Source organism: Tympanuchus pallidicinctus, unplaced genomic scaffold (assembly GCF_026119805.1).
Source record: "Tympanuchus pallidicinctus isolate F22 unplaced genomic scaffold, pur_lepc_1.0 scaffold26, whole genome shotgun sequence".
NCBI lineage: Eukaryota > Metazoa > Chordata > Aves > Galliformes > Phasianidae > Tympanuchus > Tympanuchus pallidicinctus.
The window spans coordinates 12,957,602-13,245,959 of record NW_026294743.1 but is presented as its reverse complement, the minus strand read 5'-3'; the positions used below and the strand labels follow the sequence as shown (position 1 = coordinate 13,245,959).

The 288,358-nt window shown below is 41.3% G+C and overlaps 7 protein-coding genes and 1 long non-coding RNA gene across 11 annotated transcripts in view; 4 read left to right on the top strand and 4 right to left on the bottom strand.

Annotated features, from left to right (window-relative positions):
- Positions 1 to 594, top strand: part of LOC128084396 (uncharacterized) — a 2,052-nt gene extending 1,458 nt beyond the window's left edge. Inside the window, exon 3 of the long non-coding RNA XR_008208511.1 lies at positions 385 to 594. This is a non-coding gene — a long non-coding RNA (uncharacterized LOC128084396). The remainder of the gene's footprint in view (positions 1 to 384) is intronic.
- An 86,706-nt stretch (positions 595 to 87,300) lies between these two features.
- DCHS2 (dachsous cadherin-related 2) lies at positions 87,301 to 174,015 on the bottom strand. The gene is given in 22 exon segments (XM_052690103.1): positions 87,301 to 89,100; positions 89,102 to 89,232; positions 89,235 to 91,418; positions 92,785 to 92,923; positions 95,899 to 96,185; positions 97,455 to 97,585; positions 101,104 to 101,255; positions 103,019 to 103,230; positions 104,084 to 104,194; positions 106,644 to 107,501; positions 108,552 to 108,761; positions 108,976 to 109,110; positions 112,628 to 112,867; positions 113,730 to 114,570; positions 115,230 to 115,387; positions 119,248 to 119,347; positions 120,130 to 120,317; positions 121,669 to 122,688; positions 124,020 to 124,256; positions 139,506 to 139,737; positions 147,077 to 147,268; positions 172,204 to 174,015. Coding segments are annotated over 22 exon segments (9,759 nt in total). The 3' UTR covers positions 87,301 to 88,911.
- Positions 174,016 to 189,643: 15,628 nt separating this feature from the next.
- Positions 189,644 to 201,898, bottom strand: PLRG1 (pleiotropic regulator 1). Its single transcript, XM_052690370.1, has 15 exons — positions 201,783 to 201,898; positions 200,651 to 200,757; positions 200,292 to 200,434; positions 199,380 to 199,433; positions 198,510 to 198,603; positions 197,925 to 198,015; positions 197,628 to 197,729; positions 196,929 to 197,021; positions 196,425 to 196,574; positions 196,207 to 196,308; positions 195,673 to 195,775; positions 194,888 to 194,996; positions 193,913 to 194,052; positions 191,186 to 191,379; positions 189,644 to 190,219 (listed from the first exon to the last, which is right to left on the bottom strand). The coding sequence occupies exons 1-15, from the start codon at positions 201,789 to 201,791 to the stop codon at positions 190,160 to 190,162; spliced, it is 1,551 nt and encodes a 516-aa protein (XP_052546330.1). The 5' UTR covers positions 201,792 to 201,898; the 3' UTR covers positions 189,644 to 190,159.
- A 3,322-nt stretch (positions 201,899 to 205,220) lies between these two features.
- Positions 205,221 to 211,321, top strand: FGB (fibrinogen beta chain). The gene is made up of 8 exons (XM_052690386.1): positions 205,221 to 205,360; positions 206,456 to 206,659; positions 207,278 to 207,461; positions 208,062 to 208,289; positions 208,818 to 208,931; positions 209,490 to 209,612; positions 209,787 to 210,072; positions 210,723 to 211,321. The coding sequence occupies exons 1-8, from the start codon at positions 205,286 to 205,288 to the stop codon at positions 210,949 to 210,951; spliced, it is 1,443 nt and encodes a 480-aa protein (XP_052546346.1). The 5' UTR covers positions 205,221 to 205,285; the 3' UTR covers positions 210,952 to 211,321.
- Positions 211,322 to 214,313: 2,992 nt separating this feature from the next.
- On the bottom strand, positions 214,314 to 220,983 carry FGA (fibrinogen alpha chain). Its single transcript, XM_052690349.1, has 6 exons — positions 220,822 to 220,983; positions 218,892 to 219,020; positions 217,677 to 217,860; positions 217,238 to 217,383; positions 215,559 to 216,597; positions 214,314 to 215,185 (listed from the first exon to the last, which is right to left on the bottom strand). The coding sequence occupies exons 1-6, from the start codon at positions 220,966 to 220,968 to the stop codon at positions 214,476 to 214,478; spliced, it is 2,355 nt and encodes a 784-aa protein (XP_052546309.1). The 5' UTR covers positions 220,969 to 220,983; the 3' UTR covers positions 214,314 to 214,475.
- A 4,285-nt stretch (positions 220,984 to 225,268) lies between these two features.
- On the bottom strand, positions 225,269 to 230,549 carry FGG (fibrinogen gamma chain). The gene is made up of 10 exons (XM_052690387.1): positions 230,380 to 230,549; positions 230,248 to 230,292; positions 229,640 to 229,823; positions 229,445 to 229,538; positions 228,414 to 228,544; positions 227,665 to 227,798; positions 227,330 to 227,514; positions 226,417 to 226,694; positions 225,890 to 226,056; positions 225,269 to 225,496 (listed from the first exon to the last, which is right to left on the bottom strand). The coding sequence occupies exons 1-10, from the start codon at positions 230,464 to 230,466 to the stop codon at positions 225,482 to 225,484; spliced, it is 1,320 nt and encodes a 439-aa protein (XP_052546347.1). The 5' UTR covers positions 230,467 to 230,549; the 3' UTR covers positions 225,269 to 225,481.
- Positions 230,550 to 235,172: 4,623 nt separating this feature from the next.
- LOC128084368 (uncharacterized) lies at positions 235,173 to 282,872 on the top strand. Of its 4 annotated transcripts, none has more exons than XM_052690359.1 (20): positions 235,173 to 235,389; positions 235,484 to 235,584; positions 235,673 to 235,742; positions 236,748 to 236,878; positions 237,660 to 237,748; positions 240,341 to 240,440; positions 243,374 to 243,417; positions 244,558 to 244,635; positions 251,208 to 251,404; positions 253,647 to 253,711; positions 254,267 to 254,373; positions 256,309 to 256,420; positions 260,728 to 260,827; positions 266,957 to 266,996; positions 267,210 to 267,261; positions 270,272 to 270,383; positions 274,514 to 274,597; positions 276,179 to 276,302; positions 280,338 to 280,428; positions 280,926 to 282,872. In XM_052690359.1, exons 1-20 carry the CDS (start codon positions 235,182 to 235,184, stop codon positions 280,998 to 281,000), a joined length of 1,980 nt encoding a protein of 659 aa, XP_052546319.1. In that variant the 5' UTR covers positions 235,173 to 235,181; the 3' UTR covers positions 281,001 to 282,872. The 4 variants fall into 4 exon arrangements, with proteins under 4 accessions (XP_052546319.1, XP_052546318.1, XP_052546320.1 ...); XM_052690358.1 differs by having other exon boundaries at positions 260,725 to 260,827; XM_052690360.1 differs by lacking the exons at positions 280,338 to 280,428; positions 280,926 to 282,872 and adding an exon at positions 279,103 to 279,420 and having other exon boundaries at positions 260,725 to 260,827.
- Positions 282,873 to 286,340: 3,468 nt separating this feature from the next.
- LRAT (lecithin retinol acyltransferase) lies at positions 286,341 to 287,780 on the top strand. The gene is made up of 2 exons (XM_052690411.1): positions 286,341 to 286,921; positions 287,271 to 287,780. Exons 1-2 carry the CDS (start codon positions 286,376 to 286,378, stop codon positions 287,421 to 287,423), a joined length of 699 nt encoding a protein of 232 aa, XP_052546371.1. The 5' UTR covers positions 286,341 to 286,375; the 3' UTR covers positions 287,424 to 287,780.
- Positions 287,781 to 288,358: the final 578 nt, after the last annotated feature.

The following is a 288,358-nucleotide window of genomic DNA, read 5'->3' as shown; positions in this document are numbered from 1 at the left end:
GATCACCTAGCTTCAACCCCCTGCTGTGTGCAGGTCACCAACCAGCAGCCCAGGCTGCCCAGAGCCACATCCAGCCTGGCTTTGAATGCCTGCAGGGATGGGGCATCCACAGCCTCCATGGATCACCTCCCTCTCCTGCTGGCCGCCCCTTTTTCATGCAGCCCACAACACAGCTGGCCTTCCGGGCTGCAGGCACACACTGCTGCCTCATGGCCAGCTTCTCGTCCACCAGGACCCCAAGTCCTTCTGCGCAGGGCTGCTTTCAAGGAGATCTGCCCCCAGTCTGTATCAATACCTGGGATTGCCCCGACCCAATGCAGCACCCTGCACTTGGCCTCGTTGAACCTCATTAGGTTCACATGGCCACTTCTCCATCCTGCCCAGGTCCCTCTGGATGCTTCCCTTCCCTCCGATGCATCGACTGCACCGCTCAGCTTGGTGCCATCTGCAAACTTGCTGAGGCTGCACTCGATGCCATCATCTGTCATTGATGAAGATGTTGAAGAGCACCGGTCCCAGGACCAACCCCTGAAGGATGTGCCTTAATAAATAAAAAGCTTCTAGGAGGATCTACTCCTTGATCTTCCCAGGCACAAGATGAGGCTCACTGACCTGTAGTTCCCCAGGTGATTCTTAATCCCTTTCTTAAAAATGGGGCAATGCTTCCCTTTTTCCCATCACTGGGGACTTCAGCGGACAGCCATTATTTTTCAAATATGATGGAGAGTGCAGTAGCCAATAAGCATAATCTTTTATCTTGTTTCAAGTAAGAACAAATAGGCATGATCATATCCAGCTGCCTTCTATCAATTAAGATACTTCATGTTATTGGTGAATATTGTGAAGGAGCTCCATGATCATGCTTCTTACAACTGATATCACTCTTCTTACAGTTCTCATGAGCTTTTCTAGGAGAACCTGTATGATGTGGTTAAAGGATGGTCAGAGATAAAGGAAATTTTTTTTTATTCTAAAGGGAACAACATACAGAATCACTTTAAAGTCTAAAGTGCAAGTTTATTTTATCTTAAATACCAAGTAATTCTGATAATTTGTTGATAAACAGCATCAATTCCAATTTCTGTGGACATCATTCATTAGCGAGTTTTTGAATGTTACTGCGTGAGGCAAAGTACGATTTCTTGTGTCATTTTCATTGGCTTTCAATCACAAGTTGTGAGGGCATTACTTTCTAGTCATTATTTTTGCTACATATAAAATTATCAGATATTTTGGCACTTGATATATGATCTTCTGAAAGCAGTTGAGCTTTTAGACAGCTGGGTTGTTTGGGGCCGAAGGAGGTAGTATAGCAGAGAATATGATTTGGGGAAAAGTCTATGAGAGAAATGGTCTACACACGATGATGGCAAGATACTGGCACAAAAATTATATATTATGGGTAGCTATATGAAATACCAGATGTGGAGAAGTGGAATGCCAAAAAAAACCAACAAGATGTCCGGAGGATGCCTTTGGCATGTCAACATTAATGATTAGGCAAGACACTATGAGAAAGGAGACTTTTTTTTTTTTTTTTCCAGGAGTAGAAAAAACAGGGGTGTAGTTGTTAAAAGCAAGAATTCCAGGAGAGGAAAGGGGAAAGGGAGGGGGAGGGGATGGGAGGTGAAGAAGATGTACTAGGTGATTCTGGAAAAGCTAAATATTTGAGTTAGGATTTTCCAGTTCAGATGTCATTGTGTTACAGATTCTATCCCAACCAAGAGAATTCTGAATAAATTGAAAGTCTGCCAGTGCTATTAAGGTAACGGAGGACCTGATGTGCCCAATAGAAGGGTGAGGCAGGTATCTCAGACATCAGCAGGAAGTTGTAGTAGCTCTTGTATTTTACAGGCAGCTACATATAGACATAGAATAAGCAGGATGGTCTTCTTCCAGCAGCAAATCTCTAGAAGGACATCTTGGTTTATTCATAATTCTCCCTAATGAAGTTCCACAGAGATATTTTTGTGGAGATAACATTGGCCTTGCTGCATTCTGGAATGCTGCTTCTATTTGGAATTAGAGTCCAGTTATTATTGAGTATGTTTCTAATGTTTTTAAGCCAGTCACTCTTCCCACACTCTAATATTGCAGCCCAACATTTTTGGTTTTAGCCAGTCAGATGTGTTATAATTATGAATCTGACATTTAAGACTTGCAGACCTCTCTCATGAAACATTAATTTTCCCAAGCATTTGCCAATGTTCATGCAGCTTCCATGTTTGTGAGGTATCTAAACAGGGTGCTATTAACTACCAGGGCTGCGCCAGTCACAATACTGTTTGATGCCTGCAAATTGTACCTAATTAAGACCTAAGTAGTCACAAGTCCCTGGCATATGATCCAAGTCTTCCCTATTTATCAGGGATACAAGTAGTTTGTGGTCAGTCAGAAGTCTGAATGACTCTCTGGAAGAGTTTTTAATACATTTTTTTACATTATTCATTTACAAAGGGACACTTCACAGTCTGCAGAATGATTTATACCACCAGCAAATGACTGGGAGCAGTACGTTGCAGTGATTCAGCGATAGACAGCATGGTTATGGGCAGCGAGCATGGGTGTGCTTCAGATGGGGCTTCTGTTCTGTTGAGAATATATTCTTGTATTATTTTCAAACATCAGGTACTTTTATTTTCCAAGAGCTCATTCCAAGGATATATTACTGCCATCCATAACCCAGCGTCAATTTCACTTTGACAGAGATTCAAGATTTTGCATTAATTTATTACTTTCTTATGCCAATTTACCTTTCCTCACTGTGCCCCTATGCCTGGATTTTTATGCACGTTGTTTCAATACTTCATCTCCTTTTGATGTATCCTGATGTTTATTGCCTTTTAGATCTGAGTACCAAGTGTCTCTAGAAATCTAGACAGGCTTTTATCGTGCTTCTTTTCTTACTGGCAATTTCCCAGGACTTTGTCTATACAAGCAACTATTCCTTTTCAGGTGCTGCAGAACTCTTGTCATTTCCTTTGGAATATATTGGGTGCAGAAGTGATGCCAAAAGGAAGTCTGAGGAAAGATCACCATCCAAAAGCATAATAAAAGTAGTTAACTTGGCGCCATCTGGGTGTGGAACAATCTGCTAAAAACCATTTGTGGCATCTAAAAGGGGGGAAAACTCGGGCATTCATCTTGGAAAGATGTTGTCCCCTGTGGATGGGACAGTGCTTCTCTCAAGCACTTTGATTAGTTGTTTTAGGTCAAAGTATATGCTGACTCATCCATTTTTGCTAAGGCCTTATTACTGCTGGTAAACACTGTTCAGCGGGTTTGGCTGTTTCTTCTGTAATGCTGACAACACTTGGACTGTATGCTCCTGCTCTTTCCCTAGGAAGCAGAGAGCTGAACTTACTGTGACTCTCTAGGCATTGTCAGTAAATGCACTGCAATGTGCATTCAGGAGATGAGCTTAATGGCCCTGTTTCTTCCACTGCCCATTTATTGCTGTCTTTTGGTTGATACAGGAATGCCATTGCTGTATTTTACTGGCAGTTAATTTCTCAACTCCTGGGATAAAACTCAGTGCCCCAAGTGCCCTCTGACATTGCAGGTTACTACAGCTCTTACTGGCCCTTATGCTCCTATAAGTAGGAACGGCTCAGTCCCTCATTACTTGCTTTTAATCTGTTATTTCCTATGTCTCATTTCCAAATGCTATCACTGTGCCTTCTCTCTTGTTTCTCATTAGTGTTCAGGCACAGAAGACTGCTTTCTACCTACTTGTCTTGCTCTGATCTCTGGAAGTCTGAGAGCTTTTACAGCACAAACTACTTTCCTTCATTCTTGCTGTAACAGGTATCATCAGCGCTGGTCTCAAGCCTCTTCTGACTGTAGCTCTCATGTGTCCTTGTGTATGTACTTCCAGTAGATGCCTATCCCACCATAGCTTAAAACAAGGGTGTGTGGGCTCACAGGGAATTTATGTGGTGGAGGATGCTGTGCTAGTTGCACAAGTTTGGGCATGAGTGCAGCTGGGACTGTGGCTCAAGAGCACTACAGTCTGATAAAGGGACATGATGAGAGTGATGCTGGCTGTGACTTTTTAGTACTGTCAGATGATAGCTAACCAGGAGACAAGGTTCTCAAAAACACACACATCTTCCTACCATCTTCCCTTGCAAGGAACTCATGTTGGAAACAAAGAAACAAACAAACAAAAGAAACCCCAACACTGTGAAATGTCTCCCACTTCCCCCTTTCTATTCCTGCCCATTAGCTCCCTATCGGCTTTTTTTTGTTGCTGGCATGGGGCAACATCTGTAGCCAAATCACTTGCTCTGTGTACATGCAAAGGCTGCCCATCTTTGTTGCAGATGATCAGGTGAGAACATCTGAACAACTGCAATAAGAGAAGAGCTATGATTGGGAAATTTATCCTGCACAGGTGGGTGATTAGTTGTCAGTGTGCACGCTTCCAGCTGAAGACATCTCAGCCAAAAGCTAAGGGCTTTCACAGCCAAACTGTGGGACTTTCAAAAGTGAGAGCTGATAGTGCTTTCCCTGAGCAAGGGACGTGGTTTTCAGAAATCATCACTTCAAAATGATGATTTTAAAAGCATCTAAAATTGAAAACTGTTTTTGAAAGTTTTAGCTTAAACTTCTGCTGCTATACAAAAGGCTTAACAAACTCATTTGAACCTTGGAACTGAAATTTTCTTGTATCTCCAAGTCACAGATTCACATCCTGCATACTTTCTTCATATACCTCTGTTAAGTACTTTCAGCTGGACTTAAGGAGAGCAGGACTTGATCACAGTTATGCATGTATATGTTCCTATCCACAATCAAGAATTACGTGGGCCAGTGTATGCTAATACTCTACTTCTGCCTGGGGAGCATGCAAACTGAGATGCTCTGTTTTTAGAATACAGAGGGAGAAATGTAAATTCACTGTAGTCAAGTAGAAAATGTAAGCACAAGAAGCAAAGGAATTTCCGCTTTGGAGTAATACACATAGGAATATGAAACAAAGGGAACCTAGAAAATTTTAGCTAACGAACAATGAGATGTTTTTGTTTTCCCTCCTTCCTTCCCTCTTTTCTTCCCCCCTTCCTTCCCTCCTTCCTTCTTCATGAGAAACAGGAAAAAGGAAAAGATCTTAGTGACCCCATTCCATTCCTGGAACTCATGCCTCCCATACATCACAGGGCTCTGTACGCCACAGTAAGAAATTCTGAGGGCAGTGTGCTGTAAGTAATTTAATAATTTAGTAATTTATAGAGACACCAATTATTCCTTTCTATAGGAATTAACAAACAATTAAAATTGCAATTGAATTGAAAAGAAAGGAATGAACTTCTCTATCCTCCTTCTCGTTTTTCCTTTCTTCCTTTCTTCCCTCCTTCATTTTTTTTTTCCTCTCTGCCTTTTTCCTGTCTTCCTTCTGTCTTTCTATTTTCCAGTCTTCTGTCTTACCTTCATTCCCATTTATGAAGGAAAGTCACATCACTTATACCATCGGCTGAATCCATGCACATGGAGTGAGAGCTCAGTGTTCAGATGGTGTATGGAAACTTGATAAATGATGAAATTTAATCAACTGCCTGAATCCTCCACAACACATGGATGTTAGGCATGCAGACATATAGGATATCTTGGGTTGTCCTTCAAGATTATTGCCCAGGTTCATCTGCATGGCTTGGTCCTTTTCATGGCAAGGAACTGGGGAAAGGGCTTCCTTTTGCTGGAAATCCTCTTGGTCCTGTCTCCTCCAGAACAAGGGGCTCTTGGTACTTCAGAGAAAAGGGAGTAACTAAAAAGTCATTGCACAATGTACAATGAGCTCTTATTTTACTGAATTCCTGAGGGTTAAAAATCTCTAAATATGTGGAAAAGACATTCTTGGTAGGGTTGTACCATGAGCTTTCATATCTCTGAGATTGCTGCTAGAATCCTTCCGGGGATTAGTTTGCTCTCTGGTCCCTTTCAATTTGTATTTATAAAAGGGGGCCTCTTAGGTCTCATTTTTGTCACAGTGAGAGTTAATCTTATGACTGAAAGTTGTCTAGGCACTTGTTGCCGTATGTTTTTTTCTTCAGCACCAGTGTTAAAGTTTTGAGGGATCTCTGAGTTCAGCACACACACCCTTTCTCACTTGGTTATGTCTGACTGTTACAGGTTAATAAACATTTCTAAATCCCAAAATAATTTAAGGAGGTACACGTAGGTTCAGATATTTATCTGACTTTATTTGGAACAAAAAGAGGATATATATATATAATAGCTAGTAATAACGAATAAGTCAACTTGCTTTCCCAACTAACAGCTGGCTTTGCAGGAAGCACCGGCTAGTAGTCCCATGCAGTTCGACGTCTTCGCCAATAGGTGGTGCTAACAATTACATTTCGAATAGGATTCTTGTGAAATCTCTGTAATCTATTTGCAACCTAAATTAAAGGTTTTATGTGGGCATGTGCGCTTATGTAGTGGTATGATGTCCCTGTATTTATGAGCTGTGTAATTGTACATTTAGTTCTTTTTAAGCGTAGGAAAGCCACACTGTAATGTGTAATTATAACCTTGGTAAGTATAACACCATTAAAGTTAGGATAAGTGGAGTGCACAGCAGAGCAGTGATAGGGTGATGACAGAGTGACATGTTATAACCAGTATGGTATAATAAGAATCATGTTGTTCCTGCCATTAAATACGCTGCTCTCCTTACTAGCTAACCTCTATTTCCCCAGGAGGAATGGGGTAGAACTCAGTCTCAGCAAAACTCTTGCTGTGTCTGTACAGGTCACATTTGATGGTTACTCACCTGGCAGTGGATCCCAGGATCATTGCTGTCCTGGGGACCTTCCACTGGCACCAGTGGGAAACTGTTTGCTGACTGGGAAGTGAGTACCAGCCAGCACTACTGAGGAAAGTAAAAGTCTTGGTGCGGCTGTGTGTCATAAATGACTCTGCAAGTTGAAGGAAAACCTCTAAAAATCCTGCCAGAGATCTCTAGACAGCCTTTTACTAATTAAATCGTAGCACTTTGAGCACTTTTATATAGGATTGTGGAAGACAGCACTTCCAATGGAGGCAAGTCCCAGGGCCTGTTTGGGTAGCTGGTCTGGTGGTTCTGTTGTTACTTCAGCAGGAGTACATTGCTAGTCTGAAAGCTGTTGACAGTCTTCTCAATGATGCTTTTTTTCCATGTTTGTGTTTTGTATTTTCTGGCTGGGTTAGCCTGTATCCTGTAAACTTTCTTATTGTGCTTCATATTTGATGCAAGGGCATTTACTGTGGAAGGGAGAAAGCTTATTAACCGCAGGCCTGCCTCCTGCTGCCTGCAGTCAGAGATGGCCTGTGACAACACTTGAGCAGATGTTTCTGTTTTGCAGATCAATGGAAACTTTATAGAGATATTTCCCTCTTCAGTCCAAAAGAAAATGCCAGCAAGTCTGAGATCCAGTAACTTTACACTGGACACCAAGAATTTTACTTGCTTTACATATTTGCTTTTTTTATATACACACAAACTAGCTACCAGAAAGTTGTCTTTAACATTGTTTTTAATGGCACCTCTGATAGGAATAAAGCTGCTGTCCACGTGTGTGGAGCAGCCTGGTTGCCTCTGCCTGCACATGAGCATGGACTAGAGCTTGGCACAGGCAAGATGCAAACCAGCCTGTTTGCCTTCTACTTCTTGTATTTTCTGGATCTGAGTCTCCCTAAACTCTTTGGCACAAATCTCTATCTCAAAGCATAAAAATGTGTTATTCTATCTAAACAAAGGGGTTGAAAATGCACCTTTCTTGGTGTAAATTCTCTTTATCTGTGGGGATTGACTGGAGAAAAGCTATGGAGATGAAGGGAGAAGAGAGGCATTTTGCAGCAAGAAATAACAAAACAGGCTTGAAATGACTGCCTCCCATAAAGCATCCTCATAAGGCATCCCATAAAGTATTCCTCTGGCTAGGTAAGGCCAGATCTGGAGATAGAAGTGCTTAAAAGCTTAGTTATTTGCACATCTTGATGGACATCTGCATGAAGACACAGCTGTGCTCTCTTTGGGCATCACCTCTTCTCAAAAGGCATCTCTCACTTAAATGTATTGCTGCCTTCCCCCTTTGGGTGAATGGAGAGAACCAAGCAGACCCCAGAAGTACATAATCTGACTGGGCAATAAACAAAGTTTTCTATTAATCAGCTGGCATTCCTGTGTTGGACAGAAAGCCCAAGAGGCCATGAAGTTTGAGAGAGGCTTTCTTTCAGTGCCTGGCTTTTAAATGCCTGCTATTGTGTAAAAACAGTAGGCAGTCCAACTAGGTCATACCAGGGACTTGTAAAAGAACAGTTCCTTACCTTGTCTTTCCCAGCTAAACTTTGTAACACTAATGGCATTTAGAAAACAGCACTGAGATTAGAAAGGATATGAAGTGTTTTTAAATTGCTTGTTAATCAAAGAAACCACAGATATCCAATTTACTTCTGAGGTGCTTATCCTTAGCTGTCTACTGCTGTCTTCAGAGAGCAGCCCCATGGCCCTGGGCAGTAGCAAGACCATTGTGCTTTATACTTTTGGTACTTTATACCACTGTGCTCGATACTTGGCTTCTACCTAAATATCTCTTCAGGCATCAGCAACCCCCCATGCCTCTGATATCACTCTCTAGCAGCACAAGCATTCTCAGTTTCTCATTTCCTTTCATTAAGATGTCTGCAGCTGCCAGTCCATATGCTTCTCTTCGTATTCTGTAATTTAGAAATACTAAATGCAGATCTGCTTGTCCCCCTGCCTCCTTTTACAGTGGGTGCTCTATTACGTTGGTAGCATCACTCTACCTATTGCTTTGGTGTGAAGGGGACCTGCAGTTTTATATCTGGTGCTTCACAGCAAACTGTTTAGTGCAGATTACCTGCCTGTGCTGCAGTCAGCACACCTGGATCTTAGATGAGTCCTTTGCTTAGCAGGGCTGTCTCCTGCTAAAGCTAATAAAAGCTCTTACCTGTCCTCATGTCAGACTCTTTGTCAAGCAGTGGCAGTAGGTGGCATAATGTCCTTTCCAGCCCTCGCAAGCCTAGTGGTTGCACAGAGAGGAACCAGAAGTGGTTTAACAAGAGCAAGTGTAGAGTCTTGTACCTAGGGACGGACAACTGCATGCATCACTACAGGCTGGGGAATAACCTGATGGAGAGGAGCTCTGCAAAGAGCTCCTCTGAGGGTCCTGGTGGATGACAGGTTGGCCATGAGCCAGCAGTGTGCCCTGGGGGCCAAGAAGGCTGATGGGATCCTGGGGTGCATTAAAAAGAGTTTGGCCAGGACGTCGAGGGAGGTGATCCCTCCCCCTCTACTCTGCCCTGGTCAGGCCTCACCTGGAGTATTGTGTCTAGTTCTAGTTATGGGTTCCCTGGTACAAAAAAGGCAGGGATCTCCTAGAAAGAGTCCAGCAGAGGGCCACAAAGATGATAAAGGGCCTGGAGCACCTCTCTTGTGAGGTAAGGCTGAGTGACCTGCATCTGTTCAGACTTGAGAAAAGAAGACTCAGAGGGGATCTGATTAGCGTTTATAAGTATCTAAGGTACAGGATGCAAAGAGACAAAGCCAGACTTTTTTCAGTGGTTTGTGGCAATAGGACAAGGGGAAATGGCTGCAATCTGAAGCATAGGAAGTTCTGCACAAATGTGTGTAAGAACTTCTTCACAGTCAAAGGTGACGGAGTGCTGGAACAGGCTGCCCAGGAGAGTTGTGGAGCCTCTTTCTCTGGAGATGTTGGAGACCTGCCTTGTCACCTACCTGTTCAATCTGGTCTAGGTTGCCTGGCTACCTAGGTTGCTTTGGTAGGGAAGTTGATTTTGGTGATCTCTAGAAGCCCCTTCCAGCCCCTACAATTCTGTGATTCAGTAGTTGAAGATTTGAAACTTTTGACACCCAAATGCCATAGTCAAAACCCATTTCAGTGTTGCAGCACGCTCATGTTTTTGTCAGCATCTGCAAGACATAAACTAGCTCTTGAGAGGATCTCAGCAATACCTGTCAAGTAAATTTCAAGGGCTTCTCCAGTTTCACCTGTAACCAAAGCACTTCAGGTGCTTTAATTACCTACCTCACAGCTCTTAGTGAGACCAGCACAGTCCCACCTGCATGTCTTCAGGTGGGTTAAGCACAAATTTACTTCCCTTGTTGTATATTTTGAGGGATAACTGTCCTTTTCATATCTATTCATACTAGAGTAAGTGGAGAGGTGGTAGGTTTTGTCTTGGTATCTCTCTGCCCACTTTGCAGTGTTCATTTTGATCCTAGACATTTCTGTTAAACAGAATGTGTATTATTATTTGTCCAGTTTAAGGCTAGTGTTCTGGTGGGTTTTTTTTCAGTCTTGTGCTGAGCAACGGTATTTCCCTTCTGATCAACACTTCATTTACGCCATCAGAAATATACTGTATTCAAGTAAATCATCAAAGCCATTGCACTTCCAGTCCACACGAATAGGAGGCATCTTCTCCTTTGCTAAATAAGCATGTGTGTGTTCCAATTTGCAGAGGTTCCTGCCAAAACCTTCTATCAAGTACAGGAAAGCATTTGGCATCCACCACCTCCCCAGAGACTTCTCCCCTCGGAGGGGAGAATTCTGTTTTTCTGTGTTACATTCTTTCAATTATGTACGTAAATGACACTTTTTAACACTTGGCTGCTTATTTTTTCTCCTCCTTAAAGTCTAGGAACTCTCAGTTTCTTTGTCTCTCCATGCTTCTCTGCTTCTCCTTCCTTGATTTGCTAAGTGCCACATTTTAGCCATTAGCCCCCCTATTTGCTGTGGTTTTCCTTGTAATGTTAGTGTTACTCTTTCTGGCACTTGTGTAGTGCTTGAGCACTCCAAGACAAGATGGCTCTGGTTTCTTTTTGCAGATGCCTGCTGTCTGCTTGGTTTCAGCTATATGCCACAGCAGGGATATCTGCATATGCAGCTTCTCCTGGATTCCAGCTCTGAACTGTACTGCTTTAAATGGGGAATGGGGCACCTTGAGGCAGCTCAAGCATCATTGGGTTCACTCCTGTTATCTGCTGGGATCCTCCTCCATGATGCCAGGCCCAGCCCCACACATAGCAACAGCTTAGCCACCAGAAAATTAATCAGTAGTCTTGATTAAGTTTTTGGCTAAATAACATTAATAGCTGTTACCTTCCCATGCTTGCCCTTTTAGCCAGCTAAGAAACAAGTAGTTCTGAATTATTAAATGGTGTAATGGCATCTCTCTAGTCGGTTTTTTTTTTTTTTTTTTTTTTTAATGTAGCATGCACAAAACAGAAATGATGAAAGCTGCCCTTAACAGCCTTTCTCAGCCATAGTCCATCACGTCTTCCCACGCTATTCTTTGTGGCATTGACTTTATGACCCCACTGAGCATCAGAGAAGAGAAAGGAGAGGAGACCTACTTGGTCAGTCTACTTGGTGGCCTATAAATAAATGAGCTTCTGCCTCTTGATGGCCAGCCATAGATCAGAGACATCTGCCAGTGTGAGTGAGACAGGTCACCATGGACCTGAGAAACCAGAGGGGTGAGGCAAATACTAGGGAATGGATGGAGAGGCAAGGCTGACTCCAAAGTGGATGCTGGAGCACTCTGCTGTTAAGTTGATTGTACCTAGAGTGGAATGAGGAACAGGAAAATTCACATCTTAATAAAATAGTGGATTTCAGTATAGGACTGCATGCTTTTGATCAGGATTGTGGTCTTGGCTCTATCTCAGAAGCTTGTTCACCTCTGGGTAGGACACCACATTCACCATGCCTCTGCTGCCTCATTAGTAGGATGAAGGTGACCATCCTAATATTCTTTGTAAAGCACTCTGAAACTCATTGGCAAAGGAGCTGTGGAACTGCAGAGCTAAGTCAACTGAAATGGCTGTTATTTTTGCTGAAGCTTGAAGCTTCTCAGAAGGCTGAGTTAACCAAAGTGGTTGTTAGACAACAGGAGAAATAACTGGGTCAGGAGCTATATTTATGAACAATGGCAGGGTCACATTGCTCACTGTGAATAATTTATCTGACTAAGACATATAGTTTGCATGATTTTCTTAAAACAATGGCCTGTAAGTATTGCAGTCTGCTGAATAACTTGAGAGATGAGTCAATGGGATTTGGTTAAGATCCAACGGCTTTTTGAATTATTGAATCCCTCATTCCCAGATACTTGAACAGCACCAGCTGCAATGCGAGTAGGTTCCCATTCACTGCAGCTGGAGGTTCCATTCATGCAGTGGGTGTAAGACCATGCTCAACACTGTGGGCAGAAACTGGTCTTTCAGGTCATGGGATCAAGTCTTGGCTGTTGCAGCAAAGCCTGTTGTGAGGAATGGAGGCTTGTGGTAAGTCACTGCCTTTTGCTCTAGATAGCTGAGTTGCTTATGGTCTGGATTTTTTTTTTTTTTTTTTTTACATCAAAGCTCAAGCATTGCAAAGTAGCATTTGCTTATTTGAGCATTTCTGCTCACAATAAACCCACATGAACAGTACAATTAGCCTTTATAGGGCATTATTGTGAGTGTAACGTAGCACCCTTGAAAACTTTCAAACTGTATTTGTTGGCTCCTGGACCCTCACTGCCTTCTACCTGAATAAACCTTTGTGGCATGAGTAGTGCGTGGTAGTGTCTGTTTGAGTGAAAAGCCTTACTAGTTTCTGAATGTGGTTCTTTCAGAGTTAGAAAGAAGTTCCTATATCTCAACAGCCATTGCTCTTTCTCAGCTCCTTCCTTTCACCATCTAAATGAACAAGATGAAGTGGGCAGTGCATTGAATGGCCATCTGGTTTCTGTAGGACATGCTGGAAATGGCTTCTTAATTGGAGGTAGAGAAGCTAAAGTCTGATTTATTCCCAACATGTCCCACTGGCTAAGTGTATGCCTTGGAAAGAATTCCTTCGTGGTTCTGGGCTTCAGTTTTGCTGCTGTGAATTTATATTTTTCTACCAGCTATTCCACCTCCACGGTAAATAACAGCACATAGTGTATTATCGAGCATTTCAAAGTGGACAGGACAGGATCCATGGAACTGAAGGTTGCTTACACGTGTAATGTTCTGTGCCCTCCAGTCACTCACAGACTCACAGTGAAAATGTCGGTGCTCAGCTGTATCCTGGGCATGAAATACAGGCTGTTAATTTAGCGCTGAATTTACTGCCTTTAAGTGAATGTTATCTATGCACCTAGACTAACGGAACGTATTTGCTTGGTCGGCAAACATCTTTTTATGGGCATTTTAAATAACTTGGTTTTCATTTTCTCTTCCCTGGGCACAGTTTATTTCTTTAAGATGAGGCCATCACAGGTGGCCCCATTTCATTTGTTGCCATTCCCAGTGCTCTGTGGTATTGAGCTGGAGCCCTGGTGCTTCAGGACAGACCAGAATGCTGGGCATGAGACTCAGCTGTGCATGGCTGCTGTTTGCTGGCACTGGAGCACCCTCAGCAACCTATTCAGAAAGTTTAGAGCTGACTTTGCATTTTTTGGCCTTGATCTCTGGCTCTGAAGTTAATTGAGATAATTTAGAGTTCACACCCGTCTCCCTCAGGGGTTGGTTTAAAAATACATGTAATGTGGGTTTGAAAATTATTTCTTTTGATTGGAAGTATTTGGAAATGTTCCTCTCTGCTGGTTTTAAAAGGTGTCATTTTTTTATGAATGCTGAGACGTTGATTAATAAAATTCTGAAAGCATTAACTCAATTGAGCCAACTCCAATTTTTTTTTTCTTATTACAATTCATGAAAATAAATGCAATAAAAAAAAAAATCCCAGCAGATCTGTTAAACCATATCCTCAACAGTCTCCCTCCTGATGGCCTTACCAGATGTTTTACAATGCTGGAGGCAGTGCTGCTGGCTCTTTTCTTAAAGGACAGACAAGTAAAGCCTTGGCTCAGCACGGCGAACCATCAGCTAGCGACCCTGCATCTCAGGCACATAGTAGGCCAGCTTTCAGTGCAGTCAGGACTCAGTGCAGGAGAGATGATGCTTAAGTCCATCCCAACAATGCATGCCCCTGAGGGTGTCTTGGGGCTGCTGGCTGTGGGCTCTGGCTCTCCCCACACAGGAAGGCTAGGACAGAGAAGGACTGTGCCCACCAGGCATCAGGAGACCCACCTGCCCAGGGCATTTCTCCTGCTCGTACTTAGCTGGTTACTCTTTTTCCAGTGCTGCAATATGTACCCTGGAATAGAGCAGGAGACAGTGCAGCTCTTTGTGCTGGTGAGGTGGGACTTCTGGGCTCCCAGTGTGCTGGCCAGGGAGGATTTATGTCTCTGGCTGTGTTTGGGACACAGGCCACTCAGGATAGCCATCCATCCTCTGTGTCTGAGTAAGCTGGCACAGGAGATTTATTTGGAAGCTGGCCTACCTTCTTCCTAAGGTTTCTTTCTCCTTTATGCTGTGAAAGCTAATATATTGTTCAAATTAAAGCAAGCCTGGGGACTGAAGACAGAGCTGGCTATTGAGAGGAATGGACTGATGAGGAGTGGGTAATATACTTAAAGACTGTGTAAGAGCCACTGGGGACAATATAGTCTGATTTATTTGATTTAGCATAATTTATAGCACACTAGACTATGTTGTGATTCTTCAGGATATCAGGAAATTTGCCTTCAATATTTAAGGATCTCTGGGCAGGAACACTCCAGTTCTTTTATTGTTTTGGCCCTAAACATGGCACATACCACAGAAGAATTTATAAGTGTATAAAAAGTTTTTAATAAATTCAGTTTTGGAAACTAAGATCGGCAAGTGAGGATTTCTGCTTCACCCTTTCCCAAGAGCATGCGTGGACTTCTTTCAAAAAAGCAATGCTATATTTGTGGTAGTTCACCTCTTTTTGTCTTTGAGACACACCAAGCCTCAGTAGAGCCTCCAATGTCCAGAGGCCAGCAGCTTGGCTGGTGTCAGTCAGCAATGAGCCTTTCTCCTTGTGCCTACTGAAAACCACAGATCTTGTCTGTTGTGCATCTCTGTTCTTTCTGAGATGATCCCTACCTAGCTAGAAATCTGCTTAGTGGAACACATGATACAGTCCTTTTTTTGTTGTTTTTCTGTTTGTTTGTTTTTGTTTCCAGTGCTGAGAACATGGAACGCTTGTTTAAAAAATCATGACTTTTATGTTGTGAAAACCTTCTGTTTCGAAGTTAATCCTCTAATAATTTTATCCTCTCCAGAGATCCTTCCTAAAGGGAGATACGTTAGGTGAAATCGGGGCTTTCATGGGAGCAGAAGCAGCACAAGATTGGGTCCCTCAGCACAGTACTGGGGAGACTAAATCTGATCTGTAAGAACACACAAAGCAGGAGGGGTGAGTTGTCACCAGTCTGTGCCACGGCTAAGTGCTTCTTATTGTACAGGAGATTTCAGCTGAGTCCACACCATGCTGACTATTTGTAGAGGGATCTCCATCTTAAATTAGTGAAATATTGTGATTTCAGCTGTTCTCTGGACCTTCCCATTACATGGCTGATCTGTAGGCACATTCCATCCCATCATACTTTGCATACTAAGTAGAGTGGGTTGCAACCCTTGTGTCTTCAGTCTAACAGCTGAGGAGTTTTGACTCCCTGGTGATCTGCAAACTGCAGTACTACTTAAAACCTTAACTGACAGTCAAGCACACAGAGTATTTCAATCGGCCACATAGTTTTAACAGGATAATTCTGGAGTCCACCGTCTCTGGGCATCCATAATTTATGAGCACCTCTTTCTTGGTTGGTTTAGTAAATTGTAATTAAGAGTGTTTTGAAACTTCGTGATTCATCTATGTTTTTGCCAACTACTTTGGTTCTTTTCCTTTTGTTTCTTTTATATTTTCTTTCTTTTCATCCCCTTTTTTTGTTGGATGGATGTTCTTAATTCAGAGTTTTGGTTTGGAATGTAGTTTGTCACACACTTTCTTCTGTGCCAGAATCCTTTACACACTCTGTAAGGTTCATCAGGGTCCAACCCACCTGCACTAGACCAGGCTGCCCCATCCAACCTGGCCCTGAACACCTCCAGGGATGGATGGGGCATCCACAGCCTCTCTGGGCAGCTGTTCCACCACCTCACCGCTCTCACAGCAAAGAACTTCCTCCTGAGATCCAACCTAAATCTTCCCTCCTTCAACACAAAACCATTTCCCCTTGTCCTGCCATTGTCTACCCTTGTGAATAGTTTATCTGTATAATAGTTTTTAAAGACAACGTAGATTTTGAAGTGTGATGGGTCAAATCCAATTGGCTGAAAAGAGCCTGCTCTGTGCAGATAGACATCGTCCTCCTGCAAAGTCTCATTCCACTCTCTCCTTACTTTTTGCTCTCTCTGGCCCAACCTGTTGAAAGGCATCTGCTGAAAGATGAGTGCAGCTGTTTCATAGTGGTTTCTGCAGCTGTTTCTTTTGATGTCTAAGTGCATTTACTGAAACAGGGCTCGGTCACCTGAATGGGTCCCAACCATGAACCTCCAAACACAACTCGGTGTATACATATTCATTTAACAATACTCCTCATCTTCTGACCACCAATCTCCTGCTGAGCAAAAGGGACAGTGTCCCCCCAGAGCAGGCGTTGCACAGGCATAGGAAGGGCCTGCCACTTGGAGAAGAAAAACAGTGGGCTGGAAGGTGTGGGTAAAGGGGAAGGTCTGGATGGGTGAGTGCCTTCAGTGGTGGGTCGTCAAGGTACCTCCAGGTGCTGAACTTCTGGACAAGCACATTCACTACAGCAGTGAAGATCTACCAGGAAAATAAAGGACAGCTGCTTGAAGGCAGAGAATACGGGGGCTTCCAAAAAAACTTTTTGTGCCTTTGCCTTGGCTAGCCCCTAAGAGCTGGGCTGGGAAACAGAGAGCCAGTTTATTGTAAATAGAGGAGTCAGTATTCCTTGCATATGTGAACTTTTTCATTTCTGGCAGCCCTTGTCAAAATAATCCTGTTTTCCTCAAAACACGTGAGTGTTTCTGGGCTCTCAGGAAGGCTTAGTGCTGACAAACTCAGTGCTTGTCTCTTCAGGCAGCTGGAGGTGGCGGGGGCACAACTATGATGTGGGCTATGTTAGCAGCTCTCATAACTTTCCTTGTTGTTTATCATCTCAGCCTCCAGAGTGCTTTGATTAGGCTGGAATCCTAGCTTTCCTATTTATTTATTTTTTTTTAGAGCAAGTTTTTAGCCCTTGTGACTGTGGAAAAAAAAGTAGCTTGAAAACATGCAGTGTGCTTGGGATGTGCTAAAATCAGAAAGAGCCCAGCTGGGTCTGCAAACATGGGATGCTTGTTTAAAAAAAAAAAAAGAAAGGGAAACACGCCGGATTTTGTCTTTGCCTTGCAATACCTTCTCTCTTGTTCTTGCTCCTCTGAACGCATTGGGTTGTAGCACAGCCCCAAACCTTAGGATGCTGCATTTCCAGCATCAGGACCTACCAACTTACTGTCATTATCACACACAATCCTGGGTCCAACACCACTATTTCAATATTATTTTATTAATGGGAGAAGACTGCATCAAGAGTTAAAATGCATCAAGACATTCCCAGCTATGACAAATTAAGGTCTAGGAAGTATCCTCAGAAAAAAATATCAGACACGAGCTGCAGAGCCATTAATTTTCAGTAGCTAGTGCTCTGCTGACATGTGGGTGTGTTTTATATTATTCCTATAGTGGAGTGGCTGTTGCTCTTTTGCTTAGGCTGGCTGATTTGTCTCAGGCAGACAGCTCTTCTGGGGTCTGCAAAAGGAGGATTCAGGTTGAGGAGAGACAGGATAGAGAGCAAAAAAGACACAGTGTTGCTTTGCTTAGATTTATATTTATCTGTCTGACATGCGGGTGATAGAAAGAATTGGTGTCAACTCTTGTCAGCAAGTATATTTTTATTATTAATAACTCTTTGTTAACATCCATAACATGCCAGGCACTGTGCAAACCCAAGAAAAGCATACTGTCTCCCCAGAGAGCTTGTACTCATCTAGTCTGTTGCAACAGTATTTTTTATAATACCATATATAAATCATTCTTCGATCAGTATTTATTATAGAGATTTTCTCTTCCCTATTCATGTTTTCATGGCAAACAAATTTGCCACAGTGAAAACACCCTGTGGTTCAATCCAACTATGTTTAATAGTTTCTTCCTGGCAAATCACTGGGAGCCATCATTGCAGAGAGGCCCTTAGCTTTGAAATCTGCAGGAGTATCATTAATTTTGGTGGTTCTGAGTACACACCTTGCATCAAGCACATGCTGAAGTGCTCTCCTGACACTGAATAGATGCTTTGGTGAAACGCAGTGTAAACTCTCTAAGAGATGAATTTCCCCAGGGATTCACCATGGTGGTGGTAACCATCTCTGTCACCAGGCTGAGTTGGGCAATGTGAGCTCTGAGGTGTGAAACTACCAAGTCGTCCCATCCTCCCTATGTCCAGACCACCTATGACCACCTATCCATATTTTCCCACCTATTTTTTTGCATTTCCCACTGCAGTAGGAAACAGCAATAATAGTAACACAACTGTATGGCAGGGTTTCCTCTTAAGCATCTTGATGCATTAATTTACATCTCTTCCCTATACATTCTTCAAAGCATGTGTTTGATTTGGTTGTTCATTTTTTAGGGCAGGGGTTGTTTGTTTTGTAGGGTGTTTGTTTGTCTGTTCTGCAAAACGAAGGAAAGATTTTAGACCAGTGATGGTGCAGGATAAATGACTTCTAAGAGAGCAGATGAAATCATGACGGGCCAATAGAGCAAGACAAAGATTTTTAAAAAGTCCTTCATTAAGCTTGAGTAGAACAATATCTATCATTAAATAAAGGTATATAATGAAATAAAAGCAACAACAGTAACAACCAAAGCAAAATAATGAAATGTAAAAAAACGATAAATCACATTTATATGAACTAAAGCCAAATACAGTAATATCTAGTCTCCGTGGGAGGATAAATGAAAAAAGATAATATTGGAATAACTGAAAAAGAGATAAAAGAATAATACCTAATGAGGTCCTTAGGGGCCTACTGCACAAGCAGCTGATTCAAAAGGAAGTGAGTTATGCTCACAGAAAATCTTCAGGCTTGTGTCCAGTCGCCCTTGTTCTTTAATGCCTGCTGCTTTCTCATGCCCACTGTGCAGGGAGTGCCCAGTGGTGGCTCCCGGCAGTGAGTGGACCGCAGTTCCCTGACCACACACGATGAATGGCAATGGCTGGGTGTTGCTCCTCTGGATCACCCCTGGATCTGGGCCTTCTGTAATATTCATAGGGTTGGATGTTAGGCAGAGAAAATGTGAACTACCATTTTTTTTACCCTTTGTTAAGGTAGGAGTCACTGGTTTGGAGATGAGACATGAGAGGAAAATCCCTCCCCACCGCTCGCCCCATGTTTCTCTTATCCTACCTTCTCTGCAGGGATTTTTATATTCCCCTGAGGGACCAGGCCTTATACCCTCATTTTTCAGAATCGGTTTGAACGAGCTTTGGCTGTTCAACGTAGGGAGACAGATGTGCACTGATCCCTAGGAAACCAGCTATGCTGGGCTGGAACTTACAGGGAAACAATGTGCAAAAGCCAAGCCACAGACGGGAGTCTCTTCAGGGTTTCTGAACGACCGTTTTTCTGGCTGACGCTTGTGAAATAAGTCAGGTTGGCACAAGCACTTCACTGAGGACTTCTGTGGACATGTGAACAGAAAGGCTCTTGCAAGGCTGTGGGTAGTGAATGTGGATAAATAAGTTTCTTTTTTTCAAATCAGATTGGTTTTATGGAGGCGTGTACAAGCTTATAATTAACGTGGAGACAGCTTAGAGAAAACTGATGTACAAGGGCATTCAGTTCTTGTGAGTATCTCCAGAGGTGGCAAGCTTCAGCACTTGAAGCCCTGGAATGCCTGGTTCCACTCTGAGCTTTATACTGCAGTTCCTAAGAAAGCTTCGTGAAAAAAGTCATTTCAATTTTCTTTTTATAATACATTATAAAAAATAAATTGTAAGATGCATCATAAAGAATAATAGAAAAAGGACATATTCCAAACATTAGACAACCATAGCATGAAGAAACGCTTTCCATGGTATCTTGATTTGTGTCGTGTGAAGAGGAGGAGTGTGGTACATGTCCTCAAGCAGGGATTTTTGTAAAATTATTTAATAAATAAGTGGAAACAGTTTATTTAGAAGCATCAAACAAAAAGATTGAGAACTGGAAAGCAATCTGAAGAGCAATAAAATATTATTATACATCCAAATGACTGTGACTTAATATATCTTGTCTCAGCTTTTTGATTTTTTCCCCAAAAAAGTTGGTAGCAACAGTGAAAGGCAACAGTGAAAGTTCACAAACAATGAAACGATATGATGTAATTGTGCCAATATGTAAGCACAGGAGAAATGTTCTAAAATATTACGTATCAAATTATCTGCAAGAAGTAGAAAAAAAAAGAATTAGATTTTAATTCTTTGGAAACAGAGAAAAATTATAAGCAGAGCTAAGGGGTTTATCGTTATATAGGTACAAATTCCTTATTAAAAAACTGATCATGATTAGGGCCAAATGAATATGTTGATGATGATGTGATGGTTGGCATAAATGAATGATGTGTTTCATCATGATCCAAGTCAACAGAATAAAAGCAGAAAACTCAAACCAAACCCAGCAACAATGACAGATTTAGAGTGCACCTCCTGTATCTCTTTTTATCGACTCGCAGTGTGATTGAGGGTGAACTGACTTTTTAATGAATTTCATGTACCACAGATGGGAGCCTTCTAGGACCAAGATAGTGGGTAAGCACTCAGTATGACATTTTTATAAGGCTCTCAGGTATGAGTCTTACTATGAGTTCCAGCCCAGATGGACAGCAGCTTTTAGTTAACTCTGGATTAATACAGGCACTACAGACAATGTGTAGGGAGGAGAAAATGTTTATTTTTTGCTGAGGCAATTCAGGGTCTTTCAGAGGGTCAGTGGAAAAAAGACAAAGTAATGTAGAAGGAATACTGTGACACTGCTCTTTTCCATCTCTGGTCCTTCGTTTTTATCAGGCTGACCTTAACTTTTCAGTATCTTCAGTTGTGTCAGCGATATGCTTAGGTCAGTTCTTAAGATTAATAAAACATTGCACCTAAAACCATTACCTGTTATTTTTACTAATTTTCCAGCTCAATAGAAACAATTCCATTTTGTACAATGTACTCCCACAGCAAAAGGATGCTTTTGCACTGTATGCTCTGACAGGCAAGTGTAGGAGGCTGTAAATTAAATAAAATAGATTTATTGGGATTATTCAGTTTTACTTCATGAGTCCATATTTACTTCATGGACTTGTCGTCTCAAATTAACCTTTGCTACCCTTTCTTCTCTTAAGATGATCTAGATGGAACATCTGGTAGAAGGTCACACCTACTCCAACCAGAACGGACCAAGACTGGCTCAGCCCATGCTCTGTAACAAAAAAAATGAAGCACCTTTGTTCTGTTGTCAGTACTTTAAGAAGTATGTGGAGGGAAACATATATATATATTTACTATTTATACATATATATACTACAGATGTATATACTACATATGTGTATATATCTATACATATATGTGTGTGTATTTGGTAAATAACAAGGCCTGGTTGATTGTGAAACCTTCACTCTGAAGACCTTTGTGCTTTGAGAGCACACAATTTTTGTAACGTTAGTCACGATTTCATTGTGAGCAAGGGCATGGCAATCTGCCCCTAAATGAGATATGCAGACAAATCTCATTTGGTCTGTACCCCCTATGGTCTCTAATTGACATTTTATGAATCCAAGAACACATATTAATTTCATTTACAGCATGTCCAGTTTTGTTAAGCATCCAAGATGCTAATCTATCAGTGGTATCAGCAATAATTCTTACTCGGCTCAGGGCAGGCTCAGTGCTTCAGCAGCAGCAGCAGGCATAGGACCACGTCCACTCATCTCTCTTTTAGGGAAAAGAATGTTCCTCATTTCTGAGAGTAAGAGGGTGCCCCTCCCCCAGCCACAAGGAGGGTCTGCCTTGTTTCAGACACAGCTTTATTATATTTCCTTCTACAAACTTCACATGAGATAATGCTCCAGTGAGACATTACTCAGCATTACTGGGGAAAATAGTGTCAAGACAGGAGGTGAGGTCTGGCCAGCAAACTCTGCCCTACAGTAATATCTTGCAAGTGTCACGCTCATGCACCAGCACCAACAGAGATATATCTTGCTCTCTGCTTTCCTTTTACAGTTCATCAGCACATATCTGCACAAAAAAAGTGCCTACACTCAGTGACAATTGGCTGTGCATTGCAAATGTCCCTTGCTACACCCAGAGACACTGGGTGCAGGAAATGCACTGTCAAAACGCAATGGCCCAGCTTACAGCTTGATTGGGCATTTTATCATCTCTGAATGATGTCTCAGCTGGTGTGAACTTTTGTATCAGATATCAGCATTCCCCTGTCCAAATTCTTTCATGTGACTGGCTTTGGTTAGAGGAGGCCCTCTTGCTGAATTTAATTAGATAGAAATATAATTTAAGAGCAGATGATACTAGGCATTTCTCATTACCAAGAAAGATGGCCTGGAGCATTGCTCAGTGCCCAGGAGTCTCCATAGCACATTTTTCTGGCTGAGAAAACAATGTGCTACATCCAGGAAAAATATGAAGCTCACATCTGTGCCTAGAAACTGTCAAACTGGTATCATTATAAGCTGCACCGATATTTAAAAAAAAATAAAAAATCCTTAATTTAATTATGGGTGTTTTCCTTGGTTAGTGTAAGATGAGTTCTGTGAGGGATGTGAGGGTCTTTTTCCCATCAGGCTGCTGCAAGGACAGCATGCCTTCCTGTCACAGCCAGTGACAGCTTCCCACAGGAAGAAGGGGCAGCTTTCCTGTTAAGTCAAACAAATGCATGTGCTTCCTACTGGTCACTGACAGTCCGTCCCCTCTTACTATCTGCAAGCAGTTTGTGATCTGTGGGACTGTTGAGGTTTTGTTGATCACATCTGCTGGGAAGTGATGATGCCTATCTTGCCACTTTATATGTAGGAACTGAATTTCCTGTGCAGGTCCTTTTCGCTTTGTTTCACTTAATGGTGAAACCAGCTTGCAGATGAATTTGGATTATTCTCTCTCCTTTCTTAAAAACTTCCTCTGCTGTATCACACCACATAACGATGTCATTGATGTACTGCAGGTGCTTGGGAGCACTGCCCTGTTTTAATGTTTTGATCAACCATGGACAATGGCCATGGCCAGGCTGTTTTTCCCCCTTGTGTCAAATGGTTCCAGGTATACTGAATGCCTCTCCAGGTGAAAGCAAACTGTGGCCTGCATTCTGTGACCAAAGGGATGGAAAAGAAGGCGTTAGCAATGTCAATGGTGGCATACCATTTGGCTGCTTGTGACTCCAGTTCATACAGGAGTTCTAACATGTCTGGCACAGCAGCACTCAGTGGGGCTGTGACTTCATTCAGGCCACGGTAGTCCACTGTCAGCCTCCATTCTCCACTGGCTTTATGCACTGGCCATATGGGACTATTAAAAGGTGAGTGAGTTTTGCTGATCACTCCGTGACTCTCTAGCTGATGAATCAGCTTAGGAATGGGGAGCAAGGAATCCCTGTTGGTGTGGTGCTGCCACCTGTGCACTGTTTTTGTAGCGATTGGTACCTGATGCTCTTTTACCTGTAGCAACCCCACAACAGATGGATCTTCTGACAAGCCAGGCAAAACAGGCAGCTGCTGAATGTTGTCTTGTGTCTACAGCAGCTATTCCAAAAGCTCATCAAAACCCCATGGGATCCTTGAAATCCCTCTTCTGAGATAATCTGTACTGACTGTGCATGGAGCTCTTGGGCCAGTCACTATAGAATGCTTCTGCCAGTCTTTACTAGTGAGACTTATTTCTGCCTCCAACACAGACAGTTTTTCAGAGCCCCCAGTCACTCCAGAAATATGAATTATGAATAATAAAGTCCCTTTATAACTTGAGGGTATCAGAGTGTATTGTGCAGCAGTGCCAACCAGTGCCTTATATTCTTGTGGTTCTGATGTGCCAGACCATCAAATCCACACAGTACAATACACTCCATTATCCCTTTCTCCCCCCGACTGAGGGCAGGGCCCCTCTATTGGTTACTTGCAACAACCAGAGCAATTTCAGTGGTAGTTGGTCTGTTCTGTAATTCTCTCACCCATACTTGTAGTGCAGGAGTGGTTTTTTTGTGCCACTTCTTCATGTCTTCTCCATACACACATAAATAACTTCACAGCACATAGATTTACTACTGTCCTTTGCTTGAGCAGGAAGACATTTGCCTTTGATAGCTGAAATTTTAATCAGTTTGATCAGCTCCTTCAGCAGACTCTTTTGATCATTCTGATACTACCATGGGTTCATCACGATTAATCAATAGAGAAAATTCCTCCAGCATGCCATCCTATTTCTTCTCCATTTTATCTATCATCTTATCCACGCTGTCTAGTCTTTCTGCTACTTTTGACATGGCTAGATGGAGGTAATTTTTGTTCAAAGTTTTAAAGCGTAATAATCAGTTCAAAAACTGAGATCCTTTCCTATTGGTCCTCATATCTATCAAATGTTACTACTAGTGTACTGGTGTACAATTCCAGTGCTGTTCTGGCGAGTTTCAGACATAGAGTTAGGAGTATGTGGTATACTCCTAACTCTATCAGGATCACAGTCCTGGTGTGGATTGTTAGGAAAAAACATGGGGCCATACAGCATCTCCCCGATGGCTGTTTCTCTCAGATACTGCATACCCTTTTGAACACTATTCCATTTTCTCATGTCAGGCTCCAGATTATCTTTGAAGGGATATCTTTCCTTCACAGCTGATAACATTCGTTCCCAGAGGGTGGTGACTCCATCCGGACATCTACCAATCCCTCTGTTAATAGCTGAGTCTCTGGTAATGCCTCCTAGTTGGCGAGCTTCCTTCCATCTACAAGCACACTACTGGCCCTGTTGTCCCAGCACTGAAGAAACCAGGTGACAGTATTTTTGTTAGGGTGCCATATGAACTCCTTTCTTGAGTCTTGGATTTCAGTCATTTTCAGGGGTCAACAAGTAGTGGTAACAGTGAATTCTTCTTCCTCACTCTCTTCTCCGTGTCTCTTAGTATTTTTCCATTGCCTTTCTCGATGACTTGGGAAGGTCCTTTGCTTGGATCTTTACTTCCTCCGCTTCTTCTTCTTTCCATTCTAGTAGCAATTACACCTGTTTCCATTTCTGCCCCTCCCCAGAGGCGACTGACATTGATACTGGTGTATCCTGTGATCAGTCAGGTTTGACTTGGAGACTTCCCCCTTTGGTTTGAATCTCAGCTTGGACACGCTCTCTCTCCAGAATAGTATTATATAGACCTTGATAAGCATGAGCCAAGCCCCAGATAAGCCATTCCTCCTCAGGTCTTCCTAAGTTGCACTATTCCTGACTCAAATACTCAGTTTCTCGGGATCCCCCAGGTGTTCAAGAGTGAAATCCCATGACATCAGAGGTCCCCACTCTTTCTGTAAACTGTTCCCACCCAAGCTATAAAAATCTGTGGCTAGCTATACTCATCAGTACAACAACAGTGGTATCATCAGCTTGCTGATTTATCATAGAATCATAGAATGGCTTGGGTTGGAAGGAACCATCAAGTTCCATCAACCCCCTGTCACAGGCAGGGCCTTCAACCTCCAGATCTGGCACCTGGCAACCAGTCTAAACATCATGCTGTCTGTTAAATTAGCTAATCCTTCTGGGGTGTATAGGTACCAGGCAAGTATCTCCATCAGTGCTCTTAATTGGCTATATATATATGCAACTCCAAAACAGAAAATGATGAACAATAAAAACCAAATACGTTCCAAGAAATGTAATGGCCTTTAATCCTCTATATGATGCTCCTAAAATGAAGAACATGTTTATAGCTGCCAGTTGCTAGGAAAAAGTAGAGAGCTAAAAAAAAACTCGGTACAGAGTAGAGTCTTTCTGATCACCCGGCCTGTAATCTAAGCTATTAGATAGAGGTCAAAGCTAGCTACAGCACTCTGCAATTCCCTGACTTCAAGAAAATTCAGATTCTGTTCAGTCTGCCTGCATTTGCCACCAATACTCATCACAGAATTATCTCTAGATCTGTGTCCATGACAGGGGACAGCAGGTCCACAAGCCTGGAAAAAAAAAAAAAGAAAGAGAGAGGAAGAAAAAAAGTGTTAATGGTTTAAGGCCACTCCAGCCTGGCCCCAAGACTAATGAGGCAGGGGACTCATGGACTCGCACCCCAAGAGAGGGGAAAAGGGGAAAGGGTAGGGAGATAGTAGATGGGTCTAAAAAAAAAACAGACCAGTAGCAACAATCTGAGGAGGAATGTTAGTTTACTAAATATGATCTCAGAATGCAAGATAATCAGTACACGACAATACAATTGGAAATGAGGCCAACAAATCAAACAAAATGAGACAGTGCCCAAAACTGAGGCCTTACTCTCTAGACTGCAAGGGGAACACCTGCTTCTCCACCACGAACAGAGAGAGACCAGACAGGTGACCAGACAGGAGCTCCACCTTTTTTCCTGTGGGCACAAAGTCCTCTGAGGAATGCCACTCCTTCCCCCCAGTCCAAGAACCAAACACCCAAAAGAGTCAGTCCGTGGAACCAGAGCATCAACTCCCACTGCTTTACATGATGTTATGATGTGGAATACCGACAACAAAAATCACAAAACCATGACAGGGATGCTGGTGAACAGCTCAAGAGGAGCTCGTGGATCAGACCTGCCTCCTTGTGATCAGCCATGCGGCATATTCCTGTGGCCTTAGGAACAACCCAAGCCCTGTCCTCTCCTCAGGCAGCCTGTAAAATTCCCTTCCAGCTTGCAGCTTTAGCAGCCATTTCCACAACAGTCATTATGGGAAGGGAGCAGGATGGGAACAGGAGTTCAGAAGATGGGAGGAAGGGCTGCAGTCCTGGAGCCACAGCCTGGGTCTTTGTCCTTTCCATTTTGATGTACCAGAAAAACTACCAACTGCTGTTGGCAGACAGAAACCATGTTTCTGTGGTTTCTTCAGCCACATTTTCTGTAGAAAATCATTTGCTGTCTTTTTTTTTCAAGATAAGATCAAAGAAGAGCCAGCACAGTTTGGGAAAACTAACACCACTGGTGCATCTGAGCAGGACGCTTCTGCAGTAGGGCATGGCTTATAGACACCACAGAATGCCTCTGGTGAGATTCTGGCCTGAGTGTGTGCAACAAAGCCTATTATCTTGGATGTCAGGGGGAAGTTCTTTACAGAGGGAGAGGTGAGGTGCTGGATCAGGCTGCCCAGAGAGGCTGTGCATGCTCCATCCCTGGAGGTTTTCAAGACCAGGCTGGATAGGGCCATAGGTAACCTGATCTAGTGCCAGATCTGCAGGTTGGCGGCCCTGCCTGTGGCAGTGGGGTTCGAACTTGATGATCCTTGGGGTCCCTCCCAGTCCAAGCCATTCTACAATTCAATGATTCTATGATCTTTGCAAGCTTCCTGTGTGACTGGAGCCACACCTAAGAGCATGCACCAGAGGCAGCAATCCCTGTGTGGGGCGGCAGACACCGAGCTCCTAGACAGAGCTGTAAGAAATAACGAGATGGCTGAACAAAAAAACACATGGCTGGAAAGGCAGCCATTGACTAAGATCCTAAGACAGACAACAACTACACATGGAAAAAATAAGTTTCCAGGCCATAGTTATGTCCTATTCTCTTTCCCCAGCAGGTGAGTATTGTATAATGGAATTCTGCTCAAGTTTCAGTTCTATTCTTAATATAGCTATTATTCTTCATACTTCATATGAAAAAAGAGCCATGTTCTGGATCTAGCATGCTATTTGATAGGAGGTTTTGAAAAGAAGTTAATTCATAGAAAGATAAAATAAAATTATTCTAATTAATTTAATTCAAAACTAATTTAAACTAAATTAAAGTAAATCATGTATATTTAAACAAAATAGTTGTATTTTGACTCAGGGGTCCTTGAATACAAAATCTGCCATCCTCTGCTCTGATAAATTAACTTTCAAACTAGAAACAAATACAGGTCTATCTTGAAGACAGTGTCCAGATTCTGAGTTCAGGTGTAACATAACACAGCTGGTTTGCCATGTTATCCAGAATCAGAATAAAATCCACTGGGAAACTGAGGGTCTCTCCCTAAGTAATATGTCAATGAGCTGATGGCAGTAACAGCTTTAACAGTAGAAATGAATAATTCAAGACCCATTCATGTGATTGGAAGTTCCCATCTCAAAGCAAGGCCACTGTTTCAAGAAAACTTAAAGCCCTGAAAGGAGAAAGATCTTGTTGCACTTCAGAAAACACAAGAACTCCAGTCCTAAAGCCAAAGAATCTAAGTAGTAACATTCAATTCCCAGATCAATCTTTCTCTTTTTTTTTTTTTTATTCCAGTTTTGAAGCAGAAATATTACCAAGAAAGCATCCCTCACAGTGATTTCAATGGTTCCTGGAATAAGATACATAAACCTAAAAAAAATGCTGGATGCAAGAGACAGAGCAGCTTTGGAAGACAGTTCTTATTCATGGTCAGGTTGTAAAACAGTGGCAACGGGCTTCTCAAGACAAAAGATTTAAATAGACCTTTCTCCAAATATATTATCAGTTTAGAAGACAAGATGCTGGATCTAATTCAGTTTTCATTCATTCTTCTCCCAGTTGAAATAACTTTAGACCTTCAGTGTGAGAACAGTTTCTAAAAATAGGTAAGAAGTTACAGGATTGATGAGAGAGACAGGCATGTCCATGGGAAAAGGTTGGGTGGCCACAGTACTCTTGGCTCCTCTATGCCTTGGAATACTTTGTCTGGTTTTTGCTGAGTTTTAAGTGAAAATGGAATTCTCTTGAATTATTCATTATGTTTTCTTTGGGTCACCTTTCCCTACACATTATGCCAGCAAAATAAGCAAATATAGGAGTCATAGCTTTGGTTTTGATGTGGATATGTGTGAAATAGAGCAACTTAGGAGTGCCATGATAACCACATGTACTGCTGTGCGTATGTCGTACAGACAGATGACCACGAACAGGAAAATGCAATCAATCATGCTGGTTCTTTCTTCCCAGCCCTCTTCTCATGTGCCCTCATCAGAAATTCATTGCTGTGCACGTGTAAAAAAAAATGATACATTTCTAGTGCTTTTCTATTGCTTTTTTTCTGATCATTCTGTAACATAAGGGATGACATTTGCCTCTCTTTGTTTTAAGTGGCAATAATCCACTGGCTAACTGGAAAAACTGCAAGGCAGCACCATCGCATGGCTCAGTACAGCATCTTGGCTGAGGGATGCATATTCCCATGGTATGGGTGCCTTTCCTGAATGAAGTCTTCTTTCCTTCTCACATACAAGGTTTTCATAAATATACTCTTGCTTAAAAGACTTTTGGGCTTTTGTTGTAAAAACCTAGAGTGATGATTCTTCACCATCTGATGACTTCTAAACTTCAACCATGTAGCATCAAGTCCTCTGAGCAAAGAGGTGACTAATAAGCTGCAGATCTGGTTAGGAAGTAGTATTAGCCTTCTGCTGTCTTCACTAGTTAAAATGATGTGAGTAACACGTGATATGATTTGAAGTCCTTGCAGTCTGTATATACGTCTGTTACTGCTTCAGAGGAAGTAGTTTTCCTAATGAATATGTTCTTTGTTTAAGAATGGCAATTCTTAATGGTTTCATGAACCATCTCCAAGAGAGCACTTGTTTCAGGTGATGGGAAATACCTGAAATTTGAATGAGACCAGTTCCATTAGCCTGAATCCACACTGCAAGAAGCCATAACCCCTTCCTCTGTTGCCAGGAATTAACTTCGTCATGTATCTCAGCCCAATAAGAAATCTCTAAATCTGTTAATCTGTTCTAAAGCTAGAGTCAGCATTGCAGGTGTTTGTGAGTAAATTTAAGACGAACTTCAAACAGAGTCAACATGAGTTAGGTTTCCATGCTGGACAAAGGTACCTAGGCAAGGGATTTGCTTTTTTTCCCTGCTCAGTGTATCTAAGCTCCCATGGATTTCTGTAAAGACTGGGAAATATTCAGCATCTTTGAGAATCAGGCCGTAGAGCACCAACTAAGAGCAGAGGGTGCTACTTTATGGATATCAAGTTACTGAGCTGCTTTATTTGTGCTCTCTGCTCATCTCCCTACAATAAAAGCCATTGAATGCTAAAGTAGCAAAGCTGGCAACTTCTCAATGCATCCTCCTGCTGACTCTGTGTCTGTGTGCACAGCTTTCTGTACTTCTGTTCTGTGGCCTCTGGCTTTTATGATCAAAACTAGCAGAAGGAAGAGAGAAATGCAGAGACATAATGTAACTTCCAGTTATGTCTGCATTGAAGAAGATGGATTGAATTTTGTCTTGAATGAGCAAATTTTAAGCAAATTTTAAATTTTCTAGTAATATTCTCCAGTATCTTAATCCCTAATGTCGTATTTAGAAAGTTAAAAAACAGAAACATAGCACACAACCTAGCAAACCAGTCAGAGCAGCAAAGATTTCTAATGATAAAATTTTGGAACAAGTTATTTCCCAGGAAGTAAAAATTAGTGAGATATCTTTGTAAATCAAAAATAAATTAAAAAAACCCATAGAATGCAGAATGAGGAATGTTGTTTAAACTTTATGTACAAAATTTTCATTTCAAATTCATTTACATTCCCGGGCAGTACAACAGCAATAACAGTACATATATATGTATGTATATATATGTGTGTACACACACAATGGCAGTAATAATGGCACATCTGTGGATTCTTACATTCTTTTCAAGGTGCTATAAGAACATCTGCTGGTACTCATCAGAATCCTCAGTGGTTGCTTGTTCCCATTTTACAGATCGGACAAATTAGACAAGGAGGTTAAAGAACATCTCCCTGACCACACAGGGAATCAGACAATGGAGTGCGTATTAGATTCATAATTTCCTGGCTCTTCTTCCAAATACTTTGTGCCAAGGAACAAGCTATTTTTTTCTAATGTAGCACCTTAGTTATTTGACTTTACTCTTTCTCCCTCTCTTTCTCTGTCTTACCTTGCTCCATCTCACCTCAAATATAACTAAACAAGAAATCTCTCTTTTAATACACAGTTTTGTATTTAATCTGTGGTGCCAAATAAATCAAATAAATACAGTCACCACTCCAGAAAAAGCAAAGAGAGTTTATTTAGCCGATGTGGTGGCATAGATGGGTTACAAAAACCTCCCAGATTTTTGGCTGGGAGGTGACCCCTTAAGCTCCAGTTCAACTCACTTGCGCTGGCTGGTCAGGGATGCACAGCCTCCCAGGTAGGACAGGTACAAAGGTGACAAAGCCAGCACTCTGAAACTGCAGTACCCTGCTGTGAATGTCACCCGAAACATGTATCTTCACTCCTCATTTTTCTTTTCCCATAGCATTCCAGCTGAACACATCTCCATATCTGATTTTGCTGAGATTTAAATGCTGTGATGGAAAAGGAAAAACTTTCCATGTCTCCTCAAATAGGTCTCCAAAGGTTGGTTTTTCTCTATAGTCCTTCTTTGTGCTGTGAAGAAACCATTCTTAAAGGCTGTTATGTGGTTTGCTTCAAAGGTTGGAGGGATTTGATGTCCTGCTGCTGTTGCCCAGTTCTCCATCAGGGCATATTGTCAAATGGTAAGCAGGACCCCATAGGTCTCATGGCAATGGTACCAATGCCATAAGATACCTGGGAAGGTCACATCACAGTGGTCAAAGCAGGTGTCAGCTTGTGTCATGCAATTTGGCTGAGCTCATGCTTGTGCTTGTTCTCACTTAGCATAAGTGGGACCTAGCCACCACAGGAAATTCAGCATATATGCCTAGAAATGCACAGATTCATTGTTGATGGAAATGGTGAAATCCATCTACCGTAATGAAAACAGCTGAACTGATTAGGGGAACACCTCTGAGGAGGTTGCAGAGATGATGACTCTCACAATGGACTAAGCACATTGAACCATTACAGCAGGATCTGGAAAGCTTCGACTGAGTAATCTGTAGGTTAAACACATTAGCCCATTCTTAATCTGCCTTAGATCCCTGTTACTGCTTTTTATCCAAATTACAAGCAGCCTTGAAAACTTGAGAGGTGAATGTAGCACTTGTTCTCAACTGCCCTTGTGGTGCTTCTCACAAGAAAACTGACTTCTTATAAAGCTTACTGCTCTCTTATTTTTCACCACAAAGAGAAATGCATCTTCTCTGTGAAACACAGCAATGCATTATTGGTACTTTCCTTAACTTTAGACTTCAGCAACTGGTTATTTAAAGAGTTCATCAACTCTGTTATTTTGCTACATCAGTCAGGAAAAAAAGAAGGTCTTTCATCATAGGGAACACGCTTCTGAGGAGAACCAAGGGCCCAATATGCTGATCGGACCCATCCCACATGGAAGTGTATTGCCTGCCTGGAGCCCGAGTGACGTTGCTACAAACATCACTCAGCTGGTTAAGCCCTCCATTACTAGTTTTCCACACTGGAAATGAAGAGGTAGGTAAAAAAAGTTCTCAGGCAATCAAAAGAGACTTCAGGGTTCTGGAAAGACTGCTGAAGGGATCAACGAAGCCAAGTGCAGGGTGCTGCATCAGGCCAGGGCAATCCCAGGTATTGATACAGTCTGGGAGAAGATCTCCTGGAGAGCAGCCCTGCGCAGAAGGACTTGGAGTCCTGGTGGATGAGAAGCTGGCCATGAGGCAGCAGTGTGCGCCTGCAGCCCAGAAGGTGAGCTGTGCATTAAAAAGGGGCGGCCAGCAGGGAGAGGGAGGTGATTAAGGTTAGAGTGGTAGGACAAGGGTGAATGGTTTTGAACTGAGACAGGGGAGGTTTAGGTTGGATATTAGGAGGCAATTTTTCACCCAGAGGGTGGTGAGGCACTGGAACAGGTTGCCCAAGGAGGCTGTGGATGCCCCATCCCTGCAGGCATTCAAGGCCAGGCTGGAGGTGGCTCTGGGCAGCCTGGTCTGGTAGTTGGTGACCCTGCACATAGTAGGGGCTTGAAGCTAGATGGTCATTGTTCTCCTTTTCAATCCAGGCCATTCTGTGATTCTATGATTTTATGATTCTATGTCTCTTCGAAGCATCACAAACTTGTTTGTGTGGTGTCCTTTGTCAAGGCTCTATTGCTGGCCCTGTATGATGGGACATCTTTCCCCACATCCCCAGAGTCATCTGGGTACTCAGTCTATGCCCACAAATGCACATGGAGATCAAAAGCAGTGGCAAGCAGTGGGAGCAGAGTACACAGCAATAAAGGAGAACATTTCTCAAGATCAGGCTCAGCAGGCCATTCAGCATTGAAGAACTTCAGCACTGGTTTTTATCCCAGTAGATGAATGGTTACTCTGGTGCTGGGCAGTATGGTGTGTCTTCTTCTGCTGCCATTTCATAATCCTTCATACAAATATCACATGGATGTGGATCAGGCTGTAGAAGAGTCTCTGGGCATAATGTTCTGTTTATAGAATATGTTTGGGCTTTACACATGCTAGAAGAGTACACAGGCAGTGGCAGGGGCACAGATTGTCTAGGTGCCAACTTTTCTCAAAAGAAAATCTTCATAAATCACTTCCCTGAGCTGTCAATGCTGTTAGCAGCTCCCTCTGGCTCTGTGCAGCTGAGGGCTTATTTTGAGCATAGCAATCCTTGCAGCCAGAGCAGCCCTGCTGGCGTTTATTTTTCTATCCTAATTACCTACAGTGAGTGAAAGCTGGTATGGGCTGAGGAACTTTTTCAAAACACACTGGGTAATCAAAAAGCGGCGACAGGGCTCTTCAGTGCCTAACAACTAATTGTGCACAGTAGCCAGCATCCATGCTAGAGCCAGCTTGGCACCACTTGCTCCTTCCTAAGCATCTTGGTAATGAGCATTCCTCACTGAGGGATTCTTATAAAAAAAGTTTTTGAAAGAGAAATAGTGTGGGCATCTGGACCCAAACCCATAGAGCTAATGCTGACATACAGACAATGCACACAAAAGCTTCCCGGTGTCAGATGGGAAGAAAATTCATAAATTCTCTGTCCTTAACTGGTAGCCACACAGAAGGTTTAAGTTACAGATGTGTGCAAATTAGCTTCAGCTTGTGTCTGAGTGGAGGAGCATTTCTATAAGGGGATCAGAGGTAAAGGCTATTTCTAAGACTCTGTACTACAGCAAAGTCTGCCTTAGGTGCAGATCACACTCACAGATAGGCAAGGAATGCATTTATCTCTGCCTTGTACTGGGTTACCTGTGCTCACTTCATTCTGCTACTGTTTCCTGCACTGATGCACTAGAAGAAGGTGCTTCATCCATGCTGTATAGCCAGACTTCCATAGAACTGCCCATAAAACAAAAAAAAGTGAAGCTGCTGTTTCATTCAGGTTGAGTATTAGGAAGAATTTCATCTCAGAAAGAGTGGTAATGCACTGGATAGGCTGCCCAGGGAGGTGCTGGAGTCACTGTCCCTGGAGGAGTGTAAGGAATGGGTAGATGCAGTACTTAGGGACAGGGTTTAGTTGACAATATAGTAAATAGTCAACAATAGTAGACATAGGTGGGTGGTTACACTAGACAACCTTAAAGCCTTTTCCAACATCAACAATTCTATGATTCTTCAGAGAGCATCATTCTGCAGATATCAACATTTAAATCTGTTTTTTTTTTTTCCTTATTTCTACAATCTTCAGGTTCTTCTCCAGAATATGCAGAGAGAGCTATCTTCCATTTAAGATTTAGTGTATATATGCAGATTTATGCAGATCTGTTTTCCACTCTGAAACTCTTCAGTAAGTCAGTTCAAATTCACCACACTTGAACATTTGCTTTCAATAAGAAAAAATGTTGATCAAATCAGTGTCCTGGCCAAATCTACTAAGTTTTCTCTGGCAATACCTTTAATGAGTCCCATTTATTAATTTTTTCCCCCTAGCGTACTTGTGTAATAGATTTCCAGATATTAGCATCAAAAAAGGCAATATTTGGCCTGTCATGTGAGAAAAGTAAAAACAAACCAGCGCACTTCCTTTTGTAGTTCTGTACCTCATGCTCTCCTAATACCTATGAAAAGATCGTTTTGTGAAGTATAAATTTGGAGTGAAGTATTAAAGTATCCTGGTTTATATATGATTATGTACAAGAATGCATATGTTTGCATATACACGTGTGTACTGTAATGTGTACACTGTAATCAAAAGAGCACTGAGCCACACAGCCTTCGTATTTTTGGCAAATCCTTTTTATTTTTTTCCTCTCTCTCTCTCATTGTTCTTTGTTCTTTGATGTAATTAAGCTAAATTGACGTTTCCTTTGTGGTATTTAAAAAAAGAATTATCATTTTTCGAACTTTCAAATATCATGAGTGTGCATTTTGGCTTCAAATTAAAATGATACTTGATTGTGCTTTTGAAATATTATGGCTGGATAAATTAATCACATCATGAAGTCCAGAAGAAGCAAACAATAAAAATAATAATAAATATCATCTGCTACCTCAGCCCAAGCTCACACATTATACTTCAAAGCTTTATTATTTCAAGAGGACATCTAACTAAAAGAGGGTGGACTAAGAGGCTGTTGCTTGTGCATCAGCCAGACATGGGTGTTTGGGTATGTGCAGTGCCCAGAGGAGGTGGAGGTGCAAGCAGCCCTCCTGGTTGCAGCCTGGGCTCTGTAGGATGCAGGATGCTTTCCCCTCCAGGCAGCAAAGGGACCGTGCATGTTGCCCTGCCACAGCCCTGTTGGGACCACCCATCTTATTGGGATGTGGTCAGGTTTCCTCCACTGTGTCCTCAGCTCCCAGGTAGGGCCAGCAGCAGTGTCAATTAGTTCCAATTCTGGTTCTAGTTCTGCAGTGTTTGCCTCATTTAATGGAAACCGGACTAACGCTATCACTTTATTTCTCATTCTGTGGGCCATCAGCTGGTAACGATACAATTCTTGTTTACTGCTGACCTTGGCTAGATGTGAGAGGGTGACTTATGTAAACGATTCCATTTCCCGTTCCCAGACCCCCGAGCCATTATTTCCTTCTGCCCTACCAAGCAATGCACTGTTTTTAATAAAATATATTGCCATTGCTTTGAATACTTTTATGCTTCAGCTGTTGAAAAAATCTATTCACAGTAGTCTGGATTGGGCAAAAATAGTCCAAAGGCAGCACTCATTGCCAACATTTTCTTTGGTTTCTGCTACTGAAATTTCTCATTTCAGTCTGTGACCGAAGTGCAAGGTAGTTATTCCTTTTTAATTGTGAGTATGGTGCCATTAAGACTGCCAAGTAACAGCATAGCCAATATAACTCCTACTCACTTTATAAAGACAAATACTAAAGTCATCGCTCACTTTGTGGCTGAAAAAGGGAAAAATGCGGGAGAATACCAGATGAACTTCAAACGTTGTGACCTCCAGTACTTTGTCCAAAAACACAGCTTTGATACAGATATGGCAGTTACAAGACAGCATTTATCTGCTTACTGTGGGTCCTGCAATAGAGGAAGTGACCACAAGTGCAACTAAATTTACTTGTGAAACCATAGCAGGGCCATCTTCTCTTGTACACCAAACTGTGACAATGTCATTGGTCATTCCTGACCATTTTTTAATCATGTTTTTCTTCAAATTTTCCCACTCTGTGGAAAATGGACATTTAGAAAGCTCGTCGCAAGTGCAGATGAAACCAAATGTTGCATTGAAATGTCCCGAGGGACAGAAAGCCCAGTTTTCAAGAAGCTGCATGCAGTACACATTCAGCATACCCAATCCTTTTTCAGCTTAAAAAGTTTTCTGCGCTAGACTTAATTATAGGAAACACAATTTTTCCCATTAACCTCATTATAAACTATCTCAAAGTGACCAGTGGTGAATCACAGCTCACAGATTGCATGTACTTCATCAAATACTTCATTAACCTTCAGCAAGGCCTTGTTCTTGTGGAGCCACCGTTGAGACTCCCAGTCCAAAGAGTTGCATTTGCTCATCGAGGAAATAAAACATACTCTTGTTTTTATTGGCATGAAGAGTTGTGAGAATAGCAGTACCCAGCACCATGAGTTGTGGTGCACAGAGAATAACGTTGTCATTGGTTTCCCCTAAAAGAATGTGGTGAACGTTTCCTGCTGTCTCCACAAGAGCCAAGTGCTGGGATGAGATCCTGGGGCAGAAGAACTTATTTAGGAAAATGCAAGGATCTTCCTTTCTGCACAGAAAGGGTGGTTACAAATTGGGAAAGGCGGCCAAGGGAAGTCCCAATCCTTGGAGATATTTAAGACATGTATGAAAGTCGTGCTTATGGCCATGGTTTAGTGGTGGACTTTTAGTAGTCCTTTTCCAACCTAAATGACTCCATGATTCAAACACATAAAGCTCAGTTTTTTACCTGACAGTGCTTGAGCTGGAAAGGAATTCAGAGTGTCTGTCCTTAAACTCGAGGGTGTGTGTTTGTAGATATGTGGTGGCACATGTTTGGATGTGAGCAGCACTGCGGGTTCCTCCAGATCCCAAGAAGAGGTATGGGGAGCTGCAAGTAGTCACTGCCACGCTTTTATTCTCCTCCCCCAGCATCAAGCAGCCCCTTAATGCTGTTGCTAACATACAAAAGACTGTAAAAACATTTCTGAAAAGAGCAACTGAGAAATTCCCTAAAGTTGGTGGAAAGTGATGTCTAAGTGCTGGCTTTGGTCCAGCAGGCACCCTGTGCACATAAACGTCTCCTCACTGGATTCACGCAGTGGGCTGCTTACTTGGACAGGCTATATTATGTTATGTTATATTATATTATGTTATGTTATATTAGTATATATATGTTATACTACTGGTAACACGGGATCCATGGCTGGTTTTTAAAACACATTTAACAACTTGCTATATAGAATAATAGAATCATAGAATAGCTCAGGTTGAAAAAGACACTAAAGATTATCAAGTCCAATCACAAAACATGACAAAGTAACAGTTCTGTTACTTGCCCATGCTAAATAAATACTTACATGAGAATTCAGTAATGTTCTATAAACCTCTTGCTGCCTTTTCAAGGTGCTGATTAATAAAACCTAGCAAGCAAAGGACATGAAGGCACAGCTGCCAATTGGTGCTGTCCCTTGCTAAGTGTTGCCAGCGCAGGAGTAGCCCAGGGGCATGCCACTGAGGGCAGAAATTCAGAAACTGCCTTCCCCTCATCTACACACACCAAAATGGGAGGAAGTTAGGCTGCCAAGCAGTGACTTCACACATTCCCCATGTATGCTGCCGAAGGGGCCTCAGAGGGAAAATAAGCAGCTCACAAAGAAAGGGGTCCAGTTGCAATTACTGCAGAGAAAACTGGGAGGCTTTATGGCAGGCAGCCCCTGCGGGGCAGGACTGCTCCTCCTGGGGATGAGTTCACAAAGGTTTCTTATGTCCTGAGCATAGACATAGCTGACACCACATCGACTTCACATGGCTTGGAAAGACCTGCAGTACAAGGATAAGGGTTTGTAAAATACAGGCTATGCATAAATATTTGTATGGCTCTGTGTAAGGGGTATTGTAATTTTTTTTTCCAGTCAATATCTGGAAATCTACCTGCAGTGTAGTATGCAAGTCCCATTTACGTTAAAGTCTAGTGATTTTTTCTGTTTGTGCAGAGACTCTTTTGAAGATGGGCTACTAAAAGAAGAGAGACAGGTGACACTAACATTAAAAAACAAATACTGATTAAATATGTGGGAAAAAAAAAATGCAGAATCCAGCTCCCTAGACAAAGGAAAATGGTGATGTGCTCACAGTACAGTTTGTGCTACTAATTCTACATCCATAACAAAAGGTTCCTTCTCATCAAATTAAATTAAAGCCAGGCCCAATTTTTGAATCTTGCTTGTTGCCTGGGTCAGAGGGAGAAGGCGGGAAGAGCTCCTGCAGGAGTACTCAGTGGAGCTCAGCAGAGGTTAATAACATTTCTACAGAGGTGGCAGCATTTGTGAGGAGAAAATAAGCTATTTTCTAGAGAAGTGCATTCTTGCAGATCTTGTCTCAGTTACATCCTCAGGCCATCAAGACCAAAGTAATCTTCGGGGGCTTAGCTGCAGTGTTATACATACTCATATGCTATCCAAGTAGAAAATTACACAAGATGACCTCAAATGCCCACTTTGAAATTGTTCTCCGCTTTGGAGAGATGTGTATAAAATTTGACCCCTCCAGTCTTCAGCTGATCCTGTGTTTCTTTTCCATACAGAGAGGGGCAGATGGGAGATGAAGCGGATGCCACTGGAGGATTTTCTCTCTTTTCAGCCTCCTCCTTAGAGGAGAGAGGTACCCTGCAGGGGCTGTGGTGGAGAAATGTGCTTGTTGAACCCCCATGAGGATTTGGTTTATTTAATCTGGCTAGAATGATGGTAAAACAAGAGGATTCTGTAAGAATTTTCCTGGTGTGAGACATCACCAAAATTATCTCATTTTGAACATTCCACTGTGGCTGATGAGAAATGCGTGTGAAACTATCTGCTGCTCAGAAGAGCTCCTCTTTCACAATCCTTTCATCAAACAAAACTAAATATTTGGGCTGGATTTATTTATTCATTTATTCATTCATTCATTGCACATCCATCTCTGGTGTACTACACCACGTTGTGACACCAGCTTTCAAAACCATTCTCCCCTACTGCAAGGTTGCAGCAACATTTCAAAAGTGCTTTGGTGCACCACAAGGAAAGCATAACTCAGAAGAGGCAGAACTGATGTTACAGAGAAACTGTTCATTACTCATTAACATCTCAGCTGTGTTGAGTGCAGTGGTAGTGAGAAATGCAAGCTGTTTGGGGGTTTAGAAGTAGTTCATCCATGGATGAACACTTCGTAGACATTTTCCAACAAGAAACTCTTTATCACAAAGCTAGGACTTTTAAGTGAATTATGTAGTTTAAGTCACTACATAATTGTTTTTGGGATGATATCAGAACATGGAATATACATCTAGAAATGCTATTCTCGCACATTAAAAGTCAATAGAGTGTGTGGCTAATGTACAAACCTCAACGAAGATGAATTCAGAGTAAGGACTTGTCTGAAGTCACTGATGTCTGATATGCACTGCTTAAGGATATGCTGGGAAATTGTATTTATATTAACTGATTGCCATTAACTTCTGAAGTGCGTTGTCCTTTTTTTCCCCTCATGGTCACAACATTTCAGAAACAAGTGTGAAAGAATAGACAATTGCATTTTACTACTAAAAAGCTAAAACTCCTGTGTAAGCAATCACTGCTAATCAGGAATTTTGGCATGGAAAGCATGGGAGAGGAACATGCACAGAGCCGCACGTTTCCGAGCATGAGAAGATTTTGAAGCGAGTGGAAATGGTTGGCGTCACACAGAGAACATGCTATTTAGATCCCTGCACCTACCTTACTTCTCTGTGCAATGTGGCTATAGACCAGAGTGGTGGTTTGGAGAGTTGTGGAATTCTCCCACCTTTACCTGTATTGCCATGGAGGGGGGGAGAAGTTCTGAACTGGACAGCTTTGGTGGAATACAGCTGTAGATGGAGGCTGGAGAAGATATAGGGTCTGCTTGTGCTGATGGTGGCCCCCAGGGAAAAGGCTCTCTTGCAGCCTCATCTATCAGCTATCCATCACTGCAATCTGATTTGAAGGCTCAGCCTAAGGGACTGTGGCCTGCTTCCTCTTTGTTGGTCTGTCCCAAGGCTGCTCTTTGGAGGAGCAAAAAGAAGAGAAGATGTCCCATTTGTTAGTAATAAGTGTCAGACTGCTCTGACCCACAATTTGTTGAAGAATTACATCGAAGAATATCACAGAATCACAGAATGGTCTGGTTTGGAAGGGACCTCAAGGATCATCAATCTCCACCCCCCCCCCTGCCATATGCAGGGCCATCAACCTCCACATTTCATACCAGCCCAGGCTGCCCATGGCCCCATCCAACCTGGCCCTGAACACCTCCAGGGACGAGGCATCCACAGCCTCTCTGGACAGCTGTTCCAGCACCTCATCACTCTCATAGTAAAGAACTTCCCTCTGACATCCAACCTAAATCTTCCCTCCTTCAACTTAAAACCATTTCCCCTTGTCCTGCAGTTATCTACCCTTTCAAAGAGTTACTTCCCCTCCTGTCTGTAGGCTCCCTTTAGGTACTGAAGGCTGCAAAGAGGTCACCCTGCAGCGTTCTTTTCTGCAGGCTGAATAAGCCCAGCTCCCTCAGCCTTTGTTCATAGGGCAGGTGCTATAGTTCCCTGATCATCTTTGTTGCTCTCCTCTGGACCCTTTCCAACAGCTCCTTGTCTTTCTTGTACTGGGGGCTCCAAACCTGGACACAGCACTGCAGATGGGGCCTCACAAGAGCAGAGCAGAGGGGGCAATCACCTCCCTGTCCCACCCCTTTTCTGATGGAGCCCAGGATACCATTTGCTTTCTGAGCTGAAGAGCACACTGCTGGCTCATGTTAAGCTTTTCATCCACCAGGACTCCCAGGTCCTTCTCTGCCGAGCTGCTCTCAAGGGCTGTTCCTTCCAGTCTGTATGGATGCCTGGGATTCCTCCAGCCCAAGCGTAAAACCTTGCACTTTGCCATTTTGAACCTCATTGGATTCACCTGGACCCACCTTTCAAGTCTGTTGAGGTCCCTCTGAATGGCATCCCTTCCCTCCACTGTGTCAACTGCACCACTCAGCTTGGTGCCATCAGCAAACCTGCTGAGGGTGCACTCGATTCCATCATGGATGTCAATGATAAAGATGTTGAAGAGCACCGGTCCCAAGACAGAGCCCTGGGGGACACAAGTTCATAAACAGCTTAAAGTTAATAGATAAATAACTGACTTCTCACATCTAAATGCTGTAAGTTAAAATGAAATATGATTTTGAAAAGATGGGTTGCACTTAATTTTTTTGCAAGTAACATACTATAACATTGCTTGAAGTCCTTTTACATGACTAAATTTTGCTCTAAGATAACATTTAATGTCTGGCTTACAAGAGCTAATAAGCATCTAAGTAAAGCAATCTTAAAATGTCAGTATGAGGCTGGCTACAAAGAAATGACTTGTCTCTAGCCATAAGCTACACACTAGAGCTAAACAGTCACAAGTGCTTTTTCCTGGAAGCCGTCTGCACAAATATTGAGTAATTTCATAAAATTCTGATTTAGTAATTTGCCCACTAATGAGGTGATAGCACAGGTCTGAGTTCCCTGGCATTTCTGCTGCAGCTAAAACAATAACGATGTGCATTTCTTTTGCCACTAGCATTATTGCAAAAGGAGACACTGGAATGAAATCCAACATAACCTACTGAGAGAGTCTGTAAAATATTTTCCTATCAACATCAGAATAAAAAATAATGTGCTATTCCAGAAAATTGAATGGCACCTGCATTCCACAATCTTCATCAGATCAGCCTGCACAGGGTTTTGTTTTCCTTGGCCTGGTTTGAGGCTACATTTATATCAATTCCATCCAGTTCTATTTTAATTAGTTTAAAATCCTAGACACTCAAGTTCATCACTGTGTCTGAAAGACTGCGTTTCAGTGGCTTTTGTCAATACAAGCTTTTTGTGCTGAAACTTAGGAGTTGCTAGCCTCTTTCAATTTCCCCCCTACAGACACTGCCCCTGGCATGGTGATGAACGCCTTGGTGAACCCTTGTGATCGGAGGCTGCCCATAGAAAAACACTGCAGGGGTTCCTGCCAGAGCAGCCTCAGCTTGCACCTACAGCCTCAGAGAAGCACAGTCTGTGCAAGGGAGCAGTGAGGATACTTTTAGTTCTGCACTCTTGTCACTGTTTATTGCCTGATTCCCATGAGACTTTTGACCTATTAGAAAATGGATCTCATCCAGGAGATAACTAGATAATTAGATAACTAGATAACTAGATACTCCACTAAAAAAGTAAGATTGCTTTTAAAATACCTGTTTTAATATCCACTTTCATGCTGTGTTTTGGAAGGATGTCAGTGTTCTGGGTTGTAGAGAGAACTAGGGAGACAATGCAAGGCTCAGGGATGGCTGCTTTTTCCTTCAGGGGACCAGTGGGATGTGTGGCTCTCACCTTTGGGTGCAGGGGGCATTTCCAACTCAGCCAGAAACTTGCAGACCTTCCTTAAGTTTTGGCACCCTGGAGCTTCTTTAGCTCAGTCCCTGGTTAGGGTGTTTGGGGGCTGCAGTCTAAATACTGACCTGGAGAAACCAAACTTCAGAGCGGTTTATTGCCCCAAGCATGGAATAGAATCATCTAATCAATAAGGTTGTAATGGACCTCTAATATCATCTAGTCCAGCTGCTGACTCATCACTCCGTAATTACTACCCATGCACCTCAGTACCACACTTCTCCTTTTCTTGAACACCTCCAAGTATGCTGACTCCACCACTTCCCCGGGGCAGCCCATTCTGACGCCTCTCCACTCTTACAGAATCATCAAATCAAGAAGAGGAGGTGGAGGGGTGGATGATTGCCTGTAAAAGCTCATTGCCAAAAGGAATGGGATGAGCTCATGTGGAACAACAGGATGGGTTGTCACTTCAACAGCAATCACAGAATCACACAGAATCACAGAATCACCCAGGTTGGAAGGGACCTCAAGGATCATGTAGTTCCAACCCCCCTGCCTAGCAGGGCCACCAAACATACACACTCAGATCAGGTTGCCCAGGACCCCGTCCAACCTGGCCTTGAACACATCCAAGGACGGGGCATCCACAACCTCCCTGGGCAGCCCGTTCCAGGGCCTAACCACTCTCCTTGTAAAGAACTTCCCCCTAACATCCAACCTAAATCTTCCCTCCTTCAACTTGGATCCATTTCCCCTAGTCCTGCTTTTGTCAGCCCTAATGACAGCAGCAATGACTCAGCAATGACTCAGGCTATTTAACAGAACGGGTAACTAGCCATGCGATAAATTGCTCCATAAACTTGTTTCACTTACCAGATAGTTTAGAGGAAAGCCAGATAAACCAAGAACAACTAGGTACAGGTGATCCTGCCTGGGATGGGGTTCCAAGCCTTTCCCAGCCCTCCTCCCAGTGGGAATTTAGCTCTGCACATAACCCCATTGCATCTGAGCCTGCAACCCGTCTTCAAGATCAGTGGGAAACATTCATCAATTACGTTACCATCAAGCTTCCGCATGAGGGATATGCTCTCTACCAAGCTGTCAGAAAGGGACACAGCCTCTGCCTTGTGAAATAGCCATGAATGTGTATGTATATCTATGTTGCATGTATTTCACAGTTTGCTTCTAAGCTGGCCATCCAGTTTAAAACTCCTAAGCTGTTCACAAAGGAAACCTTTTCAGGTATGAAGCAGGGAAAAAAAACCAACAAAACAAAGCACAGAAGACCTACTTTGCATATACGCACTGCCTTCTGAGATTTTAGACACCTATTTATTTAAGAGGTAAGTTGTATTATAATTTCGCATTGTGAGGTGAGGAACAAAATGGGGAAAAAGAATTATAAAGGTTAAATTTGAGTGAAGGCCAGGGAAATCATTGTCATTTTGTGAATTCCTCCTGTGGCATGCTCAGAACAGGATCCTCACTGCACAAGCTGCTCTTTATATACACAATAGAGGTAGCTGATTCCTGACCTCCGCTTAGACCTACTGCACTATTTGCATTATTTGGGAATTTTGGGCCATCCAAGTGTAATTTTTTGAACAACCTTCCTGTGTCAGATCTCACACCTGGGGATCCAAGTGGCGTTTCTCAGGATGGGAAAGAATGGAGAGATTATTTTGAGGAAAAACTAGCTGTTCTGAGGACAAACATACACCCAAATTAAATTAGCTGTTAACCCAGAAACAGAATCACACAATTCTTAGCCAAAATGCAGTCCTGGAGTCACTAATGACATTCACTTCCCGCAAAGCCCTTCTTGATGCTGCAGGGCCTTTTCTCAGAGCAAACACGGAGCTGCCTGGAGTTCTGGCAGCAGCATCACAAAGAGGTGTCTGGAAGGAAATCTGAGCTCCTGACTCTGCATCCCCGGGAGCACATGAGGACATATTGTAATTAACCACAGCATGAAGCAGAAACCCAGCTGCCCAGTGCCAAATCTTCAGGGTCCTTCTTACCCTAGGAGACCCATGCAGGTCCAAAGGTACCTCTTTCAAATTCTCAGATCCCTTCTATGACCCAAGCCCCATTTCCACTTGAAATTACTGCATTATACTATTTTTCAAAAGACATATTTTAAGCCCTAATACTCAGTTTAGTGATGCTGTAAATTTATGTCACTGTATTTCTAAATAATGCAAAACGAAAAGGACTTGGGGACGACAAGCTAGACATGAACCAGCAGTGTGCCATCACAGCACAGTAAGCCAACTGCAACCCGGGCTGTACCAAAGAAGCATGGCCACCAGAGTGAGGGAGGTGATCCTGCCCCTTTACTCTGTGCTGGTGAGGCCTTACCTGGAGTACTGCATCCAGATGTGGAGTCCTCAGTACAGATATCCTCAGGAGACATACGGACCTGTTGGAGCATGTCCAGAGCTGGGCCACAAAAATGATCCAAAGGATGGAACACCTTCCCTATAAGGACAGGCTGAGAGAGCTGGGGCTGCTCAGCCTGGAGGAGAGGAGGCTCCAGAGAGACCTGAGAGTGCCTTTCTCTATCAAAAGGGGGCTATAAGGAAAGGGACAGAATCTTTAGCAGGGTCTGCTGTGATAGGACAAGGAGAAACGGTGTCAAACTAAAAGAAGGGAGATTTAGACTGGATATAAGGAAAAAGGTTTTTACAGTAAGAGTGGTGAGGCATTAAGGCAGATTGCCCAGAAAGGTGTTGAATGCTTGGTCTCTGAAGACATTCAAGGTCAGGCTGGACAGGACTCTGAGCAATCTGATCTAGCTGTAGGTGTCCCTGTTCTTCACAGAGGAGTTGAGCTAGATGACCTTCGAGGGTTCCTTCCAATTCAAGTGATTCTGTGATTCTATGAAATGATAAACATCTGAAGCACACCATGCCGTAAGAAGATACATGCTCAGCTACATTGTTTGATGACAAATTGTTTCACTTAATACCTTTTCACTAAAATACTTGTAAATGGAAACACGTGACTTTTATTTTTTTAGTTAATTGGTGAAGCGAAATGTTTCATTAACCCACTTTTGTAGGATTCTTTCCAGGAAATCTCTCTAGATGGTAACATTAGGATGCCTTTCTCTTCAGTTGAAGTTACACAAGAAAAAACATCATCATTAAAATTAATACATAGCAAAACTCGCCCATTTTGTGGTAATAACCTCAAAACGTGATCCAAATAACACTAATCAAGCAGTGCTGAGTCTTGATTAAATTATGTATTCAGCCTGTACTATGTGCCTAATATTAGCCAAAGAGAAATGGGGAAAGAACAGCATTTGTCTTATTTCCAAGAAGATAAATAAAAAAGAATAATGACAATTATACTAATTTTCTACTTGTCATTCCCTCAGCTCTCATCATGTGGTTGCAAACCCTTTTCTTCCTCCCTTTGTAACACAAAGAGCTGCCATCAGAAGGGCAAGACCATCAGGTTTTCCAGCCAAAACAGGGCACTTGAGAGTACGTAAAATTGGAGTACAGTGCAAAATTTGCACAGCCTAGATCTCTTCCAAGATCAGGAAGGCAACCACAGCAACAGCTGTTGGCCAATTGTAAGCAGCACCATTTGGGAGCACCAATTTGGGAGGTGGTATAGTGGCAGTGGTAATGGGATGAAGACCCATTTTCATTTCACATGAGTGGTTAAATGTTAGCAGTTGCTTCCAACTGACTTACGCATTACAATATCACAGAACAACTGAGGGTAGAAGTGCCCTGGCACATCTGGCACAACCCCAGTCCCAGCAGGGCCATCCAGAGCAGGGTACTATGGGCAGCCTGTGACAGTCCTCCAGCTACTGAATGAGTAGCTTAAGGTGAAAAGCTCTAAAGGGAGAAAAATGCTTCTAGAAGCCAAAATACTCCTGCATTTTCCATCCTGACTTCACAAGACGTGGTCTTTTGGAAAAGCAGGTAAGTATGTGACAGTGGCACTCAAAACTTTGGCATCTGCTCACAGCTTGTCCTATTTAGCCTGTGGAAACATCAGGTTTGAGAACATGTGCACAGCTGTGCAGTTCCAGTCCTCTGTGAATGTTCGCAGCCCTCAAAGGATTCACAGTAATAAACCTTGGTGAGCACTGCCTGGAAACAGTGGTTTTCTCTGTGGTCACCCTTCCCACAGGGAGGATGCTTCTGCATGCCAAAGCACTCCAAGGGGAAGAGCACCCACGTACCAAAACTGCTCAGACAGGGCTTAACAGGCTTTTTTTCCATTGTATTAATGCATTAATCAGCAGATCCTCTGCATCAAAGCTTTCTTCAGCACCTCAGGATTTTTCTGCACCCTCTGGAGACACCCAGCAGCTGCTCGAGCTTCCAGAAACCCTGCAGAATTGTTTACTGTGGACTGCTGGGGCACGTCTGCTGGACCATGGTGCAGCTGCACGCACCCTTTCACCCAGCAACCAGGACCTGCTTGAGATAAGAAGTCCCCAGTGGTGAGACTGCTTGCACGCGAGGTACACCGAATCAACAAAGCGGCAGCTAAAGACAACGCTCTAATAACTGCCATCAGTAGGCCTCAAGTCACCAGGAAATGTGAGCTGAGCTGCTGTAATTCATTTAATATGTTTAGTACAAGCAACACAATTTCAGCCCGATAGATGTCTGAGAAACCCCTCACCAGTGTTAACAGGGAGCAGGATGCAGCAGCTTCCCTGGTGCCCCCAGCTGGGGTTGCAGTGCTTTAAGGGCCCTAGGCCCTTTCCCCAGCTGCTCTGCAAGTCAGTGGCAAACTTCAAGCAAACAGGTCAGATTACTCAAGGTCCTGGAAGCCGTACTCAGGGTCCACAAGGGCCCTGCAGAATGCTCACCTCTCATCTCTCCCTGTACACAGTGGTGGATCTCGTCACTGCTTCTGGGCAGCCAGAAGGATGTGGACCCCAGGAGTGGTGAATTTCCTTGTGCAGAGATGAGTTAAGACAGATACAAGATACTGTATCCCCATTCTAATTTATTTTGAAGTATGTACATTCTTGAACAAGGATATTAGATGGAAAAAGCAATGAGAGCTTAATAGCTCACAGATGATGCACACACACTCTGTGAACCCCATCTGTGGCCCAGTCCCCTGTTTATACCTCTCCCTCTTTACTTTCCTCAAACACTATTCCAAGTGTGTAAAAATGCTAAATCCTACAACAACTCCCCTTTCCCTGTGGACTTGGCAACTTTGCAATGTGAAACAAAACCCATCCGAAGTATCAGCAAAGCCTTTTTTTTTTTTTTTTTAATTCTAAGACTTAGATGACTGTTGACAGCAGATACTTGAGTTAAAAGGCATCAGTTGTCTTTATCAGTATTTGGCTATTAACAAATGTTAAAAATGTTGATGTTGTCTTTCATTTGACACTCACACACAACCAAGAAGCTTCCCTGAGACAGAAAAAAAAAAGGTAATTTTAGGCAGAAAATTAGGAGAAATGCTCTAATAGTGAGGTCTATTAGTCTGTGGAATCCTCCCCAGGAAAATAGTAGTAGGAATCCAGTGCACCAGATGAAGCCATCCATGGAAATGCCCTTCTAGAGCTGCTCCAAAAAGACTCCCAGGGCCACAGAGGAAGGAAGTTCCCTGGCTGCAGAGACATACCAAGGAATACCAAGGAAGAGTAAAAAGCACAAAATTAATGAGCTTCTTGATGGGAAATGTAGGTATAGGTGAAGGTGCTCTGGGTGGGAAGAAAGGTCTGTACAAACCATGGGTACCACCATAATTGTCATGTGCAGACCCAACAGTATGGGCAGTGGTAATGATGGGGAGCAGAAGAGAAGAAAGGAGGGAAAAATGAGCAAATTCAGGAATCAGACTACTCATTAACAAAAAAGCAAAAAAATACAAATAAAAAAAATAAATTAAAATCTGTGATACCCAATCACAGTATTGCTTGTGTACATAAACTTTATAGCTCATGCAAAACTATTTCCCCGTGGAATAAAAATAGAGAATGAGAAAGGCAGGCACATTTTTTTCTGAGGATTTCAAGACTGACATTTGGCTCGATGACTCCACTGGTTCCAAGTCTGCTAGTTAGTACTCCACACCATCCCTGCGAATCATCAGTGTCACCCCCAATAACGGCGCCTTCAGCCTGCAGAAAGCACCTTGGGGTTTTCACTGGCAAAAATGAAGGAAGTACAAAAAAATACTTGCAATCAGGACTGGAACAAACTTCACATTGCACAGCTGCAGGGAAAGTGCCATCCCCTAGAGACCCTCTAGAATTTGATTAAGGTATATGGAAACTTGACTCATATTTTATGAACATTCATTTTTATGATACATTTTTAAAGGGACAGCATATATTTTTCCAGCATGTGGAAGAAATCAATATTTTGACAGGAATAGCATGTTTTGAACATGAAGCTGTTTTTGACAGTAATTGAAGAAGTAGCACAGGAGCAGTAGAGCAGTTGGAAGGGAAGTCACGCAATGAGCTAGCCCCAAGAACTGAGGTGGAAATTGCACTGGTATTTCTTTTAAGAAAAGGGAGAGCGGTCAGTAGAAGGCAGAAAGTTCCAAACCCTGCACACTGAGCCTCATTTATGAGCTGAAGAGCACATGGGATCACCTGTGCATCGGGGTCAGCACCTTGTCTCTGCATTGGTATACGCAGAAGTATTTTTTTCAATTAAATCCATTCCCAGAGTGGTTTGCCTAACTTACTTCACCATCTTTGTGGCCCTCTGCCAGACTCTGTCCAAGAGATCCCTGTCTGTTTTGTACTAGGGAGCCCAGAACTGGATGCAGTGCTCCAGATGAGGCCTTACCAGGGCAGAGTAGAGGGGGAGGATCACTTCCCTCGATCTGCTGGACACGCTTTTTTTAATGCAGCCCAGAATGCCATTGGCCTTTTTGACCACGAGGGCACACTGCTGGCTCATGGCCAACCTGTCGTCCACCAGGACACTCAGGTCCCTCTCTGCAGAGCTTCTCTCCAGCTCTGCAGAGCTCTTTAGAGCTTCACTTTTCTGTAGACCCAAAAATGGCAGTGAAACAGGCTGTGCACTGTCTCATCTTCGAGCGCCCACTGAAGTTGAGTGTTGCCAGAGGTTTACACCCTGACAAAAGCAGCACAAACACCATTGTTTGTAGAAAGATAGTTTCTCTGTGGAAGACATACTTTGCTAAAACACCATCACTGCAGTAGGAACTCTCTCCATCTGTTTTTATGTAAATAATTTCAAGTGTATGTTTTATATAATGGACTTTGTTTGAATTAGTTTTCACCAGTGAGATGAGGATAAAGATTTTCTTTTATATTACCCAGCTGGTTTTACTTCTTCTTACCATCTGATACTTTTATTATTTCTATACAAATTCCTTTTCTGCAGGAGATATATTACTTATAGCAATGCTGCATGGTGTGAATTTCTTATAGCTCATTCATTTTGTCTTTCATGTGACTACTTGAGACTGGAGATACTACGATAATGAGGAGTTCTAAATCTGTTAAATATTATGTGGTGTTTCTTCAGGAGCCATTCCTGCTGCCCATCCACAGTCTGCACCATTTTACGCACATCGCTCAAGGAATGAACTAATGAGCTAATTCAGACAGAGTGGCAGAACTGAGTTATTTCATTCATCAAAATCCCTCATGGACGTTGAAAATAGTAAGGTTTCAGGGACAAGAGCTATATTTACTGTTTTTTTACTATTTTTCAAGACAAAGCCTCTAACCTTGCAGGCGCTAATGCAAACAAATAACAGTAGAAGTTGTTGAGGCAGCTTTGAGAAATGCATCAATGACAAACACAGTACTGCATGGGTGTCGTTGAGAAATTTTTTCAGAGTACTGCAATGTTTTGTGAGGTGGTAGAAACATTCTTTGACTCTATGAATCAGTATAAAACTTACCCTGACTTCCTATGTAATCTGGATCCAAAGAAGAGAATACAGGAGGAAGGAAATTACATACATTCAAATACTTCTGGCAATTTCAGATTGAAACCTTTTGACATTTTTGTTTGAAACTTTAGTTTTAGAAGTATCTCTTGATTTAAAAAATAAAGGGGGAAACAATTAGAAAAGCAACTCAAACACTTCTGCCAAACCACAATACGTACAGAATGTGAGGTCATTTTGTAGCTGAAGCTGTACACATTCAGGTCGTACACACTGATGCTTCATAGAATTATAGACTCATAGAATCACTAAGCTTGGAAAATACCTCTAAGATCACCTAGTCCAACCATCCACCTACCACCAATGTTGCCAGTAAGCCATATTCCTTAATATCACATCTACACGGATCTTGTACCCCCAGGGACAGTGACTCCATCAACTCCCTGAGCAGCTTGTTTCAATGCCCAACCACTCTTCATGAGGTTTTTCTTAATACCCAACCTGAATTATGCTTTGTATTATGCTAAATCACTGACCCTCCATTCAGAGGGATACCCTACAAGCATTTACTGCCTGTTTCTACAGTCTATTTTACATGTATTGAAATACACATAAATTCATTTACCTTCTATAAGTGAAATGCACGAGAGACAGGGGGGAAATAGAAAGTAAGCATTGCCAAGCTATAGCAGTGAGGCAGCACCATATAAAGACAGCAAGCAATTTCTAGGTATCACCTGCAGCAATCTCTCTATAAATAAGCAACAGCAGTGAGGGAGGCAACTAGGGAGAAGAATGTGAAACACAAGAATTCCTTTGCATTTCAAACCCAGCTCTGGATTAAACCACAGGAAAGAGTGAGGCTGAGGGTGACAAGTTAATGCTATGCTGCTGAAAGACAGAGCCCATGCTGGAGCCAGAGCTTTGCTGCAGGGCAGCCCCAGGTGAATGTGGCTGCCACCCACCACCTGCCTGAGCCTCTCCTCAACACCCATCGCATGCCCAGTGGCAGCCTCATTGTAGAAGATACCAGACTTAATGTTATGCACAGCATTGGTCACTCTCTCTGGTCAGAACCGGACTCTAAAAATCCCGACACTACTGTGGCCTGGGGAAGAACAGTTTGCAGCTGAATCCCATCTCTAGGAGCAAAGGGACATAGAGTTTCTGAACACCATGAGGTGTGCAACTCTGGGCTACCCTGGGACCTGTATCAAGACTTTCTTTACATTCTCTGTGTGATGTAGAGAATACACAAAGTACAGACTCCTGGCATCTCAAAACACATGGTCTGAAATATTTCAAGTTAAAAATTTATTTTTCCTTCATGTTTTCCATACTGTTCAGTCTTAAACAAATAGAAAAGGCCCTATTTAACAAACTGAGACAGAATAAAATGTATAAAGCAATACAGAATAAAATCAATGGCAGAGAGAGAAAGATCATAGAATCATAGAATCACAAGGTTGGAAACGACCTACAAGATCATCTATTCCAACTGTTTTCTCATCACCACTGCTACCACAAGCACTAACCCAGATCTTGCAGCTCCTGATCCAGGCACCTCTTGAACACTGCCAGGGACGGCGACTCCACCACCTCACTGGGCAGCCATTCCATGCCTGACCACCTGACCTCCAATCCTCTAGGACCTCACCAGTTAACCAGGAGAGCTGATAGATGGCTGAGAGCAGCTTGGCAATCACCCCTGCCAGCTCCCTCAGCACCCGAGGGTGCAGCCCATCCGGTCCCATGGACTTGTGACAGTCCAGATGGAGGAGGAGCTCTATGACTGTCTCCACCTGAATTGCTGGGGGTAGATTCTGAGTAGCATCCCAGACTTCCAGATCAGGGCATAAAATGCCTGGAAGATAACTGGTCTGGCTATTAAAGGCAGATGTAAAGAAGGTGTTGAGGACCTGAGTCTTCTCCTTATCCTCAGTGGCCATGTTCCCTGCTGCAAGTATAGGACAAAAATTATTCTTGGTTCTTCTTTTACCGTTGATATATTTATAAAAGGATTTTTTATTCCCTTTTACTGCAGTGGCCAATCTGATGAAATATAAGAATTGCTTCTGGACAGTGTCTGTCACCTTTATAGAATCACAGAATCATAGAACCACAGAATCATAGAATCACAGAATTGCCTGGATTGAAAAGGACTACAGTGATCACCTAGTCCCAACCCCCTGCTGTCCAGGTCCCTCTGGATGACTTCCCTTTCTTGCATCAGTGTACTGACGGTGCCACTCAGCTTGGTGTTACTTTCATCCACTGAAAGGCCTTGCAGACTACACCACATTGCTATATACACATACTAGATGTGCCTTCAGCACAAGTAAACAAATGAGCAATCTCTAATATATTTTATTCTCATAAAAATAGAATTTCTCCCTTTTTTAGTGAGAAATGCTTGCAATTTCTTTCCTGTTTCCTGTACATACAGACTCTAAAAACTGAGTTATTTCACTTTAAAGGAGCCACTGGAGAGCACTGGATCAGTGCATGGGCAGATCTGCCTATAGAATTACTGCACACTTGCCACAAGGTTAGCATCAAATTATGTTGGGCATAAAATGGGAAATTACATGACTATGTTACCTGACAGTGTAAGTTTCCTTGTTGTACAACTGTGTTGATTGTGGGCAACATTTTTAATCTCAGCTTCTATCCTCTGTTACAGCATAACAGGGGAGGAAAAAAATGCACAGGACTTTTTGGATCTCCTTTGAGATTTGAAAATAAATCAGAGCATGCATATTTTTTAAGAACTAATTTTGTCCATTTTCTGTCCTTGACACTGCCACAAGGACACTGTGTTTTCCTCAAACTGTTTTTTTTTCATCACATTTGCCACAGTTCTTATAAGTGTGTGTCCATCCAACAGGTGGGTCACTAGCCATTGACCACACACATGTGAAAGCCTCTACCCCAACCTCAGCCTGTCCTCCCCAACGGACTCCATCCTCTAAATCCTGTCATGAAGTGCTCCAGGCTTCCTCCACATGGTAGGCAGGAAGCAAGTGCTCTTCAGAACAAGACTAAAACATTTCTCATAACCTTTGTGAACTGGCTGGCATCCTCCACCTGGATGCTGTTCCATGCCCCAGTTGTCCCTCTGCACCCACATGTTTATTGTCCCAGGAGATGCAGTGACCCAGGCTCCTCCCTCCATGCCAGACCCTGCTTCATGGCAGGACTTGAGACAAAGTGTTATCTCCAGGGGAAGGGAAAGCATCCTGGCTTTCTCCTACACCAAGGAGCAGCAGAGAGTATGCTCTCTTTCCAAAACCCAGTATTTTTTGCTTTCTGAGCACCACTGATCTTGCCTGAGGCTTTCCCCAAGCAGAAGAGAACAGATTTTTGCAAGGCTGATTGGCTGCCAGGAGAATAAAATGTTTATTTTTTTCCCAGCATGTTACCATAAATATTCTCCCTGTAAAGCATCCTTTCACTTCTGTCTTGTTTAAATGTCAGAGGATGTTCACAAATGTTCCCCTTCTCTGCATTTGTTGTTGTTGCAAGTGAAATGTGTGTATGAATCCCTCACCACATACATTCCACTGAGGGACAGGAGGGCCAAGACAACTGTGGAAAAACCCTGGCTCACGTGGATCTCTCTGCAACTCGGACCATCCACAGGCAGCAAAGGCAACTTTTTTCATCTCTGCATTTTGTATCAATAGTCACTTGTTAAAATACACAAATATTAGAGAGTCCAGAGGAGAGCCCAGCAGGAATGATCCCAAAAACATGACCTCTGAGGGAAGGTTGAACAAATGGATGCTGCTCAGGAGAGATATACTGAGAATGGGCAAAGCAACAATCGTGTAATACATAAATGGCCGTCATAATGCAAGGAGAAGCAATGTGTTGTTTTTTGCATCCCTGGGAAGAGGACAAGGTATGGAGGGCTCAGCTCACCGTGGAGAAGGATCATATCAGATGATCTGGAGACCACTGAACAGGACAGGTACTGCTCTGCATTGCATGTGGGGTGCCTACAGCCAAGGCCAAATCAAACTTTTATCAAGAATGATACAGGTATAATTGATCTTACTCTAGTACACAGGAGTGAATCTTGAAATCCATCTGCAGTTGTGCGTGTCTCCTTGGAGTAAACCCATGCATTCCTAGATCCATCCTCCTAGGAGGAAGCACATCTGGCATCCTAGAAGCACCACTTGAGTACCTAGAAAATAGAGCAGAAGACTAGATGTGGGAGCAAGGGAAATTTTAAGCATAGAAAATTTTAAGGAAAGATTGCAGAATGAATTCAGGACTGAGATTTCCAAGTCTCTGTCACTAGCATCAGTGCTCTCAATAGAAATCATGTTAATATGCAAATCTTTTCAATTCATCCATTATCTTTTCATATTTTATTGGGTATTTTTAGTCATTATTTTAACTGTAAAAATACCTCTTCAGCACAGTGCCTTTGGTGATATTAAAGAAAGTTCTTTTATTATTTCATGCAGCTCCTGAGAATAGCCTATGTGTTTTGCATAGATGCAGTAGATCAGTAAAAGCCCTCTGTGTGCACTGAGTCACAAACCAGCCATTTTGCATTATGCATTCGCGCAAAGTGGTGACAAAAATAATGGACAGGCCAGAAAGCTAGGAAAAATCCTCCTGTCAAGCAACCCAAAGAGCCAAATATTCAAGGCCCTTTTGAAACAGGGTTTTTCCAGGCCTTCTTCTAGACCCTGATATGCAAAACACATCAGCTTACACTCTCACCTTCTTAGGTGTACGTCTAGAAGAAAAATGTATCTTTGGATTTCACTCTGCACACTGAATCTCACCTGTGTCTCAAAGGTAAAAAACGTGTCTTGCAAGGGTTAAATTTTGATCTGCATTTTTAAGTACACTTAGTGGGGAGTGAAACAACTCAGTAAGAAAGGAAAACTAATTGTAACCACAAGGTTTTTAAAATGTCATGCATTTGAAAGCTGCCCTGAATGCAACAGAGGTAGATTTAACCTAGCTGGTGGGGTAAATGAATTTGCTGCTTTCAGCTGATCTGCTCTTTATAACTCATTATGAACTGCTTCTGGTATGTAGCAAGAAATGGTAGGAGGTTTCTCCAAAACCTGTTACGTGTAGAGGTATACCAGCAAAATATAGATGAACTCTGGTGATTTTCATTATGGCAGTTTGTGAAAGCTTCTTCGTTATGACTCTACAGAATTCGGGGATGCTTTTTTCCTAAACAAGGAAAATCACTGATGATTAATATGTTCTTGGAAGCACATCAGGCTGCTTGTTACAAACTTCACTACTATGGAAACATACCAAGTTTTGTAAATAAATCACTATGTCTTACCAACATATATGGTACACAGCTGACCCAAGTGGAGAAAAGCAGATGGAGTGTAAAACATCTTGCAGAAGCTTATGCCTTGATTTAGAGCTAGTCTTCTATTTGTCTGGACTGCATCAACATAGCAATGAAAACAAACCAAAATCTTTAGAGGCCACAAATGCCACATTCTCTCTATTGCATTGATGAAACTTTTAATTGCAAAATGAGTGAAGCTCATTTCGAACCCCATAAAACTGTCAGTTATGTTGGCCTTAACACAGTTACAATTGTTGCAGAAACATACCTTTCTGCTAACTCTTTCCCCTTCGTCTTAGGAATACTGCTCCAAAAAAGTGGAAGAACAGAACTCCACAAAACACAATTTGCATCACTGGTTTTGTGATGCCGTTGTTAACAGCCAAAGTCAATAAACTGCTGAAGTGTATGCTTTCCTGGTTGCATAGAGGTATAAAATGAACCCAGTTTCTCCTGTAGCATTGTGAACTGGAGAAACTGAGTGCATTGGAAGAGCTCCATATCCGCTTGCTGCGAAAGAGAGGAACTGATCTCTAAAAGCAGACTTACAAATCTGCTAGCATTTTTTTTTTAGTGTGATTATGTCATCCTCAAAAATGAGTTGAACTCTGCATGTCCAGAATTCCAGACCTTACACTTGGTTCTGTGGTCTTTCTACATGACTGCGTAACAGGAGTGTCATTCAGCTTCAAGTATACGAAAATTATGTGTCACATATTCATAATTCATGAAAATAATAACTTTGCAGGAACATGATATAAATATGTACAAATAAAAATATTCCCTACCACTAACTACATGGACATTGGGGCCTGTCCTCTTCAATATCTTTATTGATGACCTCGATGAGGGCATCGAGTGCACCCTCAGTAAATTCGCAGATGACACCAAATTGGCTGGAAGTGTGGATCTGCCTGGGGGTAGCGAGGCCCTACAGAGGGACCTGGACAGGCTGGAGAGCTGGTCTGAAGCCAATGGGATGAGTTTCAACAAGGCCAAATGCCGGGTCCTGCACTTCGGCCACAACAACCCCAGGCGACGCTGCAGGCTTGGGGCGGTGTGGATGGAGGACTGCGTAGAGGAAATGGACCTGGGGGTATTGATTGATGCTCGGCTGAACAGGAGCCGACAGTGTGCCCAGGTGGCTAAGAAGGCCAATGGCATCCTGGCTTGCATCAGAAACAGTGTTGCAAGCAGGAGCAGAGAGGTGATTGTTCCCCTGTATTCAGCACTGGTGAGGCTGCACCTCGAGTGCTGTGTCCAGTTTTGGGCCCCTCACTGCAAGAAAGACATTGAGGCCCTGGAACGTGTTCAAAGGAGGGCAACAGAGCTGGTGAGGGGTCTGGAACACAGGCCATATGAGGAGCTGAAGGAGCTGGGAACGTTCAGCCTGGAGAAGAGGAGGCTCAGGGGAGACCTCATTGCTCTCTATAACTTCCTGAAGGGAGGTTGTAGTGAGCTGGGGGTCGGCCTCTTCTCTCGTGTCATCAGTGATAGGACCAGGGGGAATGGCTTCAAGCTACGGCAGGGGAGATTCAGGCTGGACATGAGGAAGTATTACTTTTCAGAAAGGGTGGTCAGGCACTGGAATGGATGCCCAGGGAGGTGGTGGAATCACCGAGCCTGGGGGTGTTCAAGGAAAGGCTGGATGTTGTGTTGAGGGACATGGTTTAGTAGGAGCTATTGGCAATAGGTGAACGGTTGGACTGGGTGATCTTTTAGGTCTTTTCCAACCTTGGTGATTCTATGATTCTATGATTCTATGAGTTGAAGGGAATTACACCAAAAAATGCTTCTATTCTTTTTTTCTTTTTTTTTAATGCTAACAGTCACTAAATTCTAAAGAAAGTACCTCACAAAATACATTTATGCAACTTCTCATAGAAATGCCTTATATTGTACTGCTGAGCTGCACAATTAAAGAAAGAGGGATGCCATGTAGTATACTATATTACATATTGCAAGATATAGGCTGTGATGAGCATGGGGAAGGCAAAGCTACTCTTCCTATGTTAGCTAAATACATTTCAATGTTTCTGAAATGAGAGGGACTGCGTTGCCTTAAGAGCTCTAGGGGTTGGACTGGTTCTCTCCTCTTGCAGAGCACTGGAGGGAGATGTAGCTGCTGAATGCTTGGCCATCATTAGTGCTAGGCTAAGGTAAGACTGGCAAATTAGGATGAAGCCACTTTCACCTCTAATTGCTACATCTAATTCCACGTGCACATGCTGAAATCATAAGTCATTCCAGGAAGTAAAAAACAGTGCAATAAACAGAGCCAGAAACAGACTAAATAGAAGTGAGCTCTCTAAAAGCATACATACAAGTACTTCACAAGAGTTTCAATTCAATCAGCATTATTTTGCTCTCACTTATATGTTTTCCATGAAGGCGGGTTTTTTTCCCCTTTAAAAATGATCTGCACCACATGAAGGAATCTCAGGTGCTTGATGAAGCCCAAATAAACATTTAAAGTACATAGAGATAGGAGCCAGTTACCTCTACACCCCCAGCTGAGCTGTGCTGTTCATGACCGCTTACTGGGCACAGAACCAACAAAAATAACTGAAAGGCCTCACTGGGCTACAAACAAAACTAACAAATCCACCACTCAATTCCTATGGTTACAGCTTTGTCTTGCTACCCTCCACAGGTTTCTCTTTGGGTTTAATCCCAAATAATTGTCCTCATCTAGCACCGGCCTATCTGCATGCGGTTCTCTTTCAGACTCCTGATGTCACAGGGCAGTAGCTGGACTTCATTGAGCAAAGGGTAAATTCACCAATCTTTTTTGGGATTTTTCTGTCCTGGTGCTTGTTTCCACATTTCTCTGGTCTAGCAGTGGCTAGACCTTGAAGTTAGAGTACTTCAGCAGCCACCCCATCGCCATGTAAATCTACATGCCTTTGTCACTGTTGTTTTGTAGGGACCTGCTACTTCTAGAGCCTCCCTAACTCAAACAAAACAGCTGATCAGTGGGGAACCTACTAGTCTTGCTTTGCAAGCGAAAGGCTCATCACTTTCAATATCAGCAGGCTATTTAAAAATGGAATTTGTGGCACTCTGCAAGAGGCTTCTGTAATTTCAATTAAGCTTTCTTTGGAATGGACTATCTGAGAAAATAGCAGTTTAGGAAAATGAAAGATTTATCTACTTATTAGCAAGTCAATAAAAGCCATGAAGACTCCAAACTTCTGCTTTGGCTTTGTGTGCCTTAACAGGCCAAACAACCTAGCTTCATTTGAAACTGGTTTCAAATTACTTGCAGATGGCTGGATGTAGATGAAAGACTGCATAAAGGTGTTCCTTATTCTATTCTTTACTCCCTAGACTATTAGGCTATGTGCTGACACTTGGATACTTGTTTTACAATATCATTTGACATGTGGGATTTATGTGTCAAAATTTAATTTAAAGCCAAGAAAACGTCAACTAGCAAGTACAGAGAAGCAGTAAAAGACTGCTTTTCAAGACAGAAGTCAGTGAGTTGGACTCTGCCAAGTCTCAACCCTATACCAAGCACACCAAGAAAAATTTGACCCAACTGCCAGCAAACTAAGATTCCTTTGGTGTGTTCTGATGAGATTCCATTACTGCCTTTATCATTAAGAAAATAATGTAATAAAATGAGACCTTTTCCCTGAATACATTCATAAAGATAACTTGTTGGTCAAGCTCCAAAAACCACTGGAGCCACATTTAATTTACTGTTTTTATGGATTTAAGATTTGGTTTGCTGCTACGTTCAGTCCTCTGGAACAATACAATGGGAAATTGTAATGGCATGTTTAAAAGAAAGGGCTCATAATCTATCACTGAAGCTTTAGAATGCCTTATTCAGACATCCACAAATAAAGGCTACCAAAAATGATCATTTCACAAGGTTTCACCACTGCTCACCAAAGCACGAGGGGGAGGAAAGACTCGAATAATCATTAATACAGCATTTTGTGCAAGTCACCTTATAACTTGGGGAAGAGAACTGTTAGAAGAGCTGTAAAGTCTTGCAACCCCCCTCTGCTGATCCTCAACTTAAGAGTATCTGTGCATTACCAGATGACATACTTCTTTATTTCCAAACGATAAGAAAAACAGTGAGTTACATGAAAGTCCATCTGATGTTTTATACGTAGCTGCTCAGGAGGGAATTGGCCTTTGGTCTGATATAGGCTGATTTGTTTAGCAATAGGGATCAGCATGTCAGCATATTAGGAGCAATACATTAGTTTAGCAAAAGGATTTTGGATGGCAGGTCCAGGTAGAGGAGACCTTGAAATTACCATCACATAAAAAATACTGAGAAAATGAGAGCACCTCATGAGTGCAGAGCCATAGGCGAGGTAAAGACAGCACCAGAATCCTGTAGCCCCCACTCTCTGCAAGGGAGAAGCCCTGTTTGTTAAGGGCCTGATTCCACACCTGCCACACTGAGCAGGAACAGTTCCAACCGCTGCCTTCAGTCAGGCTTGCTGCTGTTGCCTTGAGATGTAGGAAAAAGGGAAAAGGGCCCTGTTGAGTTTCAGCACGTTTGAAACAAAGAAGGCTCTGGTGCAGGCTCCTTTTCCACCTCCTCTTCCCAGTTCTGAGAAGACAGGCCAACAGACGAGCTCATTCTCCACGCTGCTGTTCAGGCTGCTGCTCTTGTGGCCCTGACGTAAGTCAGCCCCGGGTAAAGGAAAATAAAAGCTCCCAATGGAAAAAGAACACCAAGCCACTCAGTTCTTTCAGATATATTTTAGGACTGTGGGTTTCAGTAAAGAATGTCTGACATTCTTTTGGATTGTCCCAGGAAATGTGCCCATCTTCTCACTTAGGGGCAAGGGAGGCAGAAATCTGCCACCTTTATTTAACCACCATCACTAATTAAATGTTCCATATGTAGGGCTGTGGCCAGCTTCAGCTTCAGCTCAGGTAGCAAAAAAAATCACCTTGTTTAAAAAGTGTGGCTGGTATGGAGCCCTTCCCTAGCTGCAGAATTAAACAAATACAAGTTTTTAATTTGCATTCAGCAGTTTCCATTCGTGCAGCTTTTGCCAGAACACTGAAGACATCTGTGATTTGTAATTTACTCCTCAGTGATTTTAAATGAATGTTTGGACTCTCATTGATATCTGATTTTATTGCTCGTTTCGTTACCAGGGGAGATTTCCACGTGTAGTTTTTATATAAACTCAGTCTGGTTTCTTGTTCTATCCTCAGGATATAACATGTCTTGCTTCACTAGGAGCTTGGAAACAAATGATCTGTCTTTTCTGTTGTTTTCTCCTCTTCTCTACTGTTTGTGACTTATATGCTTTATTAATTCCTTGATTAAGGCAACTTCTTTATTGTCAGAATTTGTCAATGACGCTGGGGCCCTCCCTCCTTGCAGTAGCAGTACAAGGGTCATCACAGCAGCCAGGCATGGGGGGTGCTGCTTGGCTCCATACCTCTGGATGTCCTAAAACTTGCAATAAAGCCTGTGAGCTTTTTCTCCATCATAGGAACACTAGTGCTGTGTAGTAAAGGCCTCCTGTGACAAGCAAGAAATTGGTGAGATCCAATAACACCAGGGCTATTTCTACCAGCTCAGCTTGATCATCATAGTGATGCTATGAAGCCCACCCCAACCAAAGTGGCTTTGGGGAAAATCTGACAGGTGGGAGTAAAAAAAAAACAACTAAACAAACATCTGGGAGACCAAATGTGAGGCTCAGATAAAGTTACAAAGGTTAAATCCAAAGCAGTAATCATGACCTACCTTAAGAACATTGGAATCTGGAAGCTCCATCAGCAAGGACTGATGGTTCTCCTGCAACACAGAGACCTGCACAAATGCTGGCAGTCTATCAGGATTAAGCCAACTCAAAGCCCCCTGTTGAGACCCCCTCACGTGGTCATTCCTGTTGATACCTATAGTATGTCCAACACTTCTTGTCACAAAAGGACTTTTCAATAAATACAACTGCAGCACTCCTAAAACACAGACATAGGGAGGTGACACCCTTAGACAGCAGGCTTAGACAGCAGTGGAGCAGCTGTAATTCCCAGCTAAAGAGCAAGCAAACCACTTCATTTCCTCTTCCCCTTGGAGGCCTTACAGCTCACCAGGTTCCCTGACCATGTTTCACCTGGGTACCTAATCAAACAAACTGCATGAAAAAAGGGCTCATTGAGAAGCATGTCAAAACCTGCAACTCTGTGTAAGATAGAAGTTGTTATAAAATTATTTGCCACATAAGCTCAAGTGAGCCAGAAGCACTCATTCCTAGCTAGCCCTCAAAGCAAGTTTGCAAGTTGAAAAAAAAAGTTTTAGGACTCTTGAAACAGAAGAAGAGGGAAATGGCATTCACATTTATGTAATTCATAATCCCAACAGTGGGAATGCTAATGCCTTTTGATTGATTGCAACAATTATTCTCTGAAAGCAAAAAGATCCCCAGACCTGAGGACACTACACAGAGCAAATGAAGCATTCTGTAATCTTAACTATGACTTGAGAAAGCTATCAGGTATACGCTCCACCTAGAGTACCTGCGTAAGTGCTTTTCTGTGTAGGGCTGCACTTAAATCTATGCTTTTTTTTTTTTCTGAAATAACCTTTGTTTCACCTTTAGCTTAAATAAAGCGTTCTGCTTCATTTGGTTTTTAAGATAAATGATTTTCTACAAATGACTAAAAACATTTTCAATGTGTTTTCACTAATTTTTCTGATTTGCTATTCATAAAGCATACAAGAACCATCCTTAAAATTAACGCTTCACTATCATATAACATGAAGAACACCTATCTGTCAACACAACACTTCTGAACATGTTCACAGAATGGTTTGGATTCAAAGGGACCTCAAAGCCCACCCAGTCCCAACCCCTGCCAAGGGCTTCCCCCCACAGGATCAGGTTACCCAGGGCTCCATCCAGCCTGGACCTGAGCACCTGCAGGGACAGGGCACCCACAGCTTCACTGGAAAACCTCCCTAGCAGCATATATGGGCCAATGGGCCTTCATCCAGCAAATCGCGTAAGCAGTCCCTTAACTTTAAGTATATGATTAGTCCCATGGATAAAATGCTTACTCACTTCTTCTGTAGTAGGTCAAGGATTTAAGGTGAGATTTAAGCAGGTCCACGTATATTTGGATTAATAGGCAAAATAGCATATTATGTCCATGCAGTTTGCACTTTTCTGCCTTTGATAACCTCTTCAGTTCTTAGAAACATTCACGAGTATATTCCTCTCTGAACAACAGATCTGGAGGTTTTAAATCTATGCCATCCTTCAGTCAGTCTCGTACAAGAAATGCACTAATATCTACTTTAATGCTAAGATGCTTAATTGGATTTTCCCAAAAGTTTTGTGTATGAGCTGGGAGGAATGGTCTCCCAGACACCTGCAACCAGACTCCAAAAATAAAGTGCCGTGCAGAAGCACAAGGAGTATTTTTCAGTGCTATTTGGCTGGGCATCAGCAGTAAAGCAAACTGAACATTCAGATAAACCGAATGTTTGCATTCATGCGCCATGGCTCCTACAAGCTTCTCCTACTACAAAGCATGCTTTCAGCAATAAGGCTAGTGATGCAACTTCACTGGCTGCCCCACACTGGTTCCAGTTGCACCCATGCCCTGGGGATCACAATGGGGGGTGGCAGGGGTGACCGTCTGTGCCTGACACTATCTGCCTCCCCATCTCCTCACCAAAATACAGAAAAGGAAGAAAAAGAAAGAATAATTGCTAAAACATGGGCTGCACTCAGAAATTACTCCCCCCCCCCCCCCCCCAAGTAATATACACTGGATTCTCCAGTAAATGGAGCGTGTAAATTCTTTGTGAAACTGACAGAGTTAACAGAAAAACAAAAAATCAAACATAAAGTGGTACAGGCACACATAGGCATGTGTGACTATCTCTGTGTTTAATGTGCTCAGACACATAGAGAAAATGTGGTTCCCTTCTTCCAGTTAATTGTATGCCTTCCCCAAGCATCCTATTCCTGTACATTCAAAGGCTCATTTTTCAATTAAAAACACTAAATTTAGTTATTTATTTCAAATGACAGTCACAGCAGACATGCGGTAGGCTGCTGGAGTGCAATTACCCAATTCCACCAGTCTCTTTTCTTCTTGGATGGCAGTCACAGACTCCAGATGCCAATGTACTGAGGCTAATTTTTTCCATCAGCAATATCCAGCTTTTTGGCAGGCTGCTCCAGAGTTTCTGCTGGCTGCCTCAGAGCATTTCAATGGCACTGCTCTTTGCATATTGCCTAGGAAGCTGATTTACCTGGGTGGTATTTTAATCAGTGTTTTGCCTGAACCGTGCATTGTATGCTATGGCTTCCTACCAATAAACATACCTGTGAATTATCTTTTCATTAGCTTTCCACAAAGGTATGTTCTTATTTGTAGCCAGGAGCTGGAGCACTGTGCTAAAATGTTATTTTGCAATTCACAGTCTCCTGTGGTCAGAAACCCAAGGTATGAGCACTCCTGTAGTCCTGGGCTGAAGAGCAGAAGACGCTGGCCAATTCCCTCAACTCCCCAGCCAAACTGGAAGTGAAATGGTTTCAGACAGATCCCAATTTCAAATTGCATTTACTTGTTTCATCAGCAGAATACTTCACTGAGGAGTGCTTTTCAAGTTGACTAAAATGTTCTGCATGATTCAAAGCTTTAAGAACAAGCTGATTTCAAGGTGGAAAATTGTTAAGAAAAATACATTTTTTTTTCCTAATTCGATTAGCAAATGTTAAAAACAGGCAATAAGGACAAAGATTGATTTCTGCTTTTTTTTTTGGTCCAGAAGCATTGATGGAATTTTATATGAATTTACAAGGAAGTTTACCTATGTTGAAGCTCCAATATTCTAAATAAAGCATAAAATCATAAAGGTTAGAAAGATCAACAAGACCATCCAGTCTGACCATCAGCCCATGCTTCTGATAGCACTAAACCATGTTCCTCAGTGCCATATCTGCCCTTTTCTTGAACACCTTCAGGGACTCCCCCACCTCCCTGGGCAATCTGTTCTAAAGTCACACTGAGAAGAAATTTTTCCTAATATTCAACTTGAACCTCTCTTAGTGCAACTTAAGGCCGTTCCCTCTGTCTTATCACTTACTCAGAAGAAAAGGCTGACTTCCACTTCACACAACCTCTCTTCAGGCAGTTGTGAAGAGCAATAAAGTCTCCTGAGCCTCTTCTTCTCCAGACAGAAAGCTCCCCCAACCACTCCTTGTAATATCATTGAATTCATATCATAGTATAAACCTGATATTAAAAGATCGTAACCAACAACGTACGTAGACATGTGGCTCTAGAAGTGTTAGACCTGAGCTAGGGATGCCTAAATCAGATACCAAGGAAAACAAGATAGCTGCTAGTTGAATGCAGCCTGCCTGAGGAGGACAGGTGCCCAATAGTGGGTTGGCCTGAGAAGTACTGGCTGGGAAAGGCCTTCTATGCCAGGGCATTTCCTCCTGTGCAATTTCTTCTGCTGTCCTAACTGGTTTTAGTGGTGTGAGCACTCATGAGAGCCATGCCTGCCTCCTCTGGAGCTGGTGACATACCATGCTAGTGGCAATAAGAACATTTCATTCCTGTCCATGGAGCCTTTCTCCCTTTCTCCTGCCCTTCCCAATGATGACAAGCAGATGGGGAATGGAGACGAGTCATTAAAATGCAATTGCCCATTTTGTCACCAACGCCAGAGCAGGAAATAGGACTGGAACAATCTGTAATTTTTACTTAACAGAGAGCAGGCTGTCTGTAGGAGGAACTCAAGTCTCCTTCTTGCATTTAGTGGTGATTTAGTTCTCTGTCCTGGGCTGTCCTTGATCTAGCCAACGCCTGGGCTCCTTCCCTTTACCAGCTGCACAAGAAGCCTGGCATCAGCCTGAGGCACCTCCCAAAAATTTGGCTCCGCTGTCAAATATGACTTTTCCTGACATCCTTTGCTTCTCTGACCTCTGGAGTACTTTGCAATCTCATTTTCCATTTAACTCAGCTGGGTGGGCTCTGTAATCTGTGCTGCAAATACAGATTGAAGGCTAGCTTTCCTCTGCTCACATGGCTTGATGCTTGGAAAGTGGTCAGTGAGTCAAGAATGGTGCTAGTGAAGCCATTTTTTGCCTTTGAGAAATCCGCTGATATTCTAAATAATGGCTTTCTTTCTTTTTATTGATGAAAATGGGCAAAATACAAAAATAATAGCACTGGGTGTATCACTCCTTAAGTGTCAACATGTAAAGCCCACAGTATCACATCTTCACAAAGCTTTCCTGCTGCAAACCAATCCTTTGTAACATCACTCAGTGTCAGTGACCAGGCGATTTGACTCATAAGTTGACTGCTTACTTTGAAAAATATTTCTGTAACCTGGGAATCATTCATCTATGACTTTGGCATAGAAGCCATTAATCAATCATATTCTGCTGCATAATCGTATGTACTGACCTTGATGAGATCATTATTTCCTTACCTCTTGCTAAGCTAATGTCATTATTTGGTTGCTTGGTTCTTACTTTAGCTTTAAAATAGCGTTTTTTTCCTTTATTAAAAAACTCTCCTTTCTCATGTACTTTCTGTCCAACAGAAGATTTGAAACAGTCCTTTTTCAATAAGAAGAAAAGTATCATCACTGTTTCTCAGTGCTCAGTAAGAAAAGTGGCCTTGTCAGGAAGGAGTAGCGACTGTGTGATAGATGATGGAGTTTTCAGAGGTTGTTTAGTACACAAACTTAACAGTAAACAAATTCAGTAAATAATGAGAAAATGATGTAGAGCATTTTTGCTGAAGACAACAAGCATGAAAATCAAGATGAATACACTGCTTCAATTTCACAGACAATAGAAATGAGAAACAGGCTGCATACATTTCTCTTTAACTTAGAGAATAAAATGTTTTCATTGTCTAAAAACTAGATTTATTTTCAATAACACTCAAACCCTGTTTTTCTTCCAGATAGCTATTTCCCTGAAATTTTCAGGAGTAGGGAGTAGCTATCTTAAATATAGCCAATTAAATCGGTTACTTCATCAGCAGTTAGACAGCAAGCAACAACGTTCTTGCTATTAATTGATGGCTAGAGAAAAGATGCAATGGATCACCTCAGGCACCTCAAATCAATCTTCCTTCAAAACATTTGTTTTGAAAATGTAACTTTGCAAGTGATTGATAAGAAGAAAATTGGCTGCGGTGTTTTCTGCCACATTGATCAGAAGCGTCCATCTTTCGATGCCCATGAGACTGATCCCAGTGTTTGGTTGCCTTTCCAGATGTACTTCTCCAAGTACCAGTCCACAGCCAAAGGTGTACCTGATTGACACTACCATGAAAGTGACTGCTCAGCATATTTTCCAAGGCAAGAAACAAGCAGGTGGAAGCTTCACTTCACTGTTGCTTTCAGAACTGACCTGATTTGAAGCTTCTTGTCTCTCTGTCTCCTACCATTACTCAGCTCCACACTCCTTGCTGGACAACTGCTAAGTGCTGGCCCAAGGGTCTTTCCTCAACCCCTCTGTGCCCTGAGACTGTAGGAGAACTCAAAAAAGAGATGTAGAATCAGCTGAGATGAACCAGAAACGGCCCAAAGACACAAAGCAGCAACCACATTCTTAGAACAGGAAACATCTACAGAATAAGTACCCCCATGGACGTAAAACGTACAGGGGAAGGAAGAGCACATCTCAACACACTGAGAAGAGCAAGGGAGTGTGAGAGTGAGGCACCCTGAAAGACAAGCAAGGGGATGGGATTCCAAGTCTGAAAAAGGGAAAAGAGATAAAGCTTTGGTTGTGAGCAAGTAAAACCAGAAATCTAGTAAGGATTATAAAACATTTAAATAAAAATGTCAGTAGAGAAGAGAGCCCAGAAGCCTGGTAAAAATTAACTCATGATTCGCACACTTTACTGTGCTGCTCTCCTTTGTAGGTACTTTAACCCAGTTCCCACAGAGAAAACTCACTCTTAAGGTGGTGCAAAAATACTGAGAGTAGTCTCAGAGGAAACAGAGGAAACAGAATCCTTGATTAGCCAGAAAATTTACAACAGAAATGATGTGTAAATAATTAACGCATTACTTCTACTGCAGCAACAAAAGCAGGACACATGGTACAGTATGGTGGACAAAGATGGTATATGCTGATGCCTCTACATAGGGACTTTGAAACAGAACTCTAGTTCTCAGTTCTCTATTAAAAAAAATATACATGGGAGGCAAGGTTTTGTTGTTGCTGTCCTGAGACTTCTATATATAGGTTAGGCATTGGCTGTGAAGCCTTCTTCAAGAATCATCTTATTTACTAGCATTTTCCAACTCTGCAGTGGATTGAGCACAACAGAGGTGAGCAGATACCTATTCAAAATTGCACTTCATGGCAAACTGGCTAAAATCATGTCTCTCCATCAAAATGGGGCACGTAAAGCATTGTATGGGCAGAATAAAACCCCAAAGGCTAAATGTGAAGGGCAAAATATTTAATGACAACAAACAAGCCACGTCACAGAACAAAACTAGCCGCATCTTACCATCTGTTAAGCTGTTAGACCCCTCTATCAGTATGGCTATACTGCATGATTGTAACAGAGGAGGGACCATATTGGTTTATAAGGAGAGTAGATTTTTCTGTAGTAAGTGGAAACTAACAGAGAGGAACTTCATTTGTGCTCTCAGCCCAGGGATTTGTCTTGGCCACTAACATTAACTCATTCTCTTGTACGGGCATGTGTTGCTGCTATGTATGATAATGTGTTGGTTCTGTCCTTTGAAACATCTTCCCTTGATTTTGCACTTTTTAATGGACTTAAACTTATGCTTTGGAGCATGTTTTCCTCCATGCCCAAGGAACCAGGTGTTCTCAGAAAGTCCTGCATGGTGCAGTGGGAGGTGTCGAGACTTGCTTAGCCCTGCTAACATCCTCAGTCACGAGCTCAGATGCATTATAAAGTCACTGGCCACCACAGTCTGTGATTCTTCAGAGACTGGACACTTTTTGCAAGGTTTCTTGCGTCGAACTGGTGAACACACTTCCTGGTTCCTTTCTTCAAATGCTGCAGAAAATCCTTCTACAAACATCAAATCTCTTCCAGGCTTGTCTTAAATTTGCAGATGATGTGACACATCTGTGTGCTTGTCATTTGGAGATGAGGGAATGGCATTACTAAGACCCCTTTTCGGCAATGCCAGGGTGCCATTTGTGCCAGTTAATATGGGCTTCCCACAAGTAGAGATGCTAAACCTTCAGCAACATAGCCACAACTGCTTCCTTTTCTTACACTTTTTGACTCCAGAACCCTTTAAAATATTTGTTAGTGTCTGCAGTATATAAACTGCTGATCCAATGTTTTAGCTTTTAAATCACATGACACTAATACCAGTTTTAATAATTCACTAGTGGTCATATTCGGGAAATATTCCCAAACATGCACATCACCCAGAACGATTCATTTTTAATGCCATGAATAGAAAAAAATAACCCTTTTCCCACACCGTGCTTAATTAAACAATGAAATGCACAGCAGCTGTTACTTGAGGAAAACCAGACGTGCAAAGAGGAGCAAAAAGAGATTAGAATTGTTAAAAGAAAACAAGTTAGCACAATTTGTCCATACAGCTTATCATGTCTCAGCAGACACCAAACCCACAACAGAGCACATTGTGATGGTTTTGGTACTGCTCTCCCAGGCATCTGCTGCTGGCTACAGGACATGGGATGGTTCCTATGATCTTCTCCAGCAGCCTAGGGAGCCATGAGCATGCTGAACTTCCTGTGGCTGCTGCTGGAACAAAGCTATAGCATTCGGGGAGGAAACGCCCAAGGCATTTGAGCTGTGCCCTGAAGAGCAGCTGCCCTTTGCTCTTTCTTGCAGCATACATTCCAGCTCCAGTAACTGTCCCAGATTAAGACTGGGCTAGATGTGCACAAGGGTGCAAAGAGCACAACAGTCTCTGCAAAGCCAGATATTACCATGATCCCTCCACTTTAGGACTACTATGAGTGCTTATGCTCATAGTCCTGACTGTTCATTAGCAGAAGCTGTCACTTTTTCATCCAAGATCACTTAGCTGAAGTGTTTTGCCAGTAAATTTTTGGCATCCTCTTTGTGAGGAATACCAGACACAGTAAACAGCTTGCTGCACCTACATTTTTAAATAATTGACAGCTCCATTTTGTTAATTTGTAGAGAGACATTGATGCATCTGGCAGTTCCTCGAGATGCCCCTGTGCTTGAACAGCAACATCTGAGGAAAGAGCAGACTTCTAGATGCAATTTTTTTGCTTTTTAAAATGCTGTTTCTCTTCCCAAACTCTTCACAGTCTACATTGAGATTTCTAAGGCTGTCCATCATCATAGAAATAAATAATCACAGCACTTTGTTTAAATTAATGTAATCCACTAGGGCCTATGATCTGTCATGTTTCTTTTTTGAAGAAAAACTGGTCGAACTGGACTGAGAGAGCAACTGGATGGGGAAAAGCAGTACTGACAAGAAGGCTGGAGACAAGTTTAGTGAAGCAGCTCGGAAGACCTAGGAGATTTTGCTGTTTCCCAAGGAGAAACACTCTATGCTGCCTTTTCTCTTCAGGGTTCTTGTTCCCTACCAGACCCTTGTGACTGCACTGTCACGCAGTGCAGCTGCGCCCGACAGCCCACGCTGTCACAGCTATTGTGGTGGTCAGGGACTGAAATTCAACCTCCGGATATAGCTGGGAGTTACTTCAATGTCAGGGGAGACGTGGAGCCAGCTAAAGGACTTGAATGCTGGCGCACTGCACTGGCCACATGGAAAAGTCACGCAGTTAAACGCTGTAATCCAGAACAGCCCCTTCAATGGTCAAATATCCAGATAGCTTGTTGGGCTCCAGGGCAACAAACAAAAGCAGGATGAAAACACAGAATTCTGCAGATCAGTAGATGCGTTCCACGCTTCTGAAAATTGGACCGCTTGGATTAAACTGCCTAACTCAATTATTTTTAGGGAAAGAAGGGGAAAAATAACCTCGAAGTCTGCAGTTTGTTATCACATCCTAAGACCTTTCTCAAATTTTTGATCAGATGGAACAAATGGTCAAGAGGGAATATCATTCCTTGGTGGGGTCTTTCCATAGTTTTATATAACAGATGAATAAATTTACTTGGCTTGTTTGTAATGTTCTGTTGACTAGAGAATGGTAGCATTTTTTTGGAAGAAACATTTTTCCTCTGAAAAACGTGTATTAAATCCACCGATTTCTCTGTATTCTGGCTGATTTTTTTGGCCAAAAGCATTCAACCATTTCAGAAGAGTTTAAATATTTTGATTTTTCATTAAAATGAAGTGCTTTGATTCATGCTGTACTCACAACCTTTTAAAAGTAAGTTTTATAAAAGCTTTTATTCATCTCTCAAATTCATTTCTGGTGGTGGTTTTACAATGACTCAATTCACTGAATCTTCTTCAACTCTTTCTTCATTTTCTTTTTTTTGGAGGGGTTCAAAGTTGGGGTTCTACCAAAATGAAAAGCTTATTGTCTTAGCATTTCGCCATTCAGGCAGTTGGGGACAATTATTTGCCCTCTTTACTGCATTATTAGTGGGATTTGAAGCTACGAAGCTGCAACCTAAATCAGATGAATCACAAGAGGAGAGTTGAAAGGCAAAGTGGTAACACTCGAAACAGGGAGCTTATGGTCACTGCACAGGCACTGTGCACTGAACACAGGGGCCTGTGCTCAAAGTTTTCCGGAAGCTGAGTCTACTTTTACCTGCACAAGACGGCTTGCATGTCTAGAACTTCTTTTATCTCATTAAATATCTTGTACACAAAGTTTTTTTAATGCTGTCTTGACTACACTTCCTATGCCAGCAGAGGCAGCCTCTCACTTGCTAAATGGGGTCAAGCTACCGCTTCCTATTAGTGCTTTCACATTGAAATTCAGCAGTTCCCTTGGAGGTAAAGGCCCTGATCAGCAGTTTACAGAGCAAGGCTCCCTTTCATAAGACTTCTCTCACCTGAAGAAATCTGTATTTTTAATTTTTTTTTTTTTAATGTTCACTGGCACAACTTCAGCAGAAGGAAACAAGTACGACATTGCAATGCTTAAATGAGCATCACTTAATGCTGTAGAGCTGTAATGCTCTTATGGATCACCTCTATCCATCCCAATTTCAACACACTCTTGACTAACGAGTGCCAGAAAAGGACCACATTTGCACAGCAATCACTGTACCAAGTACAAACACAAGAGTGTCCCCACACTGTATAACAGCCTTACATCTGTAATGAAGGGGATGAAGGCTCAACTCCCCTTTTTAGCTGAAGCATTGTACAAGGAGCTTGAGTTTGCCCACTAAGCCACCACAATTCCCAGCTCTTTCTCTGCATCACTCTTTGCTATGACAAAAGAGGCCAATGCTGTGCTTAAGATGGAGTGCCATGCTGGAGAAGAAAGTGTCCATAATGTGCACATCCCTTGACTACTAGTCTTTGAGTAAACTGGAATTTTAGGTTTCAGACCATTAATCAAAGATAGAATACATTTGCCCAAGATCTGATCTTGTTCATTTCATTGACTAGGTCATAAAGACTTTCCATTCTTAAGTCAAAGCTAGAATATAGGGGAGAGAAAAAAGTAATACACTTTCCAGGGTCCAAGGACCTCACATCAGTACAGAAATAATTCACACCCTCTACAAATCTCTATCGAATTAAATTGGAAAATTCTCATTTCCCTCACCTTAATAAATCTGTCTTAGTCCTTGTGAACTGGCATTATGCACTTTACTACTGTTTAATTCCCTCTTGATTCACACCTCAGCCTTTTCCCAGTGTTCTGTTCAGCCAGGCCAACAAGCCCACAGTGATGACGCCAGCTGTCTCCACTTCAATATTGACTTAATATTTACATTTATATGAGTCACTTGGGACATTCATTTGTCATTGAAGACATAAAACTCACCCACATTTAAAGGCCGGTCCATTCTCAGGTAGCACTTCCAAAACTCCTGAAATCCAATTATTTAGACCTGTGGTTTAACCTACAGGACTACTGCATTAGCGGCAGGCAATTTGCCATCAACCAGGATAAAAGCATCACCTACTTACCTCTTCTATCTGTCAGCTCCTGTGTTTGCTTGACATTAACTTCAGTGCTAAGTCTTTCTGCTTGGCTTCATCCACTGCGGCTAACCCAGTGGGATTAACAGCTCAGAGTCGTTCAACGCTGAAGCCAGCCGCAAACTGAAGAACAGCCTCAGCTCCCTGTCTTACACAGCCTTGGGAAGGCAGGATGCTTCTCTAACCACCTGAGTAGGAGCTCACTGAGAAGTCCTTGTAACCACCTACCTCCAGGGTACATGGGGCATTTCACTGAGAAGCAGAGAGGGCTAAACTCTTCCTTCTCCATGAAACTCAGGACAAGGCAGCCAAAATTCAATCTTGTTGTAGGAATTTTCTCTTCGACCTGCTTTTGTTTTGCTCACCAAGAGTTGAGGGTACTGGATGATAGGCTCATCTAATACAGCAAGTCTACTTTTTCCAGAACACGCTTCCAAACTCCAGCCATTTGTGGTCAAAGGATTTTGAGCCAGAAGAAATGTCACTCTATTAACACAGCCCCTGGTGGACTTTTTTTTTCCCCCCCACAAATATATGATGCAGGAAGTTAAAATACAATATTAAAATACAATACACAGGCACATCTGTGCCTACTTTTTTTTTTTTTTTTCTCCTTAAAAAACAAAGTAAGACATTAGTTTGGAGACAACTTGTTTCATTGATAAGCAAAATGATTATTGGAACATCTTTACTTAGGAGCCAACCAGTTACATAAGCAAAATGAACCCAATTAAAAGCCCATTTTTCTTCCAGCCACAGTTTTTGGAAACATTCATTGTTCAGGCTGGAGTTTTCCATGCCTAGAGTGATTTATTTTTTCATATCCCCTTAAAGTTGAAGCAAAATCCTTGCAAACATTTTTAGGTTATGGGAGAGTGATTCTAACCAAACTTTCTTCATAAAAGCTACAGTAAAGACAGATGAAGCTTTAAACTTGGCCATAACTGATCAGTGAAAATTAGCGTTCTTGCATGTTTTGAAAGCAATTGACTTTAGCAAAGCTGCAGCTTCTAAAAACATCGTCCCATCTTCTCATGTCTACAATGATCTCTACAGAGTTTAATGTGTCCATTTCAAAATATTTTTATCTTGCTGTAGAAACTGCAACTCAGTTAAGTCAACACATGAAACAATTACCCTCTTTTTTTTGGGGGGGTGGATCTCTGAAATGTCACCACTGCTTTTTTGGAGTACTTCCTCTAATGGAGGCTCTCTCCAATCAATGTTGTACTTGAAACAACATAAGAAATCATATAAGAATATGTTCAGCAAAGCAGTAGTCCAGACAAAAAACAATCCCAACTTCATCAGTATCATTTCCCAAGTGTTGTGCTGAAATATCTCCTTATAGCTAGGTACTACTCACTTGTACATCCTTTTTTTTTTTCTTTACACGCTTCTAATACTGTTTAAGAGGCTTCACTGCTTGCATTGATGTTCAAGAAAAATCTTATGAAGCAATTTCCACCAAGTCAATAGAAAAATCCTCAAAGCAAGATTCTTCTTCTGGGAATCATTTCCTTGGACAACTAATTACACATGATTTTTTTTTTTTTTTTTTTTTTTTTTTTTTTTTGGCATAACTTAAATGCAACTTAAAGATAAAAACATTTTCACTAATCTGAAAATTGCTATTGTGATTTTCCCCTATTTTTGAAGTCTTTATAGCATTTAGAGAACATGTAACAGATTACTGCCTTTAATTTCTGCACTAGCTAGGAAATGGTGTTATCCAGCCAGCAATGCTTAAGATCTAGATGATTAGCACTCATTGTACATAGGTCACTCCAAAAGTAATGCCTACTATTTATTTCCACATAAACTACAACAGATATAAACAGCACATTTGACTGAGCAAATTCTCAGCTACAAAACACTATTTTGCAACAGAGGCACCACCATGAGCTAAGCATTTTCATCAGCAATGAAAAGGAGCCGGCATGCTGCACCTGTAAAAAAAATCTGCACTAGTGGAAGTGATCCATTGTGTTGATGAAGGACAACCCATTTTGTGCATGGAAAAATTCAGTGCCACACCTTTTCTTCATACACACTTCCATGTCAGACACCATTTTGTCAGACTGCCCCCCCACTGCCATCTATCACACAGCAACAACATGTAAGGGAGGTTCAACTTCTACTGCCATACCATCAACATCCACCTCTGGCATGATGGCCCAACAGAATAAAATAAGAGGCACTACTTTTGGAGCAGCCCTTGCACATGCTTCCTCTCCCCTCAAGCTCATCTGTTCTTCTAGAACCATCCATCTATTTTGTCCTTCGTCAAAGCTCACAATGCCACATTCTGGGTTCTTTCAAAAAATAAAGTGCATGTGAAAGATTTGGCAGGTAACAGCACATGGAAGATTATACAAGAGCATAATGCTACAATTACTTCCAATACTTTAAAAAAAAGCACTCACAGATGGCTGGGAGCAGATTGGAGTCTTAAGAAAATTTCTTTAATTCTGTGAAATTTAAGTTTCGACCGCTTTACAAGTTACAAAGATGCAGCCATAACTGCATAAAACCCGCTAATATAAATACAAATAGACAACCCATAACAATTCCTATTTCTTTTGGAGTTACGAACTACTTTCCCTACTAATTTTAACTGAAGCATCTGCTACAAAATAAGCAAGCAACTTCTGTATACTTTCCAAAACATCCCACATACCCTTTAATATTAGAGTGAATCTCTAATTATTAGTGCAGGAAGGACTGGAACACTGAAGCTCCTCAGCAAGAACCAAGTCTAACCTGAGAGAAAAGCCAGCTTTAAAATCCTTTGGCAATGTAATATAGCGGCTTGCATTAGAAATCATAAGTTACCTTTGCTTTTATGGGCAACTATTCCCACTGGCCAAGTTCTTAGTTCTTGTCACTTGCCACTTTGAACCCGCGTTAAATGGTTTTACAGTAACTGGGCAGGACTGTAAGCAGCGAGATGCAGAAAAAGGAATTTATCCTCAGAGGCTCTCTCGTTCTGATGGGTTGCCTTTGATCCCACAAATACTGGATTGATGCTTTCAAGTCAGTCCTAGCAGTGGGTGGATCACCTCAGGAGCCACTGGAGAACAAAGTACATTCCAAAGAGAGAAACAGTAGGACCTGGCTTAGAGTTCCGAGCTGCAATTCAGGGACTCGACCAAAAAAAGAAACCTGACCCTTGAGCCAAGCCATCTGACAACCACAGAATTTGGGACAGCATTCAGCTTGTCTTTTTTTTTTTTTTTTTTTAATATCTCTTTGTCCAGCCTCCACTTTTCTCCTGGAGAGATCATCAGGTTTGCTCTTCAACAGCCACTGTCAAACACAGTTATTCCCTGAACTGTACTCTGTTTTGCCTGTGCTTTGTGAAAATAGCAGGAACTGTTTAACATTTATGAAAACGCAACAGAGAAAAGATTCCGGCCCTCTGCTCTTCAGGGTAGCTTAAATACTGACAGTGCTTTCACAGTACTGAAATACTTGAGCAATCGGAAGTCAAAAAAGTGAGAAAAGCATTTAGACCACCTATAATAAAAGAAATGGAAGGAAATTAAAGAAGTTAAAGAATTATTTTTCCTTTGGTGAAGCCAGCAGGGAATTCTTTAAATTCTTCAACCTACACTGAGCTACACCGTCTAGAACTAAATGTGAAACCAAACAAGATTTAAGCACATGCCTCCAGAGGCATTTCAACCACAGCCAGTTTCCGCTGCCATGGTACGCCTCCCTCAGCATCTTCAACAGCGTCTTGTTAAAGTCATTTCTGATTCATAAACCTTAGCTTCTGATTAGTGGGTTTCATGACAATGACAATAAGCTACAGATTTCTTGCACAAGGAAGCATAAATGATGTAGTTTTCATGTTGTAAGCAATCTTCCATGTATCTGAGAGAACGACCCTATGTGAGAATTCCTACTGAAACCCTGTGGAAAATTGGATTCAATTGAATTATTCCCAGATGGCTAAATTCAGCTTCATTTTTGCACGTATTAAAAAAAAAAAAAAGAGGGAAATATTATGGGTGCTAGATACTAGAGACCAACAGAAGAGTGGGACTTTCCTGTGCCTCACCATGAAAACAGGCCTGATTTGAAAGGTGTTTGAGGAAAGGGACTGTTCTTACTGTGTTTGTACAGCAGCATTCTGCCTAGAAGGCACCAGCAAACTATTCAAAACAACAAGAAAGCCACTAGAAAAAGTTCCTGGAGAGGAGATAGTACAGTTTTTTTTGTTTGGTTGGTTGGCTTTTTAAAGTGTTTCCTCCAGAATTTCCACAAAACTGCCATACAATACTATTCAGATTTTAGGTTAACCATAAGTACATAACATCCAGAGATCTGACTCAGTCTTTGAGCTCAGATGACACTGCAGACTTTCAGCAAGGAACTTGGGATCCAGATGGTTTCATTAGTGCAGCATTTGAATGAGACAGACCCCTGTCCCTGCAAATAAGGCACCATTTTCCCCTGAAACACCAACTTTCCAGCCCAGAATTACCTGGATCGTAGCATAAGGCATTCTCTTTAATCTTTGTCTCGCGCTTCTGTTTTTCCCCCATCAAAAACCTTCCCTGCCCACTCCACAAATCCCAGTTGTAGTTAGTATTTTGCCCTCTGTGAGTGCACAGCTGATGGAATTACGTAGCATGCAAGACAACTGATACACAGAAAGCTAAGCTGCGTTGGAGATAGAATTTTTATTTTTATTTTTAATCATAGCCAGAGATGTCAGCAGGATTTCTGTGCTGGACTAGCACACTGACTCATCAAATAAAATAGCATTTTACCTTGTTCTTTGGTTGCTTAACCTGTATTTTGCTCTGTTAATCCTTTTGCACTGCATTATTAAAAAAAAAAAATAAAATAGTAAATCCTCCCCTCCACAGAGGTTTTTAACACATGTCTTAAAAAATAAGCTACTAATAAGCATAATGACTGTCCTAGGTTGCAAGCAAGACATTTAAATCCATTAAAAAAAAATCAGCAATCTCTTCCACTCAAGTCTCGAAGGAAAACATCTCTTCGAGGCTATCCAAAATACTCTCCCTTAAGCACCGTCTCAAAAGTTCTGCAGATCATTTTTCAGAGGTTTCCAACTGCATTATTTATAAGTTTCTTTCCTCTCTCAAAATTCTTTATAGTTGGAATTGTAGCATTAGTGGAGCTCCGTTTTAGCTACAGAGGCAAAAATAGAAACAATAAAACTTTAAAACTTATGGAAATACTTTATGAATAAGCTGCCATAAGATATCAAGCATGTATGGAGCACACTGTGGTGTGAAATACTCAAAGATGATTTACTGCTGCTTGCTGGAGGTGACCTACATAACTTACTCATATAATCTCCACTCAAATAGTGCATCTTTCCAAATACATACCGCTAAACATTTCAGATCATACTCTGGAATGTTACACTGTTTATACACATACACGCACACCTTTCTTACTTTCATCTCTAAAAAAATATTACATTTAATGGAAAACTGTGCTTTCAGCCATCTGATGACTGCTCATCCTTGTTGCATTTCTGAAACAATTCTGGCAGAAATAGATACTTACATAAGAGAACAGCGGTAGGGCAAACAGAAGAGGAAAAAGATGTAGAATCATACAATTGAATGCTTAAATAAGATGTGCCTGCCTTTGAATTGCTTTGAGCAATTTATTAAATGCGATTATCTCTGTCACGTTTCAAAATACCTTGATGAAAATTCAAACAAAGTATTTAAGTATTTGAACTCCTGGTGCTTTTTGAAACAGCTCTACTGATCCAAAATTCACATCAAGAAATGGCGGTTCTAGATAGCTTAATGGATTAAACAGCCTTCTGAGTTACAGTGTCTTTAAGAGTACTGACATCTGTGCCAATTTACACCATGGACACCACTTGGACATCACTATCTCAGCACATTCTCTTTTAGATTCATATTCACATTTCATGCAACTTCCTTGAATGATGCTCTTTTCTTTGTGCAAAGCAAGGCAAGTTCTTTCTTCAAATACAACTGTGCAAGATACTAACAATTCAAGCATTGATCATATCTTTCTGGTTTGTACAACTGAAGTAACATGAAGAGCCTCTAACAGTTTAGGAATAAGAATTACTCAGTTTGTAAATGAGAAGACGTTACTGAGAGAACACAGATGAGGATAAGTATAGATGAATAAACAGCCGTGATTTTTTTTTTTCCCCAAGAATCAGAACTACTTGCAAATAAGTCAGACTTACAAATGTTCAGTTGCAGTTTTATAAGAATATTGGGATAACAACTGGATTCACTTCAAGATGTTAAAAAAAAAAAAAAAAAAAAAAGGTTCAGAGGAGAGCCACCAAAATCAGTAAGGAACTACAGGGATTCAATCATGACGTGAGAGTAGTGAAAAAAATATTTTTAGCAGACAAAAGAGATTAAAATAAGAGTTGCTTTATGGTGAGCAATAATACCAGAAATTTTTTTGATTAAAGAGCAGAATAAGGTATTACAAAAAAAGAATAATAGGAAAATGAAGTTTAACAAATTCAAAAGTTAAATTAATCCAGATTTCCTCTAATAAAATGATCAAGCTCTATTCCAATCAATCTTGCTCGCATCACTGTTTTTATTGGAAAACATTAAATAACATGGAAAACAAAGATACCCACCTGATCTCACTCTGGCACTGTTCTTCCCTTTTTAAAGGTCACCTCTGCTGCCTCTCTGGTGGTGATCTCCCTACTGCACTGTTCATAGGGCACAGTGATCTGCAGTGCGCATACAGCGTTGTAGCTCTGGAACAAATCCTTAGTTGACACCGTGTCAAATACTTCTCTGAAACTCAAACACACGAGTTCTACTGAATATGTTCATCCAGTTATCTTCTGAAAGACTGTGGGTTTCAGCACATTACCTACTTTTGAAACCCATGCACGATCCTGGTGCATCTGTTTTGTGATTCTAGCCTTCAGAAGATAACTAAACAGAGTCCAAGGATGTGCAAAACAATTTATTTCCCCCTTCTTTGCTAAGGAAACTCCAGCAACACAGTCTAGTGGCATTCTCTCGTCCCTTCCTTGAAACTTCGGATAGCATGCCTACCTATGCTACTGGGCATGGAATTTCACACACACATGTATAGTCTTCCTCTATTCTAGGCCAAGGACTATTCTTTTCCTCCTGTTTGATCATGTTTTAAAATCTCTGAGGTATCCTCCCACCTTCTGTCCCATTTCCTCCCTTGCCCTTACTATTTGCTCCATCCTGTCATTCCTCCATGGTCAACATCACTAGCTTTACTACAAATTAAGGTTGAACTTAAGCCAAGAGTCATAATTTTTTATTTTTATTTTTTAATTTCTACCTGATTCCCAGTGGTTCTATTTCTTTTCTTCCTTCTGGTGAGCAAAGAATCTTTGGCATTTTGTTGTAACTTTCTCCAGTCTATCTACTTATTTTTGCACTCCTTTGTGCCCTTCAAAACACAAACAATCCTCACTGGAGAACCAATTTCCTTTCCCTGGATAGCCTTCACTATCCAGACAGTCACAGAGAATGTTCACATCTTTGGCTTGACAAATTCTAAACTTCCTCTTCCTTTCAGACAGGAGTCTGAATGCTGTCAGAATACTGTCCCAGTGTCTTCACCTTTTATCTACAAAATTTGTTCTTTGAAGTCAGTAATCCTTGAATATATCTTACATAGTAGGGAACAGTGGGGAGTCTGATCAAACCAATTTGGGCAGTGTAACTACAACAGTGTGATGCTCCACTTGAGCTAATAACTTCCAATAAGTTAGCTGGAGCAAAGCATGCAGCAGCACAACTCGAGACATTCAGACTGCTCATACAGAACTAATTTTGTTCTCTCTGCTGGCTAGATACTGTTAAGCAGACCGTTTCTTCCTAGGTTGCACTGCAACATTATCATTACTAAAAAATGAAGTGCTGTATCACAGGACTGCTCATACTTCCTAGTGCTGCTGACTATCACAGGACCCAGAATCATAGGATATCCTGAGTTAGAAGGGACTCACGAGGACAGAGTCCAACTCCTGGCTCCACACAGCCTTTCATCTTCCCCAAGTAGTTAATTTTGCAGGTGAGAAGGACTGGGTGTGCCTTTAACTCTGCCTAATGTTTCAAAATTTAATTATTAAGATGTCCTCTTTACTTCTTCATTTAATTTTTATGTTCCTTACAGTAATCACATTTTCCTGATGCTTTTTGTTTGTATGGTCTAAATTAAGTAGTTATATTTAAGTCACAAAAATCTCTTAAGTCCCATACAAACTGTTAATAGAGAGTTTTCTGTTACTCTACCTCCATTGTCTAATTACAATGGTAGAACATATCACACTGGTTCAATAGGAAATGCTAGCAACTTGATTTCACACCTTAGCTGACTGGGGAGGGAGGGGGAATCAGAACCTCTAATTTTCAGTTATTAAAACAAAGTTACAAGAAACATATGAGGGACAATCATGCACATTGGAATGGAAGAATTCTGGAAATAAATGGTGGGAGCTCAAACTTGTCACTGATCCATTACAGTGGATATTCAGCAATTAAGTTACAGGTAGTTTTCTGCCATTTTGCTGCCAGAGAACTGAGTAGGCAGCTGAAACCTCTTATCTATTTGCATCCAGTGAGTATGTGGTCAGCCAATGGCACCAGTTGTTCCAAAAGCGCCACAGAAGCCAAAAATTCAGGCTGCAAGAGTTGCGTGACTATTCAGGTAAGCCTAAAAGCAAGACTGAAATCAAACACATTCACTTCTCAAAACAAAAAGAAACCAAAACACCCACCAACAATCCATTCAAACTCCAATCCTTTTCCTGCTCCTGTCACGTTAACAGTTGCCAGTGTAATTTTGAAGACTAATTCTACCCAGCACTTGGCCTCAGGGAAAGTGCTTATGGTATAAAGACAAGCAAAGGAATCGCTATGGGAAGGCATGCTTACTCCATAATTTAAATAAAAGAAGTCGCAAATCAGGCAACAGATTATGCTTTACATAGCAGTAGAATGATGGAACAGTAAAATGACCTCTTCTTTACAGACCTCAGACTCGTGCAAAAGGCACTCCAATGAAGTATATAAAGCAAGGCTTGCATCAGTCACCACAGAGCAGAGGTACCTCCCCTCCAAATCTCCCCACCACATGCTGGTTCTACTCTCTTTTCCAGGGTCTTGATTTCCCTTTTTCCAATACTCCTCCCTGCTGCTTTACAGTCCTGTACACCAGGGAGCCCACTCTCCACTGCCAGAGACTCTTGCTAGAGTATCAGGAAGCCACACATGTTGTCCATTTCTTCCAGGTGTATTTTTTACTTAGGCCCATTGAAATCAGCGGAAGTCTTATGGTGTTGGATCAGAACCCAGCATTTTAAAATCTTTTGAAATTAAGTAAACCCTACAGTTTGTTTAAAGGGAGATGCTGGAAACATGCCTATGCCCAGCTAAACAAGGCTCAATGCAGGAATTTGGAGGTCAGTGCAAGCAGGATGATTCACTACTTGCTTCTTTCAGATATGGCACCAGTAAAGCTGTTTTATAAACTCCATTGAATTTCCCATCTGAAAGTTCTCAACTAAATGCAGTGGGCCCCCATAGGTAATGGCTAAACATTCCTCCAAGCTGTGCTGGTGAGCAGGCATCACCTAGCCCTAACCATTCTCAAGCGCTGCTTTATGCAACGTCTATTTCTGGCTGGCCAGCTCCTACAGCACACAGCTCAGCTTCCATTTTCTAAGATTTATGACAGCTTTTCACAAGCAATTTACACGGAGTTTTAGGGCAGGCAACTCGGGTTCAGTTAAATAATCTCTGCTTCAGAAGTGTTTAACATTAGATTATTTTCAAGTGGATAAGGTTACATAGACAGGGCTGATATTTCAAAATGTAGTTTTACAGTGCTGCAAATTCCTTTGTTTTTAACACATTAGAGATTTGAGTTTTCTAACTGTAAAGACTTTCAACTGCAGTTTTGAATACTACAGTGTATCATCTCAGTCTTCTACCACATGCCTTGCATTTTCGTGCACGTTGTTTGACATCTAATGCTTCATCAGGCACAAGACTTGTTTGGGACAGTCAAACAAATAAACAGTAAAGAAACTTGGATTCATGCGACAATAATTAGCTAAAGGATTTGGTACTTTTTTCTACCTTGCTGAAGTAGCACATGTGGTTCAAGAAACAGAACCATTTCACAATTCTGGAGTTCCCTGATGCCTTCCTGCATTCCTTATAGATGGCCCTCTATTACCTTTCATACACTTTAGAAGGAAAGCATCTGGTTTTTTTTTTAATATGAATAATAGCCCTAGCTGCAAAGTAAAGTGTGAGTCTAAATCAGAAGGTTCTATCAATTTTCTTTTCTGTAAGGCCCCTTCTTTTGTCTAGATATCCATATTTTTTCCAATGTTTTAAAAATATTTTCTGTGTTTATGGTAAAATTTTCAAAGCCAGCAAGAGGATTTGTATGCCAGACTGCAGATCTATTTAATATGATCTGAATATACAAAACCACACTCAGACTGAACACATACTGTGACGATGAACAGCCAGCAGAACTAACAGCTACACAAGACCCAGAAGGGCTCAATTTGATTTTGCAACACCTTAGCTATTCCAGCCAGATCATCAACAGTTACCTGAGACACACATTGCCACAGTGAGTTGGTTGTCGTGCCAGATAATAGAGACAAAAAGCTGCAAAGCCACTTCATCCTCAGAGTAAGCTAAACTCTAAACATAAACCTCCCATTACAGGATATTCCCTTACAGTCACAAGTGCCTCCTATTCCAATTAGTGTTTTTACTGGATTTTAGAGGAAAAATCTCTCTCCATGCTTACTAATTCAGTGCCAGTGCCCTCTTTTACAATGATCCGTCCACGTTCTTCCATTGCAGGGTCTGGTTTTCAAGGAGTGTTGCAGTCCACACACATTGGCAGCTCTGACTGAGGAGAAAGTCTAATTACTACGTTCCCACATACTGCTTCCTGTAGTGTGCTTAGCTACACAGCAGTTAAAGAAAAAAGACAGACATCACAGAGAATTGATAGCAACCAAATATAAATGATAGTAGGAAATCAGCAACGCTGGTTTCTGAGCAACAAGATTCATTTTCACTTGAATTTTTTTTCTTATCTAGGAACGTAGTAGAAACAACTGTCTTCAGCTGAAAAACTACAAACCAAACGTGGACACATGTAGTTAACCGGGGGTCATTCATTTTTTTAGAAAACAAGTGTGTGTATATATAAATATATTATATGTATTATATATACGTAAAATCCCTGCATGACAGATACCCCAAAAAAGTTTCTCCTCTTTGCACAGGAATCTGCTTGAATATCAATTTAATGATTACTACTGGTAGATGGAATTTGGATATCCATTTGGTAGTGATTTACACTAGTATTTTCAAGGCTGCCAACAAGAAATCCAGAAGGCAGGCAGCCAAAATTCCAGAACAGACAACTATCTTTTACAGTTATGCATTTTGAGCTTAATACGATTTTCCACTAACAAGTTTTGTACCTTCTCCAAAGTGCTAAAAGTGGTGTGTGGAATTGCACAGTAACAGCCTTCTCGATTCAAGCTAATATTAAACTCATGGTAAATTATGGATGTTATATACTGTTTACTTGAGAGAAGAAAAAAGTAAGGTTAGAAGAACTGTGCGATTTCTTGCAAACGCTCTTCTCAACAGTCACTTTTTAAAGCTTGACTATATACAAAACATTTCAACTGATTGTTGTTTCCTGTTCAATACAGAATGAGCTAATACTCAGACAAGGAAAAGGTTCTCATAAACTTAAGAGGAACACAGAACATGCACTGGTTGATTTGTGTGCATGAGAAACTGGATGCAAGTATTCTTAGTCTTTCAGAGAGGCATCAGAATATATCTGAAGGAGCAAAAAGGACAGACATAAACAAGACTTGCTCACTTTTCAAGCAGAATTGTAGCAAGCAGAGCTCAACATGGTGAGGTCTAAATTTTGTACAAATTATGACTGCATGCTCTGAAGATCTCTAACACTAATATTTCATTTGCAACAGCAGCATTAGTGAATAAAAAGCTATTCATTAATCTAGAATCTATACATGAAACAAAAGCTGAGATACTGTTTTATATCCATGAAAGTGAAGGATACATCATTTTGCTTTATGAAAAACTTGCTCCTCCACCAAACACCCACTGCAAAGACGATCTCTACCAGCATAGCACGTGCTTTTTGCTCCTGCTCAGACCAACAGCTGCCACTTGACCATGACTGCATGACACTAAAAGCAGTAAGATGGTGACTGCACAGAAAAGCTAGTTCTCTGTGCCATGAGCGCCTCCCAAAGCTACAGCCACACATAGCAACATCACAACGGACACTTCTTATTAGCAGTTACAATTCAAGTCAACACCAAAGGGGTTGCAGAAAGCATAATCTTAATAGGTGGAAAATAAGGTAATGTTTATAGAATGTTAGGTTCTAGAAAACTGTTACATTATTTGAGCTATCAAACTATTACACATGCCTGCTATTACATCACATTACAGTTGCTTTTCACGTACATAAGTTTTCCGCTGAAGTGTCACTAAAAAAATTTCCATAACCCATTCCATTGGGAAAATAACTGCATCAAAAAGTAGTCAGAACAAGCCACTCTGAAAGCTCATCAAGAAAACCTGGAACTTCAATAACCACACATGCATCCTACAATCACATAAAAATGCCAAAGCATATTGCCTTCTTCAGACAGGTTCTAAGAAGTTTCACTACACAACTCTGTGGTTCCCGATCTAATGACTCAATTCATACTGAACCACGGCCTTGAACTGATGCTCCACGTTCAGAAACGAACTAGGCATGACTCCTCTACTTTTTCTTCTTGGCACAAGATTTTGCCCAACTATAAGATTTATCTTCCTCTCTCCTTCTTAGTGAGATCTGTTGATCCCGATGAATCACCGAGCTATGCCAGCTTTTTCAACTGTGACAGTATAACAAACACTACACCTTTAAAGGAAGCACTCTTGCACAGCACCAAGGATTGTATTATACATTTGTACAAAGCAGGCACACCTATGGAAACAGAATCACATTCAAAGGCAGGTTATAAAACCACTGTAATTGTATAGTAGGAAGGAAAAATACCCCAACAATAGCAGGGTGGCAAAGTCTTCTACCACAGCAAATGAGAAAAAGCCCAAATGCAGCGGCTGCAGAAACAAAGGAAAAGAACTGCTTACTTTTGGAAAACCTCAGGTAGACAAAGATCTCCAGCAAGACCTCCACTGCCAACCCTTAAATGAGGTCTGGGCAGGGGTGGATCCTGGCTCCACCTCATCCATCAGTCAGGTACACTGCATGCACCTGAGCTCCCCTGGGTTTGCCCTGCCTTCCCACCAGGTGCTCAACCACTGTTTCAGGTTGTGACTTAAAACTTCTGCTACAACCACAGATTGCAAAGCAGTAAGGGTCATGGCTTACGTGATTGAGGAAATAATTGACACATGTCCCAAGTAATCACGCAGTCTAACAACACTGTATGCATTTCCTCCATCTGTTACTTGAACAACATACATTTCTGTATATATCCAACTTCCCTAAAGCCCAGTTTTTATATGCACAATGCAAAAGAAGCAAAGAGTTTTAAATATACACTGAAGAGAAGCCAGAGTTATTCTGGATGTATTTTCTATTTTATTAGTCTCATACAATATACAAGCATACAGAGCAGTATATGTATGTGTACGTGACTGGATATACATACACAAAATGTGATATGTATGACACATACAGCAAACAAGGCCAGACATCTGGTCTTGCAAAGACGTGCCCATAACAGCACCAAAGATCAGTATAAAGGCATAGAAGACCTTCTCAATTGTGACACTGTCCTATCCTACAGCTGCATGGAGAATAGGCCATCTTCTGTAATGGGACAGAGAGACAACGGAGAGCTATTTTAACTCTAGTAATAATGAAGAAGGTTGCTTTTATCTTACCATTATTCTTTTTTTTTTTTTTTTTTCCAAGGGTTTCTATGAGTGAGCCGTTATTATGCAGATTATGACATGCTGGCCCAAACTGCCAAACGTGCACATCACTCGAGTACCTTTTAGTGCCTGGTTACTTCTAAAGTAAGAGCACTTTCCGAGGTCTTAATACAGAAACAGCCAATTCCAAAATGTCAGAATTCAAGCAGGTGGGGCAGAAGGCCAGTTTGACTGAACAGTGATCTTATTCTAGAGCTTAGGTGGAAAGTGAATGGCTGCTGGAAGCAAGGTCAGCCAACGCGAGGGGGACTACAGTGATGTCACTCACCTTCGTAGGGAGATGACCAATACTGAAGGCGACAACTGAAAGTTTGTTTGTTTGTTGGTGGGTGTTTTTAGTATGTTAACAACAAAGGGAAGACCATAGAGAGCATTTATCTGCTACTTGATTAGAATGGTCATATTAAAAACGGAGACATAGAACAGAGACATGTAATGCTTTTTTTGCCTCTATCTTCAACATCAGTGATAGGCTCTGGCACCCTAGGTGCCCTGAGTTAGAGAACAGTGACTGCACTAACAATAAAATCCCTGCCAATTCCAAACTTGTGTGTGATTTGCTGCTCCACCTGGATACATATAAGTCCTTGGGCCTAATGGGATTCACCCCAAGGTACTATGAGAGCTAGCCAATATAATCTCAATTATTTTCAATGATCTTGGGAATGGGGAAGGGTCTCAGCTGACTGCAAGCTGGCTAACATTGTTCCAATCTTCAAGCAGGGAAGAAAAAGAAAAAACAAAACAACCCTGGTAAATTAGGGACCTGTCAGCCTCACTTCAGTGCTGGTAAATTACAGAGCTGCATCAGGGAAGGTCAGGTGGGGGTTACAAAAAGGATCTTCAGCAGAGGGCGGTGGGCATCAAACAGACTCCCCATGGCAGTGAGCACAGCCCCAAGCTTGTTGAATTCAAGAAGCGTTTGGACACCACTCTATGTCATATGGTCTGATTTTGGGTGGTCTGTCTGGAGCCAGGGGTTGGACTTGATCCTTGTGGGTCCCTTCCAACTTGGGATATTCTATGATTCTGTGATTTTACCCCCTCACAATGCAACCACAGAAAAAATTTCCACAGAAAACAGCTACTGCCATTAATTTCTTATTAACATATTTTGTTAAAAACATTAGAATTGATCATCAAGTTGGTTTTCAGGCACCAAGCTGTGTGATTTACATGGGAAACCACACTTATTGGGAGCTGCAAAAGGACAAACCTCATGGACTGGCAGCACACTCTGTGAAGAACATGACGGATTGTTACAAAGTTTGTGGCTGTGTTATATATTAACCTTTTCAGCTCATGAAAACAGACAAGATAGCAACCATGTTTTGACAGGCATGCTTTGCTTGTTTAAAAACAAAACAAAACATTTCAAACCATGTATTTTTCCACAAGCTAACATCAGTTAATAACCTAGACTTGAATTTGCTCCTCTGTTGCAAGTTAATGGCTTGGACAAATAAGACATATTCCTAGCCTTCTCCTATCAGAGATTAACACAGAAGCAGTAGGTGTCTGCATGGTCAACAAAGATAGAGAAGGACAAAAACAGAGGGCCCTCATTGGTGGAGGTATCCAAGACTCGGGATAAGGAGAGAACGAGGGCATCTTTTACATACTTGCCCCGATATTACATTTGGCATCTGTGGTGGCACTGGCCTTATGCCAGGTTGAGCTACTGATTTACTCCCTTGGTAACATACCAAGGGTGGAGGGAAAAGAAAAGGCTTCTCCTTAGGAAGGCTACAAAACACATCCACTGTCATCTTTCAGTTTTGCAATGTCACTGAAGAGTGAGGAGAAAGGCTGAAATCTGGGCTCCCAGCTGAGCACGTAACCCCAGCTATAACTGCCTCTGAGGTCCTCATCAGAGGTGTAAGAGTTGCAAGCAAATCACACCCATTGACCTGCCTATCTGATACCAAGGCACAGTCTCTTGTGAGGTCTGTCAATATGTTCTTTTTCATTTCAGTTTTTTTAAGTGTCTGAGACAACACTTCGTTATTTGGATAGGCTGCATCACAGGCTTCTCCAACTTTGCCTTGAACAGCCTGCATGCTCTCCATGCTTTGCGTGGTAGCCACGATGTCAGTTTCCTCAGACGGGCAGGAGGGCTGGTCAGACTCCCTTGGGATCCCTGAATCTGGCACCTGGGAGTCTCGCTCGCTCAGCGTGGAGCCAGCACTCTTCCTGCAAAGATGGTCATTGATCCTTTTGATTTCTTCATCCTCTGCAGTTTCTTCTCTAGCAAAACTGTGGCCACTGAAGCCTGAATGCCTGCAGGGCACATCATCATCTTTCCTCTCTCTGATTCCTGACAACCTCAGCCAATCTGCTATGGCACCCATGGGAAGCACACCGCCGCTCTCAGTACTTTGGATATTCTGGCAGTCCTTAAGAACCACATCTTCTCTGGCCAAATTCACATCAGTAGCTGAGGAGGATAATGTTTCTTTCTTCATGTAAGAGTTCATCACATCTTTCTGCTTACGTCTCAGAATAAGAGCAATAACACTGATAAGCAAGGAAAGCAGCAGAAACATCATGAGAGAGACATAAAGGCTAATGGTCAGACTGTAGGCTGACACAAGGGGATAACTTTCAGGAGAATTGGAAACATTCACCAGAACAGTACACACTGCAAACTTGGACTCCATTTTTGGGCTCTGAGCCCTTACCAACAATTTCAAGGTGTCATCATTGCTTTTGCTGTCACTTCTATTTCGGTGAACAGTTTGAGTCAAATAAATACCACCGCTGTTTTGATTTACAGAAAACAATGCAGAAGTGTTTAGCAGGGAATAATGAACAACTCCATCCAGTCCACCATCACTATCTGATGCTGTCACCTTGCCAAGCAACTGGCCTGCTTCATTTTCCTTAGGGAGATTAAAGAAATATAGATCTTGTGAAAAAACTGGGCCAAATTCATCTCTCCCCTCAATATCTACCTGAACTGTAATTGTGGCCAGTAAGTCACCTTTGTCTTTTGCTTGGATTATGAGACAGTACTTATTCTGACTTTCATAGTCAAATGTTTGGTTTGTATGAATATCTCCTGTCAAAGGGTCAATGAAAAACATGTGATGATCTCCAGGAGCTTCACGCTGAGCCAAACATGAAGATTGGATGGAGTAGGTGAGATGTCCATAGGAGCCTTTATCAAAATCCAAGGCAGTGACAGTGCATACAAAAGAAAAGCTGGGCAGGTTTTCACTGACAATACAGTTCACGCTGGGAAACAAAAACAGTGGGGCATAATCATTGTCATCTAGGACGCTAACGTGGACAACAGAAAAAGCCACATTTTTTACATCAGCTCCTCCATCTGAGCCTTGAATGACCAAAGTAAATTTCGTGGTATCCTCATAATCCAGAGTTTTCATCAAATCCACAGATCCAGTTTTCCCATCCATCCGAAAATACTGCTTGTCATTTCCAGAAATTATAGCGTAAGTGATCTCTGCATTACGGCCTTCATCGGGGTCATTTGCTAAAACTTCTGTGACACGGCTCCCAACAGGGAGGCTTTCTTTGATGTGAACGTGGTACTCTGAGCTGCTAAATTCTGGAGGGTTATCATTGACATCCAATACACTTATCAGCACAGTAGCAGTTGAGTTCAAGGAGGGCTTTCCATGATCAGAGGCAAGGAGGACCAAACGATGGGAAGCAGTAGTTTCCTTGTCAAGAACATTGCTCAAAACAAGACTGCCAACAAGCTTGTAAGATGTTTCTGACTCCACGACACTTGTTTCCACGGCGAATAAGTTCTCAGCATTGCCATCAATAATAGAGTACTCAACGTATGTATTTTCACAAGTCCAGTCATAGTCTGTTGCTGAAAATGCAAGGATGCTTTCTCCTACTGAAGCGCTCTCACTCACGCTGAGACTGTACAGTGCCCTTGTGAACTGAGGGGCATGGTTGTTTACATCTTCTATGTGTACCTCTACAGAGGTGACTGTGCTCAGAGCAGGACTGCCACCGTCCACAGCAGCTACCAGTACCTGAATAAAGGCATTGTTTTCCCCATGTGCCACTGGCTCAGTAGTGAACAACGAACCTGAAAATAAAACACAATTTGTGAAAGTTTGCACTCTTTAAGGCATATAAACATGATTGCAAAAGCTGAATCTTATCAGTCATGTTGGAAAATGGCTCACATGTTACACACCACAATGTAACTCTATGAAATCACAGCTAATGATGTAAGCCAAGGTCTGCCCACAAGGATGCAGTATCAGATACACATACTGCACTTAGACAAACAAATTTCTCTTCGTCATAGTAGGTTGAACATGCAAATAGCAGAACATAGAAGGCAAAATAAAGTATAACATGTTCATCTTTAGGGGTGGCTCTGCTGTTCCTTACTGAACATCATTGGTTCTCCTTTGCTTGCAATCTAGTAGCAACATCGTGGGCATATTTGTAATTTAGATAGGTTTGGTAATGTGTCAACATGTTTCATTCAACTCATCTGAACACGTTCATAAGCCATCCACTTCATTTTTTTATTTAAGCAACACAGAGACAACCTTATGTGACAATTACAGTTTTCTATTCTCTGTTAAAAACAACCTCTGGGTAAGGATAAAAGAAAGGTCAGTTAAACATTGAGTAAAAAATAGACAATTTTATTTGGGCGAGAAATTTGTACGTTCAGTGTTTATAGTTATCATCACTCAATAAAAATGCATTCAAAAATTTACGTCGTGAATGCCTGGAAACAAAAAATAAGTGATACGCACTTGCACACTGAGCAGTTACACATCGTTTTTCCAGTATCTACAACAACTGAAGCTGACATTAGCAGAAAATTATATGCACATATGTATATCGAGACACACACACCATCTTTCTACCTCTCTGGGTATTACAACATTATATCAGAAAAATCAAATCAGTAAATCTGTTAGCTACTAACAAAGTTGGTGTACTTCAAACAGTGAGTTCTCAAATTAGAAAACTTTTAAATTCCACTTTGGATAACTGAATAACCAGTACTGCAAAAAGCATACAGTCCAAGCTGTAGAGAACCTCCATTATGATAGGCTCAACTTATTTTGAAAAGCAGCAGGTATGAACCTAAACTTAATGCAGCTTAGTACATGAGCTGAAAGGCCCTGAAACACTGAGCAGTGTAGAACAGTTTCTCTGTTAAACTACATCAGAAGAATAGTACCTATGCTAATGGATGTTGTGAAGTAGATGTTTTGAGCATGGTTCACGGACAAACTGAGAACTGGTCTTTGATGCTGTCAGTTCTTCATCAGCAATGCTAGACGTAGCCAAAATATACAGTGGAATTGGTGAAATAACACCAATTATTTCCAGAACTGATCATTGGCAACAAGTGAGGAAGTGGAATATGATTTTTCAGTTTACAGTGAAAAAGCGGAAATAATAAACCATGCTTACAGACTCACCATTCTTGCGACCAATGGCAAATCCTTTTGAGGAAGAGAGGATTTTGTAGGAAACCATTCCATTATGCTCTGAATCCCTATCCACAGCAGAGAGAGTCATAACAGTGGTACCCACTGAAATAAACTCCGGCAAGCTCACCTGTCATATAAAGAAAAACTGAGTTTTGAGCAAACTTCATGAAAGGTTTTGAACATAAACAATTGGTTTTCTTTCATTTAATCTGATGTGGAAAAAGGAATACAGTCCTTATCCTTAGAAAAGGTTTCACCTTTCCTTAATGGACAAAAGAATAAAGAACTATTATGCTGAAAATGATGCATACAACAGAGTCAGGCTTTATAGAAACATTCAAACAGAAGTAAAATTAATATTCAGGCTCCATTTGATGAGGTCAATGAATCCCTGAATCTCTCTTCAGTAATACACTAACAAGAGGGATACTTTGCATTGTACTGCAACTAGGACTGGCTTTACTCCTTCCTTTAAGGAACACGTTGATTTCTGTACATACAATACAGTTTGCAGTCCCATTCTGCAGAAAGTAAAAAAAAAAACAAAACGAAACCAAATCCTCAAAACTTGAAATCCCAAAACTTGAAAATCTCAGCACAAGTCCGAAAAATTACCAGATTACTCCAAATAATTTTTCGTATTTCTCCATTTTCTACACCTAGCCTGGGACAAGACAGGCCATTCCCTTCTTAAAAGCTCACGCACACTATTTATTTTTGTAACTAGTTTCCTTTTACTTTCTAAATTCAGTTTCAAATTAATAGTAGATACAAAGGCAGCTGCTTCAAGTGTTAGTCTAAATCATTTCAACATGCAGATCTTATGTGCATATAACAGACATACATGGTATAAATATGAAAACGATTTGAAGGACAACAAAAGGATAAAAATTACAGGGTTATGAACCATATATATCATTGACTGAGAAGAAGCAGTGCATCTTACTGTTCAAGCAACATATCATCAGGACTGCAGACAGAGATCAGCTGTTTCTGTTAGCACAGTCAATAGAGTTACACTGATTTACAGCAGGTCATAACACTGCCTGTAACGTTCACTTTAATCCACACAACCTCTCCTAGCACCTGCATAAGCAAGGACTTTCCTAAATCATTCTTCAACATCAGACACACACATGAGAGTTAAGGAAAACTTAAGGCCAGATTCTAAAAATCACTTGAGCTTTACAAGTGCATTTTTTCTGGGATTTTGACTTACAGGTTTAAGCAGACGACTTACACAAATCCTAACAGCTCAGGTACCTGAAAGTTTCACAGGTGCATACAGTCTATTCCAGTTATGTGAGTGGCTAAGCTGCTTTCTGTGCACAGGCTCAGAGGTTAAAATTCTCCAGAACATCAACTACTTAAGCTTATTCCTCAGAGCTGCCTGAGATTTGTAAATGAAGCATTACTCAAAATGTGATGCCTCACATTTTTTGCTCTGAGCAGACCCAACAGACACAAACAGAACCAAGACATGCCAATAGCTGACCTCACAGGCTCGCAGAATGGCTGAGGCTGATAGGCACCTTTGGAGGTTGTGCTGTCCAGGCCCTGCTCAGAACAGGGTAACTTAAAGCATGCTGGCCAGACTTGTAGCTATCTCCAGGGATGGAGGCTCCACGACCCCACTGTCAGGACAAAGTTCTTCCTGAAGTTTCAGTGGAATCTCCTGCGCTTGAGTTTGTGCCCACTGCCTCTCGCCCTGTCACTGGGCACCACAGAGAACAGTCTAGCTCTTCTTTACACCCATCAGGTATTTACATAGAGTGGTGAAATCCTCCCTGAGTCTTTTGCTTGCCAGGTTGAACAGTCCATGCTCTAGGTTCTCCTGGGCAAGCCCATAGACTAGCCACGCATGAACGAGCCCTAAGGAGACAACTTCCCCTCAGTTCCAGGCTGTCTCTCCCCTGTCCATAACCCTAATCTAAGCCACTACATGTGCCTAGTCTTAGCCCAAGCTCCACAGCCTCAGTATCACATGAAGACGTGAGGCCAAAACCCTCTCAGCAGTCTGATCCCTACCTTCAGGAGCCTTGTATGACATATGTTCCAATTCCTTCAATCATCTTAGTGGCCCATAGTTGCTAAAGCAGCTTTTGTTCAAAACACTGTTGGACATCTTGACGTCTAAAACAGTCTAGCATTCAAATCTCTGTCCAGAAGTCCAAAAGTTGAGCTGTGTCCTTGCAGTGGAGTTCCCAGGTCACAGCCTGAACCACTATGTGAGCATGTGAGGAGCTGGGGGAGCCCAGATCCACTCTTCCTCTCTCCCAGTCTCAGTGATGCTTCCAGGAGCATGTGTGCAGTCTGAGTCTGTGTGGGCTTCCCCCCACCCTTCTCCTTATGGTGCACCAGAGTTTGAATCTCAGAAGTCTGCATTTCTCAGCCTCCCTTTTTTTCAGGCTGTTGCTGGAAGAGGTAAATTAATTCCTCTTTCTTTGATATATTGTTCTGTGGTGCCTGTGTCTCAAATAAAGGCCCTGTCATTGCCGTTGTTTGCCTTACAGTCCTCCTTCTAGCAGCAGCTGCTAGGGAAGTCAAAACTGGTCTCCCTCACTGCCTACAAGTGTGCCATGGCTGTAAGACAAGGCTACAAACTGCACATGCCTAACCTATCACAGGGACAGCTGCTACACCTCTGTAGAGCTGTGTAACTGAAAAGGAAGAAATACATGACATAGTAATTGAGTCAGAATAAATTACCAACTGTTTTTTTTTTTTACTATTCTGTCAGAAGAATAGTGTAAGAAGTCCTGAACAACGGACACTGCTCACCAAACCAGTTTTGGATTATATGCAGTAACTTTGAGTGATGAATGTACAGCACAAGGAGTACAGCTGGCATTCTCACCACTGTTCTTCTGAAGCCACAAAACACAAACATGAAAAGCGAACAAAAACCTTTGGTCTTTTTCACAGAATTCCTAGGAAAGGGCAGGGATTTCTGAGAAGAGCAGTTTGTACAGTCTGCTTCGTGGAGACATTCCTTCTCAGGGGTGATCAAGCGCAATTTTAACACAGAGATGAATGTGTACTCCCACTCCTTGTCCTCTCACACAGAGTCATCACACAATTGTCTGTTTGCTGCTTCCTCACCTGATAGAAATCCTGAGTAAACACTGGTGGGTTATCATTGACGTCCAAAACATAGACTGTGAGTTCTGCTTCTGTTTGATGGACAGAGTCTGAAACCATGATTCCCAGCTTATACACAGCAGTTTCTTCAAAATCCAGTGGTTCTACCACTGAGATTACACCAGTGTGTTGATTGATAGCAAATTTCATTCTAGAACTTTTATCATCAATTAAGTCAAACTGAAGTGCTGGGCTAGAGTCCGCATCAGTTGCTGATACATGGATCACTGTAAAACCAGGCAGGACATCTGAAACAGTAATTTTCAGAGTAAGTCACAGCTAAAGACAATGTTTCTATTTCTTAAAATCTTGCCTTTCCTAATACTAAATCTTAGACAGAGGTAACGCCAAAATACCCTTAGACTGTTTCTTCACTCGGAAGAGGAACTTTCACGTTCTTCCCATCAGCAAAATGTGGAAATGTGATATATATTTAGCTGACACGAATTAATTGCACAGTGTCACAGACTTCCACAGGGATATTTAACTGAGGCATAGTCCCCTGATCTTTGTACAATCAACAGCTGTAGTCCTGAAGCTTTTCCACAGGAGGAAGGGGCCACCAGAGAGACATCCAGGCACAGCCAAAAGGTACAGAATTTTAAGAGACTGATGTTTACTTCTCTGAGATTTAGTGATGGATACAGACAGCTTTTGACCTGTGTCAAACTGACAGATCAGGAATTGCAAACAGAACCCCACTATCAGTGATAATCGAATCAAGCCTAGAGTCAACAGAGATTAAATCATTTCCCATTTGCATCCCTGGGGCATTAATCTTTAAACACACTGTGCCATGCTCTGGGACAAAAGTTCTTCAACCGAATAGAAAAGCCCAAATAATAAGCAAGTACTTTACAGTTTCTATACTTCCATGACTCCCATTCTTGTCATTACAAGTGGAAGCTAAATTCACAAAAAAAGCTATAATAAGCAGACAGCCTTCATGCCTTTTGCTAGTAGGAGGACTGGACTAAGTATTTACAAACATGTTGCTGTTACCTCAGTGCATCACATATGCAATGCCTGCTATTTAAAATTCTGAAAAGACTTGAGATATGTAAATGCTAAGCTAAATGCAAGCTACACTGCACTTTAAACTTTCATTCAAATTTACAGGATTACTTTCATCACAGTGAGGTTCAGTATGCCTCATTTCTACCAATGCTGGTTTTAGCACCAAGTTTTGTTATTGCAGAAAAGAATAAATTGAAGACATCTGATCAATATGGCACTGGAGTCCAAAATGAACAGACTACAGATGTACTTCTGCAGTTTCTTCTCTTTCTGAATTGCCTATAGTTTTATGTGAAACTGTTCTTAAACACAATATCTAAAGACAAAGAATAATGCCTCTGAGAACAAAAGCAGATCATAGTCTACTTAGATACTTCAATATTAATATGACCCATTGTCCACTTGGCTATTATCTCTAGGTTATACGAATCACAGAAAACACTACGGTGGTCTGACAAATCCCAGTCTTATACATTACCTAGCTGTATCATCACACTTACTTTCCGGGACCTTCACTTCACCAGGTGGTTGGACAACTGGAGCATTGTCATTAATGTCTACCACTTGTATCCTCACAACACTTGTGGCAGAAAGCCTGGGGTTTCCTTTATCAGCAACTTGTACAACCAATCTACAATTAAAGGAAGCAGCAACTGTCAGCATCTGTCAGAAAACACAGAAATATTCACCAGGAAAAAAAAGTAAGTAAAAAGATAAGCTCGCTCTGCTCCTTGCAGTTCCTCCTATATTTGTCATGGTTTTATGATTGTTGGTTATTGGTGTTCCACATCACGACATCATGTAGTGCACCGGAAGTTCAAGTGTTAATGCTCCAGTTCCAGGCACCTGTCCCAGAAGAGAACAACTACACACCGCAGGGTGCTTTGTGGTCACAGAGGAGCTATAACTGCTGGCAAGGTCACCTGATGCTCTCTTTCTTCGTCAGGCTCTCCTCCCTGCTGCTCAACCAGACTGCGCATCTCAGCTCAGCGTTGTGGTGGGGCCTATCCACCCTTCCGACACTCTCTAATTATATTTGATCTATTAGCTTCAGTTCTGATTATACTGTATCATGGTGTGCTATCTTGCATTCCAATACCATATTTAGTAAATTAGTTTCTCCTCAGATTGTAGCTGCTGTTTTTAATTATTTTGGGGTCCCGTTTCCCTTTTGCAGAGGCGTGGATTCACAAAATCCCTCCGCCCTGCTGGTCAGAGAACTGGACCGAACCAGCCTGTAAACCACTGACAATATTCCATCTTTCCTTCTGTGTGGTGACTGTCTGAAATTTTAATTTTCGTATATTACAAGAACGGCATCCAGGAGAATCCCGATGGCAAAAATATACTGAAATCATGAATGCATCACTGTGTCCTCATTTCAGCCAAATTCATATAATGTGCAGGTAGTTTTAAGGGAAACAAAAAAAAGAAAGCCTTGAAAAGATTTTTCAGGTAAAATATTTCTCAAGAAGGCAATTCAGAGCGGGAATTAAAACTTAAGTACTGACTTGTCCCTGGGAGAAATCTGACTCCCCTCATTGATTATGAAGGGACAAAAGGAAGATGAAAATCAAGCAGTATTAAAATTTCCAAAGTAATACACAGCCAGGATGTCTGCAGGGACACAGAAAATACCGACACCACCCATCATTGTAAAGCCCCTCTGGTTTTAGAAGGACCAGAATCTCACTGTCAGATTGAGGGAGTTTGACTCAGGCTTCTGTTTTACACCTGCATAAGGTAGAAAATTGCTAACAACCTTTTTATTCCACAAACAAAGCAGCAAAGAAAACAGTGAAGGATGAGCTGATAGACATGGATAGAAGGAAGTTTACTCTGTGGGAACCAGCTCCTGAACAACAAAAAACAAATGGTTCTATAAGCAAAGATGATTTAGAAGACTCCATCCTTCCCCAAGATTATGACAGGAATTAAAAATTACATCTGACTCAACAGGTGCTCTAAGAAGGCAACTGATTGAAAGCAGAAGACATCAAGCTACACCAGGGCTTGGCATCTCTATTGAATGTTTTGGGTAGGAGCAACTGTTCACATGTGTGTCAATGTTTTCTGGGTCTTTCAAGAAATCATCTCAGTGCTTCACTTCCTCCTCTTAGTCGAAAATTGCTATTCCAAAAGTGAAGAAGATACTACATTCTAAATATTCACACAACAGTATGGAACAACAAGGCTGTAACTCAAGCTGTGGATTGCACTTCCATTCCTGAGCCATGCAAACTCTGCCCTGGGTGTCTCTGTGGTTTCCTATACTGAGAGAACACACAGCTTGAATTGCAGACTGGTATTCAATCAGTGATCACATATAATTCCATACAGAAAGTGTATTTTTTCTAGAAAGACTATTGGTAAGGTACATATAGAAATATTTTACTACAAATAATCACTTTCTAGGGTTTCAGGAAAAAACTCTCAAAAAAATTTCAGCCAAGGCTAAATTAAGGTTCTGTCAAGACTTCCATTACAAACTCTCTTGTAAGAGACTTAGAACTTCTAAGGATGAAAACATTCAATTTAGATAAAATAAATAACTCCTTGCAAACTGGAAAGAATCAACAGTCTAATTCTGAAATTAAAGAGCAAAACAGTTTTCAAAACTTCTTTTGTTATTCACTCCCCACCTCATGACACAGATTAAAAGATGATGAGAGGGAATATGAATATTCTAATCCTCAAACAAACTGCCCATCGAAAAATGATAGAATTCCAACTTAAACACTGACATAAATCATGTTTCCAGTTACAGATAGACACCAGAATTGCTAGGATTACATGCCCAGTGCTTCACTAACCATAAACGTCCCTCCTTTGGAGGATTTATTCCTGGCATTCTTTTAAAGTACTACATGCAAATAAAATGTATTACAGTATTTAAATAGTGACTAAAAATCAGAACTGATGTTTTTGATTCAGTGAAAAACTGAAAAATAAACTGCGAGTTAAGTGTTCTATTACTTAATTTATTAATTTAAAATAAAGCATTTTCTTTAGGAAGCTATTATCAAATTACACTTACATTTTAAAAAAAATCATATACTGTTCATCTTTTTCATGTGGTTTTCTAAACACTATTCTGATTCACAATAATTCTGATTGGATGATTAAAAATTTGAGGCCCCACACCGCCATGTGGAAAAAAAGAAAGGAATTTCTAACACATATAAAGCAATCTAGTTTTCATAGAGGTTGTAGTACATAAGAAGGGTACATTCATGAATCAAGATACTTGCACTTTCTCTTCAAAGCATAATTTCTTACTTCCCCGCAAGGCATGATTTGCTTTCTTTCTAAATTCAATTATAGCATGCCTGATAAAATGTCACATTTACTTGATCATGTTTACTCACAATTTCTAGGAAAACAGAAACTAATACTGAGCACAGGACAGCTTATAGATATAATCAGCTTACAGAATAATTTTATCAAATGATGTAGAAGAAAGTTTGAAGTATATTCTGTTTTAAATCCGAAAGCAGATCATGAACCAAATCCAACAAACAGGGACAAGTTCTTTCTCTCTGTCTCAATTATTATTTTAAAAAATTAAAAAAAATAATTAAAAAAAAAAGGATCCCAAAAGGAAGAGCTGTATATATTAGATACAATTTCTTCTCAGAAAGAGCAGCAAGCCATTGGAGCAGGTGGCCAGGGGAAGAGGTGGAGTCACTGGCCCTGGAGGTGTTCAAGAAACATGGAGATGTGGCACTGAAGGATGTGGCTCAGTGGGCAATATTGGTGGTAGGGGTACAGATGGACTAGGTGGTCCTGGAGGTCTTTTCCAAACTTAATGATTCCATGAACCTATAGTTCTCAGTAAACTGAAATCCAGGAGCAGTCATCATTTCTCTAGCAAATTGTATTCACTTCCATCAGTGAATATTGCAACTGACAGAACAAAACTATTTTCCTTCCCCTAACAAGTAACCAGAAACCCATGCTAGAAATTAGCAGCTTTAGGGCTGTTTTCAGTGCTGCCTAATTTTGCACCCAGGTTCTGTAGGTAATGGATATCAGCAGAAAACTGTAAAATACATATTCTAAGCAAACTTACCTTAAAATTAAAAAAAAAAAAAAAAAGTTTTTGTTTTTTTTTTTTTTTTTTTCTCTCCAGGAACTCTGCATACAAACCTATAGCATGAAGCCTTTTCATGATCAAGGACAGTATTAGTTGATAAAGTCCCTCGTGCTGAATCAATTAGAAATGCTGCATTTTCATTACCAGACAAAATTGCGTATTCTGTTTCACCATTCAGCTGGCTGTCAATATCAGTTGCAGATATCTGTTAGGAAGCAAATCTGAGGCTTAATTCAAAATGGTAGAACATGATTTTGCAAAGAAAGCATTACTATATTTCTGGATGCTTTCCTCTTGACTGCTCAAATTTAAGCAAACAAACACACTGGTCACCAACATAAGTATCATGGGAGGTTGTATGGGAACTGCTGAATCACGGCCTGAACCTCTGATTGATCACCTGAGGTTTGCAATGAGCCCTGGGAGCACAGGTGAAGGCAATTTCCTGTGCTGCTGGAAAGGGTGGAGCCTGGCTGCACCTCTCCTAGACCCCATTTAAGAGCTGACTGCCAGTAGGGAAGGATCTCTTTTGGAGATTGCTCTTCTTGGAGTCTTTTCAGTGAGCCCAGGACAAGGGTAAGCCTTACATCCATTCTTCTTTAGCATGATAATCTGTTTAGCCTAACTTTCCTTAATTATTTCTTAATTATAACATCTGTATATTCTGATTACACACAAGCCATGAATTCTCCTCTTGAATTGAAATAGCGTGCACGAATTTCCCTGCACAATCTGAAATCCAGCTACACAAGGCATTAGGTATGATATAATATATATATAATCATTTTTACACTGCTTATTTGTATAGGTTGTTGTTAGAATTCTGTCTCTGTTGGGTGACTAAAATTTACTTTCTCACTGGTCCAGGACTACTCCTTAAGATATTACCACTATACAGTCAAAGAATAAGTGTAACTAATTATTAAGGTTTTCAGCGCTTTCATGGGATAGATTTTAACTTACTCTATAAAAGCACAAATAAAAAAAAAAAATGCAAGGGGGCAGAGGGAATCTATAAAACCAGTAAAATAAATAACATTCAACAGCAGTAACAAGTTTCTCAAAGATTTTTCCAACTCTTCAATGAGTTGTCATTGTATTTTGCTAGTTCCTGAAGAAGCATTATAATGAGTGTGGGATCCAAACCATGGCAGTGACAACCAGTCACTGAATAAAGAAAACAGACTGTACATTGTCATGAAGTTTTGACTACACATCTGGGTTGACTGCCTTTTGATCTTTCCCTATTGCTGGACACATTTCTCTTAATGCAATGTCCATTAATTTCTAATCACTTGGCCTGTGAGGCAGTTATGGCTTTCCATTTATGTAATCTCTAGAGGATGAGTATCTTTAGTACCTAAGATGACCCTTACTGCAACCTGACTTGCAATGCAAGAACATGTACTGAGGAAATTACGTGATCTTCTAGTCCGACATCTTTTGCTCTTACCTGGCCAGCTGGAAGTGCTTATAGATCTATTCAGAGGAAGCAATGTTGCCACACTTAAATTCAGACAAGCTCCTTTTTAAGCATCAGATTTTAAACTGAACATTTGAGGTTTAACTCCATTCCTGGTTTGATGGGTTGGAAGTACTCTTTTTGCAGCTATGGCCCTTTCACAGTAAATGTATTAATGCAGGGTCTAGCCTACATCATAACTAGAATTGTGAACTTGATTAACACTTTTCCTCTACTTGAGGAGAGAAACAGTAAATTCAAATCTCTTTAATATTAAGTCCAGCTGCACAACTAGTAAGAAGATAAAGAATTCTCCCCCAACTTGATGAAACTGAGAAGAGTTCTGAAGTATGGTCTACGTAAAATGTTTTACATTGTGCAAAGAATCCACTCTGTTTTTTGAGAGAAGATCATCCAAGACAAATTGAGCAGGACCACATTTGTTATCCAATAAACCCAATTTCTTAACAACAGAACTGAGCCTATGAAGATATGTTTCCTCTTACCTGTATGACATCTTTTTTAGGTGTTTGGCCTTCCACTACTGATGCTTTGTAAGAGCTTTGTTCAAAGTTAGGTATGTTGTCATTAACATCTTGTATCAATACTGTAACTCTGCATAGCGCTGAATTCAAACTATTTTCAGCCAAGATTGATAGATGTATTTTGTGCTTAACTTCATAATCAAGAAACTTTGGCTCCTTTACTGTGATTGTACCTGATTATAAAATAAATCAGAAATCTGTGAAAACAGCACAGAATTTAAATGAGCTTCTCATTGCATCCTCCCTCTACATGACACCATCCTCCACACACAATTTTCTGTACTCTGACAGCTATGTTTTCACTGATTAACTACCACGCAATTTCCTAAAACTAAGACCAACTTGTTTAGAGGTTGTGTTGCTACATGTGCTGCTCTAAAGTGACAGCAAATCAGCTGATACTCCTGGTTCTCATCTCAGTATACCCACATCTAGCCCTTCACCTACATTCAAGTAGAGCAGTAGCTTTATCTGTATCTAACTGACACGTAGGCAGAACAGTGCAGTTTCTTCTGATGTGGTGAGCTCTCCCAACAAAAATAATCACTGATTGAGACAACAGGCACAACTGTGTACCTCCACATTACACTCAAAGTTCCCTTGGTTCTTTCCTGATTTTTCCAGGTTTTTCCTGGAAAAATTAAGCACAGGCACTTTAACAGCCCCTCATCTGGACAAAACAAAATCATTTTAAACTGTCCATCAGCAGTAAACGTGATAGTTCTAAGGAGAGTTCACTGCTTGATGCCTGAAGCTATCAGAGTACTCAGAGGTGAAAACCAGAGGGAACTCAGACATCTGTTATGAGTACAAACTATTCCCATTATTCCTCAGGAAAAATACTTTGTCTATGCCAGCCCAGAGAGACTATGGCTGTTCAAAAGGCCAAGTCTCCTTCTGCTGACATTTGGAAAGAGCCAAGAGCTGACTGGAGGTGCTATGCCCTCTAAACAGGCCTCAGACAAGGCCACGCTTTAAGCTACAGACAGACAATTGACAGAAACAATAAAGAAAATACAAGTTTACCTGTAACGGGGTGTATGGAGAATATGCTTTCCTCTTCACCAAGGATGCTATATTTTATGCTTTCTCCAGTAAATTTGCGTTCATGAGCTTCTACAGTTAGAAGTGATGTACCTATGGAAGGAGCACGACATTTTCATGTCTGCTAAAGGAAGGTATATTGTAATTTGGTATTACTATGAGTAATAGCAGATGCACAGCCAAATATCTGTGTATTAGCCTAGCTGCTTATTTATAACTTAATAAAGCAGACAACAAAGACAAGTCTTCCGTGATCTCTCATCATCATGGCACATCAAAGGAAAGGCACTACCCCTCCCTCCTTGCACAGTAAATTAGTCATTTGATTGAAACTTCATGAGCTACTTAATGAAAATATGAATTTTTAACTTCTGCTGATTGCAAATTCTCTCATACCACTGAAATTAAGTCTTACCTGAAGCCACAATTGGAAAAAGATAGCATTGATTCAGTGGAAGGCCAAAACAGACACTGGCTATGAAATTCCCTCTCGGAGTTTGTCTGGAGTAGTGGCTGCATTCTGTTTGTTCACGTTATGCTGTCTTGCAATGTTTTAATTCAATCTTTTCAGGGATTCTTCTAAGGAAAAGTCCCTTTTAATGATACGCATAGGAATGCACGTTACCTCTGAAACACTACAAGGATGTTATTTTATTTATTGTGCCGTTTATCTCAGCTCTATCTGGATTTTTGAGGAATACTTAGGATGAAGCATATGTAAAAATTTTATGTAGCTATTTTCTGTCAGAGAGAATGCAACGCTGAAACATCGTGCATAGCCATGTGTCAAAGGCAGCTGAATCCAGCAGAATCTTGATTCTATGCAACAAGTAATGATTTAAAATAAAATACAAAAAATGTGAAATATAAATTGTATTTCAAATATTAACAAGAATCATAGCAAGCTTTAGTAAGGCCGTTACTGATACTTCCAAATAACTTGCTGTTTTCAAGATAGCAACTGCTACTTAATAGATTTTGATTGTTTAAATTAAAATTAATTTATTCCATTCAGCTGTGATGGAATATTACCACCATACAACCTTCCCAACAGTATTACAGAGAACAAGCTATTTAATTACATAACAAAGCACATGCTGCTCATGCAAAATTTTGGAAGTAAAGGCTTTACCTTTATAAAATATTCTTAGTTTCTATCTGCTATATTTTGGGTTTCTTAAGCTTTATTTTATTTTTTTAGTTTTATTTTAGTTGCTAACGAAAGAAAGTCCTGAGGTGCTCACCCAAAACACGATTTCAGATGAAATTAAAGCTCCAGGCCCTGGGCTTTGGCTTTCATTGTTTACACTGTTTTGAGTTTCAATTCTTTTAAAAATAAACTTAGAGCTTTCCCATTCTATTAGTTAAGGCAGAAATAAAATTAGGAGGAAAAGCCATGTTTATTAATACCAGTTCTACAAATAATCAGTATGTAATGTAAATCTCCCTCAGACTGAGTACGCTGGGGCTATTCATACTTGAGACTAAAATTTAGGGGTGAGACCCTCTAGCTCCTCACTCCATCTGAAGCTCTGCTAAATTTCCTGTAATCAAAACATTTTAAGTTGAATCAGATTAACACCAGCCATCTCTCTCAGAACCCGAGGATGGATCATCCGGCCCCATGCACTTACACACATTCAATTTCATGAGGAGGACTTGGACTGTTACAGTGGGACAAAATCCACTCCCCACACCCTCACCTAGAGGCTCAGGGTCCTGGCAGACACAGGAAGCCTGACCACCCATGAAGACTGAGGCATAGCACTCATTGAGCACCTCAGCTTTTTCTATGTCTGAGGAAGCCAGCTCCCCATTACCTTTCATCAGAGGGTCAACACTCTCCTTCATCTGTCTCCTCCTGCCTATGTACCTGTAGAACCCCTTCTTGTTACCTTTCACATCCCTCACCAAGTTCAGCTCCATTTGTGCCTTGGCTTTTCTAATCCTATCTCTACAAATGCAGACAACAGCCCTGTATTCCTTCCAGGCTACACAATCCTGTTTCCACTTCCTGTACATTGCCCTTTTTTCCCTCAGTTTAAGCTGCAGGTCCTTGCACGTTGGTCGCCTGCTTCCCCTGCTCAACTTCTTCTGCTGGGGGACGGAGAGCTGTTGTGCTCTCAGAAGGGTGCTTTTAAAAAGCTGCCAGCTCTGTTCTGCACCCATGCCCTTATGGACAGTTTCCCAGGGGATTCCATTCAGCAATTCCTTGAGCAGCTGGAATTTTGCTCTTCTGAAGCATAGATCCTGACTCTGCTTTTTGCCAACCCTGCATTCTTCAAGATCACAAACTCCACCATATCATGATCACTACAGCCCAGGCTGCCTCCAGTCTTAACCTCTATAATGCTCTCCTCAGTGCTAGTGAGCACCAGTTCCAGTAAGGCTTCACCCCAGATCGGTCCATCTATTACCTGGACCAGGAATTTGATTCGTCCAACTTCACTTTTCCCTGCTACTGCACGATTTGTTACAATTACCATCCCAACTAGAGAGGAGAAAGCAGGTGCAAGAACAGGGAGGACGATTTGAGACCCACCTGCTGCACTGTTCTCAGGCACACTTGCTTCATACAGGCTACGGCTGAACAAAATCTCCTCCTCTTGTTCCTTTGTAAAGATAATGACCAGAGTCACAGCTGTTCGAGGTGAGGTACCTTGATCTGAAGCCATCACTAGCAGCTGTGTACTGAAGTCTTCAGAAGCCAAGGGCTCCTGAAGAACGATGTCACCTGTCTCTGAGTCAATCTCAAATAGAGTTTCTGCTGCCAGCAAACTAAAGACAATAGCTCCACTTGGCCCCAGATCCACATCCTCTGCTCTCACATTGGCTACTGTCTCATTCACTGCGGTTTGAACAGGCACAAAGGCCCTGATGGGGCTCTGCAGAAACACCGGACTGTTGTCGTTGACATCATCGATGTGCACCACAATGCTGGCAGTGCTGCTTCTTGGCAAATGGGAGCTACAGTCGCTCGCCACAGCCCTAAGAGCATACTGGGACTTGACCTCCCTGTCCAGCACCTTTGTAGTAATGATGGAGCCTGTGACACTGTTAATGGCAAACGCTCCAAAGGTGTCTCCAATGAGTGAGTATGTAACCTCGCCATTCGGGCCGTCGTCCCTGTCAGAGGCAAAGAGGTCCAGGATGGCTGTGCCTTCCTCTAGGTCTTCTCTCACAGAGATGTGATACTGGTTCTTTTCAAACAGTGGGCTGTGGTCATTTTCATCCAGGACTGTTATGTACAGCAGCGCAGTGGAACTCCTTGGTGGACTGCCTAGGTCGTGGCACTCAATTACAAGAGTAAAATTGCTGACATCCTCTCTGTCTAAGGTACGAGTGACCAACAGTTTTCCAGAAGTATTGTTTAGTGTGAAGTATTCTCCAACGTTTCCACCTTTCAAACACAAAAAAATAAAATCATGGCAAACAACTGCGTTTGGAAAAAGAATCTCTTGTGACTACCACAATGTTTACTACAACAACATGATCCAATTGCAAGGGCAGCTGGTGTGCTCATGTATCCTTTGCGCATTTTATTCCTCTTATAAGAATTTCATATAAATCAGCAGGTGGCAATGACAGTAAATACAGAACATCATATCAATTTACAGAACAGCTATTTTGTCAGATGTGTCTTTTTTTTTCCCAAAGCTGCACACTTTACAAAGTCTCCTGTAACTATTATGGGGGAAGGAAAAGAGAAAGTAAATATGAAGCAGTTGACTGAAAACAAGTCAGCATTTTCAGTTGTAGTGAATGGCATACATACTTTATAACGTATAAAGACCAATAATGGCAAATAAATTTAAAATTGTAAAAGATCGTGAAATTAAAACCAAGAAAACAAAGAAATTCTACAGTTTCTTCAAAGAAAAATTTGTCAGCTAGTATCACAGTAGCTATCTGCTGCTTGAGCTAATGTTGGGAGCCACAAACCAAAGTAAGCATGGCATACTTGTATTTGTGCAAAGATTTTACAAGAGGCTTTGAACAGCCGTGGAGCTTACATTGACATAGCAGACTTGAGGAGAGTTTGGCAATACAAAAATCAAGTATTACTTTAATTGGTCAGTGAAAGCTCTCACAAAATAAAATTAAAAAATAAAAATTTGATTAATTCTTGCAGTTACTAAAAGAGTAACATGTTCACAGCTTCCACAACTACAATGAAAGGGATAAAATTATGCATTTGTGATGAATGCCTTCTTGCAGGATTTCACAGCTTTTGTTTTTCTCCTCTGTACCATTTCAAATTCAGAGAGCAGACTTAAAGTTTACTTGGAAAAGGCTTGTTAATACTGACAAAGAGGTGAAAGACTTTTTTCCTCACCCAGCACATAAAAAAAGCATGTGACAAGGCAGTATACAGGAACACTCGCCTAAAACCTGGACACTGTTGTTGATACGCTTCCTGATCTAACAATAACAACAAGATATAACTTACCACTTATTTTGTATCTTAGAGCTCCGTTATTGCCAGCATCCATGTCTGCAGCCCTGGCAAGGTAAACTGCTGAAGGCTGTTGATTCTCTGGAATCCGTATCTCAAAGACAGGAAAGAAAAACTCGGGAGAGCTATCATTTTCATCCAGCACTTTGCAGACAACTGTCGCTGTGCTTGATAGAGATGGAGTTCCACCATCTCGAACCAAAACTAAGATTTAAAAACAGAAAGCAAATATTATGGAGGCATACTGCTCCTTAGCAATAGCAGAATAGTCATTATTTTTTGCTATAAATAGAGCACACGCTCCCCTGTTCCTCAATATATCAGCACTTCCATGTAACCCAGGCTAACTCTGGCAGTAACACCACAGCCATTCTCACCTCCCATTGCACAAGCAGTCATAGCTACTTCATGCTGTTACCTTTAATATTGTAAACCTCCTGGGTTTCCCTGTCCAGTGATACAGTTGTTAACAATTCTCCACTGTCCAAATTCATCCTGAATTTCTCATATCCGGGTCCAGGTAAGATATCATACTGAAGCAAGGAATGTTGTCCTAAAAAGGAACATAGAAGTGCTAATAAAACAGTCACTCTCCTTACATGCCCTCTTTTCCCCCCACCTTCTAGGAAATAGATTAGAAATGAAATTATTACTCTCAATGCAGAAACTGCTTCTTCATTAACAAAAGAGATCAAAATTTAAAAGTGGATCTTCAAAATCCTTGTACAGCTACTGCATTGTGTGTAAGTTTTCCAGGCATTCTGAGAGAGCCCAGCAGCATTTTGAGGGACCCAAGGCAAGTTACCAAGTTTAACTTAAAGATTTTCCCTCTCTCAGTGTTTTTCTGAATGTCATTTTCAATCAGTTCCTAATTAGATCTACCATTTGTATACAATACTTGAATATTATTCTTCCTGTCCTTCTCTAGCAATCATAGCACAGAATCATCGAGCGGCTTGGGCTGGAAGGGACCTCAAGGATCATCAAGCTCCAAACTAGGGCTGCCAGCCACTAGAATATGCACTAGATCAGATCGCCCGGGGCCCCATCCAACCTCCAGGCATGGTGTATCCATAAACTTTCTGGGCAACCTGTTCCAGCACCTGACCACTACCTCAGTAAAAAATTTCCCTTGACACATAATCTAAATCTCCCTTCCTTTAGTTTAAAACCATTCCCTCTTGGTCCTATCATTATCTAGAACAGGATAGTAGATAGTAGGATAGTAGAATAGGATAAAACTGTGCAGGACTTCACGAGTCATACTTTCAAAGCTGCCTGAGCTGAAGGAGAAATGGGATTCCACATTCCTACTAGTTATGACCATAAAATAATCTCTCATATTTCTACTGTTTTCAACACCCTTCAGAGGAAAATACTGTGTCCTTTCTATTAGGAGATCTTCAATGAGTTTAATCCCACATTCTACATGAAGAGCAACTACTACTGCACCTTGTGCAATTGTACTCATTTATTTGCCTTTTTTCTTTTAATTAAGTTTCATTCAGTCATTCTGTGTTTTTTCATCCATTACAAACTTTTGGTAGTGTAAGAACAGTGCACCTGGAAAACTACAGCATTCCTAGTTTATACTAAACTTAAAGTCAACACTACATTCTGTTCTTAACTAGAACAGCAGAAAATAAGACAATCTAAGCTGGAGTTGATGGAGAAACACTACTGCAAGAAAAGAAACAGAGCCTACGGTTTAAATGTCCATGACTGCCTTTGTTTGCCTTTGGAGAGTTTTGCTAAATAGTTAACAAAGCTAGTGACATTTGATTGAAAGAATTATTACTGTAAATGCACTTTCACCTACACCAATTCAAGGAAGGGACTTATTCACGAAAACACACACACACAAAAAAAAAAATTATAGAAATCTTTCCAGCTTTCCAGGAAGCAGGGTGATTTCATGGTGCTCCTGTTGTAATGTGCAGGTACAAGTTAGTGGTACACGATGATTTATGTGAAAAAAATCATACAGACAAAAATTTTAGCAGCGATTTCCAAGAAAGACCTTTTGAAGTGAAATCAAGCTTAAAGCCTGGAGCAGATACGGAGCAGATGACAGCTGCTTGCTCTTCTCTTCACAGATAATCCATGAAGTAGGAAAACAAATAAAACATAAGGCTGATAATGGCTGTGCTTGTCAGTAAGAATGATTCCTTCCTGTGGTCAGTTAGGGAACACTTATGGTGAAAAAAACAATACAGGCAAGAAAGTCCTCTACTGAGACTATGCAAATATTCCTGGGATTTGAACTGCAACTTAAAGAGCAAATAAAAACGATATAAAAAATAGGAAGTAAAAAAATCAAGGCCACAACGAGGAGTCTTCTACTCAAAAAGTAATAAAAATGAGTTCTGTTTGTATGACTCCCATATCAATCTCATTTTCTTACATTATGAGCATCACTTTCAGTATTTGGAACCATTCTGCAACATACATATGACACTGGGCCAAAAATTGAAAATGTGAGAAAAAGCCCCAGCAGAAGGGCTCTGGTTACTGGAAAACATATAAATTAAAGTAATAATAATTAAACAAAGAGACAAAATTAACCAGGAAAGAACCATGAGCAGCAACGTGTTCCAGCCTAACCTGTCTGTACCAGCAGACGCACACTGGCCAGCCTCGTGCCCCCCAGCAGACCTGCAGTGCCTTTCCTCTCCACTCAGCCAAGCCAGCAGTGCTCCCTCCTACTAAAGGCTTACAAAATGCATCTCCTGCTGTACCTCCCATAAAATGCACAATACAAAATAACAATAATAATAAACTTAATAGGGAGAGGGATGCTGTAATAAGAAAAAGGAATTCAAGAATTCAAGATAGCTATTTCTTTTCTATGTCATGTATCAATTTTTTATATCAAATACTTTGTTTTTATAGGATGAGCCAAAAAGAAAATATATGGGAGAATGAGATAGAGGTAGACAGTAATGCTGCTCAGCTATCATGAAGATTTTCATATATATGAATACTGACTCCTGCCTGATCTTCAGATACTTCACTTACTTGTGGGGAAATGGCTCTTCCATCTCTGTGTATCTCACATCAGCCTTTTGTAGTCAGTATGTGCTCTGCTTTAAAATGGGACATCTTTCTAGAGACAGAAGACCATTTTGCTAACAGGACTTTTTTTTTTTTTTTATAGCACAATCTTAAACAATTGTAAAGATGTGCAGAAAGCGAATCCATGGTCAAGACAAAATCATTTGCAAAGCAGAGACAACTTTTGGGTCAAATGCAGCAATATCCAAGGGTTTAAAATCTCTTCTCATTTTTTATTTTAATGCAGGTCACAGGCTCAGTGTAACTGCTTCAGGTTACATCAACTGCATATACCACGCTTTGCCTTACTGAAGGCAAAATTATCTCCAGACCCAGACTATCTGTAACATCCTGTGCATTTCAGATACTACAAAAGCTCAAGAACTTTTTCGTTGGTTAGCGAAGATTCTCACGTTTACATCATTATCTGTGAGCATATTAACCATCCCTTTTATTCATCTACTTTCTGTATGTTTGAAAAAGCGTGTATGTGAAACCATATTTGAAATCCAGGACAGTTTTCAAAATTCCTTCACAGCTCAGGTGCCTGGAAATTCTTGGATGGCAGTGCCCCTCTCTGGTCAGAGGACATCAGTGCATGTTTGCCTTCACGAAACTGGGATTTGAACTTCTGAGATAATTTAAAACTAGTAAAAACTCATTGAGAGAAACAGAAGTGTCTAAATATCGAGTCTAATGGAGATGACTATTCTTTTCTGAGTGAGAACCAGAACCCTCTAGCTGTTTTCACTCGGAGTGTGTTGAGCTACTCCACATCGCTCATGCACTCAACTTGTATTGAATATGTTAATTAGGGCTGAGGCTAGCCGAGTGTGTAAGTCAGAAGATCTCCGAGCCCTCAATGAATGTTGAGAAAATGAACTAACAGCCATGTTTTGGAACTCAAATGCAGACATTACTCTGGGAAAAGCATGATGTTTGTACATGCAAGCACGGAGCAAAGTAAGATTTGATCAGTCTACAATGTCCACAATAGCAAAAAAGGTTGAAATTACCTGCATCTCTATCCACAGCTTCCACTCTTATGACCAGCTCCCCCGGATCCTGGTTTTCATAAACTGCAGTCTCATAAAGCTGCTGCAGAAATATTGGGCTCTCATCATTCACATCAAGAACAAGGACGGTTAGAACCTGTGTTGCAGAGAGAGCTGGACTGCCACCATCAAGAGCCAGGACTGTCAGACTGTAGTGCTCCTGAACCTCGCGGTCCAGGAGTTGGGCTGTACTTAGGAGTCCTGTTATAAGGAATGGAAACAGTAAAAAAGCCTCAGCTCCAGGTTAGGATCTCGATTGCTCCTGCGCTCACACTAAAGCACATTCTTGCCACTGCTGCAAGGCTTCCAGACTTTGGATAATTCCCATGAGAGCAGCCCAGAAATGCTCATTTTGACAAGAGGGGTAATTGGGATTCATGAAACATTCACATGAGGTTCAAAGAGAGAAATATCTTACTTAACTCTGAGCTTTGCATTATGCTTAGCTTCATATATCTTCGTAGTTGTTAGTTTGCACATTGGTTCTCCGATTAGCAACTCCACAAATCAGTGTCAGCTGTATCACATTATGGATTTAAAATCAGAACATGAATCTGAAAATACTGTAACTATTACTGTGAAATGCTTATTTCTGTGGAATAACAGCCACAGAACTCATTCAGGAACCAGGGAACTTCAAAAGGCTGTAGAATAAAATTTGGCAGCACTTTGAGCACCTACAGAATGCATTCTATCTGCAGGTGCACTCCTTCGTTCTTCTGATCTCGATTTTGCCTTTCCTCACATCTACAGCTAGCACTATATACATGTATGCAGGCTTTAAGTATGCACTGTGTAAAAAATCAGTGTGAAGCATTCCACTGCATACACTTTCCCCAGTAATGCACTGGAAGGCATTCCAGCACATCTGCACAACACAGTCAGAGTGTCATGCAGAAACTTCTGAGCTAAGTCTCACTAAGCTTTCAGCACTGCCACACTTGTATGGTGCTTGATACTCTGGGTAGAGTGTCACTGTCATTCATTATTCTGTTACTGCACTGTATGCATTCCCCAATACTACCGTGATAAGAACAATGTAAGAACAAGAGAGTCACAGTACCTGTGATTTTATCCAATATAAATGTTCCATTTTCATTGCCTGAAATTAAGTGATACATAACACGTCCATTTCCTCCCTCATCAGGATCCTTTGCAGTTACATGGTGCACAAGGAGGCCCACGTCTGTATCCTCCATGACATAGCAAAGAGGTGCAGATATAAAGCTGGGACTGTTGTCATTGACATCCAGAATAACAATTTTTGCAGTCAGAGAATCACGTCTGCGATCAGCCACATTTATTGCCTGGTCGGTTGCAGATACCTTAAGGATCACAGAGCGAGTAATCTCCCTGTCCAGTGGGGATGCTGTGACCAAGGTACCATAGAAAGGGTGAACAACAAATGGATTTTCAGCCATGTTACTCATTTCCAGGGAATATTGTATTTTGCTGTTTGGAGAACTGCCATCTCCATCTTTTGCATCGAATGTGTAAACCAGAGTGCCAACAGGTACATTTTCCTCTATGCCTATCACTATGAAGTCGTCTTGAAAATGTGGAGAATGATCATTCAGATCTTCTACATCAATACTGAGGAAGACAGTATTATTGTGTGGGGGATTATTATTGTAATCCCTTATAATAACTTGCAAAAAGAAGTGTGAAGATGTTTCATAGTCAAGTTCCTTGGACAGAAAAAGCTCTCCTCTCCAACTGTCTACTTCAAAATAAACATCATTGTCATCTTCAGCGACACTAAAAGACAGTTTCCTGTTAGTTGTCAGATGATTACCAGGCAACTTTACAGAAGTGAATACTCGTGCAGGTTTAAAATTTTCAGGTATGACAAAGTGCTTGAAATCTTGAGAGAAGATAGATCTCCCTGTGGGAAGTGGGATGACCTGTAACAAAAACATGAAGACTGACAAATTTTCCCAATGCTATTAGAGGCAGTGTAACGATAATTATTTTCCTTGACAATTTATTCATTCATCACTTGTGAATATGTTATTGTATGTATGTTATTATATATATGTTGTTCTATGTAGTATGTATGGCTTGAAGACAGAAAACAAACCTTACATGTTACAACAGTGTTCAAACAGTGCTTAACCAGATGCTCCATAATTCTCTTCTTCGTTCCCACACCAGAAAAAAGGAAAAGGAAAAAAGAAAGAGGGACAAGACTATCTGGTACCCACTGAATCATAGGCATCCAAATACAGGAACTTTGAACACCGCTAGTAGATATTTTTCTTCTCTTTTACAGGGTTTGTAATGGCTTCCTACTAATGCATAAACACCTTCCATTCATAAGGCAACTCATCATGCTGCTCTGTACTCAAAACAAAAATGAGTTTGCTCTCTCATTTCCTCATTCAAGAGAAAAACAAACTAAAGAAAACTATAAAACAACATATTTAGTTCCAAATTTTTCCTATCTTCAGATTATTTCCCTGGATTCTCCCAGAACAGTTTAACTGCTTTTTAATTTTTATTTTTTATAAAGAAAATAAGTATGCAGCATAGTTTTTCCTATCTGTACAATACCAAGAAGTACCTGGATGTCAACAACAGCCTGTTCTTGAAGGGAAGGCATCCCCTGGTCCCTGGCTGTGACCACCATTCTGTAGCTTGATCTCTCAGCATATGACAGAGGCCGGGTTGCTCTCAACTCCCCGCTGACAGCATCGATCTGGAAGTATCCTATATCCTCTTCTATTGGAAAAAATGGGTATCAGTTACTGCAGACCTCATCAACTCGCCATACGTCTCCATCATAACTAATGAGTAAGAAAGAGCAGGACACAAAGGAAAGGGAACCTGCTACATTCACAATTTCTCAGACTCATCTGGCTCACCTGCTTCAGTAAGTAATTACTATAGCCAGCTTAACCTATACCAAAGCAACTGCCTGTTTTTGTACTGATGCTGCTCATATTAGTGATGAGCATCAGGAGAACAGCAGGACTCATGACTGCTCTTCTCAGGACTGCTACTTCTATCTCCAATACCAGTTGGGAAGCAGGGACAGGGAGAGAATTAAGACTTGGTCTCTGAAGGGGAAATGAAGGGTCAAATGGGTGATGCTGAATACACTACCACAAGCCAAAAAAAAGACTCCTCTGTCCCTACGACAATGCAACCACAGCAATGCAGCCTTCCCTGCCTCTGCTCCCAGCACAGACACAACTGGGGATGTCCAGCATCTTACACTGACTGGTTCCAGAGCAACGCATAAATAGTGGGAATTAGGCTTTTGTCTGTCACCAAGGACTGGCTGCATGCTAATAACCAGCAAGTTCTAATTGAACATCCTATTGCATTTATTCCAGATGCAAGGAAAAAAAACTCTACGATGGAAGAGTAACTAGCTCTTTGTGAATTCTCCATATTCAAGGAACACAACTGAAATCAGTCTCCATTTTTTTTAGTAAAATTGGAAAATATCTATTACTTGATATATATTACCACAAGCTGAGGAAATCAAAGTTGTCATAACTCCCTCTCCCTTAAAATACTATGCAAACAATTCAGGTACATTAATTTTTAATAAGCTGTGCTGGCAGGTTAAACAAAGTAATGTAGAACAGCTGCTATTCTAATAAGCAACTGTGGTAAAAATAAACTCAATGCATATGGACTGAAGAGAACACTTATAAGGAACCATACTTCCATAGGCACCTAAGAGAGCATGAAGCTGTTTATGTTCTCCAAATCTGCACATGCAAATCAGTTAACTGCACACAGAAGTACTCACTTGTATATACGTTTCTGTATATAGCGAAATACTTGCACCTGCAGCATATGACCAAAGGTTGAGCAGGCAGGTTAGAAAACAGAGTTCTGACAACTACCACAACACTTTTCCCAACACTGTTCTGTTATTTTTGAGCAACTCCGTGTTTTTAATGCTCCACGAGTCCCTTCTGGGCTCCTCTAGCAGTCAGAAACATAACAAACAAATTGCCAAAGGGACATAACATGTAGAGACAATTCATCTGAATGAGACAGGTCCACATTCTGCATTTTTTGATGACTGCCTCAAAATACTAGTGCTGCTATATTAGTATTCTCGTACATTCTGGCTTAGATCCCAACAGTGTGTCTCCATGCACAGATAAGCTATTTTGTTCCAGTGTTTCTGGAAACAAAATCCCAGTTAAGTAAAACAGCAGAGATAGATAGGAAAGACGAATACAACATGAATGCCATTCAAATATTTTTAATGTATTGCTAAAACTGACATAATTGATAGAGAAAGCTAACAGTGACTGAGGACGTCCAGTGACTCCAGACACTGCTTAAGTGGCTAAGGACCAATAATTGCTTGCTTTTTCATTTGAAGTAACAGAGTGTATAGTTAAGGTCAACTGAAATAGGCATCAGTCAACACAGCTTCTAGAGGTTCAAGCTCATTAGAGACTGAAAGGTAAGGCTCAGGATTTATATTTTTTAGTAAAATAAGAGTGATGATCCCAAATCCTCAACATTCTTCAGAATAATTGAAGCTGGAAGGGAGGGGAAATGGTTTTAAGCTGAGGGAGGGGAGATTTAGGTCAGACATCAGAGGGAAATTATTTACTCAGAGAGTGGTGAGGTAATGGAACAGGCTTCCCAGAGAGGCTGTGATGCCCCGTCCATCCCTGGAGGTGTTCAAGGCCAGGCTGGATGGGGCCCTGGGCAGCCTGGTTTAGCATTAAACGTGGAGGCTGGTGGCTCTGCATGTGGCAGGGGGGTTGGAGATTCATGATCCTTGAGGTCCCTTCCAACCCTGGCCATTCTGGTATTCTGTGATTCTGTGATCAGGACCATTTAGACAACCAGAAAAGAAACATCCTTTAGACTCTATCACTCCACTAAAATTCAAGTATTGCATGAAATCATCAGTTCTGTAGAAGTAGCAAGGAAGTCTGATAATTTTAATTTAGTCATGAATAATTTCAAAGGGGAGACGATTGATCCCAAATCAGAAACATACGGCACATATTAAGAAAAAAAGACAAATCAATTATAAATATTTTGCCCAAGATAATAGAGGACAAGTGTGAATGAGTGTTAGCTTGCTCTCTTTCTAAGTGCACTCCAAATTCTCCTCTTTTTTCTTTTGTGAGTTCAAAGTGAGGAATAAGGGAAAAAGGTGGGTACTAAGTTTGATACTCAGAGCATCTCAGTCATAGCTCCAGAAGCTCACACTCGCTGCACTTCCAGAAACCTTTTCTCAACTTTTCTCTCAATAAATCACCTCAGTGAGGCAACTTCTGCCTTCATCACATGGTCAGGTTTTAATGTATCTGCAGAAAGCTTAAGGATTACTTGTTTGGGTTTTCTTGAAAGAGGGAGGGGCATTTTGAAGGAAACACTGAAGGCTGAAACTCATCCCCCAGCCATATCTTCATTTTTCACTTTACAGACCTTTTCCTCATATAATTTGCCAGCATCTGTTATTAGCCCTCCTGCATGTCTTAATCTCTTGTTTTTATATTTATCTACGGTTGTATTTCTCTAGTCTCCAGTTCTCCAATGAACACGATGTCTACGTTTAGCAAATATGGTCATAAACTGCATCACATTTCTTCAAGTTTTAGTACTGAAAAATACCCCTGAACTAGAAAACACTATTTTAAATATAAAGAAGGCAAGAACTTCACCATGTCGCAGAAGAGCAGATGTTAAAGGCTGTAAGCCAACCAAAAGCAACAACAAAAATTAACATCAGAGAAGTCCAGCTGTTTCTGTATTTGTTTACCAGGAACATATAAACCTGTAAGGCCAGGAGGGGTCTTTCAGTGGGTTGGTTTTTTTGTGCGTGGGTCTGTTTTGTTGTTGTTGTTGTTGTTGTTGTTGTTTGTGGTGGGGGGTTTGGTTTTTTTTGTTGGTTGGTTGCTTCTGTTTTTATCCTTTTGTCCTTTCTAGAGACATCATTTTCAAAACCAGACCTATTTTGTGTTGCTAGTCTTTTTTTACCATTGGAATTCCTTCTCACTCTGCTCTGCAGCTCTACAGAAAGGGATAAGAAAATCCAATGTGCTGCTTAAAGGAAGGAATACAGCCAGATGCACAGAGAGGCGGTGACCCCTCAGGAACGCTGATACAAGGCTAACAAAAGGGTACAGCATAAACTAAAACCCACAAGCTTAATTGTTTGCTCAGATTATCTGCTGATCCTTCTGATTCCTGCCTCAGTCTATTGTAAACCATTCCTCTAGCAGGAGAACCTTCTGTTGGTCTTGGGAAAGGGAGATCATCTTTCTTTTACCATGTTAGACAACTGACTGAAGCACTGAATTGTTCAGCACAACACCATGGACCTAATCCCTTGCAAGTGCTGTTCAGATGCCCTCTGTCTGGCCACAAAAACACCCAAATCCCTGGGAATGTGGAGTAGAGGGGAGGGAGGGAAGCTGTCTGTGCCTTCAGACATAATTAAGACACAGAATGTTCCTCTTTCATATTTATATGGGCAGCACTTCTCTAACAGACAAGACAGACTTGAAATTCAGTACGTATGCATGCATCTTTAACATGGTGATTATTTCAGTGTATCTTTGCTTATGAATTCCACTTTAGATTCTTACCTGGTTCTGCTGCATATAGTACTGTACCATTGTTCCCAGAATCAAAGTCCTTTGCAAAGACAGAGGTGATGAGCATTCCCGATGGCTGCCCTTCCAAAACCTGTCATTGAGCAGTTGATAAATTAATTTGCAAGCATAAATGGATAACTGTGAGCCTCAAAAGAAATTCCTCCCCTTAGCACAAGAGCTTACTGCTGCTATATTTTCCATCTCAGTAAGGTGTACAATCAGCACAAATGGCATTTCAGAAAATGGTTAAGTAATACAGTTCTAACAATCACGGAACCACCATGGTTTGGATTGGAAGGGACCATCAAGCTCCGTCCCCTCAGCCATGGGCAGGGTTGCCAACCATTAAATCAGGCTGCCCAGGGCATCATCCAACGTAGTCCTGAAAAATCTCCTATTATGGTCCGCATATATTACTAATCCAAAAATATGTATGAATTAATATAGCAGATTCAGAGGTCAGGAGCTGGAAAAGACTACTACACACATAAAGAAAATTATACATATATCCTTTGTGCATAACAACAGTCTACATATTTTGCTTTTTTTTTTTTCATTTTAAAAATTTTATTTGTTTACAAATTTTGAAGGTCCTGAATATACCTGGGTAAAAAAAATGTGCAAAAAAAAAAAGAAAATTCAGACCAGTAGCTGCTCCCTCATCGATTAATTAACCTTAACTGAATCTCAGTTGGGTCAGGCATTGCAGGCAGTGCACTGGACTGAAAGATGTGTGCTGCGCTTGCTGTTTCACTCAGCAGGCACCAGCCTGGCTCTCTGCTACGCAGACCAAAATCTCGTGTACAGTTTGAGCTCTTACCACAGGGTGGTGCTCAGAACAAACCCTAAACTGCAGCACAGGCTGCTACAGACCTTGATGCTTAGCTTTTTTCCAGGCGCAATCTGAGGGAAGATAGGTTTATTGTCGTTGACGTCCATCACTGAGATGTACACAGTTGCTGTGACATTAAGTGGTGGTGACCCATGATCAGTCACTAGTACAGTCAGCTGGTGGTGTGCTTGTTTTTCACGGTCTAAGGCAACCCAGTTTATAACTTCACCTGATGGACATGGAAAATGAGGGAGAAAGGGAATTGCATATTATTGTACGCTAGCACTAATCTTATAACATGCAGTAATCAGATGTCTTTTGATATATCTTGTTGCTGACACTGAAATCCCAGCTTGTGAATTCAACTCCATACAAATGTTATGTCAAAGTGTGCACTTGTACTTAAGTGAGACATTACATTCTTCACTGTACTTCGGATTCCCCTGAGAAAAGGCGTAAAGCAGCACAAAGCTGCTAACAAACCCAACCGGGATTTTCATCAAATTTCAGGACAGATAATCTATGAGCACAGGGTTTTAACTGCTGAAAAAAATGGGCTTTGTTATGCCCATGGGTTAGCCAATCTGAACACAACATCTGTACATTAATCAGGAAGCCTTATGTCTCCTATACATTCTGGTAAACCCAGTAAATAAATCTAACGCAATCTCCTCTCCATCTGCTCACCCATACTCAATATAGCTGAAGATTTGTGGTTGACCAAAGCCCTTCACACAGATAACAGAGGTACTGTTAAAATAATATGTGGTTAATTCCTGAGATTCTGTTCACCTTTAGATTTCTTTAGGAATTCCCAATAAACCTTTGCTTTGAAATAACAGTTACGAAATTCGTAGAGAAATTCTGCCTACGAAGACAGAATCTCCAAGAAAATAAATTTTAAATAGCAGATCTTTAAGCATTAGATATTATTTTGCTAAACTGGATTACTTAGAATGCCTAAGTTCCTTACAGAATCCCCTTCCCCTGGGATTTCCATGCTGTATTCTCTACTGCTATGCTGCATGGATATATTATCTATCTCACAATGCATTTGAGATTCCCTGCAGAGTACACACTTTGTGAAGAATTTATTTCAGCCAATTTGCTTTTTTCAGTGCCGTGCACAATATGAACTCCATACTGATTGATGTAGCTTGCTGAAGCTTCCAGAAATGTTTTAAAACACTTTCAAACATCACACTTACTTTCATAATTTTTTACAACCTATTCATACTTTTCAATTGTACTTGATTACAGACAATTGCCTGTCAAGAGTCTCATATCTACTGAAGCTATAATTTAATATTCCCTTTAAATTTGGAACAGTGAAAACTTGCACTGAAGTGATTAGAATGAAGCTACAAAAACAATCAAATCCTAAGGGTTAGTTTGTCCTTCATAAACATGATTTATTTCATTCTCTCAACTGCGAAGCTTCCAGTTAGAATTTTCACATACCAACCAACCCAAGAGACCCACAGCATTTCCTGAAAGCTTTATACTTCATTTCCATTCCTTTAGGGTGGGTTGCTTTCCAAAAGCAATATTAAGCAGATTATAAATCATAAAAATGCTACCTGTGTTGGAATTCATCTTGAAATACTTTCCATCAGACAGAAGCAAATATGAAAGTTGTCCATTTCTTCCCGAGTCTTTGTCAACAGCTGTGACAGCGCCAATCACACCCCTGGGAATTGGACTTTCCTCCATTTTGAAGAAGTAGCTCTCATGCATAAACACAGGGGAATTATCATTTTCATCCAGGACATTTACTATTACTAACGCGCTTGCACTCTGCATGGAGTTTTCCTCTTCTGAGGTGCTGACCAGGGCTCTAAAACTAAGAATCTGTGCACATTCATAGTTCAAACGTTTCCGAAGATAAATACAGCCAGTATCAGATCTGATTCCAAATGCAGCAGAATCTGTGCTAGACTCTATGGAATATGTCAGCCTGGAGCTAACATGGCGTGGATCAAATAAGGAGGCTTGAACCTGAAGGATGTGAGAACCTGGAGATGTAGCTTCACTGATTTCCACTTGGTACACCAACTTCTGGAAAACCAAAGTTGGGCCCATCCTCTGCTCTTCAACAGTCACTGTCAACAACAGCAAAGAACTCAGAGGAGGGCTTCCATGGTCTTCAGCTGCTACATACAGAGTATATTCTTGTTGTTTATCCTCAAACACCATTTTGATGAGGCTTACCACTCCAAGATCTGAATCAATACTAAATGCATTTGTCTGATTGCTGGTAAGACTGTATTTGATTGCCCCGTTGAGGCTGCTGTCTTTATCTTCTGCATGAGCAATGTACACAGCAGTGCCAGGAGGCTGCGTGCGTGAAATAATTACCTTATCAGACCTGGTAAGAAATACTGGAGGGCTGTCATTAACATCTATCACAGATATATTGACGTGGGTGCTGCTGTAAACAGGAGACTTTCCCAACTGTGACTGAATGGTGAGCATGAAAGCAGACTGGGTTTCATGGTCAAGCTCTTTCTTGATGCGAATGATACCAAACTGGGAGTGAATATAGAATCTTCCCTGCGGATCACCAGAGGAAATTCTGTATGAAACCACTTCTAAAGAATCTATAAATAAAAATAATAAAAGTTAAAAAGAATAATACTAGTAGAGTGATAGCATGAAGGCTGGTGAGAAATGTGAAGAATGCATGCTGTTCAATTCAGTGGGATAGCTGTAAGCTACACAGACTTTGACTTGGTTTTTTTATGCTTCCTAGTTCCTATCCCCAGAGCCCTTCAATAACATAAATACTGCATAAACTTCATCTGAGTTTATTTATTCTGTGTACTTGAGCACTGTTTGCTTTTCATCTCCAGTATGATAAAACTATATAGTGAAAAATTGTATAATAGCCTCTTGTTTTTCCCTAATCTGAACTGAAGAAAAATGCTCCTATAAATTATTAAGGGAATCACTTCACTGTACACAGACATTCACTGCAGCAAGGAATGAGACAGGTAGCAGACCCCTCCAAGAAAGGCATTTTTCTGTCATTACTGATCATGGAGGACCACTGCTTCAACTTGAGGCAGCCAGATGCTGTCTAAAGCAAGAGCTATGTAAAGGCTTACTGCCAAGGCTGCCCTGCAGGTGCTGCCTCTCTGGGGACAGTGGTCAATGTACTGTCCCTTCCAAGGAGAAGAAAATGGAGGGACATGACTAATCACAAATTCCTAAAACTTCTCTCTCTGCCGCACTTGGAGATTCATCACTAAGTCACTATATGAACACATGGCTCCCAGCGCTCTGTGTAAAAACCAAACACACATGGTTCTCAGGACAGGGTATTTTATGGCAACCCATTTCCCTCTAAAAGTGACTAAACAAAACAAATAGCTTAACCATATGTGTTTTTAAGGCCCAGTAAACACCCATCTAAACTTCACCATTTGATTTGGAAAAAAATTTCTTTTTTGTAGCAGCATATCTTACAGATTCTTTGATAATTCAGAATACCCTCTGCTCATGAGTGTTGCTCTCAGATATTCTTTCATGGAAAATGTTTTAACACAAGCCACAATCTTTCAGTGTACGCCCCATCTCCACATTTACAATTACACAAATCCCTCTGGAAAATACAGCATCTTCTTGCATGCAAAATTTGTATTAGAAAACTAAGGCTTCTTTAAACCATACTGCAAATCAAGTAAGTAAATTAAAGTTAAAAAATGGGGCCATTCCCAGTGGGCCACCAAAGAAATGACCATAATCTCCACCTGATCTAGAGGGCATCCCAAAATAGCAGCGATTGCACCAGCTGCTTTAAATACCAGCTGTAAATACTATTTGATGCTCATCAGAACTAGTAAGTCATCTGAAAGTTTAAATGAATATTATCTGTAGATGTTCCCCATTACACCCATAAGAGAGAATCATCTCTGAACACACAACTCACCCGGAGGCTCTCTGGCCTTTACGGCTCCAACCAGGCTGTCTTCAGGTGCATCTTCAGGTACAGAAAAAGCATACTGGGATCTCTCAAATACGGCAGGGGGCGAAGTGGTCTGAAGGATGTGCACCGTGACAGCCGCATGGGTGGCTGAGGAAAGACCACCCCCATCCCGTGCAGAAACTACCAGAAGCACCACAGAATGTGCCAGGTGACTGAAAGCTGAGATCAGGTAAATAATTCCTGAAAGTGCACAGAAGTAAAGGAATAATGAAAAAAGTTCAGGATTCTCTTCTCCAAACCTAGCAGGCTGTCAAAATGGCGTCAGCATTCCTCTGGCTCTAAGAGAGAGGGCTGGACAATGTTGAAAAAAGCTTTCTAGGACTGTGAGACACAACTAAGGAAAAATGTCCGAAGGCAGTGACTGTGCACATGCTTTACCACTTTCCAATCACTAGGCATGCAGTGTTCCCTTTTTAAGGGCCAAAGGGCCAAATTTTCTCAAATCATACAGTCTTCTACCGTGCTCAAAGCCACTCACAGTAAGCTCTGTGTCACAACACAGCATTGCTGTTTTAGAAACAAATTTGGCTAGATCTCAGAACCTCACTGAGCTACTGGAGTTGTTCTGAGCTTTCAGCAATGTTGGGAAAAAGACACTTTCACCAGTACTAACATTTAAGAATCTTTAAGTGAGTTTTAAGAATCTTTAAGTGGAGGAAAAAAAAACATGTTATGAGAAGGAATTTCTCTTTGCAAATGGTAAAAATTAACTTTATTTCCAACAAAATTTGCAGTTAATTCAATTCCCCACTGAAAACATCCAGCCAGAGGGGAGTTGAAGCCCCCAAATGCAAATCTCAGGAGCACTGGGCTCTGTGGAAATTATCTGGAAAGCAATCACCTGCTGTCTGATTACAAGTTTCTATTAAAATACCATCTACTGCCATCAATTATGTTTCATCTAAACTATGTGAAATAAATAATCCTGTGAAAAGAAAATGCAATTCTCTGTCCAGAAATACAGCACTTTGGATGTACTTTCCTTAAGAGAAACACATTTTCATCCACTAACTAGTGAATGAGAGACTAGCTGTCTCCAAATGCATTTTCTTTATGCTACTATGTCTTTATGACCATCAGCAGGAATCTTGTCCCATCTTCTGCAATGAAAGGTTGTCTAACCTTCAAAGAAAGCTTTACTTGAGCAAAGACATCCCAGGAGTGAGAATCACATACAGAATGTAGCTCTCTACTTTTAAGCTCTGAGCTATGTTTGTGGCTTCCTGGCTCTCAAGATAGGTTTAGTAAGGATGATGTTAGGCACTTAAGTCAGTCACTGATTGGTCCCATTGACTAACAGGGTAAAAATTAGGAGAATCAGTGCATGATTCCACTACAGCATATCTTGTGAAAATTCAGCATGAAGCCATAACATGGCTGCAATGCACTTTTAAGCAGAGTAACAGAAAATATATAAAAATCCTTATAAATATTGAAATGTGCATGCTTTGCACTTTCCAAGTACTGTCAGGACATCATAATAATAAACTGTGCCTTGACATGCTTAAAATGCCTTCCAAGCACCCTCATCAAGGATCAAGGAAGAACGCTTTCTATCAACAACAAAAGACAGATATTCCAGTGTGACAAACCACAGTAAAACCTCGAAGATATAGGTGGATTCAGAATTCATTATCAATCCGGTTCCTATGACAATAATTGTTGCAATTCCAACCCTTTTTTCAGTCGTTTTTTTTTTTTTTTCCCTGGTCTTCTGATAATTGGGTTTTATGATTAGTTAGCTTAACGTGATAGTATTCCAAAGACATAAATTTCTGTCATTTCCTGAGGTAAGCTGAGCAACTGTAGCTCGAAGGAAAAAGGTTTTTAAACTTTTTTCTTTTTCTTTTTTCCCAGAGGTTAAACTTATAAGTATGGATTTTCAACATTGCTGCTGCCAAATTAAGTGAAAACATGAAATGGACTGTATACTACTAACTTTACCTATTAACTAATGGGTAGTTTTATATTGAAAACCCCTACAATCTCGTTTTCATTTTGGATACTTCAATATCACAGAATCACAGAATTGTAGGGGCTGGAAGGCACCTCCAAAGATCACTGAGTCCAACCCCCCTTCAAAGCAGCCCCTTACAGCACCGGTAGGCGTACAGGCTGGTCTTGAATATTTACAGAGAAGGAGAATCCAGAACTTCCCTGGGCAGCCTGTTCCAGTGCCAGACCAGACCCAGCACCAATCCCTGGGGAACACTGCAGGTTACAGGTCTCCAACTGGACTCTGCACCACCGATCACCACCCTCTGAGCTTGGCCTGTCAGCTAGTTCTCAACCCACCTCACTGTCCACTCGTCTATCCTACACTTTCTTAGCTTCAATATAAGGATGTTGTGGGAGACAGTATAAAAAACCCTGCTCAAGTCAAGGTAGTTGATATCTACTGCTCTCCTTCCAACTACCCAGTTGGTGATGCCATCATAGAAGGCTATGAGGTTGGTTGAGCACAATTTTCCATTGGTGAATCCATGCTGACTATTCCTGATGACCTTCTTCTCTTCCAATTGCTTGGAGATGGCATCTAAGACAAGCTGTTCCATCACCTTTCCAGGGACAGAGGTGGCCTGTAGTTTCCAGGATCCTCCTTCTTGCCCATTTTGAAGACTGGAGTGATACTGGCTATCTTCCAGTTCTTTAGGCACCTCTCCTGTTCTCCAAGACCTGTCAAAGATGATAGAGAGTGATCTGGCCAACACCTCTGCCAGCTCCCTCAGCACGTGTGGATGCCTCCCATAAGGGGCCATGGATTTGTGCACACTGATCCCACCTAGATGCTCCCGGACCACTTCCTCCTCTACCATAGAGAAGCTCACCATTTCCTGGACTCTCTCTTCCCCCCAGGGTCCAGGAGTCCCAAGGGGGAGTCTCTGAAGTGAAGACCGAAGCAAAAAGGTGTTCAGCATCCCCACCTTCTCAGCATCCCCCATTACCAGGACACCTCCCTTGATCAGCAGGGGACTCACATTATACTTAGTCTTTCTTTTACTGTTAAAAAAAACCCCTTCTTATTATCCTTCATCTCCTTCACCAGCTTCAGTTCCAGGAGAGCCTTCCTCATTGCTTCTCTGCAGGCCCTGACAACACTCCTATACTCCTCCCAAGAGAACAGGCCCTCCAGATATCTGGATGGTTGAAGTCCACCATGAGAACCAGCACACGGGATTGTGAAACTACTTCCTGCTTCTTGCAGAAGGCCTCATCGACTCCATCTTCCTGATCTGGTGACCTGTAGCACACTCTCACAGCAATGTCAGCCATACCAGCCCGCCCCTTAATTCTCACCCAGAAGCTCTCCACACATTCTTCCCCCTCTCCCAGGTGGAGCTCTTTACATTCTAGTTGGTCTCTCATATAAAGGGCACCTCCTCCACCTTATTTCCCCAGACTGTCTTTCTGAAAAAGGACACAGCCCTCCATGACAGCATTCCAGTCATGCGTCCTGTCCCACCACAGCCCTGCAACCGTACACAGATCTCCAGCTCATCCCATTTATTTACCAAGCTACACACATTGGCATACAGGCACTTAAGGGAAGCAGCAAGTGCAGTTACCTATAGAGGGACACAAGAAGATTGTAGGTGAGGTAACAGCAACACGACCTTTTCTGCGGAGTCCTCGCACAATCCTATGGGAAAACTCAAAGGTTTTTCCCCGCAATCTCCAACAGTGGCAACATCCCTCAGCCCTATTCTGTCACATTTAACTCCCCTCCCTTCCCCCTTCAGATCTAGTTTAAAGCCTCAGTAATCAATCCAGAGAGTTTGCTCCCCTGAACACTCGTGTCGCACTTGCTCAGTCGGAGTCCATCAGGAGCCCACATATCTGGTCTCTCAAAGGCCTGCCTAAGATGAAAATACCCAAAGCCTCGATCATGACACCACACCTCAGCCATTTACTCAACATATTCTCTATCTTCCTGGGTCCCGGCTACGCATCAGGACAGAGGAGAACACTACCCGCACCCCTGATCCCTTCAACATCATTCCAAGAGATGCAAAGCGCTTTTTAACATTCTTCAGTTTCATCACTGCAGCATCCCAGGACCCAGTCTGAATGACAACATAAGGATAGTAGTTTTCCAGCTTAATGAGCTGCGGTAGAAACCTTCCCAATGTCTCTAACTTGCGCCCCAGGAAGACAGCACACCTCTCTGGAGAGATTATCTGGGTGGCAAACAGGAGCCTCAGGGCTCCCAGTAAGGAGTCCCCAATTACTAAGACTCTCCACCCTTTTTTTTGGTGGCTCTGGTATTGACACAGTGCCCTGACTAGCCCCACTTCCTTTGCCTGATACTTCCTGTATTCTCAACGTGCTTATCAGGGCACGGGTTTCAACTGTTTTCCAGACCCTCACTCCTATCCGGCCTGAGAGCCTCAAATCTGTTACTCAGGGACACTGCAGGGGACTCTGCAGGAGTTGGGGGGATTGGGGAATACTCTGAGTACTGGGGGCAGACACCTCCTTCTGCTTCGAGCAGAGGCGAGGGTCCAACTCCTTTCCTCTTGTGAGTTGTCTAGCCCTTTGTCCAGCAGGTGAGCAGCTGGTTTGGCTGCTCCTACTTGCAGGGACTTAGGAGGAGGCTTTATGTCTGCAGTGGGAGTAGATTGACACCTCTTCCTATCCGTTTCCCTCAGAGATTCCCCGGAGCCCCTCTGGCTGCTGATTTCTTGCTGCAGCCTGGCCATCTGCTCAAGCAGCTCCTTGAACATGGCACACCTGCAGCCATGACAGCCCTCTCCTCCCTCAGGACACAGGCGGACAGATTACAGAGCTCCTCACAGGCAGGAGACTGGATGTAGTCCAAGATGTATGTGAAGAGTAGAAAAACTTCTACGGACAAGCATCATGCTGAAATCTATTCTTTAAAAGCAATAAATAGTGTGTCAAAACACCCCCTAGCCAAGAACAGAAAAAAACCTGCTTCCCTTCTGGAGCACCGACTGTTTCATGGACCAGAAATACTTCAGACATTAAGCTATATGATGACTCCATTTACTGGGAAGGAAGCTGTAGAAGTTAGCAGTACTGGACCATATTTTCTGTTTCTGCATTACTGCACTTGCCTTGAAGATTTTACCTCCGGTCATTCCTCACTGGGTAGGAGAGTGTGCTGGAATCAATTCTGGCTCACGAGGGTATGTAAATTGTTACAATTCAATGTGCTACAGTGAGTGCAAGTACTGATAAAGGGTGAACTTGTGACTGGACCTGCATCAAAGTGCTAAGGCACTTCCAACACTGTTCTGTACACAACAAAAGGTGAAATGAAGCCAACGTTTGCCCAGAATGTGCAAACGCACTAGTGAAAGACAGGACTCTGTGTCACCTGCTGTTCTCTGGTAACAGCATAATGAATTCAGCGCACAGGAAGAAGAATAAAGTCAACAAACACCAACATTTTCTGAGATTGTGGAACTGGATTCCCTAACAATTGTAGATGATGTTAGTATTCCTTTAGCAAATATCCTAGGATGGGACATGGACTGAAACAACTCAGACAGTAAGCAGATGGCAAAAAGGTATGCTAGTTCACTACCCCAATTAACCTCCAAAGCTGGTCTCTAAACCTGCAGTTTAACATCACGTAGGTCATTGCAAACCCACTGATCTATTGGGAGCATGTCTGACCCAGTGCAGCACATTAACTTCTCAATGCAGACATTCATACAGCTCTGCTTTTTTACGTGTTACAAAGAAATATGTGAGAAAATTTGCCTTGGAGGGGCACACACAGTCAGGTGACAGACTTTGCATTCACATTAAAAACAGCACTGTCCCAGGGAGAACCAGAGTGTCTGACAGCTCCATTTAACGCTCAGATTGCAGTTTTAGCAATTCATCTGTATTTAAGATGCACCTGTTTTGTTTTGGTGTTTCTTTTTTTAGTGAAGCTGAATTTTTGATGGTAACCACATCAACATTCTGCAAAATTCTGCACTGTTTGAAGAGCTAGTTTATCAACTGTTAAGGGAAAGGGAAGAATTAATAAGGAACTATGGTGTTATTTACTGCCTACCCACATAACGTGCTCAGCTTCAGCTTATAAAAAATACTCGTAAGAGCTTAATCTTCATGACATAAACAGTGGTTAGAATTTCAGTGAATACTGGTTATCTGCAATATAAGGAACTGGTACTTGGATATTTATAACATAGCCTCTGTAAACGTCCTCAGGTCCCAGTCAATCCTAAAGCAGTGCTCACCAATCCCATGTAAAACTCCAAACAAAATTTACAACTCTTAAAAAAACCACTTCCAATTATTTCAAGAAGCTTAGAGTTCAACAAAGGCAAATTTTTTAGAGTGCTGGCTCCATCAATTTATGCTTTTTTTTTACAAGAAAAGTTTGTTTTTGCTTTTCAAATACGATGGAGAGATGCTTGACCCTTTTGTCCCCATGTTAAATTTCAACATAAAAAAAAAAAAACAGCTCAAATTTCCAACAAGCATGATTGCTGCACCTTCTTCAAATCAAACAGCTCCTTGGACATTTCCCTTCATACTGCTTTATTCTATTAATCTAACATAATGGTAACTCAGAACCTAACACCAGTTCTCTTTGTGTGCAAATGCATAATACTAGGCTTGAGCTTAGAAACAAAGAAATGGTTAAAAACAGCATTTAACAGTGAAGTGGGCTGGACTCTTACCAGACCAGCTGTTGCTTTCCAAGAGAAAGGTTGACCCTTCCCCACACCCCTTGCAGCTCCAGCGCTGCCATCTCACTGCACTTTCAGCTGCCCAGCTGACTGAAGTTTTCCAAAAACATCTTAATGGAAGACCTCTGCAATCCAGCTGCCAGCTTGAAGATTCAAAGCCAGCAAATACACAACTTGTTGAAAAAGCTCCACAGCCAGAGTAACCAAAGGTGGTATTTCCTTGAAGGCACTGCACAAAAAAAGATATGCATTTCCAGCAGAGGCACTAACTAAAGCATGATAAGCACAATAAGAGATATTTGATGTTCTTGTATTGAGAGCACTGCAGAACAATCCAGCTGCTTATCTTAATCCTCTAAAACAGAATTTCTGCTACATACATTCCTTACTATGTTCACTTTAACAGCCTAGCAGCGTAGGCATTTAGTCAAGCCTATTTGTTCTTTGTGTGACTTGGCACTCTTTGTTTTAAGTTAACTGAGAACCCAAAGGAGAGCCTTCGCTTTTCTGCAGAAACCGACTGCAAGGCCCCAGGACTGTCAGCTCCCTGAAAACTAAGCTGGACAGAGACAGGACAGGGGCAGTGGGGTGCCAACCCTGTCCATCTGAGCTCCTGCTGAGAAAGGCAAGGTGCCAGGCCAGTACCTTGTTCTGCTGAAATGGAAGAGAATAACAGAACATGTCTCCACTGCCAGCAGTAGCTGGTGGTTTCTTACTTCACACTTCTTGCTTGAGAACTATACAATCTCTATTAAAGTAACGTGCTGATTGCCTACATTTAACTGTACTAGCCTCACGTTATTCCTCTCCTACAAAATCTGAGGTTTGAGTGCAGTTTTTCTCTTCTTCATTTTTTCTGCTGCCAGCCCTCACCAGCTGCGTCACACAGACGAAGAGCTGTGGCAGAGCAGCACCAGGGCAGCTCATTCCCAGTTGGTTTCATCTGGTGGATTTCTGAGATCTGACAATGAGTGAATTACAAGAAAGGAAGGTGGGTTAGAATTTTCTTTTTGGAAATACTTTGCACTGTGTCACGCACAATGAGTCTCCACATATCACTACTATTGCACTGTTGAACTTTGGGCATGTAGCTTGCAGGGATTTTTCCCTTTGTACATGATTGATTCTACACAAATTTTATCTGTATGCTTCAGGAAACGTATGCTTCTTTTTCCTTTACTACTCAATAGATGGGAACTCAGTGATAAAGGTCACTGTTCATGGATTATTCAGTTGACATCTCTACTTGCTCCTTTGTGTCCTAACATGAATAAAATTCTTCAAAACTGAAAACTTACTGAGCTAATCCAATGTCTCACATGTATTCCTTTAATTTGCAGCATTGTGAATATGATATCAATTTCATGTGAAAGATTAGAAAAACAGTAGAGGAAGAAACATCAGTTACAAGATGTGGTCTCAAAACGTTCCAGAATAAAAACACTCCTAATTTTGCACGTTATTTATAAGAACTTCTTCATATGTTTAGCAAATGGTACTTTATGCTGTAAGAAAATGCCAGAAGTAGTTTAAAAATAAACTATTTTTTTCCTACAATACTATAGGAAAACATCATTAATCACCATAAAAACAGCCTTGCTTTCTTTAAAAAGGATGCTTTCTTAATTTACTTTGATGCCTATTACAATCTGCTACATATTAAACATCCAATAAAACATACAGTTGAGAAAAGTTAGATATTTTCTTTCCCAAAAAGAGAAATTTTGGTATTTTAGTTTTTATTGTCAACCTATATTGTAATAAAAACAAATAAGACTGTTTCAGGCAAAATGAAAATCTCCCAAGATGCAACTGTCGAATAACAGCATTTCCATTTTCTTCAATAAAACAGTACTTGTCAACATTCGTAACTGGAATTAATCTATTCTGTGCTCTAAACCAAATAAAGAAGGTTATTTAAACTCAGTCTGACATTAAATTGAATTTACATATGGTGCTGCAGTAGAGTACTGGAAGTAGTACAGGACTGAATTGCACGCTGCCAAACCAAGCCAAATGTACCAGTGGAAGAACCATGTTGCAGAAGTCTTTTCTTAACCTCTCCTTTTTGCTTTCATTACTAGGTGCTGTTAAAGATTTAAGATATTGGACTTAAATCTGCTTTCTGGATGACTAAAGTAGAAATTGCTACACTCTTAAACCTCTATGTTCTTCAACTGTCTTCTTCCTTTATTTCTATCCAATGGATTAAGCCCCTGGATTGCCCCCCATCTCTTCCAGGACAGCTTCCATTCCATACATCTCTTCCATTTCAACCTCTGTTCTAGACATCTAATATGGTAAAGATTCACAGAAATAAGAGCCTAAATGTCTTAAATTGTCAAAAGAAAGAGAAAAGCTAAGTTAAATGATTATACTGCTGGGATGTCAACTATGTGAACTCTACCTTCTATACATCCTTTTTATTCTGTATCTTCAAACGAACACAAATCCACGGCTATTGACCTTCATGACTTCACTTCTCATACACAGTGACTAGCCAGTTGTTCTAGACTGTTGTTTTAAAAAACAACATTATTATTAATTATTATTATTATTAACTATTATTATTTTTGTTCATTTGAAGCAGCTTCTTTGAACCAGGATGATAATGAGATGATAACCATATTTATCCAGCTTTCAAGAAGGTTATCACTAAGATCAACGGAAAAATTACTCTTTTGCCCATGGGTAAAAGAAAATGTTAACACTTGCAACGTAATGAATGTTTGTAAATTTAACAATTTAACTAAAGTACTGTGTAGGTTTTCTGCCACTTGTGATCATATCCTGTGACTTACAATTTTAATTACTTACTCAGCCACAAATACAAACACCTTGTCTTTCAGCTTATTAGGTAACAATAGGGAAAACAAACAAGCATAATTCAGATATTTTCTTAGCCAGGAATGCTGTTTAACTTGCTCTGACAATCAGTTCACAAGTGGTGTTCATAAACCACTTACAGATCAGCTACCTAGAAAAGGAAATAAATGAAGCCAAGATGACAAGAAATAAATGATAATAATTCATGATCTAGCGAAGGAACCAGTCAGCAGTTCTTCAGCCACACATTTTTCTAGCTATCCATTTCTCAAAATGTTTTATTTTCCTGTGGACAGTCTATCATCAACCAAGTGAAAAATACTGCTTCAATTTTTTCTCATAAGAAAACACAATACATTATTTACAAGAATACAAAAGTGTGTCACAAACAATAAATACAGAATCCAGTAAAAAAAAAAAATGCTATTACTAAAATATGCTATTGTGCATATGCATACTAAAATATGCTATTACTGAATTAGAATTCAAAGAACCTTTTAACCAAACACCTGTCTGACCAATAATTATACTGCATCCACATCACAGTGCTCGAAACAAAAGATGGCACCCCTTCAAAGAGCTTGGATGTGGCCTGACCTCAACCTCTATGAAACAAAAGTGTCACTGATAAATACAGCAAGTGGTTAACCAGCTAGTGTGATGCCTGTCTTGTGAACACAGTTCACTCTGCAAACCAAAAGACTTTCCTGATAGGCCTATATAATTGCTTTAACAAAGTGACAGCCATAAATCAGCCATTGAAGAGGTTACAGTTTTTATTTTATTAATTTACCCATCTCTCTTCTAAAAATGAAAAGGGATTTGTGGAAAAAAGTGAATTTTTAATGAGTATTCTAATGAAGCACTCCAACAGCTTCATCTTGCACATGATTTTCATATATCATAGTGTAATGTGACAAACTGTTCACTAGTAATTAATTTACATCTCATAACACTGAAAATACCTTTGTCTATTTATACAGGCAACACTCAGGGCTATAATCAACAAAGTAACTCAAAGATGAATGCACTGACTTTAACTTCCCATTTCTAAATGCTCTACTAGTGAGAAAAGATAGCTGCTTAAGAATAAAACTTAACAGAAAGGTAAATCCATGGAACACTCCAGCACCATTGCTGTGCCTCCTTTCAGGTCCTATAACACTTGAAGGAAAATAAATAAAACAATAGTGTTGTGTTCAGCTGATAGGTTTGGCAATCAGAGTGCTGAAGAACTGCTGTTCCAGTCATATTTGGACAACATCTGCCATTTACAGAATGCCGTCCACATAAGTAGATAATCTAAAGATCCTCACATAATCTTGTATGCAACCTCTGTAAGTGTACAGAGAAAGTTTACAAGGACAAAAACAAGAAAAAAACAACATCCTAAGAAGTGAGGAGGAATAACTGAAATCTCTGCACCACAACGAGCCATTTAGTCATTCTGAACATCATACAGCTTTTGCAGCTGTTTAACCCACAAAGACTGCAAAAACTCCTGTGTAGCAAATTGGCAATTTTTAGGTTCATTCTGCCTACATATTGCCAACAGTCTAAAATAGTAAGCACTGTTGTAGGTACACTAGCAAGAACATAACTAGAAAACATGTATTCCTCAGAAATCACACATGCCACTAGTATTAATAAGTGAAAACAACACACAGTGTGTATGGGAACTACTGAGTCACGGCCTGAACCTCTGATTGATCACCTGAGGCGGGCCATAAGTCAGCCAGAGGAGCACAGGTGAAGGCAATTCCTAGACCTATTTAAGAGCTGGCTACCAGTGGGGAAGGATCTCGTCTGGAGATTCCTCCTTCTTGTGTTTTGTGGTGAGCCCAACTAAGGGTAAGCCTTCCATTTATTCTCTTTTGTTATCACAATCTACTTCACCTAACTCTCTTGTTTATTTTGTGATCGTAACATTTTAATATCCATTGATTATACACAGTCTGACCTCTTGAATTACCCAAGAGATCTGATTAAGTGCAATCAGATTCTTACAATGATTTATGGGCTGCTTTTGCTAGTCTTTACTAGTGAGGCTTATGTCAGCCTCCAAGATATTCAGCTCTTGGGAATCCGCAGTCACCCCAGAAATATAAATTGATCTTGTCTCTTGGTGACTTGAGGGCATTAGAGTGCACTGTGCACCAGTGCTTTATATTTCTGTGGTTCTGATGTGCCAGGCCATCTAATCCACACAGCCCAGTACGCTCTATTATCCCTTTCCCCTCTCTGGCTGGGCTCAGGCCCCTCTATGACAGGTTACCTCTGTCATTCTTAAGGCTTTTGCTATGTCCAGAAGCAACTAGAGCAATCACCTTTATGGAGAAGTTCACCATGGTGCTTGATCTGTCTTGTAATTTTTTCATCCGTGCTTGAAGTGAGGAGTGGGTTGTTTGTGCCACTTCTTCATATCTTCTCCATAATCACGTAGGTAATGCCAAAGGCGATACGTGTCATAGTCTTACTGTTGTCACTTGCTCAAGCAGAAGGATGTTGTCTTTTAATAGTTGAGATGTTGGATGATGCAGACCAGGAGGGAACCGGTAGGCTGTTTTGGGAATCCTGGTCCCCATCAGGTGTATCTGATACTGCCATGGATTCATTGGTTCCATCAGCAAAAAGCACGGTAGACAGTTTGTCTATTATGTCTTCTTAATTGCTCTCCATTTTGTCCAGTTGGTCAGTCACTTTTGCAGTATCTAAAACACAAGCTCGCAGAGGGCTTGAATGTAACTCAAAGTCTTGAAGTTTATTAATCAGTTCATTTATAAAGGGTATTCTTTCCCCTCTGCCACACATTGCTGCAATGTGCTGGCGTGCCTTTCTGGTGCAGTCTTTGTGAATGTACACCTGACTTTCTCAGGATCACGCTCTTAGTCTGGATTGTCAGGAATGAATGCATGGTCATGTAGTATTTCCACCACAGCGTACTCTCTCAAATAATGGATGCCTTTTTCCATGTCAGCGCATTTCTATCAGTCATCAGATCATCTTTGAAGGGATACTTTTCTTTTATGGCTACCAGCATCCACTTCCAGAGAGTGAAGGCCTCATCCTGGCACGTACTTATACCTCTGTCAATGGCTGAGTCCCTGGCAATGCTACTCAGTTGGAGAGCTTCTCTATCTAGTGTCACACTATTGGCCACATTGTCCCAGTATCAAAGTAATCAGGTGACAGTAGGCTCGTTTGAGCCTACAGACCTCGAATTTCATTCATTTTCAGAGTTCGAGTAGTAATGGTGATGATATCTTGCTCACCTCCTACTCTTCCAGGACTCGCTGTTACCCTCCTAGGCATTGGTGACTGTGACCTTATTGGGGGTCTCAGCACTCCCTCTGGGTCCCTTAGAGCTCAGAGCCACTCCTCTGGACCTCTTCCCTCTTCTCTTACAGTATCTGCTTCCTCTACTTTCTCCTCCTTCTCTTCCTTCTGTTCTACTTGAGTTGACTTTCATTTTACTTTCCATCCCTATAAGCATTAGCCAGGCCCCAAATCATTTTTGCCTCCTCAGACCTGCCTGAGCCACAACATCCCTGTCTCAAATATCTGCTCAGGCTCTCAGGATCTTGCAGGTGTTCAGGAGTAAAGTTCCATGACACCAAGGATGTCCATCTCTCTACAGTCTCTCCCAGGACCCTCCACACTCTCTGCCACTCAGTATTCTCTGGTTTTGGGGAAGGCTTCTTCAAAATATGATAAATACAAATACTCAGTAAAATAATTAAAATAATGAACAGTATATTCAGGGAGATCAACGTGAACAGATGAGCATTCAAAAACATAAAAGATTCAAGGCAGAGACTGGGAGCCTGCTTAAATCTGGTTTTGCCTGCATTCTCCACCAAGCACATCAACAGTTTATGGGTTGATTTGGCCTGGTTCTATGACTAGTGAGGCAGAGGGACCTGTGGGTCTGCACCTCTGGAAATGGGAAAATAAAGGGAAAGAGGGCCCCAAAAATAACAGTGGCAACAATCTGAGGAGAAATAAACTAATTTGCTAAATAAGATATCAGAATGCAAGACAACACACTATAATACAATACAATAGAATATAATTAAAATTGCAGCTAATAAATCAAATATAATGAGAGAGTAACTGAAGGCCTTACACTAATGCTCAGGCAGGATGTGCAGTTAGGTTGAGCAGCAGGGAGGAGAGCCTGGTCTCATGAGCTTGCCAGGGGCTTTATCCCTCCTCTGAACACAAAGTCCCCTAGGGTATGTAGTTCTTCTTTTCCAGACAGGTTCCCAGAACTGGAGCATTAACTCTTTAACTCCCAGTGCACTACATGATGTTATGATGTGGAATACCAATAACCAAAAATCATAAACCCATGACAGATTCCAAGCTTTATAATGTTGGGAACAGCGTTTCTAACCTAAATGTGTTTGTCATCATGAAATGTCAGTAATGATCTCACATTACTTCACCTGAACTTGGTCTGCCTTTGATCAAACACTGTGATAGATCTGCAAGGTAATGGCATCTTCCATGGTCTTCTTGATTAAGAATGACATTTGTCCTACACAAAGTGCCAAAAGTGAAAAGAAAAAAAAAAAAAAAAGCTTAAAAGGTCCCAATCTGAGGAAGAACCCTTTATAGAAGGAAGAACTTCAGCACAGCCAGTTCTTCTAGCACAATCAACACAGGTTCTCTGACGAGAGGCAATATGACAACTCTAAAGTCTTAAAAATATATATATAAAATAATCCCCTGTGCCAACATCATCAGGAAGCAAAACTGTTGATCAGGATACATACAGTATGTGAGCAGTATGCAAGGGCGAGTTCCCAGTACAGTGGGAGCTGCAGCTTGGTTAGCTACTTTCTGAAAGATCCATGGGCCTTCATGGATACATGGCTCATGTTCATTCCAGCTGACACTGATAATTACTGTAGGATTAGAAAGCAGGCTACACAGGCTGCCTTATGACCATTGGAAAAACAAATCAATCTGCCAGATTCACACTGGCATAGAAAAAATTAATCTAGATTTGTTTTTGCCAAAATTGCTTTCTTGCTTTCACTGTCACAGCTTCATTGAACTTCTTCCTGGAAACCAGAAGAGGGAAGGGTCACACCAGAAAAAAAAAAAAAAGGCAGAAGACGACACTTCTGTAGATAATCATCAAGTTATGCAGGGACTCAGACGAATATTTTAAGACTGCGAGAAGAATGGGAGACATTCTGTAGCACAATGCATGGAAAGATTAGGACAGAAATGGAGAGATGAAATGAAAGAAGAAACATTTTGAGAGGGTTTTGATTGCTTTTCAAATATACATCTAAAAATTTGAGGAATTGAGAGTGGGGCTGGTCTCTTCTCTCAGGTGACAGGACGAGGGGAAATGGCCTCAAGTTGCACCAAGGTAGTTTAGGTTGGATACCAGGGAAACCTTTACAGAAAGGGCTGTAAGGCACTGAAACAGGCTCCCCAGGGAGTTGGTTGAGTCACCATCCCTGAATGCGTTTAAAAATCATGTGGATGTGGTGCTCAGGGACATGATCTAGCAGAGGATTGTTAGAGTCAGGGTAATGTGGCTAGGTTGTGGTTGGACTTGATCTTTTCCAACCTGAGCAATTCTATGATTCTATGAATTCAAGTATTATTGTAAAAAGTCATTATTTCTTATAACAATGAGTGGATTTCTGTCTGGAAACACTGAAAGGACATAACTGCTTGTTCTATACTGTAGTTTCCTGTTCTCCTGTTTATTCCAGTGAATGCAAAAGCTTCATGTTGAACCTAAATCCCCCATCCTCTGATGGAGAACTTAAGTTTCAGCTGTATTACATGATTCCAGGTGGGAAAAAAAACAAAACAAACCAAGACAAACAAAAAACAGCCAAACCAACTTTCAAGGAAAAGATACAAAAGTATAATTATAGTCCTTCTGAATTATACACAGTACCTGTAGTGGGATCCACTGTGAAAAGAGAAGAAAATTCTCCTGGGACCAGCTCATATGTGACAGCTCCATATATGCCTGAATCTCTGTCTCTGGCAACAACACTGATGATCTCTGTTCCTGGTTCTGTGTGACTGCTGATGCTTGTCACGTAGATGGTTTGTTCAAAAACAGGTTCGTTATCATTAATATCTTCTATCTCAATGCGAACAAAAGCTTGGGCACTCAGCCCGCCCTGTTAGACAAATCAGAAAAATATTTCAGTATCATAAATGTACACAATAGAATGACACATCTAGCTTCAGCAGATCATTAAAGAACACACTGCAACACTACTGAGCAGTGAAAACGTCTACTAAAAACAACAAAAGGTATGTGCAGCCCAAAATATTACACTAGGCCAGCTACATGCTCAGGACAGCTCCAGCATGCTCGCTGACAATACACTCAGAAGTTCAACTTCTTGCAACTGCAATGTCTGCTGGTGATTTCATGTGGAAATCATCTTATACATCATCTATTCCTTCAGAGCCAAAAGTCAGGGTTTAATAGCTTTCTTTCTATCTATGAAACTTTCGGATTTAAAAGCATGACCACTGCAACAATGCACACAAGACTTTTTTGGTGTTGATTAGAAAAATATGTTGGGAGCAGACCAATGCAGGACAGCCAAAGTCCTACCTGCCACGCACCCGCCTGAAGAACTGCGTAGGCATAAAGGACTGGACACGCATGCACCAATGCACCTTGCACACACTATTTACACTACAGCCATGCACAGATGGAGGAAGGATCCTGCATGCTACAAAGTCAGGCTGGGAGCACAGTGCTCGGATGTGTTATGGCACCTACCAAAACCGCTGACACAGATGGCATGCTGATAAGATGCAGATGACAAGCTATGCTGAGCAAGTCCAAACTTCATTTTGCTGTCACAGTAGCAGTGATATTTCAAAACAACTACATTACATGTCTCCACAACCTAATCCTATGTGTTAGATACTGTATGGGAACTGTTGAATCGCAGCCTAAACCTCTGATTGATCACCTGAGTCAGCCATGGGAGCCAGGGAGCTCAGGTGAAGGCAATTCAGTTGTGTGGCCAGAAGGGGGGAGCCTGGCTGCACCTCTCCTGGACCCCATTTAAGGACTGACTGCCACTGGGGAAGGATCTCTCTCTGGAGGTTGCTCCTCTTGGAGTTTTTCCTCTGAGCCCAGGGCGCAGGTAAGCTTTTCCATTCATTTCAGGTTATCCCTTTCTAATGTGATAATCTTTCTAGCTATATGCTTTCTAAAGACCAGCCTAACTTCTCTGTACACTTGTTGATTCTACCTCTGTACACTTTTAAACCTAATCATCACAGAAACCATCCAGTAATTCTGACTGGATATTACTTTATGTTTGCACTATGTGCCAAACTTTTTGGGAATTTGCTTTTTATCTCCACAGGATCAGACTTAAGCCTGAGGGAGCAATACTGCTATCATTCTCCCTAGATTCTCATTTTCACTGTGGAGCGAGCGCTTCTCCAGTGCTGTGATCTCTGTGAGAAGAAAACCCTGCACAAAAAGGAAACCTCACACTCTGTTAAAAGCCCACTACCAGACAATTCCTTGGGGCTGTGGCTCCACAGCTTTCAGGTACTTAATGACAGGAATCACAAACCTTTATAAAGGAAACAGGGCAAGGAAGAAGTGAGGTCAAGAACAAAAAGCATCTAGAAAGATGCAACTGCAATAAATGAGTTACGCTGCTTCTTCCAAGTCTCAATATTACTAAACAGACATGAAAAAATGTCCTCTTCAGCCAATTTAAATTTACCATAAAGAGCTGTATGAAGACTAAAATCTTTGGAAATCGATTCACTCTAGCTATATGGGGGAAGCAAATTGGAAACCTATTACTTAATCTCTCAGAAAACACACCAAATTTTATGATGGATTCAGGCACAGCTCTTCTTGAAGCAGCAGTATAATCCTTCGCATGAGGCAAAAGCAATGTTAACCTGGTTATGGCCCAGTTCTTACTCTGCAAATGAAATTTTGTAAGTAACATCCTGACTGAGAAGGAGCAAGGTGCTTCTTCTAACTTCTGGATGTACTTCATAGACTCAAAAGCAAACACAAAGTATGTATTCCGAAATATAAAGGCTGACTTAAGCAAGTATTTTGTTGACAGAAAATAACATTTGTCAGAACAAACAGAAAGCCACAGTTGTTCATTTTTAAACTGTTTCTCAAGCATGCAAGTATTTTAACTATTGCTTCAAGCAACAAAAGCTCACAATTATATCTGCTTCTTCGTCAGAATCCTGTGATTTCTGTGACCCGCAGAATAAAGATGGGGCATAAGAAGTTTTCACCAAGGCAAAATAACTACGAGTAATATTTTCTGTTCTTGGATAGGATCAAATTTGTCAGAAAATAGAAAGCTGCCACTATCCCTCTTCATGCTGTTTCCAATAAACAAATAACTGTGCTGCCTTGGAAGTTCTTTAGCTTAGTAAGTAGAAATGGTGCTGTTTTGAATAGCCGTGTTTCTTCTCATTGACTCTGTAAAACACTTAAGAATCTGTCAGGATTTCCACTACAACCTCCAATGCTTTTTTCAGTGAACAATACTGTTGAATTTTTGTTCCCAGCTCAGCTGTGACACACAGGATCTCTGACATGAAAATAATCTTTTCTTTGTTAAACTTTAAAGATGGTATGTCACCATCCAGTCACAGTGCTGTCAAGATGGAGAGACAGTGCCAATTATTTTAAAAGCATTAGCATCTTTAGAAGCTTTGCCTGTGAGTGTTGAGTGCTCATCTCCGTGTTTAATTGCTTCAGTGCAAAAGACAGTGAAATCTGCACAGGCAGCACGGCCTACTAAAAAAAAGGACAAAATAGGAAATATTTATTCATGTGCAAAGACAGTGGAAAAGAAGAAACTGTGCTTTCAATGTTCTTAGAAGTCCTTCAGAATCTAAGTAAATACGAACTGACCTAACTGGCATTTGGTCTTGTTGAACCTCATCCCATTGGCTTCAGCCCAGCCATCCAGCCTGTCCAGATCCCTCTGTAGGGCCTCGCTACCCCCAGGCAGATCCACACTTCCAGCCAACTTGGTGCACCCGCAAAACTTACTGAGGGTGCACTCAATGCAGGTGAAGTGTTTAGTGAAATGATGTGTTTAATGAAACACTGTTTGGGTACCACCCCCTCATACCCCTCCCTCCCAAAAAAAAGAGCTGTAACATAAAATTTAGTAATGGCCTACTTGATGTTGATAGGAAATTTCCTGACCTGCTGTAAGTCAAAATTTAAAGAGTTCAAGACACACTCTGAATTTGCTCTTATAAATAAATAAATGTAGCATTGCCCACCAGCCTGAAGCCTTAACTTCGTACCTTCTTTTAATAATAAAATTTCCACTCACAATTTCATGACGAATTGGAAATCATGAGGGTTCTTTTTTTGTAGCTTTGTTATTATTTTTAAAGAAAAACATATATTATGTCATGGTTTTGTGATTTTTGGTCAGTATTCCACATCATAACATCCAGCCCGTAAACCATTAACATATGAAATATGCAAAAATTTATTAAATGTTAATATTTTAAAATAGTAAACATTAATTTAAAAAACCTTTCACTGTTTGGGTGTGCTCTTTACTTCCTTGTCCCTTGGTACATTAAAGCTCCTATTGCACACAACAGACCTTGAAGACATTACGTGCAATTACATACCAAATATGTGGGTGTAGAAAGAAAACCCTGGCACAATACTGCAGTCAGCACTGTAAGGCAGCTTTAACAAAGTGTTCTGTGACACGAAAGTCAGTCTTTGCACAATACACGTAGCTCAGTCTTTTCTCTCTGTTTGTAACTTTTCAAAGATGTGCACTTTGCTTATGCGTTCTTGATGCATTTAAGTTGAATTTTGAGAAACGTTTCATAGCAAGGAGTAAATGACAACACCCATTCACGTAAGGCCACACAGAATCCTGAGTAAACACAGCAGGTAACCACCCTGAGTATGCAGTACAGATGTGATGGTAATCGCCTTGTGCCTTACTGAGCAGATTCACTTGTGTATGCAAGTAGATCTGAGTACTGATCTACTTTAAAGAACCGTACTTAAAAAACTTATTTTACTTTCTACAAGCAAATCTGATTTTGAATCTATTAAAAAAGACAAGTTTCCTAGAAAAAGATGGAAAGACTTACAACTCAGAAACCTAGAAACTAGAAAATACACCCAATGTCTTCTTATCTTACTACTGATTAACCACAGATGAAAAGAAGCATTCTTGTTTCTTTTATATGGAATGCGAGATGTTCACGTTTTTCAGCTGCTGCATAATCACTGTAGAAGGTTCAACACACCACTCACAGCCCACTTTGCTCCCTCTCGCCCAAGTACCACACATATCCTACAACCCGCACAATTAGGAGCTCTTAGCTGCTGCATCAGTGTCTGCTGCCAGCTTGCAGTGGGAGGGCACACAAGAAGCAGCCCAATTTAGCTGACGGGCACATGAAGCACCAAAGGCTAGCAGGAGCCATGGGGATCCATCTGAGATTAGATCAATTCAAGCTCATACTGATGCATGCAGATCTACTGCTGTGAGGATGTGGTGGAGCACCAAGAAGGGAAAGAGCATCCTTCCTGTCCTCTGCAGGTTTTGAAACTGCTTGCCACAGTGATGAAGAGGGATGGCAGACAGGTACGTGCACCATATCAGCTAGAGAGGTGTTTATTGCTGGAGTTGGCCATCCCTGATGGAACCTGTGCAAGTATAGATAATCAGGTCTTCCTTGGTTACTGGGGAAAACTGCAGGGAAAAAAAGTTTCCCGTATAACAATAAATTCATGTTAAGATTGAGTACACAGAAGGAGTAATGGAACACCAATATGCATATGTAACAGTTTGGAGATTCCAGTGCAAATAGGAAAAACACAGTGTAGGGTCCACTTCAGTCATGTTTCAAAAGCAAACAAAAAAACAAGCATAAGTAGCTTAACATATGTAACTTGCGTATGTTCAAAAAGAAAAATCAGTAATCAGAATAATTGCTCCCCCATATCAACTTTGTCCTCCACACCACACTTGAAAACACAAATACTTTTACTAGAATCCCCATTTTCTCCCTATTTTCCTTTTCTGAGACTTGGCTTTCCACACTAAGTTTGATCTAAACCTCTCAAACGTTTCTGAAGGTTTCCTAAGCAAAGCCACTTGATCAAAGTTTTTGTTTGTTTGTTTTGGGAGGGTGAGGAGAAAAGCAGTGGAATGTTAACATCAAAATAAGATTTTTTTTTAACTGAAAGTTCAAAGCTTCCCAAAATGCCAGCTGGACTCTCTGATGTGCTACGAGTGCCTGACACAGCTGTTTGCAGCTGGGGCTGGCAGTGCAGGTTGGCTGGGAGCAGGGACAGGCAGCACTGATGTGCTGATCAGGGGACTGCCACCCTTACTACAGGAGCAGTCTTACTGTCTGACACAACCAAAAAGACCCGAAAGGTCTCTCACAGAGGAGTACCAAGGACATATGTGAAATAAGTGGCTCTGGGACCAAAACAAGTGCTGCTGAAAAAGCTAGCACTAGCACTATGACTCGCCTTGTTCCCTTACAAGTCAGGGCAAAGCTCCCACAAGGTCTCACAGGATGTTTGTTTAACACCAGTTAAACAGAATCTGTTTTACACCTGCCTCTTCAGGGGCTCCCACGTGCAATTTCAGTTGTCCCATCACTGCTTGTAAAAGCACATAAAAGCACATAAAAGAGATGACAAGCTCCAAAAGCGTGTAACAGAGTAGGCACTAACAGGTAGAAGAATCCGATAGCTATTCTGTAAGTTAAGCTGTGTACCACCTGGAAAATAAAGTATTTTCCTCCTTTCTACTTAACTTTTATTTTCTTTCCCCTTCATCTCTCCCTCCCCTTTGTAATCACTGATGCTTCACCCTTCTCTGACTTGGCTGTATGCACTTCTCCCCTGGTCAATGCATCTGCTTCAAACTGCACGCCTAACAAGTTTAATACACCACCATCAGCAGCAGAACGCCAGGAAACAAAATCTGCCACTGTAGCTCTGCTGCAGAGGTGGTGGTGGCTCAGCACGTGCTCAGGTAACACTGGATGTTTTGAAAAGCAAATGCTGATTTTAGGTGATTTGAACTGGCTGTATCAGGTGACTTAAATTTTAGGAGCGCAATCAGTGGTAGCTAAAAAGTGTGGGGTTCCCATTAAAAAATCACATCCCACCTGCCAAAAGCAATCTGAAATTGCACCCCTTACCCAGTACTGAAATTCTGAAAAATCCAAGGTCTCTAAATGAATACAGATTACAGATCAGTCTTAAAAAATGTAATAATCTTACAGGTTCAGCGCATTGCCTGCTTTTCTATAACTAGAGCAACAATTTAATAAAAAAAGCATCCATCATTTTCATGTTAACCTACTTTCTTTCTACATGTTCAGAGTAACCTTCTGGGTCAGATCAAAAACACACGTGAGAAAGCTGTCAGACTTGCAGTGCTGCTGTTCAGCTCTCCCATAGACCTGATGTATAAGATTAATTTTGATATTCCATTTGTATTATGTTTATTATTCAGCTGCAAAACATGCGAGGCCTTGCACAAAATCAGTATTGGATCCATGGGAGAAAAATGAAGTGATAAGCTAGAGCAAATTAGGTAATATTCTGACGTTACACAGTGTATTATTGACTGCTTTATTCAAGGTTTTATTCAAGTTTATACATATGTACACTACCAAATATCACCTAGAAAGGAATTCAAGATAGAAATCAGAAATTTCAGAGAAATTCCAAAATGAGCACATGAACTTCTGCTGGAAAAAAAAATAGGCACTGTCCCAACAAAAAGAATTCTCTATTTTGAACCTATTTTTAGTCTGAAGAAATGGCCTTCTTCATCATGCTTTTTGTTACCGTGAATACTTTTCTGACAATTCTTTGACTGCCATTGTGTACCTTGCTTTGGTTCTCACTGTCTGCAGCCTCAAAGGCCACAGAACATGCTGGAACTAAATGACAGAGGTGCTCCATGAATGTGCTTAATGTAGCTAATGTGCTCCAGCTGCAAAGGGCCATCAGTTTAACAGAGCTGGACTAGAGGTAGCTTTCTGAAAAAACAGACCAATTTCTTAATCTCCATTGCTCGCCAGTCCATTTCTCACCAGGAAAATCATTGGCACTCACTATTGCCATGAAGCTCTGGCACAAGTTGCTGGCTCATCACTGCTGAAGTCACCTTGAATGCAAAAAGCAGAGGTAACCTGGAGTCCACCAGCCTCGAAAGGAGAATCAGCAGGAACTAACACATCCTAGAAATGATTTAAAGTAACTCATGTGGGAGTAACTGTGGATTTGACAGTGAATTTTATCAGTTTGGGTCAAATTTACATTCTGTGAACTATCATTCCGTCCTTTGTAGGGGTAACATAATGTATTCAAAACCATACTATTTTCATTTACACCTTTCCCCTGCAATAGTGTACAGCACATCCAAATTTGCAAATGCAGTCACAAACCTGGCAGGACAGAAGGACAAAACTTACCCCATCTGTAGCTTTTACTAATAGATCGTAGGTAGTTTGATCTCCTTCTCTGTCAATGTCTTGAGAGACACAGATTTGACCAGTACGTGGATCGATTTGGAAAGCTTTGGATTTTTCATAATAATGGAATCCATCGTAAAGAAAATACTCAACTTCACCAAACTTGCCAGCATCTGCATCTGTTGCCGTGACCTGCAGGGCAACAACAGGAGCAATGAAGTGAACAGGAACAACAGGAAGTGAAACTACTACTCAATCTCTAAAATTCAGATACTTTAAATATGCCCCTTGTATCATGAAAGCAAGTGAAGAAAATGTGGATTCAGCCAATGAATACAAGGACACCTTGAGCTATCTCCGTGCATTTTACAAGACAGCAACTTGGATACTGACTGTAATTCTTGCAACAAGCGCAGAGCGATTGCAACCTGTCTGTAACATCCTCATTCATTTACTGATAATTATCTCAATCACATGAACACCCTGCAACTGGACAAGCTATGCACGTTAAGCCACATCAGTAGGCCGTAACTTCAGCCTCTTTCCCCTTCATGTTTTTACCAGCCCTACAGAAACTACATTGCAACACATCAGGGAGGTGGGATGCAGGACATCCTTACCGAACATATTTTTCTGGAAGATTCCCCACATCCTAATTCAGTACATGTTAAAATAGCCTGTATTTATAGTGCATTACTTTGCCCCACTTGAAAATATACTTGGAGGATTTCTCCTCATTTGGCTTCATTTTCTTCTACTCCTCTGAAGAAAAATCCTATTTTCCCCCTGCCTATCTGTGCAAGTGCAACACCTGAAGAACTTAACAGGGCTTTAGAGACGTTATTATTACCAGGCCTGAGAGTGAAACTTGGGCAAGTTGACCAAGAAGTGCAAGAGTGTCTGCCCACCCCAACCCATTGAACACCTGGCATGACTTTAAACGTACCTCTGACAGAAGGCAAGTAAGACATGCCAGCAACTATTCCTAGCAAGAAGTTTGTTAGGTTGATTTTTTTTTTCTTTTTTCTTTTCCCTGTGTCAAATTAATGTTAAAAGAAAAAAAAAGAAAGAAATAGTAGCTTAAGCATGCCCTTGGTGCTCAGCCACTCTGATGCTATGGAGCAGTAACACATGGCTCTTAGGAAAAGATTAGTTCCACTTACTTATTGCGCCTAAAACCTAATGCCAGTACTGAAAGGTTCCGTGTAAATGGTGCTACTTGTGTCTGCAACTGAGTGTGGGTGAGTAACTACAGGTGTGCAAAGGGCATTGCTGGAAGTGTAGCCCATGTAGCCCATGGCAAGTTCAGTAACTTGCTTTCCTTCTGCTAAACTCTGCAGTTCTTAGATTTTAGCAGTACATGTGAAAGAATCAAGAGTGATGAATTTAAATCAAAACGCTTCAGCTCAAAGCATTGCAGATTTGAAGGTCTAATTGTGGTCACCTGCAGTTACATTAATCGTGTATGACTCAGGCAGCAGAATTAAGTGGCATTTATAAAAATACAGTCTTACACTCTGTCCAAATCCTCAGAATCCATTCAAATTCCGCCCACCTAATAGTACTTTTTTTTTAAGTCACTCTGCAGATGTGCCCACAGAACCTTTGATCTGAGGAGAAACAAATCTGGAATTAGAAACGAAAGAAAGAATTTACAGTAACACAGTAGAGGTTGACGGCACTGAAACACCTGGGGTCTGGGGAGCAGTTAGCTGTTACCAGTGTAGCATCATTTCAAAGGAACCCAGTGAAAAAATTCAAGCAGGTTTAAGTTTTTCAATGCAGCTGAAGAATCCACACATTTTAGAATTGGAAGCATACGGTGGTCATGAGGCAGGGCGTAACAGGTGCTCCAGGCAGTAACTAGGTACACCACTACCATTCCTACAGGGCATTACAGCAGCAAAGTGCTCAGGAGCTGTGAGTTACAGCAGTCCAAGTGAGAGGAAATTAAGGCAGCAGCAAGAATTTTCACAGTGCATTGATCAGGAGCATTCTGTTGGCAATAGCACAGAGGTGATAGAGCTGAAGGGATTTATGGGCCGTAAGGATGGGGGAGGCAACCAGCATGGAGCTGTAACTTCAGATCCCTGACGGTCAGGCTGAATATGATAGTGGGAGAAAAGGAAGCAGGGGAGGATGAAGCTCAGGGGCCTTTCATATTCCCTAGGTAAATACATTTTCAGTGTGCTAAACTGAAGATGCGTGTAGTTAAGGAATGTAGATTGGGAATATGGAAATACAGGACGAAGCATTTCCCATAGAACACTTTTAAAAGCCAACCACAGCCACGGCACGGATAGCTGCTGGCTGCTCTTCTCCAGTCAGTCATGCTTTCTGTAATCTACATACTTCACTCCATTTGCAGACTGTTTAGTCTGCAAATCTGTCAAAGGGGAAAAAAAAAAAGTTTCTTTTGCCACTACCAAGGTGGGAAAAAGTTTCTTTTGCCACTACCAATAAAGAAATAAATGGTTAGAAGGCAGACAGGCTCTGAAGAGGAGGGAAAGGGAGACCTAGAGAAATGCTGCAGCGAACAAATCAAAAAGCTGATCAGTCGATGCGATGCTCAGACAGACCAGCACATGGGTGGAATAAATGGTGGGAACCAGTAGGTGCTAAAGAATGTAAGATAAACAAAGAAAAATCATCTGTTTCTTTATATGACCAGCTAAGAGACAGTGTTGGAAGAGCAGAAATGACCTATTTCCATATTTGCCTATGGAAAGAAGCCCTGATCTCAGAAAAAACATAGAGGGAAGCACTGTGTGCTTCAGTGGCATCAACCTCACCTAAATGTACACTTCAATCCTTCAATAGGTGTGGAAGTCTGAACGAGGGAAAAATGCTGGCAATGTGTTCATACAGATGGGAACAGAAACATCTTTTTTCATTATTACACTAAAGAAGAAGAGATTTTACAGCTAACAGAAAGCAAATACTTAGCAGAACCTGAGCTGGTTCCCCTCCCTTCATTGTGACAATAACAACTCACCACACTAAGCAATCTGCCTCCACATGGGCATGAAATGGGCATTAAGGGCATGAAATGGTGTCATCAATACATGAGTAACAAGATTACAGAGAATTATACCTGCTCCAAAAGTCCAGATTACTTTGAGCGCTATTTGATTTTGAGAGAAAAGTCACCATTTTCATTTTTCATCTCATTTCCACTGCTTTGACATTCTCAAACATATATTTAACTGTTTCAACAGTTTAACAAAAAAAGGTCCCTGCCTTTGATTTAGATATCTTCACTTTCTTTCCTGCAGCGTTATCTCCTGTTTAATATCAATTGAACGTATCTTGAAAAGAAGAGCAGATATCTTAAGTTGTGTGCAAAATGGGAGAAATGACTTCTGTATGCCAAACTACACCACAGAATGCAATCTGATTACCTCAACTGCGCAGCCCAAAAACTCGGGGCACATATTCAGTATTCCAGCATACTCATCCAAATGTAAGATGGATCCAGACATAGGGAAACTACCAGGAATGTGAAAGGAAGTAATTCAACTATACAGCTATGCTGCTGGTGAGTAGCATTAATAGTCCTGTTCTACAGATATCCAGGGTCACCAACCAGAACTCCTACATTCTTCTGATGAAAGGACATCAGATGTGTTCACTGTGATGGAGCAATGCCCAATGTCTGCCCCTTGCCCAGCTAATACTGCAGTACAACCCAAAAACCACCAGGATGACAGACCACCAGTATTTTGTAAGCATTCACCACACTACAATTCCAAAGTGTGCTTTCAGTGAAATGAGGCTGCAGAAATAAAGATTATTTACTAATAATTGTTCTTCTTTAGTAGTCCTTCAGACATAATCATACCTGTGAGATTAGCACATGAGCTGCCAGAAACATCCTCTAGAAGTCCGTAATCTTCCACCACAAAGAGCATTCAGCTCCTCTGGCCAGTTGGCTAATTGGATGTCTTTAATCCAGTGCTCTTACTTACAGGCCCTATAATTAGTGATCTTTATCTCTTAGCTACCTGAGGCAGTGTGGGTGCTAATGCCAACATTAAGCCCAAGAAGAGTTTTAACAAATACTTGTTTTTTTTATAATCTGTTTTAACATGTTTGATCACCGCTCACCCCTCCCTTCCCCCCTCCCACCAGAATGGCAGGCTTAACATACAGATACAAGAATAAAACATCCTATCTACTTGCTTAAGTTCTAAAGGCATGAACCTTGACTTTAAGAAGAGGAACTGTCAGCCTGTCCTCAAACAATGTGCCGTGTGATCAGTTGTCAATACATGGCTTCACAGTAAGCTGTAGTGCTGCTAATGCCTACTCACTACATGTTAGCGTGGTGGTTAGAAAACATATTTTGGGATTATGAAGCAGAGGATCCAGCACCAAGGCCATCTGCTAACAGGTCAAGCATCTACTTGGTCTGTTTGGTCTAGACAACCCTCCACACTGTGCAAACACAGCCTGGATTTCCATCATTTATTTATACTGCCATATACGCTAGAAGAATAGAAGTGAAAAGACAGCATATTTGATGAAGGAAAACCAGTTGTCACTGCAAGTAGCAGACATTACCAGGACTAAAACCTTATTTAATTGAAGACGACTCCTACTGTTCAGTTAAAAAAGCAACTCAGCCCATTCATACTCAGATGCCATGCTGCAGTTTTACATTTTATAGCCTGCTAAACCTTTGCTATGCACAGTTCAGAGCATAAGTATAAATCCATTTTTTCATTAACTTTAGCAAGTTTAGAGCTCCAAGATTAAGAACCACTGTCAAGCAACAGCAGAGCACAAGTTTCCCTCCTCTGTGCTAATTGAGCAAACCAAGGAGCTATGAATAATATCTTTAATAATCTGCAATATGTCACCAAGAAATATTTTGTACAGACCACATTTTGATGATCTCACACCGGACCACATTTTAATTTCTGGGGGTGGGATTTATTTTAACATTACATTTAACAGGATGGTTTGGAAAGAAGAACTAATTGAGAAGAACTATCTTCTTGTTTGAGATGTTTTTCCCATTACAGTTCCATCCTGTGAATGATAATTTGGTTAATTTTGTAGGTAACATGTATTATTACATTAATTAAAATTAATAATAATTCATTTTTTCATCTTAAATCAATTAACATAATTACTGTACTTACAAAGCAGTCTAGCTTATTGAGCCTAAATGGCCAAAGTACATATCCTGAATGCAGAGCAGGTGTGTGACCTTAAAGCTGAACACTGGTGATGAAATGATCTTTAGACTTTGCTGGTATTGTAACGGAGAAATTGGAGGAGGATGCTACAAAGGAGTGAAAGAAGAACAGCAGATGTGGATAAGCAGCCCTTTCCGCTCCTTCCTCTGGGACACCCAGGTCTGCCTTCAGCAGGTGGCCCAGTGGAAGACAGTCATTAAAGCTTCTTGTTGAAACAGTAGATTTCAGCTCAGCTTGATTCAGCTGACCCCAGGGCACAAGATGGGAGAGTGGCAGGAAGTAGACTGAAAACTCTTCCAGCAATAGCACGGCCTTAGCACAGGCTGAAATGGCATGGTTATATATGTTTTCCAAACCCTCAAACTGAGCTGCTAATTCCTGCCTACAAACCTCAGTGCTCAACAAACAGTGCTCAACAAACACTCCTGGCGAGGCTGATACAACTACTCATGAAACCGCCTCGTGAACAAGATCTAAGAACAGAATCTTCTCCACTAAAAGATACGTAAAATGAAATAAGGGTCCTTGGGATGTATTTGCACTTAGTCAGATTAGTTAAAAAATTCTGTGCTTACTTCCACTCTCACTTGGAAGGATCAGTGAGTAAAAATGTCTCAAATTGATTTTGCTGTCAGAGAAGAAGGCTTTGTTATTGCACCTTTATAGTCAATAAACACCAAGTGCAGACTGCCTATATCACCACTTAAAAATTGCTGCATTTGTTAGGTGAATGTGATAGCTTAGCATAGAAGCAAGGGTAGCATGGCAGACACACAGGAGAAGCCAACCTCAATGTATCATTTCTGAACAACAACAACAAAAAAGAAAGCATTGTAGAAGGCCCTCTCAGGAAACGTAATGCTTCAATGAGCCCAGAAAGGGTCTCAGAAAGGGTCTATATTCAGTGCCAGCTGCCTCCCACACTTGCAACACAACTATGCTATGCACTGGACTTGCAGGTTTGCTGCAGCAGGAAATCAATCATCTTCCTGTAAATCAGGAAGGAACTCTTCTTTAAAAATAAAGTTGACCAGTGCTGTGCAAGCTCCCCTTTATGCTCCTCACAGCATCAGCCTTTGACCTGCGGTTCAAGGTTATGTATTTCTTGAACTAGTGGCAGGCTCTCTTCTACCCCATGCTTCTTAGAATCATTATATGGCTTGGGTTGGAAAGGATCCCAAGGATCACCAAGTTCCAACACCCTTGCTAAACTCAGTCATAGGCAACAAGGAATTCAATTGACTTCTCATTCTCATGTATATACCCTTGAAAAACATGTATTCTTTTAATATCCATTAAAAATTAGGTTTAGCAGTGACTGTAGCTGATGATACGAGAGTAGCTTAACAGTGCTCTGCCCCTTTCTTCTCATTTTGTTTTCAACAGTATGGAGAGGCTCTCCAGCACTTTGTGACGGGCTTTTCTGGACACATCAGCACAGGTAGCCAATATTTCTGTCACTCTAACTGCTTGTTTAAACGGTCCACCAAATTTTAACAAATATGCAAAGCCTTCCAAGCCCTCTTCCCTTGTGAATACCTGTTTATGTGCTTATGAGCAAAATAACACTGCTAATAACATCTGAGTCATCAGTGAGCAACTCAGCCTGGCACTGAGAAGCATGGCCTGCACTGCTCCCTGCAACACCCATGCCCTAACCATTAAAAACAACAGTCTCTCTCCCAACAAAAGCATGTATTTTGTGTAACTGTAGCCTTATAAATTATAGCCAATTCAAATTTCTTCAAGTAAGAAGATGAGAGTTCTCTTAGTTCATTTCTGCTTTTATGGAAAATTGAAAACACGGCCAAACTCACAGCTTGAGTAATGTATTCATAGCACTTTAAAATATTTCCATACTCTGTTCATTGCAAACATAAAAATTGGCAAGGGATCTATATATATTCTAATAATTGGTGCAGAAATGAAGCCTTTAACAAACTGGAGAGAAATCTCCCCCCCTTCCCTTTTTTCACATACACACCATTTTTTCCCCATTACTCCAATGTTCCATGTCTGTCCCCAGCTGTTTTTTGCTCTATACAGCTCTCAGGCAGTTTAGAGACTTGACCAAAAAGCAGAACCGTAAGCAATTCAGAAAAATCAAAAGGCAAGAAATAGGCAAGACCTTAACCTGAAGAGCATGACATCAAACAAAACAGAGCATGCTGTCTAACAAAAAAGATGCTTTTTTTTAAAATTTATTTTAAAATTAAAAACTGCATGCAATAGATGTGAGTAACTAAACCAGTAATTTCCTTAAGACAGGTATGTTTTACAAACAATTCAGATGGCCCAGTTTTTGAGTATGTGGAGGAAGCAGAGCACCACCCAAAAGGGTAAAGGACATCATGACAACCCATGACGTTCAAACAACAAGATGCAGAAGTACCACAAAGCTGCCACTCTACACTTTGCACAAACTAATCTAAAAGTAAAGCTCTTAAACATGCTCACTGTCTAACGCAGAGCTTACCATAAATTACTTCCTGCTCCCAAACTACAAATCCTGATTAGTTTAATGAGAATTTTGCTCGAGTGGAAACTCTGCTCAAGGAGAACTCCATTCAATGAACAACTAGTAAAATTTACTTGATAGTCATCGTGCCAAACAAACCTCACGTATGATGAATGAACATGACTGTGCATAACCCACCCTTCCATAAGCCACAGATCTTTAGATGAGCACAGAACATCCAGGTGGTTAACTATCCTGTCTCAGAATTACGGGGCCAGAAGTACGTGAACTCCCTTCGCACACCAGGTGTATGCTGGCCACAGTCTAGCTGGATGTCTGCATGAAACTGTGGGGTGCACCAGCCTTTCCTCTGCTGTGGTCCCTCTCTGTTAATACACAACTCCATTTATGTGACAGCCACAATGCATACAAGCCAGGATATACAGCTGGATGGTGCCATACTGCAAGCGGATTTAATCTTTTTCATCTAAAAACCACAACAGAACACACCTTCATCAGATGGGACCCAGGAACTGAAAAGGGTCCCATAGGAGCTGAAGTGACCCCATGGGCTGAAACAGCTATTCTGCTGGGCCATATCCACCCCACACGCTGAGAAAACCCAAATTACAGAATTTTACAGCCCAGAACAGTACAGAGCCAGCTAGCAGGGTCAAATCAAGAATGGGAAGAGAATGACAAATGTCGTAGTCAATAAACCTGCTGCAGAAGTAGATCCTGTCCCATTACTGTTCACCAACAAGTTTTTCCTGCATAAAGGGAGAGTTTTTAAATAGCAGAGCCAGTTGAGCCAAGACACACCACAGAACAAAAGGATCATCAGTGTGGGAGTAGTTCACACATGCCTATAGGCACAAAACGCAGCTTGGTTTTATGGCATCACATCTAAAGAGGGCACACTGCACACCAACGGCATATTTTAATTAATGAATGCAACAGATCTGTAAAGCTCCAGGAAGGAAATGAAAAAGTCTGACAGGGTATAACTTGGCCACATCGTTTACACAGATGGAAGCATCCCTTTTCGTTTTCCTCACTCTGATAAGGAGGTCTCCCACAAACAACACAGTGGAGCCCTGCACAGTCTCTATACTTCCTGTGCAGCAGAATTGTTTTGAAATGGGAGATTATCAAACCAAGATGGCTACATCTGATTGCTCAGCTCCAGACTTTTCTCAAGTCATCTGCTCTCTCAGGAAAAGGAGATGCTGCGTTCTGAGGACTGGAGACATGTCCAACTGGGGCAAGCAGTATCTGTATGTCTAGAGAGGACTGAAGCCTCCCTAGATATTCAGACAGCATGTTGCTAATACTAAGTCACTAAGTAACATCATTTTTCTCTATTTTCTCACCACATTTTTGCTCAGATTAATGGATGAGACCATTTACAGGATGGTATTTGGACTATAAGTAGACTGGATATTACTAAGCCAAAAGGATCCCTGTAGTTTTGTGACATCTGCATGCTAAATTTGTAGCTCTTCAATTCACATTGCTGTTAACATTGCTGCATTTTCTAGAGAATACCAAAAAGCACGTTATAATACAGAACAGGGAATTGCCGAATAATGAGATTTTGTTCTCAATCGCTCATGAGCAGTACTGGTACCTTTCCACAACTCTCACTAATCTCAGCTGCTTGCATCGGAACTTCTCACCATCTAGTCCCAAAACAGATTGTTTTTCCCAACCTCACAATGTCTTGTTATCCCTAACACAGGTTTTCCATTCTTCCTGTGGCCCCACAGAGGGTGGCAGCTGCCCCTCACCAGCAACTACACAGCAGGCATGCAGCTACAGTCTTCTCACTAACCTTGTAAAACAAGTTTCTTACAGAGACCTGGCTCCTGTTGAACAACACAAGCAGGAATCGCAATAGCTAAGCTTTCACAGCAGGTCTATTCTGCTTCAGCCACACAAGAGGCACTGCAGAGCATGCAGTGCAGACAGGGAGATCCAGGCTGCAGCTCCTTCCACGTTTGACTGCAGTTTTCCAGCTCACTTGTAAATACCCTTATGCATTTCATTCTCAAGATCTTCCAGTGCATGCAATTGGAGATTGCTGTTCTCATTTGTCCTGCCTCATTATAACCTCACTTTTTTCCTGCTCCCCTCTTTCTTAAATAAAATTACAGCCTGTTGAAGGGGAATTACAAAGATTCAAAACTTCCTGGACAATGTGTAGCATCACATCTTTAGCAGTTCAAATGCAAAAAAACCCCCAGCAACCTATTGCTGATAACTACTCACTTCATCTTCCTTCTTCCCGCTGAAGGATTCAACATAGATTTCAGTTAAAGCTCTGGTCTTTCCTCTTCCCCAAAGTTCTGAAGTGCCTTTTCTTGCACTGCATGCAAACATCCAATCTTTCTCCAAACATGTTAAACTGTTTCCAAAGATGTGCCATGTCAAGACGTTTTCTACTCAGGAAGGATTTTATTTTATCATTTTTGAAATTATGCCTTTTCTTTTTCATGAACTGTGTTATGTTGTTTGACATTAAGAAAAATCTTCTAATATCTTCTGTAAACTACTCATACCAACCCTGCTATGATGTCTCATATCAACCATTGCAGATGATGTATAATCAGGTATGTAAAGCAGGCACCTTTAACAAAGCATGTACGTAGATACTTTTTCTCTCCAAAGGAGGTGAATATTCTGAGACAACAGAAAGGGAGGAGACTTCAGCCACCTCTCTGCTGGTAGCACCAGTGTTGGAGAGGCTCCTGGACCTCAGAAGTTACAGTACTGTCCTTGCATTACAGCTACAGGCTACGAATGAGGTGATCAAGACAGCCCAGGCACTTCCAATATTTATTTTCATGGGAGTTGGCATCAGCAGACACTGCGATGGCCTATTTCCACAACTTCTGCCACTTACATTCACTGCATCATGACGTATAGAACTTGTTTAATTGGCAGTTGTTTCCAATTTGGAAATACTGCACTTACTGAAACACCAGAAGCATCCAGAGTGCAGATCCAAAGATAGGATGCAGTAATGGAGCGCAGGGCAGGACTGAAATCAACTGATGGAAAGGGCGAAGAATATGAATTGACAGTAATGAATAATGGAAAAAGCACATGGTGCCTAAAGCAAGCATGATACATGTGCATCTCAAATTCCGTTCGGCTAAGGAATAACTTGGGGAGGAAGCATGCACAGCTGGAGGATATCCAATGTCCTAGCTCCAAAAACATAAAATAAAAACAATTTGAAAGTCAGTCCCAATATCAATATACACATTTAGTATCAAAGCACAGAACTTTGCAGAAAAATGAGAACTAGGAATGAAAAGAGAGGAGAACAATCATAACAGGCAAAAAGCAATTAGCTGAACAACAAATTTTTATATGTGATCTTTCATATGAGGTGCCAAAAAGATGTATCAGAAACTTATTGAAGGATAAGTTATGTTGAGTGAAATGCTTTGGTGGGAAAGACCTGCGCTAGCACAAAGTAAATGAAGTTTATCTTCTCCAACAGCTTCAGAAATAGAGAAATCTGTGCATTTCATTGTGTTTTGCAGACAAGTTTTTGTGACGGGAAGCAAAAATGATCTCCACTTAGCCACCATGTTCTGCGTGCCACTAAGATTCATAATGCTGCCAAACAGTATGCTCCAAAATATCAGTAAGCACGGAAAGCATTTACAAAATACCACACAATATTTCTCCACAGTTAGTAAAACAACAGTTAGTCACACCACTGGAAATGAAAAGGTTTGCCATACCGACTGTGTAAGTCCAGTGACAGCATCAGTGCTCTGCAGGCACACAGACATTTAAGAACCACCTGACAAACCCAGAGCTCCCGAAGCACTGCGTGTTGTACATTATCACAGCCAGAACAGCTGCTGATGCCATTCCAGCAGAAGAACCATCTCTCAACACTGGACTCCATTCCAGTCTGCCCGACTATTCTAATGGACTGAGTATTTTTCTCACTGGAAATAATGGAGAGGATGCTCCGTGGCCTCATCTTAAGAGCAGCAGTGCAAATTGGTCACCAGTGGTTCACACTCCTGTGTCATTACACATTCACAGCATGCACACCGTACTGTACTTGGCCTGGAAAGCCATGGCTAAGTAGCTAAAATGATACTTTTTGTTTTCAGAACAAAATCTAGAATGAGAAACTATGGAAAGTAGGAAAAAAAAAACTTTCTCAAAAATATTTTTTAATTTCTTATACAGTTTCCCAGAGAAACCTAAAAAATTATTCAGGTAGGCTGCAGACAGAAGAAAAGCCCGCAATATGATCCAGCATGCAGAAAAATTCTCAAACTATAGTTTTCAAAAGCAGCCTTGTAATTTATTATGAAATGAATGAATGAAAAACACGCTTGCTTCAAATTCTGTATTAAACTCTGCAATAGTCTGCTCCACCATTTTTAATAATCCTTCCTCTTACAGAAAATTCCACTGTTGGTTTTTTTTTTTAATTTGCTAACAATAGCTTGGGGAATTTTGGAAGAGCAATCGTTAACTTTATAATGTCATGAGCATCGGTATTCAAAGAGAAAGAAATGCACAGTCTCTGCCTTAACAAGGCTCATTTGACACTCAGTATAGAAAGTGGCAGCATTCCATAGCAAAGGTATCAGCGATAAATGTGAACAAAGCCATGCTGGTATGTATTCACCTGATACCTGTGTCGGAACCAATAATGTCAGGTATTTCTCCCTAAGGTGGAGAAAATAAATGAGTATTAGGTATTGACATCATAATGCAGAAATAAGAAAGGCCTATAGTGTTATGCCATTTGCTTACAAGCAAGGCAGTTCTGGGGTGGAACAGCATTTTGCTACAACACTTGAAAGTATGAATAGCACTAAATCCACTGCATAGAAGAAAGGCTCATCATGTCTACTTAATCTCTGTACAAAGCACCAGCAGCTGTCTCACATTAATATGCTTAAACATACAAACACAGCTACAAAGTAGACATAAAGTTAGAAATGTTGAATTGATTTTGAGCTAGTATATAGTTGATATAAGCCCTTTCTTCTAACTGAACATTAGAATCTACTTAGTCTTATATCTGCGCTGCTGTTTAGGTCTTGGTCCTTATTTCCTTTGGCAGGGTATTACCTAATCAAATATATTTTTACCCCCTTTGTCAGGCCTTAATCACTCAGTAAAGCATCTACTATTATTTTGTTTGTTGGGCTAACCTGCCCACAGTTACACACTGCTTTTATCAAACTTTAAAGGTCACACAGCATTTTGCGTGCAACCAGACATGTCATGCGAACAACTGTTTTTGGATCCTTTCATGTAAACAAGCATAATGAGACTTTATGAATTCTGTGGGAAACCCACAAGTATTTCCCTAACATAGACTTGGTTCCCACAAAAGCCCAAAACTATCCATGCTGATGAAATCCTCCCTCTCCCTGTCAGGAGTAATTCCTTCAGTGCGTGTCAGTGCCAGCCATGAGGGAACACACTCAGTACAGAGGTGATGCTGTGTGCACACTTCTAGTCTTTCTGCTCAGCTACCAAAAAAAGTGGCCTCTTTGATGGTGGTTTCTCTAACAGACAAAGAGCCAATAGCTGGCTTGTGACATTCAGCCTCTTTCCTAAAAGCTAAGAGAGATCAACAAGTAGAAATATTCATGTCTTTGTCGTGTGTTACTTATACCTACAATCCAGGCTTGCAGTATAACAACAAGCTTAAATTCTTTTTTGTTTTCTCAATTTTAAATGCTTTTGAGAAGGGCCTCCTTTGGAGCACACCATATTAAGCTCCCTGTTTCTTCAACTCCTCTATCTATGTCCCATCTGTAATACAGCCCTCCTCATTCCCATGGGGTTCAAATAAGAAGAAACAGGGAGCTCTTATTATATAAGTTTGACAAGAACTGCTTCCAAGCAGGAACTGCCAAGAAGCACAATTTCTGAACGTTGCTGCCATAAACACCTCACAGGGTTTCTGGGTTTGTGCTGAGATGGTTTCAGAGCACTTTTCAGAGAATCCCTGCTTCCTCTCCACAAAGCCACCAGGGAAAATTAAATGTAATGGCTTATGTACCACTAACACACCTCCTTGCTATCAAACATAAGAGCAGTATTTCCTACTTAACCTCCACATTAGTGTGGTTCATGCTTGCATACCAGAAAGCCAGATGAACCCTAGCAATGGTAAGATGGTACTGATGGAAAAAGGAAAGTTGTTAAAAAAACATATTTCTAGGATCACCCATATCAGTTGTGACCTCCCCACACAATATTAGGCTACCAGTTCTGCTGTCCACTTGAATTTATCATTCTTCTCAAATATTTAAAAGGGCAGAGCTACTCAGAGGGTGCCATTCCCATCACAGCTGGACTTAATCACAAAGCTTTTACACCACTTCAGCTGTAACTGAGCAGTCAGTGGAACACAGGATGCCTGCAAGTCCTACAAAGGCTCCAAACAGAGCCAAGCGCAGCAAGTCAGCTGCTCAGTAGCCACACTCAAGCAAACTTCCAGTAAATAATGGGTCAAAGTGAAGGTTCCCATTCTTACCTTCAAATCTTTTCACTGGAGTGAGGTTCAGCTACTAGATAAACTGCTTTTCTAAATGACAGAACCATCAGCAATGGTTCTGTTACTGATGTGATGCCTTAAATGTCATTTCCCCATGACAGGCACAAAAATAAAAGCCTTTCCAGAAGAGATGAGGACCACAAATTTTAGTTTTATCAAAAAACAGAAAGCAAAAACTATTTTCTTAAGCTACTCTGCTAACATTAGCTGAAATGAAACCTCCCCTGTACTGCACTTTAAAAATATGGTCAGTGCTATCAAAAGGAGAGCAAAGCTATCCATGTTCCCTTATTTCTGCACTACACAGGAGTGCATCTTTACAACATGGTGATTTCCACAAGCCAGGTATACATGTAACTAGTAAGTTTAAACCTCAAAAGAATGTGTTACAATGGTAGCAATTTTTAATATACTTGCTATTGAACACACTTAAGTGGTTTTTTTTTTTATACCAAGTAAAAACAGTATACTGACAAGTTCCACAAATTAGACTTCATGTGCTCCTTCTCCAGTTATTAACATTACACCGTCGTGTTTCATTTTATACCTGACTAGTGCTTTTGTCTCTCATGCAGCAGTGCTAATCTAAGGGCCTGAATAAGGAAGTTGCACCAGAGCTCTCAAGTTCCTCTAAGCAGGTCAGCTACACTGGCCCTGGAAATGGCCAGCACTGTCTGCTTTTGTCCCAGAAGACGATGCACACACAGCTCCTTCCTCACTGTAACTGCATCTGCCACGCTTCCAAGGCCAGCATGGAAAAAATACTGCTTATGGTTTGTTTCAAGTCCTGCCCAGTGTCATCTTCCTTCCTCCAAGAAAGCCACATTTGTTTGTGTCACATAGCCTCAACAACAAAGTTGCACATGAAAACACATCTCTGTATCTATACAATCTCTAGAGAGTTGGAGATGAGTATAAGCAACCATATGAACATGTCATCGTGCAGCTACAGAGAACGATATCCAGTCAAGAGGAGACAGTGAGGTCTTGGGTTGCTTTTACACGGTTGTTTGTTTGTTTGTTTTTGTCTCTGTGGGTGTGAGATTGTGTTGTTTTGGTTGGTTCCCCACACATACACAATTTCTTTTTTACCCCCTCCAAGCGGTCAGGTTTCTTGCTGTCTAGGACAATGAAAACAAGCCTCATGGAAGCATGTAAGCCTTCTCAAGAGAAACTAAGAAACAGCTGTTAAATTTCACATTCTCCTTTGAGCCCTGATTTCACAGTGAAAACTCAGCATCCTGTTTTCCAAAGAAAGTAGGTGGCTTCTTTTTCACAATAGAACCTGACCTGTTGGTGCTGGAGCTCCTCAAACCTGGGCAGTCAGACACACTACAGCTGCTGTGCTCCGGAAGAAAGCAAATTTCATTTTGTAATAAAATACTGCCCACGGTCACTGTAAAAGTATAAAATGTGTGGCTTTAAATTCATTGTAGGATGGCTGTTGAGGGACTGTATCTGTTAGATACATACACAACCTATACAGCTGGTGCAGAATCTTTCTGCAAAAAACACTTGGAAGTTTGACAGTTACTGTGAACGATAATAACCTCACAAGGTTTTTCTACTCCTGCTGAAATACTGCTTTCACAGTATTTAGGTTTTGACTCTCATGTTAAATGTTTGTGAACTCCGATGGTAAAATCCAGCTGCATTTTCATGTACACAAGATAGGCTGCAACAAATTTGAGAATTCAGACTCTTCACATCACAGGAACATAGAGAAAAATTCACAATAGCAAGAACGATAAAGCAGAAAACCTTCCAATGGTTACTCAAAACTATGAAGAACTTATGCAGTAACACTAACAAAAATAGTGTCGTCGAGCTCCAGAGATCAATGAACATCTAAATGTCAAACTCAAGTACATAGAGTTTGGCTGTTCTTCGTGGCTAGAGCCACTACAGTAGATCGTTTAAAACACTGTACAAGTTCAGTATCCAGATCCAGACCTAAATGAACAGCAATAGTAATATTGTAACAGCCAACAGAGAATCAATCAATCATGATCAAATTAAGAGTAATGATGGACAAGAGGAACTGCTGAAAACTCTTCAGTTGCCTATTTTTACACCTTTCACCTGTTGAAAGTTCCAAACTTGAGTGGGCAAGGAATTTAGAATTAGGATTAGTAGGACAAAACTAAACTCAAAGTACAGAATCATCACAGCCAGGAAAACAGAAGAAAATCGATGCTTTGGTATAACATAACAACATCAAAAGAATAAGAAAAGTAGAACAGTTGACATAATAAGCTTTCATATTTATTTGATTTCATGTCGCTTTGCCAACATGAGACAGCAGGAATAAAACAGACTGACCGCCATTTGGATAACGTTGTTTGGGATTTACCAACTACACTGCAGCAAGACAAGACAAAAATAACACCAAAACAATCTTTGGTTGATTTAATTAGAAAAATCCCGCATACAAAAAAGCATCCTAAGTTCTGCATTTGTTGTGTCAGTGTTACTACGTGTTCCTGATTGCTTAAGCATGAAAAGGCAAATGTTGCTGGCAAACATAAAAGCTTTAAGAATCTATTGCCATCTGTATTATTAAAAGCACGTTTTTCACATGACCAGTTATTTAGCAGAACAGAAAACAAGACACCATTCTGGCTTATGCTATGAGAAACTGTACCATAGTTCTATTAAGCTGATGAATACTAGAACACAAAAGTTTGACATACACAAGTAAAAAGAAACCAAACAAGTAAAAGTCTCTTTATATATTCAGAAATGTGTAAGTGTTGTAGTGGCTTTAGTGTAGTGGAAGGAAAATACCTTTCCAGGCAGAATGTATGAGACAAATGTAATAATCTGAGATAGCTTCAGCTGCAAATCAAAGAAGGAAAATAAAGTGCTTACGTGCTCAAAGCACAGGAACACTGCACGCCTCGATAAAACATGAAAAATACAGAAGAAACAAAAAAGACTCCACAGAGAACTGAAAGCAATGAACTCCCACCCTGATTTCAGCACCACCGGTGACCCCATGACCGCTCAGTTCCACTTCACCTGGAAGCACATCTGTCTCAGTAAGGGTGGCTGTGCTCCATGTTCTGTCTTCTGCTGGGTTTAAGGCAGAAAGCTTCACCCAAGGCTGGATATAGAATCCTAGAATAGTCTGAGTTGGAAGGGACCTCTAAAATCACCGGGTTCCAAACCCCTGCTATAGGCAAGGACACCTCCCTCCAGAGCAGCTTGCTCCATCCAGCCTGGCCTTGAATGCTTCCAGGGAGGGGGCATCCACAGCCTGCTAGGCAACCTGTTCCGGTGTGTCACCAGTCTTACAGTAAAGAATTTCTTCTAGAAATCTCATCTAAATCTACCCTCTTTCAGTTTAAAGCCATTTATTCATACGGGGCAGAGCTGGACCTCAGCATAGATCCATGAAGTGAGAAAGGTAACTAAGTATTATTTTTAATTCTCTTTACTTCTCAGATGCTGTAAAAATGGTTAAATAAAGACGAGTACACAGACACCTGCTGCCATCACCTCAAACCTAAGACAAGAGTTCACTGAAATACAATTTCACTGAAGGAAAATAGTTTGTGTGACTTAAAAATATTGTGAGTTACTGAAAAACTTCCTACGTTCATTTAACAAAACACACAGCTTTACAGTAGCTAAAGAAAAACTAACAGCAGAGAAGCCAGTGACATAACGCTCCACTAAGTGGAAGTGAAGGCAGGAGGCACATTAAATGCGACTAGGTGAAATTGCCAGGGTGTGGGAATGAATACATTAATTACTTCTCCTCCAGAAATAGAATTAGGCAATTAGCTTCCTCGGGTATTACATCCCACTGAAGTGAATGCAGCTAAGGCTGCATCTGCTAAGACTGTTAACACCTAGATAAAGCAATTAATCCCAGAGTAACTCATTATCACTCCCACCGAGTGCTGGCGAGCTTCTCCTTGGTGCTCCTACAGGGAGCGTTCCTAAAGACCTTCACGTGTTCATCTCACCTCTACCACCACACTTGAAGTCATCCCCATCAACCACTGATGTTCAGTTTCCTCTGCCTTTACAGTGAGCTAATTAACACAAGACTTTCAGCAGTAAAGAGAGCATTAAGGGGAAATATGCCAGCAGAAGGCACAAGGCAAGGGTACAAAGAAAACTGAAATTTTGTGGTGTTTCTTTTATGAAACAGAATACTGTTTTGCTGTCTGGGACTTTGGTTCCTCTTACAGGTCTTATTTCTTCATGGTAAAGTCCACGTTCTGGATTTCTTACCATGAACTCCTTGGGAAATAGCCTACAACCTTACTGGGTCCCACAAGAATATCACAATGATTAAGAACACCTTCAAGACTAGTATTTTCCAAGTGCAAGTCTACAACTGTAATCATGGAAGATGCAGTCTGAATTGTACCTCTTTTCATTAATAAGGAAAACTCTTTATTCACAGATACCACTGAGCACAACTCCCTGCAGAAATGAGAGATGGGAGCTTAATTTCTGCCGCAGCCCCAGTATAAGTGAATTAATCATTGATTTATTAGATTAAAAGGGGAGAGAGTGTGCTTTATTAATTTTCCTTGAAAGAAAAATAAATGCTTTATTTACAAACGAGGCCAATGTTTCATTCAGCCTGGACCACCTTGCTAGTTTAATTAACAAGGAAGCGCAGCATGGATAACAAGCAGGAGGAGTTGGAAAGCACAGTGCAATTAGAAAGCTATGACCTAATTGCTAACACAGAAACATGGTGGGACATATTACACAACTGGAACACTAATTGAGAGCTACAAGGTTTTCAGAAGGGCTATGCAGGGAAGGAGGGGCAGGAGTCACTACACCACCTGACACAGAAGGACTGACCAATGTCATCTACCTGAAGTTCTGCAAGGCATTTGACATGGTCCCAACCACAACCTCATCTCTAAACTGAGGATAGATGGATTGGGTGAACTATTCAGTGAATGAGGAGGCATTCAAGGCCAGGTTGGATGGGATCCTGGGCAGCCTGATCTGGTGGCTGGCAACCCTGTCTACAGATGGAACTAAATGGTCCTTAATGTCCCTTCCAAACCATTCTGTGATTCTGTGAGTCATATTTAATCTGAAACTAAAGAAAAAAAAGCAACACTATACACTGCAGTTTTAATTTTTCTTCAAACTGAACATCTGCATCAATTTTTCATCACAGACAAGGTAGGATAAGGTGGAAAGCACTGAGCCAGAATAAGTGTGATAGAAGAGCTAGCTAAAGGCAGCACTTCTGGGATGTGAACTAGAAGAGAGATCAGTAACAGCCTAATTCTGCTACTACTCATTCTGTGCTGCTGGACCGAATGTAAAAACCATACAGTTGCTCCAGAGACTTCACCTGAAGAACTTTTGACAGATGATGCCAGAGTTACTAAATATTGATAAATCACCCTAAGCCACACAGACAAAAAGAAGTTAAAAATGGCTCTACCAAATTTGTTTGTATTTTACATTTTTTAAAGAGTTTATCATAGTACTGACGCTCCAGTTAGACAAGACCAAAACACTGACAGTCTTCCAGTCCACCTGGAATCATTGGAAATATGCACAATGCTCCCAAGACCTTAAATCTCTGTTCTGCATTGCATTTTGCAAGGAGGTCTAGAAAGACTGCCGTTACGAGGAGAATGTGTGCTATTCCCACAAGCTCAGCAATTCCAGATGAGCTGTTTTTACTTCAATGTCTGAACAAATCCCACTTTCATTAGCTTTTAAAGAAGTAGCAATACTACCACTTTAATTTTAGAAAATAATTTGAGAAGAAACTTCAGTGGACAAATAGCTAATCTTGATAGAGAGCATGCAGGTATCCAAAGGGAATAAGTTGTTCTGCATATATATGGAATGAAACAGCTTAAAATCTAGTTCAAGAAAGGGCACTCTAAGCAGCAACAAAAATAAGCCAAAATGCACACTGTTTTATCAGCATCCTCTGCCTTTTTGCAACAAAGATGTTTACTGCATTAGAGCAAATCTCTTCCCTGAAACATTACACTTCTTTCTCACCCTGCAAATGAGAAAAACTTATCTTAGACCACAGTTTGTTGCCCGATGGAAATTTGTATCAAACAGAACTCCTACATACCTACATTCTGATACCATCATTTTTTAAATGACCAGAGCATACTGAGCACATGAAATGCATATAATTGTGACTCCTAAAAGATGCTGCTGCAGGTTATGACCAGCTCCCTTCACACAGGAAGTTGTTTTCCTGCAGATGAGTTTCTGTATCAGTACTTGTAATGCTAATGACACGTAGCTTCACATCATTCCAAAACCATGTGTGAAAATTTTTACTTCATAACACAGCTTTTCTAAGTCAGCATCTTTCACTTCAACAGCAATCAGCTGTTCAATCAATAAATATCGATTCTAAGAGGGATTACAGCTGTCCTAAACACTCAGAAGTCATGAATTTTCTAGAGCATTTTTATAAGTAGGATGAAGAACATGAAAGATTGACTTAAGTCTCTGCAAAGATTTCACTAACAACTGCACACCAGAAAAGCAGTTTTAGTAACAGGACAGTGAGAATATCCACACTCCCTGTGACAGTTCATGAATATTCCCTGTAAACCACTCACAAACTTCTGTATGTGTTTTATAAATAGTGTTTTCTTCATGGTCTCACAGACACCGTTTGAACTAAAAAGTCTCCAACCATACATCCCCACCCAGATAAAATGACTGGCCACTGAAAATAACAATCACTTCTTTGGCAAACTGTATAACCAATGATTATACAGATGTTATAATTAAGAAATACACAGGAAAGTTAGGCTTACTCTCTTCCATCCAACAGCACGTTAAGACAGCTGAAAATTTAACTTTGTGATACAGAACATGCTTTATCGAGTCCATGCCCATGTAAAGGCACAACATCACTCCTATCTAGAAGTATCATTTGTATATGTCATCAAGCATTACACTGCTAAAACTACCAAACTGAAATGAAGCCAAGAAATTAGCTACCAATGTCCAAAGCAACAGTCTATGCAAAGATTAATAATGTTTTCCTAAATAAAAGTAATTGGGTGTCTGTATATCTATGAAGAATGTTTAACACATAGCCCTGTGTTAAGATGGAAGTAGAGGTGAAGATATCAGTACATTCATGCCTTTGATGACTGTCAATGAGAAAACCTAGTTTCATACAAATCACAGGTCTGCTATCAAGGCAGTCACCCTGCAGAGAGGAGAAATGGCTCCAGTGAACTGTAACTGCTATGTCTGGCCATGAGTTCAGAATTCAGAGCAAAAGACAACAGGAAAAACTGAACCTGTGCTGTAAAATCGTGTTTACTGAGGTTTCACATGTCAGTGAACAAGTGACAGTGCAGCACATAAAGCAGCAGAGGCTGAGTGCAGGAGTCTGCTGCAGTTTCTTTGATTGGCAACATACATCCAGCTCCTTGGACACTGAACTATACCATATGTGTGTGTATTTATGGCTGTAAAGGAGAAAAACCACAGGGCACACACAAGCTGTTTGTCTCACACATGTTTAGTCAGACATTAGTTAAAAACTGCCCTTCCTGCCACCCCTTCCCCAGCACCAGATGTAGACACAGGGCAGTGGAAGTGTAGCAGACATAAGCATGACAAGCAAATTGCCTGCACTAAGTACAAAGGGGAGGAGGGAGAGAGGGGAAGGGGAGACAAAAACACCATGCAGGAGTCCTACAAGGTCAGGGCAGGAGACTGAGACAGCTGTCAAGGCTGGAAGCTAGTGCACTTGCTTTTATTATAGCAGATATTGTTGTTATCACAGCAGCTCTGTTCTTTAAACGGTGCAGCCTGTGAGTGCAAGTAAATAGGCGTGACAGTATCTTGAGATTTCAGTCACATCCAGCAGCAGTCAGACTTATTAGGGTCTGGCAGAAATGCAACACTTGTTTTCAGTGAAGGAAAAGGAGGGAAAGAGATGCGTCTCTAATGCCATGCTGGCAGGTGCAGAAGAAAAACGTACTTCTGCACAAAGCAGCATTTCAAAGGCCATAATCAATGAGAAACTGGTAAACAGAGGAAAAGGGGTTGCAACAAAAGCATCTTCCTTTAGGATACAGACTCCTTACTCTCCCTGTCAGATGGTGCCACAAAGGGTGAGGCTTTGGGGTGTCACTAACTCTGTTGTTAATGCCCTGCAGGGCAAGCTTCCCCTGCACACATTTGCACTGAGTCATGTAAAACTCCCAGGTGGGTTTTTAATCAGACTGGTGAATTTTAAAAGACAAACAAACGCATCGTTCATGTTTTTTCAACATGCAGTTTGTTTTCAAAAACGAACTGAGCAGCAAAACACACTCAATATAAGGGCTCACTCTGTGACACAGCAGTTTGCTGCACCTTATGAGATGGAGAACTCATTTATTTCCCAATGCTTTAAAACCTTCTAGCCAAGGCTGAGCCCCCTGCTGAGCCAGCAATTGATGAAAATACGATTTTTGTGGGTGATGAGCTGACATTCATATCTGATAAATGGATAGACCATACCCAGCCATTTACAGCTCCCAGTGCTGCACATTTGTCATGGTTTTATGACTTTTGGTTATCAGTATTCCCCATCATAACACCATGTAGTGCACTGGGAGTTAAAGAGTTAATGCTCCAGTTCCAGGTACCTGTCCCAGAAGAGAAGAACTACACACCCCAGCCAGTTTGTGTTCAGAGAGGAGATAAAATCCCTGACAAAGTCACCTGATGTCTCTTTTCCCCTTTTGATGGTCAGGCTCTCCTCCCTGCTGCTCAACCTGACTTTTCACATTTTGTCTCAGCATTAGTGTAAAGCCTTCAGTTTTTTTCAGACACTCTCTCATTATATTTATATATATATATTAGCTGCAATTTTAATTATATTGTATTATACTGTGTTGTAGTGTGTTATCTTGCATTTGATATCTTACTTAGTAAAATAGTTTGTTTCTCCTCAGATAGTGACCTCTGTTTTGTTTTGGGGCACCCCTCTCTACCCTTAATCCCTTATCCCTTTCTGGGGTGTGGATTCGTGGGTCCCTCCAACACACTAGTCATGGAATCGAGCCAAACCAGCCCATGAACCACTGGCAACACCGTACAGATGTCATGCAGTTCTGGGCAGCCCTGGAAACACTCACTTCATTCCACAAAGCCACTATCATGTATTGAGAAGCCACTGAACGGCTTCTAGGGAGCAAAGAAATATTTGCTGTCAATTAACAAAAAGTAATTGCTACTAAATCACATAACTAACAGATAAATGCCAATATGGTAATTGCTGTCACATCCCATAAAATAGTAATGTGAATTGGATAAACAAACAAGTAACTCTGAATTATAATTACAGGCTAAATGATCCATTTCTTTGCTGTAAATTTAGTTAATCCTGGCTTTTGGTCCCCCTACCGTCAATTATATTAGTGTTAAAAGGTATCATTCTGAGTCAACAAACAACATTTAACTCTCCTCTGAAGCTGACTTCTTGAACAGGAATACAGTGAAGCTAGACCTGTCAATCTAAGAAGCTAAAAGACGTGCCTCTTCTAGCTTCCTTCAGTCTCACTTCTAAGCAGTCAGCTTTTGCAGCTCTTCACAGCCTAGATGGCTGGCTTCATTTCTGTTTCTTGTAACTGCAGGATGGGGAAAACACTCTAAAACTAAATTCTGCAGAGAACCCCTTCTCCTCAGTCTTAATTTTCTTTTTCAGAAAGCAGAGAAAAACCTGAAGAATGGTTGTATGATAGAAAGACCTTTTGTAGATCCCTCTCCTTTGACACTGCAACTGCAAGAATAAGCCTCCTCTCTCAAACATGCCAAGCACTTTAAAAGCTCTCAAAAGGGAAGCATCCTTCTGACAGGCATTATGGCTTTAAATGCTGTTCTCTAGAAAGCCACAGGCCTTTCCCTAATCATGGAACAATTCCCAGTGCACCTAGGTTACCTTTCAGAACGTTAAACAAAACCTTTACTTGCTGTCACTGTGTTCACAAATGCCTCACAATCTCGCCATCAGAAAGGCAGTTATTTTTAAAGAAAGGGAACGGAGGAGCTCTAAGCAGTGAGTTAAAGCAGCCTTCTTAATGGACCCACAAAGTGCAAGTTGTCATAACAGCAGAATGCATGTAGGCCTTTATCGTTTGACAGATAACACGTGGTTTTTCTCCTCTTCTCCTCTGACAGAGATCGCTATAAAGCCAATAAACACATTTGCTAATGAACTATAAAAGAAAATGAATTTAGAAACAAAACCACAAATAGCTGCTAACGTGACTGTCGCTAAGTCATGACAATTTATGTTCTCTTCAGGATGCCATTACAGTAATGCACTGCACTTTTCAGAAGCACACATCAGCATGTGTCAAACCCAGTTCCAGCTGCCAGGCTTTGGTGATGCAGCCACTGCATCAGCACGGTTCTAACTTGACCAGTGCAAAAATAAATAAGCAAATAAATGAAACCACTCTTGTTTTGGGAGATACAGATTGCCCCTTTCTAGGCAATGCATACTGGGAGGCAGACTCTTGTCAGCACGGAAATCCTGTGGCTATGAGTGGAGCAGAGCAGCCCCTGCAGCTGATAGGAGTCGCTGACAGCTCCGCGTCCCCTAAGTGCAAAGCCGTTCACTCCTCCCGAATTCCTCCAAGCAGCGGCTTCCTATAGGAAGGGAGAACCCGGCAAAAGACGGGATGAAAGGCAGATCGCGGCACCGTGTAAACGTACCCCACACGGCAGGATTCGGAGAGCGATGAAGACAACCCCCGAGGAACAAAAGCTTTCCCCGTTTCAGCACCACGGACCTCACGCGGGGCCCCGGCGTCAAACGCGACGCGCTTCAACCGTTCAGGGCCCGACGGCCGCCCGAGCTGCGCTCCGACCCCGGCTCGAGGGCCAGCCCCGCGCCCCGCCCCGCCGCGGGCTCACTCACCTGCAGCGGGCAGCGGCCGGGCGCGGAGTGCTCGGGCAGACGGCCGAGGTAGACGCGGCGCTGGAAGCGGGGCTCGTTGTCGTTGGCGTCCTGCACGCGGACGCTGAGGCGGCACCGGGAGGAGCGCGGCGGGCGGCCGCCGTCCCGGGCCACCACGAGCAGCTCCAGCGCGGCGCGGCGCTCGCGGTCCAGGCGCCCGCGGGTGCTGACGGCGCCGCTCTGCGCGTCGATGCGCAGCAGCGCCAGCGCGCCGGGCTCTCCCTCCAGCGCGTAGCGCACTTCGGCATTGGGCGAGCCGGGCTCGTCGCCGTCCGAGGCGCTGAGGCGCAGTACGGCCGTGCCGGGAGCGGCTGCCTCCGAGACGGCGGCGCGATAGTGGGCCCGCGCGAAAGCGGGTGTCTCGTCGTTCACGTCGACGACGCGCAGCAGCAGCGCCCGCTCGGCAGAGAGCGGCGGCGCACCGCCGTCGCGGGCCACCAAGTGCAGCGCGTAGAGCTCGCGGCGCTCGCGGTCCAGCGCCGCCGCCACGCACAGGAAGAAAACGCCGGCGGCCGCCGGGCGCAGCGCGAAGGCGCCGTCCCCGCCGCGCAGGGCCAGCACCGCGCCGGCCCCGCCGTCCTCCTCGTCGGCGTCCGACACGGAGACGCGAGCCACGTAAGCGCCGAGTCGCGCTCCCTCGGAGACGCGCGGTCCGCCGCTCTCGGTCAGGAAGAGGAGGCGGATGGCGGGCGCGTTGTCGTTCACGTCCAGCACGGCCACGGACACCAGCGCGGATGACACCTCGGGCTGCGCGCCGCCGTCCCGCGCCTCCACCACCACGCGGTGCAGCGCCCGCGCCTCGCGGTCCAGCGGCCGGCGCAGCCGCAGCACCCCGCTGAGCGCTCCCACCGCGAAAAAGCCGCCGGGGTCGCTCAGCCGCCGGTTGATGGAGTAGCGCACGCGGCCATTGGCGCCCAGGTCGGGGTCGGTGGCGCGCAGACGGCACACGGCGGTGCCCGGCGCCGCGTTTTCGGGCAGCTGCGCGCGGTACTCGGCGCGGCCGAAGACGGGTGCGTTGTCGTTCTCGTCCAGCACTCGCACGGCCACGTGCAGGCGACCGCGGCGCGGCGGACTGCCGCCGTCCCACGCCTCCAGCAGCAGCCGGTGCTCGGCCGCCCGCTCGCGGTCCAGTCGCCGCAGCAGCACCAGGTCCAGCGGGCCGGGCGCGGAGCCCGCCGCCGGGGGTCCGCAGCGCAGCGCGAAGAGCGGGGCCTCTCCCGGCGCGCCGCCCGCCTCCAGAAGCGCGTAGCCCTGCGTGCCGAAGCGTCCGGCGTCGGGGTCTTTGGCGGGCGGCAGGCGGAAGGCGCTGCCTGGCGGGCTGAGCTCGGACACGTAGAGCCGCAGGCGGCCCCGCGGAAAGCGCGGCTGGTGGTCGTTAGCGTCGGCCACCGTAATCTCCACCCGTACCACGTCGCCCTGCAGCGTGGCCGCCGCGAAGCTGTAGCGCGCCCGGCGCTCCCGGTCCAGACGCCGCGCCGTGCGGATCTCTCCGGTGTCGGTCCGCACCTGAAAGTCGGCCAGCAGCGTCGACTCGCCGCCGCCTTCCGACAGAAGGAAGCCGCCCGGCGGCCCCGCACCTGTCGGCAGCCCGGCGCGGATGTCGCCCACCAGCGTCCCCGCCGGTAGCCCCTCCGCCACCGCCAGCGTCAGGTTGTACACTGGCCCCGCGCCCGCCGCAGCCCCGCACAGCCACAGCCACAGCGGCAGCAACGCAAGCCCCGGTGGCGCCACCCGAGGCCAGCTCCGGCACCCGACGGCATGCCGCCTCTCCATGCTCCGGGGCCGAGCGGTTGCGCCCCGAGCCGCGCCGCGCCGCCAGCGCCTACGAACTCAAAGCCGGGAGGTCCTAGCAGCTGCGAGGGGCGGGCGGGGCAGAGAGGCGCCTCGCCGCCACCGCTTCGCAGCCCCCGCCCCGTCGGGGCCCGGAGCCGCACGTCACCGCCAACGTGGTGCCGGAGGTTGCTCTCGGGCGTGCGGGGCTCTCGGGAGCGGCAGGAGCTCCGGCGCGGCGCCCCCGGAAGAGGGCGTGAATGGGACAGAGATCCACGAGGATGAGCGGAGGTTGGCTGCGGGCGGTTTCCTCGTCTTAATGTTGCGCTGCCCGTTGCTCACGCTGTAGCCTCGCGTGGGATCAGCTCTCACTGTGGTAGGGAAGCGTGCGCCTGAAATAAGATCCAAGTGGAAACTTCAATCGGCTTCGTGAGACAAGAAATTCCTCCCTTTTTCACTACTCCAGACTCCCACATCTAATAGGGAATGGTGTACGGATGCATTTGTTCATTTTCAATGACATCGAGAATACACAGCATCATGTAAGTGCGAGCCACCAGACATCCATTCTGCCCCGATCACTAAACGCAGCACATAACAGCCCTCGCTCCTGTTCCCACCGCACCTTCACCAAGGAGTGTTTCACCTTTCCAACTATCTTCAGGGAAAATACACTGGTGCTGCTGCAGGCAAGTAAAAGCATGGCAGGGCACAGAGTGGCAGACCTTCTGCTCTTGGTCTCCTCCTGAAGGAATGCGGTCGCTCAGCGGAGCAGCTCCAGGCAGAGCTCCCCCTACTGCTGGGTCTGAGTGGCGCCTGCAGCCCCGAGGCTGGGCCAAACCCCAGCTCAGGTCTTTATAGGCGCAGCACAACATTCTGAGAAAGTCTCTGTATATTTATATACTGTGATAATTACAAGCAATAGGAGCTAGGAGACACTGAAGGCCTTGACAGTTCCATTCATATTCTTTGAGGAAACACACAGATCCTCCCCAAGTCACAGCTGTTTGTGATGAAAATGCCTGAATTCTGTTGAATCACAGCGAGTTCGGAAAAACAACCATGTCCCACGCAGCCTGTGCAGCCACTAGGAAAAGATGTAAATCGTGCTCAATCCCACACATTTACTAAATACAACCTGCTGCTGCCAAGCTCAGGCACTGTCTCAGGAGCAAAGCTCTGTGCTCAGGACAGCATACATGGAGAAAATAGGAGGGACTCAGTTGGCTGATGTCTGGCAGCACAAACTGACAGCCAGGCATCCCTAACTTCAGTGAGGCATCCAGCAACGCCATGTCAAACCCTCCTCAAACCCTCCTCAGCCACAGCACGTTTCCAGAAGTACCACATCTTTGGGACAGAACAGAGCTCTGAGCCTGAGCCTTCTAGGTGCTCTTCCACCTCCTCTGTCCCTCTGCTTTCTCTGAGCCATTTCTGTGTCCAGTTTTGGGCCCTCACTGCAAGAAAGACATTGAGGCCCTGGAGCGGGTTCAGAGAAGGGTGACAAAGCTGGTGAGGGGTCTGGAGCACAGGGCAGAAGGAGCTGGGATTATTCAGTCTGTAGAAGAGGAGGCTCAAGGGAGACCTTATTGCTCTCTATAACTACCTGAAGGGAGGTTGCAGTGAGCTGGGGGATGGCCTCTTCTCTCGTGTAACAGTAATAGAACCAGAGGGAATGGCTTCAAGCTGCGCCAGGGGAGATTTAGGCTGGATGTTAAGAAATACTCCTTTTCTGAAAGAGTGGAATGGGCTGCCCAGGGAGGTGGTGGAGTCACTGACCCTGGAGGTGTTCCAGAAACATTTACACGTTGTACTGAGGGACATGGTTTAGAGAGAACTATTGGTGATAGGTGGACAGTTGTACTGGATTATCTTGTAGGTCTTTTCCAACCTTGATGATTCTATGATTCTATGACAGGAGCTACCACAGCAGCATCACCCTAAAGGAAGAGTGCTAAATTTTAGTGAGCCAGCTGCATTCCAACCAGCTCACTGGTGTGGTGATGACACTTGGTGGCTTCTTTGACCGTGACATCACAGAATGGCTTGGGTTGGAAGAGACCCCAGAGCCTACCCAGCCCCAACCCCTACTGTGGGCAGGGCTGCCCCCCCGACCAGCTCAGGATGCCCAGGGCCCCATCCACCTCCGGGGTTATTTCCAAACATGGCAGCCAGATCTCAGAAGGGACATCTGCCTGCTGCCCCACCAGCAAGGCTTGCTGCAGGAGCTCAGCCTGGATTATGCAGCCCATGGAGAAAGCATCAGCTCTGCACAGCACCAGGTGTTCCATGACTTGTAGTTTCCCATACAGACATGTAGTGATTTCAGCAACACATCTTTGAAGGAGTGCCAGTGCACAACATATTTGCTGTGGACTTCTATAATAGTCACAGTGACTTTAACATTAAAGTTATGTGTGGGACTGGTTTTCTTATAATCACAGTGAAATGCAGCTATGAGGGACGGTTTTACTGGGAGTCATCCTTTCACTCCTGGTCACAAAGTGTTTTGCACAGCTCATTTTGCTGCATAACAGATGATTGAGCACTCACTAATCAACCATCATTTTGTGACCAGAACCTGATTGGGAATTACATACCTGATGGTGCTTTCTGAGATAGAAAAGGCTTTCACGTCACTTTGAGAGCTGCGGGGCTAGAGGTAGCAGAAGTAGCAGTCATTTGCACCTTCATTGGCTGCTTCATGTCTGTAGGGGGAAATCTTATTTTTATGTTGCTTTCAGCACCTTACACAAGGTCTTCTTCCTTTTTTACAGAGTTCATCTTTACAGAATCTTTATGAGGCTGAGAAGTTTTGTTATCACCATCCCACACTGAGAAGTGCATGCAAATATTAAATTATTCATTTATAGAGCACATGTACATCAGGCAAAGGAAAGGGAACCTTGAGCCGATGCCAACCCTGCTTTCAGCTGGTGAGGGTGACAGCCCTGAGGTTGCAGGCCTATAGACAGGTGAAGGGCCAGACAGGCACAACTAATTGTAAACTAAAACAACTGCTGACTTTACTACCTGTAACTATTCATGGGTTGTAAAGCATATGTCATTCAGCAGTGGGTACAGGGACTAGCAGTTGCATTTCAGAATGAATAAGGATAGGAAAGAGAAGCTTCACTAGCTCTTAAGCTATAAACTTTGGTATCATATTTAGAGGGAAAAGGAAGACTACAAGGTATCCACAAAAACAAAGCAATACTTCTAGAACCATATCCATATATGCATATGAGTACAGTAGCAAGAAAATAGGGCAAGACTGAACTGATAGAGCTCATTTGGGCAAGAGCTGTGTGCCCAGCTCACCATTTGTTCCTGCCTGTTTTGGCTGCCTCAATTCTGAATTCCAGTGTCAAGGGGCTCTGCAGCTGCTTCTTTCAAGATAACACAGATCATAACTCTGCTGATGGCAATATTAGGCAAATTAAACTTGGTTCCTAAACCTGCTCCTCTGAAGAGGTTGTGCCAGGGGGGATATCCCCTCCCGGTGCCAGGGTCCTGTGCCTCAGCCACATCCTACAGCTGGGGTGGCGCTTTAGGGGTTAGACAAACACACCTATTTCTAAACATATCTTTTCCTAACGAGTTACTGTCCTTTCTTAGCACACTGAAAAGGATTGTTAATATGCTTTTTCAGGCTTTGCCAGTAACACAGATAGGAGGCTCTTAAGAGGAATTTTAAAATGGGTATGTGCAGCACAGCACTCCCTGGACAGGAAATTCAGAGTGTTGAGAAATCTGGTGCTTCCCTGACTTCAGACCATGCTCAGGGTATCCTGAAGAAATGGTGGGTCCAGGTATCTCCACCATTGGGTTGGAACGACCTGGTGGAATCATAGAATTGTTAAGGTTGGAAATGGCCTCTACAATATTTAGTTCAGCTGTTCACCTGCCTTCAATATAGCGCAGTAAGCCATGTCTCTAAGTACCATATCCACACAATTCTTGAACGCCCCCAGGGACAGCGACTCTACCACCTCCCTGGGCAGCCTGTGCCAATGCATCATTGCTCTTTCTGAGAAGAAGTTTTTCCTAACATCCAACCTGAACCTCCCCATTGCATATCAAGGCCATTCAATCTCATCCTATCGCTGTTACGTGGGAGAAGAGGCCAACCTGACCAACACCCTGCCCCTGACCACTGCCTCCCCACCCCTGACCACCACCTTCACCATTTCTGCAATGGAAGTGCAAAGGCAAACAGTTGTGCAGGACAGATTATTTTATTATCCCCACAATTTGGATGTTTTCCTCTTGGGCTCCACCTTCAGTTTATCACCGTATAGTGGTGAGGAAGGCGGAGGTGACCATGGGACTTGCCAGGGCTGCCACTGTGTTTCTAGGACTGGGAGCAGCTCGCAACCTCCTCACTGATGCTAAAGAAAACAGCACACATGCAAGTGCCCCGTGAGGCTAGCTATAGGGCTGCTCTCAGGCTCAAATCTCAGTTTACACCCATACTAAAAAAGCAAATTGCCAGCATGAGCTCATGACACAGCGATCTCTCTCTGAGCACTCATTCTGGCACGTGCACTTGGAGCAGTCTGTATTTTCTCTGCAGCTCGGTCGTGTGATATTTCACCTCACTCTTCATCAAGAACCAGGAAGGGTCCATATTATGAGGGAAAGAGAAAAATAGAAGTGGTTTTAATTTAACATGCATTCCTTTTATGAGGAGGCTTTTAAAATGACAGCCACAGTTTTTGTTTTCGTACACAATGAAATTCTCTGATTAATGCATTCTCTGTAAGGGGAGGAGTTCAAGTCTGTATTTTCTCCTTTCCTCCTCTCACTGTCACAAAAGAACTGCTTTTGGTTGTTGACAAAGGCTGTCATGGCTTCACTGTCCTAAACTGACTTGGCAGCAAGTGGGAAGGTAAAATGAATTAATCTATGCAGAAATAACACTTTGCATTTTTGAAAAGAGCCCTTCGTTTGCGAGTCCTAATGCTCTTTGCGGGATGAGTTGGGCTTTGCAGCAATCCTGTTGGGAGTGGAGAGCAGCATGCACACTTCGTTCCCCAGCCAAGAAGACACCTGGCATGTCCCAGCTCAGACAGAATGCCCCCGATTCAGAACCACTGAAATCAGTAATAGGATTTCCTCTGACTTCAAAGGTGTTCTGAACTAACAGAAAGAGAAAACAATTCATGACCCTCAAATCTCTCTTCTAATTACTATTTTAGACTACTTCCTTCCATTTTAGAGCAGACTTAAACCAGAGCATCATCCAAATCATGATCCTTTGTTATAAGACAATACAAGAGAACCTGTGTTTGCTCATATTTTCCAGAAAATACTCACATTGCAAGGACAGATCGTAGTACTCTGTGGCCAAGGAGCTGAAGTATCCCCATAGGCTTTTTTTTCCCTGAGTGTAGAAGTGCTGATATGGAATGCCTTATTTACTGCAACAATTTTTGCCATTTATGCCCAGATTAATTGACTGACAAGGCTATAGCAGAAGCATCAATCGGAAGCTAGGATTCAAGAGTGTACCAGGGAAATGAAAAAAATGTGCACTGTTGAGAGTTGCACATTGCCTGGCAGATGTGAGTCTCTTGTGATGAAAAATTTAATTTTCTCATCAATATAAAATACCTCCTTTCAATCACATAAGTAACAGCCAGGTAGGCATAACTGTAAATGGACTTGGAAATACAGACTGGTTTCAATCACTTGGAAGTAAATAACCCTTACTGGGAGCTGGTGACACCACAGGTATGCTCTGGAAAACCAAACTTGCTTACTTGCACACAAACTTATCAAACAGCCCTATTGCTTCCACTCCTGAGCTGGACAGCAGGTGTTTTTCAGCCAAGGCTTAGAAGTTCTGCACTCTGCAGTCAGCAGTGTTACCAGCACTTTCTCCCAGTCGGTTTCTTATAACCACAGAATGGCTTGGGTTGGAAAGGACATTGAAGATTACATCTAGTTCTAGTATCTGCATGTCACAGAGTTATCTCTAGATCTGCGATGGGACAGCAGGTGCCTGAAAGAGAATAAAAAAAAGAGAGGAAAAAAGAGTGTTAATAGTTTACTGCCAGTCCTGCCCAGCCCTGTGAATAATGAGGCAGGAGATTCAGGGACCTGCATCCTGGGAGAGGGGAAAAGGAGCAAGGGTAGGGAGGTAGTAGATGAGTCAAACAAACAAACAGAACAAAAAAAAAACAGCAGTGATCTGAGGAGGCACATAAATTTACTAAATTAATGCAAGAATGCAAGATAACACAATGCAACACAATACAATTGATACTGAGGTCAACAAATCAAACGGCATGAGAAAGAGTGTCCAAAACCAAGGCCTTACTCTATAGACTGCAGGGGGATCATGACTTTGCCGCCAACAAAGAGAGACAGATAGACAGATGGACAGACTCAACCAGTCAGGAGCTCCACCTTTCTTCCTCCAGGAATGCCGCTCCTCCCCTCCACTCCCAGAACCGAACCCCCAAAAATGGCAGTCCACAGAACCAGAACATTAACCCTTCAGCTCCCATTGTTTGCGTGATGTTATGAACAAAAATCACAAAACCACAACAGTGCTGTGGGCAGGGTTGCCACCCATCAGATCGGGCACTGCCCCATCCAACCCAGCCTTGAGCACCTTCAGGGATAGGGCGTAATATCATCTCATATTCTAGTGTATATAGGCTTTACATCACCTATGGGTTTGTTTTCTCTGTGTGGCCACTTTTTGCTCCACTGAATATTTAAACTGAACATAGTTATGATGACAGAGCATCCCCTCAATTGTCTGTTCACCTACAGTCTTGCAACAGAAAACAGCATGACACTAGCTTAACTCCCTCCTTTGCATAAGCTCCAAAGCACTTCTTATTCACCTCCCTCACAGCATTCTGACCCAGAGGAGAAGGTGAGTTTCCACATCAAAGATCCGGAGCAGAAAATGTCTCTCCAGCTGCCCCTTTTCCTCTCATGTTAGCAGCCTTCCAGGCCATGGGCCAGCACTGATTGCTGCCTGGGCCAGGACAGGACAAGCTCTCTCATCTTGCTCGAATTGCTCCAGCCAAAACCAACATGTTCAATTGAAGACATGAGGTAGCCAAAACAGGTTGTAGAGAACAGGAACAGCATGCTCTCGGGGGATAAACCAGCCCGTGATCTCCACGAGTACTTGTTTTCCTCATCAGATGGAAGGTGCATCTTTGTAGGGAAGATGTTGAATGAACTTTCTGCAGGGGAGAAGATGACCTGGGTGGAAAAACAAGATCTGTCTCCAGAAGGATTCATCAGAATCTTCCAGCCAGAAAGAGGCAGGTCCCCCCTACCCCACCATTACCCCAAAAAGTTGTCCTATAAGTAGGCTATAAGTCCTATAATAGGCTATAAGTGCTGCCCTGAGCATTTAGAAATGCAGACAGAATTGGGACTGGAAATCCAACCGTGTCTTTGGATTGTAGGCTTGGAACGATATAAATCTGAGATAGAAATGGCAAGACATTCTCTTTGTTTTCTCCTCAACACCAATTCAGCATCACCTCAGCTCCATTTAGATTCACCTTCAGGCATTTTCTTCTTGTCTGTGTTCTTTTCTCAGTTAAGCTCTGTGCAATGCTCCTGCTGATAGATTATACAAAAGAGTAATACAAAATAATGTAGTGTTAATGTTGTAAAGGCTCTCCTACCCGTATCTTTTCAAGAACCCTGGTATAAGCAACAAAGATTGCTCCCTGTAAGGTAGAGAAGAAAAACCTTTGTATATTCTCTGCAGGGATTGCTTTAGTTCATTTACAAATTATCATGACATATAAAAACATGTAAAAGATATTTGCTGGCCTGACTGGAGTCAATGGCAAATCTCCTATCTATAGTAATGGGACAGGATCTCATCCCCTCGGTTCCTAAACAAGCCTCTTTCACCTGTATTTCTTCAGATATTCAGAGTGCCTATTAGGCAGATGCTCTGTATTTGCTCTACAGCTGAAGAGTGACATTCTTTTACCAAAAAAACCCCTGTCTTCTCTCCCCACCAGAAAACAGACCTGAAATAGCTTCTTTAGAAAGTAATACCCAATTGTCAGGGTTTGTACTGCATAATCAGGGTTTGGCATAATCAAGTGAGCTTACTGGCTTCTAGCCCTCCTGTTAATAATGTATAACAGCATGGTTTGGAACCTGTTCTTTGCTTTTCCACCCATACATGCATCCATGTCCAATTTCAAAGACATCAAACTGTGGAACAAGGAATAAACTGTAAAAGAGAGCGTTAAGGAAAGGGAAACACATTGAAATTCCTCTCAACAAGTATGATAGTAAACCTAGGTCCAAAGCAGCCAGTTGTTGTAGGGAGTTTTTGCATCCCTTAGTTCAGGTGGTTGTTTTGTGCTGTTCAATGTTTGTCAGTAAGAGAGTTTATTATTTTTCTGAGCTGGGGAAGAACGTGAAAGAAAACAGCAAGACGTGACTGTTGCTGGGGCATTGTAAAAGCCATGAAAACATCCCATCCCAGCCCTCCCAGCTTGCCATGTTCTGTCAGCCTCATCTAAGCTATGATTAACTGATTGTAACTGAATATTCTTTGAAAAATGAGACCACTCAGTACAGTGGAAAACAACTCTTCCCTGCTATTACTGTTACCAGAGCAGCCTCAAGGCAGAGCCATTTGGAATTTGCTGCAAAGGGCTTAAGACCAAAAACGCTGGCAGAAAAAAAGACATTCTAGAAAGTGCAGCCAGGAAGACAATATAACTTTAATTTCCCTGCAGGTGTACCTCAGACTGCTTCTACTGACCTGTGGGCTATGAGGCAAGGCTTATCTGTTGGCTTCAACCTTTGCAAAGGGGAAGAAACGGAAAATGGAAGGTCTTGGTAGAGGAAGCTTGATAGCACAACAATTTGGAAGGCTTGATCTGTGCTCCCACTTCTGTAGTGCGCCTGTAGAACTCAAACAGCACATGAAAAATCTCACTTCAGAGTTATTTCTCAATACTCACTCTCTTCTGCACTCTGATTTTTTATAAATATGTGAAAAGAGTGTAAGGAAACCACCTGAGAAGGATATTTAAAATAGCAGTGACAAAACAAACCCAGAAAGAGAATAGTGCTTCTAACCACAGTGGTTGGACTGGATGATCTTAGTTGTCTTTCCAACCTTAGTGAGTCTATGATTCTTTCCTTGCTCTTCTCACAGTTCAACAATTTATCAGACTACTGAAGGAATGTCTAATTTTATTTTTTTTTTTAATTTAAAATGCAATATTTAAGAATAATGCAGAAGGAACTTGACACATTGAGGCAACTAATGGGAAACAAATGCACGGTAATCAAAGGTAATACTTTTTAATCTTTTTCCAGGTGAAGTCTCAGTGACGTTGCCTTTATCCTGTCTTGCTTAATGCCAATTTTGTTCCCTATCTATTGAGGGAGAAAAATGACCTTACATGAACTGCATGTGAGAATGTGCAGGAAAACATTTCAACAAGAATATAAGAAAGGGAAGGGAAGGGAAGGGAAGGGAAGGGAAGGGAAGGGAAGGGAAGGGAAGGGAAGGTTTCCTATTCCTAGCAAAATGCATTGTCCATGCTAGAACATTCCTAAATTCTATCACATGTGACTTAGGCCCTGTCTACACCAGAGGAATCCACCACATTACAAAATGAGTGAGCTGACGTACCTTACAACAGGGCAGTGTGAGATAGGGATGTCAGCAGCTGTTTATTTTAATGGCTTTTTATAGTTAATGGCAAGGTGCCCCCATGCATACATAATCATTGTCAGCTTTGTTTTTCATGTAGGTCTTGCCTCTCTTAGTACTGCTACCAGTTAGCAGCATGGCTGCCTCAGCTCAAACCAGCTGTATACATTTAGAGAACAACGCGTGCCCGTTCATGCCCCAAGCCTTCATTTTCTTCCTCCCTGCCCTCTTCTGTTATCTCTTTGAATAGAAGGACAACATTCAGACTTGCTTCTTATGAAAAGTGGATGCAGATTGTATTCTGATGAGCAGAAAATTTGCGTTTCCTAATTATGACCATTGTTGATAGCATCCTCTCCGTGAATTTTTGGTTTGTTTTTATAACAGCAGATATTGTGCTATTGCAAAGCCTTGTATGTCCTGGGATATCCTGAAGGCTGCATTTTGAAGACAGTTTGCAAGCTCTGTCCAATTTTATAACCTGCATTACCTGCAATACCAGATCTTCTCACTATAGTATTCATAGCAAATATTTATGGGGTTTAAGAAATTAAGGATAACTGAAAGTAGGGTATGAAAAACTAGAGATCTTTCCAGCAAGGGAGGACAGCCTCTGAGAGCAATTTCCCCCCACAAAACATTACCACCACATGGCAGAGCCACTGCATTGCAGCAAGGTAGACAACCCACAGCACACCACTGTGCTGCTTACATCATGTGAATCTTTCCAGAACAGCTGAGGGCTTTGCAGGTTTCAGAAGGGAGAAGGGCAGGACAAATATGGGGGAAAAAATTTTCTCAATAAGGGTGATGAGCCATTGGGACAGGTTGCCCAGAGAGGTGATGGATGCCCTGCTCTTGGAGACATTCAAAATCAGGCTGGCTGAGGCTCTGAGCAACATGGCCTACTGTAGGTGTCCCTGCTCATTGCAAGGGAGTTGGTCTGGACGGCCTTTAAAAGTCCCTTCCAACTCAATTCTATGATGATGGAAAAGGGAAGAAGGAAAGGAATTGCCAGGTCATAACAAATCAAGCTGGAGATACAGGCTAGAGATGGCTTCCAATTTCGTAGCAATGTTCATCCCATTAGAGTTAACAGTTGCCTAAAAAAATGAAGAAGAAATTGAGAACACTCCTTTAAAAGATGTACAGTCATAGATCACGGGGCTGCATTACCAGAAAGCGTATGGATGCTTTCTTCAGTGGGTTAAAGCCTGAAACTCACTGTGCTGTGCTAAGCGTGGTTATCCTCTGTTAGCATTGGGAGAAAAGATGCATCACTGACCTGGCAGCTGCATGTACCAACAGCACAATGAAAGTGGAGAACACCAGGAGTGCAGCTCTCATCTCCATGACGTATTTAAAGGCCGTTTGCAATCCCACTCCCAAACTAACAGAGGTTTATTTAGGATGAGCAATACCCTCCTCAAAAGGGTTTAATTTAGCAGGAAACATTGTAACTATAATTTCATTTAGCTATCACAGTGCGCTTGGTTCAGTGACTATATTTGTATGTGTTTAATAGGCTAATTTAGAGCAGCATGGAATAATAAAACTCATTCAGTGGAATTTTCAGTTCCAAAATAGAACACAGTCATTAGCAGAATGGATCGATTCTGGTAGATTTGCTTTGCCAAGCTTTCTTAGAAAGAAACATCTTTATTACCATGTCACATGGGACAAAAAGAAATGGAATGAGCAGGAAATTATAGATATACTTGCAAGACATGAAAATTGACTCATCTGGCAGTCATATTCAAATTTTTGTATGGAATTTTTCTATTCATGTTCTATATTACTAATCTATCGATAGGCCAAGACAAACTGTGTGAGTTTCAATAGGGCTAAGTGTCAAGTCCTGCATTTTGGTAACAACAACCCCAGGCAACCCTACAGGCTTGGGGAGGAGTGCCCAGAAAGCTGCCTGATGGAAAGGGACCTTGTTGTACTGATAAGCAGTTGGCTGAATGTGAGCCAGCAGTGTGCCCAGGAGGCCAAGAAGGCCAATGGCATCCTGGCTCATATCAGGAATGGAGTGGTGAGCAGGACCAGGGAAGTCATCCTGCTCTGTACTCAGCACTGGTGAGGCCTCGCCTCGAGTGCTGTGTTCAGTTTTGGACACCTCAGTACAGAAAGGACATGGAGGTGCTGGAGCAGGTCCAGAGAAGGGCAAGAGGGCTGGTGAAGGGCTTGGAGAATATGGCCTGTGAGGAGAGACTGAAGGAACTGGGGCTGCTCAAACTAGGGAAAAGAAGCCTGGGGTGAGAGTTTATTGCTCTTTTCCAACATCTGAAAGATGACTGCAGCGAAAGCAGGGCTGGTCTCTTCTCACTGATGACAGGACGAGGGGAAATGGCCTCAAGTTGCGCCAGGGAACGTTTAGGTTGGACATCAAGAAACACTTCTTTACAGAAAGGGCTGTTAAGCACTGGAATTCACTGGGTTCCCCAGGGAGGTGGCTGAGTCACCATCACTGGATGGTGACAACAACCATTTGGATGTGGTGCTCAAGGAAATGATTTAGGGGAGGGCTGTTAGTTAGAGTAGCATGGTTAGGTCACGGACTCGATGATCTTTAAGGTCTTTTCCAACCTGAGTGATTCTGTAATTCTAGGATTTTATTGAGCTCGATCTCTAGCTGTCAATGCAGGAAGCCTGCTTGTCAAAGGGATTTAGTTGGAAATAGTTAAGTCATGTTAACATTCGTAATATCTTCTACTAGAAAAAGAAGAAAAAGACGCTGTTGTACGTGGCACAAAAGTTTCTGATTGCACACACTCTATCTCACGACTGCCTCCCAGCAGCAGCACACCTGGGCAGCACACAGCTCCGCAGCTATGAGCTCGCATCGCTCCTCAGCTCCACTGCCTGATTGAAAGAGAGAAGCTGACCTGGTGTTGTGAAGTATTTCCTTGTGTTCCAATTTACATTCAGCTGGAAAAGACAAAGTGAGGCCGATTTTAAAGCTGGAGAAACAAACCAACCAACCAACCCACAACAATAAATAACTCTGCATCTAGAAACTCCAACGTTACCATCAAAAGCAAAGCCCAGAGCTTTATATAGCTGTTAAAATATGAGTGCTGCCATACAGCAGTGGCTCAGAGACGTTCTGAAGAGCAAAGCCTCATGGTGAGCCTAGACATCACTTTGCCAGAAAACATCATTTCCAACACCAAAACTCATGAATGCTCATGCTGATCATCTACAAATTTCTGACATACAGTAGACAAAAGTTACAATACTGAATGAATCCCAACCAGCTTATTATTTCCTTTCCTAAGCATAGGAAAAATGCAGATAGGAGAGCATTCATAGAGGCAATTAGATTGCAATCGCCTCTATTGGAGAGTTCATTTATGAAAGCTTACTGGAAAGAGCAGAGAGAAATGTAGAGTCCCCCACATACACCACAGTTCTGAGGATCATCTTTACAAAGGAGATGGCTTCTCCGTGCCTTCAAACAGCCTTCAAATTCACTGCAATCAAAGACTTGTTTGCTCTCAAAGGAATGAAGCAATTCACTAACTATGTATTCTCCTTAAGGAACATTTTCCATAGAAAGTCATCTTCACACAAGCTTCAAATCCTGCTAAAAGAGCGTTAACAAAAACAAAACTGACTCCTTTGACTGATTGGATTTACTGGCGCAAGTGGGAAAGGAAGACACAAAATCATATTATACTGAAGGTTTTATTGATGGCTAAAATGCTGTCACTTACATCAGGCAGACGCTTTAATCCTTATCTAATTGGACCAACCAAATGCCTGTTAAAGTTCTTAAGCCTTCAGGTTGCCAAATACATACTGTGGTCACAACTTTTGGGCTCCAGCAAATGACAGCACTCTAGCCGTTGAGCTTATTGTCTGCTTTATTATACAGCAGAGTGATCTGAGAATTTATCACTTTTAGTGGTTACACGTTCTTAAAAACTGTTGCATTGGAAAAACCCATTTTCTTACTTCTGTGCAATTATGTACAGTATAAAACAAAACCCAAGGTTTGCGTTAGAAATGTTTATGATTTGATCATATTCAGGAGACATCAGATTTCATCTAGTGTGCCAATTTTCTGAGATGAGAGTCCAATTCCAAATTACTTCAACTGACACTGCAGCACGGCACTTACCAAAGCATGGAAAATATATTCCAAGGATCACGTTTAGCTTTACCTTATGACTGTGTGGACAAGTGTAATCTCGCTGTGCATCCCACACAATCAGATTTGTGTGCATCAGCTCATCATCTTGGTGAGCTTTGCATTACAGAAGCACTTAAATGAACTTTATTTTTTTAAACGAATCTTGATGTCTCAGTATTTACATAAGTATATATGATATTATTCACATTAGTGAAAGAAAAAACAGCTGGGAAGGAAAGGAATGTGCAAATCAAATGGCAAAGAACACACTGAGAAAAAAACAAGTCACACTAGAGCTGGGACAGTGTACACAGAGCCCAAAGGGAAAAGTACAGCTCAGAACAGTGGTGACACAGCCTTTCACATCAAACCACGTCTTTACCACCAGCTCTACAGTGAACACTGTGGCAACTGCTGCTCCTGTGCTGGTGAATTCCTGCAGGGACGAAACACAGGCTCTGCAGAGGAATTTTCTCCTCTTTTCTAAGTGACAAACAGTGGAAAAAATGATACCAAGTACAGAAAAGATGTGCAAGAACAGAGCGAAAACCTCTACTCACTGCTCCCAAGTCATCAAAACAGACACTTCTGTTAAAAATAGACGACTACAAAAAAATACCCTCTTCCAAGTTATTCCTCTCCACGCTGGTTTCCTATAGGAAATTAACTACAAGCAATAAAATTCTATTTAACACCAAAATGCTTCATGGATTTCTGGAACAAAGCACTAGCAACAGGTGCAAAACACGTACAGGCCATAATCTACATTTTCCCCCATTAAATTAATTAAAATGAAAACAGATGCGATGATATAAAAGAAGTGCTGTGCTACAACCAAATAAAAGGTGTCTGATACAACCTGGAAATATCCTCTATTAGCATTTTTTTTTTTTTCTTCTTTTTGTTACAAAGAATAATCAGTGCATTGTTCTCCATGCTCCAGGACAGCAAGAAAACTAATGCTGTATGAGCGAGAAACTGCTGACCAGGCAGACACCAAAAGACAAGCAGTTTGAAGGGGACTGAGCACATTACTGTATTCACTCTCTCCTTCCCATCTCCTCTTGAAACGTCACTTCTAAACATCACAAGAAACTGAAATGGAATTTTTAAAATTCCTGGAAGTTATTTTAAGTGAACTGAAATTATTATGGTTGTTCATAAAGTGAATGCTTGTTTTCAATCCATATTTTTAAAAATTTTCTATTTTTCATAACTCTAAGAACAATGCCATTCCCATCCTTTCCTATTTAGTTCTCAAGTGTAGCAATCCGAAGAACAAAGTTTAGCAGGTGATGAAGAACAGTACTGACACCAAAGAGAAGCTTAGCAAAGAGCATTCCGTGGTTACTGCTAGTTGCATGACTGTAAATACAATGACACATCTGTCCCCTCAGGAGTGTCAGTAAACTTTCATACATACGTGCATATCCATGCTTTAAATCCTAAGATCACAGGGAGTCAAAAATAAATAAAACCATGGCTGGAATCACTTAAGAGCTCTTCTTCAGACCTCAGTTTTTTAAGTTCCCTGTAATTGAATGTCACAAATACTTCAGATAACTGAAAGAAAGCAAGACGTGATTTATCAAGTCGACTGGTCTAACCCAGTGCTAACAAAGCCATATAATTTGACAGTGGCTTTCATTATTATCAGGTCCACTGCAAAACGAAATAAGCAAAGATATGAAGTAGCATACTGAATGCTTTCCTAGGGAAAGAAAATCAATCACTTGGAAAATCAGTTTCATTTAATAACACAGCCACTGGGGATGTGTTAGCAGCCAGAGTGCTGCTTTCCAAGGAAACCACATTACTGTATTATGCCATGATCTTTATTGGTTAATCTCTCATTCTGTACTTTAGCACACGTAACGTTCCATTACAGTATTTACTAAGCACATACACAGTAAACAACATGGCTCTAAAATCTAGAAGTGCCACTCAATAAATGTCCCGTAGATGGACTCTATGGTAAACTCAGCTACTTTTGGAGCAAAGCAAGGGTCTTGCAGAAAACCCAGCTCACCAAATCTTTTCAGATTCACGCTCAGTAGAGGCATATAAAAAAGCAACCACCTGCACATTTATCCTCTCCATGAACCACACATGCTCCACATGCGTGCAGCCAAAGAGAAGGCTGATAGCTGCAACCTGTTTGCTGGGATCACGCAACCCAAAAAAAGACAAAAAGGAAGAAATGAAATTTATTAGAAAACACACTGAAAAAGCACAGATTTGCTGACTTCCTGCTCTTCTGTTGTAGACAGAACATGTGACTGAAAGCTCTCGAAAAAGCCAGAAAAAAATCATAGCACAAGTGTGTTGTCGCATTAAAATCGCTTCCTCTTGATAATTTCTGGTTTCCAGCTGATAGGATGAGTTTCTTCAGTCTAAAAGGGAAGAACAGAACCTCCGTAAGGATTTTTATTTTTTATTTTAACTCAAGACTAATCTGTAATTAGAGGTTAGTCTAAAATATTACTTACATAGGACATATACACAACATTACAGCTACCTAATTCATTTAAGCAAGTTAAATTACATTATCATTCCTGCCTGGAAGACACAGCAGAATTTGTTCCTGCCTTTTTTTTTTTTTCTCTTTTTTTTTTGAGCATAAAGTTGCCAGTAGCAGTTCAGAAAAAACTCTGTAGTGATCAAAGCACAGAAGTAGGAATTAAACAGTCAGTCCTTCCACTGACACACACAGATTTTGGCAAATGTCACAGTGCCTACAGTTTGCAACTAGCAAAATGAGTTGCTCGAAGTCTAATTCAATGCAGCAATCCCAAAATTGAACAAAAAGCTTTAATAAACATTAAAAAAAAAATCTTTACACTGTATACTTCACTACATTATTTGTACTCTGATAACCTACAATCTATTCTCCTCCATGTTGGTAAATGGACTCAGAGTTGAAAACATCAGTTTGAAAATATTCTACTTACTCTAAATGCTAGAAGTTTGTTTGGGACAATTTTTAACCCATATCATATACAGAAATACCATATACAGAATGTAATCTTGCTAATTCATGTTTTAATGATTACAATAAAAAATCCCTTAGCACCTTCAGAACACAAAGCACATTATTATTTTGGGTAGTTTTGTCCAAATTTAATGGTACATGATTTGTGCAGAAGAGCTGATGCACATGCAACTTCTTTGCTCTACAGCAGTCGATAAGAAATTAGGAGGAAGCTGCTGTCCTCTTCAGATTCATGCACACACATTATTTTCAAACACGAACAGAGCAGATTCCACAGGGTGTACACATGTTCCTTGTTGATGTGCCTAAAATTTATTTCAAATCTGGTGATTTCATGAAAAGACATAAAAGAGACACTCTGACGTACCGCAGTATCATCTTCTTTATACACTTTTATGGTCTTATCAGCTTCAGCAGTTAGCAACCTGCTTTCAGACTGGTCAAAAACACAAGCAAATATTCCCGATTCGCTGTCCAAAGAGCCTGGCTGTACAGCTGCGTGCACTCTTTGGAAATTGTATCCAGTTCTCCAGTCCCAAAGATGCATAGTACCATTATCAGCTAAAAACGAACCAAAGAAAACGTAATTAGTATTTCCCCCAGTTCATTTCTGCCATTTTTCTAAAAACAGTCTTGTGAACAAGTTTCCACAGCCACTTCTCATACTGTTTGTTTCATAGTCTCTTCACTGCACATGTCTGAGCAACTCCATACCATTCTTGTAGCAAAGAGCTCGAGTCCAAAACTGAAAGCAACATTCCAAGCACAGCAGGGACACAGAATCGTCCGAGTTGGAAGGGACCTATGAAGGCCATCTAGCCAAGCTCCCCTGCAAAGAACAAGGCACCTACAGCTAGATCAGGCTGCTCAGAGCCTGTCCAGCCTTGAATGGAAAGGGCATCCACCACATTCTTGGCAAACTGTTCCAGTGCCTCACCACCCATATTGTATCAAATTTCTCCCTTATATCCTATCAAAAGCTCCCCCCTTTCACTTTGAAACCATTTCCCCTTGTCCTACCACAACAAAACCAGCTGGAGAGTCTATCCCTTTTTATAGCTCCCCTTAAGACACTCATGTGTCCCCAAAGCCTTCTCTTCTCCATGCTGAACAGCCCCAGCTCTCTCAGCCTGGCCTCACAGTAGAGGTGTTCCACCCCTCAGATCATTTCTGTGGCCTTCTTCTGGATGTGCTCCAACATCTCTCCTGCACTGAGGACTTCACATGTGCAGGCAGTACTCCAAGTGAGGTCTCACCAGTGCAGAGCAGAGGGGCAGGATTACCTCCCTGGACTTGCTGGCCACGATTCTTTGGATGCAACCCAGGATAGAGTTGGCTTTCTGGGCTGCAAGGGCAAGTAACATCATATAAGGTTTCCTGTTTTCCTTAGCTAAGAAGGAAGACTGATCTTGTTTAAGCAGGCTGGTGAGGCTTCCTCAAAATCTCATCCCATTTTGAATCAAATAGCCCAGAAGGCAGTACGTTGCTTTGGAAGCAAAGAAAGGACTGGTATTCTGAACATTAAGTTCTGTGCTCAGTAGCTCCATTAAAATTGAGGTATCATGCCTCCAAGGAAATTACAGACATTAAGGAACCTGTTAATGAGACATACACCTATCAGTTGTACAGGATCTACTTCAAATATCACTCCAAACTACTGCTGCTGCAACGGCTAGTGGCAGCAGGATATTCAATCTGAAATCTGTATTTGGAAGGATACTCTTAAAGCAATTATTTTTTCAATTAAAAAGCAATTTTACCCCAACAGTAATTTAGCCAATTTAGCCAAACCAAATCTAAACCTTTTCTTTCTCCATAGCTGCCAGCTCGACAAGAAATCTGTATATTTCAAGAGGGTGTTTTCAAGGTAAGACACTTTAAGATAACCTCAACTTATTTTAAGTCAGCCCAAACTTCTATAAGGTTGCTGTAAGTAGCATGGAGATGTACAAGGGGATGAGAATTATATTCAAATTTTAATTTTTAAAAGAATCACAGATAATCACTAAAATAACAGCATTTGTTTGTTTGTTTAGCATGAAGAAGTAATAGATTTTTTGAAAGCCTCAACAGCATTAAAGTCTACAAGGACCTTTTAGAAATGCCTTCAAAATAACACAGAACTAAGTCTGAGATCAGTCCAGTATTTGGTAGAAGTTTGTGCTCTCACTGTGAATGCACCAGTTGTCAAAGATATCCCTGACAACATTTTAAAACCAAGAGTGCCCTTGATACGCTGTTAAAAACATAGCCACGGTAGGCTGGCAATATAATTAGCTCCCTTCCACAACTCCTACTTAATGCATTTCCATTTCACTCCCCAGCTCCAGACTACATGACACAGTGTATCAAATGGGGTCAAACCAGTTGGAAGCACTGAGCTGTAACTGAGCTGCTCTGAGAACAGTTGCTTCTCTTAAGAATCTGCTTCTGAGAAACCCCGTGAAATCTGTCTTAAACTGAAAAGTTAATTGAGTCTTCTTTACAATCAAAAGATCAGACAAACAAAACCAAGAGGTAGAAGCTCAGGCCCTGCCAGTAATTTGGAGCAATACGTTATCACTTTCTAATCTACTTTAAAACAACCAACCAAAGGTATGCACACAACTCAAGGATGTGCTCAGATTTAAGCAGCACAACAAGCTTTCTACATCCTCCATCCATTCTCACTGCCACTAACAGAGCAGCCAACGTGACACATGTGTCCCAGTCAGAGTCCAATTTCTGGTCTTCTGAGGGGATATTAAACAATTTACCTGCTGTAGGGAACCTGCTTTGGCATGGGGGTTGGACACGATGATCTCTGGAGGTCCCTTCCAACCCCTACAATTCTGTGATTCTGTAATTCAAACTCATGAGATCACATAGGATGGACTCTGCAGACTTGTGCATTTCAGATTGCTTTCAAAGACATTTTTGGGCATGCAGCACCAAAAAATATAAGGGATTCTACTTCGTTCAAAATGAAGATGTAGGCTATAGCAGGTTCATAAGCCCAAGAGAGCTAAGGGGTCCTGACCTTAAGATCCTTCAGTCACACGTACATTTTGAGAAGCGAGTGGGAAGGAATACAAATGTGCAATTTCTTATTTACCTCCTGAGACCAAAACTCCATCTGAATTTACAGTCAGTGTGTTGATAATGGCATTGTGACCAGAGAGGTTCTGAATGAAGTTTCCATCCGGGAATTTCCACTGCTTAATGTTATCTGGAGAACCAGATGCAAATGTGTAACTGAAAGAAAATAAGCACAGCATATTGAAGATAGATAAGGGGCTATCAAACATTTCTTTAGACAGCATGAAAGCTAATATTTTTGTTTGTTGTTATTCTGAGAAATTCAGTAGAAGGGCATCATCAGCAAAGGAATCAGAGGGGAAAACAAGTTTTGATTTTCAAAGCCACACAAGCAAGGACAAAGCACTGCAAAAAAAGAGAATTCTATGCAAACTTGTTTTCTCCATTGTCTTAACAGTAATTTATCTGAAGAAACTTGGGATGCATCCAGACAGAGTTATCTTAACCTAAGCACTGCAAACCACACCTGCTTCAAAGATTAAATACCCACAAGAAGGTTTTGGTTTTTTTTTTTTTTAAGGCTACTTAGATTGAAACATCTTGAGCCATGAAGCACATATTACAAAACAAATCACTCTGTATTAATCACCACCTCTTTCAGCAGTATTTACACCTGTGAAATTTTACAAAAACGTGTCTCCTTCTGCTAATAATCATTCAGTTACATACATCATTATTAGCTTTATCATGCCCAGCATTGCTCATTTTTCAAGGAACATGGCAAAGCACATGCATAAGAAATTCTGTGCACTTTAATATATTCTGAGTATGAGAACCAAATCCTGGGAAGCCAGGAGCAGTAAAGGTGCTACACAAATAGCTTACTGATATATACATTTTTAAGCATTATATGCTTCCTGGGTTTGTTTGTGTTTTTTTGTTTGTTTTTTTTCTCATTATTATGCCCTGCTACTCCTAATCAGGGCCCACACTGGCCTTCCAGCACCACACCATGAATTTATGAGAAGGTAAAAGAATGAAGAAAACTTACTGTCTTGGATGTAGTATTACTGCTCTTACAGATTTCTTATGGTTTGTTAAAGTAACACGAGTTTTCCCTGCCACTAAATCCCAAAGCCGTATGGTAGTATCATGGCTGCCTGTAATGAAATAAAAAAATCCCACTATTCATTCTATTTTTATTATTGTGCTCATAAAACAGACAAAACTTCATATGTGAAAAATATAAAATCATTGATGTTTCTGTTAGGAAATTATGGCATTAATTCCATTTCAGAAAAGAAAGGCACTGAGTTGTGATAGCTTTTTGCACAGCTTGAAATTCAAAGAGAAGCATGCAGTTCAGCAGGGCATTATTTTCAAAGCCAGATAACCTACTGCCCTTTGCTCCTCTCCAGAGAAAGCTGTGGCAGAGCAGGCCCTGGATGCCAGCCCATCCAAACACAAGCCCTTTGGGGACAGAGCTCAGGGCAAGGAATTTACCTTCTATCCTTTCAGTATCTGAGAAATCCCCTGCTTATGGATCCCTGCTGCTGCAGCTCCAATTTTGACATAATGGAAAAGATGCACTTTTTATGAACTATGGCATGGGAAATGCAGAAAGACATTCAAACAATACATAGCCATACTTCCTTATGTCACACTATTGATGCTACAGTTAACCACTGCATGGCCCATCTTCAAAAGAAAGCGAATGAGAAATGAATTTAATAAATGAACAAAGAGAAAAGGCTTGAACCTCACAGAAATACAAGACAAATACAGCTAAGATTGGGTTTATTACTTATGATATTTGCAAAATCATGTCCACTCTACCTGTAACAACTTGTGGTTCTGCAGCCTGGCACTTCACTGTTGCCACAGCATTTGTGTGTCCTGAGAGCGTGTGCACACTAGCTTTTGTCCTCACATCCCAAATCTATGAAACCACAGTAAAAAAAAAAAAGAAGCAAACAGGCCAAGAAGGGTGTGTATGTTATCAATTCTAGACACTGCAATGGATGATGCTAACTCCTTGCCATACGTTTAGGTATCTAAATTGTTTTGTTCAGAAGATGAACTGCCCCAGTGGGTAAATTTCAAGGGGAGAAGTGGGTCAACCTTTAGATCTCTGGATAAGCACATAAATCACACAGAGTAATCCTGTACATTTAGGGAGCCTATCTAATAAATTAAGGAATAATTTGGAGTACAATTTTTGGGGTACAATTGAAGGCTTAGTTTTTTCATCTACAAAGGAAGACAAAGTTAACATGAACTGTCATGTTCTCCTTTTAGTACGTGTTCTCAGCCCCTGCTAACTAGCCCCTTTTACAAACGGAAGGTGCTCCAACACACAGTTATACTTACTCGTGCTGTTGAATCTCTGCTACACGTCACCAGGACATCTATTGTTGGGTGCAAGTCTAAACCATAGACAGCACTTAAATGACCATGGTAATGTCTGATAACCTAAACGAATTAAAAACATGCATGTTTTAACCAAACATTTAAAACAGTATTTCAAACGCTTTTATTTTTACATTTGCCACTACCAGTTAATTCCAATGTCAGAAACTACAGCTTACCTTATTGTACTCAAGATCCCAGCATTTCACTTGTTTGTCTTCTCCACAGGAAAAGAGGTAAGGACTCCTTGCACTTACTATCACACCTCGTACAGTGCTAATGTGCCCCGTCAAAGACAATTTCAACTTGCCACTAGCAAGGTCCCAAATCTGCACCAAAATAGGTAGTTTGAGGTAGACAATTAGAAGTTACAGAGCAATAGTGTGGGCAAACAGTCCAGGTAACATGCAGTAAGGTCAATTAACATTAAAAATCACAGTAACCAAAACATTTGCTCTCCAGCTGCTAACATACAACAAATGAAATCTCAAGTATTAGTGATACTCCACAAATTTTCTTCCATTTCTGACTCTGAAGAAAAATATTTTGCAGCTGTGTGCACAGCATTCTGTCTATACCAACCGAGACCTTTTTTTTTCCCCAAGGGTTATAGAAGTTTTTAAATATTGAAAAACTAAAACCTTCACAGCTTCCTTTGCTACTAACTTCATCCAGCCTCTTACCTTAATAGTTCTGTCAGCAGAGCCAGTAACAAACCACTGATTTCCTGGTTCTACTGCAATGCATCTCACCCAGCCCAAGTGACCGCTGATAACCTTCAGAAAAAGAAAAGAATTCCTAAATCTGAAATAACAGCCACATATCACAAAGCACAGCCCCCATTCCAACACTGAATCTGTCAGAACTAGCTAAGAAACACATGCTCTACAAAAACAAAGACACAAACTAAAAAACCAACCAAATCTCAAACTAGATTTGAAGAGAGCATTATTTTTCTTTCTACTTCAGTTAAATGATGGGACCACTGGAAATTTACATGCCCTACATCACACCTGGGAAACTTGCAATAGGGAAAGTCTCTGCTCCTACAAAGAAGTTTCTACAACCATATCACAATGCTTCAACACACGCAGTTCTGCAGACTGCACTGAAGTGCAATTTCTCTGTTTCCATATAGAGGTGTTCTCACACTGCTGTATGCAGAATCAACACATACTCCTTTGTGTTCAAGTGTTCCCAGGAAAAACTGCTTTTAACAATTAGCTTTGTATTTACCTGACACTACAGCATTCTGAAGATTTTTCTGAAGCTCTGGTTACACAGAGAATTATATTTAGATGAACAGTGCTCAAACAAAACCCTAATGGAACTTAATTCATACATTTTCACATTGGTGTTCGCAATGTAAGTTTGCAACTTACTCTGTACAGTTTCCAAGGTGGATGCCACTGAGGCTTGGGCATGGTTGGAGCCTTCTTTGGTACTAATGCAGAATTTTTGGTTCCGCCAGCTTCCATCATAGCCTGTAAACAAAAAATTACACCTTTCAAGTAAGGCAAATATTTCATAACTTACCTCTTCAAGTAAAATTTAAAACTTTCTTGCCCTGACATCTCAACACCAATGAAGTTTAGCTAGCAAGGAGATCTCCACACAGTACAGAAATGAAACCAAAGAGCACCTGCCAATATTTCACATTAGACATGCAACAAACTCACCACAGACATCCCAGGAGGCTGTGAGCGCTCAGATATCCCAGCATGTCTGTAAATCTCTCCCACACCGGCAGCTGTCCGATTAGCATCCAACCTACATTGAATGAGAACAGTCAACTGACCAAAATCAGCTCTGCATTTTAAGAAGTGAGAAGCTATCACAGAGCAGTGTCTAACTGAGTCCTGAACATCTCCAAGGATGGAGGCTGCACAACCTCTCTGGGCAGCCTGCTCCAGTGTCTGATCAACTCAATGCAACAAGTACCTGCAAACCAAGCCCCTCTTTCTGTCTGCTATTTGATCTAAATTCCCCATTCTCCCCCTCCTGTCCATTGCCTCTAGAGATAGCCAAGAAAAAACGCTGCTACACCAAGGTGATGCCTGGCCACCTTAAAATCAGATCGCAGAATGCCTTCAGTTGGAGGGGATCTTGAAGGCCAGCTAGTTCCAACCCCCTGCCACAGGCAGGGTTGCCAACCACTCGATCAGCTTTTCAGATATTTGACAAAGCTGAATACTCAAAGTACTTTGTTTTGCCTTGTAATTCTTGTAGATTATACAAACATGAATGAAGTACTGCAGCAGCACCTGGACTGAGAAGCGGGAAGAGATACAGCTAAGGACTGAGCTGCAGATTCACTAGGCATCCTCTGGATCTTAGTATCTGCTGTCAGAGCCACACCTAGAAAAAACAACACAGCAAAAGCAAAGGCAACCATTAAAAAGAAAATTCAGGAACAGGTGTTACATAACACATTTACTCACACACACCCCTGTGTACAAGGACATATCGTTCACTTGTAATGTTAAACACCATCATTCAATGCTATTCTTGGAGTCAAATCTACAGTAATTTTTATTCTGGTCCAAATCTATTCCATCATGATTCTACTACCTCCAGAAGCACACAGTTTCTGGAGTAGAAAATAGTATGATTCTGCCATCAGAAATGAAACAAACAAGCAAGCAATAGCTATGCTTTTTATCCAGCCTCAACCATTGTGAACTCCAAACACCACAGAAACAATATTTTGACAAGTATTTGCTGTCTTGCCCTTTCAGCACTATTTATTACTATACAGTCTCTACATAACTGCAGATATCCTGGGGCAGTGAAAGGTTTACTCCTAATGAGGAGAGCATTTAATCTCTTCCTATTGAGGAGAGCTTGTAATCTCTGCTCTCGTCCTAAGAAGAGTAGATTAATTTAGGAAAATCAAACTAACAAACAAAAAAAAAAAAACCAAGCCCAAAACCATTTTTCAAAGTATATCTTTGGTGTAGACTGGAGAGTTTATTCTACTTTCAGCTCTCTGTTTCTTTCCCTAGCCAATGTTCTGGCAGTTGACAACAAAGATAATATTCCTGTCAGATGCCAAGGCAAAAACAAGAAATAGCAACAAAAAACATTTCAGTTTCACCTTGACATATCTGACTGAAACACAGAATTTTACTCACCAGGCCCAGGTGGGTATGGATGCGTGCCAGTTATCACATACTCCAGTTCTTCTCCTAAAGATCAACAAAATAATGCATTCAAACACAATTGAGTACAACAGAGTAGGTGATGCAAAGCAGCAGAAGCAATCATTTCTATTGTAATACACTTACAAACCTTTTATTGACACTGATTTTAGTTGTTGTGGTTATCTCAGATTTCCAGAGCTCAGCCTTTTAAAAACGGTCGCACCATTTGTTACCAACAGGAACAATCTCTCTCCCATGAGAAAGATGCTCATGCTGTCAAAGATGCCTTCTGAAGTAGATGCAAGAAGAGCCAACTACACAAACAGTATGATTGTCTGACACAAGCTACTCAAGGCCAATAAGTGTGCCTGACATTGGAAAAGAAAAATGCAAGCAAAAGTTTGTTTCCTTAAGTATTTTCCAGCCCCTCAATGTTCTTCAGTCACAGAATATCTTCAAACAGACGTGTTTTGTAAGATAAATCCTCAGCTAAAATAAAAAGTCATTGGACATGCTTCAGAAGTTTCTATACAGATCAGCCCAATGCACCCTTATTTCATATAACCTAACCAAAGCGCTTTCCAACTAATGATTTTTCTGTTCTAATAGTTGCACAGCTGAGGAAGTCTGAACAAATTATACGAAAAAACAAAACTAAACAACAAAATGACACGTCGTCAACCTTTATCAGCCTTCTAATACCCAAATACAGCACATACCAGCATTACCTTAAAACACACTTGTTTTACTAATCAGTTAAGTCTCCTACTATTTCCTTGTGGAAACAAACTTTCTCCTCATTCTGAATCACTTAACTCTTGTGACTCTCGCAAGGAAAACCAGTTATTTTTATTTCCTTCTACATCCAACAGATTAACAAACACACTGCTAGGATTAACAAACCTTCATTTCCGGAATACTGTTTATGTCCATATGGATCCCCAGTAGCTGGGCCTCCTTTCTCTCTCATGTTTTCTTTAAGTGTAGGCATGTGCAACACTGAGCCGTACTCAGTACGCAGCTTCACTGCCATCTTTACTTTGTGGCTGTTGGAAAACAGAGCACAATCCTGATGAAACCCTGATTTTTGACTGCTATGAAGTTTTGAAATATTTTAAAAACAGGAGACACCTAATACAGCTAACATTGCAATCTTTCTGTTTTTTTCTTTAATTCCCTTAACTGCTAATTGCACTAAACATCTGAACTCCTGCTTGGATAGAGCCATCACTAACAAAATACAACTCAGCCACAGTACTCACCTTTCATCATCTAACGGCACAGGCTTGGCATTATCAGCTACAAACATATCATGGGTTCTCTTCAAAGACCTGAACACAAGTGTGTGCACAGAGTGCTTCTGGACTTCCTAAAATAAAGCATATTTAAATAAATTTAGCCATGCTTAAAGGAAAAACTGAAATCTGAAAAATAAATTGAGTAGCAATTTCAGACTTACATATGATATAACTCTATGTCAAAGAAAACACTGCTGCTCTGACAAACCAAAAATTTAAGTCTATCTGTTAGTTGTTTTAATTCAAGATCTACTCAAAATATAGCCAGCTATTAACTTACACAGAATATTTACTTAGCATCACATAATTATAATTTTAATTCCTACCTTCCTCCCAGGGCACAAAAAAATAAATAAATCTAAACAGAGTATGAGCCTCTTTGTTCAGTACACAAAACTGAAACTTCTTGTACTTGTTCTGCATGTCACAAATAGCAGCAACAGACTGTAAGCCACATTAACAACTTCTAGCTCCAGAATCATTCAGCTGCCCAGCCTCCATGCTCCATACACTGGAGTTTCTTCCACTGAGCTCTGCTTTCCTGTCCCAAACTCTGTTTGCCCACTCATCGACCCACACTTTACATTCCCCTATCGCAGCAGACCTGCATGAAGCTTTTTGCTCAGGAAGGTGCTGCAAACTCCAGATACCAATTCAAGAAAAGAACATCTCTAGTAGGGCTAGGAAGCTAGGAATTCCGTGTGACTGAAAAAAAGAGCAGGAATTACGGTAGCAAACGACTGCTTATTGCAACAGGAGCAGTAGGTAACGCAATACCTCCACAACAGGAGCTAAACACAGATAGCTTTGGACAGCGATGACACTCTGTAAAAAGACTATTACAAGGGGCAGCTGCTGGGCATCTTGTCCTACCAACAGCATTTCAGTGACAGAAGAACAGAGCTGACACAGGCCTTCGAGCCCGCTACACCGCGCCGCTGCCAGGAGACCGGCGAAAGGCCCCGCCGGCCTCCCGAGAGCAGCAGGAGCGGCCCGGGCAGGCAGAGGCACGGCGGCGGACCATCCCCACAGCGACGCGGCGTGAGGGACCGCCAGGGGCCCGCCTCCCACCCCGCGAACCCCCACCCGCCTTCACCTCCACCATGGCGCCGTCGCTCCTCGCTCCCCTCTCCCCGCCGACAGCTATGGAGGCACTTCCGGCGCCTGCCGTACCTCACCGGAAGTGACGCGCAGAGCGGGCGCCGGGCTGCGCGCCCCGAGGCACCGTGGAGGTTGGAGCCCTGCGCGGCCTGCAGCCGGGGGTCTCCAACACCAGAGGGCGATGTTGCGCTTGAGGAGGGATCCCGGGCGGCGGTGGGCGGGGACGTGCGCTGAGTGCGTCGGTCCACGTCACGTGACCGCGTTCGCTTTTTTTTTTTAATTATTATTATTATTATTATTATTTTTTTTTAGCCCAGGCTTGGCGCTTTGCGTTCTGCCGTTTAGCTGAAGTGAATCAGGCCCATTTTTAATGCATCTTTAAAGGAAAACCTGCCTTGGAATACAGACCTTTGTAGCCATCCCGGAAAAGAATAATCTGTATTTTGTAAGGAAACTTCACGTACGTATGCTCTTCACTACTGCATCGTTAGGTTTTACAAAGCCCTGTAGTTACTCTCTGTTTCGATAAGTGAGGATTCCCCTCAGGTGCTTATTAGGGATGGAGTCATATCCCTTGATGTCCTTGCAACGCTTTAAAACATGAAAGGTCAAATTTATCTGTGTTACATGTATGTATTATTTCATCTCCTAGCAGGTTAATTCCAAGCAGTTGTTAAACCACGCTGGCAGTATTCACTAATTTATTCATTGTCCTTTTCAAATCCAATGTGATGTGTTTCTACTTGATGTGTTCTTGCGTGTCAGCTCTAGCTGTAATTCCAGGAAGAACAAGCCGTGTCATTTTTTACCCTAATGGAAAGATAAAAGGCGCATTGCATACACTTCAGTGTTGTCTTAATGACCAAAATAGATGCCCCCCTCATATGTGTTTAAAAATTTGCTTACTTCCAGAATGTGAACATAACGTTAATTCTCATTTACGAGAAGCCTTTGAAATAATTTGTTACCAGTAAAGGGAAGGAAAGAGGACACCTGAGAAGAACATCTAATTCTGGAGTACTCCTGTCACAGTATGACATGTACAATACCAGTGTGTTCAAAGGACGTTTCTAAATCAACTGCTAACAACTGGATTCCTTTCAAAATTACATTTACTGATAGCAGTCCAAGAAGGCTCTATTCCCCCTCACCAAAACTGCCTCTGGAACATATTCAGGCTGGAGGAGCCAACATACAAGGATGGGGTTTGTGTAAAGAGCATTGCACCATGGGCAGATGATTTGGCAAAGCAAACATGAGAGGCAGCACACAAAATTTCATTCCTAAAAGCACACACATACACCTCTGCCAGTAAGTAGCTCTCTAGGACAAAAGCAGTGTACAAAGAGATGTCCTGGAACATCATCGGGTCAGTGCTTTCTTTTCGTAGCAGAGTTGTTGTAGTATCACCACTATGTGAGTTCAGGAAGAACTTCTCATTAACCGTGTGAGCTGGGGAGGAAGTGAAGAAAACACATGGAAAAAGGTGTTTTATTTGGAGAGAAAGCCTCCTTGACACCATTTTTAGAAGATAAATCCATGTTCTTGGTTGTTCATAAGGCTTTATCCAGTCCTCATACAGTGTCAGCCTAGCTGTAACGGTTGCAAGCATCAAAGCCTTGGCACAATAGGCATATGGCTCATTCATTGTGGTTCCTGGTAATTCCCTTGGTAGGCACAGCTGGCTAACCCTCTTTGGGAAGCCAATGAAAGTACTGGAGTGGGGAGAGTCAAAGGCTGAATTTCATAGGGGAAATCCTATCAGAAGGCAGATGAAGCTGGGGGATTCCCAGGCCAAACATGCTCGGCATGGATGCAGCCACCTTTGGCCACCACAGACCAAAGATCATTGAGTGCCTGAAAAAGGACACCTACAGTTGCTGCAGAATATGGTGGTGGTTTCAGAATAAATTCAAGACGAATATTGTTAAGATTCATATGGACCAAGGAAGGATAATTTAAAGGCAAGTTCCTTGTTCAGGGCTAGTGGGACCCCAGGTTAGATCTCCCCTGTTCCCCTACCTGTAAGCCTTGGGCAAGAGGCTCGCATCACTGTGCCTCTGCCTTACACATGGAATGGTGGTGACTGAACTTTCCGCCAGGTGTGATGAAAATTGCATTTAAGGTTGAGGAATGCTCAGAAACAGTAATAGTGATGGGCAAACAGTGTCTTGACTGGCACTTAACTGGCTCTTATATGTACGTATAAATAACATGGTAATGACAACAGTTTTGGCCAGAGACAGGTTCCCTTAATTTGTGTTCTTCCAAATCTAACAGAGTTAGAGATGTTGTCTTGCAAGGGATCAGATTCAGGAGAGTAAGAGCTTCTTGAGCCATGGCCAATTCTGGGCCAAGCTGTTTAATGATTAAACTAGTCAGGTTAAACTGTTTTCTTGTATTTCGGGAATCTCAGTAGTTTACCAGAATTCTGACAACAGCACAAATACAGGAAAAAGGCCTAAAACAAGCAATTTTAGCTATTTCTGTTTTTGTTTGTCACAAAATTAACCTCTCCATCCATTTGGTCTCTGAAATGGAAGTTCAGCCCATAACTTGCTTCTGTTAACATCTTCAGATATCAAAGAGATGTGTGCACACTTGAATAATTCACTATAACTCAGTTATTTATAATTCATGATACATGAGAGATGCATAGGATATGCAGACACTGAAATGTTAAAACCATTTACACGAGAGCAGCAATATGTCATATTCTTAAAAAGCACCAGAAAGCGTTTGTTTATTTCACTACTGATTACAAATAACTTCATACCGTATTATTTTAAGATGCTACTGAAGATATTTTAACCACATAGTGCACAAGGGAGCTTATCAGTAAAGATAAAACATCAATCTTCTATCAATGTGAATTTTTACAATATCCATTGAGGTACTACATCTGCTTCCTCATGAGAAAAAAACAATTTACCCAGATGTACTGTACTGAAAGAGGCCAAAGGCTTGCATATCTACCTGGGTCCTATCAGACCTGCTTAGAAGACCATGATGTTCGGTATGAGATAAATTTAATTCAAATTTAATATGATATTTCTGAAGCATTCAAATTTTCAGCAGAGAAAAAACAAGCAAGGAGATGTCAGAGTCCCTGTTTGACAGCATTTCTTCTCTTTGGACATTCACCTGTTGAGCTGTTTTACAAGACTTGTGACTTTTGAGAATACGGTAATCTTGTGTAACCTGTGTAGGACGTACTTTTAAGGATTTAAATGTTTAGTCAATGCCAGCAGCCACAGAGGTCTCCGGGACACGCAGATAAGAGTTGTCCAGAGAAGTTGCTCAACATCAACTGTATTCAGGCACACAGAGAAGAGAAAGGTTAAATATTAACAGAGCAGTGATTGCTCTGAAGGGTTCATCCTATCACTGTCAAGCTGAAAAATTGGCGTGGCCATATGCATATATAGGAACATAGTGGATCTCACTCTGTCAGAGCTGCTGACGGGAGGTCAGCGAGCAGCTCAAGCAGGCAGCACTATGAAGCTGCTCCTGCTGCTCCTGCTCTGCATCCCTGCCATTAAACCCCAGGCATCTGTTGACTATGATAATGAGGTTGTAATACTGATTAGAATTGATGAAAATAAGAGTGAGAATGATAAATTTTATTTAATTGTATGCATGGCTTACTTGGCTTGTGTGAGTTAGCTCAGTTAGAAAATGATACATGTATATTCTTCTGTGGCTCAAAGAAATAATCTTTCAATTATTTCTTCATGTATATCTTACTATGCTACCGCTATTTTTCGATTTTGGATATACTTTCTATTTCCTTTCTTTCTTTGTGCAAATACAGAATGGAAATTGGTAAGATTAGTTATTTAGCTTAATGTGTTTAAGGGTATTTATTTAGTAATGCTGGCCAGTGATGTTTGAGACAATTCCTCCGTGTTGTGCAAAGGCATAGAAATGTGTATTTGCGTCCTGCCTAAAAGATGGGATTTATTTTTCCTACGGATTCAGCAGACATTTAAAAAAAAGAATGAATTTCCAAATTATAAACGTGACTAATGTTTGAAAGAGAGAGGTGATCATTGTCAAACCAAAAGGTAAGCAGCGAGGATCAATCTAAAGTAACAATTTAACCTATATTTAAGTTTGCTTTGAGTAAAATATTTTAATGAGAAATTTTATTTATATTTTTAGTATTTGTTTTTTTTATACTTTGAAAATCCCAGCCAAAATGAAATAGGTCAGGGTGACCAGCAGTGAGATTATTTTCTGTTGTAGGATGTGTTTACGTGACTGCATTGACTGCTGGTGAGATTACCTTGCTTAGCCTTTTGCATCCATTTTGTGATTTGCATGCTGCCTACATCTCTAACTCCTTGAAGTCTCTAATTCTTACCCTTTTCTGCTATTCTTAGCTAAGTCTTAATGGGATTGGAGGCGTTTGAAGATTTTGATGCAGTTGTTCCATGATTCGAAAGGCTTCATTTCAACAGATGGCTCGGGCTCCTTGCTCAGCCTATTAGACTTCCAGGCTAAAGATGATGGAAGATTTTCAAAGAAGTGACGTGGTTAAGATGGCCTTCTGTGTCTGTTGGCAAAGTAGTGGCCTCGCAGGGGCAGCGTTCTCTCCAGGATGGGCCTTAGCTGCAGAAAGGCTTCAGCCCAGGCTCAGAGATCTTTCTCTGCCCGGTTTTGCAGGAGGACAGCCCTCAGGTTGATGTTCGAAGCCACCGACCCCTGGACAAACGGCAGGAAGCAGCCCCCACACTTAGGCCCGTGGCACCCCCCATCTCTGGCACCGGGTACCAGCCCCGACCCCCGAAGAGGGACAAGCAGGGCATGAAGAAGGAGAGGACCATCTACCCCGATGCTGGTGGCTGCAACCATCCTCTTGAGGAGCTGGTAAGTGTCTGCCTGTTTGGCTGGAAGGGTGCTGAAGGCGGCGTTTTCTTTGCCAAGTGTAGGATGGTTGTGCATTTAAAGCAGCCCAATTCTGTGTCTTTCCACCTGAATTTGGCCGTGCTTCCACAGTGCTCAGCTTCTTGAGATATTTATTTGAGATATAACTATTTGTTAATAAGCAGCCATTTCCTATGAGAGATACACATACCCAAGCTGTGGAAAAGCTCTTTGATTCTCTGAGGCTAGAGAAGAAAGGAACAGGTAACATGCACAGGCTCCATTTGTTCCTGACAGAAAGTAGTCCTAGTGCTGGTTCTTTATTTCCAGGAACATTTAATTGTGCAGAACAGCTAAAAGCATATATTGGACACAAAAGTGGGACTTTGCCCAAGGGATTCAGCAAAAAGATCCTCTTGGGGGACTAAGCACTCTCCTCATCTGCAAACTGCAGATTCGTTGTAGCTGACAGTTGTCTTGAGTCCTTTCCTAAATGCTTGAATATGTGGTCAAATATTACTAACTATTCAGCGTTTCCAAAGGTATAGTCCTTTGCTGACTAGTTTAGAAACTTCTCTTTTTGTCTTGATCTTTATACACAGCTCTTCTTATTTTTTTAAGGGAGTACTATGTCCAACCGGGTGCGAGCTGCAAGCGACACTGCTAAAACAGGAAAAAACAGAGACATCAATTCTGCGTGATCTAAAAGACAGCGTGGCCAAATTTTCTGACACCTCTACAACTATGTATCAGTATGTGAATATGATAGATGATAAACTGGTGAAGACACAAAAACAGAGAAAAGGTATGCTATTGTTATGAATCATTAATGTTAATAGTACTGCAGCTCCATTGAAATAGGATTTCTACTATTACTTGCTAGCAGTAAACTTTAAAAGTTAAAAATATGTAATCATAAATCTTAAAAAAATTCCTCTGAGAGAGGCAAAGGCACGGATCCTATACTGAGCCAACATTCATATGAGGCCTCTGAATGTATGGGCTCCCCTTCTTTTACCTGCCTTCCTAATTCTGTGATACTGTGATCTATCATCCATCCAAAACTCCTTTATGTCCAGCTCCTAGCTTGGTGGCATGGCTCCTTGGGAAGAAGTTGTAGCTCTTTGGCAAGAACTAGTTCTTACAGCAACACCATCAAGTTTACTAGCTTGCCAAAAAAGAAGCATTTTAGTACAAAGAAATAATTTTCCAGGCATCTCCATGTATTTTTTTTTTTACATTTGGGAAAAGCAAGCAAAATACATGCATGCCCTTCCTTCCCACTAAGAAAACAAGCAGATCTTCAAATTATGCTTATAGGTTGTTTTTCATTTCATAACTGTTTCATTTCATATCTGGAGAACATAGAAAACTAACCTACTTCTCATCTATTTGTTTTTTCTAGACAATGATATTATACTTTCTGAGTATAACACAGAAGTGGAATTGCATTATGACTACATAAAGGATAACCTGGACAATAACATCCCCTCTAGCCTCAGGGTCCTCCGTGCAGTCGTAGATTCTTTACACAAAAAGATACAGAAACTGGAGAATGCAATTGCAACCCAGACAGACTACTGCCGTTCCCCATGTGTTGCTTCCTGTAACATCCCGGTGGTTTCAGGCAGAGGTACTCATTTAACTACAATAACAACTCTTTCTTCTTACCTTTATGTCGCTGTGCAAGTTGATGGGTGCACCATTTAATAGGTGTGTCTGTTCTCTGAAACCCGTAGCAATGATTAAGGTAGCAGAAAAGATGGATAATTTTCTAATATGAAAAAACCCTCAGATCTGGCCTCTGGTCTTCAGGTTCACCTTCAGTAAGATGAAGGCGATACTTTTGTGACTCTCCTACTTACATCCTTCATTTCTTTTTCAGTTACGAAAGATTCCTCTATTACAAACTTGTCTAATTCAAAAAGTCACTGAAATATATACAGTCTTCAGTAGCTTGGCTTGAACTTTTAGAAATGCCTATCTGGATATGTAGAACAATACAAGTATGCTGTCCTTTCTTCCTTGATTCTTCCAAATGGTGTATTATAGGTATTAAAATCAAAGCAGAATTAAATACCTCTTTAAAAGCGTTTCCTTGTAATCAGCAAATCAAGGGTTTCAGAGCTCCTTTAGTAACAGAGTCTCCGGTTTATTGCAGAATGTGAGGATATTTACAGAAAGGGAGGTGAAACGTCTGAAATGTACATCATCCAGCCAGATCCTTTTACCAAGCCATACAGAGTGTACTGTGACATGGAAACAGATAACGGAGGTTAGTGTGAAATAACAATGTCATTAGAATATTAATATGGATACTAAAACAGAACAAACATACTAATAATTTTCAATTTATACAAACTAATATGGAGTTACAATTTTCTCAGTTAGTGAGAATTAAGTCTGACTCATTCAAAAGGGTCATGTTTGTCAGATACCCAGCAGAATATTGGTATAATGAAACTGTGAATGAATAAGTGTGAAGGGATGGGTAAATAAAAACGTATCAATATAGCTAAAATTGTCAATGTATTGGTGGACAGAAGTGGAAGATCTAGTTCTTTTCTTACCCTGTTACTACATGCTATATAAAAAGATCTGAGGTGCTTCTTCAACTTCTGCTTCTTCTACATTTCCTCATGAAGCAAGGCAGTGCTGCAGTGTGAGTAAAAATGGCAGTGCTGAACTCATAACCAGCCTTGCTACAAAGAAGTCACTTGCTCCCTTCATCTTGAGATAATGGTAGAAGGGCTGTATCTTAAGACTTAGAGCTCCTTTCATAATTTACCAAATAAGATTAGATTATTTAATCTATGTCCTGTTGTTCCTGTAGGCTGGACTTTGATTCAGAATCGTCAGGATGGCAGTGTTAATTTTGGAAGACCATGGGATGAATATAAGAAAGGATTTGGAAATGTTGCAAAGAGTGGAGGGAAGAAATACTGTGATACACCAGGTAAAATACTGAGCATGAAATGTGAACAGTGCTTAGTGAAACAATTTTCTTGTACTTCTTGAATCTCTTTGAATTTTTGAAATTAACTTCAACAGACTTGCAGGCAAATCATAAAGCTGCCTTGAAGTATATTCTGAGATTGATTTCACCAATCTCTCCTTTGTTACTTCTCAGGTGAATATTGGCTTGGAAATGACAAAATCAGCCAACTTACCAAGATAGGACCCACAAAAGTTTTAATTGAAATGGAAGATTGGAATGGTGATAAAGTATCAGCTCTTTATGGAGGTTTCACCATACATAATGAAGGAAACAAATATCAACTTTCTGTTAGTAACTACAAAGGCAATGCAGGCAATGCTCTGATGGAAGGAGCTTCACAGTTATATGGAGAAAACAGGACAATGACAATTCACAATGGCATGTACTTCAGTACTTACGACAGAGACAATGATGGATGGTATGTACTTGCATTAGGCATTTAAAAGAAATTTCCAGGCTGTATATATCTGCTTAAAAAAACCCACAGAATATTTCAACTAAGTTGCTGTTAGTTTGCACAGCACTTTATAGTATCTTAAAATGTGTTTTCTTACTGTAATTTGCTAGCCAAGTGTTCATCCTGTTCTGGTGCAGCTTAAGGCAGAATTGGCATAGCGAAAGAAGAGTTAAATCTACACTGTGTTAGTGCTGCTCTATAGCCAAGTAAGGAACAGGAATGCTGAATTGTACTGATTCCAGGAATGATGTTACCATAGACAAAATGTCATTCTGATTACAATATTCTCATTATCTGAGGTTGATGGTGGTAGTGCTTAAGAGTGCTGTTTTGGTTAAGTAGGAATACAGAGATGAGTCCTGAGGGGAGAGACAGATGATGAAGGAATTGTAGTTATCAATTGGTAAACCATAATGTAATTCCCAAAGAGACACAACTGAAATTTTAACTGTCATAGCACATACTTGCAGTAGTGCAGTCTTTCACAGGAAGTTCAGATGAGATTTTAAGTATTGGTTGTAGTTTGAAAATTTCAGTACAGGGACACATATGTACTCAGATCTATTTGCTTACATTCATCTGTGACTCAACTCCCGTTTTTACTTCATCAGGTTAACTACAGATCCAAGAAAACAGTGCTCCAAAGAAGATGGTGGTGGATGGTGGTACAATCGCTGCCATGCAGCCAACCCCAATGGCAGATACTACTGGGGAGGGACTTACAGCTGGGATATGACAAAACACGGTACAGATGATGGTGTTGTATGGATGAACTGGAAGGGGTCATGGTATTCAATGAAGAAGATGAGCATGAAAATCAAGCCATACTTCCCAGATTAATCATGGTCAAAATGTGTAGAATCAGGAATTTTCTTTTCATATTTGTACCTTTTTTTTGTATTGTATTCAGGCTTGTCTTTGCATGTGAGAACCAAATGTGCAGGTCCTACCATATCATGACCAAAGTGAAACACGATGATAACTGAAAATCAAAATCTGAACCATGAATATAAGCCATAAAGAGTATTTTGTTCATTTTTTCGTTTGTTCACAAGACAAAAGTACTGGTCTAAAATAAGGCTTAAGGCAATAATATGTATAAAAGTATAGCTGCTTCACTGTTTTACAAAGAAGTTACATACCAGATCTGAGGAGGGAATAGATTATTGTAAAATGTTTTCTAAAAATTAAATAAAGCCTTGAAAATGAAGTTTTCATCACAATTCCTACGTATTTGTACATGAACTGGGAAGAAGCAAACATCCCACCATAGAAAGGACTGCTTTCTTCTTTTATACCATAAAGGCATTGTAAACTACCTGTGTAACATATTGAGAAGGAATAGAGTTTAAAATCTCTTAAAAAAAGACCCAAACACATCTGTAGGTCAACTGCCAGTTCAAATCCTATTTTCTGGAACAGAAAAGCCCTTTCCTGAAACCTAGCTTGCATACTGTGCCTCATGACATGATTTCCACCATCCCACATTCTTTACGGTGTATCCTATACAGTGTTAGCAGACGTGACTGGTTTGTCTTTCACTGAGTCACTGCTGTGACTCAGACAGAACAAATAACGACTCTAGACACGATGTAGTTCTGGTTTAAAGGAGACATTAGAGAGCATCTTGTTTGAACTCTTGCTCAAATCAGGGCCAACTTCAAAATTAGACCAAGTTGCTGAAGGCCTTTTGCCAGTTTGCCATTGGCTATTTATGTGCAAGGGCACCCAAAATGGCATATGACATCCTTGCTGGCATCAAGTACTGCACGTGGGACAGCAGAGAGGCTGTAATCAGGTGTAATACAATAACATGATGGAAAGTACAGCAGTAGTAGTGGGGTGGCACAATCCTAGACTATAACAAATGAGAACAAGCCCAAACACAGCAGGCATAGACACAAAAACAAAGGAAGAAAAGCTACTTATCTTTGGAAGGCCTCAAGTAGGCAGGGATCTCCATCAAGATACCCTTATCTTCACTGCCAACCTTAAGTGAGGTCTGGGAAGGGGTAGATCCTGTCTCTATGCCTTCCAGTCACTCAGGTGCACTGCAGGCACTGAGCTCCCCTGGGTTGGTCCTGCCTTCTCACCAGGTGCTCAACCACTGGTTCAGGCTGTGGCTTAGCATTTCCACTACACCAGGCCCCGCCAGCGTTTTGTTCTGTCTTTCCAAGCCACCAAGCCTCTATCTTTTATATTCTTCCCTTATCCTCACAACTTACCAGGGCTAAATGGGACAGGGTTGCCATGTGACTTTGAGGCTCATTACTGCAGCCACATCATAGGGAACTGCCCCACACTGCTCCCATTGCTAGATCAACAACTTGCTTGCACCAAGGCCTGGTGAAGTTCCACTGACTTGGTAGTACAGAAGGACAGTGATCAGGCAAGGCAAAAATAATTGTAGCAAAGAGAGACAGACGGGTGTACAGTAAGAAAGCAAGACAACAAGGTTGAGTAGCTCAGCACATAGTGGAATTTTTATATGGAACTTTCTCATTTGTGGACAGAAAGGTGGCCAGGGTCAATAGCCAGTGAACTCTGCCTGCAAGCTGCATGGCTGCACCATGACCCTGTAGGTGACTAAACAGTAGCAGGCCATGGGCACTGCTGAGAAACACATTTGCTACATGTTCTCTTACACGTGGCTAAATCCTTCAGGCACAAGTTCTTACACAAATCCTACCCACGTGTACATTACCTGCGGACAACAAATAAAAGTAGGCTAAACAAATGCTACACAAAGTACTTCTTTTTTAATCTTCCTACTTAATATATCCACTAGGGGGGCAATTTTGGGTACAGCTGCGTGACTGAGGCTAAAAAACTGGAACAGGTGGCATGAAGCAGCAATGACTCTTCCTAAAGCACAGAAACTTGTCTGCACGGGGCTGTAATAAATATGTTGCACAGTGGCTGTACTTCAGAAAGCCTGAAAAGAAAAGGCTAAAAATGACATTTCTCAGTATTTGATGATGTTTTTAAATGACATGAATAATGCGGATTGGTGAGATTTTAGGCAAGGAAGTCCACCTATGCTTTAATAGAATTATGGAAAAAAATAAACAGAGTAAATACTTACACAGTTTTATGTCATTAGGTATAGAGATGAATACAGCACGTTCTTCTGCAATCATGTTACTGATATAGCTGGTTTCCACGCAAACCAATTTCTATTAAAAAATCTCTGCCACACCCCGTCAGCAAGTTGCTGACGTCAAAACCTTACATGTAGACTAATCACTGCTTGACATGTGTTGCCAAAAAGCATACTAAAACCTTGAGTAAAGATAATATATTCACCTAGGTGCTCTTCATCTTGCTTTTACTGATTACTATCAAAGCCTTTTCAGGGTTGCTAAAAAGTAATAGCTTATTTTTTTACGTAGATCTAGTTTTATCAATTTGCCTTGTTTTGGGGATAAGTTTTATGGCTTGATCTCTACCTCCTTTCAAGTCTTTCACTTGTGTAGAACAATGAGCTTGATGAGGATCTATTTTCAAACTTGATATTCTGCCTGGCACTGCATATGTGACGTATCTGCTGAAATGCAGGCAATACACTGTGTATGTCTTTCTCTATCCAGTACAAACAGCAGTAACAAAATCTTCCAGCCATGAAGCCTTTTATGCCCCTGACAATGAATAAGCCTGAGAGAAAATAAATGGATTTTCAGTTCTAAAGATGAAGATGTAAGATTGCGTTTGAATATTACATGATTGTGTGAAAATTTGAGACAGAAAATTTGATACGAATGCCACTCACAATTTTTCTCCTCAGCTGAAGTAAGTAGTTAAGTCTGGAAAATGTTATTAAGTTGGAGTTCAAGTTGTTGACTTGCTCCGAAGAGCACTGTCACTTTGAATGATTTCTTCAGCAGATTGATGTCACAACCCTTGCCAAAAGGAGAATAATCAAAACTTCTCTTCCCTGTCACCATCAAGATAAACTCAGATTGTAGTTTAGAATATCACAGCACACAATGTCATTTTTCAGTTCCCATTTCAGAACAATTGCTTAGCCGTGCATGAGGATATCAGGGATATCATTCTGCCAGATTTTGACATTTAAATTGTCAGACTAAGCTTGGTAGTAAGAAGCACTAATGGGACAAAAGGTTGCAGAGATTTATATAAGGTTTTTAAAATCAACATTTCCTTGGAAAGTTTTGTCAGTTATAAACAAGATGAAAGAACTGTTTTGTTAATAATCAATCAGTTTATTTTGTATGCCACAGATGTGCCATGTTGCCTTCAAATTCATAGGGTAAAGGTACATCACACACACAGATATATAGAAGACATTTCCGACTTGTAGTTGTGAGACAAATATTCTGTCTTGTCCTTCTATGCCTGTCCTTCTACAGGGTTTCCAGGGGTCTGATTTTCATTCTAACAACTTTGAGGGAATAATCGGAGGCTCTAAATGGTATCCAGACTACGCCGTTCTCGATCTCATATGGAACATTGTACCTGGGGTCGTAGTGGCCCCCTGGGTAGTAAATGCCATTGAGGTTGGCTGCCTGGCAGCTGTTGTACCACCAGCCGCCGCCGTACACCTCAGCACAGCTCTCCTCCCAGCGGTCCTGGTCCCGGTCAAAGGTGCTGAACTGCATCTGAGCGTGGGACGTGTACTCAGAGCCTTCCTCCAGCCAGCCCGCAACCAGTGCATCCCCCGCAGTCCCCTCGTAGGAGGACACAGCCAGGGCATAGCCTTCTGCTTCAGTCCCTACCTGCACGATGTACTCTGCGTATGCAGCATTTCCATCCCAGTCCTCTAACTCTACTCGAAGCAGAGTCTCGTTCTGAGTCAGCAAGTGGATGTTCTCATTGCCCAGCCACAACTCTCCTCGCCCTTTGCCATCCACGCTGCCGAAACCTCTCTTGTAGTCTTGCCACGTACGGTTAAAATTCACTGATCCATCCATTCTCTGTTGGATCAATAGCCATCCTCCCAAAGTGGTCTCTTGGTCGCAATAAACTGACAAAACCTTACTGGATCCCTCTGGCTTGATTTTGAAAATGCCACTTTTGGCACCAAAAGTGTGTTTCTGGCGGATATCATCGCAGTCTAAAAAAAAAAGTTGATCTGGTTTGACAGGAGTTATCAGTAAAGTTTAATAAAAAGTTCAGAGGAATCCAAGCAGCAATAGATCTGAGGAAAATTTGTTAAATGTGTCTTGGACTACATAAGATTTAGTGACAGGAAAAACATTACAAAGAATTGAGAGAGGAAACCTTACACAGATCTTAAATTGCTAATTGTCTATGCAATACCCAAGTATTAGTGATATATTTTCCCTTTTATCTCCAAAGTGGCAACAATCAGACACAGTTCTGGCATTTTATCATCGCATTGTTATATTGCAGTATCTGAAAACATTCTGTCAGTTTGGTTATTAATTGAATTTGGCTCCACTACCTCAATTACTACTTCTGTGTACCTTTCCCACTGTAGTCTCTCCTTGTACTCATTGCTGCTTGTCTGAAGCTGCGCGCCTGAAAGTCTGGGGTATCCTCTGCACTCTGATCATGTTGCACCCCACCTAGCCTCTCAGATATTTCACGGGTCTTTAGGGACTTGGTTTCAAAAGTGGAGCCTCCCTTGTTGAAACTAGAAGAGGAACTGCTCACTACAGTCTTGGAGTGACTTGCACTGCTGGCAGCAAATCCAGATGGGTGAAGTCCTCCAAAATCATCTTCTTCCTCCTCCCCCAAGTCTGTGAATTTGTCCTTCCCTCCAGTGCCCAGGCGGCTGCTGCCCGCCCCAGTCACGCGGCTGCTGGTTGTGGTGGTGCTCGAGCCAATAGAGTGCCTGCTACCAGTGGATGCAGAGTCGTGGGTGAAGAATGACTCTAGATCTGGCAGAAGCCTGTCTAGCTTGTGAAAGTCACCTGTCCCACTAAAATGGTATGTGCTTCCTTCCCGTCCTCCTTGTAAGTGGGAGCAGTCTGAGCCATCAGAGGAAACCATTTTTTCAACTATTTCTTCTCTAGGACCGTCAGGGCCACTAATGACTTTCTTGGTGACAGTTCTGGTGCATCTATGGACAGAGGAGGTGGTTTTGTCTACCAGGCTAGGGTTTTCTCTCCCATGAGCAGAAGTAACTAATTTGCTGGTGTGGGAAGGTGAAGAATCCCCCCTTGCTTCTGCCACGTGGTAAAAGTTCTCGCCTCGGGAGGGCCTTGAGTCTGTTTCTGGTCTTTCTAATACCACTTGCATCTGCTTGATGTTATTAAATGCGTTCAGAGCTTGCATTTCTGGTGGAGGCTTGAGCTTAAAATGTTCAGGAACATTCGAGTCCTTAAGAGGCCTCATTTTCAGTGTGCTCAAGGTGGTTGCTTGAAAGTCTGGGTGCATGTCAATGGAGCTGGCCTGGGTAAGCTGCTTCTGGATGTTGTCATAGCCTTCTTTGTCCACCTGGTAATCAAAACTTCTTGCACAGCTTCCTTTGCAAGCTCGTATCTTAATATCAATGTCCACCTACATAAACAGAGAAATTACTGCATTAGGGATCTTTTCTGGACTTTCTCAAGCTAGTGTATCTTTTACCTGGGCTGGGAAAAATGGGGAGCTGCCCTGGTACCTCCCATCTACAGGTGAGCTTTTCCAAAGCTCCATTTTGAAATCTATCCTGGCACACAATACACAGTGCACATAAGCTCCATGGAGAGATATAGATGTGCTGTGGCATGTTTAGTTTCTGTTCCTGCTGTTCTTGGGGCTAAGTGTGCACTCCTGGGGCTGGTGGCTGCTGGGCAGCATCACAGAAGGACAGGGCCTCTCTCCTCGTCTTTGTTGCCCAGCAGCTTCTTACAAGTGAAGAAATGCCCTGCATGGAGCTGATTGCCAGTAGATACAGCATCAGGAATCCCAGCTGCCTGTCCAAGAGCAGATTGGACAAAGGGCTCTCCTGACTTCATGCCTCTTCCCACATAGCAGGAAAGATAAAATAAGTCCCACAGAAAGCAGCTCACTGGGGAATTTGCCTCACCAGGGCAGATCCTGAGAGGACTGCATTGTATTTTCTTTCTGCATGTAGCACTGCTGGCTGGGCACTGTGTAACAGATCCTTCTGCAGCTAGGCTCTGCAAACAGTGGGAATGATGCAGTGGCTGCCTACCTCCAAACGTTTCATTTCCACCACCTGCTCCTGAATGCTGTTCTGCAGAGCTTTAATTCTGTTCACTTGAGTGGCAACTCGCTGCTTTAATGTCACAATCCTCCTCCTCAGTTCTGCTGACACATGACCATAATTCTCATCAAGCTCTGAAAGAGAAATTCATCATGGTCAGGTATGCAGGTGTGATTTTCTTTCCTAGAAGTGCATCGTATTTTAAAATAGGCAACGTAAGCAGATATTTAAGAACAAATTTCTCGTAACACAAAGCTGGTAAAAATTACATTACCTTTTACAAGTTAGTAGTTAAGAGTCCTGTATCACCATGTTTGTTCTGGCTTTTGTTAATCAGGTCCAGTGCAGCATGTGTTTCCACAAAATATTGCTAACATGCACGCGCTCAAAAATTAGCAACGGATGATAAAACTAGGGGAATACTTACGCTGGGCACCCTCCAGACCAGGCTTCAGTATATTTATGGTTTCCACAATTACCCGATTGGATGTTTTATAGTTATTTTGACTGGCTGCAAGTTGCTGCCTAATTTTGTCTATTCTGTGAGTGTTATCCTGGATCGTGTCATCAATTAGTCCTTGCATTCTGCAGCCTGATGGACATTTTGTACCCTAAAAGTGGAAGAGAAATAACTGCGTTAACATCTTCATGAGCATGCCTTTTTGTTTTTGAAATCAGTATGTTTAAACCAGCAATAACCCTCTAATAAAACTTAGGGCAGTATTATGTGACTTCTGCTGTCCTTTTCATCCAGTGACTTTGACACAGCTGACCCTTCACATCTTGCGCCTCTGACACTGGTGCATTGGAATTGCTGAAAGGTGTGCATAGAATCCTGTCTTATGTGGGAGTGAGGAACCTTTAATTTTCACTTTCCTCTGTTCCTTAAGAGTAGAAACAAAATTAAACAAAACCACAATAATAACAGTAACAATATTAATAACAGTAATAAGAAAACCAAAATAATAATCTCACTGCGTTTGTTTTCCAAAGGACTGCTGTAAAGAGAAGTTAGCTGTCCTGTTTGAGCAAGGATGCCCTAGGCCCATTAATTTAAGCAGAATTTTCCTCAGAAGAGCCTCATGTTCTTATACATTACAGCTCTTTGGAAAGATTACATCTTATAAATGTAGCATAGAGATGAATTGAGATGCAAGAGGCAAGGGAGAGACAAACCGACAGTTCCTACACAGACATTCAGTCAGCCACTGGGAAGCTTTTACTGAGCACCTTGTCGTCAGACCTCCTAAAAATTTTCAGTTCTTTCTACATATTCCCCTTTGTCACAAGTCTTTCTTTCGAGCGCATTCCTCTTAGTAACTCCAAGAGCAGCAACATCAAAATCGTGAAAAGAACTTTAATTTTTCTTTTTACTGGTTTTTCTACTTTGCCTTTCTCTTTCAGACTGATTTTTCCCAGCCTCCTCCCTCCCTCCAAACTATTCTGTCTTTTTTTTCTTTCCCCCTTGGTTTCACTGCAGCTCCACTTTGCTTCTTGCCTTTCCCCAGGGCACTTCCCCATGCCGCCCCAGTGTAAAGGGCCGCCCATCATCCCCCAGACTACGGCCCAAAAGCACAAAAGCCCCAGGAGCGCTCTGGCAGGGTCCATGAGTGCCCTGCCATCCCCAGGGCTCGTTGCTCACCCAGTCATCGTCCGCACAGATAGGCCAGTTCTTCTCATACTTGCAGGAGGACTGGTGCCTCTGCTCCACGATCCTGGGGCCACGTCCGACTGCACCCTCCTTTTCAAAGACGGTCTCCCCATCCTGAGCCTGCCGGGAGGAGCAAGAAGAAACACAGAACTGAGGCTGTCAGAGCAGTGGTCAAGAAAAACGGAAGTGAAAAGCTGATATCCTCAAGCACTCAGTGGGGCGCTGCTGCTGTGGAAAGTGCAGCCTTGTGGAATGCATCATCCAACAGCGTAAAGGCATTTCTTGTAAGACTTGCTTTTGTTCATTTTGTCAGAATAAAGCTTTTCCACTCTTAAAATTTATGCTCGTGTGGAGAATGGATGGTGCTTAGAGTATATGATGGTAATATCTTTGCAAGACAATCTTGAGCTCTGTATGAAAATGCAAAGTTAGATTGAAATTACTTAAGCTAACTTTGAAACATGTGTGTTCTATTTTCACTTGCTTTCATATTCCTAATTTTTTTGTTTTCATTCTACTCCTTCTGCCTACTCAAAACTGGCTTGAAGATATGCATGAATTGAGTTTTCCCATTCATTAGTGTTTCTGGTTTTAATCCCATAAGCTTGTAGCACTGTTTTGCTTGGCATAAAGAACAAGAAAACTAATAACATTGAAATGAAAATAATAACGTCAGTGATGGGTGGATTGCACTTTGCTAATGGAAGGAACAGAAACAAAAGTACTGAGATTTTCTTGAAATCTGAGAAACTAAAGTGCAATTATACCAACTAATTCTAAGTCAAGATACTGTAGGGATTCTTACTCAGTAAAGAACTGGAAAATGATTCTTTTTCATAAAAAGTGAAAGAAATTGCTTGAGACCTAATTAGGTCTGCCTAGGTTTCTCTGTATATGCATTATGTTCTTATCAAGCAGTATAATTCATGCTGAAAAAGATGATTAATTCTCACACAGAGAAAGTTTTCTAATTACAGCCTCCAGAGCCAGAACCTCAGCCCTGTGGAACTGGATTGTCATTACTAAACTCAGCAGTTTCACTTTGGTTTGATTCATCTTGGCCCAAGGGACCACTAAAAGTAACAAATAAAACCTTTAATTTTCGGTGGTCTGTGCCCTTTCAGCACTGGCAGCTCCAACAGGACTGCTTCTATTTAGCCAGATCTGCTCCCAGTAATTTCTGCAATTTGTGAGAGCATTCTCTTCCTTCAAAACTCAGTCACAAAGAGAAAGATAAAGACTAAAATACGATTATTAGCTGAAACATAATTGAAAAAATGGCAAGGTTATGTTAGCATAGTTGAAAATCAAGATTATCACTTTCCTTATCTAAAAATTTCTTCTTGCTTATTTTAGGTAATAAATATTACATTATATATTATAATAGAGCAGATTATAATCTATTGTAATCTGGTTTAGATTCTAGTTTAATCTGTTATTGCGGCCAAAGAATCGCTATTTTTAAATCTGCATTTTAGAATAAAGTCATGGTGCATCGTTTGTAGCTGAAATATGCGGTTGAAGTAAAATGAGACAGTAGAAAAGAAATTATAATTCATCCTAAAATTTGTGAAATTGAAAATTTGTGACTGGCCGGAGCCTCTAGCATCCAATTCAGCCAGCTTTAAGGCTCACAGCAGCAGCTGTGAATCTATGAATTCATGTTAATTTATTTGCTTTGCTTTTCTGAAGGCAGGCAGGTTCAAGAAGACTGAATTAAGCAAAACAGAACTGGATATTCGAGAACTGCTGCTATGAAAGTCCAGCATTGAAGTAGTCACAGGAAGCTTGTGCGTATGTGCGTGCACTGAATTTGACAAGATAGGTGACAGCAAACATACATCTGATTAATGCAGATTAAATAAACATTTACTCTTCAAATCAACGAGGTATGGAAAGAATGAAGTAAGCAAACTCATACCCAAGCTAAGTTGAGGCAGAGCAACACACAGAGTATCCTCATTGGTATCATCTTCAGAGAAGAGCGAGCAGAACTGTGGATGAGAGGATGCTCTCCTCTGGTCTTTTGATGCAATTTAAACCTTGCTGAAGAGTTGAGATTAATCATTATTCTCCTTTCTGTTTGGAGACAAAACATGCCAGAGTTGATTACCTAAGGTCTCTTGCACAAGTTTCTGGTGTTATTTACTCCAGATAAATTTGTACAGCACCACCATGAGGACAACACTGTGTATTCCAGGAAAGAAGACGAATAATATATCCGCTTCAAGCTTCATTTCTTGTAAATCGTTGTTCATCTAGGGTGTATGCAGGTCCTAGCAGAAGCCAGCAATACTTAACTGATGGAAAACACATGCTGTGTGACCGGAATTTAGCTAATACAATCAAGCAAGCTGATGTTTGAAAGTCATTGCTTTGCCCTTTCTTTGCAGCTCCATGCCCATGAAAACTATTAGGCCTTCTGAGGCAAATACCAGTGTAAGAAAGTTTACTATGGTTTGTCAACAAAAATGGATCCCTGAGGACTGCAGAGCTCAGTTTGCATATGTTTCTACAGCTGGACACTGCTGGTGTTCGTATAACACACACCTTGTTTAGCGTCACCTTCTTTCTTACACAGACTTATTGTTAATTGAAATGAACAGGGTGAGTTGCACACATATTTATGAAAAGCACAACAAAGTGGTATTGGAAAATGTCCCTGAAAAAAAAAAAAAAGAAAGAAAAAGTTGAGAATTACTAGATCTTTTTTAAGGGGCAGAAAATAGGTACTTTTAAAATTGCTATAGTTTGTGTATAGGAATTGATTAAAATGCGTTGCTACTGCGAGATCTATAACAAGCTATTGCGTTAGTGGGGAATATTGTACATGAATGTCAAGTGCTTAAAGATGCTGCCCATATTAAAAGTTGCTACCACAGGGAGCAGAAATTAGGAGGAAAACTTGAGCTCAAGCAAATCAGTTGAGGGAACAAAACGTTCTCATAGTTTTTTTTAAATGGCATGGTACTCACAAAACTGTCCATCATCGACTGCTCATCGTACTCTGTTCTATAGAGCCATATTTAAGCTTGACTCTGGTTTTATACCACATTTTAAATTCAAAATAGCTGTTTGCAGCTTCGGACCCATTGCAGCAGCATCATGTTTATTTTTCTTACTCTCTGTTTCTCTGCTTTTCCTTGTTTTCTGCCTTTAGAAGGGTTCATCACTCTCCACGTAAGGTTTGCTGAAGTTGAACTGGACTCTTTTGTTTCTCCCATATCTGGCTTTGCATTGCATGCTTCTCTTGTCTCCGTAAACCCTCTTAAATTAGAACAGAATTCTACATACAAATATCACTAAGAATGAGTCATATTCTCAGGTTGCAAGAAACAGAGCAGATGGATAGGATGGTGCTACATTGATTTATGTCGCTGATTTACACCTACACCATCAAAATCTGTTTTTGTATAAATTTGTTTCTACTATATTTAAGGCTTAATCTTACCTGCACACACTTGGAAAGAAGTTTAATTGTAATGATGCTGTGGAAGAATTGTAACGATCTTAAAGAATCATAAAAAGCTCAAACAAGAAAATGCTTAAAGGACAAAAAGATCACAATGAGAGGAATGCAGGACTGTGATGAGTTTTTTAAAAGAACAGTTAAATGAGCTATATGCAATATCTGCTGGTGTCCACAGACAGTCTCCCATTTGCACCAATGAGCTCTAATTTGGCTTATGCAGCTGACATCAAAGTCTCTGCTTGAAGATCAGTTGCTCCGGTGCACAAGAATTGCACGTACTATCCCTGATCCATTTTGATACTCTGAGTCTTTAGAGCGCTCTGTATGTGCAGATACCACTGACATCAGCTGTAGCTCTCTGCTTAACACCAGGGCTCTGGAGCAGCCAACTCTAAGATGCCTGGGGGCTGAGAGGGCCCTCGATGACCTTCAGTTTTTAATGAAAAAACTTAAGCTCTGGTCCAAGTAAAACTCAGTCACCAGGTCTAGGGGTCTGGAAAAAGCTGATAACTGACCATAAGGACTAGGTTAACCAAGAGGGCTTTCCTGCTTCGTGTGAAGGGGATTGCTGTGTGAAGCTGAGGTAGAGGAGGAGCTTCTCAGACTTTCCAGTTGGTGGCTGAACCTGTGCCTGACCTTCAGCCTGTATCTTTGCTTTCTTGTTGCAATCATCTAGTCACTTCTCTGTGTGTTTGTTTGTAAAGGTTACAGGCTAAGAGCTAGATAAACTTTGGATTTACCTTTAATTCATGATCAAAGAAGTGCAGTTTACTGCTTGGCTGCCCTACTCTTGGCAGGCTGCCACAGCGATAGCTGGGGAGTCTGGGATTTAGGGTTGATTTGTGTGCCCAGGATGTGAGCCAGAATGACAGAACCCCAGAATGGATGAGGTAGGAAGGGACCTTTGGATCTATCTGGTCCAATCTTCGCTCCAACAGGGCCAAAAGGAAAATATTTCTGCTCCTAATTCCTATGCTTTGTGCTACAATGGTAATGGTCTTTGACAAGTAGGAAGGGTGACAGCAAGCATAGGGTATGAAAGGAAGGGTATGAAGGGAAGGCAATGGATAGCACCAAGTCCTGTGATAAAATCTCAAGAACTCAGAGGGGGATAGATTTGCCTAAATATAATGTGCTGTGCTATATTATGTAGGTTATGCCCTGTAGGCCTTGTACAATTTTAGACTGATTCAGGGAAGATAAATAAGATCTTTCAGAATTCAAAATGGAGGCATTAAGTCACAACGTATTTACTTGCAAAACAAAGAAACAAACAAAAATAAACAACCCCACAAAATGTGAGAGTGTTAATTTCTCTCTACAAGACAGAAGAAACAGAAGATCTGTTCAGGTCCCTTTCTGATAGTTCCATGGTTGGAAGCAGTAGAAAAGATCTCCAAAAGGCATGATTGTTGACAGTGTTCTTTCAAGGCCCATAGAACATATCTGCAGTGTCTGGCAGACCCTGTCATGAGTCCTGGCACAGGACTTCTGTGAACGATCTTGGATTCAGCAGCTCTAGCCCTCCATATCTTCAGTCCTCTCCAAAGAGGCTTAAAATTATTTGTGAGACCTCAGAACACCAACCAGCAAAACAAATGAAAGAATGAGTTAATCTTAGTTCTGATTAGTAATCCATAAAATGCCAGGTCACACCAGTGGAATATTTGTTTTCACAGCATTTCCTCATAAAACAAGGCATTGCAACAAAAAGAGTGGGAGAGCAGCTCAGACCTAGAGAAATGTGGATTCAGAGGTCAAAGTAACAGAGTGGAAAGGAATACTTCTTAATTCCATGTTGTACATGTATAAATAAAACAACTTTTAAAGTCATATCATAGATGGAGTTAAACTGAAAACAGAAAGTGAAAGTGGCTTGGCCACTCACAACAACTGCAGTATAAGCAATAAGTGGATAGCAGCTTGTTGTGCTGTGGACATTCAACTCAAGCAAAGCAGCTCGGCTGCAAACTAGACAAAGACCTGCTCACCTCAACAGGAAAAGTCTCAAGGTGGCATAAATGGCCTTTGAGGTCCATCTTACTTGTGTACTGTTTCCCTGTCTCTATAAAAGCCATTTAAATGTGCTATTCAGAAACGCCAGGTGAACTCCTGGCTATTCAATGGTAGCTAAAAATAAAGACTAGGATGCATTTCTTTATGTATCAGCTTGACATTTATAAATATATTTCTATTCTAGCTCTCTCTGTATATTTTGTTGATAAATGTACCCACAAAAGCAATTTGATTTTCTAAACCCCTCACCCAGAAATACTCATCAAATATTCTGAGGGATTACATTCAGACAGCATCTCAAACCCTGCTTTTATTGATCTGTGCTGACAGTGTGGGTCACTGAAAAATTATTACCACACATAGTAAAAGCAAATGGAACTAAAACATAATTAATTAATACTAAAATTTTTATTATTTTGGTCTGAAAATGATGCTAAAAACATTACAACAATTTAGTAAGTTTACGAATGTGGTATTCAGTTATAATCCTTGTACAGTGTAGTACTATGTGCTATACAGAAAACCAAACATTTTGAATAATATTTGAGAAACCTGCTAATATGCATGCTCTGGAGTAAAATACCTTTGTCACTGATAGTACACTTCCTAACCTGTGGTGTGTTTGCTCAAGCGGCTTCAGCAGTAAACTAGGTCCCTTTCAAGTGTACTTTGATCTGTGTCACAAATTGAGAGTTTCATCAGAAAACAAAGTGAAGACTGTTGAAACCTAGCCATGTTTTATGGAAAAATAACTCCAACACATACTTCTAAATACAGAGAAGGAACTAAACCAGACTTGATCAGAGTACCCTTCCTGCAGTCACAGTGTTTTCTGTGTTGTGTTTGGCCGATGGTAGAACACAAATAGCAAGCTCAGCTATTCTGTAATAATCAAAAATTTATTGGGAATGTGTACAGAAAAAACAACCATGTAAAGAGGTAAGCACTGCTCAAGGAAAACCATTGGCCATTTTATAGTCAGTGGCATTTCACAACACTGATGTCCAAACTGTGGAAGGTGAGATAAGCCCAGTGTCGCTCAAATAAAAGATTTATTTTCTCCATTCAGGTCAGTCTTTATTAAATTGTGCCTTTATGAGTCTCCAACCTGCAATAGAAAAAAAAAGAAAAGAAAAAAAAAGACAGTGTTTGAATGTTTTTCTAAAGAAAGATGAAGTACATAAAGCTTAATTATGATATGTTGATAGTGTTCATACATATTTATAGTAGTTGGAAATTTAAAGTTCAGCAATTAAAACACGTGAAGACAAGGAATTATTTGTAGTCCTGGGACTATCTACTCATCTATTTGTTAAAAGAAACAGTGAAAAGGAAGGTATACTAAAATCAAAACACAAATATTTCTGTGATGAAACAGTAAACAAAGCTGACGCCTCCAAGAACCGGTAGGCATAAAATTTCAGCTGTCCATGCTCTGTATTTGCAATTATAAACGTATTTGGTGGTTATTTTAAATATGTCCTCTGTCCTATGGTCAAACCTGCTTGATGCCTCCTGAGTGCTGCTGTCCATCTATTGAGAGTCTGTTGAATGGGATGATTTTCATTGTAGTTTTCTTCATGGAGTACCATCGGTCACGCCACGTTGCCCATATAATGCCATTGTCATATGAATCTGAACCAGCATCTCTGGATGTGTACGCACCACCTAAAAGTAGCAATTTGAGCAAAGTATTTAGTTGTTTCTAAATGATTAATGTGCCCATCCCATACAAAGTCGTGGTACCAACACCTCTGTGACATCCCTGGGCATACAACACATTGCACATAGTGCCCCTCTCCCTCTCTTTGCTTCTGTCAGGGTCAAGAATTCCACTTTGGGCTGGAGAACTGCCACAAATTGGTGTTAATATAAACAATTATTGAGAAGAATGGACTACATCAGCTTTGGAAAAAACAGAAGACAAAATATTCTCAATGAAAGTGACCCATTTTCCTTTGACACTGAAATGTGGTGTCTTTCGTTACATTTGTCCATGCAGAAATATGTATTTAGAAGATATTTCACCTATATAATATTTTCCATTGAGGTGACCAGCATGGCATCTATTCATCCACCATCCAGATCCATCTTGCTCGGCACAGTTGCCCTCAAAGTTGTCGTTGTCATTATCGTAGGTGCTGAAGCGCATGCCATTATGGTAGGTATAGGATTTGTCACTTGGATCATCTCCAAAATCAAAGCCGTCAAAGGCATCTCCAGCTTCACCACCAATAAAGTAGGCATAGGTCAATCTGTACTTGTCTTCTTCAGTTCCCACTTTGAATACCGCATAGTCAGCAGTGCTATTAACAGAGGATAATAGTGAGTATAAGCATGCTGCGTTCCTAGTATGCACAAATGAAATATACGTAGATGTTAGAACTGCAGAAAAGGGATTGAAGGCATCCTAGCATGTAATTTTTTAAAAGGGTTATTTTTAAACAATTGTGTGAATTGTTTCAATGACAGACATCCAATCAGTTTTTGTCATCCACCACTAGATGTGTTTTTTGACTCTACTGTTCTTAGTGACGCACAGAAGACCTACATTACACATCCACATACGTGTCTATCTACCAAGTTGCTACTGCTTAGGCTTACTCAAGTCACGAGGAAGCTCTTGGTGGAAGGAAGAAATAGGTATCTCAAAAAATAGGAAAGGTAGTAAGCCCTCCTGGAGAATGGAAGACAGAACTGAAGAAACTTTGAAGAGAAGAAACAGGTTTATTCTGCCTAATCAATGAGGGCTTCTGGCACGTGGCCTTCAGACAGGTACACGTGAGGGCTGCTGTCACAGTTATGAGTTCAGGAGCCCATGCATATCTCATGCATTTGACATATCTAACAGTGCCACGCTTTTTTTAGATCTGTACAAACTAACTACTGGAAAAGCAGTAGGTATTAAGATGCCATTTTCAGAGGCTTCATGAGCAAATACCCTTTTTTGCCAGACCAGTCCTCCAGTTCTATTCGCAAGGCATATGGCAGAGTGGACTGCGTAGTTATTAAATGAATCTTTTCATTGCCCAGCCAAAATTCTGTGGTGTCATCTGGAGACAGATGTCCAAATCCTTCCTTGTACTGAACCCAATTTCTCCGGAAGTCCTCACTCCCATCCAATCTCTGCAAAACAACAACAAACCAACCCTCAAAAAAACACACGTTACGTACTTCAGGTAAGCAGATGTAAACAGCTCTTGATGCAATACACTTCCTTATGATAATAACACCCTAGTGACAAACCCTTATGATACTAATACCCTAGAGACATACCCTCTGTAACACTGTCCAGCCGTTGCCATACTTGTCGATCTCACAGTAGACTAGGAAAGACTGCTTAGCTTTTTGAGGCTTGATGAAGTAAAGACCACTTTTTCTTGCACCTTTATTTGCAATATCTTGACAATCTGAAGTAAAGATATTCAAAGGATTGTTACTAATCTATAGTTCTATCCTTACACTCTATCCTCATATTTGATATGGTAACTTTTGCAATGTAAGAAGTTTGGTTAATTTGATTAATAAATATTAATAATAAATTCGATTAATAAATATTAATTAAAAAATATTGTTTCAAATTTTGCAGTTTAGTCTAAGTGTTTAAATGTCATTGCCATAAAATAAAGTACTGAAGGTCACAGGACCTGTGTAAAATCATTCTATGATTCTATGAATATGAGAATGTTCATTTCACATGGAATTTAAGCAACTTATGTGTAGAATACAGTCATAGCACCAATTTCTACAGCAAAAGCCAGCACTTCTGGAGTTAAATTTTTCTAGGTGAATCAGCAGAAATGTAAGTTCTGTAATTCTGTAATGTAAGTAATGATTGTAAATTATCTTCCTAAAATCGATCCAAGCATTGATTCCAAAACTTGCAGTCTTACATCTTTGCACAAGTCTATGATCACAAGATCCTTATCACTCCTTAAGATCACAAGAACCCCATCACTGCAATGCTAACTGGCAGCACTTGTAACTGAATCAGACCTCCACCATACAAGAAGCATTTTGTGCACCTCTTCCAGTTGTCTCTTGTATTTCAGCAGTATCTCTGCATGGTTCCTGACAGTGTGACTCGAGTTGAGAAATCTTTTGTTTCAGCTGTGAGATCTTGTTGCTGTTCATTATGTGCATATCTGTCAACTGTCTGGAGAGAGAGACATAAAAATGGCTTGTTTCTTCAGCTGCTTCTTATTACCTGCACAGATGCCTGACTGAGATAGCAAGCTGCCACATACATCCCCAGTCTCTTAGCACTGATATGTAAAGTTGAGTAAAACAGCCAAAATGGGAATGTACATGCTTAATCTCATGTAAAACCTGACTTGCCTCTAATCAGCAAAACTCAAACCACAAATTAATGCATGATTGTAATGCCGTGTGATGTTTTCCTTTGCTCTCCTTAGCAAATTATGAATTATTCTTCCGTAAGTGTGCAATTTTACATAAATTATGTAAACTGCCTCAATGATCAGAATGTTTAAATCGTATTTGATATAATGCTATAGAAATAGAGATTTTGCTACTTTCAGGTCAATAAAAATAGCCTCAAATTTTACAAAAGTTAATGATGTTTTCGATTCTGTTTTCAGTGTCGGTTTACTGAAGACCACCACTGAGTTTATAATAACTTATGAATTATACCTGTGGAACCGGGCTGATTTTCTCAGATATATGCAGCGAAATTAGTCAGAGTAAATGATTGTACAAATATTTCATATACTCTACAAAGACACATTAATAAAATCTCTATAGTTCATGAAAAAAGAAATTATCAATGTCTAATGAAGCAAAAGAAACACAAATAAAATCACTGCCAGGCTTCCTAACATTCCTATCTTTTATTTGCACAATTAATGGATAACACTGATGAACCAAAAATGCACTCTCAGATCCTCATGGTTGCTGTGTGCCTTGTAAGGGAACTTCTAATGACAGTGTCTAATGGTCAACATAAGCACAAAAAGCCTTTCTGTTATTGTTAGTAAAAGAAGAGAAAGAAAATGATTTGGACTATAAAGTGCTATGAAAGGTCAAAGATACCTACTGTATAGTATTTTCATGAGCCAAAATAGTGTTTTCATATCTGATAATTTCTTCAATTATTTTCTTGGACTTCTGAGTCAAACTCTCAACTGATTCTGAAGGATAGACAAAGGCATGAAATTATTGCAGTTTGGCAAATTAGAAAAACAAGACAGTGACAACTTGTTCAATTATGTAGCTATTTCTATATTCTCACGTGGTAGTGTCTGCTTCTCTGAAGGATAGATGGTTTTGATGTGTTGGATCAAATATTCTATTGATCCTGTGGAGTTAGTAGCTTGCTGCAGAAGTCTCTCAATTTCTAGCAGTTCACCATCCGTAGTGAGACGGTATTTGTTAAAGAAATCTGCAATGCCACAAGTTGTGGGGCAGTAGCTACCCTAAAGAGAAAGGAATAATAACAAATAATGTTTCAGCAGCAAAAATGGACAACAGAATATTTGGGCAGGAGAACAGTTTGTACAGATGATTGCGGGGAAAAAAAAAAGCATAGACATTTGCCTCTGTCTGCAGTACTACAGAATTTATAGAGAGGTTTTAGTTTCACACCATATATATATCCAGACATAGAAAGAAATTTGTACATGGTGTTACTTGCAGTGTCTTTAATATACCTTTATCAGCAGCGTAGCTGCCTTTCTCAGCAGATGTTTACCGATACCAGTCAAGAACAGGTTTGAGCACAGTGCATTTAATGAACTTTGAAGCTAACAGTGAGGATCTACTGAAGCTACAAATGGCGGTTAGTAAGTGGTGTAGGCAGGCTTTGACTAGACTCTTAATGCAAAAGAAAATGATACTTACAAATCGCTCGTCTAATATGCAGCAGTTTTCTCTGGTAGCAATGTACTGAAGAGAAGAAACAAGACCACTTTCAGTGAGTTTCCTCTAGAAGCATTCTAAGCATTGACACTAACACTCTGCACCAACACTTACCGCCATGCTGGTAGAGAAGAGCAGGGAGAGGAGATGCCCCAGAGGCACCCATCTGCCCAGCTTCGGCCCCATCTCACTGGGTGCCATCTGTAGTGTCAGCAGCTGAAAGTGTTCTCCCCAGCAGCCGAGGCAGCACCTTTATGGGCTGCCAGATTTGGCCCCAGAGCAGGGCAGCAGAGGTTTAAGGGAGCAGCTGGAGATGAGGGCGGGCACAGTGAGGTAACGGGAAGAGGTGGAGTAGGGGATGAGGTGGATTCCCAGAATTTGCACGCATCTCTTACTCCTCCCATTTGCAGAACTTGCTTTCCACCTATCTGCTTTATCTTTGTTCCAACAGGGTCTTAAAGGAGGCAGAAAGGTGAAACAAGGTGTGCAGAAGCTGTAACACAAGCATAAGCAAATGCACACGTGGCTCTTGGGTGGGGGCAGGCAGAGTAGTTACTTAACTTGCATAGGGAAAAGCAGAGGTAACTACCTAATTACATGCAAACATATATCCATAGCCTAAAGTTAAATATTAAGAGTACTTCATGGTTTTATAGTACCTTCCTTCCATAAGGCAGAACATACTTTTCAAAGGCATTCAATATCATTCTTCCTATTTGGCAGATGACAAAACTCAGGCAGAGGGAGTTATAAGGCCAAGTCAGGCAGTGGAATATCTGGAGAAGCTGCCCGTGGTCTCCCCCACAGGCAGGGAATCTTCTCTGCCATCTAATTTAGGAAGTCTGTGTGAATGACTTGGATAAAGCTGCCCTGCTGGGAGCTAGACTTTTCATCCCTGGACCAAACAGCTTTCCTTTCCAATCACCACATATTGGGAAAGAACGTTTGCAGACAAAAATGCTGTCTCCAGGGACGGTGACTGGCTCTGAGTCTGTGCTTGTACTCTGCCAGAAACTGGGTCAGGTTAAATCACATATGTCCCCTCCAGGGCAGATGGGTACATAGTGTTTGGGACAGAACATGTGGTATCCAACTCAGGTATCCCTTGTTCTTACACAGAGTAAAGAGCACACTGCTCTCCTTTGTCACTGAAAATAGTCCACGTAGATCTGAAACTCTTTCAAGGGAATACTTCATAATGGAACATGGTAAAATTTGTCCAGCATCCCTGGATAAGAATTTCAGGATTCAGAAAAGATGACAACAGTCAAGTCTGACAGAGAACTATATTAGTTAATTTTGAGAAGAAGTTCCTAACATTTTGGGATCAAAACGTGACAATGGCTGCGATGAAATAATTTCAATGTATAATGCAATAATTTTTGCTAATGTTTCCAATATCTTATATAACAACAATAAAGCTTAATTGCTGTAGATAGTTGGCTAATTGGGTCTGAAAAAAAGGAGGATCATTATGAATTTTCAGTGTGGTTCTTGTCTTACATAAAATTATCACCAAATGGATCTACATTAATGAAGGAATCAACCTAAACAAACACTTAATGATTACCAAATATCTTTACGCTGCTCTCACAAGAGCTGTCCAGTTGTATTTTTGGTTGTAACCAGTTGTACTTCTTAGCAGAAGATGTAAATATTTAAACCTCACAACATCTTTGTTTGCTTTACTGATTACACAGTCGTGTTGTAGCCTTGAATAATGAATCCTTTCATATCTTCGCCCCCTTCTCCTTCCTTCCATGAATTCACATTGCACGGTTTTGAAATGACTTTTTCCCACTTTTCATTAAATCCAAAACAGTACATGTTCTAATGTGAAACATCAGGGTAGTCTTCTCCTCCCTTTTGTACCATTTTCTCATTTAATTCCGGCTGCATGAAGCTGACCCATTTACAAAACAAAAGTGTTAGAGACCTGATTTCACCCTTCAGTCTGCCCAACATGTGTAAGCTCTGTTGTTCTTCTGTTCAGCTTTTTTTTTGTTTCCGGTAAGCTTGTTTGCTGATTTGCTAACAAATGAGGATTGATTAATGCCACACAGGCAGAATAAAGAGTTCTCAACTTCGATTTAACTTTTCCTCACAGTTTATTTTTTGAGCGGGTGGTAAAATCACATCAGTATTTGCTTAAAAGTGCCTTGTTCAATTCAACTGGTATTTGATCAGTATTTTTGTCAAACAGACACTGGAAGAGTATCCAGAGCCTTCCCATTACTCACAGTAAATCACAGAAGTACAGAACAAATACACATGTATTTGTAAACCAATAATAGCAGACTATTCTTATGACTGCCTTCGGAAAATAAAAGTTTTCCAAATGTATGACTCATACATGACTTAAGAATCTAATGTGAGATTTCAGCTCATGAAATTTCAGAAACACTATGGTGATTTGGTACGTTTCTGTTATTGTTCTAATGGAAACTTGAATGTCAAAATAAATACAAAAAATAAATGATAAAAACCTCGAAAAAGTAAATATCGAAAAAGAAAAAGCCCATTTTGCTTTGCAACCTATCACAAATATGCACTGCTCCACTTCTACTACTAATATGCTCCTCTGCTAGGTCAACTGATGAGCAAGTGATAATCAGGATGAGAAACAGAGATGGTTAAGAAGCTGTCTACAGCTGATGTTATGCTTGTGGTATGTTAAGAAATACCCTGCTTTACAAATAGCAAAGTGAAAATGAAGAAAAGGAGAAGGTTCAGTAAGTCATCTTTCTCTTTCGATATCTGAGTCTTAGGCAAAAGGCAAATGGCCACATTTCTCGCTGATTCAACAGTCCACTCTGTGCATCAGGTACTCTTTCAACCTTCCTGAAGAGAAATGCCTAGAGGTTTGGGTCCGTAAATATCAGCTGCCAGTTGCTCCGCATGGGAGAAGCTCTTATTTCTTTTCACTTATGAAGTCAGCACAGACATGGGCTATGCTTCTGCTGAAATGAGGCTGAAAGGCTGAAAAGAGTTCTGTTCCCTGCAAGCTGAGCAAGGAAAAATATAAAATCCACATCATTCACGGTATGGTTTCACTTGGAGTACTTTGGAAAGAGTGCAGAAGATATTTTGCTGCATGCACACCATGGATACAGGAACGATGCTTGTGTTTTCTTGCTTTCAGGTTTTTCCAAGTTCCAGAGCACAGGATGTTTTATTTCAACAGACTAAAAATCCAGCAAACATCCTGAAAGCCCCTAAACCATGAGCTGGGATCAGTTAAAAATCACTATTGGGCCCTGAGCAGCTTGTACCTTAAATAAGGGTTATTAGGTGCAACACTGCAAATTCTGTCCCTTTACTCATTTACAAAGACCGTTTTCAGCTGCTGATACCTTAGGAAAGGTTGGCTTTTAGACTATCTGCAAAAGAGAGATTGCAATGTATGCTTTACCTTGAAGGGAAGAGCAGTGAACTCCATTTGTTAAACAAAAGCATCCACTAATTTGTGGGAATAAGATAAGTAATAAATTCAAATATTTGCGGAATATTTTGTAATTTGTTTAGAGGACAGAACCTCAATAAATTAAATAGAACTTCCTTTATAAACCGAAAAATTTGTTGGTATCTGCCGATAGCTTTGTTTTGGAGAGGAACTTATTTGCAGTGGCATTAACAGACACATAGCAAAAAGGTAATAGGTTTCACAATAAAAATGTAGCCTGTGAAATGCACTGCTTGTACTTTCTTGCAGGCAGCAGAAACTTGACTGCCAGAGAAATCCTACAAAAAGCTTATTTGCTTAGGAATGATGTAGTCTGCATTGCCTACCCTGACATCTTGCTGGTAATTCAGGATGACGGTGGGAGAAGGATTAAGCTCACATTTCCTTTACACATCAGCTGTGCCTCATGCTGATGCACAAATCTGTTTACAGAGAAGGAAGCACAGGCCTAAATCTGAGCCACTAACAGCACTCACACAGTAGAAGTAGATACAAGCATTTAGTCACCGAATGAAACAATGAATGTTCGAACTACGATCAGGAAAACAGTTATACATTTATTTATTTTTTTAAAATCAGATCTTTTATCTTTCTTCAACACAAAAACTAAAGCCAAGTTATTTTCCTTCTCTCAATTTCTGAGAGCAAAATGTGCCTCACAAGCTGCGCATTAAGCAATGGGGCAAGTGGATGTAGGTCCTTGCCACACCTTAGAACGATGGCATTTATTAGTATTAAGCTTCTTCCCTTATCCAGCAAGAGCTGCTTACTTGCACCTCCGTGCTCGCGTTGCACGCAGACTTGTTGCTGTCAGCTTCACTCCAAGTCACACAGCGCCGCCTGACGTCAAAGAGCAACAATTTCTACAATTGTTTTCTACTATTTGTGAAGCCACGGAGAAGCCAAAACCTCAACATTACGGGACATTGCTTCCCACGTCTGCTACAGAAAGGGTCGTTGGAATGACTTGCGTCAGCTTTCATCAAAATAACCCTAATATCTCGTGCATGAAGCGACGATCTCAGAGTCAATCGTTGCTGCTCCTGATGGAGCCGCTGGCCGGGAACTCTGTGCAAACGTTGTATCAGTGCTCAGCATTATGAAACCCCCAAATATTGCGCTGGAACTGCAAGAAGGGCAGCACGGAACAAAGCAGAGAACACCGTAGGTGCGTCTCCTGTTCATCCGCGCCTTGTGCTTCTTGTCCCCGCACACCAAAATGTTGCCGTTGAAACTGGAGAGGGCCCAGCAACAGGCAGCAAGGACAAGTCGCGGCTGGGACCTGCTTCAGCGGCGGAGCTGCAGAAGGAAAGGGTGCTCCGGAGCTCCTTGTTTCGACTGAAGGAAAATCGTCTTTAACCAAACGGGGACGAACGCGCGAGCTCCTCCGCCGGACTCGCGGACAGACGGCGCCACCTGCTGGCCGTTCGCGGCGGGCCGGGGCTCGAGCCGGATGACGGGCGGTGCCCTCCAGCCCCGCGCCGCCGCCGCCACCATGAGCTTCGCCGCGCTGCTGCGGCTCCGCGGGCCGCGGCTGCTCCGGGCCGTCCTCCACCCGCAGCGCTGGAGCCGGCGGCGCGGCGGCGGCTGCGAGCCTCCAGCGGGCGCCGCTGTGCGCATCGGCTGCGCCTCGGGCTTCTGGGGGGACACGGCGGCCGCGGGTAGGCGGCGGGAGGGGCTGGCGGGCACGGGGAGCCTGGCCGGGCGGGGACGCGGCCCGGCGGGGAGCGGTGCTGACGGAGTTCCTCCCTGCAGTGCCGCAGCTGCTGTACGGCGGGAAGCTGGACTTCCTCGTCTTCGATTACCTCTCCGAGATCACCATGTCGCTGCTGGCGGCTGCCAAAGCCCGCTCTCCCGTGAGTAGCGGCTGTCGGCGTACAGCCGGCTTTGGACTTGGCTCCGGCTCCGCCGTGCCCCTTCCGAGCCCCGTGTTTGCCTTTGCAGGTGCTGGGTTACGCTCCGGATTTCGTCTCCGCTGCCATGGCTCCGTACATAAAAGATATTCACAGGAAAGGTGCGCTCCTCTCCGTGTTCGCACCTTCATGAAGCGCGGTTGCGAAATGAGCTCTGTGTAGGCTGTGTTCCTGTTTGTCGCACCGGTGCTGTGCTGCCCTATGGACGTGAGCTCAAAAGACGCGACAAGAAGTGCGCATCTGGTGGGGGGGGATGTGTAGGGCACGGGTGAAATGCTTGCCTGCGATTGTGAACGTGTATGCATGCCTCTGGGTAATTCTGTTTGTAGCTTTAGTTTGAGAATGGAGAGTTGCCTGAAAATCTCTTGTTAAAATATGTAAATCTCGTGGTTTAACACAGTCTTTGTCAGCATTCCAAAGCAGTTCTAATACTTCGGTTTTTCCTAATGCAGTTGTTTTTGTTTACATGACTACATCTTTACAGCTTACTGAGTTTGGGTGGAAGAGAGAAAGCATTTCCTCTGAGCACCCAATACCATGATAATGTACTCTGGAATTCAGAGAAATAGATGTTTCTGCTTAAGTGACGTTGTTTGGAAAGTATGAGTGCTTTAAAAGGTCGCTGTCCCCTGTTGTACCTGTAGGAACTGGTATGATGCTGTCATTTCCTCATAGTGTTTGTCTCAGTGGTCACTTTCACCTTTCTTACAGGAAGGGAAGAAGATAATTGTAGAATCGTAGAATCACCCAGGATGGAAAATACCTCTGAGGTCATCCAGTCCAACCATCCACCTATCACCAGTATTTCCCACTAAACCGCATCCCGCGTACAGCATCTAAACGTTGCTGAACTCCTCCAGGAGCGGTGGGGTCATCCACATCATAAGGCCTACCTGCAACAATTAACTTTTCTGAAAGCAGTCCCTCACTGGCTTAGTCTGATCTCCTTTTGTTTTACCAACTTAATGGGGCTCAAGACTTAGTATTTCACGTGATTAGATGCCTCATACCTCGCAAAGGTTGTGTCTTGCTTGTCTTTCAGCTTGCTTTGAGTTGTAGAAATGGAAGTGACTGTTAATGCTTCTGTGCTTGTTCTTTTTGCAAAGGTGTTCGTGTCATCAGTAATGCGGGTGGGATCAACCCTCTGGCTTGTGCGGCCGCTCTGCAGGAGGTGGCAGAGAAGGCAGACGTTGATTTGAAAATAGCTGTTATTACTGGAGATGACCTAATGAGTGAGGTATGGCACTTTGCCTTTAGGCTTAGTAGGACCGTGTGAGTTATTCCGTATTGAGAAAAAAATTAGCCCGAATTTATTTTTTGCATCTTTCTGTATTATCTTTATTCATAGCATGAATCAGAGAATGGTTTAAGTTGGAAGGGACCTTTAAGATCGTATAGTTCCAGCCCCTCTGCTATGGGCAGGCACACCTCCCTCTAGACCAGGTTGTTCACAGCCCATCCAGCCTGGCCTCAAATGCTTCTACGGAGGGAGCATTCCCTTTTAAAAGCATTTAAAACAATCGCTCTTGTTTTTTTTAGTGCACAGAGCGTGGTGAAGAAGGTTAAGTTCAACTCCTTATTTGCAAAGTACACCTATGCCTCTCTGGGAACTTAATGTGCTCTGAAATTAACTGCCTGGAGCTGCAGAATTATCCTTGTTTTCTGGCCACGTCACCATTGCTGTTACAGTGAACATTTCTGCTGGCAAGGTTTGACTTGCTCGGTCTTACAGGAATTAAAGATGATTTGAAAGCCTAAGGAGTATATTACGTCATGGTTGTCGATCATCTTTGAAAGGAAAAGCATTCTTTAACAACTGACTTAATCTTTATTTTCCAGCACTAAGAAAAATAAGTGTCTAGAGCTTTTAGTCATTCAGCTGATTTGCATTTGTTATTAATTTTAATGATTATACTTGTTAGAGTTGCTGTGAAATGAATCTGTTGTCTGATGCTAATGGAAGTTTTACAGTAGATGCTACAAAATACTCATAAATTTGGTGGTCTGTCTTCTGACAGAAAGAGAACCTAAGAGGAGCTGGCATCACTGATTTGGAGAGTGGCAAACCATTTCCAGAGAGTGTTCATAGCATGAACGTGTATCTTGGGTGAGTTACTTTAACAAGTTGTTTTTTGAATGGAAAAATAATTTTTAGTATATTGACTCCATGAACCTGTTTTGATTTGCAAATATAACCACCTAGGCACTTAAGGTTCACCTTTGTACGATTTAAGAAACTAGAAAATATTTTCTCCTTTTAAGCTGTAAAAAAATTATTAATTTAGAACCTTGCCAGTTGTGACTTTAGCATTACATCTTCTGAGAATCCTCAGGTTTGATTCAACACCAAGTTGACATAATTACAGTTATTAAGACTGTTTATTCCAAAAGTGGAGCATTCTGTCACTGCATGGTGGAATTGTTAAGGATTGCCATTGCTGGAGTCATGCACAGCCCTTATATTGAAATAATGAATCATTATGACTGGCTGCTGTTCTGGCTTGTACCATTATCTTGTACCATTCTATTGCACTTTGCAGAAATGTGTCCAGGCAAGACAGCAGGGGTTTGGCTGTGCTTAAGACAGCATATATTTGTTCCTCAGAAATGAGAATTTTTTAAGAAATTGCTCTTTACATTTGTATTCAGGGTTTTCTGTTATAGTTGTTGCTAGATTTTCTTTTTAACCTTCTGTTAATCTTTGCCTTGCAAGATTACAGACCATGAGTAATATAAATGAAATCTAATAAACAGTGGTTAATGTTTATAATATTGAGAAGGTGTTAATTCCAGTTCAGGTGATTCATGATTCACAATTTTAGGAAAGGCAACTCATAGCAGAGAGGACAAAAGCAGACTAGTATGAGGAAGATGCAGTTTAAAAATCCATTGTGTATGGCTCTGCTTCACTAATGGAAGCTAAAACAAGCGAGTCTTGATGTTGCTTTATTTTTTTATTTGTTTCAGGGAAACAGTATTTCTTTATGGGCCCCTTCTCTGGGATGCATTGAAATGTAAAGCTATGAACCAGCTTCTTAGATCAGCAGTTTCATCATGTACATTTTTCTTCTATAGCATCTGCATTAGATGCTTAATCATATAAATCTCTCTTTTGGTTTGTATATGTGTATGTAGGTATATATACACAATTCAACTTCATAGTGTACTGGATAAAATCAAGAAGTTCTGTAGATACTTAAAATAACTTTTTAAATTCCATAAACTTAGTTATGTTTACAGTTTGATTCTTGGTTCAGTACATGAACTACATCTGAAAAATTATCACTGTTACAGATTATGAAATATTTCTTCTGTCCTTCCTGATTTATGTTTGGTGGATTGAGTTCATGTGTTTGGTTTTTTTTTTCCAGTAAGATGCAAGCTTACTAATTGACTGCTTTTTAGATGTAGTTACATGGCTTTATTAGTATCCCATAGAAATCCATTTGCATTTCTCACATGACCATTATATGACACTGTGCCCAGTGCATGAGTTGTTGTACACAGTGTATTTTATTGTCTCTCTAATCAGTATCCTTAATTTTTTAATATTAAAATGTCAGTAAATACGTATTTTTGCTTACATCATTAAGAACTTCTGTGCATTACCTTTTTCCTTAAAAAAAAAAAGTAGGAGTAAGTCTATTGAATCTGTCAAAGAAGAGCATTCTTAGTTTTTAAAGACACCCAGATTATGGTTTGTGTTTTTCAGTCCACAAGCAGTGGCAGAATCATTAGATAGCTTTGACCAGAGCACGTGGCTCTGGGGTTCTAAACCCATGCTTTCTCACTGTTTGTCCTTGGAAGCAGTGAAATTGCTTCTAATAAATTATTTGAGATACCAGACAAAGTATCACTGAGGATATCAGTAATCACATATAAGAAGTTGATGACAGTTGGTGATAGGGTTCTGTGTCTACAGAGCACCCTTTGGAAAGCAGCCTTCATCCAGAAGAGGTTTGTGAGGTGGAGGCTAACCCTCAAATGGCCCAAGAGAGGTTGGACCCAGGGTCATGCAGGAAGCATGGGTGAGTTACTTGCACCTGTGCTTCCTGGGCCAGCCACCCCTTTCCCAGTGCTCAGTTCAGGCCATGACATGGCATTACCCTCACATTTACCAACCTCTGCAAGCCCAACTTTTACTCGACCAATCTGGAAAACCTGTTGCTTGAGTTTCTTCAGAAGTAACAACTGCACGACACTTTACTTGAAGTTGGCTGATTCTTTGAGTTCCAGTAATACTTAATTGAGATTGACGTGAAGGGTTTAAGTTTGGAGGACCAAGTCAGCAGCCTGTCTTTGTGAATAATATCAAATTACAGAATAGATTAAGTTGGAAGGGGCCTCTGGAAGTCATCTGGTCAAATTTTAGTGTTGGTGTCCCTGCTGTTGGTCTTTATACACTCACCTACAAATGAAATAGGAGTAGTTATTATTTTCTCTCAAAACACTTTGTATTTCCTATTACTCGTGGTAAAACAAGATACATTGTGTTTCAGGATATTTTGAATGAATGTCAAGACAAGTCTTTCAGTTGTCATGAAATTGATTGGATGTTCGATGCTTGCTTTTAAAAATATTAACAACACTTAGTTGTTGTGTGAACAAAGCTGATTTCATGCAGACTCACTGAGTGATTCTTGTTTTGTTTGTGATGGTGTGTCAAAAAGTAAGAATACATATTGCTTTTTACCTGTAGGGCAAGACCAGTAAGCAGAGCTCTTGACCTTGGGGCTGACGTTGTAATCACTGGTAGATGCGTCGACAGCGGGATTGTATTAGGGCCGCTCATTCACTCTGTAAGTACAAGCTATTTACAAGGTGATGATGAGCAGAAGAGAATGACTGTTTGGGAATCGTTAAGGTTTTTTTGCTACTTCGGAAATTTTAATTGAAAAATGATGAGCTCTTTCATTTTTGTTTCACTTTGTTGGCATGCACGTATGAAAGTTTTTACTGCTGTTTCACTTCAGCTAAATCTATAACAGGGATATTTATGTTCTTAAGTACAGTGAAATTTGAAAAAATTTCAGTGAAGTGGAGGGAACTTTGCCACGTTTCACCAGCATTTTGCTCTTGTTTTTGGGTTGCTTTTTATTTTTCCCCAGCTTTAAAATTCAACATAAGGTTAAAGAAGAAATGTATTTTCAGTACCGCAAGGTGGCAGTAGTAGATCTGGTTTTGTGCAGTGGTGGTGTATGGTCTTGTCCAGTGGGTAAGCAGTTTTATTTTAAGTAGTTGAACAATGTATCTCAAACTCACCAAGTTTCCTCAAATAATACGAGCAGGATATGTGGATTTCTGAACTGCTTTGAATAGGCTGTAAATACAGCAGGTCGAAGGAGCTGATTCTACCACTCTGCTCTGCCTTCATGAGGCCCCACCTGGAGTTCTGTGTCCAGTTCTGGCCCCCAACACAAGAAAGACATGGAGCTGTTGGAGTGGGTCCAGAGAAGGCCACGAAGATGATCAGAGGGCTGGAGAACCTCCTCTGTGGGAACAGGCTAAGAGAGCTGGGGCTCTTCAGCCTGGAGAAGAGAAGGCTCCAAGGGGTCCTTATAGCAGCTTTCCAGTACCTGAAGGGGCCTGCAGGAAAATTGAGGAAGGACTTTTTATAAGGGCAGGTAGCGACAGGACAAGGGGAAGGGGTTTTAAACTGGAAGAGGGTAGATTTAGACTAGATATTGGGAAGCAGTTCTTTACTGTGAGGGTGATGGGACAGTGGAACAGGCTGCCCAGTTAGGCTGTGGATGCCCCCTCCCTGAAGGCATTCAAGGCCAGGCTGGATGGGGCTGTGAGCAACCTGGTCTGGTGGGAGGTGTCCCTGCCTACAGCAGCGGGGTTGGAACTAGGTGGTCTTAAAGGTCTCTTCCAACACAGACTATTGTGTGGTTTTGTTAATGACCACTTGCTATGGAAAATAGAGGCTTTCTTTTGATGCATATTTTAAAAATCACGGAATCACAGAATGTCAGGGTTAGAAGGAACCTCTAAGATTATCTATTCCAATCCCCCTGCTGGAGCAAGAACTTCTAGATTAGATCAGCCAGGAATCATCCTTCAGCCAGTTCACAGTAGTCCACCTCGCTACGCAGTCATCCAGACCACATTTCCTTAGTATAACTGCAGGAGATGTGGGGAGATGGTGTCAGATGTCTTATTAAAATCAAGGTAGACCATGTCCACTGCTTTACTGTCATCTATCCCCCTGATTATGTCTTCATAAAAGGCTACCAGGTTGGTTAAGCATGACTTGCCCTTGGTGAAGTCATGTTGATGGCCCCTAATGATCCTCTTGTCCTTGATATGCCTGGAGACAGTGCTTAGGATAAGTTGTTCCATCACCTTGCCAGGGATGGAGGTGAGCCTGACGTGTCTATAGTTACCTGGGTTCTTCTTGGCCCTTTTGAAGACTGGAGTGACAGTTGCTTTCCTCCAGTCCTCAGGCACCTCTCCCATTCCCCATGACTTACCAAAGATAATGGAGTGGCCTAGTAATGACTTCTGCCAGCTCCTTCAGCACCTGTGGGTGCGTTCCATCAGAACCCATGGATTTATGGATGTCCAGGTTGCTTAATTGGTCCTTAAGCCAGTCCTCATCAACTGAGGCAAACTCCTTGATTATGACTTCCTCTGGAGCCTCAGGGGTACGGAGCTGCTCAGGACAGCCTCCAGCAGTGTAGACAGAGACAAAGAAGGCATTCAGTAACTCATCCTGCTGCGTATCTTCTGTCACCAGAGCACCCACCTCATTCATTAGTAGCCCGACATTGTCTCTGGTGTTAAGTTTTATCTGCAGTGTATTTGAAGAAGTCCTTTCTGTTTTCCTTGGCTCTTCATGCAAGTTTTAATTCTAAGGAGGCCTTAGCTTTCCTCCCTGCATCCTCTGACAACAGTCTTGTATTCCTCCCATGTGACCAGCCCCTCCTTCCATGGTCTGTAGACTCTCCTCTTCCACTTGAGTTTGCCCAGCAGTTCCCTGTTGAACCGTGCAGGTCTCCTGACTCCCTTTCTTGACCTGTTGGGATGCTCTGATCTTGAGCTTGGAAGAGGTGGTGCTTGAATGCTAACCAACCATCTTGGGTCCCTTTACCTTCAAGTACCCTATCCCATGGGATTTCCCCTAGCAATTGTTGACCTTCCTGAAGTCCAGGGTTGTGATTCTACTCAGTATTCTGTTCCTGCCACGTGAGTTCCTGAACTCTACCATCTCATGGTCGCTGCAATCGAGGCTGCCCTCAGTCTTCGCCACTTCAGTCCGACTCTCCTAGTAAATGAGAACAAGGTCCAAGAAAAAAATACATCAGGGAAGTTTCTGTTACATTGATTTTTTTTTTATTTATCTCTTGCTTTCTGTTGAAGTCTGTAGTTAAAGAGAAGGCATACTGCTAGGTGGTAGTCTAGGAACTGATAATTTTCAGAGGTTGGAAAAATACAGTGCTTTGCTTACATGTAAAAAAAAAAAGGTGCTAGACTTTTTTGAAGAGGGTTTGACTTTAAGAATTTATATTTTTGAGGGGTGATAAAAAATTTCAGTGAAAACTGAAACACATCAGACTACTCCCAGGGATTTACTGCTTAGCACCTCAGATCCACCTACAGCTCTTGCCAGTTAACTAGATTGTTCTTTTTGCAGTTAAGTAAAAATATGATAAATATATTGTTAATCAAGTCAGTCTCCTGTACTGTGTAAGACTTCTACATAAGTAATATGTTTGTATTTCTCTTCTAGTTTGGCTGGAATAGGGATGAATTTGACTTGCTAGCTGCAGGAAGGTAAATGATATAAGAAGAAATGGGTAAATCTGTATTTCATTTGTATAATGCCAGGATAATGATTTTTGAAGCATTTTGGGAATTTGGATATTATTACTGAGCTCATTATTAGAAAGTTATTCAAAATAAAGATTTTGATTATGGTTCTTTAAGGCTCACTGAATCCTATTATGTTTGAAACTGAAATTTAAAAACTATTGTTTTGGAACCAATTCAGTAAAATAAAAGGAGAAAATTAATGATTGAACAGGTTAGCTTCCTGTGACGTCTCATGGTACAGAACTGTGACTCCAGCTTTTTCTGTTTGTCCATCAGTTTGAGTAGTTGAGGTTGACAGCAACTATTGTCTTCAAAGATAGGCCAAAGGAGTCCTGGTCATAGGTCAGCATGCTTACCTGGTGTTGCAGAAGCTGAATATGAATAGCCCCACTTGCAAACCCTAGCTGTAAATCCTAAGATTATGAATCTGTTGTGGAAAGTACTAGGTGAAATCCTGTCATCTAATTTCATTTTTCTGCAGCTCATCGTACTACACAGAAGCCCATTAAAATGGGTGGCTACTTAATTAAGCTGATTGCATCTAGTAGTAGTGGCATTAGACCTCCTATTGCTAGAGAATTATTGCAGAAAGAAACTCCAGCTCTGCTGACTTGGGATTGAAGTTAGTAATCAGTTTTGAGAGATCAAGATCTTGCCTGTAATTCACTCACACATTTATGAAATACCACAGTTAAAGATTTGAAAATTGCAGTGTGTTCTGTTCAGAGATATCCTTCATGCTGTGTGAGACTGTACAGCTCTTGATCAAAAATGGGCCTTGCATGTTTTCAGTTACAGGCAAAGTGAAAAGCTAAAATACTGACTTTAGATCAGTACTTTCTGAAATGACTAACGGAACTTGACTTTTGGTGGAATGTGCCAAACGTTTTTTCATGTGAAACATTGCTCTTTTAAACTCTTCTTAGTCATCTTTCAGAATTCCTACTTATGTTTAATGCAGTTTGTAAACAAAATTCTAGGGAGGAAAAAAAATGAGCATGTTCAGCTTTATTTCCATTGTATGATTATATTTTCAGACTGGATTTATGATGCGTCCTTTTACAGAATATTTTGTTGTTTGAGCACTTGCTGTTTTCCCAGCCTTGCAGGTCATCTTATTGAATGTGGTGCTCAGTGTACTGGTGGAATATTCACTGACTGGCATTTGGTACCAGACTGGTAAGTAACTCTGACAACAGCATGTGTGTTTGTAGTAGACCAAATCATAGAATCATAGAATGGCTTGGGTTGGTAGAATCATCGAGTTCCAACCCCTCTTCTGAAGGCGGGGCCGAATATAAGGTCATCTGTTACAAAAATCAGTTTCTAATTCATCCTACCAATAGAGCGGCTTGGTTTGAAAGATCATCTGCTTCCAACCCCCCTGCCATGAGAGGAGTGTGTGTGTGTAATGGAAAAGACAATAAGAATACGTTACATGTTGAGTTAGGTCAGAGTTGTGCATTGTCCAGGCTTACACAGCTTGCTTTGTCAGGGATGCCAAAGTCCTCTCCTGCCACGTATTCCACCGTCCTCCTTTTCTGTATGTCCCAGTCTCCCAGTTTTGAACTGTCGGTGCCTGCATACACGTTACTGATCTTTGAAAAAGTGTTGCATGCACTACTTGTGTTCAGATGTACTAAGTGAGACCTTCTCATAGGTTTCTGCCTGCTGAGAGCTGCCATGAGAAAAGGCTCATGTAGTCTGCTTTTGATGAACTTGTTTTTAAGAGTAGCTTAAAAGCAGTTGTGGGGCATATTTGGCACGCAGTAAGTGATTCTCCAGTTGCAGTTTATTCCTGTTTTCCTTGGGATGAAAGGAAGGAGTCTTGACTCATGCGTTGTCCATCGAAGTCAACACTGCCTTTACCTGATGGAGAGCTAAAGAACTGTGGGAAAGATACAAGAGAAAAGGATGGTTTTTGTTTGGCTCTGGTCCTGCGGGGACCCACAGGATACATTTTCCTATTAAAAATCTTGGCAGCTCTGTATTTTTGAGTATTTTTCAATCAGAAATGGCAGTCACAGGCTCTTGTTCATTGCTGCTGAGAATGCATGGTTGATAGTGATGACTGTGTTGAAAAACAGTGTTTCGTAGCTGGGAATTTGTTCTATCAGAAAATACTGTTCTGTTCTTTGTATCTGTTGTAGTCTGCGTAGGAATAAATAGGAGGCATTACTTTGAGAGTGCCCCAAGTGTTATGAAAACTCTTGGTTTATAAGTAAGTGAATTTTCCATTTGATAGCATAGTTAGTAGTAGCCTGTCTGTAAGTTCAGGAAACTTGGTATGAATTCTTCTGATTATTTGGACATCCTGAATCAGTTTTCAGTGTGTGCAAATCTATATAATCAAATTCATTTCTTCACTAATGATAGAAGTTGGAGGCCTGCTGGCTCAGGGCTTGCAGAATTCACTTGAGTATAGTCTGTTAATGATTTGTACTTACTTTAAAAAGAGCTACATTTTTAAGCCTTCTGAAGTAATCTGTGTAATCTAAATCTCAATAAATCAGATATGCAAGTTTATATCAAAACCAGCCCAGTGAAGTCATTAAATGTGGGAAGAAGAAGCCAGGTCGAAATGTCTGTTCTCAGTAGTATGTTATGTCAAAGGCACGTTAATTTCTCACCTCTGTGAGTGTGGTCTTGTGGCTGAGAATGCTTAGCATTCATGTCTGTGAACAGTTACTGGACCTTTACATTAGAGCTTAAGGATATTTTCACAATACTTACACTGTTCTCCAGTGAATGCTAGAAGGCAATCTCTCTTGTTCCCTCACATTTCATTGCAGAAGGTAGGTTTGGTTTTGAACAGTAGTCAAGTTGCTGTTCAGTCTTCAGCTGCTGAGGCAGATCTGAGTGCACTGCTAAGAAAGACTACTGGCTTTTCTGAGTTTTGAACAGGAAAAAAATACAAAAGAAAATCGAATTTTAGGCCTATGAAACTCAACTATTTGTTGTTCCCAGTTAGGCAAAAGCTGCCTGAGTCGTTCCTTGTGTGGATTCTCTGATGCTTAGCGGAGAAAATTGAAGAAATCATTGAGTTTGTAGAAGACTAATCAGCGTTCTTAAATTACTGATTATAAGTAAATGCTGTCAAAGAAGACACCTACTCCTTTTCTGTTATTTGTGCAGTGATATATATATTAGGTGAAGAAAAGAAGCGAGTAGCACGTCACTGCTCCGTGTTTGATCCCTAGTGGCATGGCACTCAGGGAATTCATGGCAGTGTCAGAATGGACTGTGATGTCAGAGGTATACTGATAATGCACACCTTTGTATTTCACTTTGATTAACCCCAGACATTGCTGTCTCATTATTATTTAGTGTCAGTGGGTGACTAGTACACTGTTCTGTTTTGTTTTGAAATGCAGGAGAGAATAAGCTAATGCTGATCAGTAAAATAATCATTTTGAGGAGATGATAAACACTGAAATTTTGCCCTAAGCCAAGAGTGTACAGTGGTTGAGACTGCATAATCCTCTGGCCTGGGATGACCAAAAGGGTAAGTCAGTAGTTGTAGTCTCTTAAGGGCTGGATCCAGATTGCTGTGGGGACTAGCATACTGGATTCTGTTCCAGTCCCAGATGAAGCAATGTGGTGTGCCTTTTTCTCTCAGTGTGGTGTGCACCACCTATTGCACGCAGCTGAAGCTGCCTGGCAGCTTGTTTGGCCTGAAATTCTCAAGGCATTTAGAGTACGCATGCTGTGTATACTGTGAAATTCCCTAGTTAGAGGAGGTAGGTGTTATGATCAGTACACAACAGTGCACAACAGGAGTTGCAGCAGAGCTTGGATATGTGTTGATACCTACATGTAGGTGTGCATGTGTGTTACCTATCCAAAAGCATGTGCTGACCTTGCTGGCCACAGATAAATAGTTTTGAATGGGTTATAAAAACATTGCTGGAAGTGATAGCAATTCTTACTTTTTGCCCAATAACATTCAGTCTAAAATAGGTGCCCAGGGAGTTGGGACACGTGGTTTAGAGTTCTCCTCAGCATAATGTTTGTTGTGTCGCCCAGGAAACTGCTTTATCTATAAAGCTAAAAGTTGATATCACAACCAGATTGGACTTTGGTCTGCCTACTTGTCGTATGCAATATTGTGGGTTCTTTTTCTTTCTTGTGATCTTCTGCTAGTGAATGTACAACAGTATGCTGTCCCATCTTCTGTTGCCAATAATCAGAAGATGGCTTCTTCAGCAAGACCAGTTTGGGGCCTTTGTTACCACTGTAGTCAGTGAGGACCCACTTTAACTGGTAACTCCTCCTCTAACCAATTGGAATGAGATTCTGAGGATTAGTCTTAGCTTGGATTTATTCAGTTCTGTGGTTTACTGATACATACAATTTAATTGTTAAATACCAAAAATGCAACTCAAAACACATTTTGGATGAAGTGACGTTTGTTATTCTCTCCTTTCACAAACTCATGTTTATTATTCCTTCTGCATTTTAACTATTAAAGAACTGCTCAAAATGTTTCCAGAGTAGTACTTTCATATTTATCTTGAGTATTGTATTATATTAATTACAAGATGATATAGCAGTTAGAGTTCATTTCAGGAGTTTCTTTTCAGAGTCATTTATATTGCCTCATCCCACTGAGGAATTTTATCTCCTCCAGTAAAGAAAGCTGGAGAAGGATTCTATTGGGAGTATAATGACAGGACAAGGAAATAACAACTTTAAACTAAAAGAGTATAGATTTACATCAGGTATTAGGAAGATATTCTTCCCTGAGAAGGGTGATGAGGCAGTGGAACAGGTTGCCCAGAGAAGCTGTGGATGCCCCCTTCCCAGCGGTGTTCAAGGCCAGGCAGGATGGGGCTGTGAGCAACCTGTCCTAGTGGAAGGTGTTCCTGCCTATCGAAGAGGATTGGAACAAAATGGTCCTTCAGGTCCCTTCCAACACCAGCCATTCTATGATTCTGTCACTAAACTGCTGTAGTTCTCTTATTGAAGAAAGAACTGCAGTGCCACCTGACTCTCTGCCACTTTGGGTACTGTAACTGTTGTTGACTACTAGCAACGTTCAGGTTCAGTTTTGTGATCTTGCTGTACTGTGCTAAATTACAGCATGGCTGTGGGCTGTGTTGGTTTGTGCTGGCATGCTACAGAGCAAGTGTCATATGCTCCATAGTCATTCAGCATAGTGGTAAGCTGGGGAAGGAATTTCTTCTTCCAGTGGAAGGTAGATATGGTATGTACTAGAAGACCTCGTGCAGATATTTGCTGCTAGGTGGCTGTAACTCCAGGTTTAAATAGCTGTCACTTGACTGAATCATGTCATAGGGGTGGCTTAGCTCTGTTTGTTTCCAAAATAAAAATTAAAATTAAGTAGTATCTTGCAGCAGCATAAAAATAGTTTTTTATTTTAAGAAGGCATGCTTTAATATGAATTGTTACTGACATCTCTGAGGTAATATAGAACACGTGGATTTTCGCAGTCATGTTTTGTGTAATGAATCAAGTCTTCTGAGGGTAAGGCTTGGTTAAACTGAAGTTCAGTCTGTGTTAGTAGCTCAGAAGCAGTGGTGGGAAGGTGTGTGTCTGCAGTTTACCTCTTTTTCCTTCGGAACAATTTCACTGAGGACATGCAATTTCAATGGGTGCATGAACATCCTGTCTGTGACGGCGACTTAAAGTAGGTTACAGGTAGGGATGTCTGCTCCTGGTGCAGCAGGGCAGACTGCATTATCTGTCTCAGTGGAAGCAATTTCACATTGGGTAAGTGATTCGAATAAGCTGCGTTCAACCTGCTAGCAAGGCACCTGATGCAGGCAGATAAGGGATAGGAGAATAGCACTGAGCAGTTGACAGCTCTTTAATTCTCATCTTGTTCAGTCTGTGATCATAGGCTGTGTGTGAGTTACTTTGCTTCCTGCATGTGTCTCATTACCTATAAAGTTGGGATAGTTACAGACCTTTAATAGATATTATAGAATAGATAAAAGATGGTTGGTCTTGACTTAAGAGGTTTGATGGATATTTCTTGGATGATGGATGATATTTCTTGTCTGATGGATGTTTCTTGGATATTTTCTTGTCACTTTAAAATGGAGAATGTTACATCCTGCTGCCAACTTTCATCCCTTTCTTTCCCTCCGAACAAACAGACAAAAAAAAACCCAACCCTATATTGTAATCATTTAGAATCAGATTTATATATTTTTTGTTGTATTCACAGGGTTCGGTTTATGTTTTTTCACTTTTTCCCTCTTTTTCTTCTTTTCTTTCCTTTTTTAATACCCTCTATCTCGTTCATGGTTTAAATAGTTTCAAAGATCAGACAAATGAAGTATAATCCTTGCTGATTCCTGGTGGGCTTTTCTAGGTGTCCTCCAGCTACTGTACTTTCCAAGTTTTGTATGCTAGCAGTATTAAAGTTGCTGATCTCTGGTAACAAATCTTCTCTCTTAAGTCCATTATTTTAAAAAAGGATTATGTTTTAAGCTTCCCAAGATAAGGAATCTGTCCAAACTCCCATGAACTTTTGCTAATGTCATTTCAGAGTTCACTGCTTTCTTTGCTTACTTCCTTTAAAAGTTTGTGAATGCATGTTATGCAAACTATGTTCTTGTAACCTTTGCTAATAGCCAGTTTGGTTGTACATTCAGCGCATGGTTCCCTCCAGCACCCAAACATAATTAATTTCATTTTAATTATATACGAAGGACCTGAAGATCACTGACTGTAGTGGGAATGGTGATAGTAAGCACCTTTTTATTTGAGAAGAGTTTTGCTTTTTCAGGGGGCTTTATCTCCTTTATTTGGATTCTTTTTCTCTCTCTAACATTGATTTCCACAGATTTCTAACTTTTGAGGGGAAGTGAGCCAGGTAGCCCTTCTGTGAGAGTGTAAAGACTGCTTCAATTTTCAGCTTTTTAATTCTAGGTTATTTCTTTTGCTCCTAGAAATGATCTGTAAAGGAAAAGCTTTATAACATGGAAAGCAAATACCTGGATATCTTACACATAACCTTGAAAAATCTACCCTGCTACTATATAAATCAGCACGAGCTCATTACTATGAGCTATTTGATTGCTTTCTGTACGTTCATCTATAGAGAGATGTAGTTTTCTATTTTACTGCTTTTGTCTTAGTTACGCCTTGTAATTTTCTGTTAATTCCTGCTTTTATTATTATTTTTGGGCTAGACATCTTACTTTCACGTGTTCCTGTCTTCTGTCTTCACTTTTCTGTGAAAACTTATCAGAAAAAAGGAAATATTGTCCTTCATGTGTTTCTGATTATTTCTGTTTCCTACTCCCTTTGTGCTTTGGCATCCTTTTTACAATTTCAGACTGCAGAATACATTTCCTTGCGTTCACCCTTGATGCTGGGTGTGCTGCTATAGCTAGCTGGGCTAGAATTAGCCATCATGTTTTTCTGCTGAATTTACTTCCTTAATAAAAGTCATCTAAATCTTCCAGCTTCTGCTCTGCTTTTGGTGGTTACATTAGTAATGTAGTTAGCAGCGTCATTCTCCACTCCTGTCTGCTTGCAGTTGGTGTTTGGTGTTCCATGTGTCATTCTTTGATGGGCAATAAAATGCATCCTCTTATTTTGGTTAACTTATTTAGTGCTTTTCCTTCGCTTCTGCAGAAGCGCCAAGCTACATTCTAAATCTTGATCGAGTTTACTTAATTAGTAATTACCATGAAATTCTGCTATGTCGTTTCTCTTTTCACCTCGTATTTATCATGGTTTCTTTCCATGTTTTCCGTTTCTTTCCATTATTTTAGGCACAACATAGGCTTTCCCATTGTAGAGTGCTCTTCTGAAGGAGACTTCATTATTTCCAAACCACCCGACACAGGGGGGCTGATCTCCTTTGGCACTGTGGCTGAACAGCTGGTGTATGAAGTGGGCAATCCTCAGCGCTACCTTTTACCAGATGTCACCTGTGACTTTTCTCAAGTTTCCATCATTGAAATTCCAGGTTAGTCTGCCTGTATGTTAAGAGATGTGTAAGCTAGATGATCCAACTAAAGCTATTGCTTTAATTTCCGTGTTTTATCTGTGTATTCCTTGCCATATCAATTCCTGAAGGCATCGTATTGTAACCAACTGATTTTTTTTGTAGAAACAAAGTTCCTTGCAAGGACTAAGTTCATTTTTTCCAAGGAACTTTGTTAGAAATTGTCTTAGGAATTGTAACCATACTCCTAGTGTTCTTACTGGTAATCTAAGTCTTTGATCACCGCTCTTACTGCTTCACTTTTAAGGCATATCTAACACCAGCCAAGACTTTGAACTGTGCTCCACTGTGATTTTGTATTTTTTTTTAAACTCCAGCTCAGTTTATTTGCTGGAAAAGGTGTATTTAATTAAAAAAACTCATTAGAAATGTAATAATGAGCAGCTGTGTTGTTCTAAGCATCACTTAATCATAGTGTTTTCCCTAGGCATAATTAGTTGGATCACAGTGGTAGAAGCTTGCTTAGGTAGAAGACATCCACTGGAAGACATGTGTTAGAAGAGGTAGATTTCCATCCTCAAACCTACAACAGTCGCATGAACAGCCAACAGGCTAAAGGTGCATATAACACTTGTTTCAAGTTTGGACTTGAAGGCAAAGCAACAAAACAAAACTCAAAAAGCCCTGAACTGCGAGATTTGTTGATTGGATTAGAGTGTGTGATAAAGTCTTACTCCACCTGTGACACGTATATTCATTTTCATTCTAATGGAACTGAACCTGTGACAGTATGCTGAGTGCCTTTGTAAGACTTACAACAGCTGAAATTTCAAATTAAGAACTTCCTGGGAAAAACACATTGCTTCAATAATAAAAGTACTGTAAAACCGTACAGTGAACCTTGTGCTCATGCAACATAACTGAACGGCACTCTGATAAGAGCAGTTTATTGCTCGTAGCCACTAGTTTTGTCTTTTTTTTTTAAGAAAAAAGAAAAAGAGCACCCTAACCTTCCTATGAACTCTCAGCTTACAAATGACCCGATATGACATGTTTGAACTTAAAATGAACTTTCACATGAACTTTCAGTTAGTCTTCTTAGAAATATAGCAGATGGAAAATGGACAGATTTCTTAAATATTTTTAGTTTGAAGTGCTTTGACACGTACACCAGTAAAAGCAGGGCATGCTATCTGGTTTTGCTGTTTACATTGCTGATTTTATTGTCCTGCTGGATTAGTGACAATGTTTGAACTGAGAGGTGCTTCTGTTTTCTTTTAGTCAATGGATGTCATGCATTTTGTTTTGTTTATGTTACTCCTTAACCAGCTATATGAAAGTCTTCCAGATTTTTACTGACCGTAGAGATATTGTTTTCTGTTGACAAAGAAAACAGTTTCTTCTGTTGAACAAACCTTATTTCAGCCTTGCAGAGAGTGATGATATTTATGCGTGATACACAAAACTAAGGTCAGTCTGATTCCGTTTTTCAGATGTGTTCTGAAGGGATTTTTTGTTTGGATCACATCAGAGTATTTCTGTAAAGCTCGAAACTGTTTCCTAAATATCTGCAAGCACAGATTAGCTGCTGTGTAATGCTGTTGGTTTGACATGAGATGCTGATCCTGCACTGCTGATTTTTAAGGGACTTCACCTACTTATTCCAGGTCAAACTTGAAGTTTGAACCTGATGACATGGCAGCGTTTTCTCATTTCTTCTTGTTATTAATATACCTGATACTGAACAAAGGAGTTGCACAAGAGCATATATTCAGATTGTTCTGTTTCTATTATCAAGAAGAATGCTGAAGTTAAACGATCCCTTCACTTATGAGCTATCAGCAAATAAGTTTTCACATCGTTCTGGTTCTGTTTCTTTGCCAAGTGTGAGGGACTGTTGTCCACTCCAGCAAGCTGCAGTAAATGATGTGCTTTGTGTGTGTGAGCTGGTTAACTGGTTGTTAAGTGGAAAATAACTACTGGATCTGAACTTACAAGGTTTCTTTCTGTGTTAAGTAATTACAATGTTGATATAAACATTTCAAGCATTTTGTTAAAAGACAAGTTGAAGTTAGAATTATAGCCATCATGTTTCAGTTCAGAAGGCAGAGAGGACTGTTCTGTAGAAGGTTCTCTCTTCTGTGGAAGTACAGCTATCAGTGATTTGTTTTTCTGATAGAATGCATTTGGTTAACATAAAGCAAGTCTTTGAAGTTATTCTGAAGAAGCTTCAGTATTGATTTTTTTTTTTTAACCACTCCAGGTTTTGAAGGTGGTGCAGTGAAAGTTCATGGAGCGAAAGGATCCCCTCCTTCAGCGTTTTATAAGGTATTACTTTCTTTCTAAGTAAGGAGTACCTTACACTCTATATAAAATTCGATATTTTGGAGAAAATAAAAATATTTTCTGCCAGAAATTGTTGCCTCTTTAATGTCTTTACACAGACACACATCAGTGCACACATGAAAAAGACCAAACGAACATTACTGGATGTATAGAAACGTGATTATTTATGTAACAGGAAAATCCACATATAGCCAGAAAAGGCTGAAATGGATTTTTTTAATAATAAATTGTGATAGATTACTCAGCTTTTCAGCTCCAGAATGCATCTCATGTACCAAAATGTGTAGGTACAGGAGATATGTAGAGGTATAGGAGATAATTTAAGATGACAGTGAGAAGTGATTCTGAGTTTTACAGTTCTACAGGTTTGACTTTTCTTGTGATACCATTTCACATTTGAAGTAGTAGAGTAAGTTTACTGATTATCTTGCTTTCTTATCATTCCACTACTGAGATTGTAAAAAATGTAACTGTTAGAGAGCATTTATAGTATATCATTACTGAATCACGTGTGATTTTTAATCCCTTTCTTGTTAGGTAAGTGCCACTTACCTTGATGGTTTCAGAGCTACTGCTGTCTGTCCGGTGGGAGGTCCGAAGGCTGTACAAAAGGGAAAACTCACTGCAGAAAGTATTCTCAAAAGGTTAGTATTTGTTGCTCGAAAGGGGTTTTGGTTATTTGATATTCGGAGATAAAGAAAATAGAACGGTGACATGATGGTATCACATTAACCTTTAAGAACCAGAGAAGACAGGAGTCAGAGGATGTTTAAAGACTTCAGTTAACTGAAATGAGGTTTCCTAAACAACCTGTAACTACACTTTTAAGCTGTTTGACAGAGAGGAAAAGGTTAGAAAGTACTGTTCAAAATGAACAGGAGAGACCCAAATTTATTAGATTTCAGACAGATTTTTATTTGATTTCTTTTCCACAGAACTTATTGTCAAAAACTTGGAAGCTATGAAATGTAGATAGTTTACTAAAATTGTTTTAGACAAAATACCTTATTACCTTGAAAATGGGACTAATATTTATTTTTGCTGGAACAATTCTCTTGTTGGAAAGCAGCCTGACAGACCTCTGGTCATGTTGTCACGCCAGGATATTTGTAAGAGGGATTCCTCTTAAATATAATTGTACTTGCAGAAGTCTTGGACCATTTATTCCAATAGCACCCAAACTTTCTAGTTATGTGAGCTACTGCTTTCCTCTCAGTTTTATATAAGACTTCTCTGTCAATCCATCAAATTTTACACCTGTAGAACAAGCTCTCTGGGTTAGGCACTTTTTAGAAATCAAGTAAATCAAGTATTATTTTTTTTTCCCATGCTCATTGGAAGAGAAATGGCCTCAGTGGTAGTATACTGACCACCTTCATTTTTTTTATATCAACGAGAATCTCACTTTATATTTAAGCCCCTCTCATGTTCCAGGTGCCTTGTTTAATATTCACAACAGTGGTGATACTGCTGGTGTCTTCACAGTAGTCAATTGATGGAAAATGTTTTTCTCATCCTAACATAATTCCAGTGTTTCAGCTGATTAAATCTCTCAAACAGCTAGAAAGTTGCCAGACAAAGAAGGAAAGGAAAAACAGTTTAGTTGATTCAGAATGTAACTTATTTTTCCAGTCTGCAACATGTTAAAATTTTGGACTACTTCTAATAGTTTTATTATGTTAAAGCATTTTTCCTCTCATATTTTTTACTGTGAGTTTTCGGTCTTTGGACTTCGTACGACTGTTAAAAAATTAAAAGATGAAGATCATTCTCGGTTTGTTCCGTGCTTGAAAGTTAGGCTGCTTTTTGAGAGCCTCTGGGAATACCAGTTTAGTTGTTGACCCTGCCCCCCAAAAATGTCAGTTGCTGTTTCTCTAAAAGCAGCATGTGTTTTTATGGTGTATTTAAAAAAAAAAAGTTAATTTCCATTATTAATCACCATTGGCCAAACGCAGCATTCTTGAAACAGCGTGCTTTTGGTCGAAATAACCTTACAGAATTACTGTGAGGAAATTCAGGGGGCCGGAATAGACAGGCGTGAGTAGTGACAAAGAGTTCTTAAAAGTTTTGTCAAATTCTTGGCATTGGAGTTGTATGTTCATTAGTTGGAACTCAATATCTGTACGTTTGAATAAAAGTTCGTCCTCCAGTGATATTTTTCTGCACTGATGGCTGTGGTGTAGTAAGGTAGCTGCTTGTATTTATTGCTGGGTCATAATGTCATGCTGGAGAAACAGAGGTAAGAACTGAATTACTAATGTGAAAACCAGGAAGGCTGCATGTACTGTAATACTCTTTCAAGCAGTTATTTTTTTTTAATATAAAAGACCTTCTGTCTGGCTTTGCTCATCATCTGTCATAGAATTTGATTAAAGAAAAGGCTCAAACTGAAACGGAGGGATAAATTCAGAGGTACTTTGCCTGTATCACTTTGGATGCAATATTTCTGTTTGTTTGTGTAGTAAAAACTATCAGTAACCAGCTTACATTGCAGAGCTAATTCCTGTGACCACACAGGGATACTACAGACAATTACTTTGAGACAGTTTACTAATTAAAAAAACAATCATTTGTTGCAGGACACGTCTCATTTTCAGTCAGCTTGGGTACGAAGATTACAGTGCAGTTAACATACAGGTTTTAGGGTCTGAAGATACATATGGGCCGCACGCTAGAAGGAGTATAGATGGTGTAAGTATGCAGTGCAGTGTTCTTAAACTTGTAATGACCTCCTCTTCTTAATCTCTCCATATCATTATCTTGTTCCCTAACTTTAAAGAAAGTCACTGTCATCCTGGAATTTCACCCCGCCATCTTGCAGAGAGTTCAGTGTCGTACTTAGTGCACAGAATTACTGACAGAGTCTTTGTGTTGGGTCTTGCAGAAGATAAGGAATCTTACAGAAATGTTGTTCTGCTCTGTTCATCTGAAGAAATACCTGAAATGTTCTTACTGTGTAGACTTTCATTGCGTTAGGGCACAAGTCTAGAAGACAGCAGTATAAAAGAAAAGGCAGAGTTGTTATTGCTCGTGCTAAAGCTCTGTGGGTCCCATCTGTGGAACAGTCCTCAACTACATAATCCTGTAGCATGTTTTGTGGCTTGTTGCATTCATCTGTAAGAATGTGAATGATGACTGCAGCCACTGCAGCTGTGATATCCAGATTGCTTTCCTTATCTAGAAATGGAAGATCTTTCCTTAGGAGGAAGACTGTAAATTTTGTCCCCACTTACATATGCTTAAAATATTTAGACAGTTTAGATTGTTCCAAAACAGTAGGATCTAATTCTTTTCTGTCAATGAAAGCCCTACAAAAACCTTATGATACACTTGTCAAAACTCAGCTCTTTGAGTTTGGTCTTGGCAATGCCAGCATGTGAAAAGCTGAAAATGTGTCTGTGTAAGGAAAGAAAAAGAAAAAAGAAAAAAAAAAAAGAGATAGTGAAACTTTTATTATAGAAATTATTTGCTCTTAGAAATGAGACAAGTTGTGTCTGCAGCTGTGTGTGCTTTAGTGCTTGAGCTTCAGTTTTGTTCTGCGCAGCAGCAAGAGTTGCTTCCTGCAGGGCCATCTATGATGTGGTCTTTTCAGGATGACAAACCCTGCTACATTAAATGTGTTACTGAGATTGCAGAAGGAAAATACTGGAGCATAGGAGCACATTTTCCAGATATTCAACTTCAGTGTTCTCTTTGCACCAGTGCCTTTCAATTAGGCATCGTAATTCATTTTTTAATGATATCATTACATGAGAAGTTTTCTGTGTTGCTCACTAGAGTGAATAATGGTTTGGAAAAGAACAGCTTCTCTGTTCTTACTGTTCAGTTTGCCTTGCTTACATTATACTGAAAACATTTTCCAAACCAAGTTGAATATTTACAGTATTTCCTGTATTTTAGCCTCAGCTTCCAGGTCTTACAATAAAATTAAATGCAGCAGTGTCTCTGTACGTGCTTTCCATACATGCCTGCAATAGGAAGGTTAAAGCTGCAACACAGGAAGCTGCTTTGCAACCTTATCTTCTTCACACTGGTTCTCTGACAGAGGAACCTAACCCAAATAGTTCTCATCTGGAAAGCAGTCGCAGTAGCTTCAGAGGAGTGGGGGAAGAGTGAGGGTTGCTTTGCCATTTAAAACAAAGCTGCAAACTCATGAGAGAAACACATGCCCTTTGGTAGATGTATTCTCTTTCTGATTATGTCTTTCTGCATGAAATTAGTTGTGCTTGTTTGGATTGCAAATAACAGTGGTCAAAAGCAGAGCCATGTTGTGCTGAGTGGTATGTTATCACACAGGGGAAACAATCTGTGCTTCAAAGATTCATCTGCCTGAATTTAAACTGTGCACTGGCTGTGTATCTCAGAGTTGGATCCATTTAGTCTAGAGTGAGATGATATTTATAACACTGAATATTCCCAGCACAGGATGATAGCCTTGAGAAATTCGAAAATCCTTGCTTCCTTTCCTGTCTTTCCAGTCTCTCCACCTGTTTCCATAGCTATTCTTTGCCACTCTGATTGCTTGCTTTATCAGCAGAAACAGTGGACCCGAGTCAGCACTGGGTGACTCTGGTGGTATTTAATTGCTAATACTTCCTGCTCTGATTTTTCTGTTCTTGAGGAAGAAGGGATTATGGCAATGTCACAGTACCAATGAGTTCATGATTTAGAAATACTGGATGTGTTTCACGTGAAAGTTATATATTAACAGTACCTGACTTAATAGTTGGTTTTGTAAAAGCAGCGCTGAGCATGGGTGTGAGCAAATTCTTAACAGTATAGAAATAATGCTTCATTAACCGAAACACAGAAGTTTTCTTCTAAACCCTTTTATGCCGCATTTCTGAACTTGAAAGATAAATTTGTTTTGCTGTTTCTTGGTATGTTTTTTAATCGTACGGTAATAGAAGTGACTGAAATAGTCTGCAACTTCAGTTTTGGTATTGGATGAACGCACAGAGGTCAGAACTCTGCTTTCATAGACCACTGCATGCTCTCTGGACAGGGCATGAGGTTGGGGCTTAACTGCAGTACTGAAGAGGTAGTGCAGTGCAGAAGCAGGAGCAGATGCAGATATGAATACATGAGCATGCTTTCTGTGAGAGTATTTTTATGTGAATCTCCAGACAGCTTTGTGAGCTCTTTAAAAATAAAAAAGAGGAAAGTTTCAATTTGTAGCATTGCCACGTTTTTCTTCTAAGGCCCTTCACTACTATGTTTTAGCTGGAGAGCTGGGAGCGTTTTGTCTTGCTGTGACTTTGTTCATTTTGGGATTTTAGTATGTATTTGAGTTGGAGTACAGCACTTGGTAGTCTGTTAAAATAACTACCTCTTTGGGATGATCTTACAGTAGCCAGAAGGACTGGCATAGCAGTACTGTATGCTACATGTCTTCTGAGCACCATTTCAGCAGCTGTCAATAGGAAATGCAACCATGTTCTTATATTTTGAAGTTACTTAAGTTCCTGAAGCTGACTTGAGATTTTTCTAATGTTGTCATGTTCTACAGGTATTATTTTTGTGAAAATGTATGGTGTATTTGCTTGGAAATTAGACTTATGAGACATCTGTATTTACTTTTATGCCATATTTTTAAAGAATGCAACTTTACAGAAACATTGGTGATGAAAATAAACTAAACTAAATGAAACTAACTAAAGTTAGGAGATGTATTAAGAAACAGACAGTTTAGGAGTTTGGATCCGTGTTTTCTTTGGTTATTTTGAAGAGGAAAGCATTTATTTTTGTAAGTTTAAAATGCTTACTTGAGTCTTAAAACTTGCTAAGATTTTTTTTTTTTGTATGATACTTGTTAAATTTACATGAATTGTAATTAATGTATTTTTTTAGGCGTGATGGCATAGTGGTTTTCCCTATGACAGCTGTGCAAATTAGCAGTTGCTCCATTATAGAACTATTGAGTTCTAGTTCTTGAAATCAGGAGCACCCATTCAACTTCCTTCAGTGAATAAGCATCTAACCATACCATAGGAAAGCTGAGTTGTGAGTTTTGTCTGACCACAACTTGAAGTCAGCTCATTTAACAACTGCCTGCATATATTATCTTCTCTCCTGTTCCCATCTCTTAGGGGAAAAATGCTGCCAGCACAAAGGCTCTCTTGTCTTTTCAGGGTTAAGTCATGAAAAATTTGGTCAAGTGTAGGGTAATGCTGTTCCCTGGCCCAGAAAAAACTCCCTGCAGGAGTCATTCCATTCTTTTCAACTGACATAAAAACACGCGCTTTTGCTCCACGCCTCATCTGCTGTGTTTTGAGGCTGTAGGTGTTCATAGGTGTTTGTTTCTGGCAGCAGTGGATCTCGAGTGTGGATCTTCTTGTGGAAATGTCACCAATTTCTCTATAGGTAAAGAAATAGGCTTTTTTTCTAAAATCTGTTGAATGTTTTACACTAATAAGAGAAATGCTATTTTGAAATATTCATGATTTTATGCATAATTAGGGAAGCTATCAAACACTTCAGAAATTGCTAGTTAAAAGAAGTTGGGATGAACTATTGTGTATATTGTTTTTGTTGCAAACCTGGTATTTTTTTAGTTCTGTTCTCTCTTTAAACTCCCAAGGATTAGGTTTGACTTCTTTTCTATGAGCAGATCTATTTACTTTGTGATGCTAAGGGAAGTAGCCTTGGCCCCAGAGCATTCTCAGTCCATTAGAAATAGGAGTACAGTTTGCTTGCCCATCTCACTAAGTGAAGCAGTTTCCTTACAAATTAGTGTTTGTTATAGAACTTGATTTTGAAGGATGTTTTGATGCACAGCATTGTAGCAGTCTGAAGTACCCAGTGGTTGATGTACTGGTAAAGATGACGTTAACTGAAAGTTACAGATATGTTGGATGGAAAGCCACTAACTGAAAATCGTAGTTAGTAATGAGCATGAGTCCATTACATTTGCTTTGAATGCTGAGCTACATTTGCTTTTTGATTTGACAGATATAACTGCTGTTATGCTGCTAAGCTAATCTGCTTTTTCAAAGCAGGGTCCTCGAGAAGCTGTTATTTGGCTTGCAGTACATCATAAGCAAAAAGAAGCTTTAGAAATCTTCTCCAAAGAGATTGCACCAGCTGGAACTGGCATGGGTAAACATTCACATCTTTCTCCAACAATATAATTTAGCTGTTTATGTAGAGAAGTCAAACTTTCGGATCTAATTTAAAAGTTTTAAATAGTATACTGCAGTGAGAATGCTGATGGTCCCCACCTGAGTCTTTACTCACACTGTGCATGTTAGCTCCCCAACTTAAATTCTGATCTTGCACTATTATGTCTAGCCTCACGTTAATGTATTTAACTTTTGACTGGGAGTGAGTGTGTTGTACTGGATTTTCTTCATTGACCTCCGAAGTAAAGACAAAACACCAGGATTTAATTAAAAGTCAGTCTTGGTTTTAAGAGTATATAGTTTTAAGTATTTGCACAAAGGTCACCTGTTGTGAAATCGTCTCTGCTTCTTTTGTTTTATTAGATATTTGTTCCAAGAAAGACTTTGCATTTATTCACTGTAATTTTCATTGCACTGTGATAGCTTCTAGGAGAACTTATTAACTGATCACTTTGAGCACATTTTTTTTTTCTCTCTTTCTTCTCTTCTCCACCCACGTCAAATCTAAGTGTTACCACTGTATTCATCTTAGTTGTAAGGTCTACATTATATGCTGGGATCTGACTGCTGCTTACGCTACAAACACTCATTTAATCTTTTTAAAATCCATTTAAAATTTGGAGAGCTTCTTCTGGAAGACTGGAGGTCGGCTGCGTTGCAATTGCTTCTCTGCATTAATAGAGCAATGTATTGGGGATTTACATGAATCTTCAAATTAAATTGTTTAACCTGAATGTCAACTTCCAGAACACGTTTAGAATCCTGATTCGTGGTGGCTGAATGTTGCTGTGCAATTAAACAACTGGTCAACATTTTCTTTTGGTGGATTCAAAATTGTTTGGAACTAAGCATGTTCTCTGTTTGTAAGGTGGTGTCAGAGCTGCAGATAGCATAGTACCTCTTTTTAGTTGGTTATAAAAGAAGGATTGATGCATGGTCCTCTTTTTTTTTTTCCCTTTTTTTTTTTACTCCCTCCTACAAAACAGAATACAATCAGTTGGAAGTAATTAGGAAGATTCATTTTAAAATATTTTGCAATTGTGAAGGTTATTTAGTGGATCAGCATTTACCACAGATGTGCATTACTTCCAAAGACTGTTACGTTAATGAATGATACTGTTTTCATGGTTAGATTGAGCTACCATTTCTGAAGTTAGTTAAGGATTTACAATTGAAGTAGTGTTTTTCCCTTTTCATCATTCTCGTGTTCTGTTCCTGAAAGTAAAATCTCTACTTGTTCTTTATTTTATATGTAGATAGATGATCCCCTAGCAAGTGTCCTGAACAAAGGAAAGATGGTTGGATTTAAAACAGTTGCTTATTTTTAGGATCTGAAGTTGACACATACACAGTTGTCCTCCAAAATTCTTAGTGTGTGCTTTGTCCAGTTTTTTTTTCACTACTGTTGTCTGTAAGAATAAACAGTAAAAAATCTGTGCTACTTGACTTGAGTAGCACAGTACTGTACAGTATTAACAGTGAGTCTCCATAGTATGGGAACATTTGTTTCTTAAGGTGACTGGCCAGCTTTCAGCTCATGTTATCAGAGCAGTGTCTTTTACTTAAGTGAAATTTAATCACTTTAGTCCAAATATATTTGAGCTATTTACCTGGTAAAACTTAGAGGGCAGTTTCAGCTTTTCAGTCTTTACAGGGAGCAAGAGCAGGATAAAAAGCAGTGTTTTTTCCTTGTGGTTAGTAGGTGTGTTGCAGCAGTGTTCTGCATAGTGCTTCACAGCAGAGACTTAAAACTCAGGCTGTTAGAACGTCAGAGATGTGGTTTTTAGCTCATTTCTGTAATGTGTTTTTAATTCCCCTTGTTTTTCTTGACCACCAGTGAGGCACTTGAGCATACTTGCACGCTACCATTCTGCTGTACAATTTTCATATTATTAAAGTTGCAGATGCTTAAGCAAAGAGAAGAATTTCATGCTGCTGTATGTAGATGTCATCCAGGAGAGAGGGATTTTATTATGTGTTTGGAATACAGCATTTGTAGTGTAAACTGTTGTTGAGCTGTTGAGCTGTCAACTGCTGTTGAGCTGGATACCTCGTTTACCACTTTAAACAGTCAGTTTTCAGTTTGATTACTTAATGGGCTTAAGGAGATACAAGTTATTAAAAAACTCAACCGATCATTTTTTATTTTTTGCAGTTAGTACCTGAGATTGGTTAACTTCCATTTGGTGAAAGAATGCTTTTTGTTCTCTGGGTTTCTCAATAATTTGAAAATTGATAATTGTGAGTTTATTTAACAATGGCTAGCAATTTAGTCTTTAATTTTCAGACTTAATAGTACAATTTTAGAGCTGTTTTCTTGTTCTACAAAGTGTGCTTTTGTGTACTTTTTAGATTTGGATAGATTTTTCTGAATAGAGCCTAGTGGGGAAGAGTCTCAAGAAGTGCCTTGCAGAATGGAAGTGTCACTAGTTGTAGTTTAATAGTTCAGTAGCTAAGAAGTGTTTTATTAATAGCTTAAATCATGTGCTGACCCTTATTTCACATTGAAATGACCAGAGTTTGACACTAAGATGACAGCTGGTTAATACAACTTGAGATTTTAAAGTACTTGAGTGTATGTAAATATTATGACTGATCTCATAAGTGCGCTGGAAGATACTTCAAGGAACGTCGCAGTTCTGACGATTTATTGCAGTCTCCGTTTTTGTTTGAGAATAATATTGCAGAAGATAGTTTATCTGCTGCGTGCAGAGGATATGTAATAATTAGAATGTATAATTGACCACCGTTTAAAAAAGTATACAGTTTGTACTTTTATTACACTACGTTGTAAGAACTAACTGTAAATATATAGCAAATATATAATTCCTGAGTGTGTACGATAAATACATTAACCAGCTTTTGTTTGAGCTAATTCAGTCGTCACAAGGAGACACGGTTGTACTTTGGAACACAGTGAAGTTTCAAAGAAAGTATCAGCTATTGAATTTAAACTACTTAAAGCTTTTAAATCTCTACTAGATGTGTTTTCTAACATGATATGGGCTGTCCAAGTATTGGCAAGACCATCCTTGTTTGAGTTTTGTAGGGTGAGAAAGTGAAAAACACTGAGCTGCAGAATGAAAACATGCTTGAAGGAATCAAAAATGGTGGACTGTAGATTCAAACCTTTTAAAACCCTGACACCCAATGGAAGGGCACTAAATCCATCACCTAGAAAGAAGTAAATTTAGTGGACTTAGTGCCAGACGTTTCTCCAAGTCTTTCCATATATTCAGAAGTGAATGAAATCAGTAGAACTGAAGTGGCACCATTTCCAATGCTGACTCATTGCTTGTAATGCCCTTGATAGTTTGTCATTTCAGGCTATGTCCTCAGACCTGGGAGTGAAATTGTTCTAGGAAATGGCAAGTCACTGGATCAGACCCTTGAGACAAAATGAATATTCAGTATGATGGTACTATACATGCAGATGAATGGAATATAGGTGGATTAAGAAAGTCTGAAAATGTTTTATCAACTTGAAGGCATTCACATTCTTTTTACAAGTGCTGTTCTAATGAGGCAGAGAAGCTGATAAATACTGATGCTGAGTAACTGAACTGAGTTGATAGTACCTCCAACTGAAACTGACTGATTGCAGATTGGATGACATCATTCTTAGCAATGCTTATCTGCCTTGGGGGACTAATGAATGCAGTTTGATAACAGAAGATGTTCATGCAGTGTTTCTGGGAAAATAGATCAACAACTTTGATTTAGCTGATGGCCTTATGTACTTGATGCTACAGTCTGACTGTACTCTCCACAAGTATGGCAAATTATTCATGCTAGATTTCATTGTAGATAAGTACACCTTCTTCCAGCAAGAAAGAAGGGAAACATCTGCACAGGTATTTACATAAGGAACGTGCAGTAAGCGTGAATTGCAGCACAGGTAGATCTCTCTATCTCAAAGGTGTGTTGGTTGAGTTAAGGAGACCACGAGTGATTTAGAAGCGGGCTTGCTGCTGTGGTCAGACCTGCTGTTGGAGAGTGGTGCTTAACGTTTCATTGCCTTCTCTCAGTCTTGACTGAAAAATGCAGTAGGGAGCCCTGGGATGGAGGTGAGGTTTTGTGCTCTGGTGCAATCTGTTCACACAAATAACCAGTCGTAAACCACAGTCGATTTAAGATCTGGTTCATCTTCTCTGCCTGAAGTCTAAACAGGAATTGTTTCTGTATATGTTAAATTATACTTGCAAGTGCTTCAGTCCTACGTGCGTTAACATAAGCAATGGATTCAATAATTCTAACATAGAAATGAATGATGTTGCAGCTGGCATGTAACAACATAGGTTTGCTTTGCAATTACATTTATGTGCAGGGTAGCTGCAGTGTGTCCTGAGAAAGATCCACATTTACAGAAGCTTACACTGGAGGAGTTTGCAAGAGTAGTGATAGTAAACAGTAATAGAAGTCTGTCATAGCCATGGAGTGTGCGTACTTGATGCTTTTAGATTTTTATATTGTTTTCTTGTTAGTGTTCAGAGAACTGCTTTGACTTGGAAGCCAAGTTTCACTGTATGAGAGCAGACAGCTTTCAGGAGCTTTCAGGAAGTTGAAATAGATTTTGGAGCAAAATCTGGTACCCTTAATGAGCAGTTCAGCTGCCTAGTGGGAAGTGAGCCATGTGACAATCCGCAGATAATTTTAAATTAACTTTCTGAGCCTATTTTCAACATGACCTTACCATATCCCACTTCCTTGCCCAACAACCTAAATAAACTAGGAGCATAATTCAGTCAGCAAATAATGGCAGTTGGTTTTAATATTGCATGGATTTTTTTTTTTGTTGCTTAAAAGAGCACACAGGTAGTGTTCGTGGAGTCTAATCTTCCCTGGATCATTTGAAACTGTGTAATTGTAAGAGATTAGTTTCCATTCTGTCCACAACCGTATCCTTTGCAGCAGAACTTGGTGGGTAGAGGGTTGATTATTCATGGTTAACTTATTTGAGATTTATTTATTTATGAAACAGCATGCCTTATGAAAGATTTCAGTAAGGCACCTTGCTTACATGCTGTTTCACGGAAATCACTCCTCCACTGAAAGTGGATCTGGACTGTAACATCGACCTGTGCTATGTTGCTCCTGTGCTACCACTTGGTCTGCATTACCAAGGCACCAAACCTAAGCTAAGGCAACTGCTGAGTGGTAGAGGTTACCAGTGTGAGCTTATTGCCACGACAGTGTGTTTCTTGGTGTTTGGTCAGAGAAATACACCTGGAAGAAGCATGAAGGAAAGTTAGCCAAGACAAACTTGGGTAAACACACCATTTGGGAAGCTTAATTCCTAGGCTGATTTAACATACACACTTTACAGAACTGCAGAGGAAAGAAATAGTAGATGTATCATGTATGCATACTATCTGTGCCAAGCAGACAGGGTAGAAGATAAGCTAGGAAGAGCAGAACTGTTTATTTCAGGAATACTGATCTGTTGGATAAGTTTAATGGCAGAAAAGTGTAACAACCAGGTGTTGAGAAGAATCCAATCACAGTACTGATTTACTACAAATCTTGAGTCATGCTAGTGATTAAAACTCCTAAATTACCTATGTGGAAAAGAGAAAGAAAGAATGGGATGTGCAGTGTAGAGGAACCTAAAACCAGCTGTGTTAGCCAGTGAAAATGCTTGAGAGAGATGCATCTGAAATGGTTAATCTAATAAAGCAGCAGGAAATTGTCTATGGATCTGGTCAGAGTTGTTTCTCTGCTCTCTTGAAAAGTGAAAAAAAACCAGTAGCACTCCCATCTCTCAGACTAGTTATTCTTCTGCCAAATGTATTGCCTGACCAGCATTGGCATACATAAAGAAAAATCATCAGGTTCTTCTTTTGAAGCAGTTTATGCTTTGCACATCTTGAGACAAAATCTTTTTTTTTTTTTTTTTTAAGACAGTACTTTTTACATGTTCAGCCATTTTACCTGTTCTATAAAATGTTTGGTTGTATTAACTTGATACCTTACGTAATTTGCTAAATGTTTCCAAGTATTAATAAATCTGTGTTAAAAAATGATTTTAACTACCTTAAGCAATGAGCTTTGATATTTCTGAAGGTGAATTTAACAGTTATTTTGTGAATTTCATTTTCATCGCCAGCACCTGGCCTCACTGGAGTTATTGGAGGGCGCCCTAGAATGTAAGTTAATTTTTAAAATAAAATCTTGCTTTATTAGTAATTAAATTTAAGTAATTTCTGCATTCCTTGAGCTTTCTGAAATTGTTCAGAAAACTGTTGCTAATTATGGGTAAAAAGCTTTCAATTTTCCAAGTGATTGTGAAGTATGTGAATAATCTGAAGATTTTCATTAATTTGTATTTAAATACATTTGTGATTGCTTTGTGTGCCTAGATCTCCAGTTTTGAAGCCATTTTTCTTCCATTATCCAAAGAGCAATGTCCAGGTAAGACTTAACACTTAAAGCCTGCTCTGTTTCTTTTGGAGTCCCAGAAGAGAAGAACTATATATCCCAGGGGACTTTGTGTTTACAGGGGGGATAAAACTCCTGGCAAGTCACAGACTGTCTCTCTTTTCTCTTCTGCTCTGCCTGGCTAGATTCTCAGCTCAGCACTAGAGTAAGGTTTTCGCTCTTTCTCATTTTATTTGATTTATTGTCTTCTATTCCAATTATATTGTAATCCTAATAATGGTATGAGAGCTTCCTCTCTCATTCAGCAGCTGAGGAAGCAATCAAAGGCCAGAATGTCGTTCTGTGTTGGCCCACAGCACTAAGTGGGGGAAACTGGCTGCCCATGGGCTGGACAGGTATACTGTTCTCTTGGAAAAGAGCTGGATTAAGGGCCGTGCCCAGTTGGTAACAGTTAATAAATAGTTAATGGCTTAAGTCCAGCTGGCAACCTGTTACAAGTGGTGTCCCCCGGAGGTCAGTGCTGGGCCCATCTTGTTTAATATCTTTATCAATGACCTAGATGAGGGCATTCAGTGGGAGGTGGTGTGGATCTGCCTGAGGGCAGGGAGGCCCTGCAGAGGGATCTTGATAAGCTGGATCACTGTGCTGAGGTGAATGGGATGAGGTTCAACAAGGCCAAATGCCGGGTGCTGCACAGCAGCCCCATGCAGCATTATAGGCTTGGGGATGAGTGGCTGGATGACGGTGAAGAGGAAAGGGACCTGGGAGTGTTGGTTGGTGCTCGGCTGAACAGGAGCCGACAGTATGTCCAGGTGGCCAAGAGGGCCAGCGGCATCCTGGCCTGCATTAGGAATGGTGTGGCCAGCAGGAGCAGGGAGGTGAGCATCCCCTGTACTCAGCACTGGTGAGGCTGCACCTGCAGTGCTGTGTTCAGTTTTGGGCCCCTCACTACAAGAAAGACATTGAGACCCTGGAGCGTGTGCAGAGAAGGGCAACGAAACTGGTGAGGGGTTTGGAGCACAAGTCTTATGAGGAATGTTCAGTGTGGAGGAGAGGAGGCTCAGAGGAGACCTCACTGCACTCTACAGCTTCCTGAAGGGAGGCTGTGCTGAGGAGGGGTTTGGCCTCTTCTCCAAGGCAACAAACAGGACCCGAGGAAACGGCCGCAAGTTGTACCTGAGGAGGTTTGGGTTGGACCTGAGGAAGAACTTTTTCTCTCACAGAGTGGTCAGGCATGGAATGGCTGCACAGGGAGGTGGTGGAGTTGCTGTCTCTGGCAGTGATCAAGAGGCGCCTGGATGTGGAGCTGTGAGATACGGCTTAGTGCTTGTGGTAGCAATGGTGACGAGAAAACAGTTGGACTGGATGATCTTATACGTCGTTTCCAACCTTGTGATTCTATGATTCTAAGTACAGTGACAAGCTTCTGTTTCAAGTGAAGAGGGGAAGCATTAAGAGCACAGGCAGCAAGAGAGAAGAAACCCCAAAAACAGTTAACTTAAAGAAACCAGCAGAACTAACAAACAAACTTTGTAAATAAATTACAGTAATCAATTTAGGGATTCAGAAGATTTCCTGAAAGGACTGTTCTGTTTCATTTTTAGACACGTGTTTAGTGCTCAGCACAAATAAGTGTTACGTTTTTCTCAACATCAGTGGAAAAGAATTTAACATTAAATTCTAAGAGGAGATACCACGCAGTTATTGAAACCACACTGACAAACTTTGGATAGTGGAAAAGTATTGCAAAGCCACTTTTTGCTTTGGAAGAAGTTAGAATAGAAACATTCAGTTGGAAGACACCTGCAAAGATCACGTCCATCTGCCTGATCACTTCAGGGATGAAGAGGAGTTAGGGCATATTATTAAGGGCATTAACCAAATGCCTCTTAAACTGATGGTGTGGAATGAACCACCTCTCTAGGAAGCCCATTCCAGTGTTTGATCACCCTCACAGTAAATGAGTTTTTCCTGCTATCTGGTCTGAACCTTCCCTGGTGCAGCTTTGTGATGTTGAAGTACTTACCATTCTTATTGCCACTGACATTTTGCTGTCAGTGGCTGATGGATGGCTTGTCTTTTTTAATATTAAAGTATTGTCTTTATGGAAGTTCAGGCTGCTGCTTTATCAAATCACATGTAAAATTACTAATGAGCACTGTGTTCCAAATGTGGTCAAATACCTGCTAAGATTAAATAGTAATTTCATTTAGCAAGGGAAGACAGCATTGTCTCTTAACAGTACAGAAAATCAAAATGCTTGCTCTGAGGAACTGATCTGGTGAGCAGGCTATTGTAATAATTATTGTAAAGCTCGTAATGATATTCTTTGTCACTGTTGAAATGCAACAAAGGTTATATAAAAGCATGGTCTAAGTGATTCGGTCCCTGTGCCAAAGTTTTAGCCATGTATTAAGAAAGATCTCGATAGAGATTGCAGAGTAAATAAGGTATGAATTCACTTCTTTTCTAGATTGGAATTTCATTTACAAAGAGTCCAGTTGCCATAGAGATAAACCTAGAATTTGATCTAAACCCAAAAATACTACATAAGGAGATTTTCAGATACATTAACATTGCCACAGTGGGTTCTTTTGTTTTGTGTTTGATAACACTTTTCTGGATTTCAGGTTTCAATACCTCATTGGTTATGTGTTGTTTTCAGTGCTCTTACGCAACTGTCCTAATTTTACCATAGGTCACGAGTGGTTTTACAGTGCAAAACTGAGTTATTTTCCACGTATGCTTTTTCATGTTTAACGGGTAACCCAAAACTTGTGCTTGGAGAAAGAATCCTAGCAAGCGTTCTGAAAACAAGAATAATTTTCTCTTTTTTTTTTTTGGTCTTCTCTTTAAATAACCACTGGAGGCCTTTGTTGCCATTTGCTGTTTTCTAAGAAAAATCTTAAGCAGTTGAGAAAAATGATCAAAAAGATTTTATTTAAAATGTTGGAGATGAATATTTAATTAGAAAAAGATATTCACAAGTTGTGCTGGATTTCTTGGCCTAATTTGACAGTTTGGGAATTGTTTTTTTTTCCAGATCAACTTATTTCTAAATGGTCAGTATGTTGAGACATTTGAGGAGGATCTCACGTTTACATCAGATGAGGCTGTTTCCTTTGATCCACCCAAGATTAATGCTGAATTGAAAGGTACGATCATCCTCTACTTGCAGTGTATCATTTCCCATCTTTGTCCAAGAAAATCACGTGCTAAATTTTGTCTAAGAAATTGGTCTTACCTCCTTACACCATGCATTATGAATTCCTTTGCAAAACTCTTAAGCCACTTTTCTTAGGAAGGATGGCGATTAGCATCGGACAGTATTGCATTGCAGTCTAAAACAAGGCTATATCAAATTGCTTTAAAAAAAAACACCATAGCCTTAGGCACACTTGAACTCTGACATGATATTGAAACATGGTTTGAAAGTATATTTCAAGATTATTGTATTAATCCTGGTACAAGTTGGTTTTAATTAAATCAAAGTACTTGCATTCAGAACGGAAGGCAGAAGTACAGAATCCTTAATAATTTGGATAAACAAATTCAGCCGTATTACATTGGGCTTCATGAAATGAATAAGAATGGGACTGACCTGGAGCTAGTAAGTTTTGAAGAAAGGATATTAGAATAATGCTTCTTTATGATCATTTCTATTCCACTTTTCTAATCCGTATGTCTGAAGAAGGAAAGGAAGATACCTGGGTGAACCAGTGAGCTAAGATGAGCAGGTCTGAATGTCCACAGTGAAGTGTTCAGTCTGAGTTGTTCATGGATGCTAGGTATTAGATTAAGGATTATAGAACCTTTTAGGTATTTACAGTTTTTCTTATCCCTTCTAATGACAGAACTGCATGCTGCATTTTGTAACATACAGCCTTCTTCATAGTTTCCTTTCAATCCAGACAGAATCTTCATTGTTATATTTCTGCTCACTAGAGAGATGTGATAATTAATTTAAAGCTGTGGATAGAGCCTTTCAAATCTAAATCAAGTAACTTCAAGTAAAGATTATTTGTTCAAATTATTTCTAAATGTAATACTAGTCCTGAAAGAAAAATTTAGATCTTTGAGTGTGTGTATATACAAAAAAAACTGCATCTTAACATTTTGTACCTTCATATCATCTGAATCTGGATCCAAAATCAGTGAGTGGAATTTCTCAAAACTACTAGTAGAATCTGTAATTGTAAATTATGGAAGATATTCTATACAATGTGGAGAAATTTTCAAATAGATGCGTGGCTATGTGTTTACGTGTTGGAAGTCACTGATACTGAACATCCATCTGCCATGTGTGAATTTGTTTTCTCTGTCCTTTCAGACATCCCTTCAAGGAAATCTTCTTGCATCAAACAGAAATAAATTTTAGTTTTCAGTGTGTTCAGCTCTTGATTATGTCTGTTGCTAATCAAAGCTCATAGCAGAATCTCTTTGATATATGGGAGTTCCAGGGAGGGCAGTGGGGGATTATCATAATCACACTCAGTGAGTTAAGGAATAGAAAATCGTGGTTTCTCTAATAAAGAGGCTAGCAGAGTTACTGATTTATTCATTTATTTACTTTTTAATTTCAACATAACTGCAACAATAAATATTGGAGAAAAAAAAAAAAAAGCAGTTAGGCTTCCTGTTGCTTTCAAATGCCTTCTTGTCATTTGAGAAGACTTTCTGAGGTGCCTGAGATCAGCTTTAAGTACTGAATTCTTCAGGCTTTATTCAGGCAGGACTCTACTTTTGAGGGTCAGCAGATCTCCTCTGTTTTTTTTCCCTGAGAAGGACCTCTAAACTTTTGCCCTTAGTTGTAAATAGAAATGTTTTCTCTATGTGACTAAATGCTTACCTACTTCTGTGACTTAACATATGGACAACATAGATGAGAAATAGATGGATTAGACTGTAAAAGCAGTAAACTCTGCTAAAGCATTTTGTCAGCATTTAGTAAGGAAAGAAGTATTTTTTTCTTGGTTTCATGGTTATCTCAAGTGTGAGGGACTGCTGGTTGTCTTTGAACAGATAAGAGAAATATGCAAAAGTGGATTTCAAAAATTCTGCTAGATGTGGTTCTGGAAGGGTGGAATTTGAATTTACTGTTTGCCCTAGTTTCGAAGAGGATTCTTCCGTAGATTTAAGATGTTTGTTAAATGAAAACAACTTCCTGATAAACAGATCATGAAGGATAAATCAATAAATCAATAGATGAGAACAGCAGAGTGCTGTCTCGAAATGGTTTTGTTTAAATGAAGACTGTCAGAGACTGTCTGAAACGTTGTTGATGAATTCTACATCGTCTATAATTTGAATACTGCCACATTTCAACCTTTGAAAAATATTTTTTCTTTTGGAATTGCAGATCGAATAAAAATTTAAAAAAAGAAAAGAAAAAAAAAAAAAAAGAAAAAAGAAAAGCAGTTTCTGTGCTGTACAAAGTATGGCAGATCTGGCCGAAGTGAGGAATGAACTTTACCTGGGCTCTTTCTGCATCAGAAGAGGATCTCACTTGCTTAATCACAAAAAATATTCCCCAGCTATATAAATATACCCTTTAATATTTTCTGGCAAGTTTTATGACACTGTTTTTCATGGAAGTGAACATAGAAAAGACTGAGCATCAAGCTCAAAACACATCTGCTATGTTAACTCTTCTGTCATGTATTTTCCACACTTCAAGTTCTGTTTATTACCAGTGAAGTATTATTATACTAGACTAACCCATAACTAATTTCTAGATTTTCCTTTAGGATGTGAGTAATGTCCTCTTTTGGTGCAGCTAGATCAGAAAATGTTTGCTGTGGTCAGCCCCAGATTGTTCCCTGCTAATGGTTTCCTCCATTGAAGATTATGTGACATTTGATTTACAAGACCTTCTCTTCAATACAAGTTTGAGTTTTAAACACGTTAGACTGACAATGTGCTCTAGGCTGAATTATTTTTCTAAAAGAAAGGGGAAAAAAAAACAAACCTTTTTTTTTTTTTGTCAATTTTTTTGTCAGTTGTTTGTCAATTGTTTCCTGTGGCTGATGCCACCTGGTGTCACACCAGAAAGCAGGAAAAATGTCACTTCTGTGCCATGAATGTTCCTTTTATTGGGTTCAAGGAGCAGAGAGAGGATATAACCTGCCCACTCATGTGCAGGAAGACAGAAAATCACAGGAAGGGGTTATAGGAAAGGATGAAGGATGGGAATTCTAAATGCAAGGCAGATAGGTGGATAAGTTTGAGATGCTGGCACTGAAGCCAGGGATGCTAGGAGAGCTGATATGTCCGGAGGGAAGTTGGGTTAGAAGCACAATAGGCTGGAAATCACTGGATTCTCTCTGCCTAAAAAAAAATGGATATAAATTGTACTTCAAGTTTAAGTGTTAGGCTTCTGTCACTGGATAACTGAGATGTGGTGGCAAGGTGAGCACTTCATCTCTCCTTCAGAAGAGCAGCTAGCTGGTGGCTGCCTGCTGCTTACTACTGAAGAATTGCAAGAGGTCTGTGATGTATGTCCAAACAATCCAACCTTGTTTATAAACTCCGTGGCTTCAACAGGATTGGACTTCTGGATTTGGGAAGGAGTGGGGCTGCTTTTTTTACTTTTTTTTAATTTATAAGTAGATAAAAATAATATTTATTGTTCTATGGAGTGTAATAGTATTAATGTTCATGAAGACTTGAAAATCCAGTATTCCAGACAAGTTAAAAAACTGACTAGCTTCTGATAGCAAATGCAATTATGACCATGAAATGCCTTTTCCAGATGACACTAAAATATTTGCAAAAAATAACCCTTATAGCAGCATGTAGGAAAGCAAGAGAGATGCAGAGTCTTCAAACAGAGTTTTAAATCTGCTTTCTACGGACAACAAATTATCAGTAAATAAATGTATTTTCTACCCACACTGGAAGCAGAGAAATCTATATGTTAACTGGAAAACAGCTGGTCAAGAAATACCACGTCTGCTAAGCCTCCTTCAGAGGTACTGCACTGCTATGATGAAGATGAATTTTCATATGCAGAGGTGGCAGAACAGGGGACGTGTGGCACAGCATTCAGCTATGTAAAAGTAAAGCTGATTTGCCTTTATAAATACACATCAGGACAGAAACAGTCAATTTTGTGGTTTTGCCCCCACCCTCACAACTTCTTCCCTGGTATCTGTGGTAAGAAAATGTTGACGTTGTTTGTGAGAGTACTACAGACAAACAGGAAGACTGTAAAGACAGTTACTTCTTCAAAATGTACCATTGTGTGTAGCTGTCATTACAGTGCATTCATTTTTACCTTGCACAGATCTGCCAAGTGGCCACCATACCTACCGCCTAGAGGATCTTGCCTATACTAGAAGTGGAGACAAAGGCAACTCTGCAAACATAGGTATTTATCTTTCTTCTCAAGGTGGTTTAAGTCTCTCAGCTAAGAGGCACCAAGTGCTCTCCTTAATTTTTGGGAAATCTCTTAACATAACTTGATCATTTCTTTTATTATTTCTCAAATGAAACAATCCATATGAAACAGTATTTAACTAATGCAGTGTCTGTACGTCAATGTTCAGCAGCTGTTTGAAATCTGAGGTATTAAGAAAAACACTTGAATGTCTTTTAATATAAAGCTTTGTTTACGGTTGCAAAGAGTAAGCACCCCAAAATTAAGAAACATATTTTTAGGGTTTCTTCTGCACATCTGTTATTACTTCTTCGTGTCTGTCTATCATATAATATTATTTAATATTATATATTATATAATATAATTTCTTGGTTGTCTGAAGGTGTGTACTATTTCTGTATGTTAATTTTGTGTCATGTAGATGGCTAAAATATTGTTAGGAAATACCAAAGTTGTTCTTGAAAGTAAGAGAATGTTTTTAATTATATTGTAAATCCAAGTGGTATGTTTCAGTGTGCAGGCTTTACATTGATTATGCTGCTTCTTGTATTGATTAATAATTCCCTCTGTTCCTTACTTCTGCATGCAACAATTGGCTCTCTAACTTGTTCGAAGATGAGAGCGTGTGGTGTTCAAAGCTCAGTATGAATTAAAGGTGCGTTTGGGATTTGATTTGCTAATAGCTGTCGTGCTAAGACTGATGGATTTTGTTTATATTTAAGGAAAAGGTTTTCTTGTCCTTCTTTGTGAAGCTTTTCTTTGTGTTGAAGAGTGAAGAGGTGTTGATTTTTTTTTTTTAATTATTATTATTTTTTTTATTATTATTTTATTTGTTCCATCTGTGGTTGACTATTAATACAATATAGCATTGTCAGGTCATGAATTGTGTGTGCACTGCCAGTGGGCTTCCTCAGATCTAAAGAAACTATTGCTTTGTTAAATGAACAACAAACTACTTATGAGGTGAAATTAATTTTAAGTCCCTACATAAACAGATCTGTGACATGAACCTGCTTTCCTGATCCTGCTGTGGAACATTGGCTTCAGCATAAAGTTACCTGGAGTTTATCAATGCATACTTACAGCAATAAAAAACTGTCATTTCTTGCAGTTAGTGGGCGTTAGAACCAAAAACAAACCCACTACTGATCTGATTATGCTTTGTTAATGGTCAGCTACAATTACTTTTCTAAGTCCTGCACACCCTTTAGGGGAAGATAACTTCATGTATTGTTTCTTTTGCTGTTTTTTTTTGTTTGTTTGTTTGTTTTTGGGGGGGAGGTTGGTATTTTGTTTTTCTTTAGGTGTTTTCCAGTGGCAGGGTCCACTTGCAGCTAGAAGAATGAAATTGTTAATATCATGTACTTCGGTAGCCTTCTTCCATGTCATGCACCACACTGCCTCTCTACTGACAGAGGAAAGGCTGTCCTGCTCCTTTATTCAGGTGTTCATTAAAGAGTATCCATACGTACATTTTCAGTTGAGAGGATGACCTCAAATCAGTTTTGAAAGGATAATTACAAATAGGTTTCAATAGCTCATATTTCAACTATCACTAATTTTACCTAACAGGTGTCATAGCACGGCATCCTTTGTATTATCCATATCTAAAGAAAACTTTAACTGCTCAAGCCTTGGAGAACTACTTTGAACACCTTTTAGAGCGAGAAAAACCTGAAGAAGAGCTGGTATCAAGGTGAGTAGTAAGGAACTTGTGCAGGACAGTTGTATGACAGATTTGTGATGGTGTCAGAAGGTATTTTAAACTAAATTGAGTATTGCAGACCTATCTGTATTCAACTTTTTTTTTCTTTAATGTATCTTTCTTTGCATTTTTAAGTAAAAACTTGTTGCACTGCATTTTTTGTTTTGTTCTAATGAAGAATGTCTACAAAACAGTAATAACTTGTAGTCTGATTTTGAGAAACATATTCCTAGTCTTGAAACTGCAGGAGCTTTAGTAACTGAAGCTTCCCAAGCATCCAAGTCACTACATGACGAGGAATTGGAAATCCCTGGCAAATGAGACATCCTGTTCTTGCAGAGTGAGGAAGTAGTGCTCATTCTCCTGAGTGTGCCCAGTAAAGCAGATAAGAGGTTTTAAGCCTGCTGTGTCTCACTAAAAACAAGTGCTTTGATACTGCAACAAACTCTTTACCCTTCTAGAACCTGTTTTGATATAACATTATTTGTTCTACCACAATGGACATTTTGCCAAAATCTTTACATCTTTTTGTGGCTGCCAAGAAATAAGTGTCTTTTTGCTTGGTCAAAGAGCATGAGTCAGAAAGGTGCAGCTCAAAGCCCAGAGAACTTGGAGCTATTTTAACTCCTGGTCTTTGAGTATCATGATGAACTGATCTACGCAGTACCCACCGTTTCCTAAGTGTTAGCAAATCTACAGATCTAAGAAATTCTAATATCTAGAAAGTAAATACATTTCCTCTCAAACAGACCAGAGAAAGGGGGGAAAAAATATAAAATGTCAGGCCTTCTAATGATACCTATAGAAATGGATTCATTGTGGTTCCTTAACGGTGTTTATGTTCATACATAAAAGTTCCAATTTGCTGTGTCTGGGTAAAGCCAATTAAATTTGATTAATTAGATTATCTGTTCCTGGGTTTGGTTTCTTTTAATGATGTGATAGTGGAGCTATTTGAGACAACTGAAAAAACTCTGTGGGAAAAAGAATAGATCCATATGTGGAACTCTTTAGGATTATTATTATGCTTGTGTGCTTCAGATTGCTGTTGAATTACTCATTTATTTTTAGATTTTACTGTCATAAGAAAGGCTGTCTTATTTTCCTTCATTTTAAATGTGAGTTGTTAAGCAATAGACATTATTTTTGCTATTAAAAACATACCAACTGTGGTTCTGCTTCAATACGGAACAGAGATTGTCAGCTGGTTGCTTTTAATTCTTTCTCCTTAAGGCTAATGAAATAAACAAAAAATGATGGGATTATTCTCAATAGAGAGCGTTGTAAACTCATAAGCTTGCAGAATGTAGGCAACACAGCAGCAAAAGATTCCTTAGATGAGAGCTGGGATTGTACTGCATTGCGTTGCATTGTGTGCCCCCCAGCTCCCCTGGGTTGGCCCTGCCTCCCCACCAGGTGCTCAACCACTGGTTCAAAAAGTGACTTAGCATTTCTGCTGCAACATCTTTCAGTATTATTTCTGCAGTTACCTATTTCTATAACAGAGAATTGCATTTCTATTAGAACTGTATCCATGAGGGCATTTTTTTTAAGGATTTCTTGCTGTGAAGAACTGAGGAACAAAACACTGAATTTTTGGCAGATAGCAAAACTTTTAAATTGCTTTTGCATATACATTTATTATGGGGAAAAAAACAGACTCATGTACCTCTCTACAATGTGTTTTATTGCAGACATCTCTTTTAGCAGCTGCTTTCCCTTGACAGGAAGAATGCTGTCTTTTCCTTGATACCAACGCGATAAACAAATTTTATAACGTTATTATTTCCATACGTTTCTAACAGGAAATTTACAGGGAAACCTGGCTTCTTTGAACAGGTATGGACAGCACTTTAAGGAAGTAGTTAAGGAGGCACCCCATTGTGCATAAGCATAGGAGTTGAGCTACAGCAGTGAATTTTCCTTCTTTCATTGGTTTCCATCACAGCCTTAATATTCTTTGAAGAGTCTATTTGTTTTCTGCACTTTTAAAAGCAGCTCTTAAGCATGACCTAGTGCAGTTCAATCAAAAGTCATTCTTACTTTAGATCTCAGTTTAACATAAATTGTTTAATTGTGCTGGTCAAATGCATGACAACATGTAATTCATATATTGTTGCAGCTTAAGACTGCTATGATGGTTCTGCTAAAGTGTTTTATTTTTGTGTAGGAGTGTATTTTTTGTGCAGAAAGATTTAGGATGTTCAGATGCTTTGGATAGGTCTGAACGTATTGAAAATGCTGCCTCTGAATATTGCTTCTGTAAATCTAGTTCTAGCTAGAACATCTTACTCTAAATAGTTATTGAAGATGTGTGAAGCTAACGTGCTTCTCTTTGATGTTCTAAATTAAGATCCACAGCTCACATTGCGTGCTTCCAGAATTGTTGAGGAGGGTGAAATTTAAAGTGTTCCACTCCTCGTTTGCTTGTTGCTGTCCAGGTTCTCTCCTGATTATTTGAATGGCTGATTTTCGTGAAGCTTCTTTGAGGAGCTAAGGTCTTAGCTTCTAAACACGTGTTCCATTATTCTGATTCTGATGCAGAGATCTACCAGTGGTGAAATTGTTTCTTACCTGGAAGTTTTGGGAGATTTCATTTAGGGTAAAGCTTGCAGTGTGGCGTATTGATGGACATGGTATGTGGTCACTTGGAATTTGCAGAGTTTGCAAAATAAAAAATTGGAAATGTGGTGAGGTTCTCTAATCCTTGCTGATTACATTATTAGTCAGTTACATAGATGACATTTCTTAAATTACTTTATTCTACTCATTCCTGTCGAATGCTGAATAGTATCAACAGCAGCCCTCATTTTTACAATGCTGAAAGGGACTGGAGAAGATAAACCTCAACCACAGAAGAGTACTGCAAGAAATTCCAGCTTTTTTAGAGAACAGATTTGAAGAATTTGTTGCAAACAGATGAAGATCAGATAAATGACTAAAGAGAAACAGGCAATGCTGGAGGAAATGTGATTTAAACTGTAGCAGTGAAACATCTGGAGACACAGCAAGAGCTGAATAAGGTCTTTTTCAGTTATTCCTTGTGTCTTGCTGATGTTGTGATGAAATTCTTTCCTAAAAGGGAAGGAAAAAAAAAAAAAAAAGGAAAGCCATCAAGTCCTTAGATAAAGGAAGCAATGGAGGAAAACAAAAAACCAAGGAGCACTGGAAGAGCACACAGAAGGAGACAAAGCACTGGAAAACTATGGAATGGCAAATGGAAATATGCTATAGACCTATTTATGGAATTTGAAATAGCTTTGCTAGGAAATCATGAAGCCATTTGCCAGACTTCCAGAAAAGTTTCCAAATTGGAAATGCAGCAGCCAAAAGCAAGGGTGAAAAAAAGCATACAGTGGCAGTGGAACAGGAATATGGGTCTGTCATACTAAAATAAAATTGTTTTATCTTAACGAAGCACGTGGCTCCAGTGAAGTGTTGAAATGTAGCTTTACTTGTAATTTATTAAAAATTCTCCATAGTTGCAAGAGTTTGAGCTAGTGAGTCATGGTTATTTCTCAGTAATAGTGAGCATGACTTCCAAATCAGCTGGCAGACAGTGTCAGCAAAAGTGAGTTCTGGGGATTATGTGATTATTTTTTTCAGTATCAGAACTAGGAAATATTAAAAATACTTCCCTCTGTCTGTTGTGTTTTCTTAAATCACACTGGATTTGAAATAAATGCCTATAGAGCTTTCTAAATGGCTGGAGTGATGGAAATGAGAAAAGTGGCTTATTAGCAATTTATGAATTTTGACATTGAATAGGAGGAGAATTATACTTTATGATCCTCCTTTAGAACTATTAAGGGCTGACAAGTGGGTGAAGGGTGAGAAATAAGAAAGTAGGAAAGGTTAACCTTCAGTTTAACTCCTAGGCTTGATTGACCAGTAGAGGTTGCTGTCAGAAGCACGTTGATTTCTGCACAGTCTTTTGCTTCTGTTCTGTAAATGACAAAAATGAGTTTTTGTCCAAAATCTCTGGTGGAGAGGTGTAACAACAAGAATGTGTATTTTATCTTACAGATATGAATTGCCAGGAATCCATGCATTAAATTTTGTTTTGAGGAATTCCCTTGGTGGTGGTGGTGTAGCATCCCTAAGGAGTGACCCACAGGCATGTATTGATTTAATGCATTTATCTTTTGTAACTGAATATTCCACTGTTTTCCCAGTAATTTGTTGTTAGCTGTGGGACTGTTCACAGAGTAGGATGATGCTAGGTATGAATTGGGTAGCAGAGCTGAACTCAAGTTTATTTTATCAGTAGGTAACAAATACAACAAACTACTCAATCTGTTTAGGAGTAAATGTTTTTTCATCCTTGACTACATTAATTCACAAGTGAGGCAATTAAATGAAAGAGAGCAATATTAATTATGGAAAAGTACAATTCGAGTAAACCTATGATCCAGATCTTGATTGAAAACTCACCTGAAATCTCTAAGGATATATAGTGATACACATTAAACATACTGACCGTGCTCAATTTTTACACTGACAATAAAACTTATACTGATTAAAGATATATATATATATCCATATTATACAGTTTTAATTTACAAAGACTGTATATTTAGATAGTAAGTGGTTGTTGTTTTTTTTTCCTTACAGGGCAAAGCACTTGGGCAGATGCTGCTGGATTTCCAGATTAAAAATGTTCCTGATTTAAAATCATTGATAGAGTAACAGGTGCTTGATACATACGTTTTTGTAACACTTTTGAGTAATATAAAAATGTCATAAGGAAGAAGTTTTTGAGTCACAGAATCACAGAATGGATGGGGTTGGAAGGGACCCCAAGGATCATGAATCTCCACCCCCCCCTGCCACATGCAGGGCCACCAACCTTCACATTTATTGCCAGCCCAGGCTGCCTAAGGCCCCATCCAACCTGGCCTTGAACACCTCCAGGGATGGACAGGGCATCCACAGCCTCTCTGGGCAGCTGTTCCAGCACCTCACCACTCTCTCTGTAAAGAAGTTCCCCCTGACATCCAACCTCAATCTTCCCTCCCTCTTAAAACCATTTCCCCTTGTCCTGCTGTTATGTAACCTTTCCAAGAGTCAGACTTAAAAGTCACCGCAGAAAATCAGCGACAGTTCTCTCTCAGAGGCTTTGCTATATGGTACAAATTAATAACTGCTTTGAGTCATGCCAGACTTACAGCTCCGTCTGTGACTAATAACATTTGATGGAGAATTAATTTATTTCCTGTAAAATAGAATTAAACAAATTGCAACGTAACATTTAATTATGAGACAAGATACAGTCTTTGTTCCAAGATGAAAATTACCTCCTGTTCCATTCATCTCTTTTCCTTCTCTAAATCTTTATTTGAAAATTAAATAGACCAGTATAGTTGAGCTCCTGTCAGCAGTCTTTGTCCTGTGTGTAGAGTGAAGCTAGACAACCTGCTGTGCATCACCATGAAGTTAGCACTGCCTGGCACTGGAGAACAGCTTTCCCTAATGGGCCGTGAAGAAGTTTAGTAATTGTTACTACTGTGTAGCAACCAGTAGTAAATGCAGCCCTTTGGTGGTGATCCATCAACTTTCCAGCTCTTTGTCCAATTAATGACAGATTTATCTATTACTTCCAGCATCTTTCTAATGAATGGCTTAGGTTGGAAGGGACCTTGAAGATCCTCGAGCTCCAGCCTCCCTGCCAAGTCCATCTATCAGTTGAAAAGGACTAACCAATGAAGTGCTCTCTTGTCTCTGTCCCGACTCCAGTTATCCCCTCTGCATTTCCCTTTCCCCATCCACCCTTTTCCCCTGCTGCAATATATTACTAGTCTATCCAAATTAGGGTACTGAGAACTTTTTCACTTGATTAAGCGGAGGCCCCCAAGATCTGTGTCAGTTCCTGTGGCACTGTCAGGATAGAAATTCTGGCCCAAAAATTAGCTCTGTTTCTTCTGCAGAAGCCATGCAAATATTACTGTGCACATTCCAACATTTCAGAAATGAATCTTCCCTTTTATTTTGGGAAGACTGTACTAATAGTATAAGAAAAATGATGAAAATAAGTATTTGATGAACTTCACTGAACTGCTTTCCTAAATCTCACACTGTGCTACCATTATTACTAATTTCCTAGCCCCCTTGCTTGCTAATGAGGATTATACAACAAATTGTTCCCCCCTTTTCTGTGGCTTTAACTTGAAGTTATAAGCAAGAGCTTTATCCATCTCAACACATTAGCCAGCTGTAGATGCTACCTGTGTAACACAGTTCATGGAAGGTGTTCTGAGAAATGGATCATTACTTCATTGCAGAAGAGCGTGCAACTTCATATGTTTCTGCTGATTTTCATGTTTACATTCATTGCTCATTTAGAAAACTGTTGTTAATAATCTGGAAGCCTTTTACCCCAGCAAAATACACAAACGTATTGAGAGGAAATAAAAAATAAAAAGCTGATAGACCTCAGTAGCAAACCTGCGGAGATGAGAAAGGCAATGGTGAATATGTGCAGTTTATTCAGTGTGCTGCTTAAGTGACTGTAAATGTGTACGCAGCTATTTTGGAATTAAAGTATACATTTCTAAGTATAAATTTGTTGGAGTCATTTTAAGTTGCTGCTGCTTCTGGAAAACTGCGATACTTATTTCAGAGGTTCTTAAAACTCTTTGCTTTGGGTTGTTTCACTTACCTGCGGTTTCATGCTTTGTCTTGTTGGTTCCCCTCTTCCATCAGAGTTTGTCTTCTCTGTGCTTTGCCTTTGTTTGATACAAAAATGGAACGAGCAAATCACAGAATGACAAAACGATGCACTTCTGTGGAGTTTGGCACTTGGAGCTCTCCAGAGGAGGCTGTAATTTGCTTAAAAGAACTCTTCAAAGGGACTGGATATGGGAGTACAAAGGGGTTATTTTGTACCTCTGGAATTACCTCGTTTGGATGCATCCCTCACAAATGCATTTTCTGTGCGTTATGTCTCAGTGTAAAGCACATGGCATTGCCCATCGGGTGCTTTCCTTGCAGAAGATACTCTCAGAAATCTCTGTCCAAAGATTTTATCCTCCTTAACGTGTTCTGAATTCATGAACTTGTTTTTGTTCCAGCAATCACAGCTGACCTGAAAGCTTGTTAAAGCTGCATTTGGTTTTTAATCTGTGAGCGTGTGTGCCGTTAGCATTGGCTTAACTTCAGTTACCAAATACATTCTGCAAAGCAGGGCTGTTCCTTATGTAGGCAAGAACTTGCACTTCCAACTGCCTTTCTTTCCTGCCCCTTCCCGTATGTTAGCTGTGAGGGCAGGATGGGAACAGCACTGACTCAAACCCTAAAAGTAAGGACCCATCTAACGTGCTGGGTTTTCAGTGTAATGGAAGCTGGCTGACACCTCTTACCTGGGAATTTTTTGTGCTGTGGCTCATCTGCAATACAAAACAGAGGCTGCATTCTTTCACCTCCTTCAGCTTTATTACTGCATCTCTTGTAGCTCTCAAAAGCAGATCATGGGGTCTGCCATGAAATAATTATGCCGTAGCAGGTAACAATCCAAACAAGTACTTCATTTGCTGCATCATATTTAATATTTCAAAGTGATCTTGCCAGCTTTGGGGCAATTTAATCTATTAAAGTTCTAAAAGTTATTACATGAAAGTAATCCAGGAAGATGGGAAATAAGTTATTGGAGGCTTAATTTGAGGCACAAAGTAAGCCTTCATTTTAGCCATCTCTGACGAAAAGATTTTCGTTCTTTCTTTTCCCATTTGAGCAGAGGGAAAAATAATTACATACCAAAATTTTGTTTTGCACGGTGGCAGTTTGAAAAAGATGGCCGACTGTATTGATGGCCTGCAGATTTGCCGTTCCAAATTCTGAAGAGTTGATTTCAGAGATGAGTGTGGTGTTGTACTGAGTGTTTTGCTCACAGCAGTTTCAAGGTATTATTATCAGGGCGGTTTTCACTTGCTGCCACCACGTATGTGAGTTGTGTGTGGATTGAAGCCGTTCCACACATCTGCCATCTGTGCGATGCCTTCTGTGCTTGTTCCTTTGGGGCTTCAGACTCTGAAATTGAGTGGTTTCAGGGGGAGGGAGAGACGAAGCTTGTTAGTGCTTTGGTATGAGGGGATGAGGAAGTGACCGCTGCATAATGGCACACCTGTCACCTTAATTCCTTTGAAACCCTTCCCTGTAGCAAGGCTTTGAGTCTCTTGATGATTCTTCTTCAGTTTCATCCTGACTTGAAATGGGGATTTGGGGGATTAAAGCTCGTGGATATTAAGAAGGCAGACAAAGGATGTCTCCAAGTAAAAGATCTAGTTAGGAAATGTCTGTTTCTGCCAGGGAGTTCAGCTGAATTTCCTCTCTCTTGTGCTGGGTGGGAGAGAGATCTGAACTGTAGCTCTGAAGCTACTGTAGCTCTTCCTTCAACAGAGATCATGCAGGCACTCCTTTGGCCGTTCTGGGAGGAGGGAGCCTTGAGACAGTGGGGCTGGATGGAGGGAGCCTCAAGGTGGAACATTTATGCTTTCAGGAGGGACAGATGAATGATTCTGTGCCAGGACTTAAAGTGGAGTTTCTGAAAACCTGTGGCTGTGTCACAGTGCTGCGTGCCTGGACCAGCCCCTATGGCCATCACCAAGTGGCTGAGGCTCTTTATCGTGATATTAGTGTTTTTAACCTGGGCCCTTTCTCCAGTCCCTTAAAAATGTGCCAGTTAAGAGGGCATAAAGCGCCTTGCCCATGTTTTCATTTACTAATAGGCATGAGCAAAAGCATCAACCCTTCTGGGTGTATTGAAACATCTGGATTTGAAAGATTTGAAAGAATTATGTGACTGGTGGCTAATCCACTGGTTCACACCAGCACCATGAGCTGCATCTACAAGGTATTTCCTCCTTTGTAACTGACCGGAGAGAGCTAAGCCTTTGTTGCGTAAAAGTTTGGCTGAAACTCTTCAAAGAAAATCCCAAATGCCTGATCGCGTTGGCAAGCAGTGCTGGAGCTCTGGTCTGTGCTCGGAGGCTGAAGGAGGATCCTGTGGTTGTCTCTGCAAGTTGTCTCTGCAAGTGGACCCATGACAAACATGGGTCCCTCAGGAAGCTCTCTGCTGACGGCAGCTCTCATAACGTGTTGGCGTCACCGAGGAGTGGTGGAAAAACTGCTTTGTGTCAGCGATAAGCCTGATAGTTCTTGTATGCAGGAACCTCCCTGGAACAGTTCTTGTATGCGGGAACCTCCCTTGAACCTTGGCTCAGCACGTGTCATGGTAGGCCTTGCCCTTCGGACCACAGCTGTTCGGCAGTGGAAAGCATAGGGAGCTCTTTCCTTTCTCCTGGAGCAACCAAAGGAGTCCCACAGCTTGAGGGTCTTCGGGGCTTCCTGCGCACGGTCTGCAGGCTCTCGGGTTGAAAGTAATTTTATAGGAGAAATAATTTGCTGTTTCACATCTGTTTGCCTGTGGCGAGGTGCCAAAGGGTTACGCAGCTGCCCTTGTACTTGGCTGTGTGGCAACCACCACCGTGCACACAACCTGCAGGAAGAGCCACTGGGAAGGTAATGACTTCAGACAGAACCCGGCGTTGAGGGCAGACGTTCCAACGACCTGCCTCCTATTCCCCATCGCCTCGCGTGCACAGAGGCGAAAGCGACCGCACAAAGGCGGCGGGCAGGGAGCTGCTGCTCGACATGTGCCAGGTGCCACGAATGCCGGCCCCATCCATCATCCCGCAGCCCCGGGGACGGGAAGCGGCTCGGCCACCGAACCCTTAGACGGGTCGGCTTTGTCGGCCGCTCTTTCATAGGCTTCGTTGCCGCGATTTATCTATTTACATAATGGATTAGCACGAAGCAAAACGCACGGCGACGCCCCTTCTCCTCTTCCCGTTCTTTCCGAGCCGGATCGTGACGGGAACTCGCTCCTCCGTGCCGGTCCCGTCTCGGACAGAGCCCGGCGGGCGGCATTCCCCGCCGGAGCGGGGCGGGCGCTCCCCGCACGCAGCCGGGGGCCGTCCCGCGTGCCCGCCCCGCCCCGGCCGGCCGCCTAGAAAAGCGGGGCCGTTTGGCGGCGCCCCGCTTTCCTCCCGTCCTCGGCCCGGCCGGCCATGAAGAACGCGGTGCCGCAGGCGGCCTCGCTGCTGCTGGAGAAGCTGCTGCTCCTCGTCCACGTCCGGGCGCTGCCGGCGGGAGCGGAGGGCGGGGAGCCGCCGCCGGCCGCCTCCGGCTACTACGACACGAGCTGCTTCAGGCGGGGCGACCTGCTGGAGGTGCCGCGCACCCTCTTCGTCCACTTCGGCATCTACCTGGGCGAGAACCGCGTCGCCCACCTGATGCCCGACATCCTGCCCGCCTTCACCGACGACCGCCGGCAGATCCAGCGCGTGGTGACCAACAAGCGGCTCATCCTGGGCGTCATCACCAAGACGGCCAGCATCCGCGTGGACACGGTGGAGGACTTCGCGTACGGCGGCAGCATCCTGGTCAACCACATGGACCGGCTGTTCAAGGACCAGGTGCTGGGCAGCGAGGAGGCCGCCCGCCGTGCGGAGAAGCTGGTGGGTGCCACGGCCTACAGCCTGCTCTGGAACAACTGCGAGCACTTCGTCACCTACTGCCGCTACGGAGCTGCGGTCAGCTTCCAGACCGACAAGGTACGGCCCCCGGGGAGGGGCGGCAGGGCGTCCCCGGAGGGAGTCCCCGGCTCCCGAAGGCAGAAGCGCCGCGGAGAGCTGGCGGGCCGCGGCCGGGCTGCCCCACGTTGCTCCGGCGCCGGGCTGCGGGACAGGAGGCTGGCTGGGAGCTCAGCTCCCACTCGCTGCGTTAGCCAAAGCTCCCGCGGTGACGGAGCGGCAGGCTGCGTTCTCTCAGGCAGCGCGTGAGCGCTGTGGCACCGGCAGCCCGTCCGTACCGGAGAAAGCAGCGATCCCAGCTGTCATCTCGACACTTTCCTCCTTAACCCTGACGTTTTTCCTTTGTTTTCCTTTTTTTCTTTCCTTGCAGTTCTGTGAGACTGTCAAGATGATAATTCGTGACCAGAGGAGCGTTCTTGCTTCGGTGCTCGTGGGTTTAGCGTCCATCATCTGCCTGGGTCTGGCACCCTCCACCGCCCTCCCCACGATCTTCATTACCTTCGTTCTGTGGATGGCTGGCTAACAGCCCGCCTGCGGCTGTTTGTATATAGGATGTACACTACTGTATTTATGAGGGCACAAATTACTTGCTGGCGTTGTGTAAAGTTACTTAAGCTTGTGTGCTGCTTTTAAATGCGACTCTGTCTAGAACACAGTGCACAAGGTATAGCTTACTATGTAAGCTGAGTGATAGATTTCCTGAAAATCTCAATACTTTCTCACACACCTTTAAAGTAATGAAAAAGTAGGGGTGCGATGCAGTTCTGCTGCGTGCCTTTAGCTTCAAGTGATTCTGCTCGTGCCCTTCATGTTCTTTTATCTCCTAGCTGTGTGCCTGGGTGCTACAGCTATTAATAAAAGTAGATGATGGAGTACCACACAGCGATGGGCATTCAGAATTACTTACCTCTTACTTTGGTAGATCTTGTTAATGTTCAGGAGTTACTGGCTCCGTTCCTGACATGTCCTTTTGTGAAGATGCAGTTAGGTAAGCTGACTATTTTTGATAGCCAAGAAAAAGAAAAGGTGGGGGGACAAGGGCCTTGCCTGGGTGCAGTGCTGCCGTAGCACATCTGTCCACATTGGCATTGAGTTCCCTCCTGGGAAATGGTCACAGGTCTCTCATTTGTATCAATTGCATAAACAGCAAAAAAATGCATAATTAGCAATTTTCTCATTGGGTTGGTGGTTCAGAAAGCCTGTGATTCGTCAGCATGTTCCTTGCTGCTGGTAGTGGAGGGCATGGCTAATGAAAGTGGCTGCAGAGAGCTTCTAGGCAGTACAGGAGGCAAACAGTTTGCTTTCTGAAAGCTTGTGACATGCAGATGCTGTGGGTTTCTAGTCTTGCAGGGCACATGGCATGGAGGGGGAGGAAAATGAATGCACATTTATTTAGTTCTTTCTTTCCCACAGTAATTAGAGCTACGTGGGTGCTGTAAAGTATCAGGGCTCATTGGT

What these genes read in the sequence shown, in the direction of transcription:
- PLRG1 (XM_052690370.1), bottom strand. An exon ending in AGCCTCCTGGGATGTCTGTG is followed by an intron (nt 197,730 to 197,924) that starts GTGAGTTTGTTG and finishes TTTTGTTTACAG; the next exon opens with GCTATGATGGAAGCTGGCGG. An exon ending in GTAATACTACATCCAAGACA is followed by an intron (nt 194,053 to 194,887) that starts GTAAGTTTTCTT and finishes ATTTTCTTTCAG; the next exon opens with TTACACATTTGCATCTGGTT.
- FGA (XM_052690349.1), bottom strand. Translation starts at nt 220,968, where the DNA reads ATGATTAATCTCAACTCTTCAGCAAGGTTTAAATTGCATCAAAAGACC. An exon ending in TGGTCTGGAGGGTGCCCAGC is followed by an intron (nt 217,384 to 217,676) that starts GTAAGTATTCCC and finishes TTTCTCTTTCAG; the next exon opens with AGCTTGATGAGAATTATGGT. An exon ending in TGGAAATGAAACGTTTGGAG is followed by an intron (nt 216,598 to 217,237) that starts GTAGGCAGCCAC and finishes CTGTTTATGTAG; the next exon opens with GTGGACATTGATATTAAGAT.
- LOC128084368 (XM_052690358.1), top strand. Translation starts at nt 235,182, where the DNA reads ATGACGGGCGGTGCCCTCCAGCCCCGCGCCGCCGCCGCCACCATGAGC. An exon ending in AGCATGAACGTGTATCTTGG is followed by an intron (nt 237,749 to 240,340) that starts GTGAGTTACTTT and finishes TTTTACCTGTAG; the next exon opens with GGCAAGACCAGTAAGCAGAG. An exon ending in GATTAATGCTGAATTGAAAG is followed by an intron (nt 270,384 to 274,513) that starts GTACGATCATCC and finishes TACCTTGCACAG; the next exon opens with ATCTGCCAAGTGGCCACCAT.
- LRAT (XM_052690411.1), top strand. Translation starts at nt 286,376, where the DNA reads ATGAAGAACGCGGTGCCGCAGGCGGCCTCGCTGCTGCTGGAGAAGCTG. An exon ending in TCAGCTTCCAGACCGACAAG is followed by an intron (nt 286,922 to 287,270) that starts GTACGGCCCCCG and finishes CTTTCCTTGCAG; the next exon opens with TTCTGTGAGACTGTCAAGAT.
- FGB (XM_052690386.1), top strand. Translation starts at nt 205,286, where the DNA reads ATGAAGCTGCTCCTGCTGCTCCTGCTCTGCATCCCTGCCATTAAACCC. An exon ending in CATGGAAACAGATAACGGAG is followed by an intron (nt 208,932 to 209,489) that starts GTTAGTGTGAAA and finishes TTGTTCCTGTAG; the next exon opens with GCTGGACTTTGATTCAGAAT. An exon ending in GAAATACTGTGATACACCAG is followed by an intron (nt 209,613 to 209,786) that starts GTAAAATACTGA and finishes GTTACTTCTCAG; the next exon opens with GTGAATATTGGCTTGGAAAT.
- FGG (XM_052690387.1), bottom strand. Translation starts at nt 230,466, where the DNA reads ATGGCACCCAGTGAGATGGGGCCGAAGCTGGGCAGATGGGTGCCTCTG. An exon ending in AGAGAAGCAGACACTACCAC is followed by an intron (nt 229,539 to 229,639) that starts GTGAGAATATAG and finishes TCTATCCTTCAG; the next exon opens with AATCAGTTGAGAGTTTGACT. An exon ending in ACAAGAGACAACTGGAAGAG is followed by an intron (nt 227,799 to 228,413) that starts GTGCACAAAATG and finishes TCTTTACTTCAG; the next exon opens with ATTGTCAAGATATTGCAAAT.